Source organism: Cydia strobilella, chromosome Z, assembly GCF_947568885.1.
Source record: "Cydia strobilella chromosome Z, ilCydStro3.1, whole genome shotgun sequence".
NCBI lineage: Eukaryota > Metazoa > Arthropoda > Insecta > Lepidoptera > Tortricidae > Cydia > Cydia strobilella.
In genome coordinates, this window is record NC_086068.1 from 15,876,584 (window position 1) to 16,138,836 (window position 262,253).

Genomic DNA, 262,253 nt, shown 5'->3' on the forward strand with positions numbered 1-262,253 from the left:
CGCAAAGTCGAAGAGGCAAAATCGTTTCTTTTTCCCAAGCGCACTCATTTTCAACAATTTATAGTGATTATACTTGAATTATTAATTAAAATTCAAAAAATTTAAATTTTCTGTTTGACTTTTATAGTTTGACGGTTACTATGACTTTTTTAATGTTTCGTTTCATGTAGGGCACTTGGTGAAATGAAACTATTTAGTTACTTGTTGTTAATAAAAACGATTATATTATGTTCATACAATTAAAAAAAATGTGAGGTACCTTAATAACAAAAAAAAATTAAACGTGTAAAACGTGTTATACTTGAAACGTTTTTTATTTATTTTTAACAATTATGGCCTGGATGCGAGTTTCTTAAGCCACCACAGATAAAGGAGTAAATATGTTTTCCCCTCACTAGCTCGGAAAGCCGTCTTTTATCCTTTAAAACAAGCGGGGAAAAACGCATTTTATCCACTAGTGGGGAAAGTAATTTGACCTTGGATAGGTCGTGTTTAAGTAGCTTGACAGATAACAAAACGTAAAACTCTCATAATAATGGTTCGTTCGATATTAATTATTATTAAATAAATGGTTTGAGAATCTAATAAAAAATACCAGATTTAGCTTTATTTAATGATTTTAAGTCATAAACCTTAAAATTCCATAATAAACGTTTGTTTTTTAATAATTATGTTAAATATAATTCTGAACGCACAAGTTAAGTCGATGCAATTTTAAAACGCATCATTGACATTTCATACGTCAGAAATGTCAACATTGTCAACAAAAATTTTACTTAAAAACTTCTCACGTAAAGGTACAGAATTTTCAGTTTTTTGTTATAATATCGTAAAAAAATTAGTGATTCCAGTTGATGAAGATGATCTAACGCCTATGGATGTTGCACTTTCCTCGCTATAGTGAGGGGAAAAGTTTTGTGTTACACACGGGTGCAAATGTATTTTTCACATCACCTATTCGAAAAGGGAACTTTTCTTCCCTGCTAGGAGGGATCAAAGTGGCACTTTTCTGTTCAAGGACATTTTGTTGCCAGTATGAAATATTGACACAAAGACATATGAAATTAGTATGCAGATAATCGATTACAATTTCTTTATAATCGATTACGTGCATACAATTTTTCTAACTGAAATAATATTTTGTTGTAATTGTAAACAAAAAATGTAATTATGTAATTAACGTATTTTAAATTAATTAATATCATTAAATTTATTATTAAATTAATTAATTAGCGTAATATTTACAAAGAAACGTAAAAAAACTTTAGTTTAATAATTTAATTTTCATTTTGACATTTTAGGTCTCCTTAAACGCAGCCATACTTATCTATGCAATTTAAAGTTTATATTTAAAAAAAATTGTACAAATATTTCACAAAGCATTATGCGGTTCTGTATTCTGTATAAATTTGTAAATACTTAGTTTAAATCAATAATAATAGGCCTTTTCATCTGTGTCAGATGTTTTAAGCAGCATCCCGGTAACGACACTAATAATAATAAATATGTGATATCAGTCTTCATAGTGTTCTTCCGAAGATTTGGTTTAAAGGGGTAAGAGCTAATTTGTTATCAGAAAAATCTACAAAAATAATGTACTTGATTTTCATTGTATCATTTTAGTTGTTTGCTGCTGTTTTTAAAAAGATATTAGGTACATAATTATGAGCTGTAGGTACTTTTAATTTGTCACTACAGTCACGTCTGAAAATATCGATACGGACAAAGTGCCAGAAGTATGTACCTATACTAAGGTCGTGTACACATATTTTTGGCACTTTGTCCGTATCGATCTTTGCTTAAAATAATAATGTTTTGAAACCTAATGTTAGTATGTAATTTCCTCATAGGTGATGTGAAAAGCAGTATGTGTCACATGGTAGCAAAATTATTTTCACCTTGGGCGTTAACACTTGAATCCCTCACTACGCTCAGGATTCTATGTTAGAATCCCTCGCTTCGTTTAGGATTCAATTGTACGCCCTCGCCGTAAATATGTCATTTTGCTCCCTTGTGACACAATCTACTATTTACTTCTCGTGTGTTAAAACACTCGCGGGTAAAATACAACTTTGCACCCTTGTATAACAAATAACTATTTTCCGCGGTAACACCATCTAGTTGATCTATATGGAACCATCAGGTGAGGAAATTTTGTTGGAAAGTTGATGCCGGCGCTGGCTTCCATGTATAAGGTACCTTTTAAGTTTCGCCCCCCGGGGGGCAGCTATACAGGGCCTGGGGCCCAGATCGGCAAAGACTGCAAATCCGCCACTGAATATTTCAATGAATTAAAATAGGTAATCCGTCCTCTTATAAAAAACATGATTCTTTTTTTTCATATTGCCTGTTTTTTACCTATTTAATTTCTCACTTGTTAACATTAAAATATGTACTTATTAGAATTATTAGGTTTTAGTTCTTGTAGGAATACATTTCAATAAGAACATACATAGCCTATGCACATTACAGAATCTTAACTAACGAAAACCAAAGAATGAAACTAACCCCGTCGATGTTTCGAATCTTTACATGACACAACTCTATTTGTCGCGTCAGATATTTTTGAGCATATTGTGATATGGCCGATATATTACAGTTTGCTGCACAAGTTTGAATTAAGTAGGTATGTTCTGATAGGGTCATATTTTTAACCGACTTCAAGATTTCAAGGTTTTTTTTTATGTTTGTTACTCCATAATTCCGTTATTTCTGGACCGATTTTGAAAATTCTTTTTTTGTCTGGAAGTATATACATGCAGATTGGTCCCGTTTTTGTCATAACGCAGTTCTGATGATGGGATCCATGAGGAATCGAGGGAACTCCGCAAATGTTAAAGGCATACAAACACAGCATGGCAGCAGGCATAACAAATCAAGCATTTACATTAAAAAAAGTGACATTTGATGAAGTGGAACTGCTGATGATGATCAGAACGGAACTCTTCAATGACGCATAGTTCACGTTTGGCGATTTGTCCTCTTCGTTATGTTTGTTAAGCAAGTTAGGTTTTTAAGACGCATTTTTGTCAAGCTTGAGTTCTGATGATGGGATCCATGAGGAATCGAGTTAACTCCTCAAATGTGAAAAGCATACATATAGTGATTTTTGTATTTTCATCAACGAATCCAGCATTTCCATTTAAAAAAGTGACATTTGATGAAGTGGAACTGCTGATGATGATCAGAAATATCAGAATGGAACTCTTTAATGACGCATAGTTCACGTTCGGCGATTTGTCTTCTTTTTTATGTTTGTTAAGCAAGTTAAGTTTTAAAGACACATTTTCGTCAAGCTCGAGTTCTGATGATAGTGATTTTTGTATTTTCATCAAAAAATCCAGCATTTACATAAAATAGTGACATTTGATGAAGTGGAACTTTTTTGAACTGCGATCGTCACAGAACCGAACTGCTATCAGAAAAGTGGGTTAGGTTAGGTTAGAACTGTGACCCTTACAGAAACGAAATGCTATCAGAATATTGGGTTAGGTTAGGTTAGAACTGTGACCCTTACAGAAACGAAATGCTACTGGAAAAGTGGGTGGTTCTACCTCCTTTTAGTTAGGCAAACGGTGCTGTCTTTTTCATTTCATTGTCTGGAGTGCACCATCAACAATAAGTAACCTCTCAACGGCATCCCCCATTGAAGTCGGTTTTTTTTCTTAAAAATTATGATTATTGATCGAATCGATTACGAGTATTTCGACTGGCAAATCATGTTACTTTTTGGCAACCGGTTTTTTTAACCTAATTTGACCCCGCTGAACCCGAATTTGCCCGTTTTTTGAACGAAATCTTGACCGGAAGTGAGACATTCAAAATGACGGCCATTATTACCGATCCAAATGAGTTCCTTGTATGGAGACCCATATTTTTAATATATTTTTTTATAATAATTACTGCAGAAAATAGCAGTATTTTCTGAAAGTTTGGAGTACCCATCTGCTATGGTTCCAAATATACAGCCCTAAAAGATTAAACAAAAGCTTTTTCTAGGTTGTCGTAAATAACTCGTAAACGGTGGCGCATAGCAAAAAATCTTCTTCTAAACAAGGAATCTGCATAAAATTGCCTACAAGAAAGATTCTGTACAATTTTTCGCTAGGAGCAATATTCAGAGAGATATTAACGCGGGAAAGTTAATTATAATCAATTCTAAGGCCCCTTTTTTTAGGTTTTCGTAAATAACTTGTACTGTCGCGCATAGCAAAAAATATTTTTCTACATAAGTAATCTGCATAAAATTGCCTATAAGAAAGATTCCGTACAATTTTTCAATTGAATCAATATTCAGAGAGATATGTATTAACGCGGGAAGATTAATTATAATCAATTGCAAGGTTCCTTTTTAGGGTTCCGTACCCAAAGGATAAAAACGGGACCCTATTACTAAGACTCCGCTGTCCGTCTGTCTGTCTGTCACCAGGCTGTATCTCATGAACTGTGATAGCTAGACAGTTGAAAATTTCACAGATGATGTATCTGTTGCCGCTATAACAACAAATACTGTAAAGAAAGTCGTCAGTTGGTTAAAATCAATAAACTTAAAAGTAAATTTAACAAAAACTAAACTTATGCAATTCAGGAATTATAAACAAATCCCGACAAATTTGAATGTGATGGAGTCAGGCACTTTGCTGGAGGAAGTAGACAATATAAGTTTTTTAGGTTTATCAATAGATCCTCAATTAACCTGGAAACATCATATAGAGAAGATCAATAGCAAAATTTCCAGTCAATGTTACGCATTATCTATATTATCCGAAACGTGTTCTGAAGATGTTGTTATTAGTGCGTACTACGCAAACATATATTCTCTATTGACGTACGGTGTCATATACTGGGGTAATTCCGTAGACGTGCAGTCCACATTCATTTTGCAAAAGAGGTGCTTAAGAACTATCTATCGTATGAACTACAGACAATCATTGAGAAATATTTTCAAGGACAAAGGTTTTCTAACTTTAACTGGCATATATATATACGAACTCTGTAAATTTATTAAGAGCAACAAGAATTATTTCACAACATTAACTTCCCTCCGCGACAACCTTCGCTCTCAATATAAGTATAATTTAAAACTACCTCTAGTCAATAATAAAACTTACGATAAAAGCACATATATTACTGCCATTCGCGTCTTTAATCAGCTTCCAGATGAATTGAAAATGTTAGATGGCATAGAATTTATGCGTAGTTTAAAAAAATGGCTTATTAAGAATGAATTCTATTCACTAAAGGATTTCTTTGAATTATATTCTTTATGATACTGTGTCCCCTGTACAGATAGCTATGCTATGTACGTGTATAATAGTTAAGTGTTTCTTAGTTTTAATTTAGTTTTAAGTGTCCATTGTATACCCGAATTGGGTTACCGTTGAAACTCACATGTATCACACCACATAACACCTCTGTAACACGGTTGTACAATAAAGAAATATCTTATCTTATCTTATCTTATCTAATACTAAAAAGTACGGAACCCTCGGTGCGCGAGTCCGACTCGTACTTGGCCGGTTTTTTTTAGGTTTTCGTAAATAACTCTTAAACGGCGGCCAATAGCAAAAAATGGTGTGTAACTTAAATAATCTACACAAAATTTTCTACAAAAAAGATATATTACACTTTTTGCTGGGATCAATATTTAAATAGATATTAAAGAGGAAAAGTTAATTATAATCAATTCTACCCAGGTAGCAATAGTGACGTCAGCAACGTACAAGTGACCTCATAATGACGTCATTTATACGTCATAATGACGTAACGGACGTCGTAATGACGTCTAAATTCTACCTGGGTAACGTTCCTTTTTAACCGACTTCAAGATTTCAAAAGGAGGTTATCAATTCGGTTGTTTTTTTTTTATGTTTGTTACTCCATAACTCCGTCATTTCTGGACCGATTTTGAAAATTCTTTTTTTGATTGTAACACAGACATACAGATTGGTCCCGTTTTTGTCAAAACGCAGTTCTGATGATGGGATCCATGAGGAATCGAGGGAACTCCTCAAATGTTAAAGGCTTACATATAGTGATTTTAGTATTTTCATCAACAAATCAAGTACTTACATTTAAAAAAGTGATATTTGATGAAGTGGAACTGCTGATGATGATCAGAACGGAACTCTTCAATGACGCATAGTTCACGTTTGGCGATTTGTCCTCTTCGTTATGTTTGTTGAGCAAGTTAGGTTTTCAAGAAACATTTTTTTCAAGCTAGAGTTCTGATGATGGGATCCATGAGGAATCGAGGGAACTCCTCAAATGTGAAAGGCATACATATAGTGATTTTTGTATTTTTATCAACAAATCCAGCATTTCCATTTTAAAAAGTGACATTTGATGAAGTGGAACTGCTGATGATGATCAGAATGGAACTCTTTAATGACGCATAGTTTACGTTTGGCGATTTGTCCTCTTCTTTATGTTGGTTAAGCAACTTAAGTTTTTAAGGCATATTTTTGTCAAGCTCGAGTTCTGATGATGAGACCCATGAGGAACCGAGGGAACTCCTCAAACGTGAAATGCATACATATTGTGATTTTTGTATTTTCATCAACAAATCCAGCATTTACATTTAAAAAAGTGAAATTTGATTAAGTGGAACTGCTGATGATGATCAGAATGGAACTCTTCAATGACACATAGTTCACGATTGGCGATTTGTTCTCTTCCTTATGGACCCAGACCCAAACTTGGACCCGGACAGCCGGACACGGACCCGGACTCGGATCCGGACCCAGACCCGGACCCGGAAATGCTACTAGAAAAGTGGGTTAGGTTAGGTTAGAACTGTGACCCTTACAGAAACGAAATGCTATCAGAAAAGTAGGTTAGGTTAGGTTAGAACTGCGACCCTTACAAAAACGAAATGCTACTAGAAAAGTGGGTGGTTTTACCTCCTTTTCTACATTATTAGGCAATATTATAATAATTAGGCAAGTAGGCAAAATTAGTTAAAATATGGATTAGCATAATTACGCAAAATATGCTGTCTACCTATATTTCATTTCATTGTCTGGAATCTAAGAGTGCACCATCAACAATAAGTAAACTTTTAGCGGCATCCCCCATTGAAGTCGGTTTTTTTTTCTTAAAAATTATATTATTAGTTTTTCGTAAATATATTGTAAAGCTGGGGTCACCAATTAGTTTCTTCAGGGGTCCGGTTCTTAGAATAAAATGACCATCGCGGTCCGTTTCTCATTGAGTTTATTAAATAAGCAAAAAAATAAAAAAAACGTCGGCGGTCCGGATGCGGACCGCGAGCCGCCATTTGGTGACCCCTGTTGTAAAGTATGACGTATAGCAAAAAATCTGTTACATAAATAATTAACATAAAATTTCCTACAAGAAACATGTAAAACACCTTTCGCTAGGATCAATATAAAAAAAAACATATTAAAGCGGGAAAGTTAATTATAATCAATTTTAAAGTTCCTTTGTAGTTTTTCGTAACAAACTCGTAAACGGTGGCCAAAAGCTAAATTAGTTCTTATAAATAAATAATCGATACATACAATTTTCTACAAAAAACATTCGAAACATTTTTCTCTAGGATCAATATTTAAAACGATATTATAGGAAGAAAGTTAATTACATAATTAATGTCATTAACGGGTTTAACGCGATTAAATTTCATCATATTACCTTTTTTTCTTTTTTGATTTTTTTTTACATGGAACAGGGTAGATACATTTATTTGTCTACCCCGAACATTTATATAAACTAATGTCGGGTAGTTTAGTGTTGTTTACCAATATCTCAGTCTCAATTGACATTCTGCTGAGACGTTAGTATTTTGTGACCACAGCTAGTGCAACCTAGGACTTCCGGATCGAACGCCATCTTGATAGTAACCTCGTGATTTTTTTTTTTGTTTTTTGCTCATTAATATAATAATGCCTATAATGCCTATAATAATGCCTATAATGGCATTAAGTCCGCCTGTTGTACACTTTTTATATGCAATAAAGTTTAAAATAAATAAATAATATTGTTTAATGTGTAATATCGATAGCTTTATTATACAGCAATCTAATGTGGTAGTTTGCAGTGAATGGAGAATGAATTTCAAAGCGTGTTTAACCACCATTTTGGAGTCAACGGCCGGTAATCCACGTGCTTCTCGTAGAATCCAGCTATCGGTTTTACGAGACGACTACACCAACCACCGAACAACGTCGTGCTCTATGAGCATTTGGTATTTCTACCTCTCACCGTGTCTGGCTAGAGCCCTAGAGGCCCATAATTTTATTGTTTACCGTACACTGGCTATGGCGGATGGCCGATATGTTTTAATCAAGAAATATTAATTCGATCCCACGTGGATCCCACTTTGACGTTGGCGAAATCATTGACAGTATCAATGTATCTGAAAAATTGAATTGAATTGAATAGTGCAACCTAACTGAAACGTCGGGAAAAAGGTAAAATAATGAAATTTAATCGCGTTAGACCATTTAATGACATTAATTATGTGTACAAAACGCGAAAGTTTAAAGTATTACACAATTAAAATATTTTTAGATGCTTTGAAATACGCATTTGATTCGCGTAGGTAAAAGTAATGACTTTGTTTAAAAATACATAAAATAGGTAAAATAAAAAGATACTTACTTTCAAATCCTTAACATTTGTACCTATAACAATTTTTGGTTTAGGGGGCTAAATCGTGCGTGAAACATGAAAATTTGACACTTTTTTTGACAATATTTAAGGTTTTAGGTTTTGAAGTGTTAGTGAACTGTACACATTACAATCCCGATTAGTTGCTTAATGAAACGATAAATTTATTTAATATTCGTACCTATTTTCATATTTTTCATACTAGACGCTTTTTTTCACCAAAAGAGTCTTACTCCGCGCACATGGATTAAAGGTTTCAAATGCGTGCTAAAAGATTCAACCATTGAATAAATATGTAAATAAACAAATATATTGAGTGAGTTTTGTAACATAACGAGGCCTCACAACTGGGAATTCGTATTGCGGTGCGCCGCTGACGATGATATTTTACACTTTTAAAGGACTGTATATTTTGAACCATACCAAATAAATACTCAAAATTTTCAGAACATACGTGTTATTTCAACTGTTATTTCTTGCAATAAAAATTATCTAATAAAAAATAGGTCTCCATACAAGGAACTCGCTATGTAGGGCAATAATGGCCGCCATCTTGAATATCTCACTTACGGTCGATTTCGATCGGGCAATCGGCAAATTCGGGTTCAGCGGGGTCAAATTAGGTTAAAAAATTCGGTTGCCAAAAAGTTACATGATTTGCCAGTCGCATCAAGAAGGAGAGCGATTTTGATTTTTTTGTTTAGATCAAAGAGTAAAGTAAGTATGGTCTAGACTATGAAGATGTTGAATCAAATAAGAGCTGCGTCTAATTAGCACATCGATCAGCGTTTTGACGAATTAGATACCAAGTAGGTAGCAGGTGTAGAGTTGCAGTCAGAGCACGTAGAGCTTATTACACTATCCTAATTTAGTGACTAACAAGAGGGACGCCTCTATACGTGAGAAACGAATCCTATCGTTTCTCACGTATAGAGACTATAGAGGCGTCCTTCTTGTTAGTCACTAAATTTAGCAAAGTGTAATAAGCCCTGTAAGACTTGTTTATGGTGCAACATAAAAGACATTCAAATTCAAATCGTCATACGGCATATTTTTAGGGTTCCATACCTCAAAAGGAAAAAAACGGAACCCTTATAGGAGTTATAGGATCACTCGTGCGTCTGTCTGTCCGTCTGTCTGTCTGTCTGTCTGTCTGTCCGTCTGTCACAGCCTATTTTTCTCAGAAACTACTAGACCAATTAAGTTGAAATTTGGTACACATGTAAGTTTGTGACCCAAAGATGGGCATGTAACGTAAATAAATGAATTTAAAAAATGGAGGCCACTTTTGGGGGATAAATGAGAAAATTAAAAATCAAGTTTTTCAAACTATATCGTGTTACATATCAAATGAAAGAGCTTATTGCGAGTATCTCAAATATCTTTTTTTAAGGCGGTTCCCTGAGCCAGAAGGCGAAAAATCTCCTTATATGACCATGTTTTTCTAAGAGGCGTTGATATTCGTAGACGCGGAAAAAATATATGTAGTTCTTGACTATATTATCTTTAATATCATAGCTTCCGATACACGAATTATGACACTTCGCTCGATACAATTAATTCCCAAAGTAACCTCTAACTCGGACTTTTAATCCAACCTTACTCGGTTATTTATTATGTGATACTATAAACAAAAAAAGAAGAAAAAACAATCTTAACTTAAATAGTAATTTCATAGCTTTCGAATTTAGATATTGTAGGGTAACGTTTTTAAAATAAATAAAAATCAACAAAATTCGATCAAAATGGACACTTGGCGCGCATGCTCTTTCCCGTTCATTCTTGCGAAATGTGACAGAGACAGCGGCAAACCGATGGAACGGCCTTAATAAATTTAGGATAAACAGTTTAGAAGTTATTAAAGAAAATAGGCAAAAAATTACCACATTTAACTCCGAAATTGGGTCTAAAATTTTGAAAAAAAAAATACACAAAATAGTTCTTTACCTATAGATAATAGGAAAATCTATTAGAAATGTGCAGTCAAGCGTGAGTCGGACTTAATTACTAAGTTTTTGGTCCGACCCCTACAAAAAATGCATTGTTAAAATTTGTGTAAAGTACGGAACCCTTGGAACGCAAGTCCGACTCGAACTTGGCCGGTTTTTTAGGCCTATACTTAGTAATGTTTGAGCGTTTCAATCGTGACAAAGTCGCACATATTCTATCAGTTGTCAACTTGTCAAGATAATAATAAATCCATTATAATATTATCAATGCGAAAGTGTGTCTGTCTGTTACCTCTTCACGCTTAAACCGCTGAACCGATTAAGTTGAAATTTGGTAGGTATAGAGATAGTTTGAGTCCCGGGGAAGGACATAGGATTGTTTTTATCCCGGAAGTCATCCTTTAAGGGGGTGAAAAGGGGGGTGGAAGTTTGTATGGAGAATCGATAACAAGCAGATTGGATAAAAAAATAATAAGCTACCCAAATTACTAACTCCACGCAGACTAAGTCGCGGGCAAAAGCTAGTAATTAAATATCGATAGGCACTCGACTGCCAAGGTTGCCGTCAATAGTCAATAAAGCACCCGTCGTGATCGTGAATGAGAGAACAAAAACAAAATAATGCACTCTGATAAAGGTGCACAGCGCACAAGTCGCACAACACAACAACCGCGTAACACCCCGGCCCCGGCCCGGTTCAATGACACGGTCTCGGTTATTCAACGCAACACCTAGCGCCATCTAGCTGCGCGCCAGCAAAATAATAATTAATATTAGCCACTACTCACGTGAAACTCAAAGATTACGTGACACCTCCTTATTATCCTTTTAGATTGCACATGCACTGGCGAATAAAAGGTTTTGTTGATAAACAGATGGTGAACATGCTACAGCGCAGACACGCGGTCCTACGCAAGGGCCCGGGACCGACTGTCCGTTCCGTTCCGTACGACTCGTACGAGCGCGACGTTCCTGCGGTCCCTTTCGTGCTTAGGGCACAGCACACGCTCACGCACCGACGACATTGGTTACACTGCGGGCCAATAGCATCGCGACATCGCGAGCTGGGCTACTTCGCCACTGGCTAGCAATGTTGCGGCGGAAAAAGCGGAGGGGAAAACTACGTATGAATTCGCCTGCGTTGGCTTTCGCTCTGTCTTGCCATTCTATTCGTTTCAGCAGTAAATTGACGAGCAAGGCTACACCGCCCATGTTCAGGCACCAATGGGGGTTGCTACAGCCACCTGATGGTGAGCTCGCGCTCGCTATAGCCGAGCGGTCCTTGTTAACACGGCTCAATAACATTATACAGTGGAACCTCGATAGCACGAATCTCAAGAGAAACGCCAAAAACTTTGTGTTAACTAGGTTTGGTCACAGAATAACTAATAGTACTGTTTGGTCTTATAGAAGGAATCGACTTAAGGTTCTTATAGGTTTTTGTTGGTCTTAAAGAGGTTTCCAGTTACAGAGGTAAAATGCATGAAAAATTCGTGTTCGAGGGTAGGTAATTCTACAAACGCGTACAGAACAGTCATTTACAGAGGTTTGTTAGTAATTATGTAATGTAACATAGGAAATAGTACATTGTGATACAAGTGTGCTAAGTGGGTCATTACACACGAGGCGATATTGTGAGCGCGAGCTGTAAGCGAGCGCGCAATAAGAAAGCCGATGTGTGTAATGACCAATGCACACGCGTTTCATACGACGTTTTTCAACACACTTGCAAGGAAAAAAAGAAACTTTCATATCAATCAAATTTTAATTGTTAAAACAGTATGCAGTCTTGCATCTGTCATACCTACTGCCGGTCCCCCCTCGCCTGGCACTTTCAACACACTTGCTGAAAACGACGTTTTTATTCCACCGATTTTTGGCTCATAATCCTAGATATTAAACGCGTGCTTTTTCAGTATACGTATTATAGCACTCGTGCGTTTTCATTATATTATCCGACTGAGTTAAGAAGGTAACTGATTGCTAATAATATGCATGGAAACGGAGCCTTCTTAATTTGGTCAAGTAACACATTTTCTTAACCAACTATTAGGTTTCAAATGTTAGTTAAAGGTTTTATCTCACCAAACTTAAGTTATAGATTAAATTATCTCGTAAATCACATTAATGAATAAACATAACATTTTATCGATTTGATCTCCATCCGTCGGTTAGAAAATAGAAATACGAAAATTTTAGCTTTTTCATACATCATTTTTTTTATTAACATGCAGATACGTCTGCGAGCGATATAAAACCTCCTTCCTTTAATATAATTTTTTTATACATTTTTTAATTGGCTGTTTCACGCTGTTTGTCGATTTCGTTCGCGCCTTTGCCGTGCGCGCGCATGCTCGTGCGTAGGTAAAAAAAACCAGCCAAGTGCGAGTCGGACTCGGGCACGAAGGGTTCCGTACCATTACGCAAAAGATGGCAAAAAAATTCACGTTTGTTGTATAGGAGCCCCACTTAAATATATATTTTATTCTGTTTTTAGTATTTGTTGTTATAGCGGCAACAGAAATACATCATCTATGAAAATTTCAACTGTCTAGCTTGTTCGTTCGTGAGATACAGCCTGGTGACAGACGGACAGACAGCGGAGTCTTAGTAATAGGGTCCCGTTTTTACCCTTTAGATACGGAACCCTAAAAAATAACGCGCCAGCCATTTTCCGTATTTGTTATAAAATTGGAATAGTTTTGCACGTTTTTAGTTTATATCAAGGGCCTGACACTCTTTGATAGAGAAAGATAGTCTTATTGCGATTTCTATAATAGCTACGTCAAATTAAAGCGCAAATGGGCGATCTGCGGAAATAATTCGTGTAGTTTTGAAAATTGGTACAGTTATACCTTGTGGTGTACAGATGAACATACTAAAAGTTCTCGGCGGGAATTTTTTTTCAGATTTTTGCTCATATCTCGAATATCTGTACGAATAGCATTATAATTACTTCGGACAAAAGATTCTACATAATTTATTTACAAATTAGGTCATATTCATTTTTACTCTACGATTAATACTTTACTAGGTACAGGATGTTTTAAATTAACAGAGATAAAAAATAGACGATTTAAGAAAACGTCGTTTTTTCCTAGTTGTTCATCATAACTCAATTTAGTTTAGAATAAACAAGCTTAGTCACCTGCTAATCAATTATAGAAATAAACGGCCAACATCATGTCGGGCCATGCTCAGTGTAGAGTTCCGTAGTTACCCATCCGTCAAAATATACTTTTTGCAAAAACTCAAAAACTGCTTAACCGATCAGATTCGCTATAGTTTTCCATGAATTTTTTTACTAAGCTCTACTTTCACGATTTTTTCCATATTTTTGGACTCGTGGTTCAAAAGTTAGAGGGGGACTCACAAACATTATTTTTTCTTTCAAAGCGAATATTTCCGGAAATATCACGTTTATCAAAAAAATGTTCTTAAAGACTGATATTCATTTTAAAAGACCTATCAAATGACACCCCACACTATAGGGTTGAAGCGAAGGAAAATTCAAACCAAATTTGAACCATGGGTCCAAAAAATGTGAAAAAAATCGTGAAAGTAAAGCTTATTAAAGACTTTCAAGGAAAACTATAGCAAACCTGATCGGTTAAGCCATTTTTGAGTTTTTGCAAAAAGTATATTTTGCCGGGCGGGTAATTACGGAAGTACGAAACCATACACTGCGCATGACCCGACATGCTCTTGGCCGGTTTATTTTTATTTTTGATCAGCAGGTGACTCAACTTGCTTATTATATGTATACAAAAAATTTCAGTTATGATGAACAACTACGAAGAAACGACGTTTTCTTATGTCGTCTATTTTTCATCTCTTTGTTAACTTAAACATCCTGTAGCTCCTAAAGTATTGATCGTAGAGTAAAAATAAATATAACTTAATTTGTAGAAAATTTTATGTAGAAACTTTTGTTCGAAGTAATTATAATGCTATTCGTACAGATATTCGAGATACGAGCAAAAATCTGAAAAAATATACCTTCAACCCCCACACTACACCCTCAGCTCACCCCCCACCCCCGAGAACTTTTAGTATGTTCATCTGGACACCACAAGGTACAACTATACCAATTTTCAAAACTACACGAATTATTTCCGCAGATTTCTTTAATTTTCTTTGGTTATAAGAGGAAAGAGAAAATAGCGCCATGCTTTGTCCTTATCACCGACCGGGTTTTTTTTCATGGTTATGGCAGCATAGGTAGGAGGCGATGGCGAAATACCGATTTTTATAAGAGTGAAAGAGAAAAAGGATTATGCTGCCATACATTAACCTGTCAATACATGAATACGTCTTTCTCTTACCCCCTGGTCGCTCGGTTTCATGTCTATAACTACTGTACTATGTCATATTAGTTATTCCGTGACTATGTCTATGGTTTATATGTTGACGAAAATATCATTTTCAAGCATTAAAAATGAAGAACACATAAAATTGACGCTGCCAGTAAAACTAACAGAGGCAACAGCCGAGAAAGATCCTTTAACCATCAAAATAATTGGCAGCAAATGAAACTTTTATACAATGGAAAATCAGCAAAAACACCCAGTCTTTCTTGGATAACGTGTTGGTAGCTTACTTCAATGAACTGGCGAATAAGTGCCTACAAACCCAGCACGCTTTGGTGTAATTATTTGATGTTATATTATAACTGTAAGCCACCATTTTGAAAATTGTACTATTACTGTTTTGACAAAAAAAAACAAATTTATAAGTTTTGTTTTTTCCACGTTATGTGCTTGTTATAGCACAGGGTGTCGTAATAGAGCACCAGATGTATCTAATGTAAAAGAATATAGGTGTATTCCTTCAAAAATAATTAAGTAGACAGAGTGCTCACTCCATACATCAGTTTTGTTACCAAAAAGATTATTATTTTCGTAGTCGACATCTAGCGTCAAGTAGCGTAATTATCAGTACTGCTACTCGACAATAGATGTCGCGTCGAATGGAAAGTTAATGCTCAACGATTTTCAGGTAATATTATAACCGGACTCGGAACTCCTGCTTATAATATTTAATCTGACTCAGAGAAAAATTGAGGGAAATGGACTTTATAGCCACCATTATATTTACCTGTATTATAGTGCACTCGCATAATGTAGCTATATAGCTACCACTACCACTCGCTACGATACTTACCTTTTACTTACATAAAGTAATTACGATGGAGGAAAAGAAAACTATAGGTACAGGGTACAGTGTTAGTTCTGTGAAAAGATAGCGGTTTCATATTCAACAAATAGGTTGTAATTCAAAGCCAATACACGGTGTCAAGACATTGTAACTGAACACTGTCACGTTCGTATGAGTAAGCTGTTTAGAAGGTACCTACCTACACTTACTTATTAAATTAATTATCAATTCAGGATATTAATGCAAGTAGTTATATAGAAAGTAGGTACAATCAATGTGGTTTAAAAATTAAAACTACAAGTGGAGCTCACCTGGGCTGGGCTGGGATGTAGGTATAATATAAACGTACACGGGACTGATGTCAGAATGGAAGCGAGGTTTTTGATTAAAAAGAGCAAGATAGATATCTACGAGTACATTGTAGATGTAGCTTTGTAGGCTAGTTTCAATAAGTTAGTAATTTAGTTAAGAGTTGGATCTATGTGACGCATTGGTGTGAACTGTAATGTTACACGTAATTTTTGATTCCAATAAATATAGGTAATATATTCGAATGATTGTGAAAACTGATTAGTTAGGGATGACTCTGCGGACAAATTGATGTGTAATTCCCGTCATTCATAGACATGTAACGCGTTGTTGTTATTATATGGATCTCTATGTAAATCACACTGTTTCACCTAGGCGCTCGACTAGATACTAAGCGTCGAATAGCTATAGGCTTGGTTTACATTTACATACTCCTCACATAAACGGTAGAACGTCTTCCTTGGATCCGGCCTCGTCGCACACGCACTTCATTTTCCGGCCCTCGGCGCGGTCGACGGCGGCGCCGGCGGTGTTGTTCAGCTCCCACCAGATGGCACCGCCCAGCACGTTGCGGAAGTACGGCGGCACGCTACCCTCGCGCAGCAGTTGCCTAGGCACAGAAAGATATTTAGCTGAGTACGAATAGGTATCAGTGCGCAACCCTACCTTTACAAACACTATTAGCTCAGTTGGCCCAAGCCTAAATCGTCTGCTTCCGTTAAAACGTTCGCACAATATTATTGTACCTATGGGAAGTTTTATCATTCACTGGATCACTGCTGAGCTGAGTGACTACTACATATTACATAGCCACAACATTCCTGACATATCCCAGAGCACCCAGAAGTGCATAATAGAAGTGTTTATAACCCTTTAGACCGTAGCGGCAACATACTTGCCATCATAAATAAAACAAAAACGCATCTCTCTACTACGGGAGCTGATTGAAAAGTTCGCGGCCTAAGTATGAAGACAAATGCAAAGATACTCGTAGTCAAATATTGCAAACGAGAGCATAGTTAAATCGCGACGGCTTGCTTGTCGGAGCGATTTATAGACTCCGAGTTTGCAATATTATTACGCCCCGAGTTGTGTGTACAGTGTGTACACAATGTTTTTCATCACACTTGCGATACAAAAATGAAGTATAAAGACAAAAAACCGGCCAAGTGCGAGTCGGACTCGCGCACGAAGGGTTCCGTACCATTACGGAAAAAAACAGCAAAAAAATCACGTTTGTTGTATGGGAGCCCCATTTAAATATTTATATTATTCTGTTTTTAGTATTTGTTGTTAAAGCGGCAACAGAAATACATCTGAAAATTTCAACTGTGTAGCTATCACGGTTCATGAGATACAGCCTGGTGACAGACGGACAGACGGACGGACAGACGGACAGCGGAGTCTTAGTAATAGGGTCCCGTTTTAAAAACTGTTAATTATAATACTAGAAACTTCATAATTCCCTAGGGAAAACTCTTTTTCTATAGTTCCCGCTAAGCCTGCGTGCAATTCCACATTTACTAAGCGAGTGTGATGAAAATAACTATTTCATTACTCTATGTAGTCTTCACCGAGCTCAATGCTATGCCGCCTAATACCTACTTTTTGCCCACAACTCTGTCAAGACAATAAATTAATCTGCGTAGAATTGGTTTGCTTACAAATAGAAATGTTCTTCTTTGTATTCTTCTTCGCGGCGGCGCCAGTAGCGTTTCAAGTTCGGGCTCATTTCTGCTATCTGTGCTTCTTGAACCAAACTTTCACGTTCCGCTTCGAATTTCTTCACGGAATCAGCCACATCTAAAGCCCACAACAGTTAAAAGTATAAATTCGCGGTAAAGTAAGGTACTTATAATTTTAACGCATATTTGTCAATCTTTACCTGTCCATATGTACCATGTACCTATACATATTACCTAATCAGCATATTATCCGCCCCTTCGATCATATGTTGAAGTCTAATGGACAACTGTATATCAAACGTAGGTACGACGATATAAGACTTATACGAGAAAACAAGGTCGGTAAATAGGTACCGATATAGAGTCGCAGACAATATTATCTATCGTTGTACTATGGAATATACTATGACAATTTATATTTTCTTCATATTTAACTTGTACAGAGGAATAAGTATCTGATGTTTCTTATTCTATTATAATTATTTATAACATACCTACCTACTCAAAACAAAAACAAGTTATTTATTACCTAATAGTTGGTTACTAAGTTCTGTCACGGAGTAAAAAGAAATAGGTAGCGATTTTTAATTATTAATGTATACAGTCAATACAACCTGATAAATATTGTTGTACCTACTGGTTTTGCAGAATTCCTTATAGCACTCGGAAAAATGGTGTAAAAAAACACGTCAAAAGTACGCTCCCTGTTCAAGTCGTTTTTAAATGCTATTTATTTCTAATCATATTAAGGATGTATCAGCCTTGCATAATTACATAATTAATCATTAATCTTAAATTCTTTAATTTAATATCTGGATTACGTAGGTTTCTTTCATTAAATACATAGTCTACAGCAACTCTACAGAGTTTTCCAAGCCTGCCTCCTGCACAATTGTCTATATCTATACTTTTTCGTGCGAAACTGAATACCTAATATGCAATGTTTGGAGGGAAATATCTTAGGTATAAACTAGTAAAAAAATGGTGGTTACAAAATTTGCGGTAATATAGAGGCCTCATTAAAACTGGCAAAGTTGCAAGATTGCATTGGACACACTTTTATAAAGTATAAAAAAAGTTATAAAAAAATATATAGGTATATATAATTTTCATAAATTGACCGCGTGTTTACGTCTTCAGGCAATCTGGAGCTTTCCATGGATTCCCATAAATTCTTCATTTGAATTTTACATTATTATATCCCTTCCCCCCGGACCGCCGTAAGGTGTACACGTGCATTAAGTCCCCGCGCTAATTTATTTTTAATTTTTTTAATATTTAATTTAAATAAACTCCACATTTAATTCACGAGGGTTACTAGGAGTGCATAAGTTCGCACAGTGCGCGCCGATTTCTACGCGGCAGCGAACTCCACGATCCTGTTGCCCTGGTACATCGTGCTACAGGATCCCGCCCCTCTCGGTAAGACGTCACATCTGCTACGCCATCGCTGCTACGTCACATCTACTACGCCGTAGCTGCTACGCCACATCTACGTCATCAACTACACTGAGTTGCCACGGATCAAACTGCGCGCCGCTTCTGTGGTCCTGGTACACTAGTCTACTTAATTTACACCAAAGCATAGGGGTAGACTGGATGAGTATGGATTCCACTTTAAATAACAGTATGCTGTGCGATGGCTGCCAATTGGAGCTGCTGGTAGGAGAAGAATACTTGGAGTGCATGGTGAAGTCATGCGGCAAGGTGTACCACTATGGCTGCAATAATAAAACGCTCACGGCGGTTGAAAAGGCTACTTGGGTTTGTCCCGCATGCATCTGCGCAGCCAAAAAGGGCGGTCCCAACTGCGATACTCCGGTGGGTACTCCGGCCTGCATAAAAAATGTGGCGTTACGAAAGCTATCTGTAACGGTCCAAAGTCCTCCGGCTACTCCGTCGACCTCTATGACCGCGTCAACCCTGCTGACTGCGACGACCGTGCCGACCCTGTCGACTACGACTACTGCGCCGACCCTGCTGTCTACGACGACTGCGCCGATCCTGTCAGCTCCGATGACTACACAGTCCGTGCCGCCTCTGCTGACTCTGTTGGGCCGGCCGACCCCGCCGACGCATTGTTCTCCGGAAAAGAACGTTTCTATGGCGATGTCTACTGGCCTAGAAGTCCACTTATTGCGGGAGGAAATCACACAATTGACGGAGCGGCTTGCTGATGCACTTTCCACTATAAATCGGTACCATGTTGCACTTACTGTTTGCACAAACAAAGTGGAAGCAGTCAGTGACAAGTTGCAGGAGGTGGAGCATTTAATCCTGCCTGGAAATGTGCTCAAGGGCGCGGTCGCGACGCCGCTGCCAGCCCTTTATAATGAGGTTGTAAAGTCTGGCTCGACTACGTGTACGACTGGCTCGATAAGCGCTCAAGTGGTTAGCAATAGCATAGGAAATGAGAACCTGCGTGTCAATGACAATCACTCTAGTGGTAAACCTTCTAAGGATGTGCAGATTATAGAAGCGACATCCCCCCCGAACACCGTTACTGAGATGCAAACAGAGAGAGGCTCCCTCCGAGACCAGCCGGCCGGGGATGGGCCTGAGTCAGCAAAGGAACACAATCGATCCAGTCAAACCTTTCCGGACGATACTCGGAAGGAGAGACGTCCAATATCCATACGCTGCACTGGAGGCCCTAGCATTACTTCCCTTAGAGCGATTGAACTTCGTAGGCAAATCCACTTATGGAATATGGCGTCTGGGGCAGACGATGTTAGAGAGTATTTGAAGACCTTGTGCCCGAATGCAATTTGTACCGTGGAAGAGCTTAAATCTAAGGGAGACTATAAGTCGTTTAGAATAAGTGTCCCTGCCTCCTTCTATGACATGTGTCTTTCTGCTGATGTCTGGCCGGAGAATGATAGAATCAAGCCTTGGTTATTTCGGAGACCGGATTCTAAAAACCAGCAAACGCAAGCCAATTAATTACACTCGCCCATCCCTAAGCTTAGCATACCAAAATGTAAGGGGACTCAATACTAAACTGAAAAGTTTTAGAAACAATACTCTTGGGCTCGACAGTGATATTGTTGTTGTCACAGAAACATGGCTAACTAACTCTGTTGAGGATTCTGAATTGGTTGGGCATGACTGGAGCGTGCTCCGACGAGACCGTGCTTCGGAGGGACGTGGAGGAGGCGTGCTTCTGGCGGCAAGGCCAGGTGTGACCATGCGGCGTAGGCGAGAGCTCGAAACAGCTGACTGTGAAGACTTGTGGGCTTCTTTCCTACTGGATCAAAATAGTTGCCATGTATACGTCGTATACATACCACCCAATGCCGCTGATGAGGTCTACATGCGTTTTTTCCATAAAGTAGAATCAGTTATTGACTCGTTAAAGGGTCTGGTGTTAATTATAGGAGATTTAAATTTGAACCCGAAATATTCATCTGTTAATGTCTTAAGTTACTTTTGTTACTTTACTACTGTGTGTAATTTGACAGAGACGAATGATGTGGTGAATGCGTTTGGAGGAATGTTAGACGTAGTGCTGGTTCGAGGCCATTCTTCTGGAGTAAAGGTTAGTGAGATGGAAGACGGGGGTCTAGTCCCTAGCCGAGACGTGTATCATCCTCCGCTCGAAATTTCTGTACCTCTTTATGAACATGAGTGCGGTCCTCGGTTCGTAGATCCTAGTAACGTTGACTCCAGCCGTGACTGGAACTTTGCCAAAGGAGATTATGTACTCTTGTACCAATTGTTCGCAGAGGTATCCTGGTGTGGGGTCCTTGGCTCTCATAATGTCAACTCTGCCGTGGAACTCTTCTATGAATTGGTATATGAGATCTTTGATAGATGTATACCGAGAAAGACTAGATTTCATAAACCTTGCAAGCGTTATCCAGTTTGGTTTACGTCCGACATCATCCGAGATATTAAGCAGAAAACTAGTCTGCACCGAGACTGGAAGCGTGACGGTGACCCAGTTGTATATTCCGCATTTTCCAGGCTCAGAGCAGACATTAAAGCTCGTATTGCGGCTGCTTACGAAAATTATATTAACAATATACAATCTAAATTTAAGTCTGACCCTCGCTCTTTCTGGCAACATATCGGTAGTCTTAAAGCCAAGGGAGGATTCGAGGCCCAAGTCACCTACGAGGGGAATGAATGCCAGGGGAGGGATGCGGCTCAGGCTTTTGCGGATTTCTTTTCGTCTGTTTTCTTGCCAAATCATCCTCATTTGGACTATCGGAATGTTATTCATGAGGATCGCAGTTACAATGCTCATTATGTCCATATTGCCAAGATTACCCCGCTGGATGTCGAAGTTTCGTTGAAACATCTAAAGCCTCGCAGCTCCCCAGGGCCTGACAATCTCCCGGCATATATATTAAAAGGTTGCAAGGAATGGATTATTGCACCTCTAGTGCACATATTTAACTTGGCGATAGGTACCGGGGAGTATCCAAGCCAATGGAAAGTCACGCGAGTAAGGCCGATTCCGAAAGTAAATAATTCAACCTGTGTCGAGGATCATCGACCTATAGCCATCCTGTCGTCGATAGCCAAGTTGTTTGAGTCTATCATAAATAGACTAGTAGTCCCGCAAATCAAGCCCTTTCTTTGTGACTCTCAACATGGTTTTAGGGCTCGGCGATCAGTCGAAACAAATTTGTTAACCCTGGCTGATACCATTTCAGACCATTTAGATAAGGGCATACAAGTAGACGTGCTGTATTTTGACTTTAAAAAGGCCTTCGACCGAGTAGATAACGACGTGTTACTGAGCAAGCTGTGCAAAATTGGATTCTCCCCCCAGCTTCTTCGTTTTTTCGCTAGCTATTTGCGTGACAGGCTACAGTACGTGCAGCACGGATGCTTTGTGTCCAAGACCTTTCAGACTCTGTCCGGTGTCAGCCAGGGTTCCATTCTAGGGCCATTGCTTTTTGGAATCATGATCGATGACTTACCATCTGTTCTTGGATCTGCCAGATGCTTACTGTATGCCGATGACCTCAAAATTATTTACGGTGTCCAAGACATATCAGACTGTTTATCTCTCCAGGAAGACGTAGACAGAGTTTACCGGTGGAGTATCAAAAATAGGCTGACTTTTAATACTACAAAGTGTGCAGTCATGACGTTTAGTAGAGCTCGCAATCCACTTCTCTACGAGTATACTCTGGATTCAGAGGCTATATCCCGTGTCAATTCCATTCGGGACCTTGGCGTTATCCTTGACTCCCGCCTCAACTTTCATGATCACATGTTGTCATTAGCGCGTGACTGCTATAAGAGGTTAGGGTTTGTAATCAGGAATTCTAGGGATTTTCATGACACAGGTACCATAAAGCTCCTTTACTGTGCCCTAGTGAGAAGCAAAGTGGAGTCCGCCTCCGTTGTTTGGAACCCTTATGAAGCATCTTATGTCTTACTTCTGGAGAGAGTGCAAAAAGTATTCTTACGGTTCCTCTATAAAAAAATGTATGGGTACTATCCGTTTTTATACCCAACCAAATTTTTGCTAGGCATACTGGGTTTCAACTCGCTGGAGGTAAGGCGTAACTTTGCACTTCTCACTACTGCTTGCTGTATCCTGCGCGGGGAGTCGGACTGTATCGAACTGGCGGAGCAATTGGTACGTCTGTACGTTCCCTCGCGGACCAGAATCGATTTCAGACCTCGTGACCGTTGTCTCCTGGCAGTCCCGGCTTTGCGTACTGTATCGCGTAGGAATTCCCCTCTGGTTCGTTCCTTGCTCCTTTTGAATGCGCTCCTTGCATCAGCCTCTCAGTGTGATTTGTTTGCAGGCAGACAGGTGGTTGTGCGTGATGAATGTTTGAGGTTCTGTGAGAAGATGGATGCACGTCCTTCAACTGTTTAAAATGTGTTAATTATTTATTTTTAAATGTTATTATTTTAATTTGTGATTATTTGTATATTGTTTCTTTTTCTTTTTGTATTTTCTGTGTAAGTTAGCAGTGGTTTGGTAATTTACTGTCATGCTGTTTAACTTGTTTGATAAAAAATAAAAATAAAAAATAAAATATCATGTTTTGAACATTACAAAATAAGCTATCAAACTGTGCCTAAACCATTTTATTTTAGGCTTTATTTTATATTTAATCAGTTGAAAACCTAGTAACAGAACTTAGTGACCGACTAGGTATGTTCCTTATAACAGTAGGCCGAGCACATGATTGGCGCGACAGTATCTCGCCGCGAGATAGACTACCCGTCTTTTACTAACTGTATTAATTAAAGGGGGACGGGTAGTCTATGTCGCGGCGAGATACTCTCGCGCCAAATATGTGCTAGCCCGGCTGGATGCGAAGTAGCCGAAGTATCACGGTACGTTTCAGGCGCGGTTAGACTACTAGAGGTCTAAGAGGTCTTTACTCAAATTTCATACAAAATTGCAGGCCTAGGCCGGTGTCTCTAGCACAAATGCGACCGAGATCAAAGAACGACATGACACGCCAAAGCCACGCAAAAGTAGGTATGAAGGAAAATCAAATATTGTTCTATATATTTTAATATTTTGTATTGTGTAGGTGTTTTAATGTTTAATATCGACATAATCATATCGTACAACTTAAATTGTATTTAATTACCAAAGATTGGAAAAAAATCGAGTGTAAAACCGATTCCTATTCATTCCCGGATCTCAACAGTCTCAACAAGTTCAACAACTGAACTATACTAAAGGAACTAAAAGACCGAACTAGTTCGTTCGACCGATTGACCGAAAGCGGACTGCGGAGCGCTCTCTGTAGTGAACGAGCAGGCACAAGCCTAATTCCTTAAGAGTTTGAGGCAAAAAGACATGTTTTTTTAGTACAATCGGATTAGGTCTAACCCCTCCTTCCTTCCAAAGTTATGAAATTTGGTATGTATGTTAATTAAAGGTCTCTTTTTCATGTCCACACTATTTGAATCCATATTCCTCCAAGTTTCATATTAAGAGAATATGCCCTGAAAGGGTATAAGCGCTAAATCTGCATTCAGCTATAATTTTCTGTAACGTATTTTTTCCGCAAAGATTTCCAGGACTTTTTTATGTAGAATTTAATAAGCAATGTTGCCTTACACTATATTTTCATAGAGAACGTATATTTAGAGTAAAACGCAAATTTCTCCAGGATGGTACACATTTTCCAAGATGGCTGCGATTCCTCGAGGTCCCGAAATGTCAAATAGTGTGGATATGAAAAAGAGACCTTTAATTAACATAGGTACATGCCAAATTTCATATCTTAGGAAGGATTTCGAGGTTAGACTTAATCCGATTGTGCTATTAATTAAATGTTTACATTTGTGACTATAGTGTTAGTAGAAAATTATTCTTTAGAGGAGAAGAAAACAAAAGAAAATAACTTGCTGCCGCAAAGTCAAAGGCAGTATAATATCAGAAACAGTTATTGTGACATATTTAAAAGAACTGAAAGTAACTATAAAATCGTCAACACTGTGGGAATTATACTCCATGCAAGGCAACGATGTAGGTATGTGAAACATAATATCAACATGAAAGACTATGTCAACTTGAAACTATACGTGTTAGTTATATTTTGTATGTAGTTTATTTTTAGTTTTTCTATGCGTAAAACTTGGTTTTAGTGGAGTTTTTATTTATTTATTTCATTGCATGTTTGAGAAAAGCACTATACTCGTACATTAGAGATGCAATTTAATATTCGGCCACTATTCGGTATCCGGCCTATTCGGCCACAATTTAACTATTCGGCCGTATACCGAATAGTACGTTAACACGTAGATAACGGTAAACGAGGGGTAAAAAGTAAACTTTTGGTTTCCATGTCTTTATATTCCTATTCCTACTTATGTCGTAGCAAATTATGTCGTAAGAAAGGCACCGATACTATACACTTATAGTAAACAAACAATAACACAAACAGTTTTGAAAGTCAAAATGATAAAACTCGCTACAAACATATTTTTTTACACACGCGACGAAAACTAACGCACCGCAATGTCCGCAATTCAATTCAATACGCACTGCGTGCAGAATAAGCGCAATTTCTATCAAAGACATGCCTAAAGCGAGAAACTAGTTGCAAGTTGCACAGCGCACGCACGCGCGCGTTCGAATTTACTTCATTTTAGGTAAAACATCTAGCCGAATATTCGGCCGCCGAATTCGGGCGATGGCTACGCCAAATATTCAGTATTCGGCCAAGCCATTATTCGTACTCTACTATACATACATCGGCGTGAAAAGGGGTTGCCGGCCTCATAACTGTCCTATTCGGCCAGCAACCCCTTACTTCACGGCCTCTGTAGACATGTACTATTGCTTCTCTTTTGCTACTCTGTGTAGATAACAAAGACGGCTAAAAGTACCTTCTTCCTGTTCCGTTTCTTCGAAGAAATCCTTCTGCGGCATTGGTTTAGTTTTAGTAGTGATGTCGGGCTTGGCGTTGCTCGCTACCGCAGCGTCCAGCCTTGCTTTCAGCTCCGCGTAAACTCTAGCAGAATATCATAGTATTAGATAAGTAAATTAAACAAGACCTAACTAAAATTAGGTCGAACAATAAAACCTACTTTACTGCGGAAGGCACTTCAACGATTTCTAAAGAACGAAGTCACGAGCAGAGGCTAGTACTTATCGGTAAATGTATCTATATAATTAATAGTACTTATTAATTAGAGATGCAACGAATAGTGGCTTGGCCAAATACCGAATATTCGGCGGAGCCATCGGCCGAATAGCCGAATATTCGGCTAGAAGTTTTACCTAAAATGAAGTAAATTCGAACGCGCGCGTGTGTGCGCTGTGCAAGTTGCAACTAGTTTCTCGCTGTACGCATGTCTTTGATAGAAATTGCGCTTATAAAAGTAATCTGAAAGTTTCATTATAGTAGGTACTGATTTTAATAATTGATTACTTACTGTTAGTTTGTTACTTTATTACCGTTTACCGTTATCTACGTGTTAACGTACTACTCAGTATTCGGCCGAAAACTATGCCACTATTGGGCCGAATAGAGAAATTGTGGACGAATAGGCCGGATACCGAATAGTGTCCGAATATTCGTTGCATCTAGAGTATTAATATCAACAAAAAATACCCATTTATTTATAATTACTAAAACACACACCGCAATCAAAAGCGGCTGAATTTGATTATTAACGGAAATCACTTAATAAGTTCATTATACTTTTAGTAATCCGAGCGCGAGTCGATCACCGGCACGCGCATGATGTTCTCGCAGTTGGACTCCATGACTCGCCGGTATGCAGTATCGCCCGTGAAGCTCCCTCTACCTGTGTCCTAGCGCCTGCACGACGTTGTGCACACCGCACGCGGCGCTCGCTCTCCGAGCGCGAGTCGATCCTCGGCACTCGCAAGATGTTCTCGCAGTTGGACTCCATGACTCGCCGGTATGCAGTATCGCCCGTGAAGCTCCCTCTACCTGTGTCCCAGCGCCTGCACGACGTTGTGCACACCGCACGCGGCGCTCGCTCTCCGAGCGCGAGTCGATCCCCGCCACGCGCAAGATGTTCTCGCAGTTGGACTCCATGACTCGCCGGTATGCAGTATCGCCTGTAAAGCTCCCTCTACCTGTGTCCCAGCGCCTGCACGACGTCGTGCACGCGGCGCTCGCTCTCCGAGTGCGAGTCGATCACCGGCACGCGCAAGATGTTCTCGCAGTCGGACTCCATGACACGCCGATACTTCAGCACCGCCCGCAACAGCTCCCTAGCGCCTTTAAACTGCTCCCGATCACGTCCTTTCCATTGCTTTTCTAAAATTCTAAAAAAATAAGCAAACATAATGTTGTAGGTCCATCCGACTCTATCTCGGCACCTAAACTCTTATGAGGTTGCTCCATCGACACAACAAAGTAAAATCAACAGAAAACCAAGAATCGATTGTACTAAACCTCAATATGAATGCTCTTGGTAGCCTCGGCGTATGTCCTTCAAATGATTGAGGCTTGGGCTCGAAACGTTCATACGGTCTCATCCAGTGGTAGAATCCTTTTCCACAGTCTTTCTTTAGATCTTTGTACCTCAAAGAACTGGCCTTGCTGGACAACTGAGAGTTCATAACCCATTTCTACAATAGAGAATTAAGAATTCCAATATTCTTCTAAACTAAGTAGGTACAACAACTAAGACGCTATGATGTAACGGGACTGGGCTAGACGTGTCTTCCATACTTATGCTGGATAACTTGTGGGCTAAATGATAAGAAAAGTGATATGATTTTAAGCATCACCAAACTCCTTTTTCATCACACTTGCTCGATAAAGATCTTATTTTATGCAGGTGTACTAAAGGACAAAAGCCTATATTGTTCTCTCGTGAGTTACGGATTTTGTGTTATTATTATGTTACTTATTCAAATGAATTAACTAGGTATAAATGAGTTTTACTTATAAAATACTGACGTTTATCTATACATTTATATAAATGCACGTGTCCTGACTGACTGACTGACTGAATGACTGACTTAGTGACTCATCAACGCTGAGGCGAAACCACAAAAGCTGGAAAGATAAAATTTACACACCAGGTTACATTTATAATGTGTACAAGAGATAAGAAGCGATTTTGAGAAATTCAACCCCTAAGGGGGTTAAAAAGGGGATGAAAGTTTGTATGGGGTTCAAGTTTTATTTTAAGCTAGGAATTTAAAACTTCGGGAAAAGATATACTATTAAGATTCATGAAAAATAATTTTAGCGTTTTTGAAGGTTTGTACGGAGATCAAAAATTTTTTCAAGTGCGGGACGCGGGACATGAATCTTTGTATATGGGCATATTATTAGAATATAAGAAAAGTAATTTCAGCGTCTTTTAAAATTCATCCCCAAAGGTGGTGAAAAAGGGGTTGAAAGTTTGTATGGAGATCAAATATTTTTGTGAGTGCGGAACTTGAATCTCTGTATAAGGGCATATTAGTAGAATACCAGAAAAGTAATTTCAGCTATTTAGAAAATAAATCCCCTAAGGTGGTGAAAAAGGGATTGAAAGTTTGTATGGAGATCAAAATTTTTTTCAAGTGCGGGACTTGAAACTTTGTATATGGGCATATTATTAGAATACAGGAAAAGTAATTTCAGCATTTTTTTAAATTCATCCCCTAACAGGGTTAAAAAGGGGTTGAACGTTTGTATAGGGTTCCAATTTTATTTAAGCTAGGAACTTAAAACTTCGTAAAAAAGTATTTCATTAAAAGAGAAGAAAACGAATTTCAGCGTTTTTAAAAATGCATCCCCCAAGGTTAAAATAAGGGGTTAATAGTTTGTATTAAGATCAAATATTTTTTGGACTGCGGGACTTGAATCTTTGTATAATGGCATATTATTAGAATAGAAGAAAAGTAATTTCAGAGGTTTTATAAACTCATCCCTTAAAAGGGTTAAAAAGGGGATGAAAGTTTATCTTGGGGTTCAAATTTTATTTTCAGCTAGGAACAGTAGGAACTTGAAACTTTGCAAAAAGGTATTATATTAAAAAACAAAAAAACTAATTTTAGCGTATTTAAAAATTCATCCCCCAAGGTGGTGAAAAAGGGGTTGAAATTTTGTATGGAGATGAAATATTGTTGTGAGTGCGGAACTTGAATCTTTGTATAACGGCATGTTATTAGAATACAGGAAAAGTAATTTTCACCTCAGCAGCTCGAACAAGCCTACTTTCGTCACTCCCTGGAGTGAGGAAAGTGCGACTTTCCTCACTCCAGGGAGTGAAACAATGTAGCTTTTTAATTTAGTGAAGGCCATGAACTTCATACTTATATAAAATTTTGTTTATGGTATGGTACGGTACGGTACGGTACGGTATGGTACGGTACGGTATGGTACGGTACGGTCCGGTCCGGTCCGGTCCGGTCCGGTCTCGTCTCGTCTCGTATCGTATCTTATCGTATCGTACATATTATAATACTTTTTTTTTTCAGTTTATTCTGTGTAATTCGAAATACATTTTAACCTTTAATATGTTCTCACCACTGAGGTGAATAATTATGTGTGCAACACGAGAGCAAAGTTATTTTACATCTCGTGTTTTTGAGTCCCTCGCTACGCTCAAGATTCTACCTTAGAATCACTCGCTTCGCTCGTGATTGAATTATAGAATCTTTCGCTTTCTCGGGACTCAAAATAAACACTCGCAAGAAAAACCAACTTTCCTCTCTTGTTGCACAAATAACTATTCAGCATTTTCAAAAATTCATCCCCTAAAGTTGTAAGGGGTTGAAAGTTTGTAGGGGACCTAATTTTATTTTAAGCTAGGTACTTGAAACTTCGTAAAAAGACATTTAATGAAAAGAGAAGATATTTAATTTTAGTATTTTTGAAAATTCATCCCCCAAGGTGGTAAAAAATGGGTTGAAATTTTTTATGGAAATCAAACCTTTTTTGAGTGCGGCACTTCAATCTTTGTATAAAGGCATATTATTAGAATACAAGATAAGTTATATAAGCGTTTTTAAATATTCATCTCTTAAAAGGGTTAAAAAGGGGTTGAAAGTTTGAATCTATTACAAATGCTTTGAAACTTCTTAGAAAAGCATTGTATAAGGTAACAAAAAAAGTTCTTTCAACGTTCATAGAAATTCAACCCCCAAGGGGGTTAAAAAGGGGATGTAAGTTTATATGTGGTACAAGTTTTCTTTTAAGGTAGGAGCTTGAATCTTCGTAAAAGGGCATTATATTAAAATAGTCGAAAACTGATTTCACCGTTTTTTGAAGTTTGTATTAATAAAGTTTGCGTCGGGAGCGAACATTTTTATAAATAAGTAGTGGACTTGAAAATCTTCTAAGAGGGTTGAGTGGGTATCGAGAACATTTTTTTATAGTTAGGGGCTTGAAACTTCGTATATAGTTTCTGACAGACAAATTTCATGCATTGTATAAATTATTAACCAATGATTTAAACCGTCCCTACTGATATCTTTTGCTGCATACTGTTCTATGCTCATGTAAACAACCACCAACATACAAATCCACGCGTACGAATAAGTCGCGGGCAACAGCTAGTAATTTAATATTTTTGTTTATGTTTAACGTGCTCGAAAAAGAACTTATTTCATGCAGGTGTACTGAAGGACAAAGGCTTATATTGTTCCCGCGGGAGTTATGGATTCTGAAAAAAAAGCTATAACTCACTCGTGAGTTATAGACTCAGGGTAAAAAGGAAATGTTCAATGGACAAGTATCTATTTTGGCAAATTAAGGATTTGACGAATATCTAACTTGACAAATCAAGGATTTGACGAATGTCTAACTTCACAAATCAAGGAATTGACGAATGTCTAACTTGACGAATCAACGATATGATGAACGTCTAACTTGACGAATCAAGGATTTGACGAATGTCTAACTTGACGAATCAAGGATTTGACGGATGTCTAACTTGTCGAATCAAGGATTTGACGAATGGCTAACTTGACGAATTAAGGATTTGACGAATGGCTGCGAAATCCTGAGTAACCTGTCAACGAAAGACAATATGGCGGACGAATATTTGACACCGTATTTAAGTATTATTTCGCTTAAAATTCAGTTTTTTCTTCGCAAGTGTGATGAAAAACATTGTGTGTAACTCCGGGGGTAAGAATATTGCAAATGCGAGTCTTTAATGCACTCCGGCCTGCGGCTGTCGTGCATCTAAAGACCTCATTTGCAAATTTACACTAACCCCCCACGTTGCACTATGTACTATTAGGGAGTGGTACACAAAGGCCATGCCAGGATAAGCTAAGCGAATCTGCCCGCAGCGAGTTTTGGCTTGTAATTTTTTTTTTGATGATGTGGCTTTCCATTAGTTACAAGTCTGCAAAATTTCAAATGAAAAGTAGAGTGTTTAACTCGGGTGAAAGGCATCATTTCAGTCTCGGACTATTGGCGCTCCAACACAGTGAGATGGGGGAGAAATACCTCGACAGAAATAAGATAAAGATAGATAAAAGACATTTATTCGTGACGATCACAACACAAGTACGAACATGTACAGACAACAACAGCAAGAAAAGAAGAGATCATCAAGTGTGCATCACGAAATGGACCCAACTCAGCATAATGCTAGCTATAAAGCCAGCGCTGGTCTTCCGTAGGGCCCATTGGAAATGAGTGCCTTTCATTCCTCGGTTAACAATTTACTATTACTTCGTGTGGAGCCCATATTTCAGCATTGTATTCTAACTGGCTTCTGACCAACGCATTATACAGATGTTATGTTATAGTCTTCATATTTGTTAATCCATTAGCCATCCTTAGTACAAACCCTAGATTCCTGAATGCTTTTTTACATATATTCGAAATGTGATCTCGAAAAACTAACTCCTAGATCCCTTACTTCTGTATTCTGTAACTCTAACCATTAAAGGATTTGCCACACTGGATGCATTCTGCGGGCAGCGGTCAGGTCAAATTTCAACTTCAAAGGTTGCTGGTTTGACCTGACCGCTGAGTGCTGACCGCAGAACGCATTCAGTGTGGCAAATCCTTAAATTTTCATCTACCTTATAACTATTTTGAATAGGAGTACGCATAGTACTTATAGTTTCGCCATGTCCGTCTGTCCGAGGCTTTGCTCCGTGATCGATGCAATTTGGCATGTATAAATCATGCGTTGCGACCAAACGGTAAAATAAAAACTAAAATATTTTTTTAGGGTACCATAGAATGTTTTTTTTTTTTAATTTTACTTACTTCGCTTTAACCCAGCGTGAACCCAGCAATGGTGTGGCGTAACGTTGGATAGGTCTTTTAAAACGAATACGGGTCTTCAACAACGATTTTTCTGATAAAGTAAATATTTTCGGAAATAATCGCTCCGAAAGAAAAAAAATTGTCGTGTACATTATCTATCAATCAATATGGAATATGGATAATTAGGTTAGGTAAAACCAATTGAAACCTCAGATTCAGTAAGTGCCACCGGCGTCAGCATTGCAAGGAGACTGCGACGGTCGCCGAGTGTATCGTACTCGTTGATAGAACACCAAGGCTGGAAACGACAATCCTTCATGTCTTCCTCCAGCTGAATTCGATTCACCAACTCAGAACAAGTCAAGTCACTGAAAATGCACAGGTCACGTTAAGTTTTGTAAATTGTAAAACGACAATTTAGAAACATTAGACAAAGAATCACTCACCGTCGAAGAATAAAGAATCTCATTTCTTTTGCATTGTACATCTGTCTGCACTTTCCATGCACCACCGTGCTCGTATTTGATGGTACTCCATCATCCAATTTGAGCTCAGTCTCTTCGAGTTGTACAACGGATGCTGGAGTTAGAGCTTGTGTTTCCAGGGACGTATTAAGTTGTATATTTCTCTCATCTAACAAAATAGCGCCTTCTTCGTTCACTACTATTCTTGTACCAAAAGAATCTTCCATTTGTAACCAACTTTCCTGCATTTTACCCAAAGAGGCCATTTCATCTGAACATATATTAATTTTACATGTTGTTTTTGAATTGCACTCAGTACATCCCGAATAGTTAATGATTAAATCTTGGCCATTGAAAGTTGCTACCGTTACTGGATCTAAGTTGATTTCGTACTGATTATCAGTATTTAAAGTTACACTGGTATTATTAGGCGAGTTTACTGTAACTTTTCCATTTGCTGTATTGACTGTGACAGAAGTATAGTTTTCGTGTTCAATGGTATAGCATATTCGGACAGAAATATATCCGTCGGTTCTCTTTACTTGTTTACGCTCTGACATGGAGCTCTGATAACTTTGAAGTCGGGATAGTTTAGAAATATGACTAGAACTACTTTTTGGTGAAACTGAATGTTTCGACATTACTGATAAATTACCCGATTTCAATATATCGAAGTAATAGGCCTCGTCTTCAGTCCATTCCGGATATATCTCTTGGTCTTCGACAATCAGTTTTGTTATAATCCTAGTACGATTTGGAAATGTTACTATCTGAACTCCGTCTTTGTTCAGTAAGATTTGCGTTCCATCCATTCTGCGAGAATACACCTCGCCTAAGCAATAATCAGTGGCAGTTCGTATAAGTAATTCTTCTATATCATATGAATGATCTTCTACCCACTGTTGTCTAAGGCCGCTAGTTTCGATGATTTCAAATTCATCTATAAATAGTTCATATTCCTGCACCGGCACAGTACTTGTAGTTACAGTGTCCGGTTCCAACTTTACATGTTTTGACGTTTTTGATGGTTTTTTTTCAACTTGTTGCGCTTTGGTAGGCACTGGTGTAGTATTTAGGTCATTTGTTAATCTTTTTCCATATTTTGTAATTTTTATGTACGTACCATCGGAACGGAGAACCTCAATGAGTCCAGAAATTTTGAAAATTATAACTTCACCTTTTAAGCTGATACATCTCATTTCCTCATCGAGTAGCGGCCCTGGTACTAAATAAAATTGCTTTATGTGAGACAGAGTAGAGGAATTAAGTTCATGAACTGATTCAGTGATTAGTCCATTTGGCCAAGTAACACAAAGAGAATGAAATGTCTTCAGTTCGAACGAGGCGGCCATTTCTGTTTCAGAAGGTATTTTGGGTACAGTTTCTTTTGTTTTTTGCTGAATGTTATTATGTAATGACGATTCTGACGCTATTGGGATCGGATGATGATACAATTCTTTTTTTAAATTGAACGCTACTTGATCTTTACTGGATATCCTGAAAGATTTGCATGCATTCGTTGCGTCTAGCGAGACAGATTCTCCTAAAGACCTGTGCACCCAAAATTCGTTAAAACCATTACCCGGGACTACGCTGAGAATAATATTTTCTAGGTTAATTGGTATAATAAAACTGTACCGACTAGATACGCGAGTCCCGTCTTTTGAATAAAAAGTACAATCTTTTCCCAAAACTTCAACTCTCCTTTCACTAAGATCATAGCCATGAAATGGTTTAGTTGGAATTAAGATATCAGTGTTTGAATCATGACGAGACATTGTAGGAGAGGAAAGTGCTGCGGTTTTTGTTTTTTTACTACTTTTTGAATCACCGATCCTTGATGTTGCTGTTGTCGACGCACCATCGCCAATTTTTTCACGAGTCGATGAAGATTGTGTAGATTGTTCTTCCGCTACCTCTTTTTCTAGAATTTCTTGAAATTTGAGAGAACCTTCAATTAGCATTTCCATATCCACGTCTTGATTCTCTACACAGGACTGTAAAGCTAGAGGGTCGACTGCTGCACACTGAGATTGGGAATCGTGAGCAAGTTTTTGCTCGTAAAGATTTTCTTCATTCTGAATCCAATCATAGGTTTCTTCTAAGACAAAGTCAAAAAAATCTTGTAGACAGACAGGTGTTGGTAAATGACTTCGCCATTCTTCTCGAGCTATACCGTCATGATCATGACTGTTAAAAAACATTAAATTGAAAGTATCAGTTACCTCACAATACTTATAATCCAGACAGTTAAAATTAGTGAAAGATTCGCGCAACACTTGGAAAGCTCGTGTTTCGCAAAAATCTTCAAATATTTCGAAGTCGTCAATAACGTGATCATTTGGTGCATTGTTTGCTATTTCAGAAGCAGAAACTAATTCACTTATATCCGGGCATTCGAACAGAGATTCTATCTTCTGCTCTTCTGAGTCTACTGTGCTTGGCACAAATGAACTATTCTCAATTTTAGTTAAAGATGGAAAGGAATGACGGGTTGTGCTACTCGAAACTAATAAAGGTGAAATTTTAGGCAGTGGCTCAGCAAGCACGCTGCGTCGTAAATAACGTTTCTTAAACTCTGATATTGTTATCGATGCCAGGTGAGCCTTTTTGAGTGAGCTTCTATTGTCATATAATTTCCTACACGCCAAAATGTGAAGTAGTCTGTTAAGTTCGGTAGTCTCTACGTCAGATCGATCAAAACATGATAAGAGGACATTGACATGAAAGTTAATTTTAGCTTCTAATTCATCTTGTGGTCGTTCTTGTCCGTACCATATTCGATTGATAGGCATTCCAAATAACATAGAAAAAATTATACTATCTAAATTAATGTTGCCGAGGTGAAATATCTGATATTTTGCAAAATCTCCGAAGTTAATGACAATGGGGTCTTTATGATTTTCAGACTCTTCCCCATATGTTAAGCGGTAAGACTTTTTATTTGAATTGGTTGCATTCAGGGCACTAAAAACGTCGTTGATTAGCGTTTCGGCTTTTTTCAATTTTATTTCTTCACTTGTAATTGGTTGTTGATTTAACGTTAAACAATCTGAAAGAGACGTCGTACTAGTATCTTTGCTCGTCAATTCCTGTTTTATACAAACAGTTTCTAGTATACTCTCTAAAACAGAGTATATGCTACAACATTCAAGAGGCAAACCGTCGATATGCTTTTGGTAGTAATTTTCATAACTATTATCTTTCAGTTCGTCGGGAATGTTAATAATATCCATATTTGTTAGGTAATGACTGCGCTGTCGAGTTAGATCTTGTATATCGTACATAAGGAAACACAATTCGTCATATATTTTGTCGACTTCTCCACTCAAATCATCTGCACTCCAGTAAGGAGGTGAAAAAATTACAAAAGCTGTGTTCATGTAGTCATCTGCAGTGGCCTTGTCTATGCGCAATTGTTGTAAATCTTGCCAGAACTTCAGTGATTGCTCAATTAAGACATCTGTTTGACTTTGCCCCCTTTTTGTCGGCCGTATCAAACTAGATGGGACGGGCTGCGATGTAAGATCTATTCTAATTTGAAAAATAGCAGTTAAAGGCACACCTATTTTTATAAGACATCCCGCCAACTCCGGTTCCAGAAATCCTGATATGGCAACGTAGAGGTTGGGCCCGTCTATAGGGAAGTCGTCCACGTATACTTTGTCCCTCCACTCTTCTCCTCTGACTCTTAATAAAGTGTTATACTTTTTGCCTTCTTCCGATTCGTCAATAACCACCGGTACGGCTTCGCCTTTTTTACCTTTTCCTTGTGGTTGCGGCAGAGGTGTAGCCGGCTCCGAAGGAGGCACGCAAACCGTACCCCTGACTTCAACTCTGTCAACCATGGTTGCAGATTCTCTACGCATACCATCGCGCACGTGCAGTTGTTGTTTTTGAATAAACAGGTAATCTTCTTTCATCTTTAGTATAAGATATTTCACGACCAACGCCTGTATATCTGGAGGAATATCCTTTTTCTCCTTTAAGTAGGCTTGGCCAACTTCGAATACACGAAGGCTTTCGTCTTTTACCTTTTTTTCACCGCCTAGCTGATTAATCATAAACATTGTCTCCGATTTGCAAATATTCTTTATTACAAATCTCTTCTCCTCGGCAGCAAACACCTCGAATTTATTCAAATAAATACGATCCTGGTCGCTGCCGGCTACTTCCATCATGACTACTTGTACTGACCAGGAATCGTCGTTTAGGGGAGTATCTTCAATGTATGCACGCCAAGCATCCTCTCTTACGGGCTCATTCTTCTTAGGCCCCATTTTGCATTAGCAGGCTCTCTCTCAATTCATACCTATAGGTACTTATGAAAATCAATCACAATTTTGACAAAAGTGACATTTCACGCACAATAACATTATAAGTGACATATTTATTCTTAAAATAGGTACCTACTACCCTAACTACTACCTACCTGTGAACTGTGAATAAAGCATTTACAAAAAGTTTATATATAGGTTTATCGGTAATGTTCAAAAATCCGACTTGTTAGATTAGCTACCCAAAATTTCTGTTCCCCAATAGCTTTTCTTCCATTTGCGTTTTTCCCCATTCTGCTTTCTAACCAGGCGTTAATTTTTTCAGTAGTTAATTTAAGCACACGCGTATGTCTCAGTCGCTTTTTTCCCCAAAGAGTAATGTTTTCACGATAGTTACACTTTTAATAACATTTATTTACATACAAGATATATACAGTGGTACTACGTAAACGAAATTAATAACTAGCTTAAATCTAAAATAGGCCCTTGAGGCATTGTACCAAGGATACACTTAAGGTTACACTTTAGTCGATAGATAGGTAGGTTAGGTTCGTTGGGTAGCTTCAGATGCCCGAAGGGCAAACCGCCCAGAAATAGGAGCCCCGCATGGCGGGGCTCCGTCGGCTCAGGGTAAGAAAGGCTTGTCTTTGGAAATATTACTCTTTGGGGAAGAAAGCGACTGGGACATACGCGTGTGATTAAATTAACTACTGAAAAAATGAACGCCTGGGTAAAAAGCAGAATGGGGAAAAACGCGAACGGAACAAAAGCTATTGGGGAACAAAATAATAATGGAGAGTCATACTGTCTTTGTCTTGCACTGGTGCTGGTGCCCTGAAGAAGGGGATGAGTGGTTTTTTTGTTCCTATTTACTGACAAGATTTGCTTGACCAACAATACTTTGTTTTTTATGTTTATTTGTTTACTTATTTAGAATCAGACCAAGCTAACTCTACAGCAAAGAGTCTCTACAGCGATTTTGATAGCACAGACCAGAGTAAAGTAAGTATATAGGTAAAGAGAGCCCTCTTGAAGCATTTTATGGAAACTAATTTAAAAGCACCATCTCTGACTTCATCCTGAAATTAAGTATGTATGTTTGCGTGCACAACTACATATGCATCCATCCATACGTGTACTTTCGTTCTGCATAATATACTTGGTCGGTTTACAAGTAAATTGTTGGTTTCTTGTAACAATATTTTTATTGGTTACAAGAAATCAAACAAAAAATTACTTGTAAACCTTTCAAGTAGACCTAATATTATTTAGGTTTAAAAAGAATGAAATAAAAATAAAAAACCTAACAATAAAATAAGTATGTTTATTGCTTTCAATTTTGTATTCAAGTATTCAAGATAGTAAAGCCGGTATAAGTACTTGCAGTATCAGATTTTCTTTAAAATTATTTTTCTTTTTATCCTTGTTTCTTTGTATAGGTACAAAGCTGCATCAGCCTCGTCTTCTGTGACTTGTATCTCACTCTTTCGCGTTCGCATAACTAACTTGCCAGGTTCTCAACTCCTTCTTTGACATTAAGAGCTTGAATTGAAGATATTCCTTCCGGAGGTAAAGTGTCCATGATCATACACATTAGAATTTCAGTTTGGTCCAGATATTCTTTAAAATTGACACATGAGTAATAAACTAATGATGTGCTTTAAGTCTTTCTTGTAGCTGATGAATTTCAGACATAGGTTGTATGTCTTGTCTACGCACGTACCTCCAAAGATGCGCTCTATTGAGGGCTATCGTTTTTTTGCTCACCAGTTGGCGCCTCTGTTGATGGTGGTCCAAAAGACGAGCAAAAGACTATAGAACAGCTGTCAGTCATTGAAGTGACATTTCGAACTATGGAAAAGACCACCATCTACACTAGCGCCCCTAGCGGCGAATTCATACGCGTTAGCCCTCATTCGTCTCAGATGCCTTTGGCGGGATCTAGTTGCACGAATCTTTGCAGTGCCACCGAACATGTTTTTCGTAAACAAAATTAAAATAACCGATATATTTTCAAAATTTGAAAGGTGTTTTTCATAGGAAGGCTTGCTTCATTTTTAATCAGCTACAACTTTAAAATTAATAGAGAATAAATATGCTCATATATCTGTGGGTCGGGCGAACTCAAACAACTCAAAATAATTATAAAAACTTATATTTTTGGAGAAAACATGAAATTGCAGTGTCACATCGTAACGTCCGAAAACCAGTCTCCCGTATCCAGTTACCATTTTTAAAATCTGCCGATGGCGTTTTGCCATCTCTTTCGCACGCACTAACACTCAGCATCACACTCTCTCATTTACTCATCGTTCATTCTGCAGTTCGTTCTCTCACTCACTCTTTCAGTCCTTACATTCCAATCCACGCATCCTACAGATCGGCCGTCCTACTCTTTAGTCTGGCCTCAGACTATACAAACACCGTCTCTACTCTAGTTACAACTTAATTCGAAACAATAGGAAAATCCTTCGTTTTCTGGTAGCGTCTTCGTCAAGGTCACGTCTTCAACTCATCATCTTTGCGTCGTATTCCGTCTTCTACTTAATTTTGAGCCGATCCCACTTCTGACACCAAAACTGTGGGTCGGGCGAACTCAAACAACTCAAAATAATTATAAAAACTTATATTTTTGGAGAAAACATGAAATTGCAGTGTCACATCGTAACGTCCGAAAACCAGTCTCCCGTATCCAGTTACCATTTTTAAAATCTGCCGATGGCGTCTCAGAATAATGACTAAAGCATAGAAGTAGGGCAAAAATGCTTCGCAAATATGTATACCCGTACTTTACTTCCTTACGAATTAGATAATGTGCCGAAAAGAGATGCATATATGCTTGTTATTTCTCATTTACGTACGGTGTCATAAGTTTGATAATTTGTTAGGGATGTAACTGTGTCGACTTTTTATATCGATAAATTATGCATAAGTTTATGTGCCGTGTAAAAGAATAATCACGAAATTGGCAAATTGATCAAATGATTTATTTTATTTGATTTTATTTTATTGATTGTCTGGCTAATGAAAGTTGAACCTGAAAAAACGCGGCAATTTTAAGAAATCTGTAGCAGGCGGCTCGTTGAAATGAAATGAAATGCGTGGAATACAAGGATTGCATAACTTTTATACTTTTTATAATTTTCATATTCTAAAAATCATTAAAAAGTATAAAAATTATGCAATCCTTGGAATCAAAGAGCCGCCTGATATGAGGATATAGCTTTTATCTCATTTGCAGTCTACCACTCAGAACCGTCTAACTATACCTCTCGTTTTTTTATCATTAGAAAGAAGGCGAGCGATCTTAACGTGTCGTTTTATCGAAAAACACTTTGAAAATAAGTCACAACAAATATAATATACGATAATTTACATACTTTTGCTTTCATAAGTAAAATATTGCTATATTTATAAAAAAACTTGTCAATAAAAAGACACGTGGAAATGGTTTACCGTTTTTTCTAATGCTAAAAGAATAAGTATAGTTTCTAGTCATGTACAGTCAGCTGCAGAGAAAAGGCACCCCCCCTGCATACAAAGTTCTGTAAATTAGTATGGACGTGGGGTACCTTTTCTCTGCAGCTGACTGTACCAAATAGGAAATGAAAAAAAAAACGTTCGTGTAATATTTTTTTTTATTTAATAATAGGGAATATTACGCGAAACTCGGCGTAGGTGGCGATAAAGAGGCAGCTAGATAACGAAATTTCGGATTCGAATTTTCCGGTAGGTCCCCTGAAAACTTGTCAAAAACCTGTGCACTAAAAAAGCTAGTGCTGCACTCTGGTGGCAGAACATTGCAGTAATATCCCCTATTCCTCGTCCTTTGGAAATCTGAAATAAAAAGTTGAGTTTTGTGACCAACAATATTAATAAAAGGAACATTCATCAATGATCATTAATGTCTTTTTTATTAGGGTTCCGTACCCAAAGGGTAAAAACGGGACCCTATTACTAATACTTCGCTGTCCGTCTGTCTGTCACCAGGCTGTATTTCATGAACCGTGATGATGAGATGATGTATTTCTGTTGCCGCTATAACAACAAATACTAAAAAGTACGGTCCCCTTGGTGCGCGCGTCCGACCCGCACTTGACCGGTTTTTAGTATTAAACTATAGTCTGGCAAACACAATCTGTCAGTAAGTAAGAACAAAGAAAACTATAGGTACAGTCGAAGGCAAAAATATCAATCCAGACAAATGGCTTAAAAATATGTGAACACGATTTTATTGTCTAAGCGTACACATATTTTTGAGACTTTGGGAATGTATATATATTTATGCCCTTGACTGTACTCATCAATTAAAATGAGACAGTCCTGGGCCAAACTATAAGAAAGCTGTAAATGTCGATAGGTTATTGATGAGGTCGATACATCACTATGCCAAAAATATAACCTATCATACTTAGCAGAAAAGTTCGAAAATATATGCAAAAATCTATATAGACTTGAATGCAAGTAATAATTACATAAACAACATATCGATTTCTATGTTTAGGGTCAGGTCCTATAAATTAATTTGTTCAAAATTGAACAAAACTCACCGATTAAAGGTTATCGGTTCGTGCGTATTTTCTTTTCTTCCTGTATGCGATTTACAGCCCTCGATCACACAAGACATTATCACAAAGGGAACTTCAAACCATTACAAATAAAAACTCAGCACGTTTTCCAACAATCTGTCAGGAATAGCAACAATATAATTAAAATAAACCAAGATGACCGCTGAAACATCCCGAAATATTTCAACTAAAATAATACGACTATGTCAAGTTGTTACAGTTGACACCTACCTGTGAAATAACGAACATATATTTTATTTGGCTGGATTGAAAGGACGACAATCTCCTATGGCAGAACTATAGCTTTGAGCTTTCAGCTATTAATAATAGTTCCTAATCTCTCCGGTGGCGCTAGTTAGGCTCTGGGACATGAATATAACATGAATCATAATATAAGGTAACAAATATCCCGACCAAATTACGTAAGTTGTTTTTGGTAGTATTTCGGTGTATGTGGTGGCGCCGCCTAATTACTGTTTTTTGATGGACACTTTTCATACATAGAGATTTGGCTCCTTTATATAGTCTCCATGGACATTTATGTTTATCTGAAGCCAACTTTACGCAAAAGTAGGTCGTCTAGAATGAATTAACAGAAATCGCTACCATCTTTACTAACTTAAACTATATTTCTAGTGTCCCCCCCCCCCCCCCTGGCACAGACAGTGCAAGTATTATTTTAAACGCCATTGAGGGCTAACGCGTATGAATTCGCCGCTAGGGGCGCTAGTGTAGATGGTGGTCTTTTCCATAGTTCGAAATGTCAAATGTCACTTCAATGACTGACAGCTTTTCTATAGTCTTTTGAACGTAGTGATTATATTATATTATTATATGCTCTTTGGTCTTTTGGACCACCATCAACAGAGGCGCCAACTGGTGAGCAAAAAAACGATAGCCCTCATTTCATAGAAGTTTGTCGTTTAAAATAACACTTACACATCAGTCTGTGCTATCAAAATCGCTGCAGAGATAGCTTGGTCTGACTATGCATTTGAGTGACGAACAAAGATACCGAATAGCGGTGTTACAAAACTTTCTATAGAGGATATCTAGAAAACTATTAAAAATATCGAAAAACTTGGAAGTCATTCAAGAGGAAGGTTTATATATACCAAATATACATATGTATAATTTGTAAAGGTTTTGTGTAAATTAGTTGAGCTACCCGTGCGAAGCCGGGGCGGGTTGTCTAGTTTTTTTATAGAAAAGCATAAAGCATTAGGTACCTACCGGGAGCACGCCTTATATTAATATAAAGGTTTTTTTTTGGAAACATACAAATGAAAAAGACATGGTTCATAATATTTTAATATCTACAACTATTTGGTCTATCCGTCTCAAAACCCATTAGTTAACTACGTACTTTTTTTTAAAGTTCATTGGTATTTTACATTTTACTAGTCTTGCATCGAATGTATACCTATGTATGTAGGTAGTTTACAAAAATGCTTAAAAAATGTTCATTATCGTGATATCACTATCAGACATCAGGCAGATGTTTCTCAATGAAATCCCTTATGAGATTAAGTCCCCGTTTATTGATTTGATGTCCCAGCCTCTCCAAAACGTGAAACTGTATTGGAGCTCCGAGTGTTTTCAATTGGTTGTAAGTAGTTTGGCCCCACTCCAGTGGCACCACGTCGTCGTTGTCACCATGGCATTGTAGCAGAGGTGGTACTGAAATGAATAATCACTACTTTACTTTTTTATCTCCTGTGCCTTGAATGAGTAAAAAAACGACATTACTAACAAAATGTACTAACTTAACGTATTCATATATTTCACAGTACCTACGTAATTTTATGTCTATTGACTAGAAGAGGAAAAGAGAAGAGACGACACTATTAGTTACCTATCAGTTCCCATTTTTACCCGACTATGGCACCGCTACCGCTACATGAAAGGTAATGATTTTAGTAGCCTAGATATCATCAACTTACTTGAGAAACCTGGGACCAGCTCGGCAAGCTAATCCAAAGAGTTGGCAAATGGTAAAGGCTCTAGTATTTACGAAAGCGATAGCCAATGACTTTCTAACCCCGATGGAAAACTAGGCCTTACTACGGCCTACTGAGGGGTTGAATCAGAGATCTTTGGTCGCACGCCTTACAGCTAGGCTAAACCTAGCTGAAGGAACTAATATTAGTTGAACAATCTTCAGGGGAGGTGATGTTTGTCATCCAGCGGTAGCGTCGAAACTAATAAGCCGATTTTAATTAATATACCTATGAGATGTCACTCGACTCGAAAACCGACAAACAAAACTAGTAATGTGAAAACATGTTTTTTGTTAATCTTTTTACTTGTCCTCATAACATACGTAGCTGAATGAATAGGTACACATTCTTTATACTACTGCTTATAACAATTATAACTAACATAAAGGATAATTTCTTAAGTACTATGAAATGGGTAAGGAAGAGAAGGATATTTTTACAAAATTTGATTCAAAATTGTCAACATCCCTATTATAAGCCTCCGCTTAAAAACCAGCGAAGTGCGAGTCGGACTCTTGCACGAAGGGTTCCGTACCATTACGCGAAAAACGGCAAAAAAATCACGTTTGTTGTATGGGAGCCCTAATTTAATATTTATTTTATTCTGTTTTTAGTATTTGTTGTTATAGCGGCAACAGAAATACATCATCTGTGAAAATTTCAACTGCATAGCTATCACGGTTCATGAGATACAGCCTGGTGACAGACGGACAGACAGACACAGACAGACAGACAGCGGAGTCTTAGTAATAGGGTCCCGTTTTTAACCTTTGTGTATGGAACCCTAAAAAGAGCTCTTAACAGCAAACAAATCTAACAACAAATTATGGTCAAAAGAAAAATAAATGTACTCACATGGAGAGCTGGATGCATTTTTTAGCTCTTGGTACACAACTGTGCCATTATTGAGAAAAGAGCTGAACACGAAGGCTCCGGCAATATTCCTTTCCCACCTATAAGCCGCATGGAATGACAGTGAGCCACCCATTGAAAATCCACCTACAAAACAATACTGTTTAATTTTTAAGAGTCCCCGGCAAGCTCGGCCGTATTGCACCTTCCCATACAAACGTAGTTCCGCTCTCAGTTTTAAACTACGTGTTGGATTGTAATGAAACTTTGCACATACAATGACATGAGGTATATCTAGGTATGAAATTAGTTTATATAGCTCCAGTTTATAAAACAAATGAAATAGAGCAAAAAGTTTTGTATGAAAAACTTAAATTCGCTTTATTTTTTTTACTATGGTCTCTGAAGCTACATAAACTAATAGTTTCAGAGCAATCTAGCTAGCCGTTTTAAAATGAGAGCAGAACTACATTTGTATGGAGAACCGAGCGTGCCGGAGACAGTCAAAAGAACAAGTTTTATCTCAACTTAGATAGTATTTCATGTATACCTCTGAAATTAAATTTTATGTTTCACCATTTTTCAACACATGAATGAGATTTTATTATAATAATATTAAAAACATACCTATAATTATTCTGTTGCTAGGTATTCCTAATTTATTTTCTCTTTGGATGAGATCCTTAACCTCTACCTCTATTCTAGATATTGAATCAAGTTTTTCAGGAGCATTAATAGATATATTAGCACGGTCAAACCAAACATTGCTCATGGCACCTTCATTGGGAGTGTAAGGTTGCAACGGAGCCGTTGGGAACATCACCTTGATGTGTGGAAATGTAAAATTTCGTGCCATTATATTCACCCACTCCTTCATGTTTGCACCTGTATCTCCTGCAAAATAAACCTTGTTTAGAATGTAAATCAGTTTTTGTCTAAAATTACATTTTTGGTACAAGCTTTAATTGCTGACTGTACTTTTCTTTCCACAGGCAACTAATACTCATCGAGACAATTCTAACACTCCAATCACAATTAGGTTGCATCTTTTATTCACAGAGTTCCTATGGCCACCTCGTGTCTCCATCATCAGATCAGCTTGATGGTACCATAATATTGCATTGTCGCCTGACTTATATAATTATGTATGTAAGTTTTCAGCTTTATCGTAAACTGGAAAGTGGGTCAAATTTAACTTGCAAGATTTGATTACAGACAGTGGGACAGGTGAAAGTAAATAAAAGCTTGTAATAATGTAATAAATAACATTTTCTAAAATTTATTAGACAATGAATAAAATAGTTATAAGTAAGGTAAAGAAATGTGGCAAGAAGGCATGACTACAGGGTCTACTATAACTCTAATACCTCCAACTCAAGAGGGGCCTTTGACATGAAAGGCCACAAGCACAAAAGCGACATTTATTGCAGAACTGAAGAGGGTACCATGTACCATCCAAACAACAAGCCGTTAAAAAGTGTAATGTTTATAATTTATCAGATCACTATAATTTATAAAACAAAGTCCCCCGCCGCGCCGCGTCTGTCTGTGTGTATGTATGTTCGCGATAAACTCAACAAACTGCACAACGGATTTGCAAGTGGTTTTCACATCAATAGTGTGATTTTTGAGGAAGGTTTAGGTATAGAATTGGCTAAGGTTTGGTGTAACGATTACGAAGCCGGGACGGGACGGGTCGCTAGTGTTAGGATAAATTATTGTGTATCAACATTGTATCAACTACTCAACTTGGTTTTTCAAAAGATTAAGACATTAGCGCGCGGGAGTAATAAAGACCATTTCATCATCCTCATCAATAGGTATAAAATTCTTACCAGATCCATGAAAAAATATTACTGTCGCCGTATGCTTGGGGCCTGTGGGTTTAGTCAAGTGCAAAGCACCTAGTCGAGACATGTTTTTTTTATTAATTCTAATGAACCGTTTTGTACAGGTTTGAGTAATAAACTGAGAATTAATATACAATATAGTTGTAATTTTCAGATTTTCACAGATTCTTCGATTCTAACCTCAAAGAATTTCATTGACATTGACATTTGACATTTGAACTTGTTTGAACTTGACAGTTAATTTCTCAGAATAATGACTAAAGCAAAGAAGCCGGGCGAGTCTTTGGCGGGAACTTGAAAAAAGTAGTCGGAAAATTTTCGCTCCAAACTTTTAAAATTGTGGTTTATTAGTTTAAACTAACTTAATTTGTATATATTTGATGTAAAATTTTGGAAATAATTATAGTTACTGGCTAAACAATGGGAGGAAACGAGGGGGGCGGGGAAAACCCGCCCACCCTTAAGCGCTCCAAAACCGACGGCCTAGGCGGCACGGACGATGGCGGCGGGGGTGAGCAATCTAATAGTACTAATAGTGCATATTTACCGTACTTTAAACCGGACTACAAAAGACTATACCCTGAGAACTCGGGAAAATTGGAGTTTAAAGTTTTTGTAGAGCATGTGGACCCAAAGGACAGATTGGGAAATAAAAGTCCAATATTTCTCAACCACATATTCACAAGTGGCATAAAAGGTGTAACGGCTATACAGCGCGTAAATGCTAACAAAATTGCGGTCGTTTTCAAGCAGTATAATACAGCGAACAACTTTCTAAACAACGCTACATTTTTGACCAAATATAACATGAAGGCGTACATACCGGCGACCCAAATCGAAAAAACTGGAATAATCAGATTTGTGCCAGCCAATATCTCTAACAAGGATTTATACACAAAGTTGAGCTCTATCTATGAGATAATAGCGGTCCGCCGCTTCACGAAAAAAGTCGGACAGGAACGTGTTGCTTTACAGACAGTGAGCATTACGTTCTTGTCGCATGTACTACCGGACAATGTACAGTACGATTTATTCTCGTACAGAGTCTTCGAATATGTGCCTCCACTACTGCAGTGTTTTAAATGCTTTAAATTTAACCATGCAGCTAAAGTATGTAACGGAAGACAGCGTTGCTCCATTTGCTCGGGCGACCACTTCTACAAGGACTGTGACAAACCGGATCAGTTATGTTGTGCAAACTGCAGCGGACCTCATTTAGCAATATCGAAAACTTGTCCAATAAAACTCCAAAAAATAACAGAAAAAAAAACTAATATCACATACGCCTCTAAAGCCGAAACTCGAAAAGTTGAGTTTCCGATACTCCTTGACAAAACTGTAAAACTTCCAGAAAAAGCAAATAAACCACAATCGCAGAAAAAAAATGTTTCTCCTACAGCTACACCAGCAGAAACACCGAAACTTGACCTTAAAAAAGAATTACTACAGAATGTAGACTTGTTGAACGCTTTGGTTAGCACTCTCATAGAATTAGCAAATAAGACCGATTCTAATCCAATCACTAACAGTTCTATTAAAGATATGCTTATTAAAAATATTAAATAATGGATTATACACATATTCGAATTGCTCAATTTAATATACAATCAGCCACAAATAAAAAACCGTTGCTAATTAATTTTTTAAAAGTTTATAATATTGATGTTTGTCTTCTTAATGAAACCTGGTTAAAATCAACTAATACTGCTTTTAGGATACCTGGTTATAATATTTACTGCAAATATGCTAAAAATGGACATGGCGGAGTTGCTATACTTGTTAAAAATATATATAAACATACTTTTATACACACTGACTTTTATGAAAATATTCAAAATGTAGCAATCTCAATTGTGACTGACCGAGGGCCTTTATCAGTTTTATGTGTGTACTGTCCTCCAAACCGTCCACACATAAGACTAAATAGACTTAAAAATATAATTGAGAAATTACCAACACCTATAATAATATCAGGAGATTTCAATGCACATCATACAGCGTTTGGTTGCGCTACTAACCAATCTCGGGGTAACACCCTGTTTGATATTATAAGTGACTTAGACCTATGTATCTTAAATGACGGAAATCCAACTACTGTTACTTACCCTAATCGAAATCCCTCAGCGATCGATGTCAGCTTCTGCAGTGCAAGTATAGCACCTCTGTGCGAGTGGCAAGTCCATGATGACCCTATGGGCAGCTATCACTACCCTACTATAATCAGTATATTGGCCTCTCTTGAAAAATACCAAATAAATGATCCAATAGATAAATTTATATATACTAAAGCTGACTGGAATAAATATAAAGAGCTTTCAGAAGAGGTATTCTCGAATTTTACTTTAAATGAGAATGATCCTATACAATCTTATGACAAATTTAGTTCTGAACTCGATCTATTAAAAATACAATGTATCCCAAAACTTACTAAAAATACAAACTTTATTAGCAGACCGCCGGTTCCTTGGTGGAATAAAAAATGTGAGGATAGTGTCATTAAAGCCTATGAGGCGTTAAAATATTACAGGGCCAATCCATCTTTAGAAAATTATATTACGTACAAGAAACTTGTTGCTCTTAAAAAACGTACAATAGCAGAGGAAAGAACTAGTAGCTGGCGTAGTTTTTGTGCTTCTTTAAATCGATGTACACCTATTGGGTTAATATGGAATAATATTAAACGTTTTAAGGGGTTAAAATCTAAGCAGATAATCAAAAATGATGAATTTATAGAACCATTCATAACTAAACTAACCCAACGTTGTAGTAACGATCCTACCTCTATAGAAAGTTTATTTGAAAGTAACAATGATAATAATGAGTCTAAGTACCTTATTGAACCTTTTACTTGGGAGGAATTCATTGTAAGTCTGCAATCTAGGAAAAATACTACCCCAGGCTTGGATGACATACCATATTTGCTTTTAAAGAAACTGCATGTTAATGGTCAAAAAGTTTTATTAAGAATTATGAATTTACTTTGGTTACTAGGAAAAATACCTCAATCTTGGAAAACACAATGTGTAATACCTATTTTAAAACCAGACAAGCCTCCTAGTGAGGCAAACTCTTATAGACCAATTTCTCTATCTTCATGCGTTGGTAAAGTTTTTGAGAATATGATAAAGACTAGACTTGATTGGTATGTTGAGGCAAACAATATATTGCCTTCATTTCAAAATGGCTTTCGACGAGGTAGAAGCTGTTCTGACAGCTTTATATCTCTTATATCGGATTTAAAATTGGCTAACTATAACAAGTCACATGCTGTTTGTATATTTTTAGATGTACAAGGAGCATTTGACAATGTTGATCCTACAATACTAGTAAAAGTTCTGTCTAATATTAATATCCCCGGGAAATTATGCAAATGGATATTTAATTTTTTAGACAATAGAGAGCTATATGTTAAATTTAATAACATATTACATGGACCACGACAAGTTTTCAAAGGCACAATGCAAGGAGCAACGCTGTCTCCTCTACTGTATAATTTGTATACTAGTGAGATAAACTCGTTTGTAAATACTTCTAATGTTAATATACTGCAATTTGCAGATGATCTTGTAATATATTCTATTAATTCTAATTTAGATGTAGCTAAAGCTCACATTAATAATGCGCTAAATGAACTTCATGTTTATTACAATAATTACTTACACTTAAAGATCAATCCAGACAAAAGCAAGTTATTAATATTGAGCAAGGACACAACAAATGTAAATATTGTATATAATAATGAGATTATCAGAGAAGTCCCTTCTCATAAGTTTCTAGGCGTAGTCATAGATAATCATTTAAATTTTGACCTACATGCTAAGCACATAATTTCTAATTCTGTTAAAGGTTTAAATGTTATGAGATGTCTTGCCGGTATATCTTGGGGCGCAGACCCTCAAGTACTGTCTTTACTGTATAAAACCCTTGTCAGAAGTCACTTTGACTATAGTTTTCTTGTACATATGAATACTGATCACACACATAAACTACAAATAATTCAAAATAAGGCAATGCGAATAATATCAGGGGCAATGTGTTCAACCCCAATAAGAGCAATGGAAGTAGAGACTAAAACAATGCCTTTACCTGTCAGATGGGTGTTGTTAGCTTATAGATATTTAATTAAGATATATGCTAAAAATAATCAAAGTGTAATAAGAAGAATAAAGGGTCATCCCAGAATTTCTAAGTTAACAGCATTACTCTTACAGGTGGAAGCTAAGTTTTGTAATATATATAAAAATGAAATTTGGCCATGTTATGAAGGTAGCTTTAATAGTAAACTTTTAAACATTACAGTATGCACAAAATCTATCAATAATAATACTGATTTTCTACATTTCTTGTCACAAATTCCCAATTATTACAAATTATATACAGATGGTAGTAAAGCAGAGTCTCACGTCCGAAGTGCAGTGTATGATCCTCAGACTAAATTTGTACAGAGCTTTAGATTGCATGATTTATGTTCCATATTTACGGCTGAAGCATATGCTGTATTTGAAGCCCTGAAAGTTATAATAAGAGTGTCAGAATATAAACATTTCTTTATTTTCACTGATTCACTTAGCTTAATTTATGGATTACAGAATAATCAATTGCATTATAAAGATAATTTTATTTTGTACAAAATTAAAAAGATGTTATTACAATTGAAAAATAATAAAGTAAATATAAATTTTATGTGGATTCCATCCCATACTGGTATAACAGGGAATGAAGTTGCAGACAAAGCTGCTTATTTAGGTATTAATGAATTAGATGTAAGATGTAGTACTAGAATTCCACTAACTGATTGTCAAGCTTCTGTTAAGACTGATGTTGTGAAGATGTGGATAGATTTATGGACCAAAGATAGAGAGATAAAAGGAAGATGGTACGCTAGTATTCAAACCGACTTACCTGGAAAGCCTTGGTATGAGAAGATAAAGATGGGAAGTCGTAGTTTTATTACCACCATCAATAGATTGAGGTTTGGTCACAACTGTGCACCAGCGCACTTATCTAGATTTTCGATTATAGCCGATGGTACATGTCCTCACTGCCAGAATGGTAGCGTTGCAGATGTTGAACACCTTATATTTAAATGCCAAGTGTTTGCGTTTCAAAGACTCATCCTTGCAAGTGAATTAAGTGAAGTGTTTGATAATAATGTCCCCCGCCGCCTCACCGATATTCTTAAAAACGTTGACAGTTACGTTCCGTTATACGAGTACATCAAAAATACAGCATTGAAGATTTAAAGTGAAGTGTATTAACAAAATTACTAGTGCATTCTCTGCCATTTAACCCTTTAAATGAAGTGTTTTAAAAATAGCAAAATAAAGACTTGGCTTAAAGGACTCGCATCCAGGCCATAAATGTTAAAAAAAAAAAAAAAAAAAAAGAAGCCGGGCAAAAATAAAAGCTTGGTAAAAGATATCGTATTCACAACACGTTATTACTTTTTGTCTATGAGTGAGTGAGACAACAATCCGCAAGTTCTTTCGTTTTTTTCAGTATTGTCATAAGATGAACTGAGGGAAATGTCAAATGGTCCTATGTGGTTCTATAATATAATCCAGCCAAATAAAATATAAGTTCGTTATTTCACAGGTAGGTGTCAACTGTAACAACTTGACATAGTCGTATTATTTTAGTTGAAATATTTCGGGATGTTTCAGCGGTCATCTTGGTTTATTTTAATTATATTTTTGCTATTCCTGAAAGATTGTTGGAAAACGTGTTGAGTTTTTATTTGTAATGGTTTGAAGTTCCCTTTGTGATAATGTCTTGTGTGATCGAGGGCTGTAAATCGCATACATGAAGAAAAGAAAATACGCACGAACCGATAACCTTTAATCGGTGAGTTTTGTTCAATTTTGAAGAAATTAATTTATAGGACCTGACCCTAAACATAGAAATCGATATATTGTTTATGTAATTATTACTTGCATTCAAGTCTATATAGATTTTTGCATAAATTTTCGAACTTTTCTGCTAAGTATGAAAGGTTATATTTTTGGCATAGTGATGTATCGACCTCAGATCAATAACCTATCGACATTTACAGCTTTCTTATAGTTTGGCCCAGGACCGTCTCATTTTAATTGATGAGTACAGTCAAGGGCATAAATATATATACATTCCCAAAGTCTCAAAAATATGTGTACGCTCAGACAATAAAATCGTGTTCACATATTTTTAAGCCATTTGTCTGGATCGATATTTTTGCCTTCGACTGTACCTATAGTTTTCTTTGTTCTTACTTACTGACAGATTGTGTTTGCCAGACTATAGTTTAATACTAAAAACCGGTCAAGTGCGGGTCGGACGCGCGCACCAAGGGGACCGTACTTTTTAGTATTTGTTGTTATAGCGGCAACAGAAATACATCATCTGTGAAAATTTCAACTGTCTAGCTATCACGGTTCATGAGATACAGCCTGGTGACAGACAGACGGACAGCGAAGTATTAGTAATAGGGTCCCGTCTTAACCCCTTTGGGTACGGAACCCTAATAAAAAAGACATTAATGATCATTGATGAATGTTCCTTTTATTAATATTGTTGGTCACAAAACTCAACTTTTTATTTCAGATTTCCAAAGGACGAGGAATAGGGGATATTACTGCAATGTTCTGCCACCAGAGTGCAGCACTAGCTTTTTTAGTGCACCGTATCGTAACTTATTCATACTGTACCTTTAACAGGTTTTTGACAAGTTTTCAGGGGACCTACCGGAAAACTCGAATCCGAAATTTCGTTATCTAGCTGCCTCTTTATCGCTCGAATACGCAAGAGTGACAGAGATGTTAGATAACGAAAGTTCGATTTTCTTGTTTCGCGATAGACCCTCAGATTGTGATAGTGGCGCCACCTACGCCGAGTTTCGCGCAATATTCCCTATTATTAAATAAAAAATATATATTACACGAACGTTTTTTTTTTCATTTCCTATTTGGTACAGTCAGCTGCAGAGAAAAGGTACCCCACGTCCATACTAATTTACAGAACTTTGTATGGAGGGGGGGTGCCTTTTCTCTGCAGCTGACTGTACATGACTAGAAACTATACTTAGTCTTTTAGCATTAGAAAAAACGGTAAACCATTTCCACGTGTCTTTTTATTGACAAGTTTTTTTATAAATATAGCAATATTTTACTTATGAAAGCAAAAGTATGTAAATGATCGTATATTATATTTGTTGTGACTTATTTTCAAAGTGGTTTTCGATAAAACGACACGTTAAGATCGCTCGCCTTCTTTCTAATGATAAAAAAACGAGAGGTATAGTTAGACGGTTCTGAGTGGTAGACTGCAAATGAGATAAAAGCTATATTAGGTACATGCATTAATCCTCATATCAGGCGGCTCTTTGATTCCAAGGATTGCATAATTTTTATACTTTTTAATGATTTTTAGAATATGAAAATTATAAAAAGTATAAAAGTTATGCAATCCTTGTATTCCACGCATTTCATTTCATTTCAACGAGCCGCCTGCTACAGATTTCTTGAAATTGCCGCGTTTTTTCAGGTTCAACTTTCATTAGCCAGACTATTATCAATTTGCCAATTTCGTGATTATTCTTTTACACGGCACATAAACTTATGCATAATTTATCGATATAAAAAGTCGACACAGTCACATCCCTAGCAAATTATCAAACTTATGACATCGTACGTAAATGAGAAATAACAAGCATATATGCATCTCTTTTCGGCACATTATCTAATTCGTAAGGAAGTAAAGTACGGGTATACATATTTGCGAAGCATTTTTGCCCGACTTCTATGCTTTAGTCATTATTCTGAGGTTAATTTAATACGATACGCAGTCAGGCACGTCCTGGGTGGGGTATTACCCTAGTGACCAGTGAAATTGCCATGAATCTAGTATAACATGGATCGGTCATGAGGTGGGGGGGGGAAATGACCGAACGGGATAGTCTTATGTATCTTTCAGTAGTAGTGACAGAGAGCAATATATTACTTTTTGTCTTTGTCATAGTTTCACTTTTCCACCGCTGCCACAATCGAGGTTGTGGCAAACAAATAAGTACGTGACATGTCATGCTTGTTCGTTGCTTGTTACTTATTGTTGTTTTGTATGAAATTGTGCTTTCTCTTATGAAATATAGTGATGGTTAGCGTTTTGAATGCTTGAACCATGGAGACTATATAAAGGAGCCAAATCTCTATGTATAAAAAGTGTCCATGAAAAAACAGTAATTAGGCGGCGCCACCATACACCGAAATACTACCAAAAACAACCAACGTAATTTGGTCGGGTTATTTGTTGCCTTATATGGTTCATGTTATACTCATGTCCCAGAGCCTAACTAGCGCCACCGGAGAGATTAGGCGTTTTGCAACAATTCTGCCATAAGAGATTGGCATCCTTTCTATACCATCCATAGCTTGAACTTTGATAAAATAATGGGGAATTGTTCTGTAATCGGCTGTAATCGCCGCTCTGAGCAAAAATATGAGAACGTAACCTTTCACACGTAAGTACGGTATTTTACACCTTCCTCTTAACGCAATATGTGAGAAACATCGTAAAATTACGTTACACTCAAAGCAATGTAGAATTAAACGATTTAAATATTCAATAAAAATATCACAATTATTTAAGCAAATTAACAAAACATTATTTGTAAAATTATTTGCCCAAATTACTCAGGTTGTTTGTGGTCTGTCAGGTACTTGGACGAGTCTGAGGTCAGCCATTTTTTTAAACTTCTTCTTAATTACGTTTTATTTACTAAACATGTTTAGTTTTGTACCACCTGCGCGAATTATAGGAGGTAATTCATCGCCTAATAAGAACGGCCCATTGACATTTTATTCAACAATTTTAATACCGTCAAACAAGCTAACTTTGCCTCCAGGGTAATCGCCCCAACGTGATATCAAATATTGGGGTAATTTTTACCAATATGGTATCTCCACGTTTATGACGTCATTTATGTCTATCCCTTACGAGCGCACGCGGTAGGCCGCATCTATAGAAAATATACTACATCTATGGAAATTGCGCAATAGTACTAATCAAGTACTAATTCTATGGCAATTATAAGTTTTTGGCCATAGACCAATACTATTATACTCTTTGCCATAGACCTTATTTGGCAAAAATTTAATTTTTGGTACAAGCTTTTATCGCTGACTGTACTATTCTTTCCACAGGCGACTAATACTCATCAAGACAATTCTAAAAACCCCAAACACAATTAGGTTGCGTTGTTTTATCACAGAGTTCCTATGGCCACCTCCTGTCTCCATCATCAGATCAGCTCGATAGTAACATAATATAGCATTGTCACCTGACTTACATATGTATAAGTTGGTCAAACCAAAATGTCAATAATAAGAACAAAAAAAACTATACTCATCCTTTTCTTTTGGGTGCTAGTACTAGTGTAAGACAAAGATAGTATGATTCTCTCTGTTTATGTTTGAAATAAGACAGTCTTTTGACAAACTATATATGCAAATATTCAGCAGTGGGTCAAATTTAACTTGCAAGATTTGACCTCTACATACCTACATCCTACATAGAATAGGTACATTGCAAGTTAAATAAAAGCTTGTAAAATGGAATGAGAAGGCCTCTCCCTTCATCCCTAGTCAACAATGTACTATTTTTGCACATAGCCAAATTAGTTTATACCCTAACAAAATTATAACTTTTAAAAGCTTGAATAAATAAGTAGGCGCCCATTGTTTAGATATGGGTTCTAAACCTACCTAATGGGAGGTGGCAGGGGGTAGAGTAGAGCCTAATCTCACCCAATATCACATGGGGAAGAGGGGGGCGTCCGCAACTATTATACGTTAATTTTATGCCCAAGAACCAGTAAAATGTTTCAAAACTACAGGAACGTCATTATCAGCGGTAGGCCCTCACCTCAGGGCTATAACTGCGAATGCGAGTTCGCAAATTGTCACTCTAATTACGCCGTAACTGGAGAGTAAGAGAAAGATGCCCGCAATTTGCAAACTTCGGTGTTCGCGGTAGATCCTCAGACAGGTCAAATCTTAAATAAAAAATTAAATATACAAAATATTAAGTCTCATGAAGTGAAATGTAAATTTCTTTTGAGAATAATAAAAATATCTTTAACCCGAAACATATAAACGCGTATTTTGCGCTTTAGATAAATTTATATATTAAAAAAAACTTATTTATTTTATATCCTGTTAAATTTTATTAAGGAATTTTACAAACAAACTCATGTGACTTTTGGGGACCAAAGGTACGAGGGTCGAGTGAAATCTCACGAGAGCAGGCGGCGGATCGAAATAGATGACTTCTATCAGTCCTATCCTAATACATTTTGTCAGTTAGATACTTATAGGCATTTGATGCTTATATAAAAAGAAGCGTAATAATTTTTTCTTGTCTTTTACGTGTTTTGTTATAATATCACATTTCTTTTCCTGGGGTGGCAAAGAAGATACTTCATTGATTGATTCTTCACACAATGCGATGCATTTATTCATAAGCAAAGTTTCTTTTTCTTCTAAAGTTAATACTTTCCGTTCAGGGGCTATATCACTATGAAATTTATACCGGTTTTCGATATTATGTTTCAATTTTAGATTATAAGTATCTAAAATAGTCTCAATGCCACCCCCTACATTATATGCGCATGGAGCCGGAGTCTCAAATGAAGGTGAGCGGAAACGTTGATCCCGGTACAGGGGACCACCATTTACTGCTGGATAACATTTGGCTTTTTCTGCATCGTAGTAACCCGGACCAGGCGTGACTAATTTTCCAAATACAGGAATCCAATTGTACCACGGTTGAAAACGACCGTTCGATGAACAAAATGGGGAAAGATATTGCAAATGCAACGGTCGTTTTGATTTCATTTGCATCGGCATAAAATCTGCTGGGCTCGGTTCATTCCAACTTTTAAAAAGTGGTTTCATGCGCACAGTTTTTGATTTAAATTCCCACGTACGATGAGGGCAAGGATCAATATCTTCTACTTTTCCAGTCTGCAGTTGATCATAATCATTCACATAGATTTCATTCTTATCGGTTTCGTCTAATGGGATAGTTGTAAATCTTTTTGTAGATGATCCAAATGGTGCCGTTGAACATATTTGAATCAAACATGATTTATATGTTGCACAATAACTAGCTGGACTAGGGCCTTCTTCTTTGCGTGGCTTAAATCTTTGGTCTTTTACACCAAAACAAGCAAGTTCAGGCAAAACTGCACGACAGTGTGTAACTAATTTTGGTGGTGGATCAAAATCCCTTTTCAGGTTATGATCGGCTGGACCAGGGCAAACTTCATGTTTTGGTGAGGTAAATCTGTCAGCCTTAGGTCCGATTTCTTGTAAATCGCTACCTTTCGGGAACATGGGAGAGTACGATGCCGGTCCAGGTGCATTTTCTAGAATATTTCTCCTTTGAACCATCTCTATATATCTGTACTGTTTTGCTTCTTTACTTTTTTGAGATCTACATTCTTCAGCATATTTTTCGAATTCAGTAGGCTGATTCTCCAAAGTGTAATGTGCTGGTCCAGGACTTTGCTCTAAAGCCTTTGTTGCTCTAGTGCCAGTCCACTTACTCCATTTACACCCTTGATAAAACATTGTTGCTTCTATTACTCTTGCATCATAAAATGGAGGAGACTCATCTGAAACTTTCTCCTTTAATCTCTTTTGAGAACCATCTTTTCGTACTTCGAACCCATAGTCACCCTTAGATGGGGCTGATAGGCCGCTGTCACCACCCGTTCGAGGTGGAACTCCTTTTATAATATGTTTTGGCACCTTACCTTGACAAACGATATTCGGTTTTGGTTTATCTTCTTCTTCTGTAGGACATCGACAACGTGTTGGGTACCCACATTTGCAGAGGATTTCTTCAAGATCTTCCTTACTGAAAGCCTCATAAGGAAAACGTGGAATTTTGGACATCATTGAAGTACAGTTCGGAATTTTAGATGGAATATCAGCGTCGTAAATAGCATGTGTCCATATTGGTCCAGCACTTAAAGTCTTACGTGGTGTTTTGGAAAGAAACGGGGCGTGGGCTGGCTTTGTTTTACAGATCTCATCGTGCTGGTAAGCACCTGGATCGTAAAATCTGTAGTATTTGGAGTCTCGGGAGAACCTTTCGCTCAAACTGTATGCTGCCATTATTTTTAAATATCTCAAAAATAAGTAAATTCTAATAAGAGTGTATGACTTATTACAAAAATTGTAAATTGTTACTCAATACATGTTAAATTATAAAACTATAATATAAAAACCTATGATGAAAAATTCATCATTTACACTTGACAATCTATGAGGTGACATAAACAATAAAGTCGTACGGATTTGACTAATTTGACAAGCGTTGGTGGGCGTCTGACTGAGGGACATCACAATAACGTTACAGGATTACAGGAACCAACCAACCACCTATGCTATGTTATGTATGTAGCTCCGAAGCTCCGTAGATATAAGATGAATAGTCTAAGGAAAAAATGTGCCTCGGAAATCAAGAAAATTTGATTCTCGCATAGACGGCTCTACCACCAATACCAACCTTTGGCCTATTCTCGGCTAGATGGCGTTGACGGTTTCGTTCGTTATTTAACAATATTAACATATATCAGTGAAAGAAGATGGGTCAAAATCATATAATACAAATAAAAAAAATATTTATCTATTTAAATGTATATACATTTTTATTTTTAGTTTTAATCGTGTGTGTCGATAGATGGCAGTAAATTTACTGTGACTACAAAATTTACTATGACCACAGATTAATAAATAGTTCGGAGCTTATGCCACAGAATATGCAATAAACAAAGTGAATTTTTATATCAATATTTTTTTTACTTATTTACTTAGTCTATTCATTGATCAAATATTTATTTTCAAAAGATCGCAAGTAGTTTGAACATAAAAACCAACTAGTCCAATAATTTAGCAGACGGTTTCCATATTTGATTTACTGTAGACCACCGGGTGATTCAGTGCACCCTCTACCACCTGTTGCACAGTGAGTCAATTCCCATTTTTCATTAAAAGCGTTACTGGCACTAAATACGATAATACGAAATAGTACATTTCGATGCTAATGCGGAAAGTATGTCATTACCTGACCTGAAGAATGACATTTCCGCACGTGTATCGAACGACGTTTTTTAATACAGTTGCGAAAAAATAAGAAAAGCAACAAGTAAGGAACGGCATTCGAAACTTTTATATTATTAATTCTGTGACATCATTGACATTGTATTATGAAGAAGTGTTTTTCTAGCTTTTATTCGACTAGAATTGATTTTGTTATTTTTATTGAACCCACTTCAATGAATAGTAGATTGTTAACCAAGGGATGAAAGGCACTCATTTCTGCCGAGGTAGTTTAATAGTCCGAGGCTGAAATGATGCCTTTCACCCGAGTTAAACACTCTACTTTTCATTTAGAATTGTGTTTTCTTTAAGACATGACTAAGTATACATTTTTATGGTATGGTATGGTATGGTGGTGGTTTTTTAAGGGTACTTTCAGTTAACAATTTATGCAAAAGTATCGTTATTTATGGAATGGACAGTCTAATATCAGAATGGAAATTGTATAACAAATCCATTTAAACTCAAATTTCAATTGCTTATCTTAAAAAAATTAAAAAATCGTACTTCGAACGTAAAATGCTCTAGTGCAGACACGTATCATTTTCTGCACACCTTTTAGAACAACAACGACCCTCTTTCAGAGCATGAGAAATGAAAAGTTTTTTTTCAAATGCATGTTCTATAAGACAGAAACAATTGTAAACATTAAAACATTGTACTATTATTACCTAAAAATCGTTATTTATGATTATTTGTGTATCGTATATTTATAAAAACAATATCGAATGTTGCCTTTGGAAACTTAAAACATTCTTGCAGTAAGAAAATACGTTTCTTCTTTGACAGGCGTTCCGTTCCATTCAGACAACTTATTAAGAACGGTTTTTCAAGATTAAAAAATAAACGTGTTATAATACTTATAATGATGAAGAGGTAAGTAATAAAATATGAAATATGCATATTTTTCGTATTCTTACATTAACAGTAGGTTTTTATGTTGATTAATGATTACGACGTTTAAATGAAACCATAGACCTAGCATTACATAGACCAGCTATACGCGTGCGCCCGTAAGGGATAGACATAGATGACGTCATAAACGTGGGGATACCATATTGGTAAAAATTACCCCAATATTTGATATCACGTTGGGGCGATTACCCTGGAGGCAAAGTTAGCTTGTTTGACGGTATTAAAAAATTGTTAAATAAAATGTCAATGGGCCGTTCTTTTTAGGCGTATAAACAATGAAATACCTCCTATAATTCGCGCAGGTGGTACAAAACTAAACATGTTTAGTAAATAAAACGTAAAATAAAATGTATTATGGGTTTTAATTTAAAGAAATCACAAATCGCAATCACACCAATTAATGTACACCACATTTAATCTTCACAACATTTGTTTATTTATTTTTTGGAATTAGAAGTACGAAAAAACTTCGAGGTCAAAATTACCCATAAAATTATGATATTTTCATCTGGTATCCCTAACATGATTGTTATGCAGCTAAATTAAGAAGAAGTTTAAAAATGGCTGACCTCAGACTCCTACCTACCTACGTAATTTGGGCGGATAATTTTACAAATAATGTTTTGTTAATTTGCGTAAATAATTGTGATATTTTTATTGAAATCGTTTGATTCCACATTGCTTTGAGTGTAACGTAATTTTACGATGTTATTCTCACATATTGCGTTAAGAGGAAGGTGTAAAATACCGTACTTACGTGTGAAAGGTTATGATCTCATATTTTTGCTCAGAGCGGCTAATACAGCCGATTACAGAACAATTCACCAGTATTTTATCAAAGTTCAAGCATTCAAAACGCTAACCATCACTATATTTCATAAGAGAAAGCACAATTTCATACAAAACAACGATAATTAAACAAGCAACGAACAAACATGACATGTCACGTACTTATTTGTTTGCCACAACCTCGGTTGTGGCAGCGGTGGAAAAGTGAAACTATGACAAGGACAAACAATAACAGCGCTTTCTCTGCTACTCCTACTGAAAGATACATAAGACTATCCCGTTCGGTCATTTTCCCCCACTCCTCATGACCGATCCAGTTATACTAGATTCATGAATGAAACTAATATTAACACTCATCAATAAGTAGTCATGAATTGGAACAAGTAAAAATTAAAAAAAAATTGGAAAAGTAAAAAGCACTAGTTCGCGAAAACCAACTTTCCGCACGCTAAACAGCCACGAAAAGTAGCACTTTTTGAGCAACTGTATTAAAAAAGATAGGTACGGTACGGGCATTAGAAAATGGGGTGATCCAGCCAGTGTCAACCATCTTACCCTACGTGTATGTCTATGCTACGTGTGGACGTTAGTAAGGTTGACGCCAATTTCTTTTCATCAAATCCTAGGCGGATATAACCAAACGGAGCCGCCACGTCTGTAATTTGCTGTACAAAAAAGTCTGCCAATGGGGTTGGCCGGTCGAAGTGTTTAGCAGATGGCGCCAGCATAGCTTGCCCTGTCAATCCCTAGAATTGTGTCAAATTTTTGTTTTTTTAATGCCCTGGTTGCCAGCCCTTTAAGCCAAATCTCATAGAAAAAGGGGCAAGCTCTGATGGCGCCATCTCTGCAAACCTTTGACAGTTGCCAACCCCATTTTTGCGGGGGAGGGGAACGTCAAATGTATACGTAACGTTAAAATAGCCATGTCAGATAAACGTCAGTCCATACATAGTGTATGACCATTGGCCGACTATTTTCGACAGAGGGGAATGCCTGTTAATGGCTACTCCGTTTGGTTATATCCTCCTAGACTAGATCAAATCGGTCGATATGATCATCCCGTCTGCTGGCCTTATAACTCAAGGTGCACAATATTCTTTCGTGGACATCAATAGAATTACGGAAATAAAAATGTACATGTTGTTATTGCTGCAAAACATGTTTTTTAGGGTTCCGTACTCAATGGGTAAAAACGGGACCCTATTACTAAGACTCCGCTGTCCGTCTGTCTGTCACCAGGCTGTATCTCATGAACCATGAAAGCTAGACAGTTGAAATTTTTACAGATGATCTATTTCAGTTGCCGCTATAACAACAAATACTAAAAAGTACGGAACCCTCGGTGCGCGAGTCCGACTCGCACTTGGCCGGTTTATTTTATTTTATTTAATACTAATAATAAAATTATAGTCTTGAGGAGTAAATTTAAATTTAATGCCGTCACCATTTTTTTTTTTTTATAAATAAATACGTTTACACGACTTTACAGTAAACCAATACGTCATGAAACTAACACATAACACACAGCCACCCATCGCCATGCAATCAAATCGCATTCCGGTGCTGACGCCAAGAGCGCATTAAGTAGAGAGAGAGCGCGCGGCAGTGGCGAGTTTCTTCGCGACACAGTTCGCGCAGCCGGCACAGCTAAAAGAACGCGTCTCCGCGGCCTGAGATTTATTCTGGAGACATCTGGAACAAACAGTCGCACGAGGCGGCTCACAAGTTCCGGACAATCTGACTCTCCGCGCAGTGTTCGACACGCAGTAGATAGCAAACTAAAGGTCCGTCTGACTTCTAATGAATTGTATCCAAGGGTTCCCAAGAGATACTTGGTTGGATACAGGAACGGGTAGTACCCATAAATCTTCTTGTACAAAAACCTTAGGAAAGCTTTTTGCACTTTCTCCAGCAGTAACGCGTAAGTTGATTCATACGGTAACCATGCGATCGACGAAGCCTCTAACTTGCTTCTCACCAAGGCGTTATAAACTAGCTTAATAGCCAGTGGATCGTTAAAGTTACGCAAGTTACGGATTACAAAGCCGCCATATTGGGCCAATCTGATTCTGAGGGACGCAGCTATGCGGTGGAATGAGATAGCAATATCACTTGCTCCCTCTAACGCGTAGCTGCGTCCCTCAGATTGGCCAAGTTAGCCCAATACATGAATCTAGTATAACTGGATCGGTCATGAGGGGTGGGGGGAAATGACCGAACGGAATAGTCTTATGTATCTTTCAGTAGGAGTAGCAGAGAAAACGCTGTTATTGTTTGTCCTTGTCACAGTCTCACATTTTTTTTATTTCCCACCGTAATTTAGTATGGTTTATGGTGGGCTACAAATCTTTTCGACCAATCATATTGTCGCATTGCGTATGTTTTGTCCCTCACGGGCGCACGCGTATAGCTGATCTATGTAATGCTAGGTCTATGGCCCAATATGTAGACCATGTAGACTCGGCTTAATGCTGGCACCACACTTCGCCTTATTTGGCAAATATTCGTGTTGCATCTCTTTCCTTTGACATGCAAAACATAAGGGATGCAACACGAATATTTGCCAAATACAGCGAAGTGTGGTGACGGCATAAGAAAAATACTTGTTCTTATTGGCAAGAAAAACACAGTTGCAAGTTGTCACTGCTTAATCCTCTCTGTCTCTATCCACCAACAGATCAACCCAACGATCCAAGTTCCAACCAACACCATAGAGTATAACTTATATATACTGACCAACACTTTATCTTTAAAAAATGTCATACGTAGTGATTATATGCTCTTTGAATGTCATGTACGAGTGGACGTTCCCATCCTACGAAGTGGCTTTATAATAATATGATTGTAATAGTAAATCCCGTAATAATTTGTTGATGTTATATTTGGTCTCGGGATTTAACGGTGGTGCCACCAATATCGTAATTAATGGAGCCAACCAATTAAGTATAGTCACTTTTTATAGCAAACTCAAAATGTAATCTTGTAATATTTTTGTGAAATTATGGGGGGGAGTAAAATGAAACAGTTCATTTTTTTGGGTTTTATGCTCGTGTCTTTATGTACCGGTGAAGGTACATTCGATGAGAACACATCTTGTAACGCGACAGGGTCATCTCGCGTCGACTATGAATATAGTACGCAAGTTGTTGGTAGTGAGCATATTATTACATTCAAAGGATATTTCCCAAGGAGCACCCGCGAGAACTACGTATCAGCCGCGTTACGAAATGCCGGGGTAAGCAATTTTGGCATTCTGTATAATTATTAACCATTTGTATAATTACTAACCAGGATTCAAGAGCAACCAATGATACAAGATACATATACACATATACCATGCAGTAAACAAACTATGAGGTTTCAACAATAAGTCATTATAGTTTAAATAAATAAATATTATAGGGCATTCTTACACAGATTGACTAATTCCCACGGTAAGCCCAAGGAGGCTTGTGTTATGGGTACTCAGACAACGATATATATAATATATAAATACTTAAATACATAGAAAACACCCATGACTCAGGAACAAATATCTGTGCTCATCACACAAATAAATGCCCTTACCGGGATTCAAACCCAGGACCATTGGCTTCACAGGCAGGGTCACTTACCCACCCACTAGGCCAGACCGGTCGTCAAAAGTTTATTTCCTTATTTTGGTGTTGATATTACCCCTACCTGTTTGAAGCAAATTGGTTCAACCCATTAATTCTATCATGCAGCAAGCTGGAAAAGTGCATACCAACTTATTCCATTCATAAAGTTTTGCAGTCGTGTACAGTCACAGGTTATATAATAGTGTGCAGTCAGCATCAAATAGAAATGGACATCCCAAGTGGCCCAACATGCAACAATGCCTTGTTACAAGAATCTTTAAATACATGAGATTAAATTAACATTTCTAAAATATTATTGGCAAATAAATCACATTATATACTTATTTTTTGTGTAAATGAGATTATTTATTGGATTAGATCCATACTAATATTATAAATGCGAAAGTCTGCCTGTCTGTCTGTCTTTCTGCCTGTGTGTTCCCTCTTCACGCTTAAGCCGCTGAACCGATTTAGATGAAATTTGGCATAGAGATAGGATGAGTCCCTGAGAAGGACATAGGATAGTTTTTATCTCGAAAATCATCCCTTAAGAAAGTAAAAAGCGGGGTGGAATTGAGATAAGTAACAAAGTGCCTGCTAATTTGTGTGCATAATATGCTCAAATTGAATTGCTATGAGAATTTTTCCAGGCGCTATACTTACTTTAGCTGCTGTTACTAAGTCCACGCAGACGAAGTCGCGGGCAAAAGCTAGTAGAAAATAAAACTGTGTAATAGTTATTTGTTATACTGGGGGTAGAGTTGTTCTTTTTAATCCTCATGCTAATATTGATACCTGAGCAAGCGAAAGATTCCAAAATTGCACCATGAGTGTAGCAAGAGGTTTGAAAAATGGAATCTTGAGAATTGCGAGGGTTTCAAGGCATGACGGTTAAACAAACTTTGCTACCAATTGAGAGACAAAATTAATCACAACACCAACACAAGGTAAATACTAACTGTAAGACAAATCAAATCCAGATGAATGGTATTAAATATTTATCATTCAATTATGATATTGAATGATAAATAAATTCCACCAGCCAACATGAGGTAACAAGTTATAACTTTTTCCCCTCACTAGCTCGGAAAGCCGTCTATTATCCTTTAAAACAAGCGGGGAAAAACGCATTTTATCCACTAGTGGGGAAAGCAATTTGACCTTGGATGGAGCGTGTTTAAGTAGCTTGACAGATAACAAAACGTAAAACGCTCATGATAATGGTTCGTTCGATATTAATTATCATTAAATAAATGGTTTGAGAATCTAATAAAAAATACCAAATTTAGCTTTATTTAATAATTTTAAGTCATAAACCTTCAAATTCCATAAGAAACGTTAGATTTTTTGTAATGATGTTAAATATAATTCTGAACGCACAAGTTGAGTCGATGCAATTTCAAAACGCATCGTTGACATTTCATACGTCAGAACAGAAATGTCAACATTGTCAACAAAATTTTTACTGTTCTTCTCACCGACTCACGTAAAAATTAGAATTTCTATTGTTTTCTGTTATAATATCGTAAAAAAATTAGTGATTCAAGTGATGAAGATGATCTAACGCCTGTGGATGTTGCACTTTCCTCGCTATAGTGAGGGGAAAAGTTTTGTGTTACACACGGGTGCAAATGTATTTTACTTCTCGTGTGTTGAAACACTCGCTACGCTCAGGATTCTATTTTAGAACCACTCGCTTCGCTCGTGGTTCAACTATAGAATCCTTTCGCTTGCTCATGTTTCAATTCCACACTCGCGGGTAAAATACAACTTTGCACCCTTGTATAACAAATAACTATACCTCTTTTGTGGATAACTACATATATATCACCAGTTTTGAAGAATAAAAACAGGGTTGATAAAAATCATGATTTTTTTATAAATAAATCATAATAATCCGATTAATTTGATTTAAATCGGATTTATTTGATTAAAATCAGATTTTTTTTATTTTTTCATTTTCTCGTCTTTTTTGATTAATTAAATAGCCAGTTCAGTTATATAATAAAACGAAAACAACGTATTTTAATTAAATTTATTAAAATCAACAATTTTAAAAGTTTTAAAAAGTTCGAAATAAACCCACACAGCATCTTTTTTTTTGTATTTACTCTTTCACTAGATGACCGGGCGAAAAGCGAAATGCGTCTCGTGTTTTAGTTTCGTGGAATCCTGGAACTGTTTCGGTACCATGCGTCTCGTATTATAGTTTCGGGGTTTCCTCGAAACTGTTACGCTATCACTCGGTTGCACATGTGTGCGTGCCGTAGTGGTCCGGGGAATTCCCTTAACAATTTTGGGCCGATTTGGTTTTAGTAAAAATTTAATGATTTAAATCAATGTTTTTTTTTTCAAAATCGCTTGATTAAAATCACGATTTAAATCACTGATTTAAATCAAGTGATTTAAATCATATCAACCCTGAATAAAAAGAGCCTTTACCAGCCAGTAAAAAATAAAAAAATAAAAAGCCTTTTATTTATTAGGGTAACAATATAAAATAAATATAAAATATTTGCAAACTTATCTAGGATTAAACCTAATTTATATGTAAAAAATAAAAAAATCACCAGAATCCTTTCATGAGGCATAGGCACAGAATAACTAATGCATAGGCCTCTTCCAGAATTTTCCACCTCTCTATAGATCTTGGGCCTTCCATACCTAGTTGGCCCCCACCACCTTAACTGTGTTGTCAGCCCAACATGCCAATGGCTGTCTTCTTTTTCTTTTCCCGTCTGGACCTTTCCAGGCTGTTGCTTGTAAGGTCCATCTCTCATCATCTCAAATAGTTATTTGTTTTACAAGGGGGCAAAGTTGGTTTTCAACCCCTCCTCCTGTTGAAACATATTCACCACACCAAAATGCTAATTGTTAAACATTACAAATTTAATCCAAATTAACATTATTAAATACATATCATTCAAAACCATCACTTATAAACCATAGTTTTATTTCATGAGTAACTATCGCGGTAACCAAAGACAATATCATCAGCATCACCGGCCCGTACACCCGTGCCGTTGACGGAAAAATTATGTCACGTTACAAAGAGTATGATTCCAATTAGTATTATCGTAATAGTTTATCATTTGTCAACCTCTTTAAGTTAATAACAAAACTTCCGTGAGACAGACATATTAAACTGCGGGCTGCGGCCCGCAGTCTGCGCCGGTCCGTCACCGTCAACGCAAGCTCCGGATGATACTCCTCAGTACGGAGTGAAACATGTCGAGCGTTTTTCGACTTAAAATACGTGAGTGACCCGTTATTAATATATTTAATATCTCTTTAAGTTAACTGATATACCGTACCGGCCAATAATATATCACCTCCATGTTTTTACGGTATAACTTTTTTTTTATATTTGTGAGTGACTTCTATTTACTTTAGGTAGTCTAGTAGTATTCCTTTGTACTGGCGATGAGAAAAATTGGTCTCATGTAATGGTTTTTTCATAGACTAGAGGTTTTTTAGTAATATGCTGAGTATCCTAATGTAATTCACTGTACTTCATTGCAATATTCATCGTATATTTGTATAAAATGACTAGTAAAATATGAAATCTAAAAACTAACCTATATTATTTACTCTATACAAGCTCATACAAAAACACTCAAAGGTAATATATTATTGGCCGGTACCGTACTATTTCTTACTTGACAATCAGTACAGAAACGTCTGACTTTCATCTTATTGTCACTCAACTAAATAATTGATTATTAGATTTATTAGTTAATTAAATAATACATATTTTTGATTTTTAACAGTGAATTTTACGTAAGAATAAGCATCGTATTTTCTACGCGTCAATAGGTAAGTTATCTAAATTTGTAATGTTGTAAAAAAACTCCCTGTATGTTAAATTACGTCAATTTTGCGTCAACGGCATGAAATGTACGGACGGACCCTGAGGGCCTACCGCGAACCACGTTCGACGTGTTGCCTCCCTGTCACACTTACATACGAATTTACAAGTGCGACAGAGAGGCAACACGTCGAACGTGTTTCGCGGTAGGCCCTCTGATCATCACTTAAAAGTCAATTTTACCTAGCCAGCATGAGGAAACAACTCAAAATTTGCATCAAATGACTTTGCCACTTGTGTGGATACAATGCAACTTTCTCTTTAGGTTTTGCCCTCTTAAAGAGGGTCTTTACGAACTGGCGGTCTAGCATAAGTTGCGTTCTCGCGCGCGTCTCTCCATACATCTAGCGCGACTTCAAGTATGGACTCGCGCGTGAGAACGCAACTTATGCTAGACCGCCTGGTGTGGTTAAAACAAATTTTTGAATTTTATATCTTATCCCTAGGCATAGAGGCCTGCCACCTGAATAAGTACTTATTTATTACTTTTTCAAGTTAAATCTATATATATTGTTATTAATTGTAGTTTTCAATGTTAAGTAATTTATTTAATGTGTTTTTGTAAACTTTACAAAGTAACTCTTTTCTTAAATTGCATAAATAAAAGGAGGTTTTAGTTATTGTTTTTTTTTACCTATAAGTCGTACCTATAGCCATAAGCACTCTTTAATGTATGTAAGAAAAAATATATTGAGAGGTGTGTGTTTTCAGGTGTTTAACTGGACTATTACCCAGAGGAACAACCCAGCCAAAGAGTACCCCAGCGACTTTGACGTGATATTATTGGAGGAAGGAGACAGACGCGCTCTCGACGCGCTGCGCGACCATCCCGCAGTGCGGCGAGTCACTGCCCAGAGACAGGTGCAGAGGACCATCAAATATGTGCGAGAGGTATGGCTAGTATTGTATTGTAAAATTTGATGCTTCCATTTTATTTAATTATAAATTCTTTACAGGAGTATGTTAACTGTTATATAATTGTTTATTGGCACGAGTTCTCATACGCACATTGAACGCATAACGAGCTAAGTACCTATTTATTCTGCTAGATTTTAGAATCTTTCATCACACTTGCTCGAAAAAGATCTTATTTCATGCAGGTGTATTGAAGGGAAAATGCCTATATTGTTCCCGCGGGAGTTATAGATTGTGAAAAAAAAAGCTATAACCCTTTTTTTTGTTTTTTTTTTGATCAAAAACTAAGTAGTAAAGTCCTACTCACGCTTGACTGCACATTTCTAATAGGTTTTCCTGTAATCTTTAGGTAAAGATCTATTTAGTGTATTTTTTCCAAAGTTTTAGACCCAGTAGTTTCGGAGATAAAGGGCGGGAATGGTAATTTTTTGCCTATTTTCTTGAATAACTTTTAAGCTGTTTATCCTAAAATTATTTAAAAAATATTTGAGATCCTCATAATGAGCTCTTTCATTTGATATGTAACACAATATAGTTTGGAATTTTTTTTTTTTTTTTAATTTTCTCATTTACCCCCCAAAAGTGGCCCCTCTGTTTAAAATTAATTTGTTTACGTTACAAATCCGTCTTTGGGTCACAAACTTACATTTGTGTACCAAATTTCAACTTAATTGGTCCAGTAGTTTCGGAGAAAATAGGCTATGACGGACGGACAGACAGACAGACGCACGAGTGAACCTATAAGGGTTCCGTTTTTTCCTTTTGAGGTACGGAACCCTAAAAAAAATTGTTAAAATTTGTGTAATGTACGGAACCCTTGGAACGCGAGTCCGACTCGCACTTGGCCGGTTTTTTAATTAAGTCACTAATTCATGACTAAGACCTAATGACGAAACTCCAAGAGTTTGTTAACAAATGCTTAAGGCAAATCCTGCGTATCTTTTGGCCTAACTGGATCACAAACGCTCACTTATGGAGAATAACCAGACAAACACCCGTACACAAGGAAAACCAGACGCGGAAAAGGCATGTGGTTGGGCATATCCTCAGGAAACCGGCAAGCGGAAACATGGTCGCCCTAAATTTACTTGGCGCCGTTCTGTGGAGCAAGAGCTGGGTGTATTGGGGATGGGGTGGGAGGAGGTTACCCAAGCTGCCCGGGACCGGACTCAGTGGAGGAATATGATTCGAGCCCTACAGCCCAGTAGAGGATGACAGGATGAAAAGAAGAAGAAGATTAATTCATATGAACCAAGTAGGTTAGAAGTAAAATACTTTGTTTAAACTCTTAATACTTTTAAAATACTGGCGTTTATAATTTAATATTTTTGTTTATGTTAATTTAGTTAATTTAATAGCCGTTAAAAATATTTTTACACAATTTTCAATCGTGGCTGAATGCCGAAGGTCTGTGCGTTCGATGCCTAACCTGTCAAGAAATGACAATATGGCGGACGAATGTTTGAAATGTCATCGTGTTTAATATTATTTTGCTTTAAACTTAGTTTTTTCTTCGGAAGAGTAATGAAAAACATTGTGTGTAACTCCGGGAGTAAGAATATTGTAAACTCGACTCTTTAATTCACTCCAGCGTGCGGCTGTCGTGAATTATACACCTTCTTTGCAAAATCTCGCTTACCCCCCTCGTTGCACAATGTACTGTAACTGCTAGTGTAAAAAAACAAATTAAAGCCTTTTCCTAGCTATTAAGTATATAATGTTTGCTTATTTAATAAAGAACAATCACAAATTGAACAAGTGGTAAAGAAGCAATCACATGTTTTACAACTGATAAAGTACCTACCGGAAACACCTGTTGTTTGTTTATGCAATAGTACTTGTTTATATAGGTGATGACGATAGCGTGATGCACTTTAACCATATTTCGATCATAGACCAACAATACAGTACTCTGCAATTACAATATTTGAAAGGTTAGTTTCAAATTTCTATGAAAATGGTATGACGTGTGTGGTACGAGTACCTTGAACTTTGTCACGTTAAAATAGGTTCAGAGTTTGCTCCGTCGAAGTATACTCAGTATGTTTGTATTGTTTTAGGAGGAGTGTGGACCCGCCGGCTGCCTCTACGCCGGCTGGCGCAGCCACCGCGCGCGCGCGCTCCGTTCGCTGCGGCTACCACGGGAGGTGCGACTCTTAAACAATTAACATAGAAACAAAAATCTTTTCTAGGAAAATGCACGTCTTATGCATTTGTGAAAACCAAATGTATGATTGAATGATAACAGAAAATAATAATAACATTACAGTAGTGAGTAGTGGCTCTATCATCTATTGATCAGCTATTGACCTCTCAAACCCTCAAGGCTCTGCCAATTGTATAGTTAAGTAATCAAAAATAAATAAATCAGTACCTACATTTATCGAAACAGTTTCAATTTCACGAGAATCGGTTGAGAAATGCGTCCAGTACAGAACAGCTGGATGGAACACAAAACTATTTGTGACCTTCACTCACCCTTCACTTCACTTCACTTGACATTAAAGGTACACGAAAGAACTTGAAAAACTATATGGATATGGAAATTGAACACTGAGCATATTTGGTTTCATTCGATTCGTATTTCGTTGTCAGCCATAAGGCTCTAGCCTCCTGAGTCCCAGGACAAAAATATAATAGTAAGTGAAACTGTGGACCAAACGGAAGTAAATTTTTGGCAAAAATTTCATTTTTGGTACAAGCTTTTATCGCTGTCTGTACTTTTCTTTCCACAGGTAACTAATACTCATCGAGACAATTCTAGAAACCCCAAACAATTAGGTTTCGTTGTTTTATCACAGAGTTCCTATGGCCGCCTACAGTCTCCATCATCAGATCAGCTCGATGGTACCATAATATTGCATTGTCACCCGACTTACATATGTATGCAAATTTTCAGCTTCATTGGAAGTCGGGAAGTGGGTCGAACACTTGCAAGATTTGACTCGTACATACAGCTGTGTGCAATATAAAAGCAGTCAATAGGAAAATGAAAATTAGGGGAACACTATAACTTTAGATCAATTATAATGGAACTTTTTTTATAATTCTTCTGCATTACTTGACATTGTTTCAAAATTAACTGTAACCTTTACTTAAATAATAATGAGTATTAAAAAAAATATCATGAAAATCGTCTCTTTTATTACCTCGCGCAAATTCTTATAAAAGCGTAACATCCTACGAAAAAAATACAATTGACATAGACATAGACATACTTTATTGGTAATAAGATATTACAGGTCACTTATTGTGTACTATAATTGTAATTTAGTATCTTGCCTATGATGAAAACATTTATTATATAATAAGTGGTGTAACATGAATATAAAACTAACTAAAATTAAAATAACTAAAGATAAAAATTAAAAATACCTATCAAAATATTGTGCCCTTGATAGGCCCATAACGCAGGCAGCGTTCCCGCGCTGGATTGCGATTGCAATCTTGCCTATTAATTCCAATCAAAGCATCTAAACTAGTGTTGTGGATTTAAGCTTTGAGGCGTAAACTACAAAACTTGAGTCGCGACTGCTGAGCCGTGAAGCCTCGAACCTTAAAGCCTCGGAACCTTAACGACTCGAACTAAGAGTTCGTGTTGCTGCTTACGAGCAAAGAAACCTCGAGTCTTTTGGCCTCAAGCTTTAAAGCCTCCTAAGCTTTGAAGGTTTAAGTCTGTAAGGTTTATGCAGTAAAGGTTTGGAGCAAAAAGTAAAAGCTTTTAACAAATAACATCAACCTATGCTATAGGGTAGGGTGAAATTTAATATGTTTTTGTGAAATAGAGAAAAACAGAAAAAGATAATTATGACTTATCGCGTTTTTGGAGTTCCGTATAGTCAACTAGGAACCCTTATAGTTTCGCCATGTCTGTCCGTTCGTTTGTCTGTCAGTCCGCGGGTTAGCTCAGTGACTAGTACTAGAAAGTTGAAACTTGGTATGAATAGGTATGTGTTGTATTTAAAATGTGAACACGCTGACAAAGGGTGCTCGAGCAAAAACAAAAAAAAACTTCGGTACCTCTATCACATGAATCGGGGTGAATTGACACACACCTTAGTTCAGGGGCTTGAGCTTAAGTTAAAAAGCTAGAGTTCCCTATGAGGCCCGAGTCTTAAAGACTTCATTTTGACAAGTCATAAAAAGTTTGAGTCGTTATTTTCTAAACCGCTTTGTGAGCAAACCTTTAACGCTCTAGCTTTCAAAGCTTGAGCCTTAAAGGTTCGCGAGTCGTTAAGGTTCAAAAGTCTGTCTGGTTTGTCATGGGCGGCACGGCACTGTCATCATTACGTGGGGCTATTTCTATAATTGACCTGCATCCCTCGAGCCAGTCCGGCCGGCAGTAAAGGCACAAGTTGGTTATCAGCCGCGTTGTGCTCCTTCCATCCTTTGTGTTGTAAAGTCTGATATCCTTAGCCATTTGTTAATTTGCTTTTTTTAAATAAAATAAAAACAACCTAAACTTTCTACTTCCGAAAAAACTTTATTCACTGCTTTCATTGATGCTATCTCGTAGTCACATTATTAATATTTAATTACAAATCGAATCAACCTTTTGGCTAAGACGTTTAAAAAGGTGTTTTAAAATGCTGCTTTGATTTTCAGAATGGATTCACCTCCAGGAAACTCCTGCGAACCGTGCCGCGACAAATAACATCCGTACTGAAGGCTGATTTACTCTGGTCTCTCGGTGTTACTGGTAAGTTTGTTTTAAAATGCCGCTTTGATATTCAGAATGGATTCACCTCCAGGAAACTCCTGCGAACCGTGCCGCGACAAATAACATCCGTACTGAAGGCTGATTTACTCTGGTCTCTCGGTGTTACTGGTAAGTTTGTTTTAAAATGCCGCTTTGATATTCAGAATGGATTCACCTCCAGGAAACTCCTGCGAACCGTGCCGCGACAAATAACATCCGTACTGAAGGCTGATTTACTCTGGTCTCTCGGTGTTACTGGTAAGTTTGTTTTAAAATGCCGCTTTGATATTCAGAATGGATTCACCTCCAGGAAACTCCTGCGAACCGTGCCGCGACAAATAACATCCGTACTGAAGGCTGATTTACTCTGGTCTCTCGGTGTTACTGGTAAGTTTGTTTTAAAATGCCGCTTTGATATTCAGAATGGATTCACCTCCAGGAAACTCCTGCGAACCGTGCCGCGACAAATAACATCCGTACTGAAGGCTGATTTACTCTGGTCTCTCGGTGTTACTGGTAAGTTTGTTTTAAAATGCCGCTTTGATATTCAGAATGGATTCACCTCCAGGAAACTCCTGCGAACCGTGCCGCGACAAATAACATCCGTACTGAAGGCTGATTTACTCTGGTCTCTCGGTGTTACTGGTAAGTTTGTTTTAAAATGCCGCTTTGATATTCAGAATGGATTCACCTCCAGGAAACTCCTGCGAACCGTGCCGCGACAAATAACATCCGTACTGAAGGCTGATTTACTCTGGTCTCTCGGTGTTACTGGTAAGTTTGTTTTAAAATGCCGCTTTGATATTCAGAATGGATTCACCTCCAGGAAACTCCTGCGAACCGTGCCGCGACAAATAACATCCGTACTGAAGGCTGATTTACTCTGGTCTCTCGGTGTTACTGGTAAGTTTGTTTTAAAATGCCGCTTTGATATTCAGAATGGATTCACCTCCAGGAAACTCCTGCGAACCGTGCCGCGACAAATAACATCCGTACTGAAGGCTGATTTACTCTGGTCTCTCGGTGTTACTGGTAAGTTTGTTTTAAAATGCCGCTTTGATATTCAGAATGGATTCACCTCCAGGAAACTCCTGCGAACCGTGCCGCGACAAATAACATCCGTACTGAAGGCTGATTTACTCTGGTCTCTCGGTGTTACTGGTAAGTTTGTTTTAAAATGCCGCTTTGATATTCAGAATGGATTCACCTCCAGGAAACTCCTGCGAACCGTGCCGCGACAAATAACATCCGTACTGAAGGCTGATTTACTCTGGTCTCTCGGTGTTACTGGTAAGTTTGTTTTAAAATGCCGCTTTGATATTCAGAATGGATTCACCTCCAGGAAACTCCTGCGAACCGTGCCGCGACAAATAACATCCGTACTGAAGGCTGATTTACTCTGGTCTCTCGGTGTTACTGGTAAGTTTGTTTTAAAATGCCGCTTTGATATTCAGAATGGATTCACCTCCAGGAAACTCCTGCGAACCGTGCCGCGACAAATAACATCCGTACTGAAGGCTGATTTACTCTGGTCTCTCGGTGTTACTGGTAAGTTTGTTTTAAAATGCCGCTTTGATATTCAGAATGGATTCACCTCCAGGAAACTCCTGCGAACCGTGCCGCGACAAATAACATCCGTACTGAAGGCTGATTTACTCTGGTCTCTCGGTGTTACTGGTAAGTTTGTTTTAAAATGCCGCTTTGATATTCAGAATGGATTCACCTCCAGGAAACTCCTGCGAACCGTGCCGCGACAAATAACATCCGTACTGAAGGCTGATTTACTCTGGTCTCTCGGTGTTACTGGTAAGTTTGTTTTAAAATGCCGCTTTGATATTCAGAATGGATTCACCTCCAGGAAACTCCTGCGAACCGTGCCGCGACAAATAACATCCGTACTGAAGGCTGATTTACTCTGGTCTCTCGGTGTTACTGGTAAGTTTGTTTTAAAATGCCGCTTTGATATTCAGAATGGATTCACCTCCAGGAAACTCCTGCGAACCGTGCCGCGACAAATAACATCCGTACTGAAGGCTGATTTACTCTGGTCTCTCGGTGTTACTGGTAAGTTTGTTTTAAAATGCCGCTTTGATATTCAGAATGGATTCACCTCCAGGAAACTCCTGCGAACCGTGCCGCGACAAATAACATCCGTACTGAAGGCTGATTTACTCTGGTCTCTCGGTGTTACTGGTAAGTTTGTTTTAAAATGCCGCTTTGATATTCAGAATGGATTCACCTCCAGGAAACTCCTGCGAACCGTGCCGCGACAAATAACATCCGTACTGAAGGCTGATTTACTCTGGTCTCTCGGTGTTACTGGTAAGTTTGTTTTAAAATGCCGCTTTGATATTCAGAATGGATTCACCTCCAGGAAACTCCTGCGAACCGTGCCGCGACAAATAACATCCGTACTGAAGGCTGATTTACTCTGGTCTCTCGGTGTTACTGGTAAGTTTGTTTTAAAATGCCGCTTTGATATTCAGAATGGATTCACCTCCAGGAAACTCCTGCGAACCGTGCCGCGACAAATAACATCCGTACTGAAGGCTGATTTACTCTGGTCTCTCGGTGTTACTGGTAAGTTTGTTTTAAAATGCCGCTTTGATATTCAGAATGGATTCACCTCCAGGAAACTCCTGCGAACCGTGCCGCGACAAATAACATCCGTACTGAAGGCTGATTTACTCTGGTCTCTCGGTGTTACTGGTAAGTTTGTTTTAAAATGCCGCTTTGATATTCAGAATGGATTCACCTCCAGGAAACTCCTGCGAACCGTGCCGCGACAAATAACATCCGTACTGAAGGCTGATTTACTCTGGTCTCTCGGTGTTACTGGTAAGTTTGTTTTAAAATGCCGCTTTGATATTCAGAATGGATTCACCTCCAGGAAACTCCTGCGAACCGTGCCGCGACAAATAACATCCGTACTGAAGGCTGATTTACTCTGGTCTCTCGGTGTTACTGGTAAGTTTGTTTTAAAATGCCGCTTTGATATTCAGAATGGATTCACCTCCAGGAAACTCCTGCGAACCGTGCCGCGACAAATAACATCCGTACTGAAGGCTGATTTACTCTGGTCTCTCGGTGTTACTGGTAAGTTTGTTTTAAAATGCCGCTTTGATATTCAGAATGGATTCACCTCCAGGAAACTCCTGCGAACCGTGCCGCGACAAATAACATCCGTACTGAAGGCTGATTTACTCTGGTCTCTCGGTGTTACTGGTAAGTTTGTTTTAAAATGCCGCTTTGATATTCAGAATGGATTCACCTCCAGGAAACTCCTGCGAACCGTGCCGCGACAAATAACATCCGTACTGAAGGCTGATTTACTCTGGTCTCTCGGTGTTACTGGTAAGTTTGTTTTAAAATGCCGCTTTGATATTCAGAATGGATTCACCTCCAGGAAACTCCTGCGAACCGTGCCGCGACAAATAACATCCGTACTGAAGGCTGATTTACTCTGGTCTCTCGGTGTTACTGGTAAGTTTGTTTTAAAATGCCGCTTTGATATTCAGAATGGATTCACCTCCAGGAAACTCCTGCGAACCGTGCCGCGACAAATAACATCCGTACTGAAGGCTGATTTACTCTGGTCTCTCGGTGTTACTGGTAAGTTTGTTTTAAAATGCCGCTTTGATATTCAGAATGGATTCACCTCCAGGAAACTCCTGCGAACCGTGCCGCGACAAATAACATCCGTACTGAAGGCTGATTTACTCTGGTCTCTCGGTGTTACTGGTAAGTTTGTTTTAAAATGCCGCTTTGATATTCAGAATGGATTCACCTCCAGGAAACTCCTGCGAACCGTGCCGCGACAAATAACATCCGTACTGAAGGCTGATTTACTCTGGTCTCTCGGTGTTACTGGTAAGTTTGTTTTAAAATGCCGCTTTGATATTCAGAATGGATTCACCTCCAGGAAACTCCTGCGAACCGTGCCGCGACAAATAACATCCGTACTGAAGGCTGATTTACTCTGGTCTCTCGGTGTTACTGGTAAGTTTGTTTTAAAATGCCGCTTTGATATTCAGAATGGATTCACCTCCAGGAAACTCCTGCGAACCGTGCCGCGACAAATAACATCCGTACTGAAGGCTGATTTACTCTGGTCTCTCGGTGTTACTGGTAAGTTTGTTTTAAAATGCCGCTTTGATATTCAGAATGGATTCACCTCCAGGAAACTCCTGCGAACCGTGCCGCGACAAATAACATCCGTACTGAAGGCTGATTTACTCTGGTCTCTCGGTGTTACTGGTAAGTTTGTTTTAAAATGCCGCTTTGATATTCAGAATGGATTCACCTCCAGGAAACTCCTGCGAACCGTGCCGCGACAAATAACATCCGTACTGAAGGCTGATTTACTCTGGTCTCTCGGTGTTACTGGTAAGTTTGTTTTAAAATGCCGCTTTGATATTCAGAATGGATTCACCTCCAGGAAACTCCTGCGAACCGTGCCGCGACAAATAACATCCGTACTGAAGGCTGATTTACTCTGGTCTCTCGGTGTTACTGGTAAGTTTGTTTTAAAATGCCGCTTTGATATTCAGAATGGATTCACCTCCAGGAAACTCCTGCGAACCGTGCCGCGACAAATAACATCCGTACTGAAGGCTGATTTACTCTGGTCTCTCGGTGTTACTGGTAAGTTTGTTTTAAAATGCCGCTTTGATATTCAGAATGGATTCACCTCCAGGAAACTCCTGCGAACCGTGCCGCGACAAATAACATCCGTACTGAAGGCTGATTTACTCTGGTCTCTCGGTGTTACTGGTAAGTTTGTTTTAAAATGCCGCTTTGATATTCAGAATGGATTCACCTCCAGGAAACTCCTGCGAACCGTGCCGCGACAAATAACATCCGTACTGAAGGCTGATTTACTCTGGTCTCTCGGTGTTACTGGTAAGTTTGTTTTAAAATGCCGCTTTGATATTCAGAATGGATTCACCTCCAGGAAACTCCTGCAAACCGTGCCGCGACAAATAACATCCGTACTGAAGGCTGATTTACTCTGGTCTCTCGGTGTTACTGGTAAGTTTGTTTTAAAATGCCGCTTTGATATTCAGAATGGATTCACCTCCAGGAAACTCCTGCGAACCGTGCCGCGACAAATAACATCCGTACTGAAGGCTGATTTACTCTGGTCTCTCGGTGTTACTGGTAAGTTTGTTTTAAAATGCCGCTTTGATATTCAGAATGGATTCACCTCCAGGAAACTCCTGCGAACCGTGCCGCGACAAATAACATCCGTACTGAAGGCTGATTTACTCTGGTCTCTCGGTGTTACTGGTAAGTTTGTTTTAAAATGCCGCTTTGATATTCAGAATGGATTCACCTCCAGGAAACTCCTGCGAACCGTGCCGCGACAAATAACATCCGTACTGAAGGCTGATTTACTCTGGTCTCTCGGTGTTACTGGTAAGTTTGTTTTAAAATGCCGCTTTGATATTCAGAATGGATTCACCTCCAGGAAACTCCTGCGAACCGTGCCGCGACAAATAACATCCGTACTGAAGGCTGATTTACTCTGGTCTCTCGGTGTTACTGGTAAGTTTGTTTTAAAATGCCGCTTTGATATTCAGAATGGATTCACCTCCAGGAAACTCCTGCGAACCGTGCCGCGACAAATAACATCCGTACTGAAGGCTGATTTACTCTGGTCTCTCGGTGTTACTGGTAAGTTTGTTTTAAAATGCCGCTTTGATATTCAGAATTACGGCCCAAAGAATCTGGAATTTTCTGGACTCAACGGGCATTAGTAACGGACTTTAAAGGGCCGTCACAATAGATCACTGCTTGGTCGACGTGACACTCACAGGCCCACAACACCCCAACAATAAATAAAATAAATTCAGAATGGATCAAATTTTTAAAACCTAAAGCTTCAAGTTTCGTCACATTGCATCGTGCCCCCTTTGGTGCCTCACACATTCCCGCCCCTTCCTATGCGAGAGGATCCAGAGTGTGATGCGCACGGCGCAGGCGCCCTGCTGCACCAAAGACTTCAAAAAATAGCTTAAAGTAGACTAATCAGTTTAACTTAAGGCCACTTCACCATCCCATTAATCCGGGGTTAACCCGCTAAAGTCAAACTGTACTGGTAACCACGGTAACTCCAGATTTAACCGGTAAACCCCGGGGTAGTGAATGGTGCAGTGGGCCTTAGCAGTGATGAACTATGAAACCACCCGTACAATAAAAATTAGGGAACGTTTTAATGGTGACAGACGGCTTGGTAAATGCAACTGCTATGCCTACAGGTGAGGGCATAAAGGTGGCCGTATTCGACACGGGGCTGGCGCGCCACCACCCGCACTTCGGGCGCGTGCGCGAGCGCACGGACTGGACGGGCGAGAACACGCTCGACGACGCGCTCGGCCACGGCACCTTCGTGGCCGGAGTAATAGCGTCGCGCGCCGACTGCCTGGGCTTTGCGCCCGACGCGGACCTGCACATATTCAGGGTGTTCACCGATAACCAGGTACTGTTTAAATGTGCGGTTTTTTAAATAAAATAACGGGCGAAAAGACGCTGGACGACGCGCTCGGCCACGACACCTTTGTGGCCGGCGTCATCGATGCGCGCGCTGACTGCCTCTGTTCACCGACTGTAGTAAGTACTGATGTAGTTAGTAACGTACACTTTTAATAAATAAACTGATGGAATCTAAAGAGTGGAGACTATAGGTACCCACAAAACAATCTTTATAATTCTCTTCTTCCTGGAATATAAACGTCAAAATCTGGCAAACCAATTTGTCAGTAGAAAAACGCACGAAATTAAAAATTTGTATCGGAGATAGATCATTCGGTCCCACATTTTACAAATTTGCTACCTTTTTTTTTAGACTAAATTAGTTTGCCAGACTATAACAAGAAGATGGATCAGGAAGGCATAACATAATCAAGCGTATTATAGAATAATCTGTTACTTATCCAAATAACTATAGTGGTCATTGAATATTGCAGGTATCATACACGTCGTGGTTCCTGGACGCGTTCAACTACGCGATCATGCGCAAGATCGACGTCCTGAACCTCAGCATCGGCGGCCCCGACTTCATGGACCATCCCTTCGTGGACAAAGTGTGGGAGCTCAGTGCTAACAAGGTGAGACATTGTACTGACTAAACTATTTTACGGTAATTTAAACGTTTTACCGGTCTAAACTTATCGCGGTTATCTGACTTGGCGGAAGCAATTTAATTGATGATGTACAGTCGAGTTCATAAATATGTACATATTTTCACCTCATTGCAATGGATTAAGGTGAAGAAATGTATACATATTTATGAACTCGACTGTACACTTGGCAGTAAGGAATCTGTGAAATATCAGTATCGCTTAGAGTTATGCGTGCTCTATCACTGAAAAGATCTCTCCATACTAGTACAATCTTATTACTAATGTACTAGTTCGGTCTTTTAGTACAGTACGAGTAGTACATCGAGAGAAACTGAGCATCTATACATATAATAAAGCGGAATAATAAATAATGTAACGGAATGGTTTGTGCGACTGAAATTTTGTAAAGTAGTACGATTGAAATTTATTTTTGTGTAATATCTTGACATTTAATTTTCTGTGATATTTTGGTGGGAGTGTATATATTGTTCGTCTCTTATTTTACTTGCAAATAAATATTGTAAATATTGCATGCCTTCTCTGGTAGAACATAAGACACGCTTCTTTTAAATGTTTATCTCCTTATGTAATACAACTAATGTTCTTGCAATAAATTATTGATTGATTGATTGATACATTTTGTTATCTCTCTTACTCCTGTGCAGTTGCAACGGAGTGACTGCTAATATGCTTTCTCGCTCGTATTAGCCGAGAGCCGTTTGGTCGTCTTCGCACGCGCTCGGCGTTGGTCAGTTCGGATGCTTTGCTGTCAGTGTCACTCCTCACTCCCGTTCATTAGGGAATAGTTCAGTCTAGTACAGTGGAGGGAATTGCGTCTTTTTGACTTTAGTACATGTACTACACAAGCCAAGTATCGCTACATGACAGGCGTTCCGCTCCCTCGCATTCACACAATTCAGGAAGAGATATTGCGTAATAGTACTTATAACGTAATGTAGGAACCATTGCCCATTGCCAAGTGAGGTATGACCTTAATAATAATAAATAAATAATAAATAATAAAACGTTTATTAACAGGCAAGGATCAGCCATGAAAAATTTACAGACATAACTACAATTACACTATTTAACACTAATTACTACTTAACTAAGCTTACAATAAATAAATTGCAAATATGTCACAAGTACATCATACGACGTTATTTCCGATTCTCATCTCGGTGTACAGACAGCCAATATCGGAAAAATAGGCTATCCGGATCCCTAAAAATGGTTTTCAAAATTTCGTTCTGTGAGCGCCCCAGCCTCTCCCAAAAGGAAGCCACACGTGCCCTCATCACCGCGTAGAAGTCCGGCACACGCGCATCGGCAAACATGCCGGACGCGCTGCAGCAGCGTGGCAGCCTCATGAGGGCGCGAAATGCATTAATATATTGCACCCTCATGCTGCTGTACGACTTTCGTCGTAAAGCTGTCCAAAGTTGACAAGTGTAAAAACACTGGCAATATGCATTGAATAAAGGTATTTTAACGTCGTTGCCACACTTGCCAAATTAGCGCGCCAGCATGTTACAGCGGACCGATAAGGCCCTTCGCTCCCTCTCCATGTCCTTATCGTCGTTGAGATCCTCGGTTAGGATGTGCCCTAGATATTTGAATTGTTTTACAACTCTTACCGCATCTCCATTCAATCTGACCTCCTGCACGTAATCCGGACCCCTTCCCGCCCTGAAAACTAGCATTTCAGTTTTAGACACATTGTACTTTAATCCGTACGAGAATTTACATAATCCTCACAGATTAAAAGCAATTTTTTTAAGCCTTTTATTGAGGGACTGAGCAGCACCATGTCGTCAGCATAGTCGAGGCTGTTGACGCACGTACCACCAAGATGACATCCAGTACGCGAGCCCCTCAATTTCACTATTAGGTCGTTGACATAAACGTTGAAGAGATCCGGAGACGTAAGCCCACCTTGGCGTACACCGCATTCTAACCTGTAACTGTTAGAAGTCGTGTCGCCCCACTTCACACGATTTGTTTGGCCTCCGTACCAGCACTTCAACAGCTCCACTACCTCTCTCGCAGTGCCTAAGCCGTACAATTTGTCCCAGAGAATTTTATAATTGACTAAGTCAAAAGCACGGTTCAGGTCGAGGAAGCACGCATAAACCGAAGTTCCACGGCTGGTGTAATAGTTAACAGTGTGTTTTAAGCTTAAGATAGCGGAATCTGTTGACAAACCGGCACGAAAGCCAAACTGCGCGTCGTCAATATTGATATGGTAAAGCAGTTCAAGTTGCAAGAGTTGTTCGAGGATCTGACCAATGACTGTACCCAGGGAAATAGGACGATAATTTGCCGAAGAGCTCGTAATCTCCCTTCCGGTTTTTAGCTATAGGCACGACAATAGTTTTCATGAGGTCGGGTGGCAGGTATGAAAACCTAATACACATATTATACAAAGAACAAAGTTTTTCATACAATATCTTACCGGCTCCGAGTACATGCTCCAGACTAAGATCATCATGTCCCGGTGATCTGCCTTGTTTCATGATTTGTACCACCTTACTGACATCCTCCGGCGTAAATTGGAGTAACGGGTTAATACCAGATCCGGGTTCTAGATGCTTGCTCTGCAGCATACACTCGGGCACCGGTTGAGGAACGATCTTAAACCTCTCACCGAACATATTGGCTATCTGTGTTGGGTCTTGCAGACCGTCTACACTCACTGGTAAACTTTGATTGCAGCTAAACTTCTTAGTCTGTTTCCAGAAGTTCGCGAAATTCTTCTCTTTCCTATTTTTCCTATTTCCTATGCATTGCTAGGATGTCAATTTTAATCCTTTCTGCCTTATTTTGACACCATTTAAGTTTAGCTTTGAATTTCTTTTTACTGTTAACGAAATCTGCGTAAGTTTCCCCAGTGGTCGGCCTGCCAGCTACCAACCAGCGATTAAAGTTATATTTATAAGTTTGGTGACTTTCTTTAACATGAAAGTTCCAACCTATTATCTGTTTCTTTTTAGCACACTGACCGAGACGAGAATCGGAGGTAATGCTAGCACACGATTGCAAAGTCTTTACTATACCAGTATATAGGCTACATATAAACTGTATGTGCTCTTTTCGTCGTACGCACTTTGATATACAATTAAGATCATTACTATTATCACAGATACCACAGGGACAATAATCATTAATTTCTAATAATCTATAGTTACATTCTACATAATACTGGTTCGTTTAACTAGAATTTCTTTCACCCCATTTTATTCGGTTGCGCAACGATTCCTTTACAGTCGTCAACTCCTCCCTTACACCTGCAATTAATTAAACTACATGCATAGATAATATAGATATACCTCTTGTCATTGTATGTGCAAGGTTTCATTACAATCCAACAGAACGAAACTCCGTTTGCATGGGAAGGTAAAACTCGGCCGAACTTGCCAGGGACTCATAAGCTAGTGCATGACAAGGTATTACCGGATTAACCCTGCAATGTCAAATTGTAACTTATAGCTTTGCGAAATAGACCATTATTCAATTCAATTCAATCAATTTATTTCAGAATAAAAATTCCATATAAAATTACATTTACATTTAAAATAAAATAAAATAACTAATTCTAAATTAAAACTAAATATGTTAGTAATAATAGGTGATACTTAGAACAACTATGTTAGTACACAGGAAATAATTTGTTAATAAAATACATTAAAATAAAATTACAAGTTCTTTTTATACTGTTTGCGAAGTAGTTTCGTAGTGCTTTATGGGCTATTCTCCGATTGTCGACGGCGTTGTTTAAATTACAGAAGACAAACTTTGACGGTGATAGAAAAGTATAAAAATGCCCCTTTTAAGGCATACTGTAAGATCATGGCTGTGTGACTGCTGTGCGAGTTATACCTACGTCAAAATTTCATGCGTTCTAAGGAAAAAGTCTGCAGACTTCTATGAAATTATGACGTACAAATAACACTGGCACTGCGTGTGCTGTCAAAATCTCTGCAGACTTTTCTTGGTCTGACACTGTTCTTTTATTGTATTGTTTTTGTAAAATCGAATGCAAGCATCGCCTTAAATTAAAAGTACCTACTGTCAAAAATAAATGCGTTGCGAAAGTTTTTGGGTCTCAAATTTTAGGTGTTAAACTAACCTCGTCTTCTCTTCTTTCTTGCTATAAAAATAAATCGTAAAACGCTTTCTAAGCCAATTAGGTAAATACAATTTTTAATACAGTTGCTCAAAAAGTGCTACTTTTCGTGGCTGTTTAGCGTGCGGAAAGTTGGTTTTCGCGAACTAGTGCTTTTTACTTTTCCAATTTTTTTAAATCTATACTTGTTCCAATTCATGACTACTTATTGATGAGTGTTTATATTAGTTTCCTTTAAACGTCGTAATCAACATAAAAACCTACTGTTAATGTAAGAATACGAAAAATATGCATATTTCATATTTTATTACTTACCTCTTCATCATTATAAGTATTATAACACGTTTATTTTTTAATGTTGAAAAACCGTTCTTAATAAGTTGTCTGAATGGAACGGAACGCCTGTCAAAGAAGAGGCGTATTTTCTTACTGCAAGAATGTTTTAAGTTTCCAAAGGCAACATTCGATATTGTTTTTATAAATATACGATATACAAATAATCGTAAATAACGATATTTAGGTAATAATAGTACAATGTTTTAATATTTACAATTGTTTCTGTCTTATAGAACATGCATTTGAAAAAAAAAAATCATTGAAGTGGGTTCAATAATAATAACAAAATCTATTCTAGTCGAATAAAAGCTAGAAAAACACCTCTTCATAATGTCAATGTCGATGATGTCACAGAATTTATAATATAAAAGGTTTCGATTTCCATCCATACTTATAATATTATAAATGCGAAAGTCTGTCTGTCTGTCTTTCTGTCTGTGTGTTCCTTGTTCACGCTTAAACCGCTGAATCGATTTAGATGAAATTTGGCATAGAGATAGGTTGAGTCCCTGAGAAGGACAAAGGATAGTTTTTATCCCGAAAATCATCCCTTAAGAAAGTAAAAAGCGGGGTGGAATTGAGATAATTAATGTAGTGCCTGCTAATTTGTGTGCATATGCTCAAATTGAATTATTGCTATGAGATTTTTTCCAGGCGCTACTTTAGCTGCTGTTACTAAGTCCACGCAGACGAAGTCGCGGGCAAAAGCTAGTTCCTTAATACTTTTCTTTTCTTATTTTTTCGCAACTGTATTAAAAAACGTCGTTCGATACAAGTGGGGATATGTCATTCTTCACTCGTCCCGAGTATATCTCGGTACTCGTGAAATAATGACATACTTTCCGCACTAGCATCGAAATGTACTATTATCTGCTTTGAATTTCGTTCGACATTTATCGATTTTGTTCGCAACAGTTCGGAAAGGAAAAGAAAGTGACACGGAATACACAAATCATATAAACATATTAGTGTGTGTTGACACAGCCGCACCTGATTTGATTCTGTATCTTTAAGAGCCCATGCACCATGCACGGCATGCACCCAACATATTCGGCACCGGCAGGTGATAATGGTGTCAGCGATCGGCAACGACGGGCCGCTGTACGGCACGCTGAACAACCCCGCCGACCAGATGGACGTGATCGGTGTCGGCGGCATCGGCTTCGACGACCGCATCGCCAAGTTCTCGTCGCGCGGGATGACTACTTGGGAGTTGCCTCATGTAATTATAATACATACATAATATTTAAAGTGGACTTCATTAGAAAATGTAAACAAACCAATTCACCTTCATAACTTCGTAACCTTGCACATTTTAAGAACAATCTTGAACATGTCGAGAGTTTATACACTTAAATATTTAATTTATATCAATTTTGATTTAAAATATATGTTAATTATTAATATTTCAGTGAAAATCACATTTGTAAAATTTTTAGGTTATATGTCACACGCTAACAAATACTGTCATATTTGATTACATTATTTGCCATTTCTATTGAACCATAGTTTATAACACTTAATACAACCTTGATAACGCTACAACCCCGCCAACCAGATGTGTGCTTTGCCAGATTATGTTGCTAGTACGACAGCCTATTAGTGTACATTGTAGATTTAGGGGGGTAAGAAGGGTATTACTAAAGAGAGAGAGGGGTTTTAAATCTTTTAATGACTCGAGTTTGTAATTCTCTTACTGCCCGTGATACACACAATGTTTTTCATCACATTTGCGAAGAAAAAAGTTTTATTATTACTGATATCGTCCGCCATTTTGTCTATTGTTTGACGTAAAGACATTACGTAAAGGGATACATTACGATTTTAAATAGGGTAAAAATCAATCGGCTATTAAATCATTAAAATATTAACTTTTTTAATTATATACAAATTAAATCAAATAATAAACATCAGTATTTTTAAAGTAGAACTCATTTGTAACTTGATTTGAAATAAATGTTTGACTTAAGGCCGTTCCATCGGTTTGCCGCTGTCACTGTCAGATTTCGCAAGAAAGAACGGGAAAGATCTAATTTTGTCGATTTTTATTTATTTTAAAAACGATACCTTACAATATCGAAATTCGAAATTTATGAAATTACTATTTAAGTTAAGATTATTTTTTCTTCTTTTTTTGTTTATAGTATCACATAATAAATAACCGAGTAAAGTTTGATTAAAAGTCCGAGTTTAGAGGTTACTTTGGGAATCAATTGTATCGAGGGAAGTGTCATAATTCGTGTATCGGAAGCTATGTTATTAAAGATAATATAGTCAAGAACTACATATATTTTTTCCACGTCTACGAATATCAACGCCTCTTAGAAAAACATGATCAAATAAAGAGATTTTTCGCCTTCTGGCTCAGGGAACAGCCTTAAGTATAACCGTTCTTAACTATAACTTCATTACCTATTTTGGCCAGTAGGTACATGCCCGCCCGTCGCGGAGTGTATTAATTAAGCCACATTGTATCATATTATCAATAAATCGTTATTTAGGTGGAAACTGCAGTGTTAGGTAGGTATCGTATCATTATCAACAATCATCTCAAGACTGTGCAAGAAGCATCCCGTACAGCCGTGTTTTTTTTTTCTAGGTATAAGATTGTTTCATTTGCTTGCAGGGTTACGGGCGCATGAAGCCCGACATCGTGACGTACGGCAGTGGAGTTCGAGGCTCCAGCGTCACAGGCGGCTGCCGGTCGCTCAGCGGTCAGTATTCATCACCTAGTCGCCCCTTTGTAGAAAGAAAACAGTGGAGGTCTAACGTAGCGTTGTGTCAGGTGTGCCTTTATTAATGGGATCTGATGCCTGGCTGGTGCAACTGCACCTGCAAGCATAAGTTGACTAAAATCCGCTTTGACGTTAATAGGCACATCGGTGGCGTCGCCTGTGGTGGCCGGCGCTATAGCGCTGCTGGCGAGCGGTGTTCCCCGGCAGAACCTCACACCGGCGGCAGTGAAGCAGGCGCTGTGCATCACGGCGCGGCGGCTGCCCGGCGCCAACATGTTCGAGCAGGGCCACGGCAAACTCGACCTCATCAGCGCGTACCAAGTACAGTGATCAACGGAGCGTTCACCGTTCAACGCATGCGATTACCTTTACCTACTGAATGTATGAAAAATGACAATGCGTTTACCGCTGCGTTGCCGCACCGCGTAAAACAATATACGGTCATTATTACATTATCTGATTTAAAATGCCATTTTTCCTACATTCCGTTGATCGCATGCATTCAACGCTGCGTTGATCGCATAACCAAACCGCGCGCTTTATAGTGTTTATTTTCCTAAAATGACTAGTATCTACTAGTATGTTAGTAGGTGTAATACCTTTCGCCAAATTTCACTTCCCAACAAACTTATAGTAGTTTCATTTCCCAAATGAATATTTAGCAAATTTACACATGTTACCAGCTAGGGGGTCGAATTGTCAGCCATAGTTAAAAAAATAGTTGTTATTAAATTATAAAAAACTGTTATTTAGCAAACGTTTTTTTATTGTCTAATATTATATTCCAAAAAGATGTTTGATCGAATTGTAGCTTGTCGCCGAACATTTTCAGTTAAATGCCTACAATCCGAATAAATATATTTGGCAAATAGGCATCTCTATTTAAATTAGTACCTTGTTATGTTAGAATTTGTATATTATTTCTACTCAGAATCAGGAGCTTTTTCCATTTTTACTGAAAAAAATGTCCCTAATTTTTTGGTCAATATAGATCAATAATTTTTTGGTCAATATGGTACGTTTTCAGCTTCTATGACCATAACATATTGGACAAACAAAAATTGTATGAAGTTTTGGGGACACTTTTTTTTCGTATTCTAACACAACAAATTAAGGTACAAATTTAAATGCCAAATATTTGCCAAATATATTTTTTTCGGATTGAAGGCATTTAACTGAAAATTTTCGGAAAATTATTCGATTTAAGTATTTGCCACACTGGATGCGGTCAGCGGTCAGGTCAAACCCGCATGTATGAACAACATTGACAGCAACCTTTGAAGTTGAAGCATGGAGACTATATAAAGGAGCCAAATCTCTATGTATGAAAAGTGTCCATCAAAAAACAGTAATTAGGCGGCGCCACCATACACCGAAATACTACCAAAAACAACCTACGTAATTTGGTCGGGTTATTTGTTGGTTCATGTTATACTCATGTCCCAGAGCCTAACTAGCGCCACCGGAGGGATTAGGAACTATTATTTAAAGCTGAAAGCGGTTACTTTTGCAACAATTCTGCCATAAGAGATTGGCATCCTTTCTATACCATCCATAAGTTGAAGTTTAACCTAACCGCTGCCAGCAGAACGCATCCAGTGTGGAAAATCGAGAGTGAATAGACATCTTTGAGGTAAGTATGATCCACCCTAGACTGCATCGGCTCTTACCATCAGGTGAGATTGCGGTCAAATGCTTGCCTTTTTGTAATAAAATAAAAAATCCTTTAGGATATTAAAATCGCGTTTTTAATTAATATCCTGTTTAATTATCTTATAAAAGCCCGCCCAACGCCAATGTAATTCAGCTAGTCAACACGGAATGGCGCTGTTATTAATTATTATATAATATCGCTTACTTATCATAAGGTCAATGCCTAAAGAAATAAGTAAGCTCTCCGATTACGCATAGGTTGTTAAGGATCTCACGGTCACGTTACACTGGGGTTTTCGAGATGTCTACATGCTTGCGAGTTGCGAGTAGCCAACCGTTGGAAATTGTTTGACTGAATCGTGACGTCCGTGACGTTCGAAAACAAACAGTCGTATGTGACTGTAAACTTCCTATTATGATATGACTATTTGCCATTCACCGTAGAATTTGACAGGTGGAGAGAGTTTGACGTATTAAAGGTTAATAAGGTCTACTGTCCTTAAAATTGTGTATGAAATTACAAGCAAATATCAGCCTTCGTGAATTAAGTATTGTAACCTTAGTCCGATAATAAAGCTTATTTTAAAGACTGTGAACTCTAAAACTCTGTAGTTAAAATTTTGGTGGTCATTGACTATTTTTGGGTTATCAATGGGTTTAAGGGTGATTAGTTTGTTGTTACATATTTGCTTTAATAGGATAGCAATATGTAAAAATTTTGGTTATATTTTTACATTAAAATTGCGTTTCAATTTTGGTGATCATTTACTATTTTTGGGTTAACAATGATTAGTTTGGTGTCATTTGCTTTAAGAGGATAGCAAAATGTAGCAAATTTGGTTATCATTTCACATGTAATAAGATGGAGGTTTAATTTTGGTGATTATTTACCACCATAAAATGGAGGTTTAATTTTGGTGATTATTTACAATTTTTGGTAGTAAAAATGTTTTTTTTTTGACGTTACATTTTACTATATCTGCGGTATCATGGTCGCGTTTTTATCACCTGTCATGTTATGCGTCACTTTCGCACTTACATACTTGTTAGAACGTGACCGGCATGGTGACGTGATGGTGACAAATGATAAAGAGCCGGCCATCATAGCCCTTCTGATGATCAGTTAAATACCAGCCAAATAAAAATACTGCAGCCTCTCTATTGGGATGTAAATCGTATGCCATGGAATATTTTGGGAAATGGTAGTTATGCCTAACGTACATTTGACTAAATACTGCTTGGTAAAATGAAGCTTGACCAAGTAATTATTTGTTAACAATAACTTGCCAAAAAAGAGTTTTGCTGACTATAAAATTGCGATAAGTTGTTTTGCCAAATATTTATTTGGGAAATGATAATTTGGGTAAAATAGTTTGGGGTGTAATACTCTGGGAAAAGTTTTTGGCCCATTAATTAGTTTCATATTTCCTAATTAGAACTTGTTTGCCCTCGCGATAAAATGCTGTGTTTATTTGAATTTGATTTTATTAAAGTGTATTTTCTGCATTCGGCAGTTCTTAAGGGAGTACGAGCCGCAGGCTAGCCTCAGCCCGCCATACATCGACCTGACGGAGTGCCAGTACATGTGGCCGTACTGCACGCAGCCGCTGTACTACAGCGCGCAGCCGACCATCGCCAACGTGACCGTGATCAACGGGCTTGGCGTCTCCGGCCACGTGGTATGTAGCCTGAGCCCGCCATGCACTTGACACCCAACATGCCCTCACTTATATTATAATATATGCATTGTGTGTGGTAGAGTAGGGGGGATCCATGGACTCCGCATGAACACAGTAACACCGCCAGGCACCCACGCCACAGAATAAGTAATAGTATTATCATACAGAACGGCCACGCACCGCCCCGCCCCGACACGAGTTACCCCGCCCGCGACACCAGATTGCTGGCTTTTCGCCGGCCGCTCAGTTCGGTAAGGGACGCGGTCACGCGATGACGGAACGTTCAAAATGCCGATGTATTGTGCAATGTATGGGTGCCTATCAAATACGTCAATTAAACAAAATGTAAAAGGTGTGATAATATTTAGATAGGTTTAACCTACCTACCGATTTCAACAACCTGTTCGTTGAACTTGTGAATGTTAGCTAATATTCAACTACCTATAGGTAGGTACATAGGTAGATATTATTCCTTCGTAAATATTTTGTTTTTTGTTACACTTTTATCATATCTAAAAAAATGCAATGTCTATATATAATCGTTTAAATTATTAAAAACAATAATGAAAATACCTATTTATAATAATTCCGCTTTCAAAGTAGGTACAGTTGAGTGTAAGATTATAAACCGACCAAGGACCAATTGCTTGGTGAACGGTAGATTGCCCATACAATTTCGTTTTCACCTCAGCAGCTCGAACAAGCCTACTTTCGTCACTCCCTGGAGTGAGGAAAGTCGCACTTTCCTCACTCCAGGGAGTGAAACAATGTAGCTTTTTAATTTAGTGAAGGCCATTAACTTCATACTTTTATTACATTTTTTTTATGGTATGGTACGGTACGGTATGGTCCGGTCCGGTACGGTACGGTACGGTCCGGTACGGTACGGTACGGTACGGTACGGTCCGGTCCGGTCCGGTCCCGTCCCGTATCGTATCGTATCGTACATATTATAATTCTTTTTTTTTCTGTTTATTCTGTGTAATTCGAAATACATTTTAACCTTTAATATGTTCTCACTACTGAGGTGAAAAATTATGTGTGCAACACGAGAGCAAAGTTATTTTACATCTCGTGTTGTTGAGTCTCTCGCTACGCTCAAGATTCTACCTTAGAATCACTCGCTTTGCTCGTGATTCAATTATAGAATCTTTCGCTTTCTTGGGACTCAAAATAAACACTCGCAAGAAAAACCAACTTTCCTCTCTTGTTGCACAAATAACTATTGTTTACGTTTCGGTCGGGTTATCCTGCGTGTGCACGGCCGGCCGCGGCCCGCTCGTGTCACTTCGGCAGGCCTCGAGAATGTTCGGCTCCGCCTTCCCCGTATGTCAACGCCGCACGAGGGCTGTGTGTGTTGTATTTGAAACTTTAATAGTGTTTGATGTTGTTACTTCTTGGAAAAAGATAAATTAATTAAATGTTACACTTTTAGGTTTCAATTAAGAGCATTGTCCTGCAAATACAACATGTACTTTTCTTTCACATTGTGTGCAAATAATCCGAGAAACTAAAACCACCATTGGGAATATGAACGCTGCGCTGTATTCTCATAAATATGACGGATATAAATGGGAAGAATAGAACCGCGTAATGTAAATTTTGCGAACTTAAAAATGGTTTCTCTAAATTAAGGAATAAAAATATTTATATTCCTTATTTACATTACGAGTATTACGACAACGCTCCGTGAACTCGAAAACATCTAAGTGGCAGCCCTAAGCAGCTTACGCACACATAGTCGCGTGTACAAACGTGCCGTTCACACATATAAACGCAAGCGAGTTTTGATGTATGGCGTGTCCGCCCTGTGCCCACGCTATATCCTGCGCAATATGCGCGATTAGAGCTAGTTTATACAAATTACTTGCGCACACGCACACGCGAGTAACTGGTATGTAGAATGTAGATCGAGCTTGATTTGTACTTTAAGTTATAAAGCGGGCATGAAAGCCACATACAGAAGTCTAATGAGCTCTCTACCGGCAATGTTCTCTTGTTGACATGTGTGACTATTACAGACAGAAGTGAACTGGCACCCACACCTGCCGCACGGGCCGCTGCTGTCGGTAGCGGCCGACTACAGCGTCATCCTGTGGCCGTGGTCCGGGTGGCTCGCGCTCAGCTTCTCCGTGCTCGAGGGCGGCTCGGCCTTCGACGGGATCGTGGAGGTGTGTTGGTACTGTGTGTGTCTTGTGTAGTAGACATAAGTGAGCTGGCACTGGCAGCCACTTGTGACGGCCGACTACAGCGCCATCATGTGGCCGTGGTCCGGCTGGCTGGCGTGGGTAGCGAGGCACGGTGTGAAAATGTTTCAGTGTTGATCGTGAATTTTCTATACTAAAAGAAATTACAAAGTAGATTTTATAAAGCACTAGTTACAATAAAATAAGAATTTGTCTCGGAAAGATCAGATGATATGCTTGTTTTTGAATTTTATTTAGTTAAAAGTTTTATCTATTGTTTTCACAGGGCCATGTGAATGTGACAATAGAAAGCCACGATGAGAGTGGCGAGAGCGCCATGAGGAACGCCACGTTGATGCTGCCGATAAGGTAATTGACAAAAGGCAAAATAAGTGGCAAAGTGTGTGTCACTATTGCAAAAATAATAATATTATTATATGAGTTAATTGCGTTATCATTTACTACAATCAAAATAAGAGATGGTCGCTCCCTGCCATAAAAAAATTAGTAAGCTTAGAGTGCTCACTCTATACACGGCTTTCCTTCCTTAATAAATAATCAATTGTATGGCAGGCATGGTAAAACTTACTATTGATATGTTATTAACTTACCGTACCGTAAAATCAGGTAACTTTAGTCCACAACTTACAAGTCTTACAACTTTGGTCCAAATTCATGTTCCAGTAAAATATTTATAAGTATTTTTCAAATTATGTTGAGTATATAATATAGATAGAAAGAGCATCAGTGACATCAGTGTGTGAGCTCCGAAATAAATGTTACGAGTACAAATCATAAAGGCTCGTTAAGAATCAACGTTAAAAACTGGACCATAGTTTTAAGGCCTATACTAATAGTTACCTAATTTTACGGTACGTATTTCTCTGTAGGACTACGCTCATGATAAGTTCTCTCAGTCTTAATAGTAAATATCGTATCTGTTCTATGTATCTGTAACTGATCAAACGAAATATGAACTTGCAGAGCGCGAATAATCCCCGTCCCGGTGCGCTCCCGCCGGCTCCTCTGGGACCAGTACCACAGCCTGCGGTACCCGGGCGGGTACTTTCCGCGCGACGACCTGCGCGCCAAGCACGACCCGCTCGACTGGCACGCCGACCACCTGCATACCAACTTCCGCGACATGTACCGCCGGCTGCGCGACCACGGCTTCTACCTCGAGGTCATGGGTGAGTCTGTTGGGCACTTCCTGCAACCACGACCCGCTCGACTGTCACCCCGACCACCTGCACACCAACTTCCGCGACATGAACCGCCGGCTGCGCGACCACGGCTTCTACCTCGAGGTCATGGGTGAGTCTGTTGGGCACTTCCTGCAACCACGACCCGCTCGACTGTCACCCCGACCACCTGCACACCAACTTCCGCGACATGAACCGCCGGCTGCGCGACCACGGCTTCTACCTCGAGGTCATGGGTGAGTCTGTTTGGCACTTCCTGCAACCACGACCCGCTCGACTGGCACGCCGACCACCTGCACACCAACTTCCGCGACATGAACCGCCGGCTGCGCGACCACGGCTTCTACCTCGAGGTCATGGGTGAGTCTGTTTGGCACTTCCTGCAACCACGACCCGCTCGACTGGCACGCCGACCACCTGCACACCAACTTCCGCGACATGAACCACCGGCTGCGCGACCACGGCTTCTACCTCGAGGTCATGGGTGAGTCTGTTTGGCACTTCCTGCAACCACGACCCGCTCGACTGGCACGCCGACCACCTGCACACCAACTTCCGCGACATGAACCGCCGGCTGCGCGACCACGGCTTCTACCTCGAGGTCATGGGTGAGTCTGTTTGGCACTTCCTGCAACCACGACCCGCTCGACTGGCACGCCGACCACCTGCACACCAACTTCCGCGACATGAACCGCCGGCTGCGCGACCACGGCTTCTACCTCGAGGTCATGGGTGAGTCTGTTGGGCACTTCCTGCAACCACGACCCGCTCGACTGGCACGCCGACCACCTGCACACCAACTTCCGCGACATGTACCGCCGGCTGCGCGACCACGGCTTCTACCTCGAGGTCATGGGTGAGTCTGTTGGGCACTTCCTGCAACCACGACCCGCTCGACTGGCACGCCGACCACCTGCACACCAACTTCCGCGACATGAACCGCCGGCTGCGCGACCATGGCTTCTACCTCGAGGTCATGGGTGAGTCTGTTGGGCACTTCCTGCAACCACGACCCGCTCGACTGGCACGCCGACCACCTGCACACCAACTTCCGCGACATGTACCGCCGGTAAAAAAAAGCGCTGGTGGCCTAGCGGTAAGAGCGTGCGACTTTCAATCCGGAGGTCGCGGGTTCAAATCCCGGCTCGTACCAATGAGTTTTTCGAAACTTTGTACACTGTAGTAAAACAAATACTTCTGCACAACACGTATAATTTGTTAAGCACTTCCGAACATCACTAAAAAAATCTACACATGGAATTTAAAAAAAAAAATATAACCAAAACAAATTGTTTTTCTGACGGTCCGCTTTCCGCACTGGCGTGAACTGGTGTACGTGCGTAAGATAACGGCGTATAAATTTAGCTTTAGAAGGAAAGAAATGGATTAATGAGATGGAGATTATGGACGATAATGGCTGTTTCAACGGGTGATAGGTACCTAAATTTATTGCCGAATATTAGTTTCGCCTGACAATTAGGGGCAGAATTTTAAAAAAATGCCTTAAAGAAATGCGGAATACGGATAACAGCGGCTTTACAGAATTAAAAGAAATATTGCACAAAAAAATAACAATGAACAATTATAGGGTTATTAAACGGGAACCGATTCCATAACGTTAAAAAATATTCAAGCTCCGTAGACGATGACAATTTGCTAGTTCCCTTCCAAAGAAAACGTTCGGCCAACCGAAGCTGTACCGTGACCTATCGAACCGCGCTGTATGCGGGCTCGTGTCCTCCGTGGGTCTGCTAGTTCCTTTCCAAAGAAAACGTTCGGCCAACCAACGCTATCGAACCACGCAGTATGCGGGCTCGTCTCCTCCGTGGGTCTGATACCTGACCGCCGGTCGACGACCATCCACTGCCGACTGCCCGTCGGCGGCTGCGCCCCGTCGTTGATACGGCCACCACGCACCACCGGAGCACTGCTCGACGGTGGCCTTAAAAAGGTCCTGGTGCAGGCAACTACGGCCAACAAGGCCGCGGAACGACGGGAAGTAAAGCGCACTCGAAGTTATTATTGGCAACTTCAGAAGAAAACGTTCCTCTAGATTAAAAGGTTAACTTTGACGGAAAACAAGGAAAAAATCTAATATAATCACAAACAGATCTTTACACGTCAATTTCAAAATCCATTTGAAGTACCCCGAAGAAAACAAATTTCTTCTTTCCGAATCAGAATAGAAACTCAAAATTCAACGCAATTGTAACCTGCCAATATCGAAAATATCACCGTCCAAAAAAGGTTCCATGTGTTTCTTTCAACCGCCATCTAACCGTAATTGCGTGAATCAATTCACACTATACGACACGACTAAACAAACAAGCAAACTAGACATGACAGACAAGCAAGTAGTTTCCAAAATTGACGACAGATGTAGCGTCATGCTACAATACGTAATCCTTTGATATTTATCAGTTGCTTTTCGGTAATGGAAAACATCGTGAGGAAACCGGACTAATTCCAACAAGGCCTAGTTAACCCTCTGGGTTTGAAGGTCAGATGGCAGTCGCTTTCGTAAAAACTAGTGCCTACGCCAATTCTTGGGATTAGTTGTCAAGCGGACCCCAGGCTCCCATGAGCCGTGGCAAAAAGCCGGGACAGACGCGAGGAAGCTGATATTATGATAGATGACGACATTATGCCCCTAACATTATGACACTAACTACCCTTGTACCTAATGTTACGTATACGAGACTGTTTGTTTCTTAATAAATAAAATAAAATTATGAACGTCATTGCGATAAAGTACGACTGGCTGACTTCGTATCTGGACCCAGCTTACTGCGTCCCTTACTGCGTAACTATACCTATTTGAAAATTGTACGCTTTATTATCTGTAATTGTGCGCAGGAACCCCGCTGACTTGCGTGGACACGTCACTGTACGGCGCCCTGTTGCTAGTGGACCCGGAAGACGAATACTTCCCCGAGGAGATGGCCGCGCTCAAGAAGTCTGTGGACGCGGGACTCTCGCTCGTGGTGTTCGCCGACTGGTACAACGCTTCTCTGCTGCGGCACGTCAAGTTCTACGACGAGAACACGCGCCAATGGTCAGTGGAACGATCTACCGGTGATAATCTGATAATACCCGAGGATGAAATGACCGCTTTCAAAAAGGAGGTAGACGCGGGGTTATCCCTCGTGTTCGTCTGCTGGTACAACCATATACCTAGTATTATGTAGATGAGCTATACGCGTGCGCCCGTGAGGGACAGAACATACGCAATGCGACACAATTAAAAACACGTTTTAACATTCCCGACAACATATCAAAAACACCCTACGCAATTTGGTCGGGTTATTTGTTACCCACCATAAACCATACTAAATGACCATACCAGACTGTGACAAGGACAAACAATAATAGCGCTTTCTCTGTTACTCCTACTGAAAGTTGGATAAGTGCATCTCGTTCGGTGATCTGGTTCCTCCCCCATTTATTTTCTATATTATTATACCTCTACGGGTACAACGCTTCCCGCAGCAGGGACACGTCAAGTTCTACGACGAGAACACGCGCCAATGGTGGTGAGTGGAACAGAACTATCTACCGGTGATATTCGTATCGCGATACGCGAGGAGTGTCATTTAAGAAGGCGCCGAGCGCCAGACTGCCGTTACAACATTTTTATGCTGCAACAACTCGTTATGTTAAACTATATAAGAACAAGATGAGTTACGATATTATTTTCTGTAAAGGTGGTAAATAGAAATACAGCCCGTAAATTGTTTCAAGTCGTTGTCAATAGAACTTGCAAACAATGTAAACAAATATGACAGATTTTGTTAGCGATGGACACATAACCTAATATATTTACGAAGGTTATTTTCGCTGAAATATTAATAATTAACAATTAATTTAACTAAAAAATTATATAAATAAAATATTTAAGTATATAGACTGTTGATAAGGTCATGGTTGTCCTTTTAAAGAGCGAGATTACGAAGTAATGATGGTAAAACGTTTTGTTTACATTGTTTGCACGTTCTATTGACGACGACTTTACAAAAGCAACTTTCCTTTTATTGGAAAAATGGTTAGCGTCATAAATGTGCGAGTTTTGGTTCAGAGGTATGACACCATATGACACAATGTACCTAATTATTTGTTGCCATTACTTATTATTTGTTATGAATTCAGTAACATGCTTGTACGCAGGTGGATACCCGAAACAGGAGGAGCTAACGTTCCAGCTTTGAACGATTTACTCAGCATGTATCAGGTAGGTGTAGGTCACAGTCACAGATACTTCTGTTTTTATGTCAAATGAAAAATTGCATGGCCCTTCTCTTTGAACTGAAATGACATTTAGGAATTTTTTAACGTGCTGTGAATTTCATAGCGCTTGCATAGCACATTCTTGCGGTAACATTAACAAAATAGTATTCTGTAATAATAGTTAAACTACAAGACACGTGTTAAACATCTATGAAAACATTGACACATTAGTGCCAATTTAGTCATACCAGCCGGCCTAGCCAAGGTGACAATCGCTATCGCTACGACAACGAAACGCATTGTGTCTCTCTCTCACTCTTCCATATTAGTGCGACAGTGACAGTTGCGTTTCGATCGCTACGGAGCGTAAGCGATTGGCATGTTGGCTACGCAGCCAGGTCGTATTAGTATGGACCTGTGAGTTATACTCGTATCGTGTGTACAGGTGGCGCTGGGCGACCGCGTGTTCGAGGGCTCGTTCAAGCTGGGCGGGCACCCCATGTACTACGCGAGCGGCACGCACATCCACAGCTTCCCCGAGCACGGCGTGCTCGTCACGGCGCCGCTCGCCGATCAGGGCCAGCAGGTGTGTCGCTTTCCCATTCAAACTAAGGCCAACGTAACCAAACTTACCAAATAGAGAACTAAAACAAAAACTTTGTTATGAACTTCGTCGACCTAATGTTTATATTCTCTATACTGACAGCTTCCTTGTACCACGCCTTCGTCGACCAACTGATGACATTATTGCGTATGGCATGTAATAATCGCAATGTAACTCAGTAACGGTTAGACCATTTACATTATTTATCTGTGTTCAATCTGAAATGAGTTGTATGGTTCCAGATAATGTCCGGCGAGAAGCCGGGGGAGGGCGGGACGGCGAGCGCGCGCACGGTGGATGTGCCCATCCTGGGCCTGCTGCAGACCGACGGCGCGACCAAGGACTACACCAATAACACCGGCGCCGGCGACAACATGCCCAAGGTGCGTTACGGTTACGGTACTTACTGACTGCCATGGAATTGTTGGATACTACTAGTGCTAGGCCGGTTGAACGACATGGTACGCTCCGCAGTTTGACAAAGTGCAAAGACATTATAGTTGGATTTCCACTGTAGATAAGCAATGATTAATTTACTGTGTTTGGCGTGTAAAGTTTAAAACAAATTTGTGTTACGTGTTGTTTTCTTCTTTCATTTTGCCACGAATAAACGCTCTCTATTCTATTATATTCTCTAAATTTGACAGCTAATGCCCTGAACTGTCCTATGTACTCCTAACATTATGTGATAACTCTCTAAAACGTTAGAGTCTGTTCGAAAAGAGAAGCGTAGCGGCAGAAACAGGAACTAACTTTATCAATTTTATATGGCAATCCAATGAGGATATAATAAGATAGAGCGGTACTGTCATAGTAAATTTTGTAACCACTTTAAATTCACTGCCATCTATCGACATACTTTAAAACTAAAAATGAAGATTTATAAAAATACGTTAAATGTATTTAAATATGGATAAATGTTTTTTTTATTTGCATTAATTATTTTTATATGATTTTGACCCATGTTCTTTCACTGGTATGCGTTAAAATTATAAATAACAAACGAAACAGTCAACGCCCTCTATACGAGACTAGGCCAAAACTAGTGGCGCCATCTGATCGGTAATCAAATTTTCGTGATTTTTGAGGCACGTTTTTTCCTTAGACTGTATCCATCTATTACGGAGTTATATCTATCTTTGGGCAATCAAACCTTTGACGCCTGTCTTGTAAAAAGTCAACAAACTTCTGTCATTATTTTATTTACAAAAACTGCAAGTTTTATGTTGTCAGCGGAAAGAAAACGGCTAAAAGGCGACTATATCGACTTACAAAAAGTCACACAACGTGCTTCCGCTATAACGGGTATTTATGTTGTATTTAATATAAAATAATTACCTATTTAATAGTCTCCCTAAGTACTTGGTCTCCGGCACATAATCGGTAAATATATTCATAAAAAATATATTAATATACGTAAATAATGAAGGTCATTCGTGATCTTGAAATAACTGACAAATACTTTTGATACTTTACCATTTTAGTCATATTTAATATTTGTATAATTTATTTTCTGGACTGAGTAAAAGTATGTACGGTATCTCGAATAAAATACCATTTTATTAGATGATATATATAGCCTAGCCTAGCCACACACACACACACACACACATTTTTGGATATGGAAGAGCGGTGCCTCCTAGCACAGGTTATTTTGTAAATAACTTAAAAGGAGACACCAGCCACTATAATATTTGTAAAGTTTTTGAATGAAATAAAACAATTTTGATTTTTGATTTTTTTTTATATGCCATAATTTGTAATCCACATGTCAGATTCAAGCACATACAGTTTAGATGAAGACAGTTCGATGAGTGTCTTTGGTTATTCTGAAGCTAGCTCAATCATAAGTAACGTAACTTATGATTGAGCTATATATTTAGATTCAGAGGGCCTACCGCGAACACCGAAGTTCCCGAATTACGGGCATCTTTCTCTTTTACTTCAATCAAGGCGTAATTAGAGTGACAGAGAAAGATGCTCGCAATTTGCGTACTTCGGTGTTCGCGGTAAGCCCTCAGGTTTCGATTTTAATAAATAAAAGTTTTTAATAGAAAATATTTCCTTATTTTTAGTTATGAAATATTATTTCATATTTTGCAGTGACTTTCGACGAAGTAAAATATCGTGATTCGAACAATCCCAATAAGACCAACCTATTCAGTATTCACTGTTTTTATGTCCCCGATACTAAAATTACAGTTCGATTACCTACCCAATCTACCTATCCAGGTTTGTGCTAAAATAACTGTTGGACTGGGCAGATTGGAGTAAATTAGAACCTATCTAGTTTTGTACTAATACGACAATTGGTATGGGCATGTATTTTCAATCGAACTGTCACTGAAGTATCTGAGACATAAAAACAAGAGTTGATTTTAACCTTTGGGTAGAAGGTGAAATGGCAGTCACGAGTGCCTGTGCTATTCTGCTAATTCATAGGATTAGGTGGCCGAGCCGACACCGGGCTCCATTTAGTGAGCTGTGGCAAAAAGCCGGAACAAAAGGATTCAAGTATCACGACCTTTAGTGTCGTACTATAATTACGTCACAGTGTTGTCAGCATAGCAAAAACCGTAAAATAGCACCGGCACGCCCTCAAATCCTACGACGCTACACATTCCGCACAGTCTATGTGATTGACGTTTGACAATTCAGTTACCAGCGCGGCGGACGATTATTTCTTACCCCCTTATTCATATACGCGCTACAAGCCTTAATTACCTAATAATGCTGTTAGTTAATCCACACTCTTCAAGCTTAAACTGCTGAACCGATTTAGTTGAAATTTGGTATAGAGATAGTTTGAGTCCCGGGGAAGGACAGTTTTTATCCCAGAAATCATCCTTTAAGGGGGTGAAAAGGGGGGTGGAAGTTTGTATGGGAAATCGATAAAAAACAGATTGTAAGTCGCGGGCAAAAGCTAGTAAGTATATAAATATCTAGCTACACCCACTAGGTAAAATTGTATTGTTTCTCTCTGTTTACATAACATAACATCAACATGCACACATACAATTAATGTTATGGCTTAGGGTGACGTACCACTTATCCAATATTTGATTTGATTGAACTTGATTATGAATATAAAAAACCGGCCAAGTGCGAGTCGGACTCGCCCACCGAGGGTTCCGTACTTTTTAGTATTTGTTGTTATAGCGGCAACAGAAATACATCATCTGTGAAAATTTCAACTGTCTAGCTATCACGGTTTATGAGATAGAGCCTGCTGACAGACAGACAGAAGGACAGCGGAGTCTTAGTAATAGGGTCCCGTTTTTACCTTTTGGGTACGGAACCCCAAAAACCAATTGAGACTTGTAGTGCGTTTATGAGTAAGGTGGTTAGAATTTACGCATCTTGTACTATCAAAGAATCTTTGGTGTAAGGTGTAAGTTATGAACGCCTGATAACAACAAATAATAAATAGTGTAATTGTTTGAGTGGTAGGTACAAGTAGTAATGTAACGTGTGTGTTGTGTTGTCAGGCGGGTCGACTGGTGGTGTACGGGGACTCGTCGTGCCTGGAGGGCGGCGCGGCGCGCTCCTGTCACTGGCTGCTGCTGGCCGGGCTGCAGTACGCGCTGGCCGCGCACCTGCCCGCCGCGTTGCGGGACGCGGCCGCGCCGCGCGCGCGCCAGCGCGACGTGCACATTATACCATCCGGTGAGTCGACTCGACTCGACTAGACTAGTCAACCTCGTTTACAATTAAATTGAACAACGTCGACAGAGCGTGAGGCTGACGCATACTTTGCCGTACGCACCGCTCGTATATACGCGCCGTGCAGCGGTCAGTGCTGACCTCTTAAACATGTCACATTACATATACCAAAATCAAAGTAAAATAGACCACAGACTTTTTTTAGGTTCCTGGCAGTCGGAATGATTTTTAATCTGTGGGGTTTTTTTTACCTCATTTGCAGATTTGCCAAAACGCGCGTCGGGCGGGCGCCTGCACGCGTACTCGCGCGTGCTGGCCCCGGACGAGAGCGGGCCTCGGCCGGCGCCGGAGTGCCCGCGGCTAGAGCCGCTGCCCGCACGCGCCGTGCACGCGCCGCCCGCCGCGCGCACGCTCGCGCCCCGCCACCCGCCCACCGACCCGAGGACTATCGGTACGCATGCCTCCGTGCACCGTCGTTCATAACGCGTACGATGTTACGACAACTTCCAACCGTCAAATGACATGGAGGAAAACTTATTTCCATCTGAGTGAAGCGCTTTCAACCGACGATGCTCACTTGCGCCTAGATACTTACCTGTTACAGTGATGGCCGAGTGGATCTGACAGCCGACTTTCAATCCGGAGGTCACGGGTTCAAATCCCGGCTCGTACTGATGACTTTTTCGGAACTTATGTATGGCTTATATTTGATATTTACCACGACCTTTTCGATCGAGAAGACATCGCGAGGAAACCAGTATATATCCGCGAAGAAATTCAAAGGTGTATGTGAAGTCCCCAATCAGGTATTGGGCCAACGTGGTAACTATAGCCCAAGCCAAATCGTGCATGAGAGGAGACCTCTGCCCGGCAGCGGGACGTATATAGGCTGAATTATTCTTATTATTTATGTGAAAACGAAGACAAATCACAACTGTGATAATCCGATAATGATAATACGTAAATCGGTAATACTGTAATACACTATTTATATACAAACAGCAACACTTAACTGTCCAAGTGTCCATGCGTCTGTGGACCTTATGCCTATTGTAATAACGTCCACCGATGGACAGTTAACAGTGTGGGCGAGGGTACATTACGGGTAATAATTTACGAACGAGTGGGAATTAAACTGTACCGCCTGCGGCACACAATGTCTTTCGTCACACTTGTGAGGAAAAAAAAAGGGAAACAGTATATTATATCTATAAAAAGGGCATAAAGCAACCCAGTTCACCCGAGGCAATTTATCGGCCCAAGCGTAAGCGAGAATAAAATTGACATTTATGCTCGAGTTATATACTCTGCTTTTCACTTCGATTGCTAGGAAAATATACAGAAATATCCAATATTTAAGGTTATTTTACCGTATTTATTCAAGACTAGGGCTTAGAACGCACTGCGATTAATCTTTTGCGATTTCAGTCTAATTTCTTGCGGTTTCTGTCTTGCAAGTGCGTGCGCTTATGAAGCATGCCGTACGTTACTCTTTTTAATCGCAGTGCGTTGTGTTGTAAGCCTAAATAAAATCGTACTCGGGCCCGCAGGCCGCCAGCTGCAGCTTGTATGGCAGGTTTTGGACTTTATTGAAAACTCAATAAGGGTCGTAATAGATGATCTTACTTTATGCTCTAGAGCATAATAAGCAAATTTACCCGCTTACACGCGACCTTAATACCAACTTTACGAGCATGAGAAGTGAAATAGTACATTACGATACAAGTGCGAAAAGTAGGAAATTCGCAACGAGTGGCGATAAATTAAATCGATACGAGTTGCGAATTACCTATTTGCACATGTATCAAACAACGTTTTACATTACATGATGGCCCTTTAAATTTTCGACACAGTTATGTGGTGTACTAATTATCGCACTTGTATTACAATGTAGTATTATGGCATTAGCTGTGGCTGGACTGTATCACTATTTAATATTCCATCAACAGTGGGCGGTTCAGAGACAGAGGGCACGGAGCCGGCGTCGCGCGCGTGGCGCGGCGCGGGCGCGGGCGCGGGCGCGGGCGCGGGCGCGGGCGCGGGCGCGGCGGCGGCGCGAGGCGGCTCGGCGCCGGGAGCGGCCGCCGCGCCGACGCTCGCCAGCCGCGCGCTCACTATACTCGCCGTCGCGGCCCTAGTCTACTGCCTCACCGCCGTCTGGAAACGCTGCGGCCGCAAACTCCGCCGCCGGAGACTCATGTCCTTAGCCACCTAGCACAGACACGACGATAAGAAAGACGCGGAATAGATTCACTACAAGACGTTCTGACTGACGGCGCTACCACACTCTCGTTAAGAGAAATACGGGTAGTGACCACCCACACTTATATTACTATACTGATGCTAAAACGATGGATAAGTGAAATTTTGATACATTTGTACAATCTGAACACGTGATGTACCTCATGTACCTACATTATATTGGTCACTTTAAGAAGTGAGACTAACATGGTATTACCTAACGAATAAACGATGTCAATTATTGTAGGTGACATCAAATTTTGTTGCAACAGAGGTCGCCACACCGCTACCACGCGGGCGCCGCGCGTCTATTTGTCGGTGATACTGGATTGTCTTTCCGTGATGGGACCAAACTTGGAGGAACTTTTAATGACGAGTGAGTTGTTAACGTTAGACTTTTGTGATTTTAAAAGTGTCGGAACCCTTAAGGTGTAGATAGATAATTTTTGTATGATATTTTTGCTGTGTACCGGTTAATAGTTTATGAACTGTTGACGTTACTGGTGTTGAAATGTAGATATATAAGATCATTAGACAATTTTAATACTCTTAATAGAGAATAGAATATTTATTGAAATATTAAATACGTGTTTGTATGCCACCATCATTCAATAGATCACGTTAGTTAGTGTCATCTGGCAATACCATCAAATCAGAGCGCTAACTCCCGCAATGGTCATTGTAGGTAAACTTGTGGGTTTTGTAATAATATGAGTAAGTACTTGAAACTTCAAAAATAATTGTTGCTGGAGATATGACTTTACCTGCCTAAATATAGTAGTCAATTTCAAAAAGGCCGAGTATTTTCAATTCATCCGATATTTTTATTGCTTTTTAACCGACTTCAAATTTTCTAAGGAGGAGGTTCTCCATTCGTCGGTATCTTTGTGTTTTTTTTTGTATGTACTCCGATTTCCTGAAGACCACTGGACCGATTTGGAAAAAGCGTTTTTATGAGACGTGCTTCGCTTGTTTTTAAACCGTAAAGCCACATATTTTAACTAAGGTGTTGAGTTTGTGAAGTTAGTGCCTGTAGAGTTAGAAGCTTAGCTCTACAAAAGATCTGATATTTTTTTGACAATGCGAGCCTTATGGTTTCGTCTTGGCAACATTTTACATGAAATGTTTTTGGTGGGATTTCACGTTTTTTTGTAAGTTGCTTATGACAATCTTCCATCTCCTAATTTAAAGGGTTGGGGGTAATTTACTATTAAAAATCCTGAAATACGTATCTGGGAGCATCTTTTATACAATATGCTTTTTACTGATTCCCCTTACAAAGTTAAACCCCCTTTTCCCCCTGACGCCTGTTCCACCCCCCTTTTTACCCTTACAGGGTGATTTTGGGGTTGAAAAGTATTCTATAACAAAAACTATCTACATACCAAATTTCAACTAAATCGGTACAGCGGTTCTTGATTTCCCATACAAAATTCCACCCCCTTTTCACCCCCTTAGGAGCTAAAAATTATGAATTTTTTGATTTTTTTTTTGTTGTTTGTGTACTAAGACTATCTTACATACAGTCAGCAGCAATAGTTGCTAAGCGGGCGAGGTGTTCAAAATGATCTTGACGCGACTTTATTGTTAAGAGAATAAGATCACGTCAAGGTAATTTTGAACACCTCGCCCGCTTAGCAACTTCTGCTGCTGACTGTACCAAATTTCAGCTTCCTAGGACTTCAGGAAGTATCTTAAAGGTTTTGATGATCATCAGTGAGTGAGTGAGTCAGTGAGTCAGTGACGAAATCGAGGTTTTTAGGGTTCCGTAGCCAAATGGCAAAAAACGGAACCCTTATGGATTCGTCATGTCTGTCGGTCTGTCCGTCCGTATGTCACAGCCACTTTTTTCCGAAACTATAAGGAACTATACTGTTGAACCTTGGTAATTAGATGTATTCTGTGAACCGCATTAAGATTTTCACTCAAAAATAGAAAAAAAAACAAAAACTTTTGGGGGTTCCCCATACTTAGAACTGGAAATCAAAACAATTTTGGCGTGTCTTTTTATTGAAAAACACTAGAAAAAAACCGGCCAAGTGCGGGTCGGACTCGCGTTCCAATGGTTCCGTACATTACACAATTTAAATAATGTATTTTTATGTGAAACGTGATTGAAATGCCTTAAAAAAACCCGTAGGGGTCGAATCAAAAACTAAGTAATTAAGTCCGACTCACGCTTGACTGCACATTTCTAATAGGTTTTCGTGTGATCTATAGGTAGGTAAAGAACTATTTGGTGTATTTTTTCAAAATTTTAGACGGTTTAGACCCAGTAGTTTCGGAGATAAAAGGGGGAATGGTAATTTTTTGCCTATTTTCTTGAATAACTTCTAAACTGTTTATCCTAAAATTATAAAATATATATATAATATATTTCAGATTCTTACAATGAGCTCTTTCATTTGATATGTAACACGATATAGTTAGTGTTTGAGAAAGGGACAAGTAGATAGGTACATAATTTTAGGAAAATATATGTCAGAAACAGTGTTTTCGATGGTTACTAGCAATTGTGTACCAGTTGAATAGAAAACTAAACAACTAATATTTTTTTAATATTTACTAATTAAAGAATAAATACTCAAGATGAGTTCGAAATAAAAAAAAACTCCGTGTAACACCGTGTATAGATACTTGTACATGTTGTAGATAGTATTTTGAACAGTTAGAAAAACTTTATTTTTAAGTTTTTTCATACCCCCCAAAAGTGGCCCCGATGTTTAAAATTCATTTGTTTACGTTACATGTCCGTCTTTGGGTCACAAACTTACATATGTATACCAAATTTCAACTTAATTGAAACAGACGGACAGACAGACGCACGAGTAGTACTGGTAAGGTTTAACCGGTTAACCCCGGGTTAGTGGGATGGTGCAAGTGGCGCTTAATCATACCCAACTTAGCTAGGTAGCACGTAGGATCTAATGTCATAAAAAATATTTGTGAAAATTTGAACTTTAACAGATGTTAATAGAGTTCAATAACTGCCATATAGGGCTTCCTATGAAATAGATGGCTAAACTATTTAGATCTGCATACACAACTGGTCACAAGTCACAAGGCTCGGACCCGGTTTTTTCTTCATACAAAAAATACCGGTATTATTACGTTCTTTCTCGTTCTTTGGTTTATTATTTCATTTTTAATGGGACAATCTAATAATACAAACTTGTTACCTATATTTAGTCCTACGTAAAGAGCATAAAATAATTAAAAATATTGGGCTATTTCGGGTTTTTCAATAAAACCGGTTCCGAGCCCTGCAACTGGACATATACAACGTCACAAGTCTGGCGAACTGCGAGGCCCCACCCCACCGCAATTCGGAAACCGTTATCTGCCTTTCTGTCGCTCGAATCGAATATGCAAGAGCTGAGCAATAGAAAAGCAGATTACGATTCTCGATGTCGGCGACAGGCCCTCTGTTTCCGGCAAGAAGCCTAAGGTAAGTATAAGATAAGGACGGTGCTCGTTTCCACCTTTTGAACAAAATGAAATCACGTCAATAACAGGTGCTGCCTCCTACGAGTACACTCGCGTGCAAAAGTATTACATCACTGGATTTTTTTCATGCAATATATTTGTAAACCAGTTTGTTTTACTAAATTAATTAATAGTAACTTAAAATGTGATTATGTTCATTAAAGTTTTAGCTTTACGAAAAGTAAACAAACATGGAAATCGGCCCATATTTTTTAGATTATCGGCATTTTTCCGGTTTGTGAGCCGTTATACGCGTTATCACGAGCCCGAGTTGCGCTACCCTTGACCCCTATAAAACGGGGGTAGAGGAGGGGTCACACGTGTGTGACTGATAAAAACCCGGATAAAAACAGAAAAATATGCGGAGAAATGTATGCCTGCGCCTAGTCGTCCAGTTCCTGCAAGAAGGGCGTAGCCAATGTTCAGTAGCTGCCGCGCTGAATCTAAGCTAATCTACAGTGTAGAGGTTTCAGCGGACTGGCCTTTACTTCAAGACCAAGAAGCGGTCGCAGTATGTGCATATCACCATATCAGAGTGAGACGGCCGCTTCATTGTCACAACATCACTTCGATCGTCACCAGACAAGAGTTGCGATTTAGCAGCGTTTGCGTGAGGTATGAGGAGTGGTAACCTGCAGCGAGTGGACATTAAGGAGACTCAAGAAAGCGAACTTGACACCCAGGAGGCCTGCGATAGGGCCACCGTACAGCCCGAAGTGTTTGCTGAGAGCATAAGACTTCCACTTTCATTAATTTCATCACACCTGGCCTTCGTTGTTCCCACCAGTTGTATGCCGACGATCTGCAGCTTTACGACCAGTGTGAAGTCACTAATGTTTCGAGTTCCATTGACAAGCTCAACCTGGACCTATTGCACATCCAACAGTAGTCTGAGAAGTATGGCCTTTTTGTGAACCCGTCTAAGGGCCTACACACAATTAGACGTTACGACGACGTGCCGTGGCACGTTGCGGCGTCGTGTAACGTTGCGACGTCGTGACGTGCAAATCTACGACGTGTAACGTAAAAAATCACGTCACGGCGTCGTGCCGTGGCACGTTGCAGCAACGTGCGACGTCACGACGTCGTGTCGCAGGCCGTCGATACGTTGCCGTCGAAATCTGAAAAATATGCCGTAGTTGATCAAGAGCCATGGACCGCACCAGACTTGTCTTCATCCTGCTGCTATTAAGAAGTCGCCTAAAGAAGAGGCAGAAACACTTAAAATACTGGGTCCATCCATTTCTTTCTATCATGAATGATGGAAATCACTTTAAGATAAATAAACTTTAAGGGATATTAATTGATCGACATCAATTTCATGCGTCATTTTCCTTTACCTGTTGAACATCAAATGGCGCCGGCGCAGGATTATAACGTTAGTTTTAACGTCACGACATCGTGACGTCGCACGCCAAGTGCGAGTCGGACTCGCGCACGAAGGGTTCCGTACCATTACGCAAAAAAACGGCAAAAAAAATCACGTTTGTTGTATCGGAGCCCCACTTAAATATTAATTTTATTTTGTTTTTCATATTTGTTGTTATAGCGGCAACAGAAATACATAAACATTATGTGTGAAAATTTCAACTGTCTAGCTATCACGGTTCATGAGATACAGCCTGGTGACAGACGGACAGACAGACAGACAGCGGAGTCTTAGTAATAGGGTCCCGTTTTTACCCTTTGGGTACGGAACTCTAAAAAGTACCTATAAATATCTATAGTACTCTAATACTTTAATAAATAATTATAAGTCGATTAGTGTTTCAGTAAACTGCCTTAAAAGTGCTTAAAAGTAAAAATAAATACATACAATACGGGTCAAACTGAGAACCTCCTTTTTTTGAAGGCGGTTAAAAACAGTTCCGACTAATTACCACCAACTCGGTTTAGTTCAGTTTGGTGATAACTACTGGGATTTTTTTCCCGGTAGTTACCACTGGTAAAAGGTGTGAAAACTGGTAACAACTTGGTGGTAACTAGTGGGAATAACCATTTTTTTTGAAGGCGGTTGTATAGCTTAGTAATTAAACTTTCCATAATCATTTTCCGTCTGCACTTTTTTTCTTGGTTTCTTGACCGCTAAAAGGCATGGATGAGAATCTGCAACTAATATAGGTATTTCATTTTGAATTCGCTACTTGAAATATCATTTTTATATCTATTGTTTAAAGAGATATAAGGATTGCAAGAAGTCCAAATTTGTGCAGTTAGGTTTAGTTATATTCAAATTTGACGCAATTCTACACTCAGCAGTGCAGAGTTGCTACACTCTGTCAAGATCAAGACTCGAGAGGACAAAAACTAGAGCTGGAAGGAAACTAGCGCAGTAGCCCTATTATAGATACCTACCTATAAACATACGGTCCCGTTCGGTCTTGATTATAACTACGTCGTTACGTCACCTTGTCAATTTTTAACCGACTTCTTTTAATAATTAGTTCCTATAAGCGTGATACGTCAAAGTTCGCGCGCGGGTTATCCCCGCGCACGCGATTTTCATGCGGACTGCAGTCGTCATCGTCATGTAAAGACCTCTTTCACGGGCATAGTAAGTGAAGTGAAGTCCAGTTCCAGTGTTGACTGTTGAGTTGAGTGCGAGAGCGAGACTGCGAGTGCTAGTGCTAGGCTAGTGCCAAACCAACACAAACGTCAAAAAACAGCCACAGAAGGTCGATACGCGTACGCACACACTGAAACTTCACAGTAACGTTGTCAGTAACCGCGAGGTCCTCGTCGCGTATAGACACGAGTTTTGTTTTGCGCGGCGATTACGAACGCAATCAGCCGCGATGTCGCGTGTTTACCAACCTACCGATTATGTTGTCGAAAAGTCGCTATTGCCATCTTTTGAAAAATACAAAGAAATGCATAAACAGTCATTAGATGATCCTGAAAAGTTTTGGTCTCAAATAGCGAGCGAATTCGATTGGCAGACTCCGGCTCAGCCCGGCAAATTCGTATCGTACAATTTTGACCTGAATAAAGGGAACATTTTTGTCAAATGGATGGAAGGGGCAGTCACAAATATTTGCTTCAATCTATTGGACCGCAATGTGAGGAATGGATACGGGGAAAAGATAGCTTATTACTGGTAAGTTAAGCACGGATATTACTTTACGTATACAATCGATAGTCAGCTGAGCGAATGCACCACGGAGACGGCGCGCGAACTTATTGATTTTTCCTTAAAAAAAACCTTACATCACTCCTCTTCCCCCCTTAGTATAATTTGGTGTAATATTATGTAACTAACCCACAAATACTTCTAATTCATCTCGCGTCACGTCATGCTTAGCGAAGTAATTAAACATTCCACCAAACACAACTGTGGAAATGGGTAAGCGTGGTTGTCGGCTTCACCGACAAAAGAATTGATATAAATGAATGCCAAATTCTGTAGATAGATAAGCAGACAACTTAGGATTAATTGAACGTTATGTTGGCTAGTTTTTACCAATTAATAAACCAGAGTGGATAATTATGTTGAACTTGCAGTATAAAGACAGAAACATGCGTATAAGGTTGCTATTCCAGCTGTCCAATATCTTGGTCCAATGTGTATTTGCGTCTCACATATTGCTTAATGAGAGAGTGAGACGCAATGACATTGGATCAAGATATTTCATATTGGACAGGTGGAATTTCAATTTCAATATTGTTTATTTCACATAAGCTTACCTACAGTAAACAACAACCGAAGCGCTTACACGGTAAAATACAAAATTACAAATTATACCCACATATTTGCAAATTCAAAACTACACATTAGAAATATTAGAATACAATTAGAATTATAGAATACCTATAATTAAAATAACAAATTAATAAACAAATCCAGACAAATAGAACAATATGGTTTAAGTTACATTACAGGGGCAAAGTTCAAAGCCAACATGGCGGACCTAATGAACTTGCCCAAACTGTCAGCAGTCAGCAAAAATGTCGGCATCCGGGACCTGAGTAGGTAAGCAAGTCATCCATTAGGCCCCAGTACAAGCCTCTGCCATTCCATGGGCGACTGTGTGAACACCACAACTACCACAAGCAACGCTACGCCACGATTCCCTTACGATTCCTTTGAAGTGTCAAAGAAATCGGCCAAGTGCGAGGCGGACTCCCACACGAAGAGTTCCTACTCCGTACCATTACGCAAAAAACGGCAGAAAAACACGTTTGTTGTATGGGAGCCCCACTTAAATATTTATTTTATTCTGTTTTTAGGTTTTTTTTTTTATTGAGAAACAAACTCTTAAAATAAACATGAGCAACTTAGCTAATAGCTACAAATTGATTTTTATAGACCTATAGTTTCCTAATTCACATATCGAGGTACAATTAAAAAGTAATGATAAATAGTGCAAACTTGTAGTACCTAGTAGTTGTACATAATCATAACAATAGTATATAAATGTATAAAAAAGAGAAAAGACTTATACTTATACTTCTTACTTACTATCGGGTTGCTTGCAACATTTCACCCTTATTTTAATAAAGAATATACAGTTCTTTTAAACAAGCCTAATGAACTGCTAAACAAATCTGCGTCCATACATTTTGCATTGTTGTTATAGCGGCAACAGAAATACATCATCTATGAAAATTTCAACTGTCTAGCTATCACGGTTCATGATATACAGCCTGGTGACAGACGGATAGACAGACAGACAGACGGACGGACAGCGCAGTCTTAGTAATAGGGTCCCGTGTTTACCCTTTGGGTACGGAACCCTAAAATAAAAAACCGACAACTTCCCGATGGCGCACCACGATAGACAACTGACGGCCAGTCGTCCGCCATTGTATATTGCCCCCCCCCCTACACAATGGCGATGGCTTGTCATGGCCCATCCTTCACCACTGTGTACTGGGACCATTACGATGCAATAGACCGCGGGCCAGGGATAGATTTCCATGACCAATCGCCTCTCGGGCGGAAACTCGTATAGTGGTTAACGGCTATGTATGATGAACCCTCGTGAACGTCAGCTGCCGCTCCGTTGGTGGGTTGAGGAATGGCAGCAAATAGTCTATAAAAAAATTTCGTTATCGCGTCCTGCTTGATACTTTGTCAGATGATAGTTTAGATGCTATTGTGAACACTATAAATAAACAAAATCGTCAGCCGATTGTATCGCTGTGGACAGACCGTCAGCTGGTCACATGAACATGTAAAAAAGAAAATTATTTTCAGTCATCGGCGTCATCGCCTCCCGTTTGATACTTTGTCAGATGATGCTATTGTTAATCAAACAAATCGTCAGCTGGTTGTATCACGGTGGAAAGACCGTGTTACGCGTTTCGGTGGCTGCCATTCCTCAACCCACCAACGAAGCGGCAGCTTACGTTCACGAGGGTTCATCATACATAGCCGTTAACCGCTATACGAGTTTCCGCCCGGGAGGCGATGACTGATAGCAATATCACTTGCTTCCTCTAACGCATAAATACGTCCCTTGGACTGGCCTACGCTGGGCCATCGTGTAGAGGAGCGATCCGGGATCGCTAGCAGGCGCCGATGCCACCGCGCCGGTTGTGCGCCTGCGCCGCCCAAACTCGCAGAGACGGAACCGCCAGACCCACACGACCTAGCTAGGGCACTAGGATAGGGATGATGACACATGTTGAATTTTATAACAAAATCTAGCAATTTATCAAAATAATGTGGATATTACAATAATATAATATGGTAATAAGTTATAGCCAATCTACCCTCGAGAACGCAGCTATAGCGACTCCATTCTGGACGTCTGGCTAAGGCAGGGCCAGAGCACAGAGGCAGGGCCTTCTGCATTGCTTCGCACGTGTATGGTGACAAGACTAGGGTTGCATAGGCGATTATTAGGGACATGGAATCAAATCGCTACTCAATCTGCCTTACGTTGGCTGATTGCACTGGTGATGAAAACCAGTGGACGATGGGGTCACATGAGTCCCCGGCAGCTCGGCCGAATTGCACCTTCCCATAGAAATATTACAAACGTAGTTCCGCTCTCATTTTAAAACTACGTATTAGATTGTAATAAAACTTTGCACAAACAATGACATGAGTCCTACCCTCCTGGAGCTCCAGGCGGGCGTTCGGGGCGTTCCACTATCCGCCGACTATGGACGCGTTCTTTAGGGGTGAGGCTCCCCCGCGTTCTCTAAGTCTGCAAGAAGTACCTACTTGTTCATAATTAAACAGGGAAATGTTGCATTCATCCGGATAACACAAGGTACAGTTTCATATTGACCCTGCGTAATACATAGTAATTACTTACCTACTGATAATGGCCTTTGCGAAAACTGGTTCCGTTACCATGACCATGAATCATACTAAGCATTTACGATTATTATTTAGATTCCTTGTGTTTAGTGTGTTTACCTATAAACTTACGTTCGAAACTGCCCACTGCTTTCTTTTGAGAAAATTTGAAAATGTATGGAATTTCCTTACGCTCAAATTTTGTAAAAGCGCCAAATAATTATGTACAGTCGCCATCAGATATATCGGAGCGGCCGTGGTGCTCAAAAATATCTGAACACGCACCTAGCGCCTTGACAATAGAGGCGTGTTCAGATATTTGTGAGCACCTTGGCCGCTCCGATAGGTATATCTGATGGCGACTGTTACCTACATACCAAATAATTGGCACTAATTGATCTTAGTCTAACCCGTTCGTATAAAAATACCGCAAATCGATGTACAGGTTAGCCGTTTGGCACACACATACTAGAGGCCAAAACAATTTTTTTGACCCGCAGTTCCTAAAAAAATTTCGCTGGGGGGTGGTAAAACATTATTTTTTTTGTATGGAAAAAAAAAAAAAAATTTCCAAAACCTATCGTATGTGGTATCATACGAAAGGGCTTTTTGAGGCGATTCTAAAAATATTTCACATTACATTCTGGGCATTTTTTTTAAATTAAAACAAAAAGAATTTTCGAAACATACCAAGTTTGGGCTCCTCCAGACACGATATGGCTGTTTTTTTTTTGTACAATATACCACAAATGATACGTGATATCCTCATGTCTAACTCCAACATAGCAATTTTGAAAATAATATCATTAACAATTTTTTTTTTTTACACAGTGACACAGTTCTACTTATATATAATATGTGAATAACGTACGTAATTATATACCTAAACATACATGTCAGCTGGGCTATTTTATTTAAAGTTGTACTTACCACTTTAATTTTTAACCGACTTCAAGATTTCAAAGGAGGAGGTTCTCAATTCGGTTGTATGTTTTTTTTTATGTTTGTTACTCCATAACTCCGGCATTTCTGAACCGATTTTGAAAATTCTTTTTTTGATTGTAAGTATATACATACAGATTGGCCCCGTTTTTGTCAAACAGCAGTTCTGATGATGGGATCCATGAGGAATCGAGGGAACTCCTCAAATGTTAAAGGCATACATATAGTGATTTTAGTATTTTCATCAACTAATCAAGCACTCACATTTAAAAAAGTGACATTTGATGAAGTGGGACTGCTGATGATGATCAGAACGGAACTCTTCAATGACGCATAGTTCACGTTTGGCGATTTGTCCTCTTCGTTATGTTTGTTAAGCAAGTTAGGTTTTCATGAAACATTTTTGTCAAGCTCGAGTTTTGATGATCGGATCCATGAGGAATCGAGGGAACTCCTCAAATGTGAAAGGCACACATATAGTGATTTTTGTATTTTTATCAACAAATCCAGCATTTCCATTTTAAAAAGTGACATTTGATGAAGTGGAACTGCTGATGATGATCAGAATGGAACTCTTCAATGTCACATAGTTCACGTTTGGCGATTTGTTCTCTTCCTTATGGATCCAGACCCAAACTTGGACCCGGACTCGGACCCGGACCCGGGTCTGGACATGGACCCCAACTCGGACCCGGACCCGGACCGAACTCTGACCCAAACTTGGACCCGGACAGCCGGACACGGACCCGGACTCAGATCCGGACCCAGACCCGGACCCGGAAATGCTACTAGAAGAGTGGGTTAGGTGGGGTGGGTGGGTTTTGAACTGCGATTCTCACAGAACAGAACTGCTATCAGAAAAGTAGGTTAGGTTAGGTTAGAGCTGTTAATCTTACAGAAACGAAATGCTATTAGAAAAGTAGGTTAGGTTAGGTTAGAACTGCGACCCTTACAAAAACGAAATGCTACTAGAAAAGTGGGTGGTTTTACCTCCTTTTCTACATTATTAGGCAAAAGATGCTGTCTTTTTCATTTCATTGTCTGGAATCTAAGAGTGCACTATCAACAATAAGTGAACTTTCAGCGGCATCTCCCATTGAAGTCGGTTTTTATTTCTTAAAAAATATTTCAGCGGCATCTCCCATTGAAGTCGGCTTTTTTTTTCTTAAAAATTATTTCTTCTGAGGTACGGAACCCTCGGTGGGCGAGTCTGACTCGCACTTGTCCGGTTTTTAAGTAAAGCCTGACTGAATATACGATCACGCGCCATGTTGCGGAATTTCACTGAAACTAATTTTTTCATATTATACTGAACTGTCACCCTATACATGAGAATGAACAACGCCCCTTGACAATGATCATATATTACTGGTCAGGCTTTATGTTTACCGATTACTCCGAGACCCGTGGTTCGATTTGATTTTTTAACCGACTTCAAGATTTCAAAAGGAGGAGGATCTCAATTCGGTTGTAGGTTTTTTTTGTGAAGTGGGTGGAACCCAATGAAAAGTGGGTAGTTTTACCTCCTTTTCTACATAATTAGGCAAAAGATGCTGTCTTTTTCATTTCATCGTCTGGAATCTAAGAGTGCACCATCAACAATAAGTAATCTTTCAACGGCATCTCCCATTGAAGTCGGTTATTTTTTTCTTAATTTTTTTTTAAATGTTATTCTACTCAGAATCACGAGAGAACAAAGTGTCCTGAAATCATCATATATTTTTCGTTCCGTCCATTACGTTGCCGTCATTAACTCAGTCAATGAAAAATGGTAACGGAATTGATAAAATCTCGTGGCACTATTTTGCAGCTTAAGTCGACCACGCGGCGACGGGACGGTGATAGCTGTTGTGTTGTTAAGTACATAGGTAGTTAAGCCACGGCCGCCGAATCTAAAAGGGTTCTAAAAACCGGCCAAGTGCGAGTCGGACTCGCGCACCGAGGGTTCCGTACTTTTTTAGTATTTGTTGTGATAGCGGCAACAGAAATAAGTACATCATCTGTGAAAATTTCAACCGTCTAGCTAATATCACGGTTCATGAGATACAGCCTGGTGACAGACAGACAGACGGACAGATGGACAGCGGAGTCTTAGTAATAGGGTCCCTTTTTTCCCCTTTAGGTACGGAACCCTAAAAATGAGATGTCAGGTCATAACGGTCCACCTGTCGTGCTGATAAAATTACTTAACATTCATAGTGGCCTGCTGCACTCGAAATTTTGTGGACTGCCAGCTTCCCGCATGGTGCTGAGAATGTGGTGACAATTCGAATATGACGCCCCTGTGGAATTCAAGCGGTCATTACGCAACGCAACATCGCTTTTTTGCCATGGTATAAAGATTTACAAGGTAAACGATTTTTCAGGGAAGGAAACCACGCGGACGACTACAGCCGCATCACGTACAGGAAGCTGATGGACCTGGTGTGCCAGTTCTCCAACGCGCTGAAGGATAACGGCGTGGGGAAGGGAGACCGCGTATCTCTCTACATGCCCATGATTCTGGAGACGGTGGTGTGCATGCTGGCGTGCGCGAGGATCGGTGCCATACATTCCGTAGTGGTAAGTAATAATGTTATTAGTCATAGACTCGATTTCACAAACTCTTTCGCAAACCAACGAATGCGACGAGACGTCTAAATATAACAGCCTCCCTTTGCTTGCGTCATGCAAGGGTTGAAAATAAAAACAAACGTAAAAGTACCTACATTTTTAACGAAGCCTAGCAAGCACTGCCAAGAGCTGAACCAGAGACAATCCCCAATTCCGCTGAGGCATTTATAGAGCCAACAATGTAAAAAAAATAATGTACACATAGCAAGCAATACTTGGTTACTTAGTTAACTTCATACTCTTCATAGCAATAAAACCATCTTTCTCAAGCAACGAAAATGTAAGTATGTAATAATAGTACATTATGATACAAGTGTGCTAAGTTGGTCACTACACACGAGGCGATATTGTGCGCGCGAGCTTGTAAGCGAGCGCGCAATAAGAAAGCCGATGTGTGTAATGACCAATGCACACGCGTTTCATACGACGTTTTTCAACACACTTGCGAGAAAAAAAAGAAACTTTCATATTAATCAAATTTTAATAGTTAAAACAGTATTGTGTGTTTCATCTGTCATACTCGTACTGCCGGCCGGGCCGCGCGCCGCGCACTGCGCAGGCGGTCGGGCGCGCCCGTGCCCGCCAGTCCGACCAATTAAAGAAAGCTCCCTTTCCATGCATATTATTAGCAATCAGTTAGTTTCTTAACTCAGTCGGATAATATAATGAAAAAGCACGAGTGGAAAAATACACTGAATGAGCACGCGTGTTTAATATCTAGGATTATGAGCCAAATATCGGTGGAATAAAAACGTCGTTTTGAGCAAGTGTGTTGAAAAAATTATTTTCAAAGTGGCCAAAATCGAGAAAAAACTGTCTTAAAATTGAATTTAGCGCGGAGCAGGTACCAGGGCCTCATGAGTTACGAGGAGGTGTCGTTGACCAACCCGCCGGGGGCGCCGGGCCCGGCGGCCGGGGCGCGTACGAGTATGAAGGTAGGTTATAGGTTATAGGTGTTCGCGGGCTAGGTTTCCGCAACTCGACGTCTTACGATGCGCCTATTTTGCGTGATGGGTTGCCGGCACTACTCCTGCCAACCCAACTCCTCCATGAAGCCTAGCAGACCCTTGATGTTGCCGACGACTTCTGGGAGAGACCCCGGCGAACCGAGGTATTGTGCCCGGTATTCTGCCACCCCTGGACATTCGAGGATGACGTGGGCGGCTGTCTCTTCTGCCTCCATGCATGCCCTGCAAAGGGGGCTATCTGTAACACGCATGGTTAGTAAGTGTTTGTTTAGTGAGGCGTGGCCAGTTATGGCTCCAGTTAGTAGCCGGAGTTGTGGCCTCTTCAGCAGTCGCAGCCTCCGTGACAGACCTGGGTTGATCGTCGGGAGGGCTTCCTTCGCCTGTCTGCAGGTACCTAGGAGATAGTATGAAGGTATCGCGGGCTGCGGCAGCTCGCGTATCTTAGCTGTATACTTTTGGTTTGTTTACCTATATGATTCTACTAGTTGAAAGTATTTTTTTTGCCTCGTAGAAAAAGTATTGTGTACAATAGTGATATAATCAAGCTTTTCAATCTCGCACCTTAACTTAAGCAACTTAGCAAGCTTCGTTGCTTAAACACGGTACTCGACTAAAAAGCTCTCTATTATATCACGATTGTATAAAATACTATAGGATGTTTATGCAAATACAACTTTACTAATATATTACATAAAACACTTTATAACGTCACTGAAAAGGTTTCCACTCATCAGCTTGTTGTAAAGGTAACTTTTGGATACCACGACGCTGGTCTTCCGTGGAAACCCTTCCAAAAGTGCTCAACTAAGTTATTATACAAATAAATAGGTTAATCTTATAATAAGCATGTTACTAAAACTATAAGAGATAAATACCTATAATATTTAAAATCTGAGATCGGTCGCTAAATCTAAGGTAGGTATAGAAAGTGACTTAAAGTCCAAATTAATGTTTTTAAACATTTACCATTCAACATCATCGCGCAAATGATAATTGTACCAGTTTGCATGGGGCATGGGAAAATAATTCAAATGTTCGTTAATAGTTATTTGTTATACAAGGGTGTAAAGTTGTATTTTACCCGCGAGTGTGGAATTGAAACATGAGCAAGCGAAAGGATTCTATAGTTGAATCCTGAGCGTAGCGAGTGTTTCAACACACGAGAAGTAAAATACATTTGCACCCGTGTATAACACAAAACTTTTCCCCTCACTATAGCGAGGAAAGTGCAACATCCACAGGCGTTAGATCATTTTCATCACTGGAATCACTAATTTTTTTACGATATTATAACAGAAAACACTAGAAATTTTGATTTTTACGTGAGTCGGTGAGAAGAACAGTAAAAATTTTGTTGACAATGTTGACATTTCTGTTCTGACGTATGAAATGTCAACGATGCGTTTTGAAATTGCATCGACTCAACTTGTGCGTTCAGAATTATATTTAACATCATTATAAAAAATCTAACGTTTCTTATGGAACTTTAAGGTTTATGACTTAAAATTATTAAATAAAGCTAAATTTGGTATTTTTTATTAGATTCTCAAACCATTTATTTCATGATAATTAATACCGAACGAACCATTATTATGAGCGTTTTACGTTTTGTTATCTGTCAAGCTACTTAAACACGCTCCATCCAAGGTCAAATTACTTTCCCCACTAGTGGATAAAATGCGTTTTTCCCCGCTTGTTTTAAAGGATAATAGACGGCTTTCCGAGCTAGTGAGGGGAAAATTAGGTTTTTGCCATTGTAGGATTTGCGAGCTGATTTTGAACGGTAGGTACAGAGAGCTTCTTCGAGCTGGTGAGCTGGTTAATATTTTGGGTAAAGATCTTCGAATATGTCGCAATGTGAGATGTGTTGTGTCATATTAATTTATATAATATATTAGTAGTAATAAGTAATAACATGGCCGTACAGTTCGCAGGGTTTTCTTCGGATTCGCTCGCGGAGAGGATGGCGAGCTGCAAGGCCAAGGTGCTGGTGACGGCGGACGGCGGGTGGCGCGGCGAGAAGCTGCTCGTGCTCAAGAACACGTGCGACGAGGCCATGCAGAACGCCCAGGCCAAATACAACCACAAGGTCGACAAGTGCATCGTCGTGTCGCACCTCAAGAGGGTCACGCCGTGTGGGAAACTGCCCGATGATATCTCGTCTTTGGTAAGAATGAGTTTGAGTCAAGAACATCCATCACTTCGAACTTTAACCTCTTCGCTGAAGCGATGCCGGAATCGGGCACTTTAGGACTTCAAATTTTAAACTTCACGGTCACTATTTCAGTTGCACATTATCAGCTACACAGGAGAGGACGCCAAAAATGACTGGTGAGTGAGACAACTCGAGAGTACGTACGCGATTTCTATTTTGTAGTGCAAGGAACTGAAACTTCACATCTTCTGCTCAAAATTGGACGCGAGCCAGCACCGCACCCCTTTTCATATCAAACCACTCCGTCCCCGCCGCTAGGCCTAAAAAGTCGTGGATGCATATATTAAGCTATAACTTAGCGCGGTCATTCTTTAGGTGAGATGATAAATCAAAAGCGTTATTTTACAGTACAAATGGACGGAAGACAGAGACGTGTGGTGGCATGAAATAATGGAAGGGCAATCCACCTTCTGCCCCCCAGAATGGATGGGTGCAGAGGAACCGTTGTTCATGCTCTACACCAGGTATGTACCTAAGTAATTGTAATTTCTGTTTGTAGGTATTTGTCTGCGAAAGAAGGCGCCCTCTTTGACTTTGATGAGTGTAGATGTTTGCGGACTTTGGAAAATACGAATTACCTGAAAGCTACAGTATTTGTAACCTGTGCTTGTACTTGAACCAAATGTTAGAAATGGCGCTCGTAAATGATAAAAACGAGATTTCTCAGCATGATTTGTTCAGAAATGAATTAATCAGACAACCTTTCTTGGTGGCAAAGCTTCGATAGTGGTCACAGCCGTCACAGGCTTGCTTGGTAAAGCTAGTCGCAGTGTCAAAACGTTTACAACACATACAAACTGTCACAATTTTGTTGGGATTTGCGGTACCATTGTGAACACTATGTCCAAATACAGTTCTGGTTACTGGTTACTACTCAATATTCTTCTTTACATTGTGTTTAGTTTTCGACTAGGTACTTGATCTTGACACGTATCTATTACGGAACAAAGTGTAATATACAATGTTACTGATTAGCATATAAAGTTAATACTTAACTGTGCGCATCAAGCAAAATATCTTTCTAGATCAGCGGTTCTCAAACTTTTTTGGCGACGGAACCCTTTTGAAAGCAAAATATTTGACGGAGCCCCAAGTTAAAAATTTTTGTTTGTCAAATTAACTGTGGACAAGAGATATAGATTTATTTTCGCTTTTTCTCGCGGAGCCACCACAGAGGCTTAGGGCTCCAGGGGTAAAGCAAACAAACTTTCGGTAGAAAATGAATGTCATTAAATTCAATAGTACCTACTACTTAAGTACCTACTTGAAAAAAAAAGGTGGCAAAACATAGGGCTTGGAAGTTTATTATTTTATAAACAGAAATCAAAACAACATGCTAAAACAATGTTCTTGCAATGTTCTTTATAAGTATAATTAAGAATCATCAATTGTGGCGTTCCATGCCTAAAGGGTTCTTATGCTCCATGTGCGTATTGCGTATTGTAGGACCCTTTAGACATGGAACGCCACAATTAATTATAATGCTTTTGAAAGTACTTGAGTGTCCAGTTCTAGATTTTGTAATTTTTTTCACGCCACTATTCGGAAATGTGGCAATAGATTGTCTAAACCCAAGCTGGAAAGTAGGCAATAAAGCTGTAGCACTTGAACCACCACTACTACAATGTCTCATTAAGGATGACTCACGTTAGACCGGGCCGTGTCCGGGCCGAAACTTCCGGCGCTTCGTTTTCTATGGAAAGCATCACGTGATCACATGTCATGTCATAGAAAAGTAAGCGCCGGAAGCTCCGGCCCGGACACGGCTCGGTCTAACGTGAGTCATCCGTTATTATCATTATCTGTCATTGGTGATGGTTCACTGGTTCAGGTGCTACAGCAATGTGTAGGTATCATTTAAAACATAACAATCAATGTAAGGTCTTTTTTGGCGCAACTTTTTCCTTCAAAAATACAATTAGGTTATTTATAGGACCAATTACTTGTTTAAAAAAAGAAACGCCAAAACCATTCAGTTCACGCTTAATGTGTTTTTACTTTTGTAGCTGTTTGTGGTTTTTTAGCAAAAACGCTTCTATAGATTGTCAAAGGACTGTCTTATTTCAAACATAGACAGAGAGAATCATACTATCTTTATCTTACACTAGTACTAGCACCCGAAAGAAAAGGATGAGTGTAGTTTTTTTGTTCTTATTTACTGCCAATTTGGTTTGACCAACTATAAGTTTAGAGTCGGATGAGTCGGATTGAAGCAAACAACAGAAAAACGCCTCTTAAAAGTGATAAAAAAGTTAGGCCATAAATGTTAAAAATAAATAAAAATTAAAGTGATAAAAAAAGTAAAAAAGGCGGGATCGGAAAATACTTACATTACTTACTGAATTGGATAGTGTTGCAAATTGTGTTTGACTAAAACATACAAGAAACACGTATCTACGCTATAAAAATTAGTTCTTCTAGTGAAGAAAATATAAATGTTCCTGGCAAAAATACATCGCTTTCTTTCAGCCTCTCCTACTATGTACTATTCTTCTCCTTGTGTTGACATGTCATCTTAGCAATAGGAGTCCCTTGAACGTGAATTACCAATTACCATCTTCAATTATCATTAAATTTTTCTCTGTCGAACTTTATCATAATATATTTTGTTAAAGTCATAATTCTGTTCATAAAAATTTGGCCAGATAGATATACATATCATCAATGTCCACTGATACCTATGTAGAACCGTCCGTGCACGGAAATTTTATTGAACTCTGCCTTCAGATTTTTTCTGCCAGTCTCTACTTTACCATTATCATTACAATAATACATATAAATACATATTATATAATATATGTACACTCACAGAATTTGAAGGTTTGTTATTTTTCGATTCTATGTAAGGGCATTAAGGTTCAAAAGTGACAAACCTTCAAATTCCGTGACTGTACAATAGGGTAGGTTGCAAATCAGCATCTGAAAAAAGTTTGATAATGTATGACACGCGGGACACGCCCCGTCCATTTTAAAATCATATTAAATTGCCTAAAGAGCCGGATGCTCCATCAGCTTCTATACATACTTCCCAAGACCCTTTGCTTTTGAAATAAGCTACTCTCTTTCTCTCTCTCACACACACACACATAGCTTGGGTACGGTGAGCTGTCATCTCCATAAAATTTATAACCTCAAAACGAAAATATGTATTGAATTGAGATGACAAACCTATTTTAAAAATATTTATAATATATGATTGAAACGATTCTGAGTCTTATATCAGTTAGGATCTTATCTTATCCGTATTAGATTTGAGTTATTTTCGTGTGTGCCTACTCATTGCAAATTAAAGGAATTTATCTAAATAGCATTGCCTTGCTTTCACCCTTGTAAAGTTTATAGTAGGAATGTAGTGACACCCCCCTGGCCTGGCTGCGCTTATTCTTCAGCTTACTGAAAGGCATCAAACGAAAAACATGGCGGACACCTCGCGGACACAATTTGTTCTCGACAGCTTGTCTAAACATATATGTCAGTGGTTAACCCTATTAGGGCGGTTGCCTCAAGATATTTTTTCATAAGAATTACCTATGCTTCTACATTACCCCCTTAGGTACCCAACTTTGTTTGTGTTGGGTATGGTAGGGTTGGAGTTGGAGGTTAGGCGGGAGCTTGCTCTAGCGTCCTGTATATTTAAACTAATGCGCGGTAGTATCAGTAACCCAGAGTCACTGGCCTGGTATGTGTGGCGCCGACGCCGGCCGCCGCTGCTAGCAAAGCCGCGCGCGCGCCCCTGCCTACTGCTTGAGGCACCGTGGACGAGAGCCTTGCGCACGCTCAATTAAGCTGCTACCCAGATTAATGTGTTCCATTGTTAAGCAAAGTCACTTTGTTTGTCTTATGTATAGGTTATGTCATACTTCTCAGAAATAATTTTATAGGTAGGTATATGTCTCTAGATTAATACTATTTGCTACACTATCGCATTGGGAAACTGTTATGATAGCTGTCATCGTTATTATAAAAAAAAATAGTAAATTAAGAAATGATAATTATATTCAGTCTGATGACTCCCGAAAAACTCATTAAAACTATAATACCTATTGTTCATACAATTGAAGGTTGATTTTGTTTGTAGCGGCTCCACCGGCAAGCCGAAAGGCGTGCTGCACACCACCGCCGGCTATCTGCTGTACGCCGCCACCACCTTCCGCTACGTATTCGACTACAGAGACAAGGACGTGTACTGGTGCACCGCCGATGTCGGCTGGATCACGGGCCACACCTACGTCGTGTACGCACCGCTGGCCAACGCCGCCACCTCTGTCCTCGTAAGTAACTGAGACCCGAAGTGACTGCTACCTAATGGATACGGAGCGTATGTATCTTGGCTAGGCCCCCTGCTGTACGTTCGGCTGCCACCTTACGCTACATGTCCGAGTACCCGGACAAGGCTGTCCCCTGGTGTAACGCTGATGGTCGACTCGATCAGGGGCAACACTTACTTACGTCGTGTACGGTGCGGTGTAGTGTAGGTACACGCCGCTGGCCTTCTTTGCTCCCAAACTATTATCCTCCTATATTATACCTACTAATATTTACGACCCGTGATACTGGAGACGGCATCTCATAAAATTCTTAACGGATATACTAAGTTACTAATATTATTGACCGAGCGTTAGCGAATGTTTCCGTTTCAGCTTAAAATTTTTACATAATGTTCATGTTATTATTATGTAATAAATACTTTTATAAAAAAAAGATAAACCGACTTCAAAAAGGATGAAATAAAATATTATCTTTTTTAGGGTTCCGTGTTTAAGTATATGCGTTACCAACTGATATGTTTGAAGTCGGTGCCAAGCCAAATTTGAACCATATATTCATAGTGATTTTGGTGCAATTCGATAAGGCTGCGGCTATATATAGGTAAGTATGTACGTTGGATTGCCTAACGCAGCGTACTACGTAGGCGAACAACACGCGAACGCTAAGCGGCGCGGCACGGCGCCTTAATTAATCCTTTGATACCTATAGAAGTGTCCTACGTGGGCGATCTCTTTGCGAACGCGAACGCCTTGGGCCGGCCGGGCCGGGCCGCGTCGCTTCGCTTCGCGTTTGCGAGTGTTCTCCTATGTAAGACGCAGCGTTACAAGACGACAATAAACGAACTTTTTGTAGGTATTTAATAACACACCTCAGAACAGAACACACGGATGAACCTTCTTGGCGCAGTTCGTACCATGCTTGTCGACACATTAGTGTAAATCTAATGCGTTTATGTGTCGTCGTATTTTTTAAAGAGCATTTCTTACTAATTCTTGAACATAGACCGCAAGTGTGGGATTGGGACTGAGTTATTTTCTGTCGCTTATCCAGAGGACTACATTTCAAAATATAAAACAATTCAAGGAACCTTCATGCTATGCTTCAGCTAAAGCGGTTCAGTTGTTTAGCCATGAAAAGGTAACAGAGGCAGGCAGAATTACTTTCACGTTTATAATATTTGCACAGTTGTAATGGGATTTATATACATAAAGCTGATCATTTATGACTGGTATTGTTACTACTTGGCTTGGCACCGACTTCAAACATATCAGTTGGTAACGCATATACTTAAACACGGAACCCTAAAAAGGATATTATTTTATTTCATCCTTTTTGAAGTCGGTTTATCTTTTTTTTTATAAAAGTTTTTATTTTTCCATTTTTAGTTTTAAGACATTGTTAAGACTTAAGAGCGTGACGTATGAATGGAAAACATAATCATGTTTAACTCTAAATTCGTAAACTTTATTAAATAATCAGAATTTTCCTCGAGTCCATCTGGGAAATCATTCCTGTCACTAATTCCATTCTCCGCCCCGCCACTGACCCAATCCCTCAAACCCCCCGATCACTCAACCTCACAGCACATCAACCCCTGATCACTGAACCCCTCGACCCTAAACCACCAACCCTTCAACCGCCATTCCCCGACCCCTAACCCCAGACCTCTTAACTCCTAACCGTAACCCCCAAACCCTTAACTCCCAACCCCTCAGTCCCCGACCCATCAACTCACCTCCCCTCAACCCCCAACCTCAAACCCCCCAAACACTAATACCCTCTACCTTCACCTCTCACACCTACCCCTCACCTCTCAGTCTCTTTGGTTGTTTCACACATACGACGAGGGAAGTTTCACATTTCGTCGGTGGTCTTCATCATCAGTAGCCTTACCACAAGTTTGACATTGATATATTCGCTATCGTGTGCGTAACTTATTGTTTATGCATCTCGCTCGTACTGGCATATTAGTGAACAAAGTAATTTACGAAGACGCTAGCGAATATTTAGTGTCAAACTCGTGGTTAGTCTACAGTTGCACTACATCAAATTGGTGGTTTTTGGGAGGAAGTGCTTGAGTTACTTTAGAAAACACCGAAATCACCATACACGTGCCTTTAAAAATTAAGGAGTTCCATCAATTCCTCACGGATTCCATCATCAGATCAAAACCAAAAATGTTACGAAAACTCCTTGGAGGTAACTTCTTTCAAACAGAAAAAGAATTACTCAAATCGGATCATGGGTGCTGGAGTAATCGCTGAAATCATTATCATCAAAACAATCATCATCATCAGCTCCACTTCATCAAATTGGTGGTTTTCGAGAGAAAATGCTCGAGTTGCTAAAGAAAATACCCAAATCACCATACATGTGCCTTTAAAAATTGTGGAGTTCCCTCAATTCCTCATGGATCCCATTATCAGAACAGCACCAGATTAATGTGGGACCACCTTAGAGGTAGTTCCTTTCAAACAAAAAAAGAATTGTTCAAGTCGGACCACGGGTCTCGGAGTAATCGGTGAACATACATAAAAAAAAATTAGCCACAACCGAATACAGAACCTCCTTCTATGAAATTGAAGTCGGTTAAAAATTTCAAAAATTTTCGTTGGTAAACTTCGGAGATAAGGTAAAAAAAATTCACTATGAAAAACAAATAAAAAATTGTTTTTAACAGACTTCAAGATTTCAAAAGGAGGAGGTTATCAATTCGGTTGTATGTTTTGTTTTTGTTTGTTTTTTTTTATGTTTGTTACTTCATAACTCCTTCATTTCTGGACCGATTTTGAAAATTCTTTTTTTGATTGTAAGTATATACATACAGATTGGTCCCGTTTTTGTCAAAACGCAGTTCTGATGATGGGATCCATGAGGAATCGAGGGAACTCCTCAAATGTTAAAGGCTTACATATAGTGATTTTAGTATTTTCATCAACAAATCAAGCACTTACATTTAAAAAAGTGACATTTGATGAAGTGGAACTGCTGATGATGATCAGAACGGAACTCAATGACGCATAGTTCACGTTTGGCGATTTGTCCTCTTCGTTATGTTTGTTAAGCAAGTTAGGTTTTTAAGGCATATTTTTGTCAAGCTCGAGTTCTGATGATGAGACCCATGAGGAACCGAGGGAACTCCTCAAATGTGAAATGCGTACATATTGTGATTTTTGTATTTTCATCAACAAATCCAGCATTTACATTTAAAAAAGTGACATTTGATTAAGTGGAACTGCTGATGATGATCAGAATGGAACTCTTCAATGACATATAGTTCACGTTTGGCGATTTGTTCTCTTCCTTATGGGTCCAGACCCAAACTTGGACCCGGACTCGGACCCGGACCCGGGTCTGGACATGGACCCCAACTCGGATCCGGACCCGGACCGAACTCTAACCCAAACTTGGACCCGGACAGCCGGACACGGACCCGGACTCGGATCCGGACCCAGACCCGGACCCGGAAACGCTACTAGAAAAGTGGGTTAGGTTAGGTTAGAACTGTGACCCTTACAGAAACGAAATGCTATCAGAAAAGTAGGTTAGGTTAGAACTGCGACCCTTACAAAAACGAAATGCTACTAGAAAAGTGGGTGGTTTTACCTCCTTTTCTACATTATTAGGCAATATTCTAATAATTAGGCAATTAGGCAAAATTAGTCAAAAGATGGATTAGGATAATTACGCAAAATATGCTGCCTATTTCATTTCATTGTCTGGAATCTAAGAGTGCACCATCAACAATAAGTAAACTTTCAGCGGCATCCCCCATTGAAGTCGGTTTTTTTTTCTTAAAAATTATGTAATGTTCAATTCAAGCTCTTTCAAATGATATCCCACTCAACCTAGTAACTAGGGTCGACTTTTTGCCCCCTCTTTATATTGGGCATTTATCATAATTAATAAAAATAAAATAAAAATATTACACTTCCAATGTGTTAAGGTTAGCACTGTTCATAACTATTCCAAATTTCAAATCGATAGCTTCAGTAGTTCTCGAGATATTTAGCAATGTGACAGACAGACAGACGGACAGTCGCACCATAAGGGTTCCTTTTGTACCTGTTTGGTAGGGAACCCTAAAAACAGGTAAAAATGATGTAGCTTAACATTGTCGTGTCAAAGCGGCGACGTTATTCTACTTCGTTGTGTCAATGCCGCAAAGTAAAGGAAATAGTGATAAATAAAATAAACATAATCACGTGTAGTACATCTGACATATCTCGGCACGAGATACCAACATCACTATTATCTACTACTTTCCATAGTTGACATATTATTTTGCAATAACAATAATAGGCTGACGTTACAATGGCATCTATAAAAATTATAGAGGTCATTGAAGACACTTGTTACGTGACAAGTGCCTTTAGTTTAGACGCTGTCCCAAGGCGAGCGTATCTAGTTTAGTTGCTCGACTGACAAACTAGACACGAAGGGACTCTCTTAGCTGAGATGATGGTAATGGAATTTATTATACTAAAACCTGTGCCTAATGCCTACTTGCCTCCTTAAACATATATGCATGATTTTCGATTCTATCGCACGAGCATACCCACCGGGCGGCTCATCTGATTACTTCTTCTCGTTTCGATTGTCTCGTATAGATACTATGTTTTGAAGACTACGTTGTTCTTTGCCATTGGGTTCTCTAATCTCTATCATTTACATTTTAAAATGGAAAATTATACTGCTGTTCATGTGTATGAGTTTGTCGCGGAATGTTTTGTTGTTACTTGATAGTAACTTAGTAAGCCATACATTTACTTAAATTCGAAACTGACAATGACATGGATAATAATAATACGAGAACATTATGATATGATACAAACTAGTGTGTTAGTAACTAATAACGTAATAACTATCCCGTCCTAAACATAAATCTGAAAATTAAGGCTACATAAGAAAATGCACTGGGGCAGTGATCGTGATTATAACATAACATGTTGTAAGTTGCTTATATTTCATTGACATAAAAAATTAAGTTAAACTATTTCAAATAATATATTTACCTAATCAAATTGTTGATACTAAATATGATATGTTAATCTATTTCGCGTCATAAAAAGGGTTTGTTAATTTAAAAACTGGCCAAGTGCGCGTGTCGGGCCGCAGATACGGAACCCTCCATAGGTACGCTTTTACGGGTAGGGGAGGGGGCTGATACATTTTATTAGATACACATAGATTTTTACAGAATATTTTTTTCATTCAATTTTAGACTCATGTATGAAGTGCCCCCTTAGAAATTATTTTTATTTTTATTCTGAGCACAAAATACTCCTATGTACCAAATTTCGTCAAAATATAGCTTATAATTTTCGAGTAAAAAAGCTGTGAGATACGGACAAACAGACGGGCGGACATGACGAAACTATAGGGGTTCCGATTTCGCGCTTTTTGCCTACGAAACCCTAAAAACCGTTTGGCCCGGCTTAATTAGAGTGTTTAGCCTACATACAGATAACTTTTAAAGGGGTATCATTACAGATTATATTATATAATGTATCATATAACCCGGATGCGGTAATGTACCTACAGTAAAGAACTCGCGTGTTTGTCTTAAGTTTTGAACCTAAAAACGGTGTAATAACACTAAAAAGATTAATAAGCATACACCGGAATTTTGGGTGTGAAAATGTTTTACACTAGCCAAAAAATAGGTTATAAACTGTAAAAACAGAAACTATTTTAACATTTCTAAGTAAGTACATTTGGAGCTAACTACCTATTTTAAATTCATATAGTCATGGACAAAGTTTAGAGAAACGCAAAAAAAGGACTATTACTGGATTACAGCACCTAGAGTAAATTCAAAATTAGGAATTGAACTAACACAAAATCATTTCCGCACCCCCGCCCCGGGAATTTAACTGACACAAAATCATTTCCGCACCCCCGCCCCGGGAATTGAACTGACACAAAATCATTTCCGCACCCGCGCCCCGGGAATTGAACTGACACAAAATCATTTCCGCACCCACGCCCCGGGAATTGAACTGACACAAAATCATTTCCGCACCCGCGCCCCGGGAATTGAACTGACACAAAATCATTTCCGCACCCGCGCCCCGGGAATTGAACTGACACAAAATCATTTCCGCACCCGCGCCCCGGGAATTTTGGGTAGACTAATAAGATCCGTGTTAGCAAGTGTGTTAAAAGTTAAGTACCTACTCCATGTAGATATCTAAGTAGTAGATAACTCAATCTAAACTGAGTCTAAACTGACCTGGATAACTATGACAATTGCCGAAAGCCGTGACAATTTTATCAGAAGGAATGGAAGTTCGGCCGACTTCCTGACGACTCTAGCTTAGCGTTCACCTTGGGTGGAACCTTGATAATGTAACGGCAGTCGGAAGTATTAGTATAACATTACAATGCATGTATATACTTAATCGAAATACTTACGAAATGCAATAGTTCAGTCAAACTGGTCATTGCGAAAAACTACCGTAATATGCTTAAGAAAACAAGGGGCATAATAGTCAGTTTTAAAATAATATTTTCAACACACTTGCTCAAAACGACGTTTTTATTCCACCGATTTTTGGCTCATAATCCTAGATATTAAACACGCGTGCTCTTTCAGTGTATTATTCCACTCGTGCTTTTTCATTATATTATCCGACTGAGTTAAGAAGCTAACTGATTGCTAATAATATGCATGGAAAGGGAGCCTTCTTTAATTGGTCAGACTGGCTGGCACCGGCGTGCACGACCGCCTGCGCGGTGCGCGGCCCGCGCCGGGCGAGGGGCGGCCGACAGTATGACAGATGCAACACACAATACTAACTGTTTTAACTATTAAAATTTGATTAATATGAGTTCTTTTTTTTCTCGCAAGTGTGTTGAAAAACGTCGTATGAAACGCGTGTGCATTGGTCATTACACACGTGGGCTTTCTTATTCGCACTTTCAATTCGCGCATACAATATCGCCTCGTGTGTAGTCACCAACTTGGCACACTTGAATCATAATGTACCTACTATTCTAGATATCCACGACGGATACCCACGATTTCTCTAATTTTAATCATTGTCTATTTTAGTTATCTTTGGAATTATGGATGGTATTGGAATAATGGATTGAAGGAGGATTGAAGAATGACAAAATAAATGACGGATGATATCGAAGTTTTTAAAATAGTTAAATATTTTTAAGTAATGACAATATGTGAATTTGGAAAATTGAAATTAAACACAGTAAATCAAGAATCATATTAATTGGGCTCACAGTGGCGTATTTTTTATTAGGTGCCATGGCTCACCGTGTGGTGTGGTACATAACATCTAATTCGAACTCTTCCATTGAAAACAAATTATGATGAAATGTCTACAAAAGAGAGCACCAGTTTTTCAAAATTTATATTAGGCTCACAGCGGCGTAATTTTTGATGAGGTGCCGTGACGTGACAGCGTGTGGTACATTATGAACTCTTCCTTGAAAATAAATTATGATGAAATGTGTACAAAAGAGAGCAACAGGCATTAACTAGCTGTATTATTTTGTATGTAGTTCGAAGGCACCCCGTTCTACCCAGACAACGACCGCTACTGGGCCGTGGTGGAGAAGTGCAAGGTGTCGCAGTTCTACACCGCACCCACGGCCATCAGAACCCTCACTAAGTTCGGCGAGGAGCCCGTTCAAAGGTAACTTCGCTTTAATATTACCTCTAATCTAACCATACATATTTATAAATAAACAGTTTTTCAATAACTACTTACATTATTAATACAGTTTGCAGGAGTTTTAACGGGTACTTAGGTACCCTTCTATGTAACAATATTTATAATACCGAATGATCACTCTACCTACTGTGTTTCGTTTCGACTAATTGTTTCTCGGGTGTTGGGTTGTGACGGTCACCAAACATTCCACGAATCTTATTTTTTAATACAGTTGCTCAAAAAGTGCTACTTTTCGTGGCTGTTTAGCGTGCGGAAAGTTGGTTTTCGCGAACTAGTGCTTTTTACTTTTCCAATTTTTTTAAATTTATACTTGTTCCGATTCATGACTACTTATTGATGAGTGTTTATATTAGTTTCCTTTAGACGTCGTAATCAACATAAAAACCTACTGTTAATGTAAGAATACGAAAAATATGCATATTTCATATTTTATTACTTACCTCTTCATCATTATAAGTATTATAACACGTTTATTTTTTAATGTTGAAAAACCGTTCTTAATAAGTTGTCTGAATGGAACGGAACGCCTGTCAAAGAAGAGGCGTATTTTCTTACTGCAAGAATGTTTTAAGTTTCCAAAGGCAGCATTCGATATTGTTTTTATAAATATACGATACACAAATAATCGTAAATAACGATATTTAGGTAATAATAGTACAATGTTTTAATATTTACAATTGTTTCTGTCTTATAGAACATGCATTTGAAAAAAAAAAACTCATTGAAGTGGGTTTAATAATAATAACAAAATCTATTCTAGTTGAATAAAAGCTAGAAAAACACCTCTTCATAATGTCAATGTCAATGATGATGTCACAGAATTAATAATATAAAAAGTTTCGAATTCCATTCCTTAATACTTGTTGCTTTTCTTATTTTTTCACAACTGTATTAAAAAACGTCGTTCGATACACGTGCGGATATGTCATTCTTCACTCGTCCCGAGTCTTGCCATATCCCTCAGATATCTCGGTACTCGTGAAGTAATAGCATACTTTCCGCACTAGCATCGAAATGTACTATTTCCGCGCACTACACAGTTTCGACTTCAAAAAAATCGATTCGATAAAATCAAGAATATCGACTGATTCGGTGCTCAAATTTTTTGTCACTGCCAAATATTATTTCGATGTTGTGACTGATGTCGTGATGTCATATTTCACATGTATTGTTTGCTGTCCTTTGCGGGAAAGTTTCCTAAACACCTAAGAAAGAAGTACGTAAAACAAGCAATGGATGCCACTTTGGCAGCTCGCAATGGAAAACGTATTTAAATATTTTTGTGGTTTTAATTTAGTTAGCCTAAAATGTGAAATTACCTGAATTTATAGTTGTACTGCGATTTATAGGTATACTAATATTAATAGCAAAAACCGGCGTTTTATATTGGTAAGTAATTATACCGCAACAGCCGTCAAGTTACTGTCGTTGCGATCATGCTTTCTGAGGGCCTACCGCGAGCCACGTTCGACGTGTTGCCTCTCTGTCGCACTTGTAAATTCGTACGTAAGTGTGACAGGGAGGCAACACGTCGAACGTGGTTCGCGGTAGGCCCTCTGGTCAAATTGATCAGGAATTCGAGACACTCTCTCAGCCGTCAAACCACTTTTCCTCATATTTTTATTTCTATGGCTCTAAGGCAGGGGTTTCCAAATCACGGCCCATGGTCAACGAGCCTGAAAACTGGCCTGCGAAAAGGAAGCGTAAGCCTGATTGTGGCCCTCGTCGAGGTTTAAACTTTGGAGACCCCTACCTCTGCTCGAGGGCAGCCCACTTGACTCATTTGGAGTTTTAAAGATCTAAGCATACATACATAGGGACAGACATCCATCCAGACAGCAGGAAGCGACTTTGTTTTTTACTATGTAGTGATACAGGGTGCTTCCCGTAACACGAGCAAGAAATATAAGTATAGACTAGTTAACTAATGTATAATTAAATCCAAACGGTTTGTTAATTAAGTTCAAAAAATTACTGCTATTTTGCAACAAAATAAACCGAGCCAGCAATGTACTGCAGACGAATTTGTTCAGTCGAAATTCTTGACATTGACATTTACGAACGTTTTCAACAAAGAATAAAGTAAGGGTAAGTATGCGCGCACGAGCAACTTAGTCGCCAGGCGATTTATTTGTCTCTTTACGGCAATAAATCGCCTTGCGACTTAGTTGCTCGTGATGCGCGCACGAGAGCGACTTTTGTGTCCGCAACTATTTTGTCTCTCACATCAAGCCTATGGGTAAGTATGAAAGTGCGCGCATGTAGCGACGCGACAAGCGGGAGACTTTCTAAGGGCCTACCGCGAACCACGTTCGACGTGTTGCCTCCCTGTCACACTTACATACGAATTTACAAGTGCGACCGAGAGGCAGCACGTCGAACGTGGTTCGCAGTAGGCCCTCTGGCCGACCGGCAACTTTTTTGTCGCCCGTGCGCGCACTTGCATTGAAACCAATAGAGACAGTTGCGTCGCGGGCTTGTCTCCAAACCCGCGGACAAAAAAAGTCTCCCGGGAGTCGCGTCGCTACGTGTGCGCACTTCCATACTAACCCATAGACGATGTGAGAGACAAAATAGTCGCAGAGACAAAAGTTGCTCATGCGCGCATACCCTAAGAGAGCCCTCTTAAATTGAAGCATTTTATGGAAACTCATTTGAAAGCACCATCTCTGATATGCTCCCGAAGCTAACAATGTATGTGTGCGTGCACATCTACATATGCATCCGTACGTGTACTTTCATCCTACATAATATTAGGTCTACTTGGACAGTTTACAAGTCAATCTTTTGTTTGATTTCTTGTAATAGTACATTATTGTCGAGGCTCGGAAGTAGCTACTTGCTGGCTGAAGATTCGTTTTAAACGGACGACCTTGGGAGTCCGTTTAATTGAATCCGAAGCCAGCAAGTAGCCTTCCAGCCGAGTAGTGCTTTTCTCAAATATGGCGCAATAAATACAAATAAACTAGAAATATTTTACAGTAGCAACGTTCTTATGTAGGTATATATTTTCACAGAAAAAAGTAAAAAGATTTGCTTTGCCGCCGTCTTATTTTTTATTTAACCGACTTCAAGATTCTAAAAGGAGGAGGTTCTCAATTCAGTTGTGTTTTTTTAAATGTTTGTTACTCCATAACTCCGTCATTTCTGGACCGGTTTTGAAAATTCTTTTTTTGATTGTAAGTATATACAAGTACATACAGATTGGTCCCGTTTTTGTCAAAAAGCAGTTCTGATGATGGGATCTATGAGGAATCGAGGGAACTCCTCAAATGTTAAAGGCATACATATAGTGATTTTAGTATTTTCATCAATGAATCAAGCACTTACATTTAAAAAAGTGACATTTGATGAAGTGGAACTGCTGATGATGATCAGAACGGAACTCTTCAATGACGCATAGTTCACGTTTGGCGATTTGTCCTCTTCCTTATGGATTCAGACCCAAACTTGGACCCGGACTCGGACCCGGACCCGGGTCTGGACATGGACCCCAACTCGGACCCGGATCCAGACCGAACTCTGACCCAAACTTGGACCCGGACAGCCGGTCACGGACCAGGACTCGGATCCGGACCCAGACCCGGCCCCGGAAATGCTACTAGAAAAGTGGGTTAGGTTAGGTGGGTGGGTTTTGAACTGTGATTCTCACAGAACAGAACTGCTATCAGAAAAGTAGGTTAGGTTAGGTTAGAGCTGTGACCCTTACAGAAACGAAATGCTATCAGAAAAGTAGGTTAGTTTAGGTTAGAACTGCGACCCTTACAAAAACGAAATGCTACTAGAAAAGTGGGTGGTTTTACCTCCTTTTCTACATAATTAGGCAAAAGATGCTGTCTTTTTCATTTCATTGTCTGAAATCTAAGAGTGCACCATCAACAATAAGTGAACTTTCAGCGGCATCCCCCATTGAAGTCGTTTTTTTTTCTTAAAAATTATTTAATTAAAAATAGAAGTGTATTTTTCTGCTAAAAATACGCCAACCTATCTGAGACACCTAAATAATCGCGGTACCAACATTATACTAATAAGTACTGGTCATCTATTTGGCTGTTTAATGGATCTATGCCTTCATTTGATATGGCCACTTCAACTTGTAAAAAGTTTAGAACTCGACAAATAATGGAATTTATATGCAACATTGCAGTCCTGAAATCGAGTCTGCAATGTTTTTAACTTTTTAATTTTTTTGACTGACCATAAACTACGCACTTCGCGACCTACTTTTTAACCGGCAACGTCGACTTTGCCGTCCATTTTTGAGAAAAAGATTTTTGATAACAAAATATAAAATATTTTGTACTGAAACGCACGTACCAAGACGGACGGTAGCAAGACATCTAACGACAGTAAAACACATCGCTATTATTTTTTCTATAATAATAATAATAATAAGCCCGCAGGGCAGCTTGTGGCGAGCTGTTGGGGAGTGACGACCCCACGGACCCGAGTGCTCCAGAGAGTCGGTCAGGGTCTCCGTCTCCGGCGTGTCTTCGTCGGTCGGAGTGGACCCCAAGGGGACCCGCAGGACTCTCAGCTCTGGCTTGCCTTCATTGGCCGTCCAGAGGGGAGTCGTAAGAGCTATATGCTCCAGGGGTGGAAGTGAAAGATGCATAAGACGCGAGTTGGCACAGTGGCTGTTAACAGTCACTGGGTAGAAAGCGGCGCACACCTCTCGACACCCCTGAGCCGCTCACACCGGTGTTGCTCCTGGTCGTCTTCACGACGGCAGTTTCAGGGGCCCATCTAGTCAGCGGCAAGTCACCACCTGCCGCGATAACGTGTATTAACATTGTTATGGCAGGTGTCCGGAGTTCTTTACAATAGCCCAGTCTCATTGCCCACCCAAACTTCAATCCATAGACCGGTATACTGTTCACTTTTTCTGCAATAGTCCCAATGCCTGCTGCGACCGGTTCATGGGTGTCTATTGTTGCGCCTGTGAACGGGTTCCAGCAGGCGTTCTACATGACATTAAAGCTCTCCAAGGGGCCTCTACGTGTTGGATCTATATCCCCACGCAAGCCTATCAAAAGACCGGGATTTATAGGCCCGTGATATCCAAGGAGATACAAATAATAATAATAATAAGAAAAATAATAAATAAAGAGAATAATAATAATAATAAGCCTCCAGGGCAGCTTGTGGCGAGCTGAATGGGAAGTGACGTCCCTTGGGTCCCATACCCCCGAGAGTCGATCAGGCCCCTCCCTCCGGCTTGCCTTCATTGGCCGGCTGGAGTGAACACTGAGCAGGGGCCGCAGGACTCTCACCTCTGGCTTGCCTTTACCGGCCGTCCAGAGTGGGGTGTCAGAGCTATATGCTCGCAGGGTGGAAGTGAAATATGCATAAGACGCGAGTTGGCACAGTGGCTGTGAGTGTTTACAGCCACTGGGTAGAAAGCGGTGCACACCTCTCCACACCCTGAGCCACTCACGCGATGTTGTCCCCTTGTCGCTCCGTGCGAGCGGCCGTTTTCGGGGACCCATATTGTGAGTTGGCGAGTCACCACCTGTCCATTTTTTTCGTGTTTTTAAACATAGATTGGGGCAGGTGCCATAGTATTTCCATAGACCCGGTAACCAGTACACTAACATCTCAACACAATAGCCTAGTTTATTTTGTTTCTTATCATTGCAATAGTCCTGCACTAACCGGGGCTTGTCCTTGGGTGCACTACTATAGTGCATACAGGGATAATCGTCGGTTGGTGTCACATCACCTTTTAGAGTAAATTGTCTTTTTACAAGGGGCCTCTGCGTGTTGGCTTCGGCCCCACGCACGCCTTCCAAATGTCCGGGACCCCATGGTCCCGAGATTATGTAAAGGACGAACATAATAATAATAATAAACCCGCGGGGACAGCTTGTGGCGAGCTGACGGTGAGTGGCGACACCGCGGACCCCTATTCCGGAGGGCCCTGTCATCTGGCCCTCGCCTCTGTGCTTGCCTTGACTGGCCGGCCAGAGTGGTGTCGTAAGAGCGGGACCTATGCTCCAGGTTGGAAGTGTAAAATGTCATAACGCCGGCGGCCTGCTGAACGGATTACCGGGATCTGGCTACCGCAGACTCACCTCTCGACAACCTCACAGCCGCTCTGAAGTGTTGCCCTATTGTCGCACTGTGCGTGCGGCCGTTGTAGGGCCCACTAAATGAGTTGGCGAGTCACCACCTGTCATACACAATTTTGAGACTGATTGTCACGGCAGGCGTCCGCTAGTCTCCCCCCATAGCCCATTATCCAGTCCATCCAACATTCAAATCAATAGCCCGTGACCTAAGTTCCCATCGCAGCACAAAAGTGCTGCACTGCAATAGTTTTTGCACCTGGCGGGGACCATTTCTGGATGTATCACATTGTGCTTTCGGGGATGGTATCCGCCACGTGTATCCCTTGCTTTTAGATTAAAGTGTCTTAAAGGGGCTCTGCGCTGTTGGCTTCGGCCCCACGTACGCCTCCCAAAGGTCCGGGACCCCACATGGTCCCGTGATATGTAAAAGACATACAAATAATAATAATAATAAGGGCAGGTTGTGGCGAGCTGTTGGGGAGTGACGACCCCACGGACCCGAGTGCTCCAGAGAGTCGGTCAGGGTCTCCGTCTCCGGCGTGTCTTCGTCGGTCGGAGTGGACCCCAAGGGGACACGCATGACTCTCAGCTCTGGCTTGCCTTCATTGGCCGTCCAGAGGGGAGTCGTAAGAGCTATATGCTCCAGGGGTGGAAGTGAAAAATGCATAAGACGCGAGTTGGCACAGTGGCTGTTAACATCAGACACTGGGTAGAAAGCGGCGCACACCTCTCGACACCCCTGAGCCGCTCACACCGGTGTTGCTCCTGGTCGTCTTCACGACGGCAGTTTCAGGGGCCCATCTAGTAAGCGGCAAGTCACCACCTGCCTCGATAACGTGTGTTAGCATTGTTATGGCAGGTGTCCGGACTTCTTTTCAATAGCCCAGTCTCATTATCCACCCAAACTTCAATCCATAGACCGGTATACTGTTCACTTTTTCTACAATAGTCCCAATGCCTGCTGCGACCGGTTCATGGGTGTCTATTGTTGCACCTGTGAACGGGGAACCACATGGCGTTCTACATGACATAAAAGCTCTCCAAGGGGCCTCTACGTGTTGGATCTATATCCCCACGCAAGCCTATCAAAAGACCGGGATTTATAGGCCCGTGAAATCCGAGGAGATACAAATAATAATAATAAGCCCCCAGGGCAGCTTGTGGCGAGCTGAATGGGAAGTGACGTCCCTTGGGTCCCATACCCCCGAGAGTCGGTCAGGCCCCTCCCTCCGGCTTGCCTTCATTGGCCGGCTGGAGTGAATACTGAGCAGGGGCTGCAGGACTCTCACCTCTGGCTTGCCTTTACCGGCCGTCCAGAGTGGGGTGTCAGAGCTATATGCTCGCAGGGTGGAAGTGAAATATGCATAAGATGCGAGTTGGCACAGTGGCTGTGAGTGTTTACAGCCACTGGGTAGAAAGCGGTGCACACCTCTCCACACCCTGAGCCACTCACGGGATGTTGTCCCCTTGTCGCTCCGTGCGAGCGGCCGTTTTCGGGGACCCATATTGTGAGTTGGCGAGTCACCACCTGTCCATTTTTTTCGTGTTTTTAAACATAGATTGGGGCAGGTGCCATAGTATTTCCATAGACCCGGTAACCAGTACACTAACATCTCAACACAATAGCCTAGTTTATTTTATTTCTTATCATTGCAATAGTCCTGCACTAACCGGGGCTTATCCTTGGGTGCACTACTATAGTGCATACAGGGATAATCGTCGGTTGGTGTCACATCACCTTTTAGAGTAAATTGTCTTTTTACAAGGGGCCTCTGCATGTTGGCTTCGGCCCCACGCATGCCTTCCAAATGTCCGGGACCCCATGGTCCCGAGATTATGTAAAGGACGAACATAATAATAAAATACTTTATTGTGCACTACAAAGAAAAATACATGTTACAAACAAAGACAGGACATAAGTGAGTAGGTAACAACAGGAGGACTTATCGCTAAAAAGCGATCTCTTCCAGACAACCTTCAGATAGCGATTCAGTGGCTAGAAATAAGTTAATGGGCAGTGCAAAATAACAAAGGTGTAAAGTTTACAAATCAAATACCTAAGTATAAACACAGAATAACTAATAGTACTATCGTACAGAAAATTCACTCCTTCACAAAAGCCAGATTTAGGTATAAAATTATACCTACACTCGCCGCCTGCAAGCAAAATTGAAACTTATAACCGCGCACGAACCGTGAATCTTCTTTGCGCGGCGCAGTTTTATGACCAAGCTGCGAGTGTCGGCACGGGGTTGTCACTTGACAAGTTTTTGTACCTATACCTACTGATTTATTATTTTTAAGATAAATATGTAGGAATTACAAACGTTGATTCTGTAAACATAAAATTTTTAGCCGGAGATAGTATGTCTGATTCTCTAGGAAGTAGGTATGCCACAGAAGTACTTATTCCTTTGAAAATTTGCCGGTCAATATAGTCCGGAATTTGAAAAAAATGTTTCTTCAGCTTCTTTGTTCTTCCGTTTATTCAGACATCCGTAAACAGAACATTATCTTTTATACAGATTAGATCGCGATTTAGGTTTCGAAGCCATTGCGTATTTTCAATTTTGCGCGAGCGCCACGTGACACGACTATCGTGCGAACCGAGCGCGAGCGGCAGCCCACTGCCATACACCTGCCCGGGCGGTGCGCCGGCCAAATATACCTAAACTGCGCAGTGACACCCCCCTGGTATAAACTACAAACAATGAAAAATAAACTACATAAACTACATATATTATTTAAGCAACAATAATACACTACATAAACCTACACAAAATACATAAATACATAATGAGAATTCAAGCAAGAGAAGAATAACGACCAGGTAGCGTGAACAAAAAGAAAAAAATATATATATATGTAAGTGAAAGGACCAAGACTAAGAAAGAGATTTTAAATAGTGTTCTTTTAGAAGTTTTTTAAAAATGGGTAGGGATTGAGCACGTCTTATATCAATGGGCAAAGCATTCCACAACCTTACAGACTGGAAAGTGAAGGATTTGTTGTAGAACTTACTAGATGACCGAGGGGGAGCAAGAAGGCGATTCTGAGAACACCTCAGACAAAAGAAAACTAAACCGTTTTTTAAGGTATTCAGGAGTATTTGGAATAAATAAAGTGCGATAGAATAGAGACAGGATATGTGTATTACGTCGGAAACGAATCGGTAACCACCTGAGCTGTGACCGGAAGCTGGAGACATGATCAAATTTTCGTATAATTATAATCATAATCATTTATTTGAACATAAAAAGGGTTTTACATGGATATTATAAAAGTAACATGGTCTAGCCTTTTTAGCTGTTTTTGGCAGCATGCAATGGGTCCTTATAAATTAAAATTAAATAATTATTTATTTCAGAAATTCAATTTCCATGATATATTAGTAACTTATTCTATTAACTTTTAACCTATGTTAGTGACAGTATCTATGTATGTAATCCATGTATACTTTAACTATTATGAACATGTAGGCTACTCCAGTACTTCCTTATAATACCTATACATTAAATTTGTATTACATAAGACTACCTTAAATTAACTTAATTAATTACTAACTACATTAACTTAAATTAAACTAGAATAGGATGCACAATAAGTTAACTTTATAATTAGTGATGTACCGACTATTGATTTGGCCGACTAGCCGACTAATCGGCGCTCGGATGGCCGATTAGTCGGCCGACTAGTCGGCTAGTCGGCCAAATCCATAAATCATTTTCTCTTTTCCAAGTTAGCATTCGGATAGTCACTGCAGCAGCTTTGTCTAAGTTCGGATGCTTTGAAAAACATTTGTTTTGCTCCTTGCGTTGCTTTAGCTTTTCGCGCGCAATTTTTGTACATTTGATTAAATAAATGAAATGCACAATGCATGTAACATGATATTCTTCTTCTTCTCCTGAGCCTCTTTCCCATGTCTCTTGGGGTCGGCCCTCCTAGTCCGTAAACGCCACTCTGGGCGTTTTTGTGTCATCTCTGGTTTTAAATCTGTCGTCTTCATGTCTTTGGAAATGATCCCCATCCAGGTAGTCGGTCGGCGTCCTGGGCCATTCTTAGGTTGTTCTATTTCCATGACGGCTCTTGTCATATGCTCTTTGTTTCGCCTCATGACGTGACGCCGCCGTACCTTACCACCGTAAGCGATTTTCTTGAAGCTAGTCAGTAATACACGCAACTTTAAATGTTCCCCTTATGTATTCGTTTCTGACTCTATCTTTCAAAGTTACACCACCAGACCACCGCAGCATCTTCATTTCTGTGACGTAGTGTTTTTGTTCATCTGACATGTAACATGATATTATGGCAACAAATATCCAAATAAAAAATATTTCGTTCAAATACAAACTTCAAGTATGAAGCCTTTTAATCTGAGCATTTTGAGCAAAATAGACTTTCCATAAGTGTCCCGCGTTTTGTGAGGTTAATCATCTTGTAGTAACTTGATTACAGATGCTTGAAAAAAAATTGAAATAAAAAAACAAGGTACTGTACATAATAAAACGTTTGCAATTGTAACCAACTACATAATATTGTACGGACTGCAACGACATACATACTTTTTAGATACTTCGACAATACCTAGGTTTGGCCTAGCTATGTATACATAAACTGTTTTTTAGTGTGACATTGTTCATTTATTAATTAATATTTTTCTTTTAAAATTTACTTCATAAATTGTTGTTTTTGCTGTTTTTAATTTTAAGTTAACAATCTTTTAATATATCAATATGAACAAAAATGTTCGTATGCATCCTCAATAGGTATAAAGTATAATTTTATTAATTTGAGTAAACTGGATCTTAAACATTTGATCAATATTTGCTGGTTTATTTCGTTTATGTGCTATTTTTCTGTACCTAATAAGTGGCCGACTAATCGGCCATTTTGGCCGACTAGTCGCCGACTAATCGCCGACTACAAAGGTGGCCGGATAGTCGGCTTTCCCGACTAGTCGGCGACTAGTCGGTACATCCCTATTTATAATACAATACAATACAAATTACAATACAGTCCCAGCAATTGATAGTAAAATAATTAAGTTCATATGTAATGTCATGGTAATAAATATTTACTTATAATATAAATTTGACTAATATTAATTTTAAACATTATTATACGCAATAAATTCATTAATAGAGTAGAATAATTTTGTCAGTAGCCATTTAAAAAGCGCTGTTTTAAATTTAGTATAAGGCAGATCTTTTATATGCTGTGGTAGTTTATTGTATATAGTGACACCCATACAGTAACAGTTTTAAAAGCAGCAGTTTTTTGCTGTTTGAGTACAATAAGCCTGTTTGTATTCCTAGTGTTTCTAGGAAACACCTTCATGGCTGTCTCAAACAAGTTAATATCTATAATTCTATTTCTATCATTGCAATACAGAAGATCATTGCGTCGATTGCGTGCAACTTGAAGGCGTGCATTCGACATTGTGCCAGTTAAATTTTAATTAAGACCGTTTAGTATACGTAACTTTTCACATCTTACTTTCGTTCTTCTTTCAAATCTTCCCTTCGTCAGTCCGTGAGTGGACTGAAATAGTTGTTCTCTATAATAAATAGTACATTACGATACAAGTGACCAATGGACACGCGTTTCATACGACGTTTTTCAACACACTTGCGAGAAAAAAAAGAAACTTTCATATTAATCAAATTTTAATAGTTAAAACAGTTAGTATTGTGTGTTTCATCTGTCATACTCGTACTGCCGGCCGGCCCTCGCTCGCTCCGGCCGCGGGCGGCGCGGCGGGCGGGCCGGCCGGGCCGCGCGCCGCGCACTCGCCTGCGGGCGCACCCGTGCCCGCCAGTTCGACCAATTAAAGAAGGCTCCCTTTCCATGCATATTATTAGCAATCAGTTAGCTTCTTAACTCAGTCGGATAATATAATGAAAAAGCACGAGTGGAATAATACACTGAAAGAGCACGCGTGTTTAATATCTAGGATTATTATTAGCCAAAAATCGGTGGAATAAAAACGTCGTTTTGAGCAAGTGTGTTGAAAAAGTACTTTATCGACGGTTGTCACTTGTTTTTACTTAGATGTGGGTATTTTATATAGGTTACCAGAATGTCGTGTTTTACTATGTATTATCAGGCACGATATAAAGTCGCTGCGGGTGCTGGGCAGCGTGGGCGAGCCGATCAACCCCGAGGCATGGCTGTGGTACTACAACCTGGTCGGCAACGGGCGCTGCTCCATAGCCGACACCTTCTGGCAGACCGAGACCGGCGGCCACGTCATCACCAGCCTGCCAGGGGCCACGCCGATGAAGCCCGGCGCTGCGGTACGCGCTATTTCAGTACCTACCTTTAACATGCATTCACCACGTTTATTATATATTTTATGATACTATTTATTCAGGAACTTTTACGGATTGAAGTATTGGATTGAAGTTTTTATGGGAGAGCAATGTATGAGTTCTATGTAAACGAAGTCGCAGGCAAAAGCTAATATTATTCGTATAAATGTGAAATGAGTTACCTCCTTGGGGTTCCGACATGGGGTTCTTCAAGAAGCGGCTATTCAGGGTTCTCAAGGGTCGGCAACGCATAAGTGGCTCCTCCGATGTTGCTTATGTGACGGTGACAGCTTCCCATCAGGCGGCTCGTCTGCTCATTTGCTGAATATCACATAAAACAAGTTAAAGGTGTACGGTATCATTGTTAATCTTACTGCCAAGACAACTTTCAGATGTTAATCCAGTATGTACCAATATTCGGTTGTTCTTGGTATAATAAGAAAGGTCCCTGTACGAAACTGAATGATTTTAAATATTTCACAATATACAGTAGGCAATCATTTCACTTGTGGGCACTATTCTCGCACTGTTCTACTTGTTGCACCTAATGTTTTGGGCTTATCAATCAGTAGTGTTACCACAGGATGTTGGTCGTTTCAGGGCTTCCCGTTCTTCGGCGTGGAGCCGACGCTTCTGGACGAGAGCGGCGCCGTGATCGAGGGCCCCGGTGAGGGTTACCTGGTGTTCGCGAGGCCCTGGCCCGGCATCATGCGCACGCTGTGGGGCGACCACGATCGCTACGAGCAGGTCTACTTCTCCAAGTTCCCTGGCTACTACTGCACTGGCGATGGTGAGTCATGCACTATTATCTGTCGGTCTACCAAACTTTACGAGGGCCGCCGCCGGCCTGAGGGCCTACCGCGAACACCGAAGTTTGCATATTGCGGGCTCCTTTCTTTTTTACTCCAATTAAGGCGTAAGTAGAGTGACAGAGATAGATGCCCGCAATTTGCGAACTTCGGTGTTCGTGGCAGGCCCTCTGCTCTCTCGCTTTGCATTGCGTATTAATTTTCTATTTTTCTTTCTCACGTTCTCCAGGGCTAGCTAGAAGAGGAGTCGAACACATTTTAGACAAAAGTTCAATACAATAAAAGTTAACGATTCTGCTACATAGATATCCCGTTTTTCTTATTTGAATCTCAAATACTGAAAAAATGTATCCCGTCTGTAAAGGTGCCGCGTAAAAATTAGCTTTAGATTCCCTTAAATTTGCGATTAGAAAGAAAAGAAAGAAGGAAAGACGCGAACGAGTTTGCTGTATATTAAAATGTGTATGACCCAGAGATCTTGTCTAAGGATCCACAAAATTACAAGTTGGCTTTTATACTTACTTTACAGTACATATAGTGCTACATGGGTGCTACTTTACCGCACTAAGGTGCGATAATTAGCACATTACGTACTCGTAACTATGTCGAAAATTTAAAGGGCCATAATTATAATGTACTGTAAAACGTTGTACGTTGTATGATAAATGTGCGATAAGGAAATTCGCAACGAGGGACGATAAATTAAAACACGACCGAAGGGAGTGTTTTAAATCGACACGAGTTGTTTTAGCACTTGTATCGTAATGTACTATTGTGTATTGTGTATATTTTCGGCTGCCTAATGCCGATAACAGACTTTGACATGATTGAATTATGAATGATTTTCAAAATGGCCCGACATTCGTAAGTGATTACCCGAACAGATCTTATTATAATATAATTACATACAAAAGTCAACTAACGCAATGAGAATATACCTAGTGTTATAACGACTGAATACCTGCTATACTTACAGTAAACATACCAATGTCCTGGCATAAGGCTAAATAACGCACCCTTTCCGACTTCTGATAATAATAATGATAGCATTATTATTATCAGAGTTAAGTTAATAAAGTTAATAGTAACTTTAGGTGATAAACTTCGCGGGTAGACTTTCTTATAACATGTTATTTGCCGTAAGCTACGGCGTACGTTGCAACTTCAGTAAATAATTTGGTAAAAGGTGCAAAGTAGATATACGAGTAGAGAAATCGATAACGAAATACTTGTTCTCTGTCTATCAATCAACTATATTCATAAACGCGCTCCTAGCCTCAATAACCTATTGATTGTTTGTCTTATTCAGTAATTTTTACTTATGTATTTGTAGGAAAGGGATAAAACATAAATTAATGAATGGAGGCCTGTAAAGTTTTATGAATAAGGGGGTAAGAAAGAACATAGAGTGAGGCGTGATGTAGCGGTATTTTGGTGCAGGTGGTCGTCGCGACGAGGACGGCTTCCTGTGGGTGACAGGGCGCATCGACGACATGCTGAACGTGTCCGGCCATCTGATGTCCACGTCAGAGGTGGAGGGCGTGCTCACGGAGCACCCGCACGTGGCCGAGGCGGCCGTCGTGTCCAAGCCGCACCCCATCAAGGGTGAGTCGCTATACTGCTTTGTGGTGCTCGTGCACGGCGTGCAGCTGGACGCGGCGATGCTGGACGCGCTGCGCAAGCTGGTGCGCGCACGCATCGGCGCTTTCGGCGTGCCCGACACCGTGCAGTACGCGCCCGGCCTGCCCAAGACGCGCTCCGGCAAGATCATGCGCCGCGTGCTGCGCAAGGTGGCCGTCGGCGACCGCGATGTCGGCGACGTCTCCACGCTCGCCGAGCCCGCCGTCGTCGAACAGCTATTTAACAACAGGCCTTAGACACTTCCGTTCCGTTACATGCTATCTTATCTAACGCTTTGTTTCCTAATTGAATCGATAAGGAATAATGTGTTGGTTTTCCCTAAGTCCACATGCCATACCGTTGCTATCCGCCCGCTTCAATCCTTGTCTAGGCATAAGCATTGGTAGAAGTAGAAGGGGCACGCGCGGGAGGGCTTTGACTGCACAGAATGAGAATGCAGACTTGTTAGCGACTATTTTTTGACATAATCATGTAAATTTGCCTAAATTTACAACAATATACTAACGGAACCAACTTTAGAATAGGGGGCTAGGCGGTGTTATCGTTAATGGTGCTCCCACATTGGCTGTTATAAAATGACAGGGACAACATAATAAACCACTATCAATACTATCATGTCGTCCCTGTCACACGATGTTGTATAACACTTTATAACATCCAATGTGGGAGCACCATAACAAGCTGAGCTGTGCCTAACAATATGGTTTATCCTTTATATTTTACACTTACCTAACTGAAGTAAGAAATGATGACAGAAATATGACACTACCGAATTATTGACTCATTAAAACCATACTATTACACCTATAAGTGAGCTTTGTTAATTGTATACATGTTTATTATATGTATTATAAAAATGTTATTATCGAATATCTAAATATGTGATTATTCAAACATCTTCTGTAAGATAGGATGTGCTTAGTGTTAATAGAAATTCTATAAGAGTGGTATAATTAAAACTAAGTTATTTACGGAAATATAATAACCCCGCGACCCTCATAGAGCGCGGCAATCGCGCCTTGAGCGATATGCTATGTAGGTATTAACCGTAATGTACAAGGCAATGTACAAACCGTACAAAGCCGTTCCTCATAGTTTCCCAAAATATTGAGCCTTTCATTAAAGGTAATAGCTATTGAACTAATTGTCCCTACCTTAACAGTTAAGGACTGTTACTACATATTTTCATTTGTTAACTTTGGATTTGGATTTGTTAACTTTATGCCATTAGATAAATTGGAGCGACCATAAATATGCACTACACTACATAATATAGGTAGAGTGCGTTTTGAAATATTTTTGAGCACCTCTGCCGCTCTGATATATCTGCAGCTGATCTCGACTGTACCAAGATAATGGTAGGTACGAGTATTTGTGTGGGGTAGGAGTGAGTGGGTGTTATATAATATAATATAATATAAGCCTTATGAGTATCTACTTATTGTAATTTGTAAACAAGGACCGTTTTATTTGAAAAGTAAGAATTTGTTCGGATGATATATGAAGGGTATACGGAAAGAACATGTTTAGTCACTTTAGTAACATTTTGAGTAATCGCGGTTTTAAAATTTGGAACCATGTCAAAATGTATGCTAATTCCGTGACCAGGTCTTTAAAAAAAAAAAAGTTGTGTTGCATATATTATACAGTGGTAGCAAAAGATATAACTAATAGTTCATTAAGAGCTCTACATTTTGAGATAAAAATATCATTTTCCGAAAAAAGTGACTAGACGTGTTCTTTCCGTGTACTTACCCTTCATTATAGTTAGTGTTAAACGAAGATAAGTGTCGTCATTTGTTTTTTATGAACAGTAAAACTGTTGTTTTAAACAATGATTATTAATCATTCCACGGTTTTTGTGTAAGTATAGGTACTTATAATTTAAGAAGAAAATGTTTAGTAGACATATTATTTATATCAGTTTCTAATATCTTTGTCTGGTCATACCTATACATACATTGTAAGGCTAATTATGTTAAGTATGTAGCTCTGTCCGTTTGCCCAACAGCCAAATACGAGTGTAGAATACTGCAGTGCATTGTGTATGCAAATATAGTTATACATATGTATAATTATGTAACGTTACACGGCCGCCACGCCGTCAATGAAATGCTTACTGTAACAAAAAATAATAACATTACAAAATATAGCTGTAAACTTAATTGTACGTTTATATTTTATGTATCATTATTTTATTTTGTAAAATAGGTTGATCACTTATGTTTTGATAAACATACACATTTGATTTACATTTTTTTTTCATTATGTTCTTTGTATTCGTTTTTAATTTTTATTCGTTTAATAATTTAGATGTTATAATTTATAGGTTGTGATATTGTTAGTTTGTCATTGATACATGTTGGTTCCTGTGTTGTGCACAAAATAAATGATGCAGGATCACGCTGCTGAATGTTATCGTTGAATGGAAGTTGTCAGTTTTTCGGCGCGCGTTGATACCCTAATCCTAATGTGGCCACACCACAGGATGTGCCACCAATATTTAACATGGTAGTGTTTTGTACCAAGAATGAGGCCACCGCGTAGGTAATTTAGAAGGAATCGCATCGTCAGCAATAGGTACAGGTATACTCGCAAGACTAATGAAAACTGGCATTTTCACAGAAAGATACCTGTTTTCATTGCACTAGAGACTTTTGACTAAGTACTTATACGAAATAAATTATTTTAGTACCATCAGTTGCAGTCTATAATTGTAGATATGCAGCATGATCTCTATTAGTTGTGATTTTATAGAGGTCGTCTACGGTATATTATATTCTATATAGTAAAGTAGCTCAAACATAATTTAAATCCGCCGGTAACCAGCCAGGGCCAAGTTTTGATTTGATTTAATTTTATTGACATAATACTGGGACCTCAAAGCGAAGCGCTAGTGGCCTAGCGGTAAGAGCGTGCGACTTGCAATCCGGAGGTCGCGGGTTCAAACCCCGGCTCGTACCAATGAGTTTTTCCGAACTTATGTACGAAATATCATTTGATATTTACCAGTCGCTTTTCGGTGAAGGAAAACACCGTGAGGAAACCGGACTAATCCCAACAAGGCCTAGTTTCCCCTCTGGGTGGGTCAGATGGTAGTCGCTTTCGTAAAAACTAGTGCCTACGCGAATTCTTGGGATTAGTTGCCAAGCGGACCCCAGGCTCCCATGAGTCGTGGCAAAAATGCCGGGACAACGCGAGGAAGATGATGACTGGGACCTAAGAGCGTCGGAAGACGTCGCAGGAAACAATCTCCCGAGTTATTGACGTCCTGACAATAGCTGCCGCCTCGTTCCGGAATGTGAAAATTGCGTCCAAACAGAGCATTAAGTGCGCAGTTTTTCTATCATGGAACTCATGTCATGGTATTTAGTAACTAATAAATAACGTACTAACTAATAAGTCTAATAACATACTACACAACAGTTGGTGCTGGTTTCCGGATTCAAACTATCTATAAGGGAGGGGAGAGGGGGCGACTAATAGTAGCGAATAGAATAATGTAGCTCGAACAATATGCGTGTCTGCAGTCTGCAGAGTGTGTGCTGCAGATGTAGCTATTTATAGTATGAAATTATCATACTACCGTCCTTCCAATCTGTTAATAGGTACCTTACGAGTAAGATAGACTATTCAATAATCTCGAAGGCGCGAGTGGTGGCTTCTCCACAACTTTGCTCAATTCGGCATGTTGCGATGGCACTATTGTAGAAATGACTGTAGTTGTGCCACTGATGATCTCTTAACAGCCCCGTTTTTAATCAAGAATTACACCATTATCATTTTTTTATGGAGAGCACCACAGTAGTTAGTTTTATTTTTATATACATTAAACATAAAATATCTTCACGTGTCGAATGACGATCCTTATGACAGCTAGTTTCTCAACTTCTCCAAGTCGCTTTTGGATAAGTAGTCTACATTTAGAAAATAGTTGTAGAAGTACAGGGTGTCCCATGCAGAAGTACCACGTCACAGTGACACCGGAGGTAGGTCAACTCAAGAGATACCTAACCAGCCTAACATGACCCCAGTAAAAGTTGCACGGTTTTCGAGTTATTACCGATTTACCGAAATAAATAAAAAATAATTGAGAATTTTCCACTTTGTTTTAACATTTTTAGTACCTACCAGCACCGATAACTAAAACCATGCAACTTTTACTGGGGTCATGTTCGGTTGGGCGGAATGCTAAACTGCATTACTCCGCGTAAAAAAATTAATAAAAAGAAAATAAATAAAAAATCCAAATAAATTAATGACTTAATATTTCCAAAAATGTTACGTGAGAGCAGCTCCATATAAAATTGAACTGTCATAAAGGGAAGGGGTTATTGAACGCGCGAGTAACTGTACACTTACTTACATACGATCCTGACTGAGGGGCACAACACAACATTTGTGCAATGTCAGTAGTATCCCTGATCCCTGCTTATGAAGCTGAATCTCCCGATTTCCAAGTATAAGGGCATTTATTTGTGCGTTTATTGCGATATTTTGTTCTTGAGTTGTGCGGATGTTTTCTAGGTAAGGTACCTACATGTGTTTATTTATTTAAGTCTGAATGACGTCTCCTAGCACCCACAGTACAAGCTTTGCTTAATTTAGGGCTAGGTATATAGATCTGTGCAAGATTAATTTTTGGCAAGTTAGACCCACCGATATCTTACACCTATCATGTAACCATGGTATTGTAGGTACTAAATTTATCTAAGGTACTATTCTCAAATCAGCTCTAAGTATTTTTTTCGTTTTGGCCATGTTTATGCATATTGTTTGTACATAGGTGCATAGCCACGAACATAGGTTCGTTCTATTATAATAGCTAGATTTCTTAACTACATACAAAGATTTGTGTAATATGGGTTGACGATGATGGATTAATGTATTAATTTTATTTACCTAGTACTTATTAATTTGGATAAAAGCTTCTTCGATGACTGGTGTTCGTTGCCTGGGGCGCACACTTCTGTTGGTTAGCTGTTATATGTTTGAAGGGGAAAGTGAAATTACACATTCATTTGTTATTCTTTTTTTATTCCACAAAAATTGTATTAATTCATGTTTTAGCATACAAGCGTGAACATCAATGGTCAAGTAGCATTTCTCCCTAAACCTTTTATAACGGTCTCTTCTCTTCTCTTCAGAACTGAGGGCAGATTTTAGAGATGGAGTTATGCTACTCGCTACTGCCTAGTGTAGTCTAATTGACTGTGGTTTTAACTTTCTCTATAACTTACACACTAATCAAATAGCTAAATACTGAATCTGAATGTTGTTGCTGTGTTTAGGTATTAAATGTTAAGTCACCACGAACGACATTGCGTAAAAATCTGTTTGATAATTATATAAAATGTTTCCATTTCATTCTCTAGTCGACGTAGTGAACCGAAACTTATTTTGATAGCACATGGTGTTAGCGTTAACTAGGTTAATTGATAAATGATGCACTTTAGGCATGTGTTGAAGTAAAACGGAATACTTTAAATTCTTATATCGCCATAGAGCAGGGATCATGCGTGCATGTCACAGAGTACGAAGTATAAAAATGTAACCAAGAGGCGCGCGCAAATAGTTCTTGAGCTCTTGGACTTGTACCTCGTATTCCATATGTCATTCCCGCAAGAGGCATGCTCTATTGCGTTGTAATAAGATGATCATACAACATAGACACATCGCCTCGCCCTCTGCCCACTAGCACTAGCACTAGCTCGTGAAGAGTGATGCGCACGCCACGCCCTATATCTTGCTGTCTAGCTAGCTAGAACATGCAACATGGTGGTATTGGTGGTTGGTAGGTGGGTTGCTCATTATTGCTCATCAAGAACATATCAATAATCATTTCCATTATACATACCTACATCAAAAATTCGTTAAAAATAATTGATGTACAGAAGCTGCATAGTTAAGAGTTGGTTGGCACTAAACTAAAATACACAAATACTTATATAAGATGATGTTATTGTGATTGTATGACGAAACGAACATATCATTAAAGGTGATTAAATAGATATACTCTATTAAAATTGGCTGATCATTGAAATCCTTGATGGAACCTTAGATGTTATATGACGTGTTGAATAAATTAGAGTATTTATTTAGACTTGAATTTCTTGGGTGGCTGAGCCTGCACGGTGTTGAAGTAGAGCGCGTAGAATACCGCGGCGGCGAAGGTCACGATGGCGGACACCACGGCGATGTACTCGGCGCGGTTCCTGCGGACACGCCACTCGTCAATAATGACACCAATTCATCTACTCACTACACTACTCAAAATTACCTATATCCAAATTTATATTCTTACAGCCGTATTCATAATAAGTTATAACTTTGCCCTTTGGTCAATGATTGTTGAAGGCTGAATGCAAAAAAAACATGTTATACAGTTAGTATTTTCCTTGTGTTGGTGTGGTGAAAATTTTTGTGTTTTGTTTTTCCCTCGTGCCTTGAACCCCTCGCAACGCTCAAGATTCCATTTTTCGGAATCTTTCGCCTCCTCGGGTATCAATATTATCACAACATCTTTGCCCCAAATCTATTGAAGTGACTGTGATTAAAAAAGCTATTTTTGAATCCTACTGTACTGTACCTACACTCAATTGAAAGGAGTTGTCCATAATGTCCATACAAAGTGATCCGTTTTGGTACATTTAAGCAGCCGCTATGAAGCTCAAAGTGGTCATGTTTTTTTTTTCATTTGTAGTCTGGCTCTTTCGCACACATGAAATGTTCATTTACTTGATGGCTTCCCTTTTGCTCACTTCAATTCTCTTTTAAGCGTAGGTAAGCGTCATTGTAGATCTGTGGTCTATTTATATACCTATCTACTAGATAGGTAACATTAATGTCTTATTTTTTCGTGACAGCGTACGCTATTCAATATAACAACATGGGCACGACAACTCACTCCAAAGGCAAAGGATAGATAGGCCAAATTAAATTCGATTTTTTCAAAAACTGTAATAGATATTAAAGAAAAAGTGACGAAGCCCTTCAGTGGCGAAGGCCGGATTCGAACCGGCGTCTTTAGCTATCGCGGCTAACGCCATGAACCCCTAGGGTAGGGGTTAGGGTAGGGTATAAAAAATATTTAATAAAATAATTTGATTTGTTCCCAAACTTGTTCGATTTTTTTTGCAGTTTTTATTTTACCGTTCCGTTGCCATGCATGATCCATGCCAATTTGCAGGTGTCTAGCACTAACGATCACGGAGCAAAGCCGCGGACGGACAGATAAGCACCACATCCTGTGATTGCGCAAACTCGGATTACACGCATTTAGGACCTAATTAAGATATTAAAACGATTTCCAGCTTGCGGGGAATTAATTCCTCAAAACGCTTTTTAGGGTTCCGTAGTCAACTGCCGTCCGTCTGTCCGTTGGCGGCTGCTCCGCGATCGTTAGCGCTGGAAAGCTGCAATTTGGAATGGATACATAAATCATGCATGGCGACATAACGGCAAAATAAAAACTGCAAAATAGTTATTTGTTATACAAGGGTACAAAGTTGTATCTTGCCCGCAAGTGTGGAATTGAAACACGAGCAAGCGAAAGGATTCTATAGTGGAACCACGAGCGAAGCGAGTGGTTCTAAACTAGAATCCTGAGCGTAGCAAGTGTTTCACACGTGTAACACACGAGAAGTAAAATACATTTGCACTCGTGTGTAACACAAAACTTTTCGCCTCATTATAGCGAGGAAAGTGCAACATCCACAGGCGTTAGACCATCTTCATCACTGGAATCACTCATTCACGAGAAAACTCTGGAAGTTGTGTATTTTTACGTGAGTCGGACCGTTAAAGTAAAATTTTTGTTGGCACTTGACAATGTTGACATTTCTGACGATGTGTTTTGAAATTGCATCGACTCAACTTGTGCGTTAAGTTATATGCAACATCATTATAAAAAAACAAATATTTCTTATGGAATTTTAAGGTTTATGACTTAAAATCATTAAATAAAGCTATAATTGGTATTTTTTATGAAATTCTGAAACGATTATTAATATCGAACGAATTATTAGTATGAGCGTTTTACGTTTCGTTATCTGTCAAAATTTACTTAAACACGCCATCCAAGGTCAAATTACTTTCCCCACTAGTGGATAAAATGCGTTTTTCCCCGCTTGTTTTAAAAAATAAAAGACGGCTTCCCGAGCTAGTGAGGGGAAAAATATTTTTTCTCTTATTAGTAAAAAGACATACAAAGCGCGGCGAAGGTACTCCCTTATGCTTGTAATGTACATATGTATACTTGTATGTATGTATGTAAGTCACAAGTAGTAAAGGTACGTAAATAATACTTACTCAAATGGCGTTCCGCAGATGACGTACCACAAGGCGCCAGGTTGCGGCTTCTGGCCGCCCACGCAGTGGAAATTGAAGTAACCCTCATCGTAGTTGTCAGGACAGAAGTATTTACGCTTTTGTAGGGTCTGCGAAATATATAACAAACTTATACTTAGTTGATGTGTAGCTAGCAAGGGTATAGCAATTTTGAAAGATGTCAATCGATTCTACTTTCCGTGAGATTAAAATGTATTTGTGACGTCACAGGCCAACGACTGCGCCTTAATGTATGGAAAGAAACGAAACGCTTGAGTAAGAAACTAAGAATATATTACATTAGGACGATTCGACATTAAATTAGTTTGTGCACAGGGTGTGTGTAGAATATATTAATGTAGGTAGTCGGCGTTACCTGTCCGAAAAGCGTGGTGATGGTGGCGACCTGGTCGCAGGGCCCGACGGGCTCGTGCAGCCCCAGCGACCACTCGCGCTCGGGGTGGAAGAACACGACGAACGCCAAGTAGGTCACGTAGTGCACGGCCAGTTGCAGCAACAGCACGTAGTCGATCGCCGTCAGTCTGTTAAAGTTGACGGAAATGCGCATCAATACAAATTCAATATTTACGATATACGTTCGCACTTGTGGAAAATGTAAGAAAATAACTTTGACAAAAATGAAAATTGATATTAGTAGGAATGTATTATTTTAGTTCTCGACCAACGCTGTTCCGTACAATTGTCGGGAGATTTTACGGTACCTTTCTTTAGTCTTTTCCCGGTCGCTGAGAAGTCCGTGCAGCACGAAGGCACCGAAGATGGAGAAGAGCAGGAAGAAGGTAACCTCGGAGTGGATGTAGTACATGTCGTGCAGCGGGTGGTAGATGGGCACGAACAGCAGCACGCCGCCGGGCATGCCGAGTAGAGCGGCGATCACCAGACTCTTCCATTCTGTCTTCTTACTGTAATCACATTGAAATGTACCTACACCTATCTGTGTAACATTTGATACCAGAAGGTAACGTAGATAAGGTATTAAGGTTGGTTACCACTTAAAAAGTATTACGTCCGCAGGCTCTCTTTTGTTGCCTATTTGAGTAGGCAATAACGCAGGTGGGGCTCTTAATATGCAAAATACGTGGCTATGCATACATGTGAGGATAGGGATGTTGGTGACTTACACTTACCTACGTACCTAAGTAAAAAGGCTGATGCAATACCTAGCTCGCATTACGGCACTCTAAATACGCACTAACATTTAACACTGTAAGCTTTACACACTATTATCACTAGCTTCTTATAACTCTTATAGCTAAAGGCGTTAACGTTTAAAAATGCATTCTTAGTTTCACTGTAAACTTTCAATGTTTCCCATAGCTACATATTCACTAATCAAGTAATCAAGTTTCGCCTGTAGGCGTAGGACGGTAGTACTATTAGTTATTCTGTGGCGTAGTAGGCTATAAACATATAATACTACACCACAAAAACAAAAGCAGTTCTTCGAAAATATTACTCACCCAGCAGAATCCCATTTGGCAACTTTAGGCGCGAACCATTTTCTGACAGCGTGAAAGAAGAAAACCAAGCTGGCGGCGAAAGTGGCGTGGAAGTAGTAGGAGTTCCACGGCACCCAGTAGTGGCGGTCGAAGATGTTGGGGTCGGTATCGTGCCAGGTCCAGTGCACGAACTTGACCGCCACGATGTCGTACGGGATGTCGATGAGCACGGTCACCAGGCCCACGGCGAATGGCTCCGCGTACCCCGGCAGTTTCAGCTTTGACACGGCGTACGCGGCATGGTAGATGAATGCCGGGTCTGAAATATATTCACATTGACATTCAAACTCCAAAATACCTACTAAATACCTAGATACCTTGTATACAATAGCCACATACCATAATAGGCATTGCTAACACATTCATCGATTACCTACTTTATTTCTGTGGACTAAAACTGGGAAAAATGATCCCGAGGGCCCTTTTTCAAATCAGTATTCCTTTAGCCATTAAGTCCAATAACTAAACGTAAAGTATAAAAAGCGAACTTATACAAATCATCCTCAGCAAACAAGTTGATATGTACGTACACAGGAAGATGATATGCAATGGCTGTCTGGCTCCGAGGATCATGATGGGTGTCTGCGAGTGCCAGAAGTTGTCATACTCTGGAACCGCGAAGTGCCAGAAGTTGTCCGCGTAGAGTCCGTGCAGCACCGTCGCCAGCCAGAAGTACGGCCATCGGCCACCCTTTCTGAAAGCTGCAAAATTACACGTTGCACAATATATACAGTCGGCTGTACAGATGTGAAGGAAGAGTTTTCCTTACACTGTACGAAAAAAAGGTACTTGCGAAAATTATTTACATGCGCGTTGCTGACCCTAAAACTATGTTGCCGATAAGCTACATGAGTTACTCGTACATGACTAACTTACCGTGAAGCAAGGTGACTACGCCGGCGATCAGGTAGACGGCCTGCGAGATGAGGTAGGTAGGCTGGGCCGCCCACAACTGCTTGATGTCATTCGTGTGGACTAGCCATTGCCACCACTGGAAGAGCAAATGTGAACGCATTTATTTAATTACTCGTAAAGCCGATCACAATCGTAAATCATACTAGTCACAGTGCCATGGCGATTCGACCGTTCGATAACAGCACCTGTAATAGTAAGTTTTAAGTAGCCATAAAAATGTAGGTACTGCAAACGTTTTGACCTAAAATAGTAGAATAAGTACCTAAGTAAGTAACTATTACCAAACAGTTTTACAGCTGCCTGGGATCTTATGATACTAATCTTAAAAGAGTTGCTCACGGTAGCAATTACTAATCTCCATACCTATCCGTAATGCAGAATCGTCAAGATCTATATTCGATAGTGATTGAAAATCTGTAAATAGGCATGCGGGAGGGTATTGAGTTTGTTGGACGCACGACGCACCGAAGGTTACGTAAGCATCATTAGGTTGGTCACATATTGGCTTACATTTTTGCCTTTACGAAAACACAGTCTTCTCAGGAAAATCAAAAGCCGTACCTATGTTAAGTGGGTCATTGTGGGATCAGTGAATCACCTTTTTTTCAGAGCGACATAAATACGAAACTTTGTTTGTATTGTTACTTACATAGTTTGATCCTTACCTTAGTTTGATACCTTTAATCGTGTAATCGTTATTCTTTTTTTTTATGGAAATTGATCCACTGTGTACTTATAGGTGTACACACTGAATATAAGACCAAGTAATACACAATGAATAGGGGGTGGGTACAATGAAACAACTATCATGTTCTTTTGATTATATACAAATTTAACTATTTTTACTTATTGTACTTACAATTTAATCAGTCTCCTCTTACGCGTATATTCAGATCGAAAAATCATCAAAAAGTTATTTGATCCACTGAGTAGGTACCCCCACGCCATTTCAAATTTATTACGCCGTTACGACAAAAAAATATATGACAAGAGGTATCATTGAGAATATTCATTAGGGACATAAAGGAATTAGATATGTGAATAGAAAATATCAAAACTTACTTGTTTTTCTAATTTTCGGCATGGCGCACGACATAACCTGTCCTAAGACGTGTACGCGGCGGAGCAATGGCGCGATTAGCGCGCACTTAAGTGGCTCAAGTGGCTGAGAGGGGCGACCGAAAGCATGCCGTGAGACAGAGATAGCCTCTGCCAAATCATTCTGTCTCAAAATCTAGCGATGTTCCACTGTGTACCCCTGATCCACCGTTCCCACAACGACCCTACCTGTGTATGGCGAAACGAAAGCTTATTAAATTCCACACTATAAGAATTTAATTTAATTTTTAGCATGATGATCTGATTGCTCTGACCTGGTAGACTTAGTCAGAGCTGTATATGTATAAGTCTAGTCGGAAGGCTTTTAGTGGTTTTGATCCAGATTTTTTGGGCAATTCCCAAATCTTATAAACAATTATCTTAATAATTGTTCAGACTAGTAGTCTAAATATGACGGCATCATGACGATTACCATCATAATTTTTATTGCCAAAAAGTCACGAAATTCGTCAACAGCCAAGTCAATAGATCTTCCGGATTTGTGCACTGTACATTTGTTTGTTCTCAAAAAAATTATCTTCCGATAAAAACTTAAGAAAATATCTCATTTGCTATTAGGATCTAAGTCCTTGTTCGTCATTATCGTTTATAATTTTCATCTCGACTTTATAGTTCGAAAAGCGCTCGACGCCATGTATATTTCAGTGAAAATTTCTTGACAACTATGCGTCTTTTGCTGGCAGTTTTAGGTTGTCTTGATCGAGTTTTTCGCGTTATGGGTACGTAGACGAAATAGACGGAATATCAGCATAATTTTCTTGATCAATAACTAGTGCATCTTGCGATGTATGCACTTCATAACTATTTTCAACATTGTTGTAAATTAGCTCATGGCCATTTTTAGAACAACTTGAAAAAGGTACTCAGTCGTTCTAGCTAGGATGACAAAATGAAGGTGCTTATGAGGAAACATACGCATTAGCGTCAGAATTATCAAGTAAAGTCAGCTGCCGAGAAAAGTGACCCCCCTGCATAGAAGTTTGTATGCACAGGTGCTAAGCGAATAGTATTGCTGACTGTACATTTTCGTACTCCACTTGCTTTAGATTCGGCATGCTCTTTAGGTATAAGCGCCAAAATCTTAGCAGACCGGCCTACCTCCTTTTGCTGTTAGGAGGTAAACAAAAAAGTCTTAATAAATAAGCGAGTTCGTAATGTTCATATACGAAAAAATCTATATTTTCATAAAAATAAGCAATATTATATTAGTAAAGTTAGACTCGGTGTCATTAGCAGAGTCCGCCACTGCGGACAACTATTACTATACATCGTATACAGCATATGTGGCAAAGTCCGGCGCGACGGACAACTGATTCGCGTTAGTTTAGTAAATGACAAAGTAATAAAATGCCATTTTATAATATTATTTCCTTTCAATTATATAACAAAGATTATTATTTTTAATTCAAATCGACTCTTTTTGCAAAATAACAAAGATAAACGCATAGATACCTTGGTAAAAACAACTGACGTGCGAGACGGTGCCATCATGCAGATTTACTAATATAATAAAGGTGAGGGTACTTCAACTATATTTTTATATCCACCCGCATAATATCTAAAATCGATTGCCATGTGAAAAAATAGTAAATAATTTCACGAAAAGCTGTTAGATTTTTTCAAATGAGTTGACCGCCCCACCGGACACCGTCAAATTAAGGGTTAAACAGTTTTTCGACAACTTTTCACTATGACATTGATGCATAAAGGCGGTTGTTTTACCTTTTTTTCCCTCTCTATCGATCGAATATGCAAGAGTGATAGAGAGGCAGAAACGGAACTTTCGATTTTCGCGACAGGCCCTGTGATTGTGCTAGTGACGCCCTCTACGCAGAGTTTTGCGTAATATTCCCTATTCGCATGTTTGATCATACCGGACCATAGCTGACGAATAATTAATCCACACAGTCAGCCGACTTTTTCCCTTCAATATTATAATTATTAATATATGATGATGATGATGAATAATTGAACACGATGATTTATTATATAATCTGGGGGCACGTAGTACCCATCCTTTTCTCGAAGCCATTCAGGCCATTTTCAACGTCCTGTAATTTTATGCTGGCTAAAGCTAGAACCCTGAATTTTCAGTGACATATAGGGAATAATATGGCTTAGATATATTCCCAAGAACATTCAATTTGAACTTGTAGTTTAAGAATTATTGCACGTCGAAGTTCCTTAGTTTTGTCACTGACACACTTACTTAAGATCATCATAATTCTAAGGTACTTCAGCAGACTCACAAGCTTCAAACTTTAAACATAAGTAGCTTTTAGCTTATCAAGCCATAGAAAACCTAAAAATATTGCAATATCAGTCACGTTTTATAGATTTAAGAACTGCATAAGTAAGTTTGTAGTCATATAAATATATGCTATTACAAAGGTACTTTTGCAGTTACTACAAATAGTGGGTAAGGTAAAGGTCTAAGATGTACGATGCGAGTATGAAGATGTGTGTAGTTATAATAATTATGTGTATAGTATGAGTATGGTATGGCTATGAGTATGGTAAGGAAAGGATATGAATATGGTATAGGTACCTATAAGTGCAGGAATGGTGTGGTGTGGGATGGGTACTTACTACTTGGGTATGAGTATTGTATGAGTACGAGTATAGTGTGGGATAAGTTCATACTCATACTCATACTCATGTATCTATGAGCTTTGAGGAAAGTGGTAGCTGACATACAAGCAGTAGTACTCGAAAAGAAGGACTGCCTACAAACAGAGATGAGATCCCACAAAAAAAATTACATGTACAAAGATGCAAGTCTCGCAACGCAATTCTTCTACTACAAAAAAGTTTTGAGATGTAATGTGATACCAAGTCGGTTATTTTAGTCAGTCCCAGGCGGTGTTAAAACCGCATCAATATTAGATATCTTTAGTTTTTAATACATATAATGACTTGGCAATTGCACATAATGCTTTACTCGTAATTATGTGTAATGCTCATGTTCAATCAGATTTATTTTTAATAGTCGACGAATGATCCGTATGTCAAGTCATTATATGTATTAAAAGTTAGATATACGGTTTTAACACCTCCTGGCACTGACTAAAATAACCGACTTGGTATCACATTACATCTCAATTTTTTTTTGTAGTAGAAAAATTTCGTTGCGAGACTGCATCTTTTTACATGTAATGTTTTTTGTGGGTTTTATCTAGAAATATTGAATACGTCTAATTTTTGCGTTTCGACTCGTTTTTATAAATGTGGACATCTCAGTAGGATGATAAAATCTACTCAATTAAGTGGATTTTTGCAAAATATCATTAGTTTTTGCAATATGTGAAAATAGTTTTTGAATAGAACCAAATAAACCGATTTCTCGTTCCCTTTCTTAATTTTTTATAAGATTCGAATATCTCGTCAGAAAAAATCGAATATTCGAATACCTGAAAGTTTCGAATATTTGCAATCCCTAGCATATGAGTTATGGCAATGTTTTCTATGATTTTTAACCGACTTCAATTTCATAGAAGGAGGAGGTTCTGTATTCGGTTGTGGCTATTTTTTTTTTCTTTATTTTTTTTATGTATGTTCACCGATTATTCCGAGACCCGTGGTCCGATTTGAGTAATTCTTTTTTTGTTCGAAAGGAGCTACTTCCAAGTTGGTCCCATATTAATCTGGTTCTGATCTGATGATGGGATCCCTGAGGAATTGAGGGAACTCCTCAATTTTTAAAGGCACATGTATGGTGATTTGGGTGTTTTCATAAGCAACTTGAGCATTTTCTCTCGAAAACGACCAATTTGATGAAGTGGACCTGATGATGATGATTGTTTTGAAGATAGTGATGATGATTTTTTTAATGTAGGATGTTCAGCGATTACTCCGAGACCCGTGGTCCGACTTGAACAATTCTTTTTTTGTTTGAAAGGAACTACCTCCAAGGTGGTCCCACATTAATCTGTTGCTGTTCTGATGATGGGATCCATGAGGAATTGAGGGAACTCCTCAATTTTTAAAGGTACATGTATGGTGATTTGGTCGTTTTCTTAAGCAACTTGATCATTTTTTCTCGAAAACCACCAATTTGATGAAGTGGAGCTGATGATGATGATTGTTTTGATGATAATGATTTCAGTGATTACTCCGGCACCCATGATCCGATTTGAGTTATTCTTTTTCTGTTTGAAAGAAGTTACCTCTCCAAGGTGTTTTCGTAATATTTTTGGTTTTGATCTGATGATGGAATCCGTGAGGAATTGAGGGAACTCCTCAATTTAAAAAGGCACGTGTATGGTAATTTCGGTGTTTTCTAAAGTAACTCAAGCATTTCCTCACCAAAACCACCAATTTGATGTAGTGCAACTGTAGCCTAACCACGAGTTTGGCACTAAATATTCTTCGTAACTTACTTTGTACACTAATACGCCAGTACGAGCGAGATGCATAAACAGTAAGTTACGCACACTATAGCGAATATATCAATGTCAAACTCGTGGTAAGGCTACTGATAACTTCCCTCGTTTGTGTATTATGATTTTTGAAGTAGGTAGTGTTGGAAACAACCAAAGAGACTGAGAGGTGAAGGTAGAGGGTATTAGTGTTTGGGGGGTTTGAGGTTGGGGGTTGAGGGGAGGTGAGTTGATGGGTCGGGGACTGAGGGGTTGGGAGTTAAGGGATTGGGGGTTAGGGTTAGGAGTTAAGGGGTCTGGGGTTAGGGGTCGGGGAATGGCGGTTGAAGGGTTGGTGGTTTAGAGTCGAGGGGTTCAGTGATTAGGGGTTGATGTGCTGTGAGGTTGAGTGATCGGGGGGTTTGAGGGATTGGGTCAGTGGCGGGGCGGAGAATAGATTTAGTGACAGGAATGATTTCCCAGACGGACTCGAGGAAAATTCTGATTATTTAATAAAGTTTAGGAATTTACAGATAAACATGATTATGTTTTTCATTCACGCGTCACGCTCTTAACAATGTCTTAAAACTAAAAATGGAAAAATAAAAACTTTTATAAAAAAAAGATAAACCGACTTCAAAACGGATGAAATAAAATATTATCCTTTTTAGGGTTCCGTGTTTAAGTATATGCGTTACCAACTGATATGTTTGAAGTCGGTGCCAAGCCAAGTACTCCAAGTAGTAACAATACCAGCCAAAAATAATCAGCTTAATGTCTATAAATCCCATTACAACTGTACAAATATTATAAACGTGAAAGCAATTATGTCTGCCTCTTTGCTACCTTTTCATGGCTAAACAACTGAACCGCTTTAGCTGAAATTTTGCATGAAGGTTCCTTGAATTGTTTTATATTTTGAAATGTAGTCCTCTGGATAAGCGACAGAAAATAACTCAGTCCCAATCCCACACTTGCGTGCTATGACTGTTTAAAAACAAGTAAGAAATGCTCTTTAAAAAAATACGACGACAAAACGTATTAGATTTACACTAACGTGCCGACAAGCATGGTACGAACTGCGCCAAGAAGGTTCAACCGTGTGTTCTGTTCTGAGGTCTAGAGAAAGTTCGTTTATTGTCGTCGTGTAACGCTGCGTCTTACATAGGCGAACACTCGCGAACGCGAAGCGAAGCGACGCGGCACGGCGCGGCCGGCCCAAGGCGTTCGCGTTCGCAACGAGATCGCCCACGTAGGACACTTCTATATAGGTATCAAAGGATTAATTAAGGCGCCGTGGCGCGCCGCTTCGCATTCGCGTGTTGTTCGCCTACGTAGTACGGTGCGTTAGGTAATCCAACGTACATACTTATATAGCCGCATCTTTATCGAATTGCACCAAAATCACTATGAATATATGCTTTAAAATTTGGCTTGGCACCGACTTCAAACATATCAGTTGGTAACGCATATACTTAAACACGGAACCCTAAAAAGGATAATATTTGATTTCATCCTTTTTGAAGTCGGTTTATCTTTTTTTTATGAAAGTTTTTATTTATCGTGATTTCAGGGTTGGCTCCTTAGTAAAAGTTGTTCAATATGATATGACCTACATCATGATGTTAAATTTCCATATTTTTATTGATATTAAGTTTATGTTATGTAATATTATAGTATTGTAAGTTACGTGCTTAATTTGCAGTGCCCTTACAGGGTTCATAGCTTGATCACCATTTTAATGTAAGACCTTATTGTAGGTACCTATGAAAGCAATAAATTACTGATTACTGATTAATACATATTCACCCCTTGGAGACATAACATAACCATATCATGCGTATTATAATTTAATGGATATCCTTATAAATATTATGTATACATTACATAATAATTATAGGTAAGTATTATGCAGCCATACACAGACAGTAAGTAAGTTAAAGTTAAGTTAAATTAGACCGAATTTTTGTTAACATATGGACTGCAGGCCCCGTAAATTCGAACCGGCTCCAAAATTTAAATAGTTTTATATGTTTGAAGAATTAAAAAAGTCCATCAAAGGAAAAAATTTGGTTGACATTTTAAATTCGCAAGAGCAAAATAATAATTATGATTATTCGCTAGCAATAGGTGTTTATTAATATTCACACCTGGTTTCTTTCAATCACCTCAACTAGTAGATAAGTACCTATAGTTACTGATAAAGCACAGGCGTATGGCCTGTGTAATAAAATAAATAAAATGATTGAATGATAATATCGATTATCTAAACGACTTACTGTTATGGTGTTAGCCGAAGCCATCGTCGCGTGCTGCACTCACGTCGTGCTCCAAGAAAATGATAAAAAAAGAATTAATCATCCACATGGTGCTGATGAATAATAATAGTGTTGAACCCGTTCGATATATAATTTATCGATAATATGCGGCTATGCGCACATGATTAATAACTTAAAAATTTTACATTGTAGTTTGTACCATGCTACCATTGTACCCATGTTTTTTTTTTCATTTTATTTTATTTAGATGCTAATAAAATGTATACTGTTTACCTACATGATATTTTAGTTAGATTGCCTTAGGTTACGACTAATCAATGCGTTCGGGGCCGGATTTCCGCCTAGGCCCACGAGGCCCGGGCCTAGGGGCCCAGGTAACATAGCAATGTGTTTTAGATGGAGAAGGAGCCATATTAGTGCCTATTAGGGGCTCTAAATCCGGGCCAGAATGCGTTGTTCATATAACAATCAAACACTATATTTTTGCCATAGATAGGACTTTATAGGACCGATATTTAAATAAGGTCCTTAAAAACAATAAATTAATTATTATGTACATTTGAAAACTACCCAGCTTAAGAGGAAAGAGGACGACGTCATGTGACCGCTTCTCCATACAAACGTTGTCCCCATTTTCATCTCTGGTTTTATACTTTTTTTTACGCAATTCCATGTGTATTAACCATAGTTCTGGCCCTTCGAGCTTTTAAAAATTTGTACTTAATTAGTTTTATTGCGCTCCTAATTTTATTCTAATAATTATCAAAAAATCTGAAAAGTCTATGTGATGCTAAAGCTAATTGCTTAGCTGACTGTACAATAAATTCAGCAAAAAATATTTTCCATGATGTCAATATCCAGAGAGGAGAATAGGGAGTACGTTTGTATGGAGAAGCGGTCGTCCAGTCGTCCACTATTGTCGTAAATACCATTTGCAGTACTTAAGAGTTACTGTTTTAAAACTATAAGAAACGACGCCCATGTGTCACCTCTGGAGCTGCAACCGTCCATGTAGGGTAGGTTGTACCATAAAGAGGGCTGTTTGATTACTTGCCACCATCGCGGTATAAAAAGATATCGATATATTTTCATAAATATACAACGCTGTGTTCTTATCAATAGTTACGGTGCCCGCTACGTGTCTCCAAATTCATGCCAACTCGAGTGCCACATAATGCGATCAGGTCTGCACTCGAAACACCCGGCTGCTGTGCAAATATTGGCCGTCCATTGTCTACGTGAGGTCACGTCACGTTAATGGATAGATACTATTGAGCATGTACTCGTATTGTCTGTTACCTAAGCTAAGAGTAACAGTACTTGCCCAATGTTGACATGACAGCATAATTTAATTTAAAGTATAGTATAAATTATTTCAGATGATTTTTTCGGGCTCGGGCCCTAATAATTTGTTAAACAAAAGGTATTGTTTCCTTTAACATACGTAACGTATACGTAACATGTGACATAAGTAACGGGAACAAGCCCGTTTAAAAAGCAAATTTACCATCCTAATTATATGGTTCAAATTCATGAAACAGCGCATTCGGAGATAACACGTTTTGTTATCTCCTAAGAAAATACCACCCTGATTGTTCTATGAATGAGCTGTCGTGAGTATTATATTCTTTGGTCATGACGCCCAACATTCCAAAGACAAAGACAAAGCATTTATTGCGAACATATTACTTACATAATATGGACCCTGAAAGGGCGCAGTAATCTTACAATTAAATAACAAAATAAAACTAGGTATACTGCTATGGTTTACATTAAATTATTTCTTTATATATTAATTAAACATTATGTCTTCAAAAAACTCCTGTAGCGTGTAAAAGGACTTATCTGTTAGAAATACACTAAGTGCTTTTCCTAACATTCCTCAGCCGTGCACGGAATTCGCGCGCGGACAGTACCTATCTCAGGATAACGGAGGTAGTACCTATGATGCCACTATGGACGGTATAGAAAGGACGACAATCTCTTATGGCAGAACCATTGCAAAAGTGACCAGCTTTCAGCTGTAAATAGTAGTTCCTGATCTCTCCGGTGGTGGCGCTAGTTATGCTCTGGGACATGAGGAAAGACCTAAGCCCTCCTACGTGTATACGTACAATGCGGCCGGTCAACTCTACTGTCGTGAGTGTAAAAGAGTTTTTAAGAGCAAGTTTGGCCTGGCAAGCCACATAAGAGCTCATGAGAGGGAAAAACCTTGATTGTTGAGGTCGCTGTCATCGAAGCCGCCTCTGTTTTAGCAGCGCAAAGAGGCTGGGCAGCTGAGCAATCTCAAGCACCCTCTCGTTTGTGACTCTATCCTTCCAGTGTATGCCCTACATGTTACGGATGCAGCGCTTGGGGAAAGCGTTAAGACGACGTTCGTGCTTGGCATACGATGTCCAGGTCTCAGCCCCGTACAAGAGTATGCTCAGGATGCACGTTTGATAAACAACCATCCTGGTTTTCCGGTTAGAGGTTTATTTTGCCATACTCTTGTACTCAACTTCCCAAACATCGTTGCGGCTTTTTCGATCCGAACGTCAATTTCTGCATCCGGTGAGAAATTGTTTGTCACCGTCGACCCGAGGTAGCGGAAAGACGAAGAGACGTCATAATTAAAGCTTGACACTACTCTTTAAGTTCAGTATGAATATCCCGCTTTCCATTTTTCGACACCTTTGAAACTTATTCCGTTACGTGATGTGCAAGTAAAGATTTTTAATTTGTATTAACTTTTAGACGATTCATCTAGTGGATAATCGCCTCATGCTTACAAAACAGGAAGCGAGAAAGACGAAGAGACGTCATAATTCGTATTTGTATTTTTGTATTAACCAACCTTTTTATTTAATATTCTGTGGGGTAATTGTTGCGGTTTAAACAGAGAAGGATCTAGACCCGGCTTTGAATAATCTATGCCCAAAAAAGTCGAAATAAAAAGTCGTCATGACATTGCCTCGTGTAAATAAAAAGAGATAGCAATAATAAACGTTGCCAGCTCGCCCTAAGGCACTTTTATACTAGAGAAGCAAACGTTATGTATTTATTATGTATGAAAAATTAAAAGAAATTAAATAGCATGATTCGACTTAGATTGTATAACATTTATTACTCCTTATGACCCCAGGAATGCGTGGTTAAATTTTTTCTTTTTCCTCATGGGCACCGTGTATATATAACATGAACCATATAAGGCTACAAATAACCCGACCAAATTACGGAGGTTGTTTTTGGTAGTATTTCGGTGTATGGTGGCGCCGCCTAATTACTGTTTTTTGATGGACACTTTTCATACATAGAAATTTGGCTTCTTTATATAGTCTCCATGGATGCCACCCGGTCGGTGATAAAGACGAGTTTGGAACAATTCTGCCATAGGAGATTGACATCCTTTCTATACCATCCATACCCGATATACTTACTTTACTCTTTGATATATACAACAGGCACCCACAGACAGTTTTTTCTTTTGAAGTACGGAACGCTAGAAAGAAACGGTTCAAAATTTAAAGTCGTTTTTGGAGATGGCAATAAGTTAATAAAACCCGGCCAAGTGCGAGTCGGACTCGCGAACGAAGGGTTCCGTACCATTACGCAAAAAACGGCAAAAAAATCACGTTTGTTGTATGGGAGCCCCACTTTAATATTTATTTTATTCTGTTTTTAGTATTTGTTGTTATAGCGGCTACAGAAATACATCATCTGTGAAAATTTCAACTGTCTAGCTATCACTGTTCATGAGATACAGCCTGGTGACAGACGGACAGACAGACAAAGACAGACAGACAGACAGCGGAGTCTTAAGGCCCCTCCAGACTATGTGCGTGAATCGCGGCGCGACTTCGCGGAGAGATGTCGCGACGTTGACGTATGACTCCACACTCGCAAACTTCACGGCGATTTCGCATTTTCGCGTCAAGATGGTGGAAAAGCATCAGCTGATCGAGTTTAACTGTTAGTTATCTATGGCATCGTACGTGATTTAGCTATTTTTCCATTTTGTTTTGTTGTAAAACCGTAAAATATAGCCGCTTAAATAATATAATTATTATTTATCTTGCCACATATAAGTCAAAATAGTGTGTAATGTGGAGTCTTGCCAGTTCGCGCTTCGCGTCTCCTTTGACGCGGGCTAATAAACCGACAAAAAACGGGGAACTAGGCGCGAAGGCGTGAACAATCTGCGAAATTGACGCCACACTTACGTTCGCGGCTTCGCGCCGTGATTCGCGCATGAGTTTGGAGGGCCCTTTAGTTATAGGGTCCCGTTTTTACCCTTTGGGTACGGAACCCTAAAAATGTCACTATGGACGATGTCACTAATGTCATCTGTCAAAAGGCCAAAGTTGTCAAGCGACTACTACTATCTATTTTACTAATACTGTGCTACTGCTTTACTAGTTTACTATTATTATACTATATAATAAAGGAAAATAAATAATGTTCAGAACACTGTGCAATGTAGCCCGGGATTTTTCCTATCCTAAGAGTAAATATCCCAAAAATCTGTTCTTAAAAACGAATATTACAACATACGCAAAGGCCATCAAACGACAATCTCAGAAAAAAGAACCGGTGGAAGTAGTAAAATGGGTTTTATTGGTGAGGTTAATGTATATATTCAAGGCTGATAATTTATTTCAATTTAATATTTACTTTATAATTATAAACTTCGAACAACAAAAACTATTTTTTTATAACAACTAAACAACTCTATTTATACTTTACGTACCTCAATGTCGCGTAATATACTAAATTCGATCACAATTATTTTACCAACAGCGCCAGTAAATTGGGTATTAATGTTGCATATGTTGGGTAACATACTAATGAATTGGAGTAGCCTATTTATGTATTTGAATTTTGAGTAGTATGAAGGGTAAATCCACGATAACTGACGTTATATTCAGAGCGGTAAGTTGTCAAACAAAACTTATTTGTGGACTAATTTTATTAATACTTTAATATTATATTTAGTTAGTGCACTAAATAGGTACCTACTACATTCGAATCTCATTAAATTAAATTGGAAATGACTTGACACATAACCAGTTTCTTGACTCAGCACACTATAATGTTTTGGTATGTTACATAAATGGGACATGAGTTTTTGAGGCATCACTTAAATATGATTATTTTACTTCTTTATTGTTTTTTTTTTGTAATTAAAATCATGTCGGTAAAGAGTTAACATATTTTAGTGTAGCAAAAGGAACTTGATATTTCCCCATTATAAAAAAAAACATGCTAAACATTGGTAACTTACGTTACGAACAAATTGTAGCTCGTGTAATATCCAAATGAAGATAAAAAACTTGAAATATTTCTGGGTTTTCAGAAATTTTCTTTGATTTTCAGATTTATTTTTTGGAAATTATGTTACTTTTTGTTACTAAGTAAATATTTCCCTTGAACATTATGTGACACTAAACTGGTACTTAGCTGTTGCACGTATTGTAACAATCTGTACTCCTATTTGAAGAATCTAGCTCATATTGTGCTATATGTAGTTTAATTTATTTATAATAAGTACATTGGAATATGTAACTTCTATAGCCGAACAACATTAGGACATAAACATATATTTTAAATTCTGACATACAAAAAAGACACTTTTTTCAGTCTGTCATGGAATTACCCTGAAATACACAAGTAACTGTACTATTTCCTTGAATGCAGAAACATTGTATGATAAAATTGGTTAAATTATTTTTTAATTCTTGTTGAGGTTGCAGGTTATACCAGTAAGTTCGTTTGGGCTGGGCTGCTGGCAAGTATACCGTCTGCAATGGAAACTGGAGCTTATAGATATTCTTCAAGCGAAATCCAATTCTAGTCCAGTCCCAATGCCAACTGAGTAAGACTGCAGAAACAATATCATGTTCTCTAAATGAAGTGTATGTAAAGTGTAAATGCCTAAAATAATGTACCATTATAATGTTGCAGCTTTTCAGCACTAGAAAAGATGGAGTATAGGCCAGTTAAAGTGAAAGGGGATTTTCTTCATGACAAGGAGATTGTTATAGGACCCCGAGCACTTATTGATAATGAACACCAGAGATTTGGATCCCTGGTGTCTGACCCCAAGAAAAACCAAGGATGGCTTGTTGTTACTCCATTTAAATTATCTGATACAGGGTAAGTTCCATATATCTACAGATAATATAATAATCATTTAAATTGTTATTTGACTCAACTTTGGGAACAAATAAATTATTTTATTAAATATTTTGATATGTGTTTCACACTACTATAAATTATAAACTGAAATAGATGCTCGGATTGCTAAAGACGCCGTTTCGAATCCGACCTTCACCACTAGAGGGCTTCGTCAATTTTTCTTTAATATATGACATTTATTACAGTGTTATTCACCAATTTTTTGTATATTCATGCAGTGAGGTGATCCTAGTCAATCGTGGTTGGGTACATCAAAGCATGCGGCCCAAAGATAAACGGGAACCATCCATGATTAAAGGTGAAGTGGAGTTAACAGGTGTTGTAAGGCTCACTGAGAAGAGAGCTCCGTTTATGCCAAAGAACAACCCTGAAAAAGGTTCTTGGTTTTCTAGGTAAGATGCACATTCACATGTCATGTCATGTCATGTCATGTGTACAGTTAGTATCAAGTAGCTGATCAGACTATGTGTCAAAAGTATCTACCATTCTCTAATAATAATAACAGTAAAGAGCTCCTCCTCATAGACATGACCATATGCCAGCAAGTTCGGCGGAACAGGGGGGCCCTCTCGGCCGCCTGGGTTGACTATAAGAAGGCCTATGATTCGGTGCCTCACTCATGGCTGAGAAGGGTATTGGAGCTGTATAAACTTGATGCAGCTTTAATATCCTTCCTAAGTGCGTGTATGAGGCAGTGGATCACAGTCCTTCGTCAACCAGGAGGTGGGGATGACCGTCCTGGCCTGCAGGACTTTATAAGGATCGAGCGAGGAATATTTCAGGGTGACAGTCTGAGTCCCCTGTGGTTCTGCCTAGCTCTGAATCCCCTCAGCACCCTGCTGAAGGATTCAGGGCTAGGTTGCCAGCTTCGGAGAGAGGGTGAAGTCATTTCTCACCTTCTGTACATGGATGACCTCAAGCTATTTGCGTCAAATAACCAAGACTTGATGGTGCTGGTTTTCAGTACCGCCATCAGAATGGAGTTTGGTGTCGATAAGTGTGCGGTTATGCATGTACAGCTGGGGGAGGTTGTCAATTCAACAAATTTACAACTTTCTGAGACAATGTCTTTCAGATCTATCTCTGAATCAGAAACCTATAAATACCTTGGTATGTCACAGTCGTTGGGTATTGAGGGCGAGGGTATTAGACGGTCGGTAAAGGAGCGCTTTTTCAGTCGGCTTACAAAAGTCCTTAACAGTCTTTTGTCAGGAGGCAACAAAGTGCGCGCCTTTAACGCCTACTCATATACTCCTTTGGCATACTAAGGTGGACTCAGACCGAGCTGGACGCCCTGGATCGGAGGGTCCGTCTTATGCTCACCACACACCGTATGCTACACCCACGCTCGTTAGTTATGAGATTGTACATCTCACGGAAGTGGTACAAAGTACTTCGGGCCGCAGGGCGGTATGGGAGAGTAAGGTGCTACACGGGCGGTTCTACAAGGCCCTCATGGGACCCGATGTAGACCTGCTCGCGTCGGTGAACTGGTTACGATTCGGGGACCTCTTCGGAGAAACCGAGGGTTTTGCCTGTGCAATTCCGGACGAAGTTATGATGACGAACAACTATCGGAAATATATCCTGAAGGACGGTACGGTCGACATTTGTCGGGCATGCCGCCGTCCCGGAGAGTCACTCAGGCATATCATTTCCGATTGTTCTCATCTTGCTAACGGCAAGTACTTGCACAGACATAATCTCGTAGCCAGGATTATTCACCAGCAGCTTGCTCTTCTATACGGCCTTGTGGACCGCGAAGTACCATACTACAAGTATTTACCTGTGCCAGTTCTCGAGAATGGTCGTGCCCTTGCTCTATTGGGATCGATCTATCATCACTGACAGGACTATTGTAGCCAATAAGCCTGACATTGTGATAATAGATCGATCGCAACGCCGGGCCGTGCTCGTCGATATCACCATACCCCATGATGAGAATCTCGTGAAAGCCGAGAAGGACAAGTCCAGTAAGTACCTAGACTTGGCTCACGAGATAACCGCCATGTGGGATGTTGATTCGACTAGTAGGGATTGTCCCGATAGTCGTTTCAGCGAACGGTCTCATAGCGAAGAGTCTCGACCAACACCTTGAGAGACTCTCGCTAGGTGGTTGGATCAAGGGTCAGATGCAGAAGGCGGTGATCTTGGACACGGCGCGGATAGTCCGCCGGTTCCTCTCTCTGCGGCCCTGACCACCGGCAACTTGGGCCCTGCCCCGCTGCTGGCGGCACCCTAGGTTAGGTTTTTTATAATTTGTTTATATGTATTTTGTATTGTTTTGTAAGTGTTTTTATATTTTACTTTTATATGCATATTATAAAAAACCTAACGTAAGAAAAATAATGAATAAAGAGAATAACAGTAATAACTTAACAAAAAGAGATATGTCTCTATATGTAGAACAATTATACTGTGACACACATACTTTTGAATGTGCACTGTAGAGATTAATCCCTATTTGGAAAAGTATTCCAGAGTTACAGATACTTTTGGCGCATTGTTTCATCCGCTAACTGAACAAACACATTGTCAAATAATTAAAATAAATATACCTAATAAATATACTTAGGGGTCATCCATTAATTACATCACACGTTTAAGGGGGCAGGGGGTCAAGAAAATGTGACATGGGAGACAAAACTTTGTGACGTTACTAACTTATTTCAGTTATTTTTTTCGCTGTACAGTTAAATAACAAGTTTTTGGAACGATAATAGTTTTTAATCGTTTAATTTTCTTTCCTAATCCGTTTTGGGTTATAAAATTACTAATATTTCTTTTGTGAAATAGTTATTTGTTATACAAGGGTGCAAAGTTGTATTTTACCCGCGAGTGTGTAATTGAAACACGAGCAAGCGAAAGGATTCTATAGTTGAACCACGAGCGAAGCGAGTGGTTCTAAAATAGAATCCTGAGCGTAGCAAGTGTTTCAACACACGAGAAGTAAAATACATTTGCACCCGTGTGTAACACAAAACTTTTCATCTCACTATAGCGAGGAAAGTGCAACATCCACAGGCGTTAGATCATCTTCATCACTGAAATCACTCATTTTTTACGATATTATAACAAAAAACTCTGGAAATTCTGTATTTTTACGTGAGAAGTTTTTAAGTAAAAAATTTGTTGACAATGTTGACATTTCTGACGTATGAAATGTCAATGATGCGTTTTGAAATTGCATCGACTCAACTTGTGCGTTCAGAATTATATTTAACGTTATTATTAAAAAACAAACGTTTCTTATGGAACTTTAAGGTTAATGACATAAAATCATTAAATAAAGCTAAATTTGGTATTTTTTATTAGATTCTCAAACCATTTGTTTAATGATAATTAATATCAAACGAATCATTATTATGAGCGTTTTACGTTTTGTTATCTGTCAAGCTACTTAAACACGCTCCAACCAAGGTCAAATTACTTTTCCCACTAGTGGATAAAATGCGTTTTCCCCCGCTTGTTTTAAAGGATAAAAGACAACTTTCCGAGCTAGTGAGGGGAAAAATATTTTTTTCGATTTGCCGATTTCATTGAAAAAATGCTACGTCACACCAGGAGAGAGGGGTAAGCTAAATGTGACAAGGAGGGGGGGAGGGGTCAAAAAACCTCGAAATTCGTGTGACGTAATTAATGGATGAACCCTTATTAGGGAGAAGGGGTCTTAATATATGATATTTATAAGAGATTATTAATGATACCTAATTCTACTCTATACAAAGAGTGTATTTATCATACATCATTCGTTTTTCCTTTCCAGCTGATAATAAAATAATAGTGTTGGTATTGCAGGGACTTGGATGCGATGAGTGAATATTTAGGGTGTGCTCCAGTATGGCTGGACGCAAGGGGCATCCCAGACCCTCTTGCAGGCTGGCCAATACCTAACCAAACTCGAATCACTTTGAGGAATGAGCATATGTCATATATTGTTACTTGGTATTTACTGTCAGCTTTCACAGCTGTTATGTGGCACAGATTTTTTATACGGAAATTACCACTGATGTAAATTTTTACTTTACAGTTAACAACAACCAAAATGGGTCACTTTGTACAGAACTTCCCATAAAAACTGACGTGTGTTGATGGGCTTTTGAGTAGGGAGTAGTAGTTTGTAGGAAACAGTGGCTCGGAAAAAAATAGCCGGGCACAGTGGCTCACTCAACCTAATTCCAACATGATAGCGATATTTGGGCGACTGAGCCACTGTTTCCTACCCTACCCTATAGTTAAAACCGAGTGAAAGCGTAAATATCTGTTTCAACTTGGGGCAAAATGTTTTTGTACGTCGTACCTCTACAGGTCGCATTTCTCATCAATTCTCGATATATTTATTTAGTGAGCATGAGCAAGTTAGATGATTATATAGAATTTTCCTGTCAATTCCCCTACCTCCAAGCTATCTACTAGTTTATAGATGGATCAGTTTTTATTCTTGGGAACCAAATAGAAAGTAATTATAGATTTTTTATTTGTAACTTTTCTTGTAAAATAAATATAAATGTACGTATAGGTTTTTAATTTTACTCCTAAGAATAAAATCAAGTGTAGGTACCTACATCATCTATTTAAAGATAGTAAACACATAATGTTATTGAGATTGTTAAGATTGATTAATAAAAAATGTGTTCTGTGAAAGGAATCTTTAATTTTGAAACTTTCAACTTCATGGCATTGGCAATTGCCACAAGACATGTGTAGAGGACTGGTCGACCTATAATAATCACTACATACCTAGTATAAAACCAAGTCGCTTTCCGCTGTCTGTCTCTCCCTATGTATGCTTAGATCTTTAAAACTACGTAAAGGATTTTGATGCGGTTTTCACCTCTCAATAGTAGTTAATTCTTGAGGAAGGTTGTAGTGTATAATTTGTAAAGGCTTTGTGTAACCCGTTCGAAGCCGGCGCGGGTTAGTAGCGGGTAGCGGGGTAGTTATGTATTATAGCAAAAATCGCAGGCGATGACTAAACGTTACACACCACATAACTGGCACTGGTTTCCCCCAACAGAAACGTCTGGCATTGTTATTTATATTTGAATTAAATATAGGTACTTACTTATCCCTTTAATACTATACCAAACACAGAACTTGCATCCTTCTGCCATGCCTTCTTTGATCTCCACCAATGAACAGCTGCCAGACGCCTATCCGGTAATAAGGACAATCTAGTTTCGTTGCTCTCGAAATCGTGAACCATTTTCCGGGGCCAGTGGCGGATTTGAAAAGTTGGCCGCCCTAGGCCCCAGGCCCTGTAGCGATTAGTTCCCGATTCGCCAGATTCTTGTTTTGCCGGGTTTCTCTGTTTCGCCGGATGTAGGTACCTACTTTAGTACGTCACAATTTCGCTAAAAGAAAATTCTAAGAAACAAGAATCCGGCGAATCGGGAACTAATCCCTGTAGCAAGTGCTAGCCGCTCCTAAGTGTAAGGCCTGAGGGGATGGACGCTCGAAGCGAGCGTTCGGCTGGGCGTGCAGCGTGGCATCAGGCTCACAAGTGATTTGAGCAGCGTGCACTAAGGCCTCTCCTATACGTTTGCATTTGTTTAACATGCACGCCGCACACCCCGCCCCGCTGCACGCCCAACTCGAGCGTCCCGGCCCGGGCCTACTGAGCTTTAGGGCAAATCCACCACTGTCCGGGGCTAGCTCTCTCATCTGTCTACACAGTCAACATCAGCATCTCTCTCTCTACTATAGTTACTTTAAGTAGGTACCTAACAAAAGTAATATGTAGTTGACAATCGGTCACTAGTTTTTCAAATTACACTTTATACCTTTATCATTGGTCTAAGTCCTAGTCTTGGAAAAGGTATACAATCCGAGAGCTATATTAGGGCAATCAATTAGGGGGGCACGGCAGTGCCCTCGCCAAAGACGAGCAAAGCGAAGCGCAAGGGCACTATGTATGCCTACCTTTTCTCGAGGCACTTCGTCGTTTTTTTGAACCCTCATAACTTGGGTTTGGATTATACCAGATAAACAAAATTCTCAGGATATGATGTTAATAACACAATAGTGGACTTATTAAGCATAAAAATTTCCAATTGCATATAGAGTTAAACCAAGTAGTCTGCAACGATTTTGATAGGGCCGCGTCCAGGAAGCATTTATACGTCAAAATGCCGTCGCTGACGTCACTTTGCTACCTGAGTGCAAGTGTTATTTGTACGTCATAATTTCATAGAAGTTTGGTTTAAAAAAAGTACAACCGACTTTAAACGGGAAAAAATAAAATATTCTCGTTTTATATGCGCTAGAAAACTGATACGTTTGAAGTCGGTGCCAAGCCAAATCTTAAAAGCGTCAAGTTGCCGTCAAACCGAATGCCAACCCTGGTATAGCTTGATAAGAACAAAATAACTAGTATTGTAACTATTTAGCTTGGCACCGACTTCAAGCGTATCAATTTGCTAGCGCATATAAAACGTCAATATTTTATTTTTTCCCGTTTGAAGTCTGTTTTACTTTTTTTTAAAGATTAATTTCATTTTTCCATTTTTAGTGTTTCTTCATCTGTGTCCGGCCAAACTGTCACTAAACATTTTTGCACTTCGGGTAAGTTTCAAGGTCTGGACCTGAGCTATTAAGATTTGAGGAGTTGAATCTCATGGAACCCATCATCAGAACTAGACCTTAACACAAATGTTCCTTCAGAACTTACTTGTGCTTAACAAATATAACGAAGAGGACTTAAATCGCCAAAATTGAAATATGCGTTGTTAAAGAGTCCCGTTCTGGTCATCATCAGTAGTTCCACTTCAACAAATGGTACCGTTTTGGATGAAAGTGCTTGGTTTGTTGATGAAAATACTAAAACCGATATATGTATGCCTATAAGATTTGAGGAGTTCCCTGGATTCCTAATCCCTTCATCAAAACTGGGTTTTTACAAAAACGGGACCAACTAGGGACTATATACATTAAAACCAAAAATCTAATTTTCCAAATCGGCTCAGAAATGACGGAGTTCTGAGATAACATACATTTAAAAAAAAATACGGTCGAATTGATAACTTCCTTTTTTGAAGTAACTCAAAAGCGACGCGAAAAAAAAACAGGATAAATCGTGTATTATTTATTACTCTCCACCTTCCAATAACTGGACAGTGGACACCTTATAATTATAACACGTGTTCTTGTAGTCTTCGTTATTGCTGACGATGTATTTATCCAGGTTGTTCTTTGGAAGAATAAAAAATCTGTTCTTATTAATCACATTGATTCTTTATTAGCATCTCGTCCTGTTACAAAAATGTACGTCCTGTTATGTACAGTCGCCATCAGATATATCAGAGCGGCCAAGGTGTTCACAAATATCTGAACATTCTATTGTCAAGGTGCTAGTGCGTGTTCAGATATTTTGAGCACCTCGGTTGCTCAGATATATTTGATGGCGATTGTACTGAAGTCAAAATGAATCTTAACCTATTCCATTGATAACAACAAAGATCATAAAGTATATACAGAAGCGGGCACTCCAAATTATCAGTCATTAAACACATTCCAAACATTATTCGGTGAACCATGCTTACGACACATTCACACAACACAGTATAGTAATTTAGTACCCACGTAGATAAGTTACTATTAAACACAAAATCGATTACAGACTGACATATTGTATTGAGAAACATTTATCAGAATTACTTTTAATGAAATAAGTGGTAAGCTGGTAAGTATATTTATTAAGTATTCCGCACTACTCACATGTGATAACGAATACCCGTTTAAATATTCTAAAATTCGTGAGTATCAGGATGGCGGGTGTACATCAACAAATGGAGCTGCGGTATACGTCAGGAGTTAGTGCTAGCAATGTGCCAAATGTGCGCCAAAATTGGAGCAATGTGCTCTTTAAACTCCAGAGATATTTAAGATATAAATGACGTCCGCCAACCTGACGTCAGGTTGGCGGGCTCATTTCCAGTTCTAGCTAATGGCTGCCTACTCAAGGGTGAAAGTACTGCCTACGGTTAGTGCTCGCAATGTGCTTCCACATGTATGAAGCACAATCAAATTCAGAGACCGGTTAAAGAGTAATATGGAATTGAATAAGTATATATATAGACGCCTGCTTATTTGAAATAGTAAGCTATTTCGATAACATTGTCCGAAGGATGCTATCGCGTCCCTTATAGAAATTATTTTAATAACACTTTGGGCTTTCAATGTGTCTGCCTACACATTTAAAATGAATAGAACGGACTTGCTAGACTAGAATACAATGTCTGATGTCAATTGTATACTTTATTTTTATGTTAACAATGAATGAAGTTACCTTAAAATCTACATTTATTTATTAATCATACGAGTAATAATCAAGTATCATATTAATGAGATCATTACTTACAAAATCTTAAAAATAAAAAAAATTATTATAATATAAAATATCAAATCACAAAAAAATACAATCTAAGTGGCCAAGTGTGAGTGGAGCGCCATCACCACTTGTGACAAACTTTTCATGAACGCAAATAAAATTTGCGTTTCTTTGTTAATTGTCTGGTTAATTCAAACACAAAAATGAGGATAACAAATACTACTAAATACTAGTTTTATTTACGATCATTGTAAAATCGCTATAATATCAGTGGCATTTCAGTAATAGTAACTAAAGGCAACCTATTGAGTGGTACTGTAGCAGTTAACACCTGGCTACTCTACTTGTGGACACAGTGACTCACTATCAGGAGATGTACGAGATAGCATGTATGTACACTATGTACAGACCGGTCGCCTGGCGCCTGGCGTCGGGAACAGGGAATAAAGCCAAGGAGAGTAAATGTATGCAGCATCATGCTTCTTACATTAAAATGCTATCCAATTCACTAAAAGCCGTCAGAAACGCGAAAAACTGCGCTGATGTCAAAATAAAATTATCATTTTAAATTTAAATTTTTAGCACCAATAGAATAATATGTCCAACTATGATAAATTCAATATTGAAATAAAACTATGAAAACGGATTATATCGCGTATATTGAATTTATAACACATCCCGACGTTTCGAACCCTTTACAGCGTTCGTGGTCAACGGGTGACTGAGGAAAAATTACAAAGTGCAAAAATACCCACATACTAAAATAATTAACAATCATAGACTATAAACTTTAAGGCTGGTTGTACATGCAAAATCGGTTCATAAGGCTAGTTATACACTACAATTATTTTCAAGTAAAGATATATATATATATATATACGCGATAAAAACTACGCCGGCTCCAACCCTACACCACGGACCCGTCCGTCCGTCCGTGTCCGCGTCCGGGTCCGTGTGTCGTGTGCGTGTCGTGGACCGTGTTTCGGGTCCGTGGTGTAGGGTTGAAGCCGGCGTAGTTTTTATCGCGTATATATATATATATTAGCTAAGTTGCATATGTTTATTTTAAGACTGTTTGTTTCTCAATGAATAAAAAAATATATATATATATATCTTTACTTGAAAATAATTGTAGTGTATAACTAGCCTTATGAACCGATTTTTCATGTACAACCAGCCTTAAAATTTATAGTCTATGATTGTTCATTATTTTAGTATGTGGGTATTTTTGCACTTTGTAATTTTTCCTCAGTCACCCGTTGACCACGAACGCTGTAAAGGGTTCGAAACGTCGGGATGTGTTATAAATTCAATATACGCGATATAATCCGTTTTCATAGTTTTATTTCATGAGTAACTATCGCGGTAACCGAAGACAATATTATATATTCAATATTATTAAAAAAATACAGCAATAATATATAAACAAGGATATTATCAGTCTGGATACCAGGCTAATATTTAATTTTAAGCGCGCAAGTCGAAATTCGAAACAAATATTTGAGGTACGTGAGTTGGATCGATTTTAGGGGTGGTTTTGTAGTCGCAAATACCGAGTTCTTTCAGTTTCCACTCCCATCCCATTTTTTGAACAGCATGTAATGTTTCAGCTTCCGTGTTCTGACGCCGAAGCATGCCCTCCTGTCAAAGGCATAATTTATTGAATTATATAATATATTATTTCATATTTTGCAGTCTTTCGACGAAGTAAAATATCGTGATTCGAACAATCCCAATAAGACCAACCTATTCAGTATTCACCGTTTTTATGTCCCCGATACTAATATTACAGTTCGCCAAAAGTACTGTACCCAATCTACCCGCCCAATCCAATCCAATAACTGTTGGACTGGGCAAATTGGAGTAAATTATAACCTATCTAGTTTTTTACTAATACGACAATTGGTATGGGGATGTATTTTCAATCGAACTGTCACTGTAGTATCTGAGACATAAAAACAAGTTGGTTTTAACCTTTGGGTAGAAGGTGAAATGGCAGTCACTAGTGCCTGTGCTAATTCATAGGATTAGGTTGCCGAGCCGACACCGGACTCCCTTTAGTGAGCTGTGGCAAAAAGCCGGAACAAAAGGATTCAAGTACCATGACCTTTAGTGTCGTACTATAATTACGTCACAGTGATGTCAGCATAGCAAAATCCGTAAAGTAGCACCGGCACGCCCTTAAATTCTACGACGCTTCACTTTCCGCACAGAGTCTATTTGTGATTTCTTGGCACACTTCATATTTCCGGAAAGGGTGCGGTTTGTTTTTCATCCTTTACCGTTTCTATGGAAAAGACACGAAAACCAATTGTGTTTGTAAGATTTTTTTTTGTTGAAATGGGTTTTTACGAGCATTGTTTCAGACGATGTACAGTCGCCATCAGATGGTCATCAGCTGCTCAAAAATATCTGAACACGCACTAACGCATTGAAAATAGAGGCGTGTTTAGATATTTGTGAGCACCTTCGCCGCTTCGATATATCTCATGGCGGCTGTACATTACTGTATGAAAAGGTAAAAAGTAAAGGAAGAAATGAATTTCTCGTCCCTAATTTATAGGAAAATGATACCAAACATGAGTCTTTGACAGGGCATTAAATCAGCTAAGTATGAGCCGAGGAACCATCGTGTCAAGCGGCGTCGCCTGCGACAAAAGTGCCATACTGCTGTAGCGGCAACATACTTCCCATCATACAATAAAAACGCATGTCAACTATAAGAATTACGGTTCGTAATCGATGACTAGAAAGGAATGTCTAATGGTTAAAGGGTTCAAATATTAATTAACTATGAAATACATGTATACATGATGTAGGCACATCACTGGCATGAAAACTTGTTCAAATGAGTTAAATGATCTTGAAACAAGTTACTGCAAAAAAAAAAAAATGTGACACTTTTATTGCTGACTGTACTTCTTCTCATTCGCATGTCTATCAACAACTTCTCGAGACCTTTCTAATGAACACAAACCAGATGTGTTTTCCATCGAAGCGTTCCGTTTGCTACCTTCCCCGACTGCATCATCAGATCAGCTCCATGTTAGCATATTATTGCATTGTCATCGGAATTACGGATGTGTTCCAAATTTCAACCGGCAAGTGGTTCAAATACTTCAAATTTAAGTTACAAGATTTAAAGGACATATAATATATAAACAAAGATAGTTTGAATATACAGACAGGGTCAAGCTAAATAAAAGTGTAAAGATTTTGGTGTCACTAAAGGGCTATTAATAATATCAAAAATCTTGTGTAATACTTAAAAATAAGTGGATCTATAAAAATGCCTCTTGACAATCCACAGAATTGTATTAAAATGATATGAGCTCTACGTATAATTCAATAAATATAATGTTAAAATACCTTAATTTTCTCCCATTTATCATCGACTTCCTGCAGCCAAGAGTTGATCTGTCGGCTGTTGCACCGCGAGCGCTGTGCATTCCGTTTCTCCTCTTGCTCTGGAGCCAGCACGTTATACACTTCTTTGTCACGCAACATTGTGCAAACCGAATAAGGAAGAGACTGGAAACATAACAATATTACTCGTATGTATAGACAATAAGGGTCGCATGCGCATGTCGCATCATAAAGATAAAATAAAACTACACCTACGTACGTACTAACAAGCTTTCAATCACAGTAAAACTTAGTTAAGTAGGACCTCATGCTCAAGTCTACCCCCCACTTCCCTACCTAATTACCTCTGGTAGTGGGACAAAACAAACCTCTATATCTGGGATTTGTGTTTTCGATATTATTGTCATAAAGTTAATTCCATCCGAGAGTACTAACCAGAAATAGAGAAAGACGAAACGTGCCGAGAAAAGATAGGCACTGCCTATTGCCCTTTGTCTCGTCTTGGCGGGGGCAAGGCAGTGAAGGCAGTGCCCCCAGATATGTTACGTAGTGTTCATGCCAGTTTCATGTAATTTAAGGGTATCCTTATAAAATGAGACCGTAACTACGCTTGTAGGGGAACGGCTTTTTAGCAGCGGGATCGTGTGGCTATTAAGGTTCCAGTTTTCTAGCTTTCACTATATTTTAAAATTAATCCACTCAAAAAAAAGGCAGATTAATTATGACGTCACCATCTTTGTTTATTACACCAACATCATAATAACAAATCTTTTTGAAGTTTCATCAAGCGCAGCTAGTTTGTCTGTTTAGTATACTCGTGCGTACAGTGCCATCAGATATATTGGAGCGGCTGAGGTGCACAAAATAGTACATCTCGATGCTAGTGCGGAAAGTATGTCATTACTTCACGAGTACCGAGATAAGTATTCGCCTACGGCTCGTGGCAAGACTCGGGACGAGTGAAGAATGACATATCCGCACGTGTATCGAACGACGTTTTTTAATACAGTTGCGAAAAAATAAGAAAAACAACAAGTATTAAGGAATGGAATTCGAAACTTTTATATTATTAATTCTGTGACATCATTGACATTGTCATTATGAAGAGGTGTTTTTCTAGCTTTTATTCGACTAGAATAGAATTTGTTATTATTATTGAACCCACTTCAATGAAAGTTTTTTTTTTTCAAATGCATGTTCTGTCTAGAAACAATTGTAAATATTAAAACATTGTACTATTATTACCTAAATACCGTTATTTATGATTATTTGTGTATCGTATATTTATAAAAACAATATCGAATGTTGCCTTTGGAAACTTAAAACATTCTTGCAGTAAGAAAATACGCCTCTTCTTTGACAGGCGTTCCGTTTCATTCAGACAACTTATTAAAAACGGTTTTTCAACATTAAAAAATAAACTTGTTATAATACTTATAATGATGAAGAGGTAAGTAATAAAATATGAAATATACATATTTTTCGTGTTCTTACATTAACAGTAGGTTTTTATGAACAAGTTTGGGAACAAATCAAATTATTGTATTTAATACAATACAGCACCAGTCTCTCTCGCTACAACGTAAATCCGTAAGGAGTTCGTTTAGGAGGTGCAAGCGCGCACTGCTTGCCCTTAGAGCTGGTCAAAGACGCCTAGTCTTACGAAGATGGCATATAGTCGAGAAATTCGGACGGGCACCGCCGTGGCGGGGTGACCTAGGGGTTCATGGCGTTAGCCGCGATAGCTAAAGACGCCGGTTCGAATCTGGCCTTCACCACTGGAGGGCTTCGTCACTTTTTCTTTAATATATGACATCTATTACAATTTTTAGTAGGTTTTTATGTTGATTACGACGTTTAAAGGAAACTAATATAAACAGAAACACTCATCAATAAGTAGTCATGAATTGGAACAAGTATAAATTTATAAAAATTGGAAAAGTAAAAAGCACTAGTTCGCGAAAACCAACTTTCCGCACGCTAAACAGCCACGAAAAGTAGCACTTTTTGAGCAACTGTATTAAAAATATATTTTTTCTACTCGTCGACTAGGTATAATCTGTGTATAGTTAGTCAAGCAAATCATGTCAGTAAATAGGAACAAAAAAACTATACTCATCCTTTTCTTTTGGGTGCGTACTAGTGTAAGACAAAGATATGAGTATGATTCTTTCTCTCTATGTTTGAAATGAGACAGTCCCTTGACAAACTATATTACAACTTCACATGCAACACTACAACCTTACTCTTTTCAACGTTGGATTGTCTATGGCACTTCCGACTCGAGCATGAGAATTTTATCGATACGATTTAGTCAATTATAAAAATTTTAAAAATAGAACTTCATACATTTCGATAAAATATTTCTTCTTTAAGGAGACTCGATTCAATGCAAATTAGCCTACTTAAACACGCTGCTGCGTCGCATCTGCCTTGTGATTGGTTGGCCAACAAAAACATTTTATTTTATGTTGTAGTAGAAACAATTGCTTCTTAAGTCAGAAACGCGCATGTGACACCCTTCATACAGCAACATCCATACCCTACGAAAACCGCTTAGCGTTGCTTGTTAGTCTCCATAGGCTACGGTGGCCAAAATGGAGAAAAAAACTGTCTTATAATAGGGTATTTGACAACATTAAAAATATATAACGAATTGCTGTCATCCTGAAAGATAATAAACTAATAAAGTATATTTCACTATATATGAATGTAAATTATGTTTAGTTTTTGGAAAATAAACGAAAGAAAATTTAATATTTTTTTAAATTTCATCAGGGACGTTAACGCTCTGTGATTGGTCAACGCTCGGATGACGTCACACGCGGGTAAACATTCTTGATTGCCTTGAGTGTTATAACTGTTTTATTTGTATTTAGTTAATTTTAGTTATTGTTCCATAGTTTTCTGATATATTCCGATTTATCCGTATATCTAGTAGCACAATATTCATAAGAATCTCAAAATGGAGCCGAAATATGTGAAAGCTGATAGCGGCAACCTACCAGACATAGACGCATTAATGGTTGCACTTTTCTTTAAAGATAATCCGGATTACTATACTGCGGAACTTAGAAATGTAAAAACAGCTGTGTGAGTATACGTAGAAATTGTTTATTTACGAACATTTCGATTTAGATGATACGAATACGACGACGATATATATATAGAATACGATGACGAGAATAGTATCTCCATACTGCACTTTAGTTTGAAAGAAAAAGTATGCTACTAACTACCTACTAATGCTGAAGGAGCTATGTTATGAGGTTATGTAGTAATACATTAAATACTCATTAAAGATATTGTTTCGTTAAATACAACAAAATCCGCTGCTTTAACTACCATATTTATTTACAGTTAAATATTACTTACATCGAAGTGGTCTTCACACATAAAAACATTTGTATGCGCTAAAATGCTCTTTGGGTCTCTTCGCGCTAGTTTTAACCACATTTTTCTTTTTTTGGGATTCGTTGGAACGGAAACAAACAATTTATCTGGATTTTTTATAGTTGCGGCACTATACACCATTTATATACCATTTTACAGTGAAATAATCAATTCAATGCACATCATAAACCATAAGATTTACTAAGATCATTGACTGAGTTTACTCGCGTGTGACGTCACACGTGTCACGTGATTAGCCCCTTTGCAAAAACAGCGTTTAAGGCGCGTTCAAAATAAATAAACTTTAACATTGTTTTTTTATATTTAATACAGGAAATTTCACGGAAATATCAATGTAGTGTAATTATTAAGCCATAAACAATCAATTAAAACCATTTTCAAAAATTAGTCAAATAGCCTATTGAATTTAGCAAGGAGCAGGTTACCTCTACGTACCTGATTTATCACAGCGCGTTCAGCGCGTCCGTGAACGCGTAGAATTTCTTGTTCTACAGCCAGTACCAGTTTTTCTTTCTCGACTAGGTGTTGGATTCTCATGCGTGTCCTGTGATGAGATAAAGGTTTATTTTTGATGTGCAGAACTAACGCAACAAAATATATGCATGAAATAATAGAGGTAACAAAACACAGTAAAGTAAATTCTAACCGTTCTTTTTCCTGGTCTGTAAATTCGCTGACCATTTGTGGTGGCATGTTGTGTGGTATCTCCACTTGTGGCTCCGGGTTCACGTTACTCTGCAGAGTGTAAGTACAGCGGTTCATCAAGTACTTGTTAAAGTCTTTGGGCGGTTTAGGCTTCACAGGAAACAGGCTCTTCTGACGATTTTCAATCTGTAAGGAAAACAATAATTGAAAATAATAGTCCGCAAGATGAGTATTACATATATAATCTGTATAATTATGTTCTGTCAGCTGCAGACATAGTTGACCCCGACCCCTGGGGGAAAGGTTTCAACTATCGCTGCAGTTAACTGTACATATTTTACATACCTGTTTACGAATATGAATGTACATTTGATAGGGGTTGGAATGTGTGACATTGTGAGACACAGTGCTGTCTGGCGTGGGCTCGGTCTTGACGGGCTCCCTCGAGTGGCTATCCTTAGAAGCCTTAATCTTGCGCTTCCGAGGGTGCAGCTCCACTGAGGGCACAGGATTGTTCACTAAAATTACAAACATTTTTAATAACTACTCAGTTATTTTTACAGCTGCATGTATAAACAAATTTTAAGAAGACAAATACAAAGTATAAGTAATCAGAAAAAACCGGTAAAGTGCGAGTCGGACCCGCCCACTAGGGTTCCGTACATATTTTTTATGATTTAATTATAAATATATAGTTTTCAGATATATTCTTGTACTTATAGTACAATATTACCTACTTTCCAAATTTCATAGTACTAGGTCGACAGAAAGTACCCTATACATTTTGATTCACTCGAGTGCCGAAATTTACGTTTTTTGCGGCATAAACGGCCGTATATTTTTAAGGTCCCGTACCCAAAGGGTAAAAACGGGACCCTATTACTAAAGGGCCTTCCAAACTCGTCGTGTCGATTTCGCAGATTGTTCAGGCCTTCGCGCCTAGTTCCCCGTTTTTTGTCGGTTTATTAGCCCGCGTCAAAGGAGCTGTCCGTCTGTCACCAGGCTGTATCTCATGAACCGTGATAGACAGTTGAAATTTTCACAGATGATGTATTTCTGTTGCCGCTATAACAACAAATACTAAAAAGTACGGAACCCTCGGTGGGCGAGTCCGACTCGCACTTGGCCGGTTTTTTTTACGTTAACTTAGAAGTTCGATTTTTTCACAGCTTCAAGGGCTAATTTCAACTCAATACCTCCACGCGTTGCGAAGATAAAGGGTCTTGACAGACAGACAGACAGACGGACAACAAAGTGTTCCGTTTTTCCTTTTGAGGTACGGAACCCAAAAAAAGTCCATACCTGTCTCGGAGCGGCCACTGACCCCGCCAGACGATGTAGATGGAGCGTGCTCGCTATCCTGCCCCTATAACAAGGAATAGAGAACTGTAATAACGGGGAAATCAAAGATACACCATAGTAGAGAGCTAGACAGATACTTTATACAACTGCCAAAAAACAAACTAATACGTAGGTAATAAATAATGTAACGAGAGAGGTAAGATCAATGAGACGCATGCTCAGTATCATGGTACAATTAAATAATTTCTAGTATCGGTGCCAACCACTACAATTCTAAAATAGTACGGAAATAGGATACACATTCATGCCATATAAAGTAATACTTGGTACTATGTCCGATTTTCATCTGGTAGGTTTGCATACGACACAGTGACATGCTGTTCCCGATGACGGACTATAATACCTACAGAGTGTTCTATCTAATCATAATATGTACATGATACAGAGAACTTACAGAGCCCGAGGGCGGGGGGCTCTTGTTGCAACTCAATGTCGATTGAGTGGAACCCGTCCCGGAGCGACTCTCGCTCCCTGTCTGAGGGGAAGTCCTCTCCTTGTCCTTCTCTCTCTCTCCATCGTTCGTCCTGTGCGAACGGAGGACTCTTTGCCCAGCCTTGGGAGGAAAAATAGTTTTTGAGTTAACTTTTAAAAGGAAAACTGGATTCGCTAGCGGCTCGTAACTTCATAAATGTTCCTTCTTTGGTATTTTGACGACATCGTTAGTTAAATAAGTTTCTTAGACTGAACAAAGGTCACTTACTTGGTTGTGAGGGATAGCCTAAAGGTAAAGTAATGATGGTTGTGTACCTTGCCCCCTTCTCCCGGGCGCTTGTCGTCGGAGTTGCCGTCAGAGCTGTCGGAGGTCTGGCCGGCGTCGGCGGCGCTCGCGCTGGTGCACGGCAGCACGTACGGCAGCGTCGCCACACTGCCGCGTCCCTTCCCGCTGCCGCGTTGCCCGGTCCCACCTTAAGTGACGCATGTCATTTCTTATAGTATACGCAGAGCTATTGATTGTACAAGAGGCGTAAAGTCGAAGAAATAATCGTGCCCCAGAATTTGACCGCCAAACTAGACGGTGCTATGCTTTGTGGTAATAATTTAATCGTCAAATGTTAACTTTTGACAACTACAGTCACCACATAATGTCAGTATGCCTGATGAAGACGTTTTGATGACCTATGCATTTCTAGACCTTTTCCTCTAGTCATCCAGATAACATTGATTTACCAACCTTGTATTCACCTAAACGGAACGGTATTTCAAATGGTACACCGAGAGAACCTATCCGATTCAGTGCTGCTACGCGAAAATGATCTTAGGAGAGCTTCCCCAATCATTGAATTAACAAAGATTGGTATTTACTAATTTTAGAAAAATTGTAAAGTTAAAGGCCTGCCGCAAACGCTTTTACTCCCGCAAAAGGATTTACTCCGCGCAGGGCACACCGACGAGGTAAAATCCCCCCGCGATACCGCGAGCGTCCGCCAGCGCGGCGCCGGCGGCCGGCGCACCAAGGAGCACTTCGACCCATGCCAGGGGATGCCGCCTTATATATAGGCCACGAAATGAATGCCCAAAAAAAGTTATAGAGGGAAATGCTTGGCACACAATTTTTAACTTCGTAGCTTTGGACTAGTTAGGGGGTGAACATATCAAAAGTCCCCGGCCGTAACCATGGTGCTGGCTTTGAAGGTTCCATTTTTCGGTTTTTCGATTATATCTCGGAAACTATGCGAATGAGCGAAATGGCTACTTATACAAAATGAAAAGTGATTTAATTTGTTACAAGTTTTATTAAGTCAAGTTTTTCGATATCTTGTAGTTTTTGAGATATCCGCTGTTGAAGGTTTATTTAGGGCTCTCATTTTTATCTTGATTAGCTATATCAGTGAAGCTGCTAGGCTGGGTTTGGTATCGTTTTCGTATAAATTGGGGGTGCTGAATTCATTTATGGTATCAACATGTACATGTATGGTGTCAACCATTCCTAAGTAAAAAATAAATAAATAAAAAATGTTTTTTTTTAAACTACTCTTCTTTTAAATTTTACTTTTAAATTTGGTATAGAGATGGTTTGAGTCCCGGGACAGTACATAGGATAGTATGTATAACCAAAATCATCTTTTGAGGGTGTGAAAAGTGGGGTGGAAGTTTGTATGGGGAATCAATAACCGCTGAACCGATTTAAATACCTAGTCAGCTCATAAGTTCTGTCACTGGCCTTTAAAATTTAAATTTGGAACTCCTAAAACAAAAACCGTTCTGCATTTGAATTTCGAATCTTTATTAAATATTTGAGTAGTATAATTTTGCAATTTTCTGTTTTCTTCAACATGGAGTGGACGCTTAAAGATAGCCGTACCGCAATAATTGCACTATATCGTTGTGGTCACTCGCCGACTAAAATTTAAGCTACTTGAAAATTTAAAATTCTCTCTAAGATTTGTGTATCGTACCATAGAAAGATACAGTGAGGTCTCTAGTTTAAATGACAAGAAAAGAAGCGGTCGTCCGCGTACAGCTAGGACTCCAGCGGTTGTACAAGCAATTAGGGCACGCATTGCCAGAAATCCCGCTAGGAAACAAAAAGTTATGGCCCTCCAGATGGGTTTGAGCAAAAACACGGTGAAAAGAGTGCTTAAGAGCCCGTAGTCGATTTGAAAACGCGCGAAGATACGACTTTTACACAGTAACCGAACGCCGGCCGCTGCTTGAAATAACGCGACCGCCTAAACAATATTGATACTTTCGCAACATTATGCGTCACTATAACTTTAATTAGGTTAAAATAAAACTCTCGGTAAATTTGATATAATCGTTTATTACTCTTAACAATTTACCTATGTATTCATATAATACATACAAATTATATAGCATGATGATAATGATTTGCACTAAGGCAATATCTTATATATATATATAATCATCTTACTCGCGTTATCCCAGCCTTTTTGCCACGGCTCATGGAAGTCTGCTGGGGTCCGCTTGGCAACTAATCCCAAGAATTGGCGTAGGCACTAGTTTTTACGAAAGCGACTGCCATCTGACTTTCCAACGTTCCAACCCAGAGGGGAAACTAGCCTTTTGTTGAAATTTGGTATACAGATAGTTTGAATCCCGGGGAAGGACATAGAATACTTTTTATTCAAGAACTCACCCTTTAAGGGGGTGGAAATTTGTATGGGGAATCAATAAACGCTGAACCGATTAAGATGAAATGAGGTATGGACATAGTTTGAGTCCTGGGGAAGGACATAGGATAGGTTTTACCCCAGAAACGGGGGGGGGGGGGGGGGGGGGTAATGGAAATTTGTATGGGATCCAATAAAACCGATTTGGATGGAATTTGATATTATGGAGATAGTCTTAATCGTTGGGAAGGGTGTATAATAATTTTTATTTCCAGTCATCCTCTTCTCTTCTCCACTCTTCTAACACTCGCTCAACGTGTTGTTGGTTGTACGATGAATACTGCTCAAGACCTGGAACACCTGGAGTGCTTCTGGGTGCAAAGGGTCAGGGGTAACACTCGCTCAACGTGCCGCTGGTAGAGTATGATGGGGAAAACTCAAACCTGGAACACCTGAAGTGCTGCTGGGTGCAAAGGGTCAGGGGTAACACTCGCTCAACATGCCGCTGGTAGTGTGTAGTGTACGATGGATACAGCTTAAGACCTGGAACACCTGGAATGCTTCTGGGTGCAAAGAGTCAGGGGTAACACTCGCTCAACGTGCTGCTGGTAGTGTATGATAGGGAAAGCTCCAGACCTGGAACACCTGGAGTGCTGCTGGGTACAAAGGGTCAGGGGTAACGGGTAACACTCGCTCAACGTGCCGCTGGTAGTGTATGATGGGGAAAGCTCCAGATCTGAAACACCTGGAGTGCTGTTGAGTGCAAAGGGTCAAGGGCAAAGGGTGGGTAACACTCGCTCAACGTGTTATGGGTAGTGTATGACGGAGACAGCTCAAAACCTGGAACACCTGGAGTGCTGCTGGACGCATCGGATCAGGGGTAAAACTCTTTTAATCTGAAGTTGGTAGAGTATGCTGTAGGCAGGTTAAGTTCTTCAAGACCTGGAACACCTGGAGGGCTGCCAGATGAAGCAGGCACCTGACCAGAGCTACTACACGTTTAACATGCAGTAGGTACTGGGGGTTAAAAGGGGGTGGAAGTTCTGATAACAATAAATGAACCTGAGTTCCACTAAGTACAGCCAGGGTTCATCATCAGCTCTATCTTGGGTACTGCTCTCCCATTTGCTCATCAAGACGTGTCAGAAGCCCAAAACAGCGTGTGCCTATATTGCACCAAACCCGAGTTCCACTATGTACAGTACCAATTTAGGTAAATTGTAATAACGTTTAGGTAAATGCGCGTAAAGCACTGATTTTGTCGCTCTTATTTGTAAATTAAGTAAAGTTTGGACTGCTAAAAATGGTAAATTTGTATTACACATATTCTGTACTTGACCTTTATCAGATTACATTTTTGTTATATGACTTAGAGTTCGAGGAAATGGAAGTTAAACGAATTCAATTTTCTCCAGAAATTACTTCAAAACAAGTTACAATTTCTCTGAAAATCGACTTAATTTCAACGTAATTTGGATACTTGAACAATCTACAACATTTGCTGAAACTATTCTTATACATCAATTTGTATAATTTACCACTATAATTTTTTGATGAATTTTTAAAAACTGCCCCTTCTCTTCATATATTACCGGTGACGCACGCTCGCGACCTCATTATTAAAAGGCAAGATGAGAAAACGTGCTAATAGAAACCAATACTCGTTATTTAGATATTACGTTACAAAACGTGTATAATTTCAACGACTAAATCTATCAATTTAAAATTTTTGCTCCAAAATCGACTACGGCCTCTTAAGGTTCCGAGGCTTCAAGGCTCAGCAGTCGCGACTCAAGTCTTGTAGTTTACGCCTCAAAGCTTAAATCCAATACACTACTTCAAACCTAAATATAAATAGTTATTCAACTTCAGCGAAGAAGCTGAATTCCCCTCACACCATATTTCACACCTTCAACATATGATTTTTGAGATAAAAACTATCTTATGTCCTGTCTTGGGACTTAAAACATCTCTATACCAAATTTCAACTAAATCGGTTCAGCGGTTTAAGAGTGAAGAGGAGTTTAAAAAAAGTTATTTGTTTAAAGTTTATATGTTTTTACTTCGGAATGGTGTCAATGTGATACCATAAATGAATTTGGCACTCCCGATTTATACGAAAACGATACCAAACATGGCCTAGTATAGACCGCGAGCCAGGCGCAAATTTCGTCAGTCATCGCCTCCCAGGCGAAAACTCGTATAGCGGTTAACGGCTATGTATGATGAACCCTCTTGAACGTCAGCTGCCGCTCCGTTGGTGGGTTGAGGAATGGCAGCCACTGAAACGCGTAACACGGTCTTTCCACCGCGATACAACCGGCTGATAATTTGTTTTATTAACAATAGCATCTAAACTATCATCTAACAAAGTATCACACGGGAGGCGATGACAATTTTTTTTTGACTTTATTTGCTGCCACTCCTCAACCCACCAACGGAGCGGCGGCTGACGTTCACGAGGGTTCATCATACATAGCCGTTAACCACTATACGAGTTTTCGCCCGGAAGGCGATTGGTCATGGAAATCTGTTAATGGCCCGCGGTCTAGTAGCTTCATTGATGTAGATATCAAAATAAAATTGAGAGCTCCAAGTAAACCTTCAAGGGCGGATATCTCAAAAACTATACAAGGTATCGAAAATTTACAGACTCAAAAATTATGTTTCTAGCATTTCCCTCTATACCTTCTTTTTGCTTGGTCTATTATATTTTCGCTTGTTATGTTAGGGTACCGGGTACCTATGCCATACCTATAGGGTGCATTATTAGTGACTAGTGGGCACGAATTCTCTCCCGTCGTCCCGGGCTACCCCGGCGCACTTGGGAGGCCTCGGCGCACATGGCGGGATGCCGCGGCAAGCAGCCGCCTACCGCCGCGTATACTCTATCAAAAGGGATTAGTGACTAGTGTAGTGTGCATGAGTTTCCCCCCGTCGTCCCGGCGCTACCCCGGCGCACTCGGGAGGCCTCGGCGTATACGCGGAGTAACAATCCTCCGTGAAGCTCCGAGGTCGGTCTCAGAGCATTCCAATTTATACCTAAATGTAATTGAAATAGGAGAGAATATACATTGATAAATTTAAAGTGATCTGCGCAGGCCTTTAGCGATACAAGTTTCATTTTTGACACAATTTTTTTTTATGTCACTTGATTCAATTTTTTGGTTAACCACTAGAAAAGCCATAAATGAAACAAAACGTTTTTTCTACAATTAGCAGGGAACACAAATAATCAGATGCTATTTTATCAGTTTATCACACCAACCAACACAGAAAACCGCCTAGGGGGTGGTCTGTGCCAACCAATCTGTCTTATTATATTACGCTTAAATCTCTTAAGGACCAAAAGCATTGGATAAATCACAATAAATAATAGACCAGGTATGGTATGGTATATCACCATAAAAAAATGTTAGTTAGTATGAGTATGTATTCCATACATTACCTTCATTAAGCCCTATCTATATGTTCCGTTTATCGAATTGTAATGCTTCATAAATTTTTATCGTCCTCAAGCGTGTAAAAAACAACGTAGGAAATAGTTATTTGTTATGCAAGGCTGCAGTGGTTATTTGGCGTGAGTGTTGAAATTGAAAGCTGAGCGTAGCAAGCGTATGCAAGTGGTTACGTTGCTTAGCGCCACTTGCACCATCCAGGATTAGCCCACTAACCCGGGGTTAACCGGTTAAACCTGGAGTTACCAGTACAATTTGACACTGAGTTAACGATTTAACTGCTTAACCTTGGATTAGTGGGATGGTGCAAGTGGCCTTTAAGGGTTAATCCAGCACTGTATCAATGTACGGTACGGGGCCATACGGCATTCTGTGACATCTACTTATGTCGTTATTCATAAACGCGTTACTGGCCTGAATAGGGTAGTTGACTGTATTTAAAATAAATTATTATACACCATGCATGAAATAAAGCACCAGAAGATTAATAGAGAAACGTAGACAGAAGTTATTTTTAGACACAATTTCTATTTTATAACCCGTATAAAACTATAAAGAGTAGGTCATTTGATTGTGACGTCACATGCTAGTGTTTCATATAAATTTCGTAGTAGCAAAATCGTTTTGACAGCTCGAAAAAAGAAACTGATTTGACTGGAAGTCAAATACCCTATTACCAAAGAGGATATAATAAGATAGAGTGCAAAATACGTGTACTTTTTAGTATTTGAAATAAATTACAAAATAGTTTTCGATAAAAGTATTTAAAATACAAAATAAAAATAGGTATTTTGTATTTAGTATTTGTATTTCAAATGCATTTATTTCAAACAAAGAGGATATAATAAGATAGAGCGGTCCTGTCATAGTAAATTTTGTAACCGCTGTAAATTCACTGCCATCTATCGACATGCTTTAAAACTAAATATGAAGATTTATAAAAATACGTTAAAATGTATTTAAATATGGTTAAATGATTGTTTTATTTGCATTAATTATTTTTATATGATTTTGACCCATGTTCTTCCAATGATATGCGTTAAAATTATTAATAACAAACGAAACCGTTAACGCCCTCTATACGAGAGTAGGCCAAAACTAGTGGCGCCCTCTGATCGAGAATCAAATTTTCTTGATTTTCGAGGCACGTTTTTTCCATAGACTGTATCCATCTATTACGGAGTTATATCTATCTTTGCTATTACCATGAATCGTTTGTCTTTATCTGCCATTTTGACAAAGTTTTATGAATAAGGGGGGTTCATCTGAACACTTGAGGCACAACTTTCTTAGACTTTTTACCTATTCTCTTTTTACTCTTTGATATAGAATTGCAATTTAGAGGGGGTAATGGCTTTTATGGATACAAACCTAAATATGTAATATGTACCAGTGTACCATCAGCTTACATTTCAGGATCAATATAAATACTAATTGATACACATAGCATGTGCCTTCACTAATTACTTTCTATATATAAACCTATTTACCTTCACCTTCTTGCTCGTTTCTGTTGGCAGAGCCCCCTGCGCCGCCTGGTATGACTATCTTTAATGGCGGCACCTTGGGCGCTGTAGATTCTTGGTTTTTCTGATCTTCAGTGTCACCATCAGCATCCTTGGCTTGGTTTGGTTTGGGGCTGGCGACTGGGCTTTTTCGCTCTTGTTTACTTGGAACCATACTAGTTGCACCTTTTGCACTCCCAGATGTCTTGCCCTTTAAAATAAATCATATTATGTTGATCGCAAAAGTGCCATATGAATGAAAAGAAACTCTGTAAGTCATTTTTTTTAGGGTTCCGTACCCAAAGGGTAAAAACGGGACCCTATTACTAAGACTCCGCTGGCCGTCTGTCTGTCTGTCACCAGGCTGTATCTCATGAACCGTGATAGCTAGACAGTTGACATTTTCACAGATGATGTATTTCTGTTGCCGTTATAACAACAAATACTAAAAACAGAATAATATAAATATTTAAATGGGGCTCCCTTACAACAAACGTGATTTTTTTGGTGTTTTTTTCGCGTAATGGTACGGATCCCTTCGTGCGCGAGTCCGACTCGCACTTGGCCGGTTTTATTTACAAATAATATGTTAGAAAAGAACGATCGAGTTAGTTGTACAGCCGGCATTAAGGGCCTGCTAAGGCTGTGGCTGTGGACATGGACTGGACACCTATTCGTAAGTTACGCCCGCCAGTTAATCCCCGCCCTCCCCGCTAGCATGCACGATTTTAGCACTAGCAGACCTCCAATACCGTTACTAATGAATGTAAGTGCGGGTCGAGCTAACTGGATATATAATATTTACGAAGCTCGGAGTGCTGCGGCAGCGATAAATGTCTCACCTCGATTAGAGACTTGAGAAAAAGAGAAATGGAACTGCGTAAAGTGGGCGTTTTCTGTTGAATTCATGAAACCAAAATTCTAATAAATCTCTCGATATTATCAATAGAGAGGTAGTCTGAGAAAAAAACGTGTCCCTTATTTTGACATCCAAAACTTATGGCACTGTACTGCGCCATCAGAGATGTTAAAAATAGGTAATGTTAAAAATGTATTTAAATAAAAAATGCAAATACTTTGATATTTTACCTATTTCAAATAAAATACCTTACTCTGTAAAGGAAAAAATGAAAGGTAAAGGAACTTAAAAAACCTTAAATCTTTGCAGGCTTTAATGATGTCTTCAGTACCACTAATTGTTTAAACAGGTTGTTTTTCATATTCCTACGGTGTGGCCGGCCGTACCACTACCAGTACTGTTTCTATGGAGATCCTTGTTGCAACAAATCGCATGCGATTCTTCTAGATTGCGGCATTTGATCGATCGATCGATTGTATTCGTAGCACCTAATTATAATTTATATGTTCTACACATTTCCCGGCATAGCATAAAATTTCGAAATACACTGCATTGCGGCTGCGGCATTTGTTTACAAACGCTTCCGAAGGTGTTGTCAATGTCACATCACAGCTAGAGTTGTCAGAGACAGAGAAAGATAGAATGGACACACGCGCCCGGTTCCGGTACCACCCGTTTTACCTTAAAAAGTTACAAAAAGCATTTTGTATTTTAAAGTTTTAAGTATTTGAAATAAAATACAAAATAGTTTTCGATACAAGTATTTAAAATAAAAACAGGTATTTTGTATTTCAAATGCATTTATTTCAAACAAAGAGGATATAATAAGATAGAGCGGTACTGTCATAGTAAATTTTGTAACCACAGTAAATTCACTGCCATCTATCAACATACTTTAAAACTAAAAATGAAGAAAAGATACATTAAAATGTATTTAAATATAGATAAATGATTTTTTTTATTAGCATTAATTATTTTTATATGATTTTGACCCATGTTCTTTCACTGATATGCGTTAAAATTATAAATAACAAACGAAACCGTCAACGCCCTCTATACGATAGTAGGCCAAAACTAGTGGCGCCATCTGATCGAGAATCAAATTTTCGTGATTTTCGAGGCACGTTTTTTCCTTAGACTGTATCCATCTATTACGGAGTTATATCTATCTTTGATTTCAAATAATTAACATCTCTGTGCGCCATATATTTTGCGGTCACTGAATTGTCAAACGTCAACTTTTGACAATCAGTTACCGCAATTAACATAAAATCGGGGTGTTTTTTTTTTTTTTTATTAATGGCATCGCGCTCCTGGCGCATTCAGCCAAACGAGTAAAACGGGGAAACGGAATTAAAGGATTACATTATAACGGATAAGACGGAATTTTGGATGGATCAGGGAAAGGTAAAGTATAAATTAAAGTTTTATATTATGACGTGATAGGAATGAATATAATACTTTAAATATATCTGGAGAGGAATCATTAATATGCAGGAGTGATGTAATGGATGTGGGAAACGGAACTTTTAGATCTGACAGCTGTCTTAGTAATAAAGAACAATCATTTAGGCTACATGCAAAAAATATATGGTTAAGATCAGCGGGATCAGCTCCACAAATACATGCGGAGCTGGCCACACGATTTTGCAGTTTCAGGTGTTGTGGAGTACATACGTGACCCAACCTCATTCGGATTAACATACTGGTAGCCGGTTTTGACAAAGAGATTTTAGCAAACCATGGTTTGATAGGAATTGATGATTGAATCCGATAGTGTAACGCAGAAGCAGTACCTGTACCAGATGTCCACTGTTTCGTCCACTCCTTTCGTAGGAATAATTTGGGTAGAGCTAATAGGTCTTCAGCAACATTTTTAAATGGAAACATGTCTCCACAGATAATGGCATCTCGAGCTAATTCATCAACTCTTTCATTGCCTTTAATCCCTCTATGACCAGGAATCCAAGCAATGGAGACGGAATACCCTTTAAGATGACATTTTAACAATAGGCTACGAATTTGATATATAATTGGGTTATTGGATTTAGATTTAAAAGGAATTTTAGATATTGCTTGAAGAGAACTTAAAGAATCCGAAAATATAATTGTTTTTTTAAGATGCATAATGATGATAAACTCTAATGCTTTCAGGATTCCAAAGCACTCACCACTGTACACAGAGGATTCGGGAGGCAACTTTATCTTTTGGTAAATATTGGATTGAATATGAAGTACTCCGATACCAACACAACCACTGACGGACATCTTAGAAGCATCGGTATACATATGGTTAGCATCCTGACAATCAGTGCCAATAAAACCCAGAAACTGTTGGTTTTGTTCTATATCATTCTTTGAAATACCTATATTTAGGAGAACTGGAGGAACTAGTGTAAGAGACTCATATTCATGCTGAAAAATGGGAAGTGTAGAAGAGCTAACAGTGGGAGCTGAAATAGATTTAAATTTTTGAAAACTTTTGATTAAACAAGGAGGACTCTTGTGTGTCCAATAGTTGGAAGTAGTTATTTGAAGAAGGAGGTTAAACAAGATAATCCAGAGTTGATGATTAGAGAATTTGGAGCAACGGAAAAGAAATCTATCACATAGATATTGGCGTCGTAAATGTAACGGAGGCTCTGCACACTCAACTTGCATAGCATTGATAGGACTAGAATTCATGGCACCACAAATGATTCTAAGGGCTTTAGACTGAATACGATCTAGTTTTTGGAAGCCAGCGACATAACCTGGCTCTAGCAAAAATGTCCCATAATCTAAAATACTTCTTATTAAAGCATTGTACATTAGTTTCATGCAAAAGGGATGTGAACCCCACCAAACACCAGAAACACACCTAAGAATATTAATATTTTTTTCACATTTAGAAACTATGTACTCACAATGTGGGAGACCTGTTAATTTACTGTCTAAAATGACACCAAGGAATTTAGTTTTAACTTTTACTGAAATGGAGTAGTTATCAAATTGCACTTTGATTGGAGGAGGAAACAGTTTTCTAGTAAATAAAACCACAACACTTTTAGGAACAGAAAGTTCTAAACCATTAGAATCTAACCATGACTTCAGGAAACCTAAGGAACGAGTGACTTTAAGTGACCCAGGAGAACGTAACCATGGCAACGAGTGACAAGAAAAAGTTGATATACCCAAATTTAATACATATGCTATCGAGAATTACCTATGAGTAATACTCTACAGATCACTGTAATCAACAACCATCCCTATTAGCTCGGGAATATATAGTTCAATGTGGGCCGATTTTTATTTTGTAGTTTTTTTTTGGTGGATTTCGATAAAATTTTGTTGTATTTAACGAAACAAGATCTAGGTATTTAATGTATTACTACATTACCTCATAACATAGCTCTTTCAGCATTAGTAGGTATATAGTTAGTAGCATACTTTTTCTTTCAAACTAAAGTGCAGTATGGAGATACTATTCTCGTCTTCGTATTCTATATATATATATCGTCGTCGTATTCGTATCATCGAAATCGAAATGTTCGTAAATAAACAATTTCTACGTATACTCACACAGCTGTTTTTACATTTCTAAATTCCGCAGCATAGTAATCCGGATTATCTTTAAAGAAAAGTGCAACCATTGATGCGTCTATGTCTGGTAGGTTGCCGCTATCAGCTTTCACATATTTCGGCTCCATTTTGAGATTCTTATGAATATTGTCCTACTAGATATACGGATAAATCGGAATATATCAGAAAACTGTGGAACAATAACTAAAATTAACTAAATACAAATAAAACAGTTAAAACACTCAAGGCAATCAAGAATGTTTACGCGCGTGTGACGTCATCCGAGCGTTGACCAATCACAGAGCGTTCACGTCCCTGATGAAATTTCAAAAAATATTAAATTTTCTTTCGTTTATATTCCAAAAACTAAACATAATTTACATTCAAATATAGTGAAATATACTTTATTAGTTTATTATCTTTCAGGATGACAGCAATTCGTTATATATTTTTAATGTTGTCAAATACCCTATTGGGCGAGTTTTAATCCTGCAACAAACATGTAAGGACTAGGTAGATGTTGCGAATGAACGGCGATTTATTCAAGGTTCTAAATACTGTTTAAAAAGTTTACCTTTGTAAAAAGTCGAATCAGTCGCTGAATATATTAGACATGTAGCCTATGGACGGTTTCCAGGACTCCATTTGTGGCCTTATTCGATAGATTTAGGCATACTTTTTAATTTTATTTATAAGTCTTATAACCCTAAAGCAAAAAAAAGCACATAATCAAAAGTTCTTCCAGTAATATAACCTCAAATTTTAGAAATGTTTACCATCAATGAGCATGATTATACATTTTTAGGCACCTTAAGTTCATGCACATTTGCACAATCTTATTTAATATATTGGTATTTAATGGTAACAACAGAAATTCTCTTAAAATAGAAACGAATCAGAATGTAAACAAACAAGATGGCGATCCACATTCCACAGATAAGACACAGATGACACGCGATTTTGGAATTATTCGAACACAGTGTTGCTAACCCGCGATTTTTCAAATTTGCCGCCTTTTCCTACTGACAAGATTTGCTTGACCCACTATAAATAGATTATCCAGGGCTGGATACAAAAAAAAGTAAACATCTATATTAATAAAAGAAAGTTGAGTTAGTTCCAGAGCTTATAACTCGAGAACGGCTGAACCGATTTGGACGATTTCGGGTTCGTTGTGATCGTCTCGGCCAAAAGTGTAATACTACGCTTTAAAAAAGGAAAAGATTAACAAAAAAGACTCCGCAATTGCGATTTACAAATTACGAGTTGAATAGTCCGCCATGGTCCAATGCGGCCAACATTATGAAATTGAATTGACCACGGATTTAGATTTTAATAAACCGGATGGAGTACACGGGCCAAAAAGTGTGTCCACATGAGAAGTCAAAGTGGGCGGTTGCATCTCTTTCTAATTAGGGTGACCATAAGTCATATATATGTGGGATATTAGGATAAGTTGGAATGTATAGTTTGGCCAAGATCTTTTTTCATTCATGCATACTTGCATAGGAAGACAGAGAGAATGGATATAGTTTTTTTCTCCTCTGTAAAACGCTTCTCAAAACCTTACTTAATTTAGTCGTTATAAAAGCTGTTACTGATGACAGACAGACTGACAGACGGACAGCGGAGTCTTAGTGATAGGGTCCCGTTTTTACCCTTTGGGTACGGAACCCTAAAAATGGTCACTTTTTTTCATTTTTAGTCTGCCTCTTTCGCACTCATAGTATGTTCATATACGTAATGGCTTCTCTTTTGCACACTTCAGCTATTCTTTAAGCGTCATCGTAGTTAATTGCACCATTTTTTTTATTTGCCGCCTTCGTGTACTGACGGAAATGTGTGTTCAACTTATATAGAATATTATGTATAAATGTGTCTGTAATATTTAAGGATTTTGGATTTAAATTTTGGCAATTATATAGCTCTCATTACGTGCACAAATAAATCATTTATCTATCTATCTATCTATTTATCAACCAAATAATTAAACATGCCAAGCGTTTTGAATGCTGTATTTTGAAAATTTCTTTATCAAGTTGGGGATACCAATTAATATTAAAAGTTACTACAATGTCTACCATATTAAAATTAATGTATTTTTTGTTGTGCACATGCTTGGTTAAATCAGTTAATAATATTGACATTATAACTATTTACAAATTACGTAAAAGATATCAGAACCGCACTCTGAATATAGCACTTAAATAATATAAGAAGGTATTTAATTTTAGTAGTTATTGATATAAATACTACCAAAATGGTATTTTTTTTAACATTGGCAACATGTGCGAGTGGGACACCGCGACCCACTTTTGCTATCTCATGTGGACCGTTTTCTCTAGTCTGGTACGAACACCTTTCTGGCTCGGTGATAAGGTTCAATCTAGTATGGCAAAAAAAGTGACAGTTCGCTCCTGTTTAGGGTATAACTCATGAATCTAGTATAACTGGATCGGTCATGAGGAGTGGGGGAAAATGACCGAACGGGATAGCCTTATGTATCTTTCAGTAGGAGTAGCAGAGAAAGCGCTGTTATTGTTTGTCCTTGTCATAGTTTCACTTTTCCACCGCTGCCACAACCGAGGTTGTGGCAAACAAATAAGTACGTGACATGTCATGTTTGTTCGTTGCTTGTTTAATTGTTGTTGTTTTGTATGAAATTGTGCTTTCTCTTATGAAATATAGTGATGGTTAGCGTTTTGAATGCTTGAACTTTGATAAAATACTGGTGAATTGTTCTGTAATCGGCTGTAATAGCCGCTCTGAGCAAAAATATGAGATCATAACCTTTCACACGTAAGTACGGTATTTTACACCTTCCTCTTAACGCAATATGTGAGAATAACATCGTAAAATTACGTTACACTCAAAGCAATGTAGAATCAAACGATTTCAATAAAAATATCACAATTATTTGTAAAATTATCCGCCCAAATTACGTAGGTAGGTAGGAGTCGGAGGTCAGCCATTTTTAAACTTCTTCATAATTTAGCTGCATAACAATCATGTTAGGGATACCAGATGGAAATATCATAATTTTATGGGTAATTTTGACCTCGAAGTTTTTTCGTACTTCTAATTCCAAAAAATAAATAAACAAATGTTGTGAAGATTAAAAGTGGTGTACATTAATTGGTGTGATTGCGATTTGTGATTTCTTTAAATTAAAACCCATAATACATTTTATTTTACGTTTTATTTACTAAACATGTTTAGTTTTGTACCACCTGCGCGAATTATAAGAGGTATTTCATTGTTTATACGCCTAAAAAGAACGACCCATTGACATTTTGTTTAACAATTTTTTAATACCGTCAAACAAGCTAACTTTGCCTCCAGGGTAATCGCCCCAACGTGATATCAAATATTGGGGTAATTTTTACCAATATGGTATCCCCACGTTTATGACGTCATCTATGTCTATCCCTTACGGGCGCACGCGTATAGCTGGTCTATGTAATGCTAGGTCTATGGTATAACTTCATGGAATTGACGCATTCGTAACATTGCCGCGACGAGTCTGTTCAAGATCAATAAATAAACGCCGGTAGCCGAGTTTGTGAGTTGCCATTTTCAAATAAACTCAAACGTTTTCTGGACTTTTTTTTATTTTGTGTTTTGTGTCTGTCGTCTGTCATAATTATTATGAAATTATCAGTGGTGTGTAAGCTTCGTTTGGAGTTTAATAACAATAACAAACTAGTTATGGGTGGTTGTGAACAAATAAGTTAATCTTACTTTCGTTTTATTGAATATTTTGATTAAAACAGACTACAGGTAGATATAAACGAAGCGTTGTGATTCTACCTTCTTTTAATATATTTTTTATCTGTCAACGGGGTATAAATACAGCCAGTCATTCTGAGGAAGGTCACTTCTAGTTTGGGGCTCAACGAATCAACAAGGTAACTCTGTGATCGTATTTTGTAATACAATATATTTGTTATTATCAGTTCTTGAAATAAAAGGTAATTATGTTAAATAGAGTAATTTGAGTATGATTTATTTCCTATTTGTAGATAAATGCTTTTAGTTGGTAGTCTGGATCTGAACTTATTATCGTTTTCATCGTGTAGTGTAACCCGTTCGAATTAAAAAACCGCAAATCGATGTACAGGTTAGCCGTTTGGCACACGCATACTAGAGGTCAAAACAAAATTTTTGACCCGCAGTTCCTAAAAAAAACTCCCAGGGCGGGGTGAGTGGTAAAACATTATTTTTTTTTGTATGGAAAAAAAAAATCCAAAACCCATCGTGTGTGGTATCGATACGTAAGGGCTTTTTGAGGCAATTCTAAAAATATATCACATCATTACATTTCGGCCATTTTTTTAAATTAAAACAAAGAATTTTCGAAACATACCAAGTTTGAGCTCCTTCAGATACGATATGGCTGATTTTTTTTGTACAATATACCACAAATGATACGTGATATCCTCATATCCAACCCCAATCATTATCATCATCATTATAGTAGTTTATGTGACTGCTGCATAATGAAAGGCATTAAAACTCGAGTGTGGGTTTATGAAACGAACATAGTGAGTTTCATAATAGAATCACATGAGTGTTTTAATGCCTAATTATGTACAGTTACATACACTGCTTTATCTACACACATATTATAAACTTTCTATGATATATTCACTAACCTCATATTACAGCCAACATTGGGGCATAGTTGCTCTCTGGCGGTTGCGCTCTACAAACATTGTTTTGAAATATGTACCTGGTTTTGAGCACCCAGTTTGCCTGCTACACTGCCACCCTTGCCCTGAGATTGCTGGCTGCCTTTTCCTGTGGAGGAACCCGCTGTGTTGCCTTTTCCTCCACCCTGCACATTAGCACCTTTTCCTAGTGGAGTGGCACCAGTCTTACTAGCTGGCCCTGGTGGCTTTGTGCCTGTAAGCATGCTGAAAAGACAATAAATAGTCAATTATAAAACCTGTGTATTTCAACTGTAATGAACATTATTTCCTGATGACTAAAATAGATAAATACCGTCCGGGGCCACTACGTGGAACTGGAGCTGGTTTAGCCATGGGCTCTTTATCTTCATTCTCCTTTCTCTTCTTGCGTTTGGAAATGTCATCTTCTACCGAGTCTGCCTCATGACCTTCATCTGTGAATGGCCGTTTTGGGCCTGCGGCTACTTCATCCTGAGATGAAGACACAACTCCACTACTAAGTTGATTGCCTTCTGTAACAAAATGTAACATTAGGTATTAGTAGTTAAAGGTAAACTATAGTTATTTGTTTCACAAGGAGGCAACATTGTTGTTTATCCTGTCAATATTGATGCCTGAGCAAACACAATTTTCCTAAACTGAACCAAGCGCGTAGCAAGTGTTTCTAAAAGTGGAATGTTGTAAGGGTTTAAACTAAATTTTTTGCTGAGTGAAACACAAATATTTTCAACACACAAATGCGAGGAAAAAACTAACTGTAAACCATTACAAATCAAAACCGAATGAATGCTATCAAATATGTATCATTCAACATCATCACTTCTGACTCTTCTGAGGAAACAAAACTTAATTTTACTTAGTTTTTGATGAATAAAAAGAGCCTTTACAAGCAAGTGTGGTGAAAACTTATTTTTATGAGGATATGTAGTTGCATAAAGATTCAGCTGTTTTATTTCTTTTAGTATGTATTCTTTCATCACCATCTTTATTGTGTCCACAGCCTTTGTCTTGTGCCGCAGAGTCCTTGTTGTCGAAGTGTTCCTGTGCTAGGCAGTCCATGTTGCGTTTGCTGCTGTCACTACAAGTACTTGCATTGCCAACTTTCTTGCTACTGTCATCCCTTGCCCGACCCGTGTGTGAGGCTCTCAAGTTATTATCTGTGAACATATTTCACATGTTCCAAACACACACTATGTATTCATAACAAATATTACATTTGCCAACTAGTAAGTAATATTAAACTTAATGAAGTATTTTTATAAAATTACCATGCTAGGTTATATGTTATGTCTATCTACATAATAGGAATTATAGGTTTTTCTTACTCCAGCAGTCTTATTTGTAGATTAAATGACTGCCAGTGAGATAGAAATCAACTTAATAAGAAGTGCGGTGTGGGGCCCCGGCGCAGTGTTCTTAGGAATATTCATATTCAGTTGTATGCAACTTAATTCTGATTTCTAGGCAAAGATCTACAAACAATTATTTACTTTGATTTTATTAAAATTTTAGGTCTTTACAAAACTCAACTTCCTTTCGTTTTGTAACTTTGGCCCTTGAATTTTTAGAACCCTTATTATGTACCTGTAGTGTAAGCAAGAATAGAAGGAGGTCCTATTATTGACAGTAGGTAATGGTTGCATTATTTACGTCGTTTTACTGTTCACAACAAATATGTTATAAAACTATTCAATAGTTTTACTTTGAACCGATAAAGATGTGTAGGTATACGCCACTTTTCCGTATACCTGCACCACACACAATACATACTTATGGCGAAATATTACTATGATCGATCGCTGAATAGAGGGCATTAACATCAAGAAAGGAAATCTATATCGTACGGTTAAGCGATACGGTGCTCTTACTGCTAAGTAAATGACAATAATGGGGTTAACACAGAAATGAGGATTTAATATCTTTGTCACGTCAGTCAATACCTAAATTATGATTTATACTTTGTTAAGAGTCATCTTAAAATAGCGGCGGCGTGCGCGATTTGCTAAGACTAAGAATAAAATAATACTCGCCTTTAATATTAGAGACCGTCTTTCTTTGCATTTCACGTTTTCGGGCACTATTAATAATTTTTACTTGTTGCACTCCACAATTTTATCAATAAATTTATGCTAAATCGGTCCACAATACCGTCGCGAAGTTAGTAACGGAAGCGGCCATCACAGCGATAGAATAGACGGCTGTTTTTTTCCAAGTCAGATAATGGCGACAGGCAAGTATAGGCAAGTGAAACCGATCATTACTAGTGGTCACTGAAGTGACGTGCTTCGTAATGTTGCCATGTTTAAAAAATATATAATCCATAGACCATAGACGCCCATATGTTTGGGTCAGAGTTAAACCAAAAAAGTCTGCAGCGATTTTGATAGCACGCGCAGTGCAAGTGTTATTTATACGTCATAATTTCTTAGAAGTTTTACGTTTAAAATAACACTTGCACTGCTTGTACTATCAAAATCGTTGCAGACTTTTCTTGGTGTAACTCTAGACATAGTATATACAAGTACTTAGTTTGGGTTCATTTTTCTAAAGCTCGCTCCAGACTAAGCGGCGCGAAGCCGCGAAAGAGAGTGTGGAGTCGATTTAGCTGATTAACGAACTAGACTTCACACTCGCCGCGATTCGCGCACGAGTGTAGAGGGTGCTTAAAGAACTGTTTTGGGCATGAATCTAGTATAACTGGATCGAGCATGAGGGGTGGGGGATATGACCGAACGGGATAGTCTTATGTATCTTTCAGTAGGAGTAGCAGAGAAAGCGCTGTTATTGTTTGTCCTTGTCAGTCACACATTTTTTATTAATTCCCCACCGTAAATTTAGTATGGTTTATGGTGGGCTACAAATCTACTCGACCAATCATATTGTCGCATTGCGTATGTTCTGTCCCTCACGGGCACACGCGTATAGCTCATCTATGTTTTTGGGTTTTTTTAAATCCGTAACACACTATCGCCCCGCACCAAGGTCATTGTGCGACGCATAAGAGCGAGAAAGCGATATCTCTTTCTCGCTCGTGCGGTGCGGTGCGATGGTGTGTTAACACCTTTAGTGGCGCGTACAGAGTTAAAGGCAGTCCAGGCGGGACAACTTTACGCAAAATCTAATTAAATTGTGTGGTGCGGCCGCAAAAATGAAGTTCAAGGACTGTTGGCGTGTGCCGGCGATCCGCAGCGAGGCGGCAACATCAAGAGATTTGAAGCAATCGACCTAAGGCCTCATACTCACGAGCGCTCTTTCAACGCGTGTTAATGATATGATAATCCATTGCACTTTCATTGAAGACAAAAGTGGAGGACCCGCGCGAAATCGCCTTTTCATACAAACATAGTCAGTCCTCATTTTCCTCTCTGGGTATTAACATTATTGGAAATATTTTGACACAATTTGTTGTATATCAATCAAAGCTATGCCCTTACGTTTGAATATTTTTTCGAATTTTTAATTCTTATTAAAGTTAGCATTTAAAATTGGTATGAAATCTGTTTTACGCACCTAATTTTTACAATAATCAAACAATCGAAAAAAGCCAAATGTAGGGCCATACATAACTATGGTTAGTATGATACATCAAATTATGTAAAAATGTTTTCCATAATCTTATTATCTAGTGTAAGCCGTTCGCATAACAAAACCGCAAATCGATGTACAGGTTAGCCGTTTGGCACACGCATACTAGAGGTTAAAACAAAATTTTTGACCCGCAGTTCCTAAAAAAATTTCCCTTAGGAGGGGTGCTGAAACATTTATTTTTTTGTAGATTTTTTTTTTTTTTTTTCAAAAACCTATCGTGTGTGGTATTATACGAAAGGGCTTTTTGAGGCGATTCTAAACATATACCACATCATTACATTTCAGCCGTTTTTTTTATTAAAACAAAAAGAATTTTCAAAACATACCAAGTTTGGGCTCCTCCAACGAAATTCCTAAGTTAAATAATGAAGGTTAAGGAATACAGTCTATCAACAATGTGGAAACACTACAGGTTAAAAAAAAAAACGTTAAAATTCAATAAAAAAACAACATACCCTTTAACGATTCCAGAAATTCGTAAATATGAGGAGCTGCATAGTCGATGGGCATTTTAGCCTTTGCATTTTTAACAAATGGATCAGCACCATGCTCAACGAGAAATTTAACCATCTTCAAGTTGCCCGAGGTGGTGGCGTCATGCAGGGGAGTGTCGTCGTCGAGACCCTTCGCGTTCACGTTGGCTCCACCCTTGACAAGGACTATAACCACCTGGTACCAGCCATATATACACGCCTCGTGCAGGGGTGTCCAACCTACCGAAACAAACAAACCATCAATGTAGATAGTTTATTTTATGGCAGGTCAATGAAGTTTCACATAGATTTTACAAGCACAACCAGTAACATGTTCATATTTGTGATCAGTAGATTAAGCTTTTCATTAAGCCAATGTTAAAGAAGTTCCAAAACTAAAATGTTGTTTGCCATAATTTTCTAAATTTTTCACAATTAGTCTAAATAAATATAAAGTCAACTTAATTTTATTTTCTTGTCAAACACTGTATTTACCTATCTATCACCTATTTATAATAATTAAGTAATTATATTGTTTAATATTGGTTTTATTTTCATAAAAGCGTTTCGTTGTCTCTTAGGTCAAACGAATATGTATAGGCAATCACAGGCACCTCTGGAGACAGTATTTATATAATTATTTATTAGAATTCTTTGGTAATGATTTTATATACCTACATATATTTTTTTTTCACTTATTCATATGAAATAGTTAATTGACCATGTGTGTGCATCAGAATGAGACTACTTAACCATTCGTATGCGCATGTCAAAAAATTGCCACATAAATAGCAATCGTGACAGCTTTATGTTTAAGTTGAATATATATGGAGCAGATCTGCTAAGCATACGAAAGGTTAAATATTTTTCTACCCTACAATTTTAACGTTTATACATTTTTAATGTTTAAATACTATAAATGTGAAAGTTGGTATGAGGGTTTCAATCAAACCTAAATGTCATAGGTTATTCCCACTAATTAACACAAGTTGTTAGCAATGATAACTCATTATTTTTTTTCTTTCTTTTTATCACTGAGAACAAGTGAGAAAAAAATATCCAGATTTGGTTGTAACTACTGGGAATTATATATCTCAGTATTTACCACTAAAATATCGCAATGCTCAATATTGATAATAGTATTTTATACAATCGTGATATAATAGAGAGCCTTTCAGTCGAGTACTGTGTTTAAGCAACGAACTTTGCTGAGTTGCTTAAGTTAAGGTACGAGATTGGAAAGCTTGATTATATCACTATTGTATACAATACTTTTTCTACGAGAAAAAAAAATTTGAAAATAGAACTTCATACATTTCGATAAAATATTTCTTGTTTAACGAGACTCGATTCAATGCAAATTAGCCTACTTAAACACGCTGCTGCGTCGCATCTGCTTTGTGATTGGTTGGCCAACAATAGTTATTTGTTATACAAGGGTGCAAAGTTGTATTTTACCCGCGAGTGTGGAATTGAAACACGAGCAAGCGAAAGGATTCTATAGGTGAAATAGAATCCTGAGCGTAGCGAGTGTTTCAACACACGAGAAGTAAAATACATTTGCGCCCGTGTGTAACACAAAACTTTTCACCTCACTATAGCGAGGAAAGTGCAACATCCACAGGCGTTAGATCATCTTCATCACTGGAATCACTCATTTCTTTACGATATTATAACAGAAAACTCTGGAAGTTGTGTATTTTTACGCGAGTCGGTGAGAAAAGGTTTTAAGTAAAAAAATTGTTGACAATGTTGACATTTCTGATGTATGAAATATCAACGATGCGTTTTGAAATTGCATCGACTCAACTTGTGCGTTCAGAATTATATTTAACATCATTATAAAAAACAAACGTTTCTTATGGAATTTTAAGGTTTATGACTTAAAATCATTAAATAAAGCTAAATTTGGTATTTTTTATTAGATTCTCAAACCATTTATTTAATGATAATTAATATCGAACGAACCATTATCATGAGCGTTTTACGTTTTGTTATCTGTCAAGCTACTTAAACACGCTCCATCCAAGGTCAAATTACTTTCCCCACTAGTGGATAAAACGCGTTTTTCCCCGCTTGTATTGAAGGATAAACGACAACTTTCCGAGCTAGTGAGGGGAAAAACATTTTATTTTATGTTGTAGTAGAAACAATTGCTTCATAAGTCAGAAACGCGCATGTGACACCCTTCATATAGCAACATCCATACCCTACGAAAACCGCTCCATAGGCTACGATGGCCAAAATCGAGAAAAAAACTGTCTTAAAATTTAATTTAGCAAGGAGCAGGTACAGGTCATCAGTTAGTTGAGCCCTTATGGCAAATTTTTAACAAATCACTTTCTTCTGGAGTCCTTCCTACAGCTTGGAAGATCGCTAAGGTTGTCCCCATTCCTAAATGAGGCGACGATAGCATAGTTTCAAACTATAGACCAATATCGATTTTATCGTGTTAGAATCCCTTGTCTACCCTTACATACAAAGACACTTTAAACATTATTTGACTGACTATCAGCACGGATTTGTGGGTTCTAGATCAACATGTACAAACTTAGTATCCTTTACCGAGCTACTAACGAGTTCTGTGGACTCAGGTAAACAAACAGACGTGATATATACCGACTTCAGTAAATCTTTTGATAAAGTCTCTCACTCAATACTAATGTACAAATTATCAGCATACGGTGTATCAGGCAATATGTTACAATGGTTACAGTCTTATTTAATTGAAAGGGTCTTCTATGTAGTAGTAAATGGCTACGAATCGTCTTACCGTAATATAACATCTGGCGTACCTCAAGGATCGCATTTAGGTCCTATCCATTTTAACTTATTTATTAATGACGTAACTGAATGCTTCCACCACTCTACGGTTTTTATGTATGCAGATGACCTAAAGTTCGCACGCGTTATCAACACAACTGAGGATATCACCTTGCTTCAAAGCGATATTACAAGACTGAGTAGTTGGTGTAAGCATAACCTAATGCACATTAATATCAAAAAATGTATCCATATGAAATTCACTCGAAAACAAAATGTAACACAGTCAGACTACCATATAGACGGTTACAAACTAAACGAAGCTGAGAACACTCACGATCATGGAGTTCTTTTCGACAGCAAATTAATGTTTATCCCCCACATAGAAAATATTGTCAAGAGGGCATCTAAGACTTTGGGCTTTGTCATGAGAAACACTAGATCATTTAGGCGCAGCGCAACCAAAATATTGCTATATAATAGTCTGGTGAGGAGTATTTTGGAATATTGCAGCGTTGTCAGCGGCCGCATTATGCTACTCACTCATTGCGGTTAGAGCGTATTCAAAAAAGGTTCACTCGTCACTTGGCTTTTCAGGCACGTGTTATGGCTAAAAGATCAATATCCTATCAAAGGAAACTGCAATATTTCAAGATGGATTCCCTAGAAGACCGACGGCCGTTCTTAGATGCAACTTTTTTGTACAAGTTAGTGAACCACAAAATAGATTGGCCGCAACTGCTGACGTTGTTGAACTTTCGTGCTCCATCTCGTTTCCCCCGTAACGCTATCACCCCTCTTTACGCCCCGCTTAGAAGAACAGTTTCAGGCACTAACTCTCCAATATGCAGGTTATGTAAAATTGCTAATGGTTGCTGTGACAAGGCGGATATGCACTGTGACCCACTAAATAAATTTATAACATCTGTCCGAAAATATTTCTTAAAACACAAATAATTAGAAACATAAATAATTAGAAAATAAGTTTAAATTTAGGTATTTCTATAGTTGTTTACTTATATTTGTTATGCATGCGGTGTTTACTAAGTAATTGTGACACCACTCCTTACATGCCAGCTTAGTACATTATTAATGTATCGATGTCAACAATTGTTGGTAAACCTTAAATAAATAAAATAAAATAAAATAAGATCACCCTACAATGGATCAAAGGTCACAGCGGATCCCGGATCTGCGGACGAGCTTGCCAGGGTAGGATGGACTGCGGGAGCGATTGCCCCAGAACCGATCCTCCCAATACCGTTTAGCAAGGTACGCTCAATGCTGATGCTGGCACGTACAGGGATACTACACACAGAACATTGGTTAAACCAGACTGGATGCAGACAGGCCAAACAAGCCATGCCTGGCATCAAGGGAAAGCTCACAAGGGTGCTCCTTCAACTAGGAAAGATTCAGTCGGGCATGGTAACCAGTGTCATAACAGGTCATGGACTATTTAACAAACATCTTTTTATAACAGGTGTCACAGACAGTCCCCTATGCAGAGGATGCATGGAGACAGAAGAAACAGCTTCTCACGTGGTGCTGGAATGTAGCGGAGTGGCCCCATACAGGGCAAAACATCTCGGATCCCCGAGAGAGCTCCCCGAGGTCCTACTCAACATCACAGGTTTGATAGGATTCCTTGAGGAGCTGGGCTGGCAGGACTAGTCCACTTCCCCATGTCACGCAAAATAGGCGCCAGTCGTAGAGTTGCGGAAAATCGCCCGAACTACAATACAATACCTACCGTACAATTTTGGACTTATTGCGATCCTTAATGTCTAAACAATAGATCTATATAAAAATGATATTTCACAATTAGTTGCAGCTTCGCATCTGTGCCTTTCAGAGGCTTTAAAAAGTTTAGACGGGAAATGTTCATAGTAAGTTTATTAACTGTCCTAGCTATTTTAAGTAATATTTTTAGCACGTATGTATACTTAGAAGTATAACAAAACCAAAAATTATCAGTTTTAATAAGTTTTTTAAAGAAATCTTAGAGAAATTTAGTGGACGAGAACTAACATTTCAATTTTATGAAGTATTTAGTTTTCAACCACGGGTGGACGGCAACCCAAATAGCTAGGTGAATACTTAGTATGGTGATTTTACTGATTTTATTTAAATATCTCTACTAAATACATTTGTTTTTCCTCTCAATATGATCTGTATTGTTTATTAAACTCCTTTGTCAGCGGTGTGTGAATAAAATGGTATTTTGGACAAAGATTCCGGACCAATTTCTATTAAGGATTGTTGAACTTGGTATGAAAATAGCTTGAGTCTCAAGGAAGTACATAGGTTAAGATTATCACGAAAATAATCATTAAACGCGGTCAAAGTTGCAGGCAGAAGCTATAAAACCGACTAAAAACGATTTATACATAACATAAGAACTAAAAATGAAATATATAATCGATTTTTAACTCAATAATGCAGTGATCGGAAATTAGCTCATACATGGATGAAAACTAGGTTGTAATGGAAACTAAAATAACACTACTTTTGCAAATTATATTTTTTATAAAATAAACCATAAATATTATTTAAGGTCATAGTAATATTAAACTAAAATAAACAATATGAGCAATACAAACAAATATAACACATTTAAGTAAGAGTACTTTTAGATTTTTTTTCGCATTGCAAAGTTGGTATCTCCTATAAGTGGAAGAAATCTGACACACCTACCCTACCACATGGCACAAATTTTAAATTACTTACTCCAAACTATGGTGCTTTTTTAGATAGTGATACTGCTCTTAATACATCTTAATACAGCTATGTATCTTATATGTCTATGTATATGAAGTTGCTTTGTGTCCTATATTTATGGTAGGATGCGCATCCTACCATAAATACAGCCACAGCTGGCACAAGGAGTGATTAAATGTCAAGATTTGTTTTTATGATCAGAGCATCTTAGTAACAATTGCATTGTTTATTTACTCATTGTGAAAATAACACTAAAATGTTTATGTTGTATCAGCAATAGATTTTGTTCATTGTTATGTATGAATTGCAGTAATAGGTATATTGTAATGCTGATTTTTATGCATTATGAATGTCTAAATATAATATTTGAATTGATTTATAGTGCTTAAATTAAGCAGCCACAGTAGCTTTTGCTATGTCTCACTGTACTGTACACTTTTTTAAAGTGTACTAGTGTAGTGTTAAGTGTAAGTGTTAGATAGGTTTAATTTACATACAAACTTGTTTTGATAACAATAACAAATAACATACCTGCAAAATCTGGAACATCTGGATCTTGGCCTTGGTCGAGGAGCTTTTTCACTTGATCATGGTCTCCTCTGATGGCGGCTACGTGTAGAGGCGTCTCACCGCGCTCGTTGCGCTGCTGCCTGGTACGTTTCCTTTCTTCAGCAGTGGATGGAGCGGCTGCATATAAAAAGGGCGGGAAATAACGCATGACAACTTTACAAAAAACCAAGTGCGTATTTAGAGTGCGATCAAACCTGGTGGAGCATCCTGTGACGATATCTGCATCACCAAGGCCAGCTGCTGTCGTTCTGACATGGGAGCTATGACCGGAGGCCTGAGTGCCCCGTCGGGGCCGCGGCCGGAGCCCCGCGTCCGCGACGACGACGGCATACTTCCAGCATAACCACTCTCCTACGCACAAAACACTAAAAGTAATGCCACGCAGCACAAATCATTAAAACTTCTTCTAAAACTCCGCCAATTAAATTGGTGAGCATCAGTATTATGTACCTTACGATTGCCAAAGGAAACGCCGTCAATAGAAATAATTAAAGTTCTGTAAAAGGTATAGACAATGATAGGAACACATCAAGTGTTCAATGGTAAATTTCAACAACACAAAAATATAACTGACTCGGTTAACTTCAATAATTTTACCATGAACGTCGAACAATCAAAGCAAGAAAAAGAAAGACAAGACGACAAGACTGACTTGAAACTCTATATACAATACAAAGTTGTCCATGGTTTATTAGGGAGGACCCACTATGTGGATGATTTTACATATTATTACCGGTTTATTCGTTCCCCTATTTTGTCTTTTTTTCCCTAAATTGTGTAAATGATTTTTTCCTTTTATAATTGATAAATATAGTTAAAAGTAAAGTCACTTAATGTCGTATACACACGCCCATATTTTTTCAGATATTATTCGTATTGGTATAGCTTTCATGCAAAGTTTAAGGGTAGTCCAGACGGGAACAATTTATTTTTCGCCAATCCGATGATCAAATCAGGTGGTGTGGACGCCGATTCGACCGCCGATTATGACCGATATATAAAATGGAGGTGTGGACGCAAGAATACCAACAGAGATGTTAGATAACGAAGTTTCGATTTTCATGTTTCGCGATAGACCCTCAGATTGTGGTAGTGGCGCACCCTTCGCAGTTTCGCGTAATATGCCCTATAGGGCATGGAGACTATATAAAGGAGCCAAATATCTATGTATGAAAAGTGTCCATCAAAAAACAGTAATTAGGAGGCGCCACCATACACCGAAATACTACCAAAACCAACCTACGTAATTTGGTCGGGTTATTTGTTGCCTTATATGGTTCATGTTATACTCATGTCCCAGAGCCTAACTAGCGCCACCGGAGAGATTAGGAACTATTATTTAAAGCTGAAAGCGGTCACTTTTGCAACAATTCTGCCATAAGAGATTGGCATCCTTTCTATACCATCCATACTATAGGGTATTTGTCTACTAGTCAAATCAGTATCTTTTTTCGAACTATCAAAACGATTTTGCTGCTATGGAATTTGTATGAAACACTAGCATGTGACGTCATAATCAAATTACCTAGTCTTTATAGTTTTATACGGGTTTTAAAATAGAAATTGTGGCTAAAAATAACTCCTGTCTACGTTTCCCTATTAATCTTCTGGTGCTTTATTTCATGCATGGTGTAAAATAATTTATTTTAAATACAATCAAATACCCTATTGTAGAAATTTATTCAGGGCGCCGTCTGGCGCCGCGTCCTTAAGGTTTAAGGCAAAGAGTATAGTAAGTACATAGACCATAGACCTAGCATTACATAGACCAGCTATACGCGTGCGCCCGTAAGGGATAGACATAGATGACGTCATAAACGTGGGGATACCATATTGGTAAAAATTACCCCAATATTTGATATCACGTTGGGGCGATTACCATGGAGGCAAAGTTAGCTTGTTTGACGGTATTAAAAAATTGTTAAACAAAATGTCAATGGGTCGTTCTTTTTAGGCGTATAAACAATGAAATACCTCTTATAATTCGCGCAGGTGGTACAAAACTAAACATGTTTAGTAAATAAAACGTAAAATAAAATGTATTATGGGTTTTAATTTAAAGAAATCACAAATCGCAATCACACCAATTAATGTACACCACTTTTAATCTTCACAACATTTGTTTATTTATTTTTTGGAATTAGAAGTACGAAAAAACTTCGAGGTCAAAATTACCCATAAAATTATGATATTTTCATCTGGTATCCCTAACATGATTGTTATGCAGCTAAATTATGAAGAAGTTTAAAAATGGCTGACCTCCGACTTCTACCTACCTACGTAATTTGGGCGGATAATTTTACAAATAATTGTGATATTTTTATTGAAATCGTTTGATTCTACATTGCTTTGAGTGTAACGTAATTTTACGATGTTATTCTCACATATTGCGTTAAGAGGAAGGTGTAAAATACCGTACTTACGTGTGAAAGGTTATGATCTCATATTTTTGCTCAGAGCGGCTATTACAGCCGATTACAGAACAATTCACCAGTATTTTATCAAAGTTCAAGCATTCAAAACGCTAACCATCACTATATTTCATAAGAGAAAGCACAATTTCATACAAAACAACAACAATTAAACAAGCAACGAACAAACATGACATGTCACGTACTTATTTGTTTGCCACAACCTCGGTTGTGGCAGCGGTGGAAAAGTGAATCTATGACAAGGACAAACAATAACAGCGCTTTCTCTGCTACTCCTACTGAAAGATACATAAGACTATCCCGTTCGGTCATTTTCCCCCACTCCTCATGACCGATCCAGTTATACTAGATTCATGACATAGACAATAGACAAAGTATATACAAGTAGTTATAGACATGAAACCGAGCGACCAAGGAGGGGTAAGAGCTCAGAATAATAACTAAATATTATTCTGAGGGTAAGAGAAAGACATATTCATGTATATATTTTAAAACTGACTTGTGAAATTTAATCTTACCGAAGAAGAGGCAGTATGGCCTATGGTCTTAGCCTGTCCAGATGGACGAATAAAAAAATTAAAAAAAAACAAATGGCACGCGATGACGTTTGGTTGGAGAGGCCATTAATGTCAGTGTCAGAATTGTCAGATTCAGTTCGAGTTCCGATTAGAGGTTGTCAAATAGAAACTGTCGAGATAGAAACAGTGAAAACCGTTTTTCAGTAACTTTTTCGATTGTGCGACTAGTGGCTTAATGATACAGTATTGAGCGTTTTGAATTAAAATGTGGCGGCCAACATTTACTTTATTTCGTAAGATAATCATACCGTCTCTTATGGAGAATGCGAAATTAGCAAAAATATATTACTCTACCAAAGGCCGGCTCCCACGGTCTACAGCACAAATAACCTTAATCGGTGCGAGTGTTGGGGTCCTAGTCGGTGCAGGGTGGGGTGGCTATACACACTATAAGATCAACGCAAAAAAGCAGGTGGCTCCCATAGAAAATCAACAATATCCATTTCTTAAGGAAGCACCGAAATACCAAGCTCAGTACAAAGTAATTTTGTTATTTCGTATTTTTTATTTATATGAAGTTTTGTGATTTACTGATCTAAAGTTAAAGATGAAATCAAGTTCGCAGTAAGCCCAATAAAGCTTGTTGTGTTGTGGCCACTTAGACTACAATATTATTATATAAGTATATATACAGTTTTAAAACAGTGATAAACTTGATAAAATATATAGCTTCAATCTAGGATATTTCATGTGGCAAAGTCAATGCTATTCTATACAGCCACCAAATGGGTATTAAGGATGAACATTCTCTTTACACTAAAGTGTTTTGTCTTTGATTTAGATGTTGCTATAAAACATTATTATTACTATAACTCTTTTGACTTATCTAAATAAACTATACACATAAACACATTGCTCGTATTCCTACTTACTGATTAAAGTTACTTTTAACAGAACCTTGTTATGTGTGCTTGTCCCACTGTTTCAAATCAATAGATTCCCTTGTATTTGAACTTTTCTGTAGGCCCTCTTGAATATATAGACTATATGTTTATAGACTTGTCATCTACAAGTTAGCAAAGTGTCAGAGTTGGGCACATAAGACAATTTTAATATTTTCAGATCAGTAACAACTTGGACACTAGTAACTTACAGCTTGTACTATTTCAATACCGCACCTGCCCATTCTGCTGCAAAGTGCGCGCATACCTTGATGCTCGGGGTATCAGTTATGAGGTAGTGGAGGTGGATGCTGTTCTTCGACAAGCCATCAAGTGGTCAGGCTACAAAAAAGTTCCTATTCTATTAGCCAAAGTGGATGGAGGCTATCAGGTATTTGTTTTTAAAACTATATTTGTCTTAATATTTTGATGATTCTTTATAATGTTTTTTTTTTTTATATCTGCATTTTTATTGCTTTAGCAACTGATGGACAGCTCAGCTATAGTATCTGTACTGGAGACTTTCTTGAGAGACAAAAATTGTCAACTGCAAGATGTAGTGAAGTTCTACCCTGTTACTAAGTTCCTGAATGACCAGGGCAAGGAAGTGACTGATGTAACAAACAAGTACTTTATAATGCATAATTCTGTTGTCTCTGATCAAACTGAAAGAAACACAGAAGCGTAAGTTATTAATTTTTATATGTATGTTATGTTTAGTGTATGGACAGGTGGTGGATTTATGGACAGAGAGGGCAATGGAGTCGCCTTGCTATACTTTATGATTGAATGAATAACAATTAAATTATTGATTTCTCTAAAACATAGACTTCTTATTCAAGCAGTGCACATTTTTTTGGAATATAAATATTAAATTATTTCTCATATTATTTCTCAATTTAATTAAGTCAAAGGCAGACCAACATATAACACAAAGTATTAAATAAAATAAAAAAGCCTTTATTTTCTAAGCACTGAAATTCCCTAGTTACATTACATATATTGTATAAAAAACATTTTAATTGAAATTAGTTTTTTTTTTTTTTAAATATTCTTGTTTTGTGCGTTAGACCCCTTCTGGGTGAAGGCCTCCTCCATCGATTTCCACTTGTCTCTGTCTTTAGCCATTTGGATCCAGTTTTTTCCAGACGTTTTTTTTGATGTCTTCGTCCCATCTTGTACATGGCTTGCCACTACGTCGTTTGCCTAGAGGGCCTCCCGATTTTGTGATCTCAGTTGTCCACCTAGCATCTTCGAGTCGTGCCACATAGCTGCCCATCGAAATTTCAATTTTTTTGCACAAAGCATCTATAGTTTTTGTTACACTTCTTATTTTAGTGTGCCAAACTTTCTCAATTTTTTTAATTTTTAGAATGCTGCGTTCCATGGCTCTTTGGCATGTAGTGATTTTGTAAATTTCCATGTCTGGCAGCCATATGTTAGGCGCGGAAGTATGCAGGAGTCCATTATTTTTCTTTTTAATTCAATTGACATATTACTCTTTAATATTTCTTTGTAGCTCCAGAACTTGTTCCAGCTTTGTCGTGATCTTCTTTCTATCTCAAGCTCGTTGTCAGGCCTATGGAACTCTCCGCGCGAGCTCGGATTTATACCTGCGAATCGCCTCCCGTTCACGGTAGACAAGCAAGCTAGTTGGTTGCCGCACGCGCTCACGAACGCACGTCACCGCGCGCCGCACTGGCAATTTTTACGATAGTTACAAGCTACGTAGGTACTATTTCTTTAATTAAACATGTAGTATTTATTACGAACAATTTATAGTTAGAAATAGATAGCAAACTTAAGTTATTTTGGTAAATGTTTATTTTAACGACAGTAAGTTTTTAACTTTACACCGGAAACTACCTACTCATTTATACTCTGGTTATAATTAATTACCTGTATTCATGGGTTCTCTATTTATTTTATTTTATTTTATTGTGTAACATTAATCTCTATCAGGTTTAAAAGTACACGAAGTTTTAAAAATAATTCTTGCTGGGTTCATTGCGCGGTTTATAAAACGCCGTAAACACTGCGGTTACTGCAGGGACATATGACCTTTTAAAATGACTATTTCGCCAACACTAACGTATAAATGAAATATTATAATTATTGGAACTTAACTTGCTTATTATGTATATTATAATCACTAAGAGAAGAAAAAAAATCATACATTACATAAAAGAAAAACAGTTTTATTTAAATGATTAATATACATAATTTAAGATTCAGATTATATTTTATTTCACTCTGCTGTAAGTAGGTGTATCATTTCTAAGCGTCGGCAACCCTAGCGTTGTGCCGGTGCGCGCGGTGCGGGGAGCGGCGCGCTGAAGGTCACTCCATTGTATTTTTGTGTAGGTATCAAAACGGTAGGTATTTGCGTTTTCTTTGAGAGATAAGAACTATTATATAATCTGTGTCGTTGTTGTTGCTTTCAAATCCGATTTTCTTGCCGAGATAGATATACTGTTTAACATACTGTACTGGTTTATTTTCTAAGGTGATATTTTTCTTTATCCTGTTTGTCATGATTTTGGTTTTTGATAAGTTGACCTCCAAGCCTACTTTTTTACTAGCTGCTTGGATTGTTTCCATCATGTATTGTAAATTTGCACTTGTTTCAGCTAATAGGACCAGATCGTCTGCAAATCTTAGATGTGTAAGGCATCTACCTTTGATTTTTAAGCCATATTTTTTCTAGTCTAGTGGGCTTATAACTGATTCCAGTACAGAAATAAATACTTTTGGCGATACACAACAAAGTAATAATAAAACAAATATTCTACATGACATTAAAGCTCTCCAAGGGGCCTCTACGTGTTGGACCTATATCCCCACGCAAGCCTATCAAAAGACCGGGATTTATAGGCCCATGAAATCCGAGGAGAAACAAATATAATAAACAGTTTTCTAAATTGACTATATCACATTATATTGTAGAATCTAAGTAATTGGCCAGTAATGAAGGTCGTATATAGTTAGGAAGTACATCAATTAAGTGTGAGAATTGAAAAAGAAATAGAATAGCATATGTAAAATAGCATTTCCGGTATACCTAATATTAGATTTTATAAGTATATGTACTTTTGCTCCCACTCATGTCGGTCACACAAGTAAGAAGGCAGGTGCTAAGTTCAAACACGTCAAATACACCAACCTGGACCAGTGTATGACTTCATTCCCGTCGCTGTCAAAATGGCTGGGCCATGGTGCGCTGAGGCCAAGAAGCTGGTCAGGGAGATTGGGCGCCGGTGAGGGACAGAGGCTGCGACCCCGGGCTGGATCGTACCTGGCCCAACAAATATTCTCAGCCATTCAGCGTGGCAACGCAGCTAGCATATTTGGAACATTTGGGCCAGGTAGGGAATAGTTTTAGGGCTTAAAAGGAAATTTTTGATGGGATTACTTGGTTATTATTAGTAAGTTAGTAAGTAAATATTCTTTATTGTGCACCATAAAGTTAAAAAAAATACACAGAAAGCGAAACACAAGCTTAAGGCTATTAGTTATATTATTAAGTCATTATAGCCTGTATTATATTATAATATATTTTTATACATCAAATCCGTTGCGTAGTTTTAAAGATCTTAGCATACATAGGGACAAACAGCAGAAAGCGACTTTGTTTTATACTCTCTCTCTCTCTCTTTAGCCTTTTTCTACCCTTTGGGTGTAGGCCTCCTTCATTTTGCGCCATTCGTCACGGTTCTGTGCGACTTGGAGCCACTGCTTCCCCGCAGTCTTGATGTCGTCGTCCCAACGCATCTGGGGTCTACTTTGAGGACGCTCTTCCCCCCATGGTCGCCAGTGTCGCCACTCGAGTAGTCGTTTACTCCACGAATCGGCCTTTCGTGCTATATGACCAGCCCATTCCCACTTCAAACTGGCTACGCGTTTTATAACATCATTGACCATGCATTGACCTTGCTCTGTTGTCTCAGCCATTCATTTGTTTTACGGTCTCTCAATGTGATCCCCACCAGTTTTCTCTCTAACGCCTGCTGGGCAACGCTCAATTTACGTAGTATGTCTTTGGTGAAAACCCAGGTTTCAGCTCCATAAGTGAGAACAGGCAGGATACATTGGTCAAATATGCGTGCTTTTTGTTCGGCCTTAAGGTTCATTTTGCAGGCAAACTCGAGATTGGAATACGCTGCCCAGGCTAGTCGTACGCGTCCGTTGATCTCATTGGTTTGGTTCTTTTTTCCAGTCACTATCTCTATTTTATATTATACTGTACTATGTTTTATACTATGTACTGATAATATATATTATTGTAGTACCTAATTATCAATAAATTTATAAAATATATGAATGTCATATAAAATTTAAATTTATTCAGTCAATCATAAAAATATTGTAGATAATAGCCGGGTCCACACATAGCGAGCATAGGCGCGAGGCAATTTCCTCGCGCGCTAAACGGCCAGTGTAGACGTGCCTCGGCCGAGGCGTGCGTGTTGTATCGACATTTTAGACGTGCCTCGTGCGCGCCGCCTCGGCCGAGGCGCCCGAGGCACGTCTACACTGGCCGTTTTGTGCGCGAGGAAATTGCCTCGCGCGTAATGCTTGCTATGTGTGGTCCCGGCTAATAACGACTACATTTTCTTTGTCCACAATGTCACTACTTGTCCGTACACTACTCGTAGTTATGTTTATCCAATGCCTAAGAAGGTTGTATTTGTTTAGTTATTTGAATTCCATATTTATATTACCAACCGCTCAATAATATTTTTAACAATTGTTTTGCTCATAAAAATCCCTCATACTTAAAACTTTGATATAAACATTACGTCAAACAGGTAGGCAGGTAGCTTTGTTGTATTCACTAGCTAGTCAATTAGTAATACTAATAATGCTGTTATAGGTATTTGTGCTACTTACTTCAACTTAAATCATAGACACTTAAACTGGCAAGTTGTTCCATAGACAAAATGGAAAATACGGAATCTTATTGTTTCGTCATTATATTTTATTTATAGTGAAGAGCGAGAATGGCGGCAGTGGGCCGATCGTGTGCTAGTGCACACCCTGTCGCCCAATGTATACCGAACAGCAGGGGAAGCTCTAGACACTTTCAAGTGGTTCGAAGTAGCTGGTCGCTGGCGTGAGTCTTTCCCTGCCTGGGAGTGCGCTCTCATGGTCTACGGGGGAGCTGCTGCTATGTGGGTTATTGCTAAGCGACTCAAGACAAGGTAGGCTTTATAATTTTGGTGCAATACATATAGTGTTTTATATATTTCTCACATACTACATTATCTTTGTACCACATTCAGTTAATTTAGTTTTTGTGACCCACAGGCACCACATCAAAGATGATGTCCGTCAGTCACTGTATGACGCTGCAAATGACTGGATGGGGGCAATTAGAAAGAAAGGCACTAAGTTCCTGGGGGGTGGCCAGCCTAATCTTGCAGATATCGCTGTGTATGGTGTGCTGAGCAGCATTGAAGGGTGCCAGGCGTTCCAGGAGTTGAGGAGCCATACAGACATAGGGGTGTGGTATGATGACATCAAGAACTCAATAGAACGAAGACAAGGAAAAGTTACGTCTGCACTGACACAAGCGTGAACATTTTCTTGTGACCCTTACCTGTTGTATTGTTAGAGTTGTGTTGAAAGATAGAGATGTGAAAACTTTATTTTTAAAAATAATTAGATATTAGAAGCGTTTGCGAAAGTTTGTTTACGTATGAGTTAATTATTTTAACGTCACTGCTATGCATAATTATTGTTTGAAGCTGTCCTAGTAGGTATGTACTCCTAAATTGGACGAACGCCTTCAAGGTATCGCGTTTGTATAACGATTAACGAGTGACCTATGATAACACTTAATACTTACACTAATAAAGGCACAATTCCCAGTTACGTGCATAGTCTGTTCTGAGTGTTGTTATTCATCGTAATATGTTGATATTTCTATAAATACTTTCCATTTATAATATAAATAAAATCTTTGCATATACATATAGATAAACTTCATCAGGTCATCACTACATAGTATAAAACAAAGTCGCTTCCTGCTGTCTGGCTGGATGGATGTCTGTCAGAAATTTTGTCAGCAGCATTTTTGATGACACTTCAAATATAAAAAAAATGTTCTGAGTGTGATTATAAACATTTTAGCAAATAGCACAATCGAATTAAGTCTAACCTCGAAATCCTTCCAAAGATATGAAATTTGGAAATGTTAATTAAAGGTATCTTTTTCATGTCCACACTATTTGACATTTGGGGACCTCGAGGAATCGCAGCCATCTTGGAAAATGTGTACCATCCTGGAGAAATTTAGACTTAATTTGATTGTGCTAAAAGGCGAACATAAAAATAAATGATTATATAACGTTGTTTACACTTAAGTTACAACAAGCTCAAACCTTAACCCAATACACATTAAAACCTTCTTACAAATCTTGCGATGCCTTGCCAAAAGAGTAAGGTAAGTATATTAGGAAAAGAGAGCCCTCTTGAAGCATTTTATAGAAACTCATTGCAAATCTCTAATTTGCATCCGATCTAACTATGAATGTGTGCGTGTCACATCTAAACATGCACCAGTAGGTATGTGTACTTTCGACCTACAAAATATTAGGTCTACTTGGGCGCTTTACAAGTCAATATTTATTTTTGTTTGATTTCTTGTAACTTATTATAGTTTTTTATTTACAAGATATCAAACAAAATATTGACTTGTAAGCTGCCTAAGTAGACCTAATATTATTATGTAGGACGAAAGTACACAATTACGACGTACGAAAGTACACAAGCAGACCTAATATGCTGTAGAAAAGGTTTTAAAAAAAATGAATTCAAAATAAATAAAAAACATACACTGTACTTTATAGTAGAGCAAGTATGTTTATTGTTTTCAATTTGGTAGGTATACAAAATAGTAAAAGACTAGGTGTAAAAACTTGCAGCTTCTGATTATCTTTGGATTCTGATTGTTTATATTTATTTTTCCCCTTGTTCATCTTTGTATACAAAGCTGCATGTTGCATTCTACATGCATTTTTCCCCTTGTTCATCTTTGTATACAAAGCTGCATGCTGCATTCTACATGCATTTTTCCCCTTGTTCATCTTTGTATACAAAGCTGCATGCTGCATTCTACATGCATTTTTCCCCTTGTTCATCTTTGTATACAAAGCTGCATGCTGCATTCTACATGCATTTTTTACTTAAAATTGAAGCTATAATAAAAATATTGTCATGTAACTAAAACATTACAAATTGGATAAAAACAACGATTCTCTTCGTAAGTTTTTAACTAATAATTTTGGTAGAAGTTTAACTACATCTTAGGGTACCACATTGTCGGCTTACGAGATCAAGGATATAAAAATATTGAAATTACACTTACATATAATATGATTGATACTCGTATGATATGATTTAATATAAAATTCAATAGAGGCTAAATACTTGGCGGTTTCTAGACATTTATGTCAATAATAATATGTACTTAAAAATATTTTGGCCAGTATGTACCTAATATTACGTTTTTAGGATAAAATTGAAGTTCGGATTCAGATTGCACCAGCATTACTGCTGCAGTATTGCAGCGCGACATTACTGCCGCAATTGTCAAAATCTATGTTTCTAACTAACGAATCGAGTTTTTGACATTTGCAGCAGCAATGCAGTCGGCAGTAATGTCGCGCTGCAAAACTGCAGCAGTAATGCTCGTGCAGCCGGAATCCAAACGTCACATTTATTTATACATTTTGCTTCTACAACTCGGAACCAGGGATCGAATACCAGTATATTTTCATCTGACCTGACTACAAAACCAAATGGGCTTGACCTTCTTCGGAAGATCTGGTGCCGCCCGAACAGGCTGTGAACCGGACATGGCCGCTGCAATTTAGCCACACACAAATGGGGATGGACGGCTTCCCCACTTTGCGAATGCGGAGAGGAAGAGCAGACCACAGAACATATTTTTAAACGCTGCCCACTCCACTTATACCCTGGGCCTGCTGAGGATCTGAACACCGTGACACCTGACTTAGTTGCTTGGCTTGGCAACCTCGAGGCTACACTCTGATTGCCCTCAATATGTATATGCCCTACGATTAAATAAATAAATAGAATTGCAGAATCTAATCTACTCTTTGACGTAAATCGCGCCTCTACGATAGCGATAATATCGCTGGCTTAATATTACATGGTTCTATGTTACATTTTCGAGATAGTTAAAAATCGACTTAATGTCACTTTTATAATGTTCAAACTTCAGTTCGATAAAAGTGAAACATAGAACCTTGTAATATTGGGCCAGCGCTATGTTAAAGAGCAAAATATTGAAGTATAGTCCACATAAAGATTTTTGCCTAATTTCAGTCTCTGCGACTTGCTGTAATCAAATTTCAAAGCCAAATTTTTACAATCTGTAAGTGACCTTGAAATACATAATCTATGTAACTTCCATCGGGAACATAGTTAAAATGCGTTTCAAACTTCTTTTTCTCAAACACGCGGTTTTAGCATGTGTACCTAGGTTTGATGATTTAAAAAAAATGTATGGTACTTAGGGTCATGTTTTTTTTGTATTAGGTAGCTTATATAACGTAGATTTAGGATCCATGCTTAACTCCATATCGAGCATAAGGACTCTTTAGCCAGGGAACGTCACTTTAGTTAAGTATGCCATGTTGCTTATAAATACGATCGGGTATTATCCCAACATTGAACATACCTTATGAACTATTTTATCAGAATTGTTTGCTCAATAAACAAAACTGTCTTTTGGTAAGTATATAATAATATAACATTGTCGACAAGAAAACAAAATCGGCTTAGAAATTACAACTTTTAATATCTTCCTTTCAAATATTTAACTATTTCCATCGCGTCACCTTATTAACGGTACAACTACTATTTACAACTGCCTATATAAATAATACAATAAACGAGAATAGATTTTAATATATGTTGAACCGAAATCGGAAACTTGAACCATTTTACCCTGTCCGCTTCACGTGAAATGCCCCCCCCCCCCCCCCACCCCCCATTTACGAGTACACCCACTGATGAACAAGGGCACTGATAATACGAACAAATCGGGCGGACAAACAACACGGCAACTCATTTGGAATACAGATAATACAAGATTTCAGCAACAATTAGTGAGACAAGCACTAATTGAAACAGTGTTTTCATAGCCCCATCCTCCCCGTCAGATGAGATTTGAGTATATTCGTTCACGGTGCCCACGGTGCCCACGGTGCCCACGGTGCCCACGGTGCCCACGGTAGGCTGTGAATATTGCAATGTAAGTAGATTGTATTACAGATGAATCCTATGATTTATATTTTAGTTTTTAGGATTCCGTACCCAAATTGTAAAAACGGGACCCTAATGACCCTATTACTAAGACTCCGCTGTCAGTCTGTCTGTCACCAGGCTGTATCTCATGAACCGTGATAGCTAGACAGTTGAAATTTTCACAGATGATGTATTTCTGTTGCCGCTATAACAACAAATACTAAAAAGTACGGAACCCTCGGTGCGCGAGTCCGCTAGCTAGTTTTAAGCTTTGAATGAAGATTTAATTTTCTTTATTTACTTGATAATATTGGATTATTTGTTATTTATTATTATTATTGAATAATTTATAAGTGTATGGTAGTGTGATGGTAGTATAGTTATGGAGTAAACTTACGTTTGTTTTTCTATGATGAATAATAAGTTATATTCTGAAATGAAGTTATAACAAACGGAGTATAAAATAGAATTTTGGATGTTCCGCCTCTTTCAGAATATGAAGTTTACTGTACTCGTTGATTTGTAAGAAGAAACAGACACAAATGTCAGTCAATAAAGTCATGTAGTTTTATAAACACGTTTTTTGATTTAATTTAACATAATTTACAATAATGTCGTGAACACGGTGAATACTTAGAAAATATCGATACTAATAATATTGAGGAGTAAATAATATAATAGGTATACTTTGAGTATGGTTTATATATATACTGAAATGTGTGCCATTTTCAACCAAAAGGGAACCTATTGTCGGTTGTCAATAAGGCGCTATTTCCATATAGCTTCAATTCCAAATCAACCTTATCGACAAGCAACAATTTGGTACCTTTTAGTTGAAAACGTCACATATATCTATTTATCTAAATAGGGAATATTACGCGAAACTGCGCAGAGGGCGCCACTACCACAATCTGAGGGTCTATTGCGAAACAAGAAAATTGAAATTTCATTATCTAACATCTCTGTCACTCTTGCATATTTGAGCGATAAAGAGGTAGATATCGACATTTCGGATTAGCGTTTCCCGGTAGCATAGAGTAACTTATACTAGAGCGGTACTGTCATAGTAAATTTTGTAACCCCAGTAAATTCACTGCCATCTGTCGACACACTTTAAAACTAAAAGTAAATATTTATAAAAATACGATAAAATGTATTTAAATATGGATCAATGATTTTTTTTATTTGCATTAATTATTTTTATGATTTTGACCCATGTTCTTTCACTGATATGCGTTAAAATTATAAATAACAAACGAAACCGTCAACGCCCTCTATACGAGTGTAGGCCAAAACTACTGGCGCCCTCTGATCGAGAATCAAATTTTCGTGATTTTCGAGGCACGTTTTTTCCTTAGACTGTATCCCTCTATTACGGAGTTATATCTATCTTTGCCGGTAGGTACTCTGTAAACAAACCGCCTTGATGCATCAATGTCATATTTTATTATATCTGAAAACATGTCAAAAAACTGTTAAAGGCACAATATGTATTTCTATGGTTTACTATAAACGGGCTAGTGATGCACTCTGGTGGCAGAACATTGCAGTAATATCCCCTATTGTTTTGGCATGGACCTCGTACGTTACGTACCCGATGATTGGCCGTTTAAAGTATGTACTGTCATTCCTCTCGGGTTCAGGTGTCAGGTCCTGTCAGGCCTCTATTTATTAGGAGTCACCTTTGCTACCTTAACCGTACAATACAATAATTGGAGGAGGACGACATCAATACATATAGCGTACCCTAATTATGTATTCACTTGTGCTTTCACTCGTCCCAAAACATTTAAATATTGTACCTAATATAGTAGTTTATGTGACTGCTACGTCATAATGAAAGGCATTAAAATACGAGTGTGGGTTTAAGAAACGAAGTGAGTTTCTTAAAAGGACCACACGAGTGTTTTAATGCCTAATTATGTACAGGTACATACACTATTTTATCTATACACATATTATAAACTTTCTATTATGATATATAATATATCAATATTCACTAACCTCATATTATAGCCAACATTGGGGGCAGAATTAGAATTGCATCGTTGCTCTCTGGCGGAACTCGCGGATATGAGGTGGCGTCTACAAAATATTTTTATCGCTCATTATACACGAAAGTTTTGTTATAGTTAGATTAAAAACAACAAAACAAATTAATTTTATACTTACAATCTAAGATAAACTGTACGTCAAATGCATGGATGTAAGTAAAGGGTAGATATGGCACCAGGCGCTCGATCGTGAGCCATCAAATTTAATATTGGTTCCGGAACCTATATTGAGTAAGTCATACGGCTGACGCCAATGCGTCAAGATTGTCAAAATCATGTGTATGGAAGGTAGAGGATCATGTGACTAAATATTGCCTGCATTTTAGTTTTGTCAACTATGAACGTCACGCGTCTATTATTAATAAAAGGTCAATGGTCAAATGGCGGTAATTGAAAACTTTTTCACGCATGTCACGCCTCCGTAGTTTTTAGGGTTCCGTACCCAAAGTGTATAAAAACGGGACCCTATTACTAAGACTCCACTGTCCGTCTGTCCGTATCTGCTAAATACTTCGACGGGCCAACCCCATTACAACATTTTCACAGATAAGAAATTAGATGTAACAAAACAGTTTATCTTGATGTTGGCCATTATTACGGATTTTGAAGGCATCATAGAGTTTATGATATGTGTGTAAATAAAATCAATTAATTGTTAGAGATAGATTTGTTTAGTGACGCGTTGTACTGGTGGTGGAGATAGATGTAGGGTAGTAGGGCTCAGTCCTCAGCAGGCCACCTGCGTGTAGGCCAGGCTGAAGCCGCGGTTGGCGACGTCGGGCGGGGTGGTGGCCGTGGCGCCCTCGTTGCCGTCCGTCACCACGTACAGCACGAACGGTTTGGCTCCCGCTGGACACAATTATCATTTATTAGGAGGGCTCATGGGTGAATGTTTTGCAAAAATATTGTACAGTGGCGCCCCTAGCGGCGAAATCACACAGCAGGCGGCAACTGTTTCAGTTTAGGGCCTCCCAATCTTTTTCAGTCCGCGGCGCACTTGCAAGTTCAAAATTTCGGCGGCGGCGCCCTAACCTAGCTAGGTCATTCGAAATTGATAGGCAACATGGTGAGGAGGACCGCCTTACGGCGCCCGGCCCTCTTCACTGTCCACGGCGGTCGGCGCCCCAAGGCGCCGCGGCCCACAGCTTGGGAACCCCTGGTATAGTTAGACCAAGATAAGACAGCAACGATTTTGATAGCACATGCACGATTGCACGATTACACTATTTGTGCTATACCTATGATGGCTGTGATAAAGTTTTTAAATATAAACAATTACAAAGCCCAAAAAAAATATGCTCAAAATCACATACTAAAAATCATCAAGTTCTGGGTTTTTCCATGTTTTTCATCTCTCATTTCATCTTAAAACAAAAAATCGTCCGTGATATTTCAATATTATACTCGCTCTTGAAAATGTGGCACACAGACACTTACTTTGAACGGGAACGAAGCCCAGCCCGCAGAAACGGTCAGTGCCGACCGCGAGGCCGGTGGAGATAACTGTAGGGTTGGGTATGACCACGAAGTCCGTGGTGCAGCCGCCGTCGTTCACCGCGCCTACCGTAGTGCCCAGCACGGTGTTGTCCGCTCCCTCCACGTCCCCGGTCACCGTGAACGAGTAGATGTCAGAAGTCTTAAAGAAAAAATTAAGATTATAGGTACATATGAGTACATAGGTATGTATAGGTACATATGAAACATTCGCCGGTTCAATTGTGACGCTTAACTTCAAACTCGGGTAAATCCATTCGACCCTCTCAGCAAATATCTACCCTGTTACCTTTTCTTATTAGGAGGTACCAAAATCGGATAATCTGACAGATGGATTTACCCGAGTTTGAAGTTCAGCGACTCAATTTTAAGTAACATCGCACAACCGTTGCTCGGTTTGTGTTGTGAGTACTATATATATATATAGACGACGATACGTAGAATAACATCCCATTAAAATATAGCGCAATCGATTCTCCTGTCGATTCTGAACAAACTGTTTTTAGGTTTTCAGTGGGTCATGAAACACCGTGTATATATATATATTAGTGATAATTTTTCCATACAAACGTTCTCGAGATTAGTACTTACCTGTGTCGGTACGTTTTGCTTTTTTTGATAATTTTGTTTTTATAATATATATTTAGGTTATTCAGGTTACTAAAAACGGCCAAATAAATGCGCCGTAAATAGACACCATACACAATCGGCAACAAAAAACACAAAAAATCAAAATGGACACAGATAATTTCTTCCTCATTCCATTCCCAAAATTTCGTTACAATTGGTAAAGTTTTGAAGGAGGAAAATGTAGAGAACAATTTTTGGACCGAGCTGCAGTTCTGTATCGCACATTTTTGAGGCTCCGCCCGCGCTTGCGAGACTGCAACTTTGATTTTTCTTAATTCTGAAAAGGGGCTCAACTAATATTTCCTCTTAATTACCTACTATCGGGAAACGAATGCGAGAAAGTCCGCCAAGTACTGAATGCGTACGGACCACGGAGCACCAAAATCTTGTGACAAACTCACGTGATACAGACTATATTAGTTTAAGTAAGTAGGCATATGTTAATGTTAATTGGTATTGCGAGCAAATCCATACTTCCATACTAATATTATTATTATTATAAATATAAATATATGTATTATTTTATTATTATTCTCTTTATTTATTATTTTTCTCATGTTAGGTTTTTTATAATATGCATATAAAAGTAAAATATAAAAACACTTACAAAACAATACAAAATACATATAAACAAATTATAAAAAACCTAACCTAGGGTGCCGCCAGCAGCGGGGCAGGGCCCAAGCTGCCGGTGGTCAGGGCCGCAGAGAGAGGAACCGGCGGACTATCCGCGCCGTGTCCAAGATCACCGCCTTCTGCATCTGACCCTTGATCCAACCACCTAGCGAGAGTCTCTCAAGGTGTTGGTCGAGACTCTTCGCTATGAGACCGTTCGCTGAAACGACTATCGGGACAATGATCGTCGAATCAACATCCCACATGGCGGTTATCTCGTGAGCCAAGTCTAGGTACTTACTGGACTTGTCCTTCTCGGCTTTCACGAGATTCTCATCATGGGGGATGGTGATGTCGACGAGCACGGCCCGGCGCTGCGATCGATCTATTATCACAATGTCAGGCTTATTGGCTACAATAGTCCTGTCAGTGATGATAGATCGATCCCAATAGAGCGTGGCACGACCATTCTCGAGAACTGGCACAGGTAAATACTTGTAGTACGGTACTTCGCGGTCCACAAGGCCGTATAGAAGAGCAAGCTGCTGGTGAATAATCCTGGCTACGAGATTATGTCTGTGCAAGTAGTCGCCGTTAGCAAGATGAGAACAACCGGAAATGATATGCCTGAGTGACTCTCCGGGACGGCGGCATGCCCGACAAATGTCGACCGTACCGTCCTTCAGGATATATTTCCGATAGTTGTTCGTCATCATAACTTCGTCCGCAATTGCACAGGCAAAACCCTCGGTTTCTCCGAAGAGGTCCCCGAATCGTAACCAGTTCACCGACGCGAGCAGGTCTACATCAGGTCCCATGAGGGCCTTGTAGAACCGCCCGTGTAGCACCTTACTCTCCCATACCGCCCTGCGGCCCGCAGCACTTTGTACCACAGGTTTGTGCCAGTTCTCGTTTGCCAAGGAGAGCGGCGTGAAGTTCCTGTCCACCACACTCGTTGTTAAGGAAATAATTCCTGAGATTGCACACCTCGCGGTTGTGGAGATCTTTGGCGTTAAGGAAGCCTCGACCTCCACACTTCCGTGAGATGTACAATCTCATAACTGACGAGCGTGGGTGTAGCATACGGTGTGTGGTGAGCATTAGACGGACCCTCCGATCCAGGGCGTCCAGCTCGGTCTGAGTCCATTATTATTATTATTATTATAAATGCGAAAGTCTGTCTGTCTGTCTGTTACCTCTTCACGCTTAAACCGCTGAACCGATTTAGTTGAAATTTGGTATAGAGCTAGTTTGAGTCCCGGGGAAGGACATAGGGCAGTTTTTATTCCAGAAGTCATCCTTTAAGGGGGTGAAAAGGGGGGTGGAAGTTTGTATGGGGAATCGATAAAAACAGATTGGATAAAAAATAAGCTACCCCAAATTACTAACTCCACACAGACGAAGTCGCGGGCAAAAGCTTAAGCGGTAGGTGACCGTGTATTTTGATTGCTGACTGTCAGAAAGTACCGAATTCGAAAGGCATGCAATGCAAATAATGGAACTGTTTAGTCAATTATAATGAACCTGAGAATATTGTATGGCGCAGTAGCCGGCCTCCATCCTGATGCATATCCCGTAGTTCAAGTTGGCGATCTGGCGAGTGCCGGTGACGAGCGAAGCGCTGAGCGCCGTGTTGGCGGCCGTGCCGTAGTTAAAGCCGGAGATGGTTCCTGTGGTGCCGGTGTAGTACTGCAGGCAGCCGTTGGGCGCTGAAACGGAATGCAGCAGTTGATGACGGAATTGCAAGGCAAGTAGATAGAAACCTGCTATTAACCGTTACGTCGGCAAACGCTTTAAAAATACCTAAGTTGGTACGTAACTGCTGCGTCTTTGAATGCAGTTTTGTTTCTTTTTATCTTGGAGGATATAATCAAACGGAGAAGCCTTGTCTGTAATTTGCTGTACAATTTGCCGGGGAGGGGAACGTCAAATGTAGTATGCGTAACGTCAAAATAGCCATGTCCCATAAAATTTTTCCACACTTCAATTTGCCAATTTCGTGATTATTTTTTTACACGGCACATAAACTTATGCATAATTCATCGATATAAAAAGTCGACACAGTACATCCCAATGGTAGAAGAGCCGGCAGTAAAGTTTCGAACCAACGTGATACCGCGATGAGATGCACAATGGTTTCCCATAAAACTGATGCTAAGTCCGAATTTGATAGTCTGCCACGGCGGAACTAGCCGAAAGTACAAAAAAAATAGCCACTTCCGGTGCGAAAAAGGGGGGGTCATTTAACCCATCTGATACTGCAATAAAAGCTATGGCATCAGTTAGAAATTTACTGGTATATACAGAAAAGCGAAATCTGCCAGTATGATTCCTGCCGGAAGTGCTTGGCATACGCTCTCAAAGGTGACCATCGGGACCCCAAAATTAACCCATCTGATACCAGCATGAAACCAATTCCAGTCGGTAGATATGAACCTTCTCTTCAGGAATATATAAGTCTGCCAGGGCGCTTTCAGCCGAAACACCTTGACATACGAGATTATGTGAGCAACATCCGTGGAACCCGTATTTTGGAATTGTACAGATTACAGACATTTTAATTATTGCAGGCTTATGATTTATTACCTAATGCTTATATTTGTATATTTTTATGCCATTAATAACATATATTTCAAATTTATTAATATACACAATATAATTTGGGCATTAATTTAATACCTGCTTACGGCTTTGTACTTCTTTGTTTGCCTTATAAAGGTGCTAACAAATTAGCTACCGATATCTTTACAGTTGATAGTACTCGGCTCCTGAAGTATATGTAAGTATGAAACATTATAGGTTTTATGATGTTATTTTGAGAAAATTGGAAAACAAATTTGCTTTGTACAAAAAACTCTGTTAATGAGATAATTAAATGATACCTCATTGAACAGATTCTAAAACCTCTTTTAAATATAAAACTTAACTGGCCACTTCACGTTGATAAATCAAATGACACGTTGACAATGACATTTAAGACACACAAGCAGTTAAATACATGATGATTCTTTTTTAGATAGAATTATAGTATATTTATTTTGTTCGGTAAATAAAATAAAAATTATGTGAAATTTTCTTAATTTCTATTAAAAGTTAATTGTTCTAGCGTAAAGTACTATCTCGTAAAATTTCTGTAGCTAATTTGTTAGCACCTTATATATAAATAATAAAATAATTTCAAATTACAATATTCTTTATTTACCAAAATGAACAAAATTATTATTATTACATACTTATTGTAAACGGGTGTGAAAAGACAGGATTTTCAACGTCAAGGACGTTTTTTACCAATAATCCAAATATGAACATTTTACATCATTTTTAGAGTTCCGTACCCAAAGGGTAAAAACGGGACCCTATTACTAAGACTCCGCTGTCCGTCTGTCCGTTTGTCCGTTTGTCCGTCTGTCCGTCCGTCTGTTCGTTTGTCCGTCTGTCACCAGGCTGTATCTCTCATGAACCGTGATAGCTAGACAGTTGAAATTTTCACAGATGATGTATTTCTGATGCCTGTTGTATATTATATAAATATTTAAATGGGGCTCCCATACAACAAAAGTGATTTGTTGCTGTTTTTTTTCCGTAATGGTACGGAACCCTTCGTGCGCGAGTCCGACTCGCACTTGGCCGGTTTTTTATTTGAGTCCCTTGTTAGTTTTTCAATTGTGCACTTGTGAAATCAATTTTTACCCGCCTAATTCAGAGAAAATCAAAGAAAACCAGCAATTTTCTCGATAACCATCCTTAAAACGGGGTCGATCGATATACATAAGAAAAGAAAGAAAGGGGTGAATAGAATTATTTAGTTTTAGTTAGACATCGAATTTATTAACTAGTATTTGCCAACAACAAACCATAAATGCAATTGAAGAAAACATATACATATATGTATATATCTCACTTTCACGATTTTTACACATTATTCTTCGAGACCACGGGGACAACGCCGTACTCGATACGTCGGAGGTAAATCTTAACTTAAATACGCGATTAAGTCCCGTTTCCAATTTACATTTGAAATAGACAAGGGAGGGGTAAAATTAAATGGGGAGAAAATACATTTTATACGATTTGCAGACGACATCGCGGCGTTTGCAGAAACTTCAGCTCAACTAGAACATCTAATGTCTACTGTAGGTTATAGATTTACCTGTCTTTTAGAAAACTAAATATTTTCTTTTATGCCGTTTAGTACAGCTTTGATGTCTACCGTTCTCCAATTCTCCCTCAATTGCTCATAGGTTAACTGGAAGAGATCCCTGAAAGGGATAAGTTCGCCTTTGTACAAATGATGCGTTTTTCTCTTGTTTTATATGTTTGTTTTTGTACAATAAAGAGTTTTACTACTACTACTACTACTAATGTTAACAATGGACACAGTATTTAACTAATTAGGCTTAAAGATAAACATAAAGAAAACTAAGACCCTTACAACTTCAAAATGCAAAACTAATCATCCTCCAATAGTTCTCAACAACATCCCAATTCAGCAGGTTGAAAATTTTAAATATTTAGGTAGCTTAATTACCAGGGACTCCAGGTGCACACCAGACATCGTTGCAAGGATTGATATATGGCAAAAAAAGCTTTCAACCACAAGAAAAAATGATTGAAATCCCGTTTATCATGTAAAAGCAAGAAGCTACTGATTAAGGTGTACATCTGGAGTATAGCCCTTTATGGAAGTGAAAAGTTCATCACACAAATATATGCCCTTATCGGAATTCGAACCCAAGACAGTCGACTTTGCAGGCAGTAAGTAGGCCAGACCGGTCGTCAATAAATTAGTTATCTCAATTTGTAGTATTATAAAACAACAGCCTGAATGTTAAACTACGTCATTTTTGCGTCAACGTCAAGAAATGTACGGGAGAGGTGGGCATGACGGGATACTTAATGTTTCAAGTCCAATAAAACTGAAAATGCTATTCTTTTTAAGTTTATGTTATTTTTAATTTTATCTTTGGTAATCAGTCTTTCATAATCAACACTTACTAGGAACTCTCTTGTTAGATAATTAAATTAAAAATAAATTAAAATGGCCGAAAGTGCCTTCTCTCCATCTTGCCCCTAGGTATGGTAAGATGGGGAACCCCTACGGGACAAGATAAGAATAATTCATAGAAATATTATATTTAGGGCCTAAACAAAACTTCAATTTTTGGCTATTGGGTCCATCGTCTGATAACTTCTCACGAACTGTTTTACTTTTATTTCTTAAGTCGTCTGAAGGACAGATAATGTATTTACAGCTAACATGTACCCCATCTTCCCTTTATAACAGCATCCACCGCTTTTTTCTTGGCCTCTAACCACTCTCCTCTATTTGACTTTCTTTTATACTTTTTCACCGTTCTACAAGAGAAGAATAAATAAATTAAAATCCGCAATTCTTCATCAGTTTATCACTTTAAAACTACGACCGTCAAGATGTACCCCATCTTGCCCCATGTGCCTAATGAAATGCGAAAGTTTTTTGTTAAAAAAAAAACCGTACTTGAAACCAAACAAGTCCTTAGCTGTTGGCGTGATTGCTGGGCCACGGGAATAAATTAATAGTATATATGTGCTGATGATAATAAGGAAACAAACGCAAACCAAATAAACACAAAAACCGGCCAAGTGCCAGTCGGACTCGCGCACGTAAGGTTCCATACCATAATACCATTACGCAAAAAACGGCAAAAAAGTCACGTTTGTTGTATGGGAACCCCACTTAAATATTTATTTTATTATGTTTTTAGAATTATTTAGAATCATTTATTCATCAATTGTGCATTACGGGAAATGAATACAGGTGTTATAAACAATTAGTTATAGTTTGTTATAACGGCAACAGAAATACATCATCTGTGAAAATTTCATCTGTCTAGCTATCACGGTTGATGAGATACAGCCTGGTGACAGACGGACAGACAGACAGACAGAAAGCGGAGTCTTAGTTATAGAGTCCCGTTTTTACCCTTTGGGTACGGAACCCTAAAAATAACAAGGAATATGGCAAAAACAGTTTTTTTGCAAATAAATAATTAACGACACCATTTGTTTAGCCGGTCACTGTGCGAACTGATTGCTATGATGGCGACGCATCGTCATGCGTTAACGGGATTCTGATGGTTAGTCAGTCGTGTCGCCATATAAAGCCGCTACCCCGTCTCGTCTTGCCCCTCTCTCCCCTACACAAGATAGTGATTAGATACACCAAATAGGTGAAAAAACGCCTCAAGCGTAAAAGAAACCACCAAAAATCATTTTATGTCGCATTACAAGCCTGATTTAGCTATGAATACTAATACCCCCTTATTCGTAAAACTTTACGAGCCTGAATTAGTTAAATTATGTTTTATCCTTTTCTTACAAATACATAAGTCAAAATGACAGACAAAGACAAACGATTCATATAGCTAATTCAATGACTATTAATCATATTAATCACATTATTTAATTTATTTTAACTTAATTTATTATAAATATATGTTATTAATAACGTAATAATATACAAATATAAGCATAGAGTAATAAATTAATAACCCTGCAGTATTTGAAATGTCCGTAATATGTACAATTCCAAAATACGGGTTATACGGGTACCACGGATGTTGCGCCACATAATCTCGTATGTCAAGGTGTTTCGGCTGAAAGCGCCCTGGCAGACTTATATATTCCTGAAGAGAAGGTTCATATCTACCGACTGGAATTGGTTTCATGCTGGTATCAGATGGGTTAATTTAGGGGTCCCGATGGTCACCTTTGAGAGCGTATGCCAAGCACTTCCGGCAGGAATCATACTGGCAGATTTCGCTTTTCTGTATCTACCAGTAAATTTCTAACTGATGCCATAGCTTTTATTGCAGTATCAGATGGGTTAAATGACCCCCCCTTTTTCGCACCGGAAGTGGCTATTTTTTTGTACTTTCGGCTAGTTCCGCCGTGGCAGACTATCAAATTCGGACTTAGCATCAGTTTTATGGGAAACCATTGTGCATCTCATCGCGGTATCACGTTGGTTCGAAACTTTACTGCCGGCTCTCCAACCACAAGCAAATTATCAAACTTGTGACACTCTACACAAATGATAGCACAATCGGATTAGGACTAACCTCGAAATCTCTTCCAAAGTTACGAAATTTGGTATGTATGTTACTTAAAGGTCTCTTTTTCATGTCCACACTATTTGACATTTAGGGACCTCGAGGAATCGCAGCCATCTTGGAAAATGTGTACCATCCTGGAGAAATTAGCGTTTTACTCTAAATCTACGTTCTCTGTGAAAATATGGTGTGAGGCAACATTAAAGCTTATTAAATTCTACGCAAACATTTTTCCTCCGTTTATTTTAGTAAATTTGTATTGCATAGTACTCGTGTACCAATTATGGATCCACTGATGTCTATTTTATTGCAATCCACTCAAAAGTTTAGGCGCTAGAAGTAAAAATATGATTTAATATTCGGCGTCCTCTCAAGGCGGCTGTGTTGATTTTTCTTTAATAAAACAAGTGTATACAGGTTGTGAAGGGCAAGAGGAATCTACCGATACGTAATTTAAAAAAATACGTCCAGTATCCTAAGCTACAGGAACAGGGTGTACTGATTATCAGTATTTAACCCATAACCATACTTTCTGTTTAAATCACAGTCGAATAAAATGTTGATATTAGTGTACAAATGTATAGAAAAAAACTGGAATACATATTCCTCAAAGTTTCCTATTAAGAGAATATCCCCTGAATGGGTATAACCGCTAAATATGGATTCAGCAATTATTCTCTATAACAAGATGTATTTCTTCCGCAAAGTAATCTAGGACTTTTTTGTGTAGAATTTAATAAGCTTTAATGTTGCCTTACACCATATAGTCTAGACAAAAAAATTCAAAATCGCTCTCCTTCTTGATTCGACTGGCAAATCATGTTACATTTTGGCAACCGGATTTTTTAACTTAATTTGACCCCGCTGAATCCGAATTTGCCGGTTGCCCGATCGAAATCTTGACCGGAAGTGAGATATTCAAGATGGCGGCCATTATTGCCCTACATAGCGACCCTAATGAGTTCCTCGTATGGAGACCTATATATATATATATATATATATATTTTTTTTTTAATTTTTATTGCAAGGAATAACAGTTGATATAACACGTGTATTCTGAAATTTTTAGCGTTAGCGTCGCACCGCAATACGAATTCCCAGTTCTAAGGCATCGTTATGTTACAAAACTCACTCGAAGGGCTTTAATTATCTTTTAATTTTTTAATATAATTATTCATTTAAATATTTATTCAATGGTTGAATCTTTTAGCACGCATTTGAAACCTTTAATCTATGTACGCGAAGTAAAACTCTTTTGGTGAAAAAAAAGCGTCTAGTATGAGAAAAGGTACGAATATTAAATGAATTTTTCGTTTTATTAAGCAATTAATCGGGATTGTGATGTGTAAACTGACACTTCAAAACCTAAAACCTTACATATTGTATAAAAAAGTCAAATTTTTATGTTTCACGCACGATTTAGCCCCCTAAACCAAAAATTGTTATAAATACAAATGTTAAGGACTTGTAAGTGAGTATGATTTTATTTTACCTATTTTTAACAAAGTCATTACTTTTACCTACGCGAATCAAATGTGTATTTTAAAGTATCTAAAAAAAATTTGATTGTAATGAGGGCTAGCGCGTATGAATTCGCCGATAGGGGCGCTAGTGTAGATGGTGGTCTTTTCCATAGTTCGAAATGTCAAATGTCATTTGTCACTTCAATGACTGACAGCTGTTCTTTAGTCTATTGGACCACCATCAACAGAGGCGCCAACTGGTGATCAAAAAAACGATAGCCCTCATTAACTTAACACTTTAAACTTTCGCGTTTTGAACACATAATTAATGTCATTAACGGGTCTAACGCGATTAAATTTCATTATTTTACTTTTTTCCGACGTTTCGGTTAGGTTGCACTAGCTGTGCTCACGGAAGACTGACGTTCCAGCCAAATGTCAATTGAAATATTGGTAAACAACACTAAACTACCCGACATTAGTTTATATAGGTAAATGCTATATATATATATTAAAAAGTCAAAAAAAAGGTAAAATAATGAAATTTAATCGCGTTAGACCCATTAATGACATTAATTATGTCATTAACTTTCTTCCTTTAATATCGTTTTAAATACCCTAGAAAAAAGTGTTTCGAATGTTTTTTGTAGAAAATTGTATGTATAGATTATTTATTTAAAAGAACTTATTTAGCTTTTGGCCACCGTTTACGAGTTTGTTACGAAAAACTACAAAGGAACTTTAAAATTGATTATAATTAATTTTTCCGCTTTAATATCATTTTTAAATATTGATCCTAGCGAAAAGTGTTCCACATGTTTCTTGTAGGAAATTCTATGTTAATTATTTACGTAACATATTTTTTTTGCTATCCGTCATACTTTACAAATTATTTACGAAAAACTAGAAAAAGGAACCTTAGAATTGATTATAATTAACTTTCTCTCTTTAATATCTATTTAAATATTGATCCAAGGGAAAAGTATAATAAATCTTTTTTGTAGAAAATTTTGTGTAGATTATTTAAGTTACACAACATTATTTGCTATTGGCCGCCGTTTAAGAGTTATTTACGACAACCTAAAAGAGGAACCTTAGAATTGATTATAATTTACTTTCCCGCGTTAATATCTCTCTGAATATTGATCCTATCGAAAAATTATATGGAATCTTTTTTGTAGGCAATTTTATGCAGATTACTTATGTGTAGAATATTTTTTGCTATGCGCCACAGTTTACGAGTTATTTACGAAAACCTAAAAAAGAGACCTTAGAATTGATTATAATTAACTTTCCCGCGTTAATATTTCTCTGAACATTGATCCTAGCGAAAAATTGTACGTAATCTTTCTTGTAGGCAATTTTATGCAGATTACTTGTGTAGAAGAATATTTTTTGCTATGCGCCACCGTTTAAGAGTTATTTACGAAAACCTAAAAAAGGGACCTTAGAATTGATTATAATTTACTTTCCCGCGTTAATATCTCTCTGAATATTGATCCTATCGAAAAATTGTACAGAATCTTTCTTGTAGGCAATTTTATACAGATTACTCGTGTAGAAGAACATTTTTTGCTATGCGCCACCGTTTACGAGTTATTTACGAAAACCTAAAAAAAAGCTTTTGTTTAATCTTTAGTGCTGTATATTTGAAACCATAGCAGATGGGTACTCCAAACTTTCAGAAAATACGTGTTACTATTACTGCTATTTTCTGTAATAATTATTATATAAAAATTTATTAAAAAAATATGGGTCTCCTCTCCATACAAGGAACTCATTAGGGTCGGTAATAATGGCCGCCATTTTGAATATCTGACTTCCGGTAAAGATTTCGATCGAGCAACCGGCAAATTCGGATTCAGCAGGGTCAAATTAAGTTACATAACCCGGTTGCCAAAAAGTAACATGATTTGCCAGTCGAAATCGATTTTGTCAAAAATATGACCTGAATAATATTTTCACGGAGAACGTAGATTTAGAGTAAAACGTAAATTTTTCCAGGATGGCACACATTTTCCAAGATGGCTGCGATTCCTCGAGGTCAAATAGTGTGGACATGAAAAAGAGACCTTTAATTAACATACATACCAAATTTCATAATTTTGGAAGAGATTTCCAGGTTAGTCTTAATCCGATTGTGCTATGAGGAATAACAAATAAATGATAGATATACATCTCTTTTTGACACATTATCTAATGGGTTTGGCCGGTCGAAGTGTTTAGCAGATGGCGCCAGCATAGCTTGCCCTGTCAATCCCTAGAATTGTGTCAAATTTTTGTTTTTTTAATGCCCTGGATGCCAGCCCTTTAAGCCAAATCTCATAGAAAAAGGGGCAAGCTATGATGGCGCCATCTCTGCAAACCTTTGACAGTTGCCAACCCCATTCGTAAGGAAGTTAGCCTAAGTTCCTAACTAACTTAGTTAGGGACGGGTATACATGTTTGCGAAGCATTTTTGCCCGGTTTCCATGCTTTAGTCCTTCTTCGGTGGTCCAACCAATAGACAACATTTGTACCAATGGCGAGGCGAATGACGAAGTACCTATACAGGATTGACGAGCTCAAATGTGTGAACTAAAAAATCCGCACGAATGTATGTACAACACCTGTTTTAAGGGACTGACCTAATCCAGGGCAATCACAGGCAATTTGTGTAAGCTTTACGTTCCACCGTCTGCTGAATGTGGTACTTGAGGTAGCAGTGATTGTGACTGTGATTGCCGTGTCGCCGTTGAAGTCGACGAAGATGGTCTGGCCGGTGTTGTCGCCGCAGAGTGTTGGCACGATAGTGTTCCCGCCCGTCACAGTGATGGAGTCCGTCGTGCAGACGCCGTCACCGTCCGGTTGAGCGAGCACCATGTCCAGGAAGTCGATACGTAGCTGGAATAATGTCACTTTTAATCGCTTTTCGCTATAGCATTTGATGGTCGTCTTTGATCTTTCGAACGGCCAAAGAATATGAAACAAGTGATTACGCCCAACTATGGCGGCCGGGTAAGGACGTGTTGTTCACGTTGGTGGTGCTGCCGGAAACACGGGCAGCTGGGACAGTAAGAATAACGATTACCTGACAGATGTTAATGCTGCATCGGTTGACGATGATGCTGCAGGCGGCGTCGCCGGCATACGCGGCCGGGTACCCCGGGCTCGTGAAGTACGTGTTGTTCACGTTGGTGGTGCTGCCGGACTCACGGGCCGCTGGGACGGTAACAATAACCTTTACCTGACAGATGTTACTGTTGCATCGGTTGACGATGATGCTACAGGCGGCGCCGCCGGCGTACGCGGCCGGGTACCCCGGGCTCGTGAAGTACGTGTTGTTAACGTTGGTGGTGCTGCCACACCCGCGGGCCACTGGTAACAATTATACAAAAATGTGTGGAGTTAGACCAAGCTAACTCGGCACCGATTTTGATAGCACAGACTGTGCATTTTTAAAGTCAAACTTCTATGAAAGCACAGAATAAATAATGGTACTACCGTACAGAAAGGAAACTTCCTACAAAACCGATCTTTGACAGCGGTTCAGGGTCGAATCATGTTGTTCCTTTCTAATATATGACACTATCCCTTTCGGCTATTTAGGGTTGTCAAAATTCAAGTCATTATCTTATCTGTGGTCGTGCACGCAAAGGGACGTCAAGCTGTGCCAACCCTAATAATTGCTCGGAGCAATGCTGAGCCGAACGGAGCCAAGTTTGCCCGAAGCGAGGAGTTTCGCACCCCTGGCTCAGGTTTGGTAGTCTTTTTAAAATTAGCTTTTTGGTCAAATCAAAGCTTAAACGCGTTTTTTGTATAGTTTGTCGTTCGACATTGGTACTCGACTTATATGTAGAACTGATAAAAAGAGGAATTACTTAAAAGGAAGTTGGTATCCAATAATTTTATAGGTGCTTTGCATAAATGCCTGGTCCTTACCTACGCAGCATCGGCCTCTTCTCGAAGCGCATGTTCCAGTGATGGTCCCATTGAGGTCGTTACACTCCCGGCGCGCCAAACACGTGCCATTCATGGTGTTGGTAGTCGAGCACTCCGTATTCGCAAAGCGTACGATGCTCCCTCCGAATGGAAACACTGGAAATAGGATGGATTATGGGTTACACTTAGAGCGTTTTCACAGTGACCGATCCGATATCGGTGTCGGATGACCTATATAGAAAAACAGCTGCTAGAAAATGCCCTATGGCAGCGGTGCTCAAACTTTTTGGTGGCGGAACCCTTTTGGAAAGCGAAATATTTGACTAAGCCCCAAAAAAAAAAACGTTCGTCACTGTAGACCAGACTTACCTATAAAAGAGCTGCGTTATTACAAGCATTCTCGCGGAGCCCCAACAGAGGCTTCGCAGAGCCCTAGGGCTCAGCGGAGTACACTTTGAGAATGGCTGCCCTATGGTATCAAGTCCTTTTATTTTTGTATTAACGATTTCTATTGAACACAAATAATACAAAAAGGCTACTTTCTTATTCTCTGTAGTCGTATCCGACATCTGATATCGGATCGGACAATATGAAAACGCTCTTATGTATGCCTACACTTTATTCGCAGGTGCTGGGTGCGTAGCCAACTTGCAATCGTTAACGCTCGGTAGCGAACGAAACTCAACTGTCATTGTCGCACTAGTGGGGAAGAGTGATTGAGAGAGATGACTACGATACGCTACGAAGCATTAGGTAACGATTGGCACGTTGGCTACGCGCCGCGCGGTCTCCGCGGACTCTAGGGTTAGGGTGATATTACATCTGTCCAATTTCTTTGTCCAATGTGTATTTGCGTCTCACATTTTGCTTAGTGAGAGAGTGAGACGCAATGCACATTGGGCCAAGACATTGGCCAGGTGGCATACCAACCTGAGGGACTAAAGTCTAAAACAAAACACAAACGTACCTACTCAAAAGACAGTCCATCATCCCTTGTTTGTCCGTCGGTAGGTAGGTAAAATAAATAAATGAAGAGAAAAATAATAATGTACCCCACTCATACACTAGATACATTATACCTACTATAAATGAAGGGTACACGGAAAGAACATGTCGTCACTTTTTTCGGAAAATAAGATTTTCATTTCAAAATGTAGAGCTGTTAATGAACTATTAGTTATATATTTTGCTACCACTGTATAATATATGTAACAACTTTTTTTTTGTTAAAAGAGCCTGGTCACGGAATCACCATACATTTTGACATGGATCCAAATTTAAAAATCGCGATTACTCAAAATGTTACTAAAGCGACGTCATGTTCTTTCCGTGTACCCTTCAAATAGTACTACTACTCAGCAGTCGGGTGTCGGGTGTAACCCTCTACTTCATGTACCTACTGCGCATATACTCTATCTAACAGTTAGTTATCTGTGCTGCGCAAGCATGTTCGCGCAACAGCGGCCATTTTATATAGATAGATAGATGAATGTTTTATTTGTGCAGCTGCAATTACACACAATATTAATTTACAAACACATCGGAAAAAAAAATACTAATTACTACTTACACTAACAAAGAAATAAAATTATAACGAAAACACCCTAATAAAAATGAAACAGAAATGGTGTAAAATTATGCGCAAACTGTGTGCGTTGCAGCAGGACAAAAGGGTTACGGCTCAGTCATACGCTTCGTTCTTTGGAGCAAAGCACTGATTTTCTGCCGGAACCCAGGTCACAACAGATAATATATATACGATGTGCTTACGTAAGCGGAATGAAATGTACTGTGTAAAGTGTGATTATATGTGCATGTCGTGTGATAATTACTTGATTAAATATTAAGACAGTAGGTAAATGACCCGTGTGTAGTGTATACTGTGTGTAAGTCTCCAAGTTGTGTGACATTCTAGTTGTGTGACATCAGCCCCACCATGTTATATCCTGAAATCTGCAACCAAATAGCCGAATGGAATCCCAGCGGTTTGTTTTTCAAGAAGTATTTTTTTAAAGTGACTTTTAAATGTCTTTTTAGATTTAAGCTGTCTTAAAGGCGGGGGGATATCATTCCAGCATTTGGTCGCAAGAAAACGGAAACAACCGGTAAAGGCAATCGTCCTATGAGGATGTACTTCTAAAATGCAACGTCGAGTAGATCTTGTGGCATGTCGATTATGAAAAGAAGAAATATTTATTTTAGAATAAAGATACTCGGGTGACTTGCAATTTATAACGCCAAAGAGAAGACAAGCAAGGTGTAAATGTCTACGTGATGCCGTATTCAGAGTCGAAGATTTGTTCAAGAACGGTGTGATATGGCTCCTTGGAGGAACTTTGTATTAATCGACGAGTTTTTTGTTGCAAACGAGGCCCGTATATCACATCGCCGTAGTTCAACTTTGACAATATGAGCGATTCGCATAATGTCAAGCGGACTTTTCCATTTAGAAGGTTTCTTACTTCATACAATACTTTCAATCTAAAGAAACATGATTTGGCTAACTCTGCTGTGTGTTTTTCAAACCTTAACTGGTCGTCTATTATTATACCCAGGTTTCTGGCCTCCTCTACTCGCTCAATAAATGATCCTCTAATATTTAGTTGAGGGCTACCATTTAAGATTCGAGAAATCTGAGTTTTACTGCCCAAAATCATAAACTTTGACTATTAAGTCAAAGTTATTGTGATTGTAGTTGTTGTGATTTTTTTTTCAGAGTTTAGCAACAGATTGTTTTGTTCAGCCCAAGCGGAGATACTTTCGAGGTCCTCATTTATTTTATTAATTGAGTCAGCAAAGTCACAAGGACGGGCTGAGTAGTACATCTGAACATCATCCGCATACAAGTGATATTGACAATGCTCAATAACTTTAACAATGTCAGCGCTATATATTATATAATAAAAAGTAAGGGACCTAGAATGGAGCCTTGTGGGACTCCGCGATTTAGGGGTCTAGAGTCAGACACCAACAAAGTGCCATCGTTTTTAGCAATTTTAACTGACTGCATACGCCCAGCAAGGTAACTTAGTTAAACCACGAGAGTAACCCTAAGTTTACACCGTAATAAATTAACTTAGATAGAAGCAAGTCAATATTGATGCAGTCAAACGCACGAGAAAAATCCAACAATACTAAGCAAGTACCCTTGCCTGAGTCTTGGCCATAAAAAATATTGTCCAGATAGACAATAAGGGCAGTTACAGTCCCCATACCCCACGAAATCCTGACTGTAATTGAGGTAGGATATTGTTTTTTTCTACATACTTATATAACTGCTCATAAACAGCTTCCTCTAATATTTTCGAAAGAAAAGGTAAAATACTTATAGGCCAAAGTTCTTTGAGCTCAGTAGGGTTATCCACCTATGGCAGAGGCGTAACTATGGCAAACTTCCACAATGATGGCACCTCACCGGTCAAAATAGAGCTATTAATTATGGCTGTTAATACTGACAAAGTACGAGGAAGAGTAAGAAGCACCATATCTCTACTGATTCCATCCACGCCAACTGCATTGGTGGTAACATACAATATATATTTTCCCACTTGACCCTCTTCGACAGGTTTTAAGCTAAAAACAGAGTTACTGAAGCGGTTTTGTTCAAATTCCAACATGGTGGACAAAGAAACCCTATCACTACCAGGCACATTCAAAAAACTATCATTAATTATATTTGGATTATTGAAATGATCGGGAAGTCTGTCACGAGTGTTATCTGTTAACACATTATTTTTAATATTTTTCCAGTGATTTTGAGTCTTTGTATTTTGCATTGATATGGTGATTGTAGTAACTTTTCTTTTCATTAAATATACTTTGTTTTACTAGTTTCTTTAATTCATTTATCATAGAGTAACTTTAATATTAAAAAACATCTTTATTTCGAAGAACAGACTTCATAGTTGTTAGTAACAAATTAAAACAAAACAAATAAACTTAAAGCTAAAGGTAATTAATGCAAAAAAGTAAAACTAAATTATAACAAATACAATATTACCCCCCACTCTGATTATCCCCCGGACCAAATGTGCCAAAAATACTGGCGGCATTACCTCGCTGAATGGCCAGGGATATCTTTTGGACGAGGAAAGAACCAGAGCGAGGGTCGCCGCCCCTTTCTCTTAAGCGTCGCCCTATATCCTTAATAAAGGCTTTGGCCTCGGCACACCAAGGTCCAGCCGTCTCGACGGCAACCGGGACAAAATCATACACCTGTTCAAGGTTCGCGTACTTGCTATGCTTGAACCTAGCAGCACTTTCCGCCGCTGCACCTGCCTTGTTCACCGTGCGCGCGAGATGAGTGGGAGCAAAAGTACTCACACACGTGGCATCCCAAAGTAAGCTGCGGCCCTTCGCCCAAGGAACAAGCGTAAGGCCGTCCGGTCTCTTACCGTCCAAACGACTTAGACCCTGGGGCTCCATGATGCATGGGACGTTCGCCGACACCAAAGCTCGCCTTGTATGCTGAATAAGCCTCGTTACGCTCTCTTATCTTTTTAAAATATTGGCCTGAAATTATTTGCTATTTATTTTGATTTCTCGCAAAACACTTGTTATGATTCCGATATTTTATTGATAACAGGTGTTAAATAAACAGATAATTGTAAAAATATTTAAATTTTGAGTGGTTTAAATAAACATATTTTTTAAGCAAAATAAAAATGAAAAAAAAAAAAAAACAATATAGACCTCACTGAATCTCATTGGTGACAGTTTCCATATAAACTAAGATTTATATATTTTGACTTAATTATCAAATTTTTGAATTGTGTACGAATTACTAAGTTACATTTATATCGAATATTTAAAAAAAACTGAGCTTATTTTTCACAGCTCACAGGAAATACTGGGGATTTTTTTTGTTTATAATCATAAGAAATATAATTGTTATATTATCTCGACGGTAGGACTTGGTCAGTATAGTGTTCTAGAAATTGACCCTAGGGTCATTAATTTCCTGAAGAGCTCAATAACTGCACCGGGGATTATAGTATCGTGGGCATCTGTAAACCCTAAATATTGATTAGAAAAAGCTTTCGCAACTGTAGGAATTAATGCAAGGAAAAACATTTCGACCCCCGCCTATTTAGCGGTAGTTCGTTACGTGATATTCAAGCACATCTATACAAGGTTTTATTTCCGTTCCCTGTCATGCAATATTTCATGCATGTATAAAATAAATGTGATGAATTGATGATAATTGTAATATTATTCCATTGCAGTATGATATTGAGACTTTTTGTCAAAAGCCTATTTCACATTATTTTAACTCGATCTGTAGGCATAACCATGGAGACTATATAACACTGGCTCTGGGAACCGATTTTTGAATTTCGATCGCTCGATTTCATCACTCGAAAATCGGTGGAAAACGGCCCAATGCTAATTTTTAACACGCTTTTATTAGGTCGACCTGTATGTAACTAACTAATCTAAGGTAACTAATTAAACCATCTTCCCGGTTTCCGATGAAGCTGAAAATTTGCATACGCATGTAAGTCGGGTGACAATGCAATATTATGGTACCATCGAGCTGATCTGATGATGAAGACAGGAGGTGGTCATAGGAACTCTGTGATAAAACAACGCAACCTAATTGTGTTTGGGGTTTTTAAGAACATTGTATTGTTGTTTTCTATGGAGCGACATGTTCACCTCGGCTCGGTGACAAGCTCTTAAATAAAGAGAAAAAGAAAATAAAAGAAAATGTCTCGATGAGTATTAGTTGCCTGTGGAAAAAAAGTACAGTCAGCAATAAAAGCTTGTACCTTGTACCTAAAATTTAATTTAGCTTGTAAAAAAAACTTATTGAAATACGACCGATAGGAATTGGGAATCTAGTGGTATTCACACTCATTTTCAATGAGGGCTACCGTTTTTTAACCGACTTCAAGATTTCAAAAGGAGATGTATGGCTTATAAAAAAAAAGATTTCAAAAGGAGGAGGTTATCAATTCGGTTGTTTTTTTTATTTATTTTTTATGTTTGTTACTCCATAACTCCGTCATTTCTGGACCGATTTTAAAAATTCTTTTTTTGATTGTAAGTATATAGATTGGTCCTGTTTCTGCCAAAATGCAGTTCTGATGATGGGATCCATGAGGAATCGAGGGAACTCCTCAAATGTTAAAGGCATACATATAGTGATTTTAGTATTTTCATCAATAAATCAAGCACTTACATTTAAAAAAGTGACATTTGATGAAGTGGAACTGCTGATGATGATCAGAACGGAACTCTTCAATGACGCATAGTTCACGTTTGGCGATTTGTCCTCTTCGTTATGTTTGTTAAGCAAGTTAGGTTTTCAAGAAACATTTTTGTCAAGCTCGAGTTCTGATGATGAGACCCATAAGGAACCGAGGGAACTCCTCAAATGTGAAAGCCATACATATTGTGATTTTTGTATTTTTATCAACAAATCCAGCATTTACAATTAAAAAAGTGACTCTTCAATGACACATAGTTAAACTCTATCTTTGCTTCAGTTAAATGCCTAGATACACTTCACTAACGAACTGAGGGCCGATTATTGAATTTCGACCGCTCGATTTAGATTTATTTCATTAAATAATATCTCCACTACTAGGCATTTAAATGCTACTAATGAGGGCTACCGCGTTTAATTTCGCCGCTAGGGGCGCTAGTGTAGATGGAGGTCTTTCAAAATGTCAAATGCATAGAAGTTTTGGGGGTTTCAAGCTTTTTTATCGGGAATTTTCACTCCTTATTGATAATTGTGGTAAATCTTTGTCCATCTTTGATTAATCATGGTAAACAACGTCTTCCTGCTGGCCAGCCCAGGTATCCTCTTTTCACGTTCCGATCCTCATCCATTCCCTCAAGATGGACCAACCAACGGAGTCTGTGAGCTTTAGTCAACCAAAGCTATTAAAGACATCCTAATTTATACATATGTATAGTTTTATTTTTTATTTTATTTATTAAGTACAGCCACATCGTATGTATTACATATTATTATGTTGCATTACGATATAATATAGTTAAGGAATTTAAGATATTTTTCATTTCTCATGCTCTGAAAGATCTGATTGTTGTTCTAAAAGGTGCGCAGAAAATGATACGTGTCTGCACTAGAGCATTTTACGTTCAAAGTACGATTTTTTAAAATTTTTTGCTATTTGGCTACGGAACCCTAAAAAAGCGTCCCGTGCAGCTAAAGGGTGTACTGATTATCAGTATTTAAACCCATAACCCTACTTTCTGTTTAAGTCGCAGTCGAGTAAAATGTTGATATTGGGGTAGAACGTGTACAAATGTATAGAAAAAAGTGAAATTCATATTCCTCCAAGTTTCCTATTAAGAGAATATCCCCTGAATGGGTATAAGCGCTAAATCTGGATTCAGCAATTATTGTCTATAACAAGATGAATTTTTTCTGCAAAGATCTAGGACTTTTTTGTGTAGAATTTAATAAGCTTTAAGGATGACTCGCGTTAAACCGGGCGGTGTCCGGGCCGGAGCTTCCGGCGCTTACTTTTCTATGACATGACAGGTGATCACGTGATGCTTTCCATAGAAAACGAAGCGCCGGAAGCTCCGGCCCGGACACGGGCCGGTCTAACGTGAGTCGTCCTATAATGTTGCCTTACACCATATTTTCATAGAGAACTTATTTTTAACGTATTACGCAAATTTCTCCAGGATGTTACACATTTTCCAAGGTGGCTGTGATTCCTCGAGGACCCCAAATGTCAAATAGTGTGGACATGAAAAAGAGACCTATAATTAACATATGTACTAAATTTCATAACCATCTAAGAGATTTCGAGGTTAGTCCTAATCCGATTGTGCTACTAAAACAGATGTCGCTTGTATCACACACATCTCGCAGGGCCGTAAAATAAAGTGTCTACTTACAAATCTTTCCTCTTCTGTGCCTCTCGTCGTCCGCTTCTTCGGAATCCAGTTCCTCTTTATCAAAATTCCACTCCCTGTTGCTGGCGCCGTGTATCCCATCTGAGCCATCGTAGTTAACGGAAATAGCCAAAGCGGCGATTAAGGAAGACCCCAGTATCATTAAGAAAACTTTGCAACTCATTTTTAACTGCTACCACCACTGTACACAACACTCAGCAAAATAACCAGAATATAATATATTAAATATTAGCGAAGTTCTTTGTTAACCAAGGCACGGTCCCACTATACTGAATTTCAATTTGAGGAGTGTAAAGCCGTGCAACCGTCGCCAAAATGGTAAAGGAGTTGACAATCATGTATATATAATGTAGGAGGTAACGGTTGCCGTGTTTGTGCAAGGTGTTAGGGTTGATACCGTTCTTTAGTTAGCACCCGCCGACCTGGAGAACTACTTACGTCTCTACAAGCTGCTAGGAAAGGTATGTCACACATCACTAACTAGGCAGGTAATTGTTAAATCATGTGAACCTTATGTGCCACAGATTTCATTGCCAATGCCAAGGGCGTATTTAAGGGTGTGAGTCCTTTTCCGTATTTTCCAAAATAATCATGGTAGATACATTTGTTATTTTACCACACCAGCTCGTAAATGCTTTCTTTATGCTCAAAATCTGATATCTAACAGTTGCATTTTATCCACAAGAGCGGCAAAGTTTTTTCATAGTATTTTTGAGTTGTTTTCTCATGTTGGCTGTTAGAATTGACTTTGAAATAATGATTTTGAATGATAAATATTTTATTCATTTGGATTCGATTTGTAATTAAACTAATTGACTCAGTAGCAAAGTTTGTTTAACCCACGTGCCTTGAATCCCTCGTAATGCTCAAGATTCCACATTTCGAAACATATTTATAATCTTTCGTTTGCTCGGGTATCAATATTGCCACGAGGGATTAAACAACAACTTTGCCCCCCTGAAAAACAAATAACTATTCCATAGTATAGATACATATGTAGATTTATAAGATTTATAAGTTTTACTGTGCCATGTACTAACAATAATATGGATTTTTATTCGAAATACAAATATTGATTGATTGATTACATAGAAAAATAAGTGATGCAGAGCCGTATTCGCGTAAATACGGCGAAATAAATTTTACAGTACATTTGGTGCTACTTTCTCGCACTAGTGCGTAAAAGAGCACTTTTCGTGCATATGTCGAAAGTTTAAAGGGCCATATGAACTGTAAAACGTTGTACGATACACGTGCGAATAGGTAATTCGCAACTCGTGTCGATTTAAAACACTCCCTGCGGTCGTGTTTTAATTTATCGCCACTCGTTTCGAATTTCCTCTTTTCCGCACTTGTATCGTAAATGTATCGTGTATTCTCAAGCATGCAATGAAATGTCATTACGTGCGTTATAACAGAGGGCCTACCGCGAACCACGTTCAACGTGTTGCCTCCCTGTCACACTTAACTACGAATTTACAAGTCCGACAGAGTATCAAAGTATCACGTTTCGGGCGGAGCAACTCGAGAGAACTGTAAAGGAATTTCATACAAAGTTAAAGGCAGGGAAGTATTTTTATTTTATTTTAATGTAAACATGGCGTCTGGCGTCTGTGTTCAAGAACAGGCTAAACAGCTGAATTATTTTTTTTTCATTTTTTTTTCATCCTAATTAATAATAATTTATATATTATTAGAATCCAGTACCTATTTCTCGGTTGGTAGCTATTTAACTATCTTAACTTTCGCTTGTAAAATACAATTTAAAAAGCTATTGTGTTTATAATGAGTATTTTCCAAATGGCCTTATTATATAGCCTATGCTATTTATGGCCTATGCTATGCTATGTTATGGCCTTATCAATGACACCTTTCTATTGAAATGTAATTATAAATTTAATGATTATCAGTGCGTTGCTCCCTTACATAAGTTACACATTTGTAGTGGCATGTTGTTGGAAGGCCGATTAGTAAGGCTAATTAGGGCCGGTGCAGACGGACTGCAACCCGACTGCAACTTGTATGGGAACTGCACGCCGACTGCACGCCAACTGTACGCCAACTGCAACGCCGGGTTGCAGTCCGTCTGTATCGGCCCTTAGGAAATGATCCTATAGGACGTTGTTGGAGTTTAAAACCAACACCCTCCCAAGGCTACCAACCCGAAAATGCAGTATAACTCAGAACAACCTCGATGATAAACGTTTGCAATTTAACATACATTATAAGGGAAGCCATGGAAAAAAGGTGTCTATATTAATACAAAATTTAATGTGACTATATTTAATTTGTTTTGAAATGTGAAAATTACAATAATATACTTATTAACATCTATTGGCTGCAATACTTTGTTTTATGTGTTTCGAGGGCTTTGATCGCCAATCAATTAAGCGCTTTTGGTTTGTAACTCAACGACGTTTCAGATATCTGTTAATATGTATACCTAGGTACCTTACAATTTGTAGTATTTTCGATTCCATCTGTAGTCGAGCCAGCCAATTTTATGTAAATCAGGTGTTCTGTTTTTCGAAAAAAACTTTCGGGGTAATCTTCTTATCAGTATTTAATATTTCATAAAAGTACTAGCTCGTTAAGTTTTCCATAAACAGTATCGCAAATTCATACTAAATACAAATCTACCTGGACATACAGTCTTGTAAAACAAAAAGTTTAAAAACATTAGCTCACGTTATCTACCTATATATATGTAAAAAAATACAGCGAATGGAAATTGTGATTAAAACTAACATTTGTTTAAATTATCTCAATCTGTAGGTACCTGTAGTTCAACAAATTTCAGAAAACATCACAGGGTTTCGCACTTTCCGAGATAGAACTTACTTAGCTATACAGTTGACTAAATAAGGGTAAATATAAGTCTAGATGCTCACTTCACAAGGGTCAATTTAAGACACTCTTAAAGGCAAGATTTTTGTTTGCTACCTACCTATGTATAACGGAGACGCCTAGAGTGTATTGTTCTTAATATTACTCAAACATACTGATGATTTTTAATTTGATTAACGAAAGTGTTTACTTCATTTGATCTAAGAAAGTGTGAGGTGGAGTAGGTGATGTAAATGTAGGTTTACAATTACAATATGTATCTAAACAAAATATAAGTAATATACAAATTATATAATACTTACCTATTTGGATAAGTATAGGTACATTTATGACATTTTAATCTTGTTGTACACAATACTATACACAGGTACGTGAGGTACGTAATCTACGTACTTACTCAACGACACACGATCTGTGAATGTGAATAATCATCATTGATGCCAGGTTTTTACATGTTTCGTAATTTACCAACGTCTTGTATCTACTTACAAGAAAGAAAATGTATTCTCACCACACCAGCTCTTAAAGGCTCTCTTTATCCTTCAAAAACGGATGAGAAATTTGAATTTTACAGTTGTACAAGAGTGGCAAAGTAAGTTGATTGGCAAGGTTTGAGTTGTTGGCTGATAGAATTTTTAAATGATGTTTATGAATGATAAATATGTAATAGCGTTCATTTGTGTTTGATTTGTAAAGTTTTGGGATCGTGAAAAAATTGTGTTTCACTCGGTAGCAAAGTTTGTTTAACCCTCGTGCCTTGAAACCCTCGCTCATGATTACATTTTGGAATCTTTCGCTTGCTCGGTAATCAATATATGAAGGGTTACACAACAACTTTGCCCCCTTTTAAAAGAAATAGCTATTTTTTTTTATTAACATAATTGCTTACATTACTTACTTTTGTTGTGCTGTAAAAAAAATTAATTGTTTGTATAACACAAACAATTAAATTTTGACATCTCTAAATTAAGATAAGTAAATATATTTCTGAATTGGTAAAATTCAGAATATTATATAAAAATCCCCGTTTTTCATGAGTTCCTAATAGGCACTTTAGGCAGGTAAGTCTATTTCTAAAAGTCGTTATGTCTCGGGCGAATTGTCATTCTATGATAATGCAACTAACGTACGAGTAGGGTAACATCCAATTAAAGAAAGTGTTATGGCACAGTGATTTAGCAAGTAAAATATTAGACGATAACAATGTCTAGTCATATTATTTAGGTATTTTCATTTGTCATGATTATATATATATATATATCTTCGGTGGCGGTACTAAATTTAAATAATATAATACTATGTTCATATTATGTGCGGTATAAAGCGAGGTTTAGACTAGCAAGAACTTGCATGCAATTTGCCGACTACTGAGGTAAACTGCATTCAAAAGTTTGATCAGATACCGCAATGTAATGAGAATTGCATGCAAGTTCATGCCAGTCTAAACATAGCTTAATATTCACGGTTTTTATTTCTATTGGTAGAGCGCGTCTTATTTCATAATTAAACATATAATATGAAATGAGACACGCAATATTATTGAGACTTGTATGTATGTATGTATGTTGAATAATACGTGCCCTGTTAAATAAAATTACGGAGTTAGGCAATCACACATCTTGCAAATTTACAATTATACAAAAAATACATCAAATCCGTAGCTATCTCATCAAAATATCTATATCAACTTTTTACACTTAACAATTAAAATATAAAAAAGAGTTCAAAACATGTCATTGGTAATAAATTATCTTGTGACTTAGTCAATATTCTTAACTAACTACTCATTACAAACAAAAATACATTTAGTTATTACATGTGAAGTACCTATAATGAAACATATATAATTATAGAAAGGCATAGAAATAAGTTAGAACGGAAAACAGTGAGGTACAATATTGGTTTAAGAGAAATAAAACTTATTCGGCTAAGGTCATAATGTACTACCTAATGTTATTTATATATTATGTGTTCATATTAAATATGGCATCTATAGTCACGTGTATGGCAATAAATCAACATTATATTAGACACACAACAGCTACGCCCTAAAAAAAAAGAAATAACTTCACGTTAGATAGAGAAATGGTTTTTAGCAACGTTGGGAAGCAATGCAACTCGCTTTTATGTTTACCATTTTAGTAAGAGCCAAATCCTTGGTAACAAAGGTTTAGTACGAGCTTTTAGGATTTTTAACCGGCCAAAGTGCAGAACTCTAATTATATCCCTTATCACTAAATTAAATACAAAACAATTGTGTAGGTATTATATATATATGCTTTTTATATCCAGAGTCAACCCTAATTTCAAAATAAATGATATAGACATCAGGAGGTTGGCGGAAAATGAACATCAAACGGAAATCAATGATAGGTAAGTTATCTTAAAATGGTTTGACCCAGGAATAAACATGTTGGTCTCTGTTCCCAATCGGTTCATGTTTAGTCACTTTTGTTATTGTTGCCTTCGTGAGCGGAAACAGATACCTAATAAGTAGTTATGGAACAAATAGTACTATATATGTGACTAGTGAATTCTACGAATATGAAATGTGGCTATGATCAAGGTACGAGTACAAACTTGCAGTTGTCACCATACACCGAACTGTACGTATAATACATATAAACGAGTATCAATT

General features: G+C 38.7%; 10 protein-coding genes and 2 long non-coding RNA genes across 15 annotated transcripts; 6 read left to right on the top strand and 6 right to left on the bottom strand.

The window, feature by feature from the left end:
- The first annotated feature begins 1,705 nt into the window (after positions 1-1,705).
- LOC134754528 (uncharacterized) lies at positions 1,706-155,385 on the top strand. The gene is made up of 2 exons (XR_010128934.1): positions 1,706-1,736; positions 152,246-155,385. It is a non-coding gene; the product is annotated as an uncharacterized LOC134754528 (long non-coding RNA).
- LOC134753830 (uncharacterized) lies at positions 16,455-37,137 on the bottom strand. The gene is made up of 7 exons (XM_063689771.1): positions 32,826-37,137; positions 32,588-32,747; positions 27,601-27,776; positions 27,279-27,470; positions 26,057-26,181; positions 17,711-17,849; positions 16,455-16,656 (listed from the first exon to the last, which is right to left on the bottom strand). The coding sequence occupies exons 1-7, from the start codon at positions 37,121-37,123 to the stop codon at positions 16,482-16,484; spliced, it is 5,265 nt and encodes a 1,754-aa protein (XP_063545841.1). The 5' UTR covers positions 37,124-37,137; the 3' UTR covers positions 16,455-16,481.
- LOC134753853 (lysophospholipase-like protein 1) lies at positions 43,007-46,594 on the bottom strand. Its single transcript, XM_063689795.1, has 4 exons — positions 46,376-46,594; positions 45,168-45,434; positions 44,544-44,687; positions 43,007-43,368 (listed from the first exon to the last, which is right to left on the bottom strand). Exons 1-4 carry the CDS (start codon positions 46,455-46,457, stop codon positions 43,172-43,174), a joined length of 690 nt encoding a protein of 229 aa, XP_063545865.1. The 5' UTR covers positions 46,458-46,594; the 3' UTR covers positions 43,007-43,171.
- LOC134753852 (sperm-tail PG-rich repeat-containing protein 2-like) lies at positions 56,711-58,701 on the bottom strand. Its single transcript, XM_063689794.1, has one exon. The coding sequence runs from the start codon at positions 58,540-58,542 to the stop codon at positions 56,722-56,724; it is 1,821 nt and encodes a 606-aa protein (XP_063545864.1). The 5' UTR covers positions 58,543-58,701; the 3' UTR covers positions 56,711-56,721.
- Positions 63,977-106,688, top strand: LOC134754468 (membrane-bound transcription factor site-1 protease). The gene is made up of 20 exons (XM_063690801.1): positions 63,977-64,468; positions 69,412-69,591; positions 71,676-71,762; positions 74,221-74,314; positions 80,575-80,795; positions 81,283-81,423; positions 86,964-87,122; positions 88,527-88,614; positions 88,775-88,956; positions 91,803-91,967; positions 93,989-94,138; positions 94,440-94,522; positions 95,138-95,343; positions 98,212-98,410; positions 99,520-99,583; positions 100,025-100,165; positions 100,426-100,566; positions 103,672-103,849; positions 104,109-104,297; positions 105,796-106,688. The coding sequence occupies exons 1-20, from the start codon at positions 64,235-64,237 to the stop codon at positions 106,059-106,061; spliced, it is 3,168 nt and encodes a 1,055-aa protein (XP_063546871.1). The 5' UTR covers positions 63,977-64,234; the 3' UTR covers positions 106,062-106,688.
- LOC134754242 (acetyl-coenzyme A synthetase) lies at positions 112,295-151,785 on the top strand. Its single transcript, XM_063690436.1, has 9 exons — positions 112,295-112,670; positions 119,132-119,327; positions 122,274-122,513; positions 122,910-123,025; positions 126,640-126,832; positions 134,355-134,488; positions 146,705-146,894; positions 147,510-147,699; positions 149,159-151,785. Exons 1-9 carry the CDS (start codon positions 112,369-112,371, stop codon positions 149,593-149,595), a joined length of 1,998 nt encoding a protein of 665 aa, XP_063546506.1. The 5' UTR covers positions 112,295-112,368; the 3' UTR covers positions 149,596-151,785.
- Positions 138,931-142,505, top strand: LOC134754522 (uncharacterized). Its single transcript, XR_010128927.1, has 2 exons — positions 138,931-140,349; positions 142,432-142,505. It is a non-coding gene; the product is annotated as an uncharacterized LOC134754522 (long non-coding RNA).
- Positions 155,380-167,974, bottom strand: LOC134754355 (uncharacterized). The gene is made up of 8 exons (XM_063690649.1): positions 167,879-167,974; positions 160,084-160,198; positions 159,738-159,908; positions 159,169-159,466; positions 158,410-158,610; positions 158,064-158,229; positions 157,670-157,797; positions 155,380-155,574 (listed from the first exon to the last, which is right to left on the bottom strand). Exons 1-8 carry the CDS (start codon positions 167,900-167,902, stop codon positions 155,454-155,456), a joined length of 1,224 nt encoding a protein of 407 aa, XP_063546719.1. The 5' UTR covers positions 167,903-167,974; the 3' UTR covers positions 155,380-155,453.
- Positions 167,975-172,248: 4,274 nt separating this feature from the next.
- LOC134754006 (surfeit locus protein 1) lies at positions 172,249-178,619 on the top strand. The gene is made up of 5 exons (XM_063690064.1): positions 172,249-172,477; positions 173,611-173,732; positions 173,822-174,013; positions 174,274-174,447; positions 177,854-178,619. Exons 1-5 carry the CDS (start codon positions 172,316-172,318, stop codon positions 178,068-178,070), a joined length of 867 nt encoding a protein of 288 aa, XP_063546134.1. The 5' UTR covers positions 172,249-172,315; the 3' UTR covers positions 178,071-178,619.
- A 2,647-nt stretch (positions 178,620-181,266) lies between these two features.
- Positions 181,267-219,052, bottom strand: LOC134754203 (ankyrin repeat domain-containing protein 11-like). Of its 4 annotated transcripts, none has more exons than XM_063690363.1 (16): positions 218,882-219,052; positions 218,626-218,782; positions 218,393-218,548; positions 212,360-212,617; positions 209,297-209,473; positions 208,630-208,828; positions 208,358-208,541; positions 199,197-199,416; positions 191,919-192,076; positions 191,566-191,724; positions 191,112-191,175; positions 190,155-190,327; positions 189,811-189,995; positions 189,600-189,708; positions 185,754-185,915; positions 181,267-184,025 (listed from the first exon to the last, which is right to left on the bottom strand). In XM_063690363.1, exons 2-16 carry the CDS (start codon positions 218,759-218,761, stop codon positions 183,852-183,854), a joined length of 2,514 nt encoding a protein of 837 aa, XP_063546433.1. In that variant the 5' UTR covers positions 218,762-218,782; positions 218,882-219,052; the 3' UTR covers positions 181,267-183,851. The 4 variants fall into 4 exon arrangements, with proteins under 4 accessions (XP_063546433.1, XP_063546432.1, XP_063546435.1 ...); XM_063690362.1 differs by having other exon boundaries at positions 199,191-199,416; XM_063690365.1 differs by lacking the exon at positions 209,297-209,473 and having other exon boundaries at positions 199,191-199,416; positions 218,882-219,051.
- A 2,499-nt stretch (positions 219,053-221,551) lies between these two features.
- LOC134753866 (prostaglandin E synthase 2) lies at positions 221,552-228,211 on the top strand. Its single transcript, XM_063689821.1, has 5 exons — positions 221,552-221,922; positions 222,504-222,713; positions 222,804-223,006; positions 227,311-227,523; positions 227,630-228,211. The coding sequence occupies exons 1-5, from the start codon at positions 221,647-221,649 to the stop codon at positions 227,898-227,900; spliced, it is 1,173 nt and encodes a 390-aa protein (XP_063545891.1). The 5' UTR covers positions 221,552-221,646; the 3' UTR covers positions 227,901-228,211.
- Positions 228,212-234,308: 6,097 nt separating this feature from the next.
- LOC134754712 (uncharacterized) lies at positions 234,309-256,910 on the bottom strand. The gene is made up of 7 exons (XM_063691046.1): positions 256,751-256,910; positions 248,867-249,022; positions 248,172-248,302; positions 247,573-247,828; positions 237,916-238,100; positions 235,090-235,288; positions 234,309-234,501 (listed from the first exon to the last, which is right to left on the bottom strand). The coding sequence occupies exons 1-7, from the start codon at positions 256,908-256,910 to the stop codon at positions 234,380-234,382; spliced, it is 1,209 nt and encodes a 402-aa protein (XP_063547116.1). The 3' UTR covers positions 234,309-234,379.
- Between the last annotated feature and the right edge of the window lie 5,343 nt (positions 256,911-262,253).

Coding starts and splice junctions, on each gene's coding strand:
- LOC134753830 (XM_063689771.1), bottom strand. CDS start 37,123: ATGGGGCCTAAGAAGAATGAGCCCGTAAGAGAGGATGCTTGGCGTGCA. Junction 32,748..32,825: donor AGATTCTTTATTCTTCGACG/GTGAGTGATTCT, acceptor GTGCATTTTCAG/TGACTTGACTTGTTCTGAGT. Junction 26,182..27,278: donor GTGCAGGCGCTGGGACACAG/GTAGAGGGAGCT, acceptor ATATTCTGCTAG/AGTTTACGCGGAGCTGAAAG.
- LOC134754006 (XM_063690064.1), top strand. CDS start 172,316: ATGTTCAGAACACTGTGCAATGTAGCCCGGGATTTTTCCTATCCTAAG. Junction 173,733..173,821: donor CCAGTCCCAATGCCAACTGA/GTAAGACTGCAG, acceptor ATAATGTTGCAG/CTTTTCAGCACTAGAAAAGA. Junction 174,014..174,273: donor TTTAAATTATCTGATACAGG/GTAAGTTCCATA, acceptor ATATTCATGCAG/TGAGGTGATCCTAGTCAATC.
- LOC134754712 (XM_063691046.1), bottom strand. CDS start 256,910: ATGATACTGGGGTCTTCCTTAATCGCCGCTTTGGCTATTTCCGTTAAC. Junction 249,023..256,750: donor GCACAGAAGAGGAAAGATTT/GTAAGTAGACAC, acceptor TCCTATTTCCAG/TGTTTCCATTCGGAGGGAGC. Junction 235,289..237,915: donor GCGCCATACAATATTCTCAG/GTTCATTATAAT, acceptor TTTTTCTTTAAG/ACTTCTGACATCTACTCGTT.
- LOC134753866 (XM_063689821.1), top strand. CDS start 221,647: ATGTGGCGGCCAACATTTACTTTATTTCGTAAGATAATCATACCGTCT. Junction 223,007..227,310: donor ACTGAAAGAAACACAGAAGC/GTAAGTTATTAA, acceptor TTTTATTTATAG/TGAAGAGCGAGAATGGCGGC. Junction 227,524..227,629: donor GCTAAGCGACTCAAGACAAG/GTAGGCTTTATA, acceptor TGTGACCCACAG/GCACCACATCAAAGATGATG.
- LOC134754468 (XM_063690801.1), top strand. CDS start 64,235: ATGGGGGGGAGTAAAATGAAACAGTTCATTTTTTTGGGTTTTATGCTC. Junction 64,469..69,411: donor CCGCGTTACGAAATGCCGGG/GTAAGCAATTTT, acceptor GTGTGTTTTCAG/GTGTTTAACTGGACTATTAC. Junction 94,139..94,439: donor CCTTCGACGGGATCGTGGAG/GTGTGTTGGTAC, acceptor TTGTTTTCACAG/GGCCATGTGAATGTGACAAT.
- LOC134753853 (XM_063689795.1), bottom strand. CDS start 46,457: ATGTCTCGACTAGGTGCTTTGCACTTGACTAAACCCACAGGCCCCAAG. Junction 44,688..45,167: donor TAGCAACAGAATAATTATAG/GTATGTTTTTAA, acceptor ATTGTTTTGTAG/GTGGATTTTCAATGGGTGGC. Junction 43,369..44,543: donor AAATGCATCCAGCTCTCCAT/GTGAGTACATTT, acceptor TATTCATTTCAG/TACCACCTCTGCTACAATGC.
- LOC134754203 (XM_063690362.1), bottom strand. CDS start 218,761: ATGCCGTCGTCGTCGCGGACGCGGGGCTCCGGCCGCGGCCCCGACGGG. Junction 192,077..199,190: donor AAACGAGCAAGAAGGTGAAG/GTAAATAGGTTT, acceptor GCGTCACTTAAG/GTGGGACCGGGCAACGCGGC. Junction 190,328..191,111: donor CAGTGGCCGCTCCGAGACAG/GTATGGACTTTT, acceptor TTGTAATTTTAG/TGAACAATCCTGTGCCCTCA.
- LOC134753852 (XM_063689794.1), bottom strand. CDS start 58,542: ATGGCAGCATACAGTTTGAGCGAAAGGTTCTCCCGAGACTCCAAATAC.
- LOC134754242 (XM_063690436.1), top strand. CDS start 112,369: ATGTCGCGTGTTTACCAACCTACCGATTATGTTGTCGAAAAGTCGCTA. Junction 119,328..122,273: donor GTGCCATACATTCCGTAGTG/GTAAGTAATAAT, acceptor ATGGCCGTACAG/TTCGCAGGGTTTTCTTCGGA. Junction 126,833..134,354: donor ACGCCGCCACCTCTGTCCTC/GTAAGTAACTGA, acceptor TTTTGTATGTAG/TTCGAAGGCACCCCGTTCTA.
- LOC134754355 (XM_063690649.1), bottom strand. CDS start 167,902: ATGGCTTCGGCTAACACCATAACA. Junction 158,230..158,409: donor CGGGAAAAGACTAAAGAAAG/GTACCGTAAAAT, acceptor CAACTTTAACAG/ACTGACGGCGATCGACTACG. Junction 157,798..158,063: donor TCACCACGCTTTTCGGACAG/GTAACGCCGACT, acceptor TATATTTCGCAG/ACCCTACAAAAGCGTAAATA.